General features: G+C 39.1%; 5 protein-coding genes across 11 annotated transcripts; all 5 read left to right on the forward strand.

Moving 5' to 3' along the window:
- Positions 1-18809: 18809 nt before the first annotated feature.
- Positions 18810-118021, forward strand: PIP5K1B (phosphatidylinositol-4-phosphate 5-kinase type 1 beta). Of its 2 annotated transcripts, XM_005522650.3 has the most exons (15): positions 18810-18982; positions 54626-54707; positions 55419-55487; positions 66845-66975; positions 79822-79939; positions 83497-83649; positions 85365-85664; positions 93987-94198; positions 95933-96016; positions 96129-96177; positions 96711-96795; positions 100412-100567; positions 101262-101406; positions 107813-107930; positions 117342-118020. In XM_005522650.3, exons 3-15 carry the CDS (start codon positions 55419-55421, stop codon positions 117342-117344), a joined length of 1623 nt encoding a protein of 540 aa, XP_005522707.1. In that variant the 5' UTR covers positions 18810-18982; positions 54626-54707; the 3' UTR covers positions 117345-118020. The 2 variants fall into 2 exon arrangements, with proteins under 2 accessions (XP_005522707.1, XP_087910281.1); XM_088054155.1 differs by lacking the exons at positions 18810-18982; positions 54626-54707; positions 55419-55487; positions 66845-66975; positions 79822-79939 and adding an exon at positions 81705-81912 and having other exon boundaries at positions 117342-118021.
- A 4426-nt stretch (positions 118022-122447) lies between these two features.
- Positions 122448-132164, forward strand: FXN (frataxin). The gene is made up of 5 exons (XM_088054557.1): positions 122448-122579; positions 124058-124140; positions 125472-125592; positions 128973-129070; positions 131859-132164. The coding sequence occupies exons 1-5, from the start codon at positions 122448-122450 to the stop codon at positions 132010-132012; spliced, it is 588 nt and encodes a 195-aa protein (XP_087910683.1). The 3' UTR covers positions 132013-132164.
- A 5166-nt stretch (positions 132165-137330) lies between these two features.
- TJP2 (tight junction protein 2) lies at positions 137331-200336 on the forward strand. Of its 5 annotated transcripts, XM_088054148.1 has the most exons (24): positions 137331-137845; positions 149660-149776; positions 178395-178448; positions 180536-180660; positions 182808-182910; positions 183334-183913; positions 185478-185581; positions 185725-185878; positions 186871-186979; positions 187089-187225; positions 187736-187802; positions 188970-189120; positions 189829-189937; positions 190572-190782; positions 192117-192304; positions 193344-193439; positions 193538-193617; positions 194075-194285; positions 194707-194807; positions 195196-195408; positions 195767-195877; positions 196864-197202; positions 197640-197725; positions 199412-200336. In XM_088054148.1, exons 3-24 carry the CDS (start codon positions 178404-178406, stop codon positions 199575-199577), a joined length of 3486 nt encoding a protein of 1161 aa, XP_087910274.1. In that variant the 5' UTR covers positions 137331-137845; positions 149660-149776; positions 178395-178403; the 3' UTR covers positions 199578-200336. The 5 variants fall into 5 exon arrangements, with proteins under 5 accessions (XP_087910274.1, XP_087910275.1, XP_014107812.2 ...); XM_014252337.2 differs by lacking the exons at positions 137331-137845; positions 149660-149776 and adding an exon at positions 154210-154228; XM_014252339.2 differs by lacking the exons at positions 137331-137845; positions 149660-149776 and adding an exon at positions 157361-157432.
- Positions 200337-207100: 6764 nt separating this feature from the next.
- On the forward strand, positions 207101-207655 carry LOC102105799 (interferon kappa-like). Its single transcript, XM_005522748.1, has one exon. It carries the CDS (start codon positions 207101-207103, stop codon positions 207653-207655), a length of 555 nt encoding a protein of 184 aa, XP_005522805.1.
- A 10982-nt stretch (positions 207656-218637) lies between these two features.
- Positions 218638-234740, forward strand: HACD4 (3-hydroxyacyl-CoA dehydratase 4). 2 transcript variants are annotated; one of them, XM_005522654.3, is made up of 7 exons: positions 218638-218725; positions 222815-222918; positions 223792-223919; positions 229876-229988; positions 232366-232472; positions 233152-233283; positions 234000-234740. In XM_005522654.3, the coding sequence occupies exons 2-7, from the start codon at positions 222822-222824 to the stop codon at positions 234080-234082; spliced, it is 660 nt and encodes a 219-aa protein (XP_005522711.1). In that variant the 5' UTR covers positions 218638-218725; positions 222815-222821; the 3' UTR covers positions 234083-234740. The 2 variants fall into 2 exon arrangements, with proteins under 2 accessions (XP_005522711.1, XP_087910389.1); XM_088054263.1 differs by having other exon boundaries at positions 223822-223919.
- Positions 234741-240665: the final 5925 nt, after the last annotated feature.

The following is a 240665-nucleotide window of genomic DNA, read 5'->3' on the forward strand; positions in this document are numbered from 1 at the left end:
TTAGACAAAGCAGTGGTGTAACCACACTGCTTTGCTCAACACGTGAGGTGGCTTAGTGATAAAAAACAGGGAGAAAAGTCACAAGGGATTAAGTCCTGTGATTGCTGGAGTCAAAATAAAATACCCCTGTTGGTTTTAATGGAGAAGCGTAGAGCCTGTGGAATGTAAACCGCAGTTCTGAAACAAATTGATTAATACTAGACATTAGTATTTAGCCTTTTGTACTTTAGTATCATTATCAACAATGTAACAGGGGAAAATGTCAAGCCTTTCACTTTGATTGTAAAATCGGACTTTTTTTTTTTATATGATTAGGACTTCTTACCATGACCTGTATACGATATTCCAGTGGTTTGGTTATAGCTTTGGTCATCCATAATGTTTCTAATGAAACATTATGCCTCATTAGACTGTTTCCTGTGGCACACAGGAAAAGGAGCAGCAAACCTTAAGAGAGTCTTAACAGAAATATTATCCAACATTTACATTTAAAAAATAATGAAATACAACATGTTAAATAATGGAACCATTCTGTTTCAAAGTGTGAAGCAGAGTCCTATGGGACATACCCAAAGCATATATTCCATGTGGGTAAAGAACATAGCTATTTACAAAACATATCAAAATTATTACAGCAGTCATCTAATCAGATCTCCCAGTAGATAACAATTTTACTCTGATAACTACATTAAATCCTTAATTACAGAGTCACAGTAGACAATTCAATGTAATTGCAAAACACCTTGCAGCAGCAAGACACCTCTCCTCACGTCAACTAAGAAAGCTCTAATAGTCACTTACTGTTGTATAAATCTGGTAAGAGTAGTACTTGATGATTCCCATCAAGTTATTTAACCTTTGCCTGCCTCAGACAACAGGATGTATCTTCTGTAAGGGAAAATGATAGCTGTGCATCATGTTCTTGGAGTGGGTTATAAACTGAAAGGGCTTAAAATCTTTTACAGATGGGAGATCAACTGGATTATCTTTTCATAAATCTTGACATGTTCCATCTGTTTCCATCACGTCACTGAGGCTCTTGGTGACCACACAGTTGCTGATAGTACAGCAGTACTACTTGAGAAACACACTTAGCTACAGCTGTACACATCCCCTTCTGTTAATCAAGGCTTGTCTGCAGAAGATACAAGCTTATGTCCCTTGTGCTACTTGTAGACGTGAACTTTTTCTGTTTGTCTTTTTAGCCGTGATAGCCTCATGTCTTCAGAAGCAGTAACAGCTTGGACTCAATATTACTCTATCTCTTTTAAGCTTTTCCTGAGTGCTGACTGCTGGAGTTGGGGTTTGGGCTATTGAGGAGCCCCTCTCCTAACCTCTAGCCCAGGCTACTACCTGTGGTCCCCAGCAGGTAGATGCTGTTTAAGCAGTTCTGGGTACGTGTAGTCACAGGTTCACATGCTTCCCTTAAAGCCTTCTTGATCCGAGCAAGAGCAATCCTCTGAGCACACACAGGAGTGGCATCCTCATTTCTCCCTCACGTCATTTCTTCTGCTCATTTTCCCCTAATTCTTTGCGTAATGCCACATAAGATAGAAGTGTTGTGAGGATTTTGCATAGTCTATGCATCCCAGGGGAACATCTGCTGTTTTGCTTGTGGGTCACACCTGTGCACATGCAGAATTTACCATGCAGCTTATTCCCTACAATTATCTGAACAAATTTCATTCCTAAACACTGAGGAACCCATGGACAAAAAAAAAAAACACAAACTCCAAAACAAAAACCCAAACCCACAAAACAAACCACTGCCTTCACAAAACTCCCTGCCTCAAACCCCTAGTCATCTCAGGCACACAAACACTGCAAAATTAAATGTACCACTGCTTTGAAAATTTCTGCCCTTCTCTCTTGTGAACGTCTGGAACACCAACACGATTAAAAGATTGACTCCCCAAAACACAAAGCAGTTTCAGTGTGCTAAAGGGAGAGCTGCTCACAAGAGCAGTGCCATGGCAACTGGAAATCTGCCACCTCCTGTAAAGCCCGGAGGTGAGACAGGGAGGGAGGAGCGTTGACGGGACTCTGCAGAGAACCGGGAGAAGCAGCAACACCTGGAAACATCTGTGCAGGGCCATGACACTTGCAACCATGCATCTAATGGTCTCACTGTCTGTGGAACTCTACATTAGACAAAACTACAGGATCACTGCCTTCATATCCCAGCTGATGGGATTATTATGGGGACCATGGCAAAAACCTGTTTTGACTTTAAACGGGAATTTTTAGGAGCACATTTAAACAATCTGATATTCACACCTTACCACAGAGAATTTACCTTGATAGCCTCATAAGAAGTCCCTCTGTGTTCAGGTAGTCAGACTACATGAGTATTCTTTCAGAAATGTTGCCTCCAAACAGATGAGTACTTCAAAATAATTCAACACTATGTCACTGTACTACTCTGCCATCACAGCCTTTGCTGATTAGTTGTGCCTGATGACTGGGATAATAGTCTATTGCTTTTCCAGAAGACACAAGGTTATGCTTATATTGAGAGAAAAAGTGGATTTTTTTTCTCTACTCGTTTCCCTGATATGCTTACTTTCTGTGTTAGGAAAACAATGCTGCCAAAGCTCTGCCAAAGCTTTGCTCTCCTAGTAAAGCTGCCAGTCTCCCTTGTGATACTCAGTTCCCCACTTATGAATGTTTGAAAATTGTGGGATTTATTGGAAAATGAAAGTTACCCAGTTCCTATTTTACCTGAAAACAGATGTTTTAGGACCACTGTCTGCTCTATGCCAATTACACTTGCTGAACCTTTGGGAAATGTAACATGACATTGGGTACCTTGAGCTGAGAGTAGGCAGGAAAGAAATATAAACTTTGAGTATCTCAAGGCTGCCTTTGTTTTCATAAATATTTTCTGTTTTCCCAAAGCAGGTAGGTTTCTCTAAGTACTCCCATGCACTTATGCAAAGGAGGGCTTAAAGGACGCCTAAACAAAATCACAGAATCAAGGAATCAACTTGGTTAGAAAATACCTTGGAAATCATCAGGTCCAACCTATGAAATGTGTACTCTTTGTAGTCTTCTGCAGCTCAATGACACCACAAGAAGGAACAGAGAGGAAAAAAAACCCCAAGTTTTTTCCAATCTCAGAGTTATTACCTTGAATATCAAAATATTGTGTTTTATAAGATGTATCAATAAAATCATAATGGTTTTAGCGTCTTTTCATTCATTTTACATGCTTCTCTAAATTATGAGCCTGAGGTCATGTGTTTATCTCAATGCACAGCAGTGAAATTCCATTCTGATTAAAAACCCCTCAGTTTGAGATGAGTTAATTTTGTTTATTCTGGTAAGCAAAGGAAAAAGTAGTTTTTGATGTTCTGTCCTCTGATGTGAGATATAGCCTCCCTTTACTTTACTGGACGTGCCATGAGTTTATCAAACCGTGAAATCTGAGCTTTGCCTTTCTGAAGAATCAATCTCAAAATCCATTGTTTTGCCTTGTGTACATGTTCTCCCCTGGAGAGTCTGCATGATACTGTAATAGGACATTGTTTTATATATCTGAAAACAAGGCTTGGAGTCACACATGCCCGCCAATATGAACACCTGCCACTTAATAACAACCCATTGTTCATTTGGAAAAAAAAAAAGAAAATAAAAAGACATGAAAGGATGGAAAAATGTTTCCCACAACCTCCAAACAGTTTAGCAAAGAAATAGGTTTTTAGACTGGATTTGAACTTTGTCCAGGTTTTAAAAGGAAAGTAGCTCTTTGAGTGGGGAATTCTGGGGGATCTCTCTTGCTGTTAAAATGAATCTGGAAAGAAACTCTCCCTGTATGAGGGAGGATATAACATCAGTTCCATTGCAATTGTGGCTAATTGCATAATCATACAGCTCTTACATGCAGACAAGTCTTACACTGAGTCAAAGTACAAGTTTACATGTACAAGATGTGAAGGTTCAAGCCTTTAATCAGATTATCGGCAGCAATTATTCAAGCAAGCCTTTCTTGTTCCTTTTCAATTTTCTTAATTTATTTGCATCTCTAGCTACTGTGTTTGTCATATGTGAGGTCTAGGCATTCAGAAATAAAAGGGTTTTTTTCACTTGTCGTGTTAATTTGAGCTTAATAGTATCTGTCAAGTAGTAGAGATATGAAAAAGTGGTCTGAAATAGTCCCAGCTTCCCTGCAGTTGGGGAGTTATGAGATAGTTAATAACATTATGCTATTTATAGCAAGAACAACAATACACTGCTTCTACATTTCCTTTTTCCCTATCCTACCCTTCATTCTCTTTCCGTCTTCAAGTCTCTTCTTCTATTTCCATTTTCACTTTTCCTACTGCTATTTTTTCTCTTATTTACCTAATCTCCCTTGTTAAATTCCATTTTAGTAATATAGTTCTGTCTAATATTTATAGCCATAAATTTATTAGCTATAAAATGTGGGTTAATAATGTAATGGGATAAAACTGAAACAAGACAGATGGCTACTTTCACTCTATTTTAAATAACTACTTATGAAAAACTCTTCAACTTTCAAATTCTTTCTATAATATGAAGAAGAAATTTTTAAAAAAATGTCCTTACAGTTTAAAATAAGCCTAAGAGGGTTGCTTGTCAAAGGATTTGCCAGCTGTTGAGTGTACTTTAGAGGTGGTCTGGGGGACAAATTTCACTTATGACTAGTAGATCATATGGGAGCATATGACAAGGAACTGGGCTTCCTAAGGAATAAATGGGTGGGCCTGAGCTCACTTCTTTAGACCCTTTAAAGACATGAATGGCTGTCTAAAGTTAGATACTTAATAAAGAGAGGATGTAGTCCATTTTTCTTCACAAAAAGTCATTTAGACAATTTGTGCAGATGAGGACTTGGGCAACAGTAAACTTGTTAGGAAGGAGATTGATGAGGGGATTAGACAAAGAGCCTGTTTTAGTGGTTGTGACATTGCATGAGACTTCACTGCAAAACTGATTTGTTCTTAATAATTTTCTTTAAAAAGGGACTGTGCACTTAGCCTGAAGAGAAAGTGAAGTTCTGCCAGAACAGTTGCTACATCTGGTAAATTCTTAATGTGTTTCCTGTTTGCTGTGTGTGCTTTATCACTGCTGCACTGACAGAGCCCATGTGGGGATGATGCTGTTTCTCACTGTACTTACATGATTTTCCTACACTCTGAGTGCTCACATAAAGGCTGTTCCCTGAAAGTGACTACTGAAGTTGAATTATTTAGAAAGAACAATTGCAAGCATTATTCTGCTCCTTCAGTTGTGCAGCCTAAGCCTTATTAGCTGTTGTTCAATTAAAAATAATTTTTCACAGACTAAAGACCGTAGCACTGTTTGCAGACATTCTCAGGTTTTTCTCAGTGCTAAATCCATGTGTGCAAACTGCTTCATTTTTGTGTATATGGTCTTTCCTTAACCTGACTTTAAAAAGAGAGTCTCCCCAACATGCACACAACCCTTTTCATGTGGAATTTTCTTGACCTCTTCCCTCTTAACACCAGTGATCAGAAATCTTGGCAATGAGGTCATGGGTTTAGCAATGGGAATTAATTTCTTTCTGGCTCAGTAGCTCAAAAGCATCCCTAAATTAATAACAGCTTTAGATTGCTATGTGAATGGATGCTAGTTGTGCTTATTCTGATTCTCCCCATTATGATCCTGAGGGACAAACTCCAAATCTGTCATTCAGTTTAAATGATCAATTCACTACTCAGAAGAATGAAATCCTTCAGGGTGACACCTCTGTGGCAGGGGTATACAGGTACACAGTACTCTGACTACTTAACATGTCATTTTTAGCTAAATAAAGAAATAATTCTACCTCTGGCTGTGCAAAACCAGTCGGTACATTTAATTCTAGAAATCAAATAATGACAATTCAGATTCACTATTTTTTTCTGAGATAATATCAAATGGAAACTTGCTGAGGGATTAAACAGCAATCTTCTAAGTTTAGCTGTCAGACTTATTTAATGAGTAGTATCACTGACAAAAGAGAATTGAGGACGGAAGAAAATGAATGTACAGATTATAGTAATCAGTGCCCTTATTTCTGCATTCAAGACTTTCAGCTGTGACAAACTGTAATAAGGATATATGTTGGATTTTACATTTGAGTCTGTGGTTTGCCTTAAAGAGACAAAAAAAAAACCAAACCTTGAGCAAGATACTCAGCTACTATAAAAAAAAATAGATCAAAATTATTGCTATATTTATATTATGGGTTTGGTATTTTCACAAAACTTCATTTTCTTTTGGGTTGGATCCCACCAAAATAATTGAGGATTTTGCTATCAGTTTTAACAACAGAAAGACCAAATCCATAGTGGCCTGAAAAATCCATGAGGAGAAAAATAAGCTTTTCAGTTTCTCCAGTTCTTTATTTTTTTAAGTTATTTCTGTCTTGCAGTAAGTGCTGTTGCACTTACTTTTAAGATTGCTCCAGTCATAATCCCTTAGACATTTTCTGGAAAACTTGAAACATGCTGATTACTTAAGCCAGACACTCAATGAATTTGTCGGTATTCCAAATGGGAACTGTCATCAAAAGCATTCTACCCACCAAATTGCTGACTCAAATGTATCAGATTGCTTCATGGGTATGATAAAATAATGTTTTTATTTAACATGGTAATGCAATTTAAACACAGTTTGAAGAAGGGGGTTTTACAAATTATTATAGTAATTTTGCAGTCATTGTGAAAGTAAAATCACTGAATGGGTCAGGTTGGAAGGGACCTCAGGGAAACATCTGGTCCAACCTCCCTGCTCAGGCAGGGTCATCCCAGAGCACATGGCACAGGATTGTGTCCAAACAGTTCTTGAATATCCCCAGTGAGTGAGACTCCACACCCTCTCTGTTTGATCTGTTCCAGTGCTCAGTCACTGCACAGTAAGGGATCTCTTCCTCATTTTCAGGTGGAGCTTCCTGTGTGTCAGTTTGTGCCCATTGCTTTTTGTCACAACTTGTCATCACTTGGCACAACTGAGCAGAGCCTGGATCCATCCACTGACATCCTCCCTTCAGATACTCACAGCCATTGATGAGGTCTCCTCTCAGTCATCTCTGCTTGAGGCTGAGCAGGCCCAGCTGTCTGGCTTTCCTCTCAAGAGAGATGTTCCTTAGTCCTCTCATCATCCTTCTAGCCTTCTGCTGGACCAGCTCCAGCAGCTCTGTGCCTCTCTGGTCCTGAGAAGCCCAGAACTGGCCACAGCACTCCAGATGTGCCTCACCAGGGCTGAGTAGAGGGGCAGGATCACCTCCCCCAGCCTGCTGACAATGCTCTTCCCAATGCATCCCAGGACACCTTTGACCTTCTTGGCCACCAGGACACGCTGCTGGCTCATGGATAGCTTGCTGTCACCAATAACTAATAACTAATAAAGAGGTCAACAAAACAATCCAAAGCATTTGAGATGTTTCTTACTTCAGCAATTACTTTTGAAACACAATATGATCCTAAAGAAAAAATGTTATGCCAACATTCTGATCCTGTGTGTTTTTTAAGCTTCAGTTGAGTGTTTGCAGTACAACTTCATTGACTTCCTGTGCTAACAGACTATCATTTAATTTACTAACGCCGAGAAACAGCTAAACTTCATCCAATAAACTTCCTAAACATGTGGGGGTTTCTTTTGGGTTTGTGTTGTTGTTTTTTGTGGATTTTTTTGGTTTTGTTTGTTTGGTTTGGTTTGGGGTTTTTGGGGGGTGGGTGGGGAAGGGAATACTAATAAATTTAATATTTACTACCTAGGTTCAGAGTGGGAAAAATTACATAATAACAGATACAGTTTATACTGCATATTTTTGACCTTTTCATCTCATAGGAATGAATATTAGCTTATAGACCTCCAAACATGAAACCATCTTAGCAACATGGGCATTGTTACCTTAAGAAACATAGATTGAAATGAAAATTTGACATAATCTGAAAATATCTCCTAAGAAACTGATGGTCTGAAATTCACTGTAGCAAATTTATAGATGACAAATAGGAGTAGATTCCTGATGACTTTGGTACTACAGAACTGAGAGGAAAATGTGTCATTCATCTCTGAAAAAATCCAAACAAGCCAGACCTAGTGTTTAAATGGTTAGGAATTTCAGAGGAAGTAAATTTGGAGTTTCAGTTTATGAAAACACTGACCTGAAAGAAGTGAATTAACTTACAACTTCAGAACCACCCCCTTGCCCCTCAATTCCACATCCTGCTTTTCATTGCCTGGCAGGTATATTTCAGCTTACACACTGATAATCACTTACAAACTTAAAGATTGAATTTAAAGTAATTAGTCTTCCTATAGATTTCACCTGGGACAGTTGGATATGTAATTTATTAATTAGAACACCACAGTAGGAAAACATCTGTTGTTAGATATGTTAACTGCTACTGCTCTACCAAATGTTTTTCATTACTAGAAGGTTAAGGAGCTCGAAAAGTCTCTACAGATCTGGGGACATGAACAACAATGCTGAGGAATCTAGCCTGAGGTTAAGTACATCCAAAAAGTTCAAATGATTAGTTTGGATTCGTTGTCCTGTTTGCATGAGCAGCAAATCAGAGGAAGATGATGATCTATTACCCAAACAAAAAACCAATTGTGACATCTTCTTATATATATATACATACATACATACATACACACACACACACACACACACACACACATATATATATATATATATATATATATATATATATATATATATATATATATATATATATATATATAAATAAGATAAGATACTACCAATTCAGCAACCCTATGTGTGGAAAGCTGTGCAATGTTGAGCTTTAGGTTATGCTGTTTCACTGCAGGGTCTCCTTGTGTTTGGGAAAAACAGGCATGCTGCATCATTTCTGCTTGACTTCACAGCTGTTCAGGCAAGGAAGTTCTCTTTTTGCATGAATTCAGACTTTGCACAGTGCCAGGCAGTTAGCAGCAGAAATTTTAAGATAAATTTTGTAAGCCTTTTCTTAAGTGGAAGCTGACAAACCCTTTTCAATAGTGAAAGTAAGAAGCATTGGGGCTTCTGGTTATTTTTATCACTTTGAGAAAGTGAAATACTGACAGGAACTATTTCCAAGTACAAAATTTAAAGAAGGGAGTCGCCATGAAAAGGTCCTTGGATATTTCCCATGTAGTCCACCACTCCACCCACATAGCCAACACGGTTTGCGAAGTTTAAGTGAAATAAATAAACTTGCACACCCTTAACCTAGCAGAGAATTTAGTATTTCATAGAAGAAAAGTGGAGCACGTTGACCAGAGAGGTTGAGGAGTCTCCTGCACTGGAGGCATTCCAGAACTGCCTGTTCTGACACAATCCTGTGCCATGTGCTCTGGGATGCCCCTGCTTGAGCGGGGAGGTTGGACCAGATGTCTCCCTGTGGTCTCTTCCAATCTGACCCATTCTGTGACTCTGTGAAAAGGCAAAAGGTACATGAATCCGTAACACTTAGCTTTGAGAGACTATATTTCTACAGGTTGAAAGAACAGTGGTAAAACTGTTTATGGTTAAAAACAGCACCCAAGGGAAGAGTTTGGAAAATACAGTAATCAGCTGAAAAAATAATGAGCATTCAGGATAGAAAAAGAATAAAAACACAAATAATTGCAAACCCTGAAATACTGAGTATGAAAAAACCCCAGTGATACAAGTTTTTCAAAATTTTATGTAGCTCTTTTGATGTATTTCTACTGATAATTAATTCTTCTGTACTCTGTATGAGGGAGTGGTAGTGCAGTTTAGTTTTTAAAGACTTTTCTTCTGTTTGAAATAATTACAAAGATTAATCCATTTTTTATTTCATAAAAGCAGTTACAGCTTAAGAGAGAAAGTTCAAGAGTCTACAGCCACATATGATGAAAAGCCCAAGATTCAGACTCACTAAATACAGGTAATATATTCAAGATTTTGGTGATTTTTCCGAGCAGGTGATACAGCTATGAGACCTGTACTTACATATAATGTAGAATTCAAGTGTCCCCCTCCCCATGCTTGTGCATCATAGGAATCTGACTTCACCCCAACAAAAATGTATTTTTGGAACTAGTCATGTACAAAAACCCTTCTGTGAATTCAGGCTTTAGTGAAGTGGTAGCAGCTCAGGAGCCAAGTTTGGATTGATCTTGATTACGCAGATTATAGTTAATAATACTGGCTTTTTTTTATTGCAATGACAATCATATTCCTCCTAAATGATCACAAATATTGTGTGATGTGTTCCTGCTTGAGTTTAGTGCTTATTTCTGTGAGAAGGCCAGAGAAAGTTAGTGGGGCTGTATAAACAAATGGGAAATCAACCACCTAGATGACTGAAAGTCATCATATGTTAGCATGAAGCAAAAAACAGCTCTTTCCTTGCTAACAAACTCAGTTGTAGTCCCCTTATTAGAAAAGAGTTTCTGCAGTAAAAATAACCTTGCTCTGAGGTATGCATGGATATCTAAATTCTCATTTGGCTCTTCACATACTTAAAGGATAAACTGATTCAAAAGGTAAAAATTTGAGCAAAAAGACATTACCTACTACAACCAAGCCAGTAGCAAGTGAGAACACACTGTTATTTTAGTTCTGTCTAGCTGAAGAAAGTCTAACACCTTTAACATACCTATTGGTGAAAGAAACAGGGTTTTTGTTCCTTACAGATTTCTTAAAAATATTTTGTCTCTTACTGTCTTGATTGCTCTTTTCTCCTGATGGTGTAGTTCATACCAAATAAAGACAGGTTTTCTTTTAGTGTATGAAGAACTCAAATGAAGCTTGGAAAGCAAGAGCACTGACAAGAATGTGAGCCAAGCACTTTTAAATTTTTTTTCAATAAATTGATATCAATAATGGATTAATATAGGTTTCTTAGTGTTTCTTAGGTGATTTTAGGTAAAGGAAATCAAATTTTTAGACATGCAGACCTATTAATCATTTTTCCTGGTTGCTTCTTCAAATTCGTCTACAATTTTAGGCTACAGAGAGATGAATTGTAGTCATGGGTGTAAAAGAAACAAAATTTCAATATTTCTCTGTATTTCAATGTTTCTTTTCTCTTAAAGTCATCCATAAATAGCATTTAAATACCAAAAAGCAGTGATAACACAGAAAAGCTCTCAGTAATGTTCAGTCTAAAATGATACCACTCTCTACAACAAAACTAATGAGTTAAAGAGAAAAAAATTTCTTCTGACATAATCTAAATATAATCTAATATTCTAACAAAATCATCTACCAGTGTTTTCAGGAGATTCCCAAACAGAAGTATGGTAAAAGCTAGTAATTATGTGATTTGTGCAACTCAGGAACATATAGTCAAAATTTTATCCATAGTTGTTTGATGACTTTTCCATAGAGACATATTTTCAGCATCTTTGTCCCATTACCTTTGACAGACTTTTGTTCAGAATCCAAGTTCTGAATGCAGAGAGATCACCAAATAATAGGACAGTAGCAAAAATTCTTGAAGTGTCATGACAGTTGTCCCAGTTACAAAAGATTTTCCAGATGCACAGTTTCAATGGATGGAGTCAAAAGAAGATTCAAATACTCTGGAACAAATTCTCCTGAATATGCTGGATTTTAGTCAGAGAAGAAGAAGGAATTCTGAGTTCTTACAAACTTGTTTCATGTCCCTCTTGTTTTATCTGTTCTACTGTGCTTATTATTTTTTCCTTTCTTTTGCAACTGGAAACAGTTACTAACACCTTTTGTTTTAGCGTTTTCCACAGACTTAGGAGCAGTAGCTTGCTAACTACAGAACATTTGCTTGATTGCTCACAAAGCCTAATGCAGCATCTCATGCAGCGTTAGTGCGTACGGTATGCCTAATTATTATGATTTACAGGTAGTTCTGAAGGACATTGTATACCTGTGTAGGATCACCCTTTGCCTGGGCTGTTTAAGCTGCCTGTGCAACCCCATTGTATCTGGTACCAGAGCTCCCTTCAGCTTATTTGCTGGGCCACAGAGACAGAAGACAGCCTTAGCACAGGAATGGAGTGTACCAACATTTTCACTCCAATATGATGATGTGCTCTAGTAATAGAAAGAGAAATACACTGCAACCCTGTTTCTGTGCAGCTATATAGGGATGTGTCTGGAAGCCAAAATCCGTGTGGGCTTGGTCTCTACCTCTATCCAGCAGAGGATGTGTCTCATGATTTAGAGGTCTCTCCCTGCTTAGCTAGGGAATAAAGCAGTATTTTCTAGTCCTGGTACTAACTGACAAAGACACACACTTTAAACATATTTCTGAAATAAGTGCAATAGAATTTACATGTTACTGCAAATGCAATTTTGTGTTTTGATATAGTAAGATACCATACTGGGATCTGAGCAATCCACTTCTGAATACTCTTAGAATTTTCTTCCCCTTTGCCATATATGTGAGCACAGCTTTATGCACAGGTGCACCTCAAGAGCAGGATTTTATCAGTAAAATAGTGCCAACACCCACTGAAAGTGCACTGTGTCTCATGGTTAAGTTCTCTCTCCTGAGTACATTTTTCTCTAAAGATTAGATACTCTTTAAATAGAAAAACATAAAACAGCACTGAGAGGCTAAAAACAAATGATTCATTATCAAAGGGGGCAGAGTCCCAAGCGTGGGAGAAAGCATCTCTCTACATGGAAGATGTTGCAGTGGCATTAGATTTCCCTGAAAAACAGTCTTGTTCTGCCAGATAGTAAACTGGGAGTTTTAGACTTTGTTTTCAGAGAAACTTAAAACATGCATTCAGACCACTGTTCTCCAACTCAGTGTCTTTAAAATAAAACACAGCTTTGAGAAGGAGAAAGCCACAAAAACAAGACTAAGTCTACAGGGTGCATGCTACAGGCCAATACCTGCTTTTGGTTGCTTGGTTGTTTGGTTTGTGTCATAATACATTTTGTAGAATTTAAAGATGCAAGCATATATTCTAAATTTCATTTTCCAGGTTACTTCAGATATGAAGCAAAATTGTTGTACTCCAAATAATGCAACTTACTGTGAATTAATGACTGTATAATAAGTGAACATGTAAAATCTTTATAAATGCAATCTCACTTTAAGTCTGACTTTTTTAAAAAAGGTGAGTTCAAATCATCCTTCCATGAGAAACAATATTTCTCCAGCCATTACACTGTTACTTAAAAGAGCATAAAACTAGAAGACTAGTCAATAAAACATTCAGAAAACATTTATTCTAACATTTTACTTATTTCTTCCTCTTCTCTGAACCAGTTTGCAACCAAGCAATGAAAAGATCAGGAAATGAAAGACTGGTTTGGAATTTCTCCATTACTGTTATTCCAGGGGAATTTCTAGTGATTAGATCACTTCAGGTGCATGCCCTGAGCAGGGGCACAGAATTGATGTCATCTAGTTTTTGACAGCTAGGAGAACTCAACACTGCTCAGTTTTCAAGTGAACATGTGGCAAAACACATTAACTGCCAGAACTTTGTGTGCTCTCTGTTTGGCAGCGCTGGAATTTTACCTTATGCAGATGCTTCTCTATTTTTCACCTTCAGAAGGGTTTTACAACATTTTTTGTCTTACATACAATTTTCTTTGTGGACCTGTGTGGTTTTCTTCAGGAAAACAGAAGATAATGGCAACACTCAGACTGGAGGTCCTGTCTGCAAGTTGTAAGCATGCTCCACAGCCTCACAGTTACAAGAACAATGGAAAATATACAGCTTATTGCAGAGCTGTTCATTAAGTAGCACAAATGCAGGGATATGCAGGTGGCTAAAAGGATGGATTCATGGGTGGGGAATACAGACAAACTGAATCTATTTCCAATCTTAGTTGTACTGAAAGCTGAAGAAAATGATTCAGGGAGAAACTGCTTCCATTCTTTCAGAAAAGCACACCTATTCTGTTTAGAATAATAAGGCAAACAGTAGAAGGATGATAGTTTTGCTCAATGGAAGAGATCAGGATGATGTATTTGTCAACTTGTAGACAAAACTTGTCTAAATGACTGTGGATCATGTAGGTAGCTGTATGAAGAGGTCTCTGATTTCTACATCAAAACTGAGTGTCTAGTTCTGCTCAGTTATCTACATTGCTTGTGGAATAAAAAAAAAAAGTGAAAAAGAAAACTGGGGGAGGGTAGGATGACACAAGCAATCAGTTCTTAGATACCAAAGATTCATTATCACCTGAAAGCAGTCATCAGAACACAAGGCAATCCCTATCAAATAAGGTGTATTTTCTTAAAAGCATTCAGGTCCCTTTTGAAAGTCCTTATGTTCTGCTTTGTTTTCAGCAACCAAAAAAATTCAGGCTTAGTGTTGACATTCTGACATAGCTCACTTCTGTTTGATAGTATGTTAGAATGTAAATCTGTTTTCACTAGAGAGAAAGGAGAAAATGTCCTTAGGTATTCAGACAAATATAAGAAACTAATAAGTTTTAATCCCCTGTAAAATGTATTCTTAATTCTTCATAATGCATGCTCAGTATTATTGTAATATATACACTTATTATTATATATTATATATTATATATTATATATTATATATTATATATTATATATTATATATCATATATCATATATCATATATCATATATCATATATCATATATTATATACATTATTCATTATATAATATTATATATTATATATTACATATATTATATTTATAATATATTGTATATATAATATATAATTATAGTATAATATATAATATATCCACTTTTATTATATTCATAAGCTGGTCAAATCAGTAGAAGTGGAAAACTGTTTGGTTCTGTTTTTTTATGTAATCTTGCTTGCTTATGGTAAGAGAGGAACATAGTAAAGAAAATTGCTTATTTTAATTAAGAGAAGAAATTGAAGTCTTTGCAGTTCTATACATTTATAGGGAAAAAAAAATCTCACCAAATTAACGTATCACAGAACTGTCTGTCTTGAAACAGCATGCTGTATTACTTCCTGCATAAGTCATATTCTGAAAAGAGACTTTTAATGCAAAAGGTTTCATTACCTGCTGCTACTCAGAAGACTCTAAGCAGCAGCTCTTACTACATTTGCAGATTTCTAGAAACCCTTTCTGAATTCCCTTTTTTTTCAAGGCTAAAGGAAGTAGATCTTCCTATGTGTAACTTTACAACTTTCCTTAAAAAATGGGTCCATGCTTACTGGATATGTAAGACCAAAGGAAAGTGAAAATTAAATTACTGATGTGGGTCAGAAATGTTATCTGTGCATATGCTGGACTCTGTACTCTGAAATTCTGCAGTTAATAGCTCAGATCAACACCAGTTCATGGATCTCAAGACAAAAAAATTACTTGGATTATCTGATCTCATTCCTCTGGTAGAGACAACTAGAACCTCAGTGCAGTGACTGAGCACTCTGTACTGCCATCCTTATATAAAAGTTTTGACAAAGTGAAAATGCAAGAAAAATGTTAAATATTCTGCACTGGCAAAATGATCCAGCTGCAGCTAGTGATTGTTTCATCAAAATTCATCCCAGAGCTGTGCACTTCTGTAGTATAAACTTGTTCTGGTTTAGACTTGGCATGCAATTAGATTTCTCCCCACACCATCAAGAATGTAAGTTGTGCAGGTAAAAAAGGTAAAAAACTCATCAGCATAAAGCTAATTACTATAAATTGTCTAAAAGAGTCTCAACCAGAAAAACGTGTTTATACCAGATCATCACTCTGCCACAACATTTTTGATCTGGAACTATGAGTCTTAAAACTGACTTCAGTATATTGTTAATACATGTCTTCAGTCACACACATATAAAAATAAGTAATAATACTTTTCCCATCTCAGATATCTTTGGAATAAAAACATTCCTATGGGATGTTATAAATGTCCTCTACACAGACATCATCATCAATCCCATCAAACAGTGATTATACAAATAAAAAAATGTGTTGGCTGCCCCCAAAGCTCCAGATTTTCTGCAGTTACTCACTAGCTCGTATGTTATAAGCAGCATAACATGGAATTCAATATGGAATTTTGGCTGGGGAAGGGTTAATGTTCTTTACAGTAGTTAGATTTGTGCTGGAAACAGGTGTTGATAACTCAGGGATATTTTTGTTACTGATGAGCCATGTTTAGACAGCATCCAGGCCTTTATTTCTCCTCACAGTACCCCACCAACAAGGACAGAGTTGGGACCACTGACCCAAGGGATTCAATATACTGGGGTGTCATGCTTGGCATATAAACCTGGGGGGAGAAGGGGGAAGGACCTGGGATATAGAGTGTGATGGTGTTTGTCTTCCCAAGTCAGTGTTACACCTGATGGAGCCCTGTTCTCCTAGGATGGTTTAACACTTGCCTGCCCATGGGAAATCAGTTCATTTCTCCTCTTGCTTCGCTTGCATGTACAGCTTTTGCTTTACCTGTTAAACTGTCCTTATTTCAGCTCACGAGTTTTCTCACTTTTACTTTTCCAGTTCCTTCCCCCCTCCTACTCCAAGGGGCAGTGAGTGAGTGGCACTTGGTTGCCAGCTGGAGGTAAACCATTAAAATATAATGATTACTATGGAATGATAATTGCAGAAAATTAGGTTGTAGCAAGCAATCTACTACCACAACTCCTGTCCTGTCTGCCTAGTTTTTATACACCTGCACATAGCTGGCAGACCCCAGCATGTGAGGGGAAAAACATGGTCATTGAGATTCATAACTTGCCATTCACTGAGAGTTTACTTCTATCATATAGCACTGTTACAGAGTATGTGCAGGAGTGGAAAAAAATGTTGAGGAACCTATTTGGTTCAGCATAAAGAAGAGGAAAGTTTCTCTTACTTTAGGATGCTTTTTCAAAAGTAGAGTAGTCGGGGTTCTGTCTGCCCTGGGAACAGGCTCTGGGACTTGGTATTGCCTGTTCATCATAGCCAGTGTCACTGCCTTCTGCACTTCTTAAAACTTCCTATGCAAGAGTTCTCTAAGGCAGTTTAGTCTTGCCTGTTGAGGTAAAATATAACATGAAGCAGTTCACTTTAAAAATCTGAAAGTGAATTTTGAGAAGACCTGATAGTATTAGATTATTCTCATCTTCCATTTTTCTATCTTGAAAATACCCATCTCACCAGAAGGTAGTTAAAGCTTCAGATTCTGAATACATTAAAAAAATGCCATCCACTATAAAGATTCAGAGCTGAGCCAGATGGCACATCTGACTGCAGTGTATATGAGCCACTGTACTCCTACTGCTGTGAAAAGCAGAAACTGAAGCATCAGTGGATGAAGCTAGTTTACCAGGAATCTCTCTTGCGGCTCTGACCTAGAGCAGCCACTAAGTGGTGTGACTATTGCACATAGGTTTGAGTAAACATGTGATGGAGTTGTTTTATAAATACCATGGAAGATAAAAACCAGAGTGAAGTAAGGACCTTGAGCAAAACGGAAGAAAAATGGAAGCAGGACATTGAAATGCTATGTTATTTCTTCTCTTCAACATGCGCAGGCACACAATAGTTCCTTTTGCTCTTGGAATTCAATGTGCATGAGTCAGCCTGTCCAATATCAGCAATTACAGCTATAAATGCAGAGCTATTATGCACTCATGTTGTGTAGTTTGGGAGTAGTCTATTCCACCAGAAACAAAAAGGTCTTGAGCAGCTTAGGGTTCTTAACCATTCTCAAGCAGCCACCAGGCAGTCAACTGTGCAGCCTTGCTTCACACAGCAGGAATTCAGCCCCAGCACTCTGCTCCCTGAGAAGAGCCCTGGGCCCTGTAGGAGAGACATTCTCTTGCATGCAGCAGTGTTGCAGATGAAATCCCAGTAACCTCCCATTTTCATCAGCAGGAAATCTTTGCACGTTTTTTCTCACAGCTTCCTTTCCACAGTCATTCATTTACACTGATTTATAGCCTTCCTCACTGTCCTCCTCCTCAATTCTTCCCCCTCAATTTTTTCCTGAGACCTGAAAAACTTAAACATGGACAGTACATGCTGGGGGAATTAACAATCTGGATTTTTTGCTTTCTCAGCATGGATGGGAATGACCAGGCGGATGCTGCCAGTGGCTATTCTTTTGTGGTCCTGCTCAAGGTGCACGTCTGCTGGTGGTTGCCCCAAACGTAGTTTTATGTGAGAAACAGAATTCGGAGCTCATGTGTGATGAATGAGAAACAAAATGAGAGGCAAGGAAGGTGAGCCTCTGGTCCAAGCCGACAGGCTCAGTGCTGAAGAGGACTTGAGAACGGGGCTAAGACAGGCTGAGAAAGCTGGAGCTGTTCAGCCCGCAGGAGAGAAGGTTGCATGGAGATCTCATAGCAACTCTCCAGTATCTGAAGGGGTGCTACAGGGAAGCCAGAGATGAACTCTTTGTCAGGAAGAGAGGTAAGATGAAGGATAATGGGTACAAATGAAAGAGAGGAAATTTAGTTAGGAAGAAATTTCTTAGTGTGAACCAGAGCCTCCCTGTCGCAAACGGGCCAAGAGGTTTTTTTTTCACTCTCCGTGCACCAGCACGGCCTCGCACGGCCCCAGAGCGACACGGAGCCCGGCACATTCCCCGGCAGCCGCGTCTCCTGCGGAGCCGGGACCACGAGCCCAGCTTCTCCCCCGGCCCGTGCCGCAAACAAGCTCCCAGAGCGCCCTCGTCCGCAGGGCGAGGGGAAGCGGCCGGGGCGGCGGGGAGGGGCGGGGAAGGCTCTCCGGACGCCCAGCGGGTGGTCCCGACGCCGGGCCCCCGGGGCGGGCGGGGGGGAGGAGCCGCCGGGGGGAGGAGCCGTCCCTCGGCACCGCCTCCCGCCGTCATCTGCCGCGGGAGGCGAGCGAGCGAGGCAGTGCCGGCCGGGAGCGCCGGGGGCGGCAGCTCGCTCCCGTGTCCGGCCTCGGCGTGCTCGGCGGGGCGCCGGCGGCCAGGGGACGCCCCGCAGGAGCGGTGCCGGTCCCGGTGCCGGTCTCGGTCCGGCCGCGGGCAGCGCGGAGCTTGCCCTGCCCTGCCCTGCCCTGCCCTGCCCCGCCGTGTGTCCCCTGCTGCGGGCGCGGCGTGCGCGGGGACTGCGGCGCGGGCTCTCCGGGTTTGTCTGATCATGTTTTTACTGCTGCTCTATCCGGCCCCGGGGGGAGGGCTGGGGGGAAGGCGGGCGGCGCAGGGCGGAGGGCGTCGGGGCCCCCGAGCCGGGCTGGGGCGAGTGCTGAGCCGCGGCGGGAGCCGCGGGTCCCTGTCCCCGCTGGGAGCCCCGCGGCACCCAGGCCTGAAGAACCGGCTGAAAAAGTGTCTCGTTCCTGTTCTCTGTGTGTGTGTGTGTGTACGTGTCTGTGTGTCGGTCGGTCGGTCTGTCTGTCCGTCTGCCTTCCTTTTGGGAGGGGGGAGATTTTTCTGTGAACTTCCACGGACTTTTCAGTCTCTTGATTGTGGGATTGCATCAGTTCAAGGAAAAAGAGCACCCAACGGCATGTGGGGGTATGGTGGGAGGTAGATTGCTGCCTGCCTGAGGCGCTGGCCATTCCGGAATTGAGCTCTGCTGCAGCTGAAGGGGCTTTTCCAGGTGCGCGCAGCCCATCCCCATGGAGGTCCGGCTGGGCGCTGCGGGGAGAGCGGGGCTGGACTCAGACCTTTCTGCCCAAGAGGCTGATTTTCCTGAATAGAGTCTGTAGAGCTGTAAAGTCTTTAAATAATAGATTTACCTGTTAGTACCGTGAAGTGACTTCTGTAAAGTAGCAATCCCTCCAATACTTTGCTTAGGTGATCAAAGGTTTTTGAGTTCACCTCTGCCCCCCTCTTTTCTCTTCAATGGTGCCTTTTAAAAGCTGTGGTACATGCTGTTGCTTTAGGAAAACTTGGTGTTGTTATCACTCCCTAAGGAAATGTAAATATACTCGTTTCATGTTGCTTCTGAAAGGATATTGCTTCAGGTGAAGAAACAGAGGGTTTGTTCCTTCTGTTTTGTTAGAGTCACGTATTTATGTGGGTGATTCGGCACTAACATTTGGATACTGTAAGGTGAAGAGGGCCTAGATCAATGTTAAAACCACAGAAATTCTTCTTAAAATGAACCTACCATAAGGTGCACTGGCAGCTGTGAAATTTTTGAGTATGTGTTGTAGCGCCCACTGCACTTTTTTATGTAGCATTGTAAATGTATTGGATGTTTGTTTCATAGTTGATTATGGTGGAGATGCTTTATAATGAAGTTTATTAAATTGTGTCTCAAAATTCATCCATTTTCAAAGTGGACAATGCATGTTCTGGTGAATGCCTGATGTAGTTGTTACTCTGACTCTTCCAAAACATAAATAATACCTAATTTGTCACATCTTTCTCCACCCACATATTTTTTCCTATTCATAATCTATTGGTTTTTTTCCTTATAGGCATTTCAAAACTGATTCAGAAAAACCAAAATAAAAGACAATTATTCAAATGTCTTTTGCTCTTAAAGATCAGTGTCTAATAATTAATTTATTGTGAGAAAATTAAACAAGATTGTAAAAATGTTCCTCTTAATTATTTTTATTTTACTGTATAACATCTCTTTCCTTGATTTGTTCCTTCCTGCAATTAGAGAAAACAGGGAGTTGAAAATCATATTCTACATCTAGGAATTGATTGTTAAACCATTAAAAGCAGCAGGAGGTTTCTTTCTCCAAGTTCATTGGGTGGTAATTAAAGGCTGTCTTTAGTTATATATTTGGATATTCTTGATATTGGAAGAATTGAAACATGTGCCTAAGAGTAAGAATTTGCTCACATGCTTTACTGTAATAGGGTAAACCCCCACAGTGTGTTTGTGGAATGGTGTTGATTTCTCTTTTTCTTATCTATCCTCTAGGGAGCTAAAGGGTTTATTTTTTTACTTTTGACAGCAGTAGGATGGGCTAGAAACTATAAAAACTACTTTCTCTGTGGTCATGTAGTGTGCTGCATGTACTGTTGAAAATGTGCTTACCAATTCTTCCAGTCCTGGACGTACTGTACCTAATCAGTGTGTGTTTATATTATATTCTGTGTAACCAAGGCACATTAGGTGTGTTGGCATTCTTGGCTACTTTAGAGTAAATGCTGGCAACAACCTTTCCTTGGGCAGCTGTTTACAAGGCACAAGGTATCCCCCTTTCCCCCCAGCTCACGTTTTGGTTTTAAGGGCAGATGAGAGCTGGCACAGCTTCCATGCCCTTTTCAGCACCCTGTGCAGTACAGTGCTGTGCTAGCAATTGTGGAGAGCTTGCCTAAAGATTTGTCTTACACAGTGATTGAGGAATGTATACTTGGTGTTGCAGTGTGATTGCTTTGATTATGTGATCACCTCCTATGAGACGGTGACCTGCTTGGTGGTTGAGGGAAAGGCTGTGGATGAAGGCTACATGGACTGAAACCTTTGATACTGTCTCCCACAGCATTCTGCTGGAGAAGCTGGCAACCCAGGGCTTGTCCAGCTGCTCTCTTTGCTGGTTAAAACAACTGGCTTGATGGCCAGGCTCAGGGAGTGGTGGTAAATGGAGTTACATCCAGCTGGTGGCTGGTCACAAAGGATGTTTCCCAGGGCTCAGTGAATCTTTAAGATTTTTATTGATGGTCTGGATTAGGATCAAGTATACCCTCAGTAAGTTTGCAGGCAACACCAAGCTGGGTGGGAGTGTTGATCTGCTTGAGGGTAGACAGGCTCTGCAGAGGGATCTGGACAGGCTGGATTGATGGGCAAGGCTGGGGCTATGAGGTTCAACATGTCATACCAGGTCCTGCACGTGGGTCACAACAGCTCCATCAAGTGCTACAGGCTGATGCAGGGTGGCTCCAAAGGGGTCCAACAGAAAAGGACCTGGGGGTGCTTGTGACGGCAGCTGAACATGAACCAGCAGTGCCCAGGTGGCCAAGAAGGCTACTGGCATGCTGGCCTGTACCAGCAGTGGTGTGGCCAGCAGGGCCAGGGCAGGGATTGTCCCCCTGCACTCAGCACTGCTGAGGTTGTAACTCAAATCCTGTGCTCGGTTCGGGGCCCCTCACTGCAGGACAGACATTGAGGTGCTGGAGCATGTCCAGAGAAGGGCAACAGAGGTGGTGAAGGGTCTGGAGCACAAGCTTCTCACTTCTTCTGTGAGAAGGGTTGAGGGAGCTGGGATTGTTTGGCCTGGAGGAAAGGAGGCTCAGGGGAGTGCAAAGGAGGCTGAAAGGAGGGTGTAGCCAAGTGGGGGTCATTCTGTTCTCCCATGTAACAAGCAATTGGGCAAGAGGAAAAGGCCTTAAGCTGAGGAAGGTTTAGATAAGGTATTAAGGAAAATTTCTTGGCTGGAAGGGTGGTCAGACGTTGGAGAAGAGTGTCTAGGACAATAGTTGAGTCATTGTGCCTGGACACATTTAAAAAATGGGTAGATATGGATCAGTGGTGGACCGGGCACAGTCAGGTTAACAGCTGGACTCTGTGACCTTAAGTGTTTTTGCCAGCTTAAATGATTCTATGATTTTACTGCTTGTAGTTATGTGATGCCATATTTGAAATTTATATATTGTAGAAGCTAAAAAGCAAACTTCAGTGATCAAGCAAAATAAAATATGCATTTAGGAGTATATTGATAAGCAGTTGGGTACATGTTTTATTGATTAAAACCCCATATTGCTTCATAGCAAGCTCTACACAAGTTAACAGCAATTAAATGCTTTTTTAAGTTAAGCTTTTGCTGGCAGTAGCAAGCAGGAATTGGGAACATGGTCTTCATGTCTTCTCTGCTGGACACCCTGTCATTCAATGCTAGGTACAGTTTGGACCATTCCTTCTCTGAGTGTAATTTGTATTTGAATCAGTTTTGTACTCACTACTTGTTATGGGCTCACACCACTGATACTCTGAATTTTATTTTTTCTAGATAGATCAAGTGTCTGATTTGTCATTGCAGATTCCTGCTGTGGTTATGTGGTCACATGTGTTGTTTTATTCTTCACATTTGTCCAGTCCCGAAAGAGCCTTTTTCCTCGTATGTGAGCAAGAAACTTGAAGTCCTCCTTCATTGAGCTGGAAATTGCATTTTTTTTACATTCCCTTTTCATTTTCCTGTTGTGACTAGAAAACTGTATCAACCTGTTGCGAGGTACAATTTACCATTTTATTGTTATTTCTTCCTTGCAGTAAAGCTGGTCTGTTTTGCTTCTCATCAGTGAAGTAGGAGGAAGTTGCAGGTGTTGCAAGTGCCTTGTATATTGTCACTATTGTCTAGATGTGCTTGTGTTTTGTATTTTGAAATACGAAATTTTTAGAAACCAAAAGCAAGAGTAAGTTCACAGTAGTTTCTTCAGTGGGTCACAGCTATGATCTGCATCATAATCAAAAACTAAGTTAGTTGGAAAATTTTTTGTGGTGCTGTGCATTTGCATAGTCATAGGATGCTTCTGTTTAGTAAAGCCAGATCTGGATGATGGCCATTTTATTAAATATGCTCATTTTTTTGATAGCTCTTTTAGCTCAAGATTCATGCATTTTGTGATTGCATACCACCTGGCCAACCTCCTGTTTGGTACTCTTTGTTTTTTTATGTGATCCTTGTTACTGCAGTATTTTAAACACTAGAGATAGTGATGTACCTTTAAAAATGTCTCTTTAAGACCAGAGAACACACACATTAGACACCCTGGAGCTGAGGCACAGAAGCTGAAAAATTCATTCAGTGCTGTATAAGAAGTGTGTGACTGCAGATCAAAACCCAGTGTTGGTAAGATGATTTTTATCCTCTTCTAAAGGAGACCAGCTCACTGTGAATCATAAAACTAATCCTATGAAAAAAAGTATCAGGTTTCTGGAATCAGGTTCCACGTGGCTCCTTTTATCTTTATGCAAACTTAGGAGCTGGCAGCGTTTCAGCAAGGGAAAATACAAATTGACAAGTCTGTGTTGATGTCCTTTTGTGGAGCTTTTAGTTTATGATCACAAGTATATTATACATTATGAACACAAATATAGAGATCCTTTGATCACACAAATTCTTAAAATCAATACCCTTCAACAGCAGAAATCTTGGTGTAAAGCTGGCTGTTATTAAGCCTTGTTAACAGCTCCAGAACCTTAACTGTGCTGTTTGAGCTGAAGAGAACTGCTGCCATTTAACATTACAGCTTGGTGAGCAGCGCAGTGTAACGAGATGTTGCCCTCAGCACCAAACAAACCTGACTGAAAATGCTACAACTGTTGTGGCAGCTTGCCACTGTTTTGGCTGTGGTTGCACAACTGTTGGTAAGGCTTTGTGATAATATCGGATCACTGAATGGATATGAATTAAAAATAACTTCGCGAGAGCAAGAGAAACCAGTGTGAAGGGCAGCTGTCCTTCACCTGGCTCTTTAGCTGGGGCAATTTGCAGGTTCAACCTGCATTTGTGGGGTTGTGCTGTGGTGGGGTGTAAACAGCAGGGGACAGGTGTAAGAGGAAGGGAATTCATAGACTGAGACTTTATAATTTCTCTTGCTCTTGAGAAGATGATTGAGCATGTGAAATTGCTGTTGGTGTTCATTTAGTCTAGTCAAGAGAGAAACTGCTTGGTTTCACTAGCTTGGTACAGCCTCATCTGCAGCCTGAGATGCATCTCACATCTCACTTTCTGTGCCCATCAGGGCTTTTTTTTTCTCCTTTTTTCTTCCCCCCCCCCCCCCCCCATCTTGTTGCTGCTACTTTATAGCAAAATTATCTACTTTTACTACTCTGTAGCAAGCCCATGGTCAGTGCCTGCCAAGGGAGGGAATGGACTGGATTCTCCTCACATTGTATACAGAGATTCCCATCCTTCACTATCTGGGAAAGTAATTTGTTGTTTTGTTGTTTTTTTTCCTGGTGCATTTGTTTTCACAATCAGCTCTTGGCCTGAGCACCAGTGTGAATCAGCTAAATGCCAGAGGATACATCCATGCAGCTAGATGATAACTTAACTACAGGGGAGCTACAGGCCAGTCAGTCTCAACTCTGTGCCCAGCAAAATCAGGGCATAGATCCTCCTGGGAATGTGCTCAGGCACATGGAAAATAAGGATATGTTTTGTGCCAGCCAACATAGCTTCACTAAGGGCAAACTGTGCCTGGTAAATTTGATAGCCTTCTCTAAAGGGGTTATAGAATTGGTACTTAAGGGCAGCTGACACTACCTACCCAGACTTACACAAAACATTGCCACTATTCCTTGTCTCTGAAGAAACATGGATTTGGCAGGTGGACCACTTGCTGGCTAAGGAATTGGCTGGATGGTCACTCAGAGAGCTGTGGGCAATGGCTCAATGTCCAAGTGGAGAGCAGTGGCGAGTGATGTCCTCAGGGGCTGGTTTTGGGACCGGAGCTATTTAACAGCTTTGTTGGTGATGGGGACCATGGGATGGAAAGCACCCTCAGCAGCTACATGGCAGCACCAAGCTGTGTGGTGGTGTCAACATGCTGGAGAGCAGGGATGGTGTCCAGTGGGACTGTGACTGGCTTGAGAACCTCATGTGAACCTCATGTAGATCAACAAGTCCAAGTGCAGTGTCCTGCATGGGGATTGTGGCAATTCCAAGCACAAGTACAGGCTGGCAGGAGAATGGATCAAGAGCAGACCTGGAGAGAAGGGCTTGGGGCTGCTGGTTGATGAGAGGCTGGACATGACCCAGGAAAGTGTGCTTGCAGCCCAGAGACCTAACCACATCCTGGGCTGCATCCAGAGCAGCGTGGGCAGCAGGGCCAGGGAGGGGATTCTGCCCCTCTGCTCTGCTCTGCTGAGACCCTGCCTGCAGTGCTGCATCAGCTCTGGGGTCCCAGCACAAGGAGGACATGGAACTGTTGGAGAGTCAGAAGGAGGGCCATGAAGATGATGTGGGGGCTGGAACAACCCTCCTATGAAGACAAGCTGAACAAGCTAAGCTAGGGATGTTCAGCCTGAAAAAAAAAGAAGGTTCTTGGGAGACCTTAGAGAAGCCTTCCAGTACCTAAAGGGGGCCTGCAAGAGAGCTAGTGAGGAGGGACCCGTGACGAGGTAATTTAGGAGTACAACAGTGGGGAATGGCTTTAAACTGAAAGAGGGTAGGTTTAGTTTAGCTATTACAAATAAATTCTTTACTGTGAGGGTGATGAGGCACTGGAGGGGGTTGTTCAGACAAACAGTGGATGCTCTGTCCCTGAAAGTGTTCAAGGCCAGGTTGGATGGGGCATTGAGCAACCTGGTCTGGTGGAAGGTGTCCCTGCCTGTTGCTAGTGTGGTTGGAACTAGATAATGTTTAAGAATGGTTTGGATTGAAAACATTCTATGATTCTGTGATTAATTGTAGGAGGGGTGTGCCTGTCACTCTCCAGGTCTCAGGGTAGCTATTCCCAGCAGCAGCATCTGGGGGATCAGGGAGATACCAGCAGCAGCATGGCAGTACCAGGTCTGTACTGAGGCTGGCAGCCTGTGCTGGCCTCTGGTCTGTGTCTGCAGCTCTTGCTGACTGGCATGTGTAGAAAAGTTTCCCAGTGCTGGAATGGCATTGCTGTTTAGTTATGGAAAATCTTGAGAAGTCTCCTGCCATTAGCCACTGGACCACGAGAACCAATAAATGTTTGCTCTTGGATTCACTGCAAGCTGTTGTTTCTTCCCTAAAAAATCTAAGGCTGATTTACTTTCAGTTTGTGAAGAGGCCTAACTGAATGAGATAGCACATCTCAAACTGTGGTTTGACAGTAATAGGGTCATAGGCTATATGTCAAATGATCTTTTGTTGGTTTTCTGAAGATTTCTGCTGATTTCTTGGTGATTTGGAGGGAAGTTTGTAATTTGCTGGCTTACAGAATTTGGGAAATGTAGGTTTTTTGTTTGTCTTTTTTTTGCCCTAGTGAACTCAGTTGCTGGTAAAACATTTTTAACAGTCATGAGCCAGAAAATTTGGAAGAAGCCAGGTTTTTATTTGGATAGTGTAAAAATCCATTGCAGCTACCACTTCTGTCTATCTCCAATTAGGAGATTAAGGAAAATATTTATTTTGCGTCAGAAGAACAGTCTTCATGGCTATGTACCTCCTCTAACCCAAGCTGTAAAGATGCATAATTGAAAGGGTTCTGAGAAATTTGTGGGGCTCCTATTAGAGCTATATTGAAAATCTTCAAAGGATGATTGAGCTAAATGGTAAGATTATGGGATTTCCCAGTTACTGCTAAGCTAACTTCCTGGTGTCTGCAGATGCTCTTCCCTTTTATACCTAATTAAAGTCTTAATGTGTCATGAGTCAGAGCTTTTTACAAGAGTAATGCGGTGGCCATCAAAGCCAAGGCCCATCAAAGCCAAGGCCGTGGCCATGTTGAGTCTGGCAGGGAGCACTACACAGAAACGAAACTGTCTCAGAAAAGAACACTGAACTTCATTTTCAGTAGTGCTGTCTGAGTTAAGTTTTTTGGATCACTGTATTACTTAGTTACTTCAGTATCAAATTTGATATTGAGAACTCTGTCAAGGGATGAATCAGTGGTGTTGTGATCTATTAGCGTCTGTTTCTCTTCCTCTAGGGTTTTACAAATTTGAGAACTTGCTATTGTTTTGTCTGAATACACAAATATTTATGTATGCATAATTCTAACAAAACATTGCTGAGAAAATATATAGTCCAATCAGCCTTTTCTCTCCAGTATGTTTGCTGACTGTATTAGAAGAGATTTATCTGAGGATGGAGGGTGAAAATTGCCTTCTAGGCTGTTAGAGATGTTGCCATGAGAGCAGGCTTTTGGAGTATGAGTCAAGGTAAAGATCACTATACCTTTACTCTCTTCATTGTGCAATGTATAATCAGCAGGTCCACACCTGCAGGTGCTGATTGGGATCTCTGTATTTCTTTGTGTTATGTTTTATGTGAGATTCTTCACTGAGCAGTGGGGATGGTGTGGCGATTGTCTATTGCTCAGCTGACCCAGCTTCTGGTCACCCGGCCGCAGAGAGATTCTGTGCTTAAACAAGTAGCCTGCAGAGAAAAAGGCTCACGTGTCTCACTGTGCATGAAGGAGCACAGCTTTATGACAAAACTGAGTTCCTAGCTTCTGCCAAAACTCGTGTCTTTGCTTGATTTAGAGTGATGTGCTAGTCAGTATGGGTAACTGTATAAGGTATGTGACAGGGCATGAAGGCCAGCACACAGAGAAGCCCTTGAGGGACTGGTACTTTAGCTCTTTACCCCCCACACAGCTTTGAAGAAAAGAAACTTTCACATTTTGAATGGTAATGGGAGCTCCTGGGAGGGAAGAGATCTGTCCACCAAGTTTAGTCACTTTGGTCAACATGAAAACAAAGGAAGTATTGTGAAGAGCTTTTTGGCTAGAAAACAGTAAATCTTCTCATGGGAGTCTGCAATTTCTGGTTTTGTTTTTAGTACAAACATGATGACGTAATGAAGTCATCTTGTTAAATAATGATACTTGTATGTTTAATGTTATCAGTTTTTGTTTACACTATAAACTTTTCTGCCAGCTATTCATAGGTTGCTGTAGTAGGACTCTTAAGTACTGCAATGGAAAGAATATTATTATTTATTTCTCAGGAGCTATACAAATCTAAATTGGAAACTTACTTTGCTTAGAGGCTTTGCTGGTCTTTCCACTAGAAATAATTTTGAACTACTGGGAATGTGGATGAGTCAGGGTCGTAGTCTTTCTGATCACTTTTTCTGTGATTGTTAGACTTCTGCTGAGATTTGTGGTGCTGCTTGCATACAGAGATGTGGTGCTTCTGAGACTTAAATCTTCAGGCCTTGTCAGTGTGATGATTCTTAGTTTATGCAGAAAGTAGAGATGGCATTCTTAAAAATGTGTCTGTTTTCTAGGCAGAAGAGCAACACACAGAATGTTACTGCAGGGTTGCAAATAATGGAATCTTAGTAAAAGATATTAAAAGTCCCTAAAACTGAAGCACAAATACCTGTGTAATTTTAAGAGATCTTCTGTTATTCTGATATAACTGGACAAAACAATGCGAAGTTTTAGTGTTGATGTGAAGGAGGAGTCTGAGACCTCTTCAACAAAACAAGCCATCCAATCAGAAGAAGGTTTTAACTGACAATGTGAGCGGCAAATTGTTTTTGTATCATTTATATGGGAGTACCTGCTAAAATGTTCACTGTTGAACAAATTGGTTTTTAAAAAAATATAAGTGTATTTTCAGAGCCAGGTCTAAGGAATGGGCTGTTTATAACTATTAATATAAATTATATTACATATAATTATATTATATATAATTATATATTATATATATTATATAATATATAAATTTGTATTATACATAAATTACAAATATTTAGGTTAAGATGGTTCACATACTGCTTCTCATCTGAAATGTATTTCTTATTCTTATGAATAACATAAGAAATGTATGAATAACATAAGGAATGTGAAACAAGAGACTTTTAAGTCTTATGCTTAAGTTTTTGGGGAAAAACCCCCAAAACTCCAATAGTAGGAGGACCGTCCTACTTGTTAGCCTGCAAAGCTTTAATTAAGTCTTGGAGTATTGTAAGCTGTCATCTCTGCTCAGTCCCAAGCTCTCTGGCAGGAATTATGTAGAACACAGGCAACTAATTTTGACCTGTCTGTGGAGAAATATTTTAATTGTCTGCATATGAAAGAGTAGATTCAGTGTACTGTGGTGTTGTCATGCAAAATAGCCAAGAAAGAGTGTCTAGCAGGTCTGGGTGTTTTGTATGGCTGTCCCAGGCCTTTGTTTAGTGTTTACAAGATTGGTTCTCTTTCTCTAGGTTTCTATCCTCCTAGAGAACATAGCAGGTTTTGCTGTGTCTTGGTGTCTATCTAGGTGTGACTTTAGTTGTGGTTTTCATACAGTTGTGCTGGAGTATGAAGTGTTACTGCTAACAGACAGAAGATCTAGGACTGCCTGTGTTATTTGACTGCCTCTTTATAGCAGAGTAGCAAAACTGGAAGCTTTGAGCAGCAAATGAATACTTTGAGTCAGCTACAGCCCATACAGCCTGCAATGAGGGCAATGTTTCCTTCATTTTTTCCTTCTTACCTCAGCGGACCAGGTTGTTATTATTGTTATAATTATGTGAGCACAGGCCTTCTTGTTGTGCTGTTATTAACAAAAGTGAGCACACAGAGCTTCGGGACAAAAGAAGAAACATATTTGAAACTACACTTCAGAGTTACTGGTTCCCAGCTTCCGATCATTGCGTTCTGCTAGCAGCTGAACTGATCAATTCACTTCCCCTTTTCAGTAGCAACCCAGTAAGTCACTAAATTATTGCTTTGCTGATTAGTATTCTGACTTTTTATAGGCTTGTTTCTAAAGGGGTATCTGTGACATGCATTTGTCTCACCCCTAGTTTTAAAAGATACTCTGCTTGCTGTGGGAGGCTGATAGTGTTGTAAGACAAATGTACGGCGCAACACCAAGGAAGGAGATTGCTTAAACACAGAGATAGCAATGTACATTAGCAGTGTTTTCATACTATAGAAATAATTTTAAATGTAGTTTAAAATGGAAACAAGAGCCATCATATGCTTGGTCTCTGGGAGCTCCAGCACCTAGATTTAGCTGTATTTCTTTGGGGTCTGAAGTCTGTTGTACTAAAGCCCAAACAGAACATCTCTTGAATGTTACTGACTTCTGAGTTTATAAGTCTTTTCCTACTTTTGATAGGTATTTTAACCTACCCAGCTTCTGTTTCATGTGCTTTATGTCACAGAAGTGACAGGAGCTCTACATGGCGGAGGATTGACATGTCAAGCTGATCATCTGAGATCAGTACCCTCTTGGCCATAGTTTCTCCAGAGGAAACGTTGTGTAAGGATTCTTATAGTAATTTTCTTCTTTGAACTTGCTCAAGAAAGGTTGCTGTAGTTTAAGTGCATTTGTGATCAAACTGTGACTTTGGTGCCAAAGCAGTTGTGTATCATGGGAATATCCTACCTCATATTTTTTGGTACTTGAATTTATTTACCTGTGATGTAAGTGATAATTTTTTATCAGCTGTTTGAGCATATGTGGAAGTCAATTATTAACTAGTAAGCAGCCATGAACGTGTGCACAGTTACTAAGTGCAGTTACCTTCATCACTCATCTTGATTCCTTACACTTTGTGCATATACACTGCACAAACTATCTGTAATTCAAAATTGCCCTTTGCATCTTATCACTGATGCAAAAAAGATTTTTGCTTTTTACAAATTTTCTATATAATCATAGCTCTCTAGACTACTATTACATAGTTATATAGCTCCTTAACTAACTGTAGTACTGTCCTACCCCTTCACTTAGATTTTAGAGCAATAAGCTGACCTTCATGTAATCTTATTTAGTCTTGCCTCTATAGTGGGCCAAGGACATCTCATTTTCTCCAAGTATCACAGACATAATAAAATGTGTGATTAGGAGCTGGGGAGGTGGAGGGGGTTTAAATAGGGGCAGAACCAAAAGTGGAGGGATTACTTAATTAACTATTCCTCTAATTGGATGATTTCTCTTAAGTATGCTAATTTTTTTAAACTTACAAAATTGTCAGGGTCCTTTATTATGTGTGCATTTCACCATATTTGCATATGAGGGACCTTCATTAAAGGTAACCACTTTTTGTCATCTTAATATTGTTTGTCTTGTGACTTGGATCATGGTTCCAAGTTCCATGTTCCGATCTGCAGCAACAGTAATCTGAAACCTGTGGTGTACAGGTGAAACCTCGTACACAGATTGAAATGGTTCTTCTACCAGGTCATGGCTTTTCCGTACTTCCTGCATTTCTGTTATGTGGGCAAGGACCCCTCTGGCCCTTGCTAGCTGTTTTCCCAACGGCAGTCTTGCCCGTGCCCTAAATCAGCCTTGTGCACAGTGGTGTGGGCAGATGTGCCGCAGGGACAGCATCGGGCAACATTGCAGTGTCGATGCAGGTGACTGATGGCAAGGACCTTGGTGTCTGGGGGACGTGTAATGTGGTACCATAGAGAACTGATGCACATCCATAATGTGTGCCTGGTTTGGGTCTATGTTAAACTTAAAAAAGAGTAGTGAAAGTCGCCTGGGATTGAAGGGCTGTCTGATCTCTTTGGTTGGGATGTGACACCGTAAAAAGGAGTGTAGCTTTGTATGTTTCATTCTTCTCACATGAGGTTGTATTTGAGTAATTAGAACTTCTATTTTAGCAAAAAAGTTACTAGGAAGCAAATATCTCTTTTGTTAAATTAAGGGAGTGTGAATTGTAGGACAAAAAAACCCATCTGTACTAATTGGTATTGGTAGCTAATTTGTTACACTTATTTTTTTTTTAAATAATAGCATATATTGCCAAGTCATAATCCAATTTAGATTGTACATTTGCCTTTTAAAAGGAAGATGCTCACGTTTAGTTTAGTTTTGTGTTGGTTTTTTTTTCATCACCCTGAGACAGGCTACTAAAAACAATGGAGTGATTTATTTCAGAAACATAAGCCATAGTAATTAAGATAAGACACCTTTTAAACTTTTCCCATGCATGGCATTATTGCAGCTCTTACTGGAGCTGAATTTTACCTATTTATGACTGCATCCCTGTACTAGGCTGATTTTGTTGTCAGAAAGGTCTTGGAAGTCACGAGGACACAGCAGTGTCGAGCTGCTTATATGTTTTTCCAAAACTTAGGGGGACTTTCATGTAGTTGCTTGGGGTTCAAGGAAAAGCTTAAATCTAAAATAATCATATTCAGTTCATTTTCATCTGAAATTATCTGGTCTGTTCATATGCTGTTCGTACATGCATTGTAGAACTTTGTGTTGCATTTATGTAGTTAACAAATATTACCTGAAGTTCCCTCAGTGTTGATGCTATTTCTGTTATTAAAATATTTCTGACTTAATGTGGAGTTATCAGGACAGTACCACTGCCTATGGCAAGTATGGAAGCACACAAGTACATCGTCTGTTTAGTACAGTTAAACGGGAGGTTAAAATGCCAGTCATGATTTTAGATGAAGTTAGATGTATAATATCAGACTGCAGTAGGAAATAACTTATAAGTTTTTTGCTTGGCTTTGAGTTGTTGGTTTGTTGGGGGTTTTTGGTTTTGTTTTGGCTGTGGGGAGTTCTGTTTTATTTGGGGGATTTTTGTTTGTCTTTTAGTTTGTTTTGTTTGTTTGATTGGGGGCTTTTAGTAGGAATTGTTTTTTGTTTTTTGGGGGGTTTTTGTTTGGGTTTCTTTGAGGTTTTTTTGTCACAGCACTACATGAATAGAAGGATGTTGTTTACCTGCAAATAAATGGTGGTAAAGTCCATGACAAGAAGTGTGGTTCATAAATGTTGAGTTAAAAATAAAAGATGCTTTAGGATAATTTTGTTGGTTGCTATTGAGCAATTTCTTGATTTTTACACAGATCTTCAAAGCAGAAAAAGTTTAACTTCAAACTTGAGATGTAATTACAGGGATATAAATTACTTTCAGGGGTTGTTTGTTGAAATGCAAACATTTTTCTCAGTGTTTTCAACACTCTTACTATTGTGCCAAAGTATCACAAATGACATGAAATCTGCTAGAAATGTGTTTTTAGGAAGTACTTTGACAGAGTAAGTAACTAGGTTTAGTAAAAAAATGAGACTTAATTTTTGCATTTGCAATAATCTCTAAGGATCCTAGTGGCAAGTGACAGGCTGGAATTTAGTAAGTGCTCGGGTTTAAACTCTGTTTAAGTAGCAACCGCATGAAATACTTGGATGTTTGCTTGCAGTGCTCTTAGAGTTATTTATCTTTTTCTGCAGAGTGCATTTGACATAGTGGGGATTGTTGCATTTAAAAGCAGCAAAAGTTCTTTTTTCAGCAAAAAGGCTGAAAAGGTCAGAAGCAAACAGAGTTTGACTTAATTGTTTGGCCTAATTGAAATGAGCAGCAGTTGTTGATACAGGGAGTTGGATGTTCAGAGTCTTTCTGTGGGACCTCAGAAATACTCAGTATGAACATTGATTCTGTGAATTTGTTACTTCCACCTATCAGCTGTAAGTGATATTTAGAATGGGTTTTGCAAACTCTGAGAAATATGGTGTAGTATGAATCTACAAAGTGAGAATGATAGTATGTCTTTGATTGACTGAAGGCTGTGATTTGCAGGAGCATGCCCAAACTTGGAAGGATGAGGAATAAAATCTTCAGTGGTTTTCTTAAAGCTTTTATGAGGTTTGCTAGACACAGTGTCTTCAGCATTAAAATTAAATGTAAATTTTCAAATGCAAGTTTTACAGAGCACAAAATGCAACTTCCCATTTTGTTGAAGAATTGAAGATAGATGTTATTTGGAAATGAGTAGTTCAGCAATATACGTTTAGTTCTTGTAGTCTCAGTTCTGGTTGTGTAGATTTTTGCTTTTTACAAAGGTAACTGGAGGTAAAAACTTTTCATGAGATGCAACACATAAGGCCTGGGCTGGGTAAGTTTTTTATTTTTTATTAAAAGCTTGCACTTAGATTGTCAATCCTCTGCAACAAGCTGTCCCTTAAAACATTGACAAAATGTGAGGAGAAAATCAGTGCTAACCAACCCTGTAAGACCCACTGATTTGCTGCAGCTCCTTGTGGCAGAAGTGAGGATTCCAAAAGTCCAGCCTTTCATGTGAGAGACTCTTAAGGACTAAATAAGCAAGTTGTAGGAGCTGGAACTGGAACTGTAATGGCTAACAAGAATCGAAGCACAGTGTAGTGAGGACAGGGTTGGGTGAGACCCCATGACTGAGGCCCATTTCCACCTGTTTGTTTCCATCTGTGTTTTGTCACTGTGTTGCAGGAGAGTGGAGCCTGTTGCCTGTCTCTGTGGGATAAACAAATGCAGCCTGTGATCCTGCTTGTGCTGTAGGGTTTCTCAGAGATGCCAGCAACACACATACTCAGATTTCACTAGTAAAATGTCTGTGATGTCTACTGGGCCTTGACCATTTATTTCCTGACTTATATTCTGTTAGGTGACTTCTTATTTGTACCTATGAAATATTGGGATCTATTCTGTTCTGCCACACACATTCTCTTGACACACAACACTGTGTACACGTAAGTGAGAATCAGACCTGGTATTCAGGCAATAATTGGCAAAGCCAGCAGTGGTGTTGGGAGGTCTGTGATGCTTCCATCTGTTCGTTTACCTTAGCTTCAAGAGAAGATCTCTCTGCAGGGAAAGCAAATATTTTAGTGAACTTAATGCTGAGACAGCAAACCATCATTTCAGATGTGTGTAGAGAGTATTAAATGTAGAGTGAGAAGAAAAATACCATTTGTTCCAGTGTTGACTTTGTTGCCATGATAGCAGCTGGAAAAGGTGACTGACAACAGTAGCAAAAGCCAACTTACAAGGAATATTACTCTTAAGTATGCTGGGAATAGTATTTGGGAATTGTATGTATGAGATAAAGTAATCTCAATTGTATTGTGTTTTGCTGAATTTATATCAAAAATCAGCATGTGGTCATCTTTAAAAATCAGTGTACAATGACAAACTGTATCCCTACGTACCTGGTTTCACTGGGAAGAGAAATCCCAATTCCTGTTCAGCCAGAATTGGATTTATTTGGATGTGGCCCATGAGACACGGTTGGCACTGCAGTTCCTGTACCTCATATTGAAAAGATTATTTTTCTTTCTGTGTAGCAATACAGCTTAAGGATACCACTAATTGACAGCAATTTTGGTTAATCAAAGTCTTACAAAAATGCAATGAAAAATAGTTTGTCTGTTTAGTTGGTATAATAAAGAGAACCTGAAAGCCAACAGTTACTCAGATCTAGCACTATTGCAGTGCCACATGATAAATTTTTAGTTTATTTGAATGCCGTATAAGACTAAGTTACAGTCAATTTCTCTTAATGAAAATTCACAGGTTTCCAACATCAGCTATGCGTTGGAGAGGCTACTTGTTACTCCTGATTCATATTTCATATTATGCCATGAATTAAAAAAATACGGTATTAAATTTGCTTTGATATGGTTTGTATCTCAGATATTGCAAGAACTTCATTATGCCATTATTTTATAGTGTCCTATTGCTTTTGATGCTCCTGTTCAGTAAAAAGGTATCTTTTTTGTTGTAAGAGTTACATGGGAACAAATTACTTGTCCATTTCACAGTTCTGATATTATGTTCAGTTGAGGATGTTTTTCAGTTTACTGCTGCATGTTAGCAACAAATTGTATTTTATAAGCTTTATCTGTATGTGTGCCATCGATTTAGTGGAAGGTGTTCCTGACCTTGACAGGGAATTAGAAATAGCTGAACTTTAAGGTCCTTTCCAACCCAAACCATTCTGTGATCATCATAATATAGCTAGATAGTGTAGTATGTAACAGATAATGTAGACAGAACACGTAATATATATGTGTACACATTTTATATGCATGTATAAAGGCATTATTCAGCTTACTTATAAAGGGCTTTTCTGAACACAGGTAAGATTTACATTTTATGTATTTCTTTTCATCCCAATTTGCCTGCCTAATGGCTTAAAAATGTGCTTTTACAGAGATGAAAAGCATATGCTATTTTCAGAAGTCTGCTCTGAACAGTGGTATTTTTAAATTCCTGTTTGTTTCTAGTAAAATGCAGGTGATTGACCACAAGTTTGTGTGTACTTACATTATAGTTTTTTCTATCTTGAATTACGTTATGGAGGTGGAGGGATGGCTGTTGAGAAGGTAATTTCAAGCAACATTTTATTGGAAAATGTGTGAATTAGGGTGACTTTCCTCCCACCTCAGTTTTATTTTGATCCTGTAAGAACTTGAACACATCTTGCAGTTTTCTGTGGTATTGAATGTATAAACTTTACATGTTTCTTGGCCTGTAAGTGTGCTTCAACTACATGAATGATTCTGTCTCTTGCTACATGTCCCACTGCTACAAGGAAATCCAGACATTTTTGCTAAGGTGCATAGTGCCTCCTTGAAGTTGTAACTCAAGAAAGCTTCTTGTAAGCATGTTAGAATTCCTAATGTACTTTTTGTGCAACTCAGATACTGAAATTGAAAAATACTCTTTCCAGTTTCACTGTTGAAGCATGAATGGATTTTTGCTGTGCAGGCATGAAACCAGTAAGCACTCCCTTTTCAGATTTCCTTAGCTATCAAGAAAGGCGGGCAAAGCTGTACTCCAGATCTTTGCAAACTGATGGTTAAGCCTGACAACCAAAAGAAGGAAAAATAAAGATTCTTATCTGTCATGGTGCTTCAAGAGGCATGCTCTGGTTCAGAAGCAATTGTACTAAGTGCAGTTAATACACTGTTTTCATATGGGGTTGTAAGAAACTGAGCTGCTTTTGTGAGTTTTAAAAATATGTCTCCTCTGTGCTTATTGCTGGCCTCTCATAAAGTGTGGCACAGGTAGCCCTGTCTGGAGCTACAGCATATCGCAGATGCAGCCTCTGCGGCCTTCTCTTTTTTTCAAATCCATGATTTCTTAAATCCAGGACTTTGAGTCTATGCTAAATGCAGCTTCAAAACCTACTATTTAAAGACAAAATAGTTTTTTTTTAAAGTTTCATTTGAGATAGCTCTATATTTCTAACTTGAGGAATTTCCTTAAATATCATTCAGAGACAAAGTGCCTGTTGTAGAGTTGTGCACTAGTGGTAACTCATGCATGTCATTTGACAATAAAAAGTTTTAGCAGTGGAAAATCTTAGGAGGGAGAGTGAGTATCAGGTTGAGGATGGTGGATAAAAAGCCTTCCATTTTCTAGTCTGTTGCAGAACCACACATTGTTTTCCCCTGGCTTTTTTGCACAGCATACAGATGCATCAATAACTCACTTACCTGTACTTTATCTGGCAAGGTAATTTTCTGGAATGACGAACCTACCTCTTCTGCTTCTTGTGTTTATCTTTGTGTTTTCCTTATTCTCTTGAGACTTGGATAATACAATTGTTTGGGGTGACATTTACAGAGATCTATGTAGCCTGGCTCCTGTGTGAGATGTGAAATACTTCAGGCTTTCACTATTTATGCTCTGAAATGGTGATGAGAGACATCGTATATATGAGGATAAATACTGCTTTTATTTAAGTATGTGTTATATATACATTATATATGTTATTTATGTATAATAAAAGCAGCTTTCACTGTTTTGGTTTTTTTTTACCTATTACAATAGTCATGAGGGCTGAATTTTGTCTGACTAGAAGATACTGGATTTGTACCACTTTATTGTATTCTTAATAGGTAATGCAACAAAACTAAGATGTGCATTTACTAACAAAGTGGTATGCTATTGTTTCCTTAGGATTAGTTTTCCTATTCCAGGAGGTTATTTCTGAAGCTACTGCAGTACAAGTGGGGGGTTTGTCCAAGTTGTGACACAAGAACTTCCACCTTTTTTTTTTTATTTTTAAATTTAAAAACGCAATCAAAAAAAAGATCACATTCTGCAAGCAGGCAAGCATCAAAGCAATTTCACAAAGGCTGTAGTAATGCAGGAAGTAAGGGAAACACATTTCTTCAGAAACAACTTGCTTCTCTTATTTTTGAGACATTTCTTGTGACACTGAAAGTTGTTCCTAGATATTTTATAAATGTTGTCCAGAAACACACTCGGAGGAGTATATGTGGGCCTTAGTCAGTCTTGGCAGTACCATTGCATTTCTGAAAATATTACAGGCCAGTGGAAATAATGGTGCATGGTGCCAAGTGATAGCAGGAAGCTATATTGGGAGAAGAGTGCATGAGGGTAGTGGTGAAGCTTTCTCATATAGGAGCACACATACTGCAGCATACTGTCAAAATAGCATTGATTTAATGAGTTGCAAAGGCAGCCTCTTGGACTTTTATCTCAAATTTAACACTGATAAAACAGTGTGTTCTACAAAAAGCCTACATGGAATGTATTTATGGAATGTCTTCATGTTCAAAAATATTAATAAATTTCTTTTGACACTGGGTGTTGGCGTGGGGTGGGAAATCATGCTGCATTTTTTCCCTTATTATTAAATATGTATATTCCTGGTAAGAATTATATAACAACAAGCTGCAAAATGGGAAGAACAAATGTGTTTCAAGTTATCCTGAGAGAATTAGTATAGTTAATGGTGAAATTTGGAGATTAAGCTAGAAAATGTCTAGCAGGACTGTAGATAATTTGAAATCACAATGATAGTCCAGATGCTAAAAATTAGTTTTTTACCAATTACACTGAGTTCACAAAGGAACAAACCTGACAGATGACATATTTGTAGCTAGAAATTATCATGTCCAGGATGAAACAGTGTGAGAAAAATTCAGGCCTCTGTATGGTGTCTTCTCCTCTGTGGGATAAGAAACAGAGGCCTCAGGCACTGCATTTTGAGTGTGGTGCTTCATGTTTGCACCTTGCAACAGACAGAGTGAGGCTGAGGTCTGTGCAAAAAAGCAATAAGTGGAGTCCTCTGCTTCAGTGAAGCATACACAGACTAGTTCTGCTAGTGTAGGATGAATGTGAGAGTGCAAGGTTCTTTCAGTCATAGAAATTCTTTCATATGAAGTATCTTGTTTGTATACAAATAACAACTTCTGTCAGTGCAGAAGTAGGAGGACAACAGTTTCCCTCTCCAGACTGCTATGAACACATCCACTGCAAGGTATATAGAAAGATGATCAGAGGTCTGGAGCACCTCTCCTGTAAAGACAGGCTGAGAGAGTTGGGATTTTTCAGCCTGGAAAGGAGAAAGCTCCAGGGAGACTTTATTGCATCTTCCAGTACCTAAAGAGGGCCTATAAGAAAGCTGGCGAGCGACTTTTGACAAGGCCGTGTAGTGACAAGGGCAAAGGCTAATGGCTTTAAACTGGGAGAAGATAGATTAGATATTCAGAAGAAATTCTTTACTATGTGGGTGATGGGACACTGGAACTGGTTGCCCAGAGAATTTGTGAGTGTCACATCCCTGTCAAAGTCAGGCTGGATGGGGCTATAGCAGCCTGGCCTGCTGAAAGGTGCCAGTGGAGCTGGAACAATATGATCTTTCAGATCTCTTCCAATCCAAGCCAGTCTGTGATCCTATAAACTGCTATACTAAAATTCACACTGGAATGGTGTTTGCTGGAATTGTGGTCATGAGATGTAAATCACAGTAGTGATGGCCTGTGTTTATATCTCAGGGCCTATAGTTAAGCTTGTATGTGACTTAGAAGAAAAACCTATGCATAAAACATTTGCATTTTCTGTTTTTTTTTAATCTGTGATCTCTTTTGTGTGGTATAATTGACAGAGTAAAAGAAAGGTGCATGAGCAGTAGGTGTAAAGTCTCTCTGTTATAAAAATAAAAAGAGGTATTGCAGAGGTAACTTTACTCTCTCAAACCTTTTCTGCTTTATTGTGATTTGGCTTCTCATCCCATGAGTCTAATTTTGGACCCTGGTAATAGAAGTTGGAAACATATTGAAACTTACACCTTTGTCCAATTTGCAAGAACAGTGTAACATGACTTTTGCCAAGTGGAGGTTCACATCTTGCTCCTTTGACTGCTTCCCTTAGTTTAGAGGTTCCTTTTGTAACCATCAAATTATCTGAACAGAGACTATGCAAATGTAACCTTTTGCTATAGATCAGTGTGCACCTTGACTTCCATGTGTGTCTGTTTTGTTTGGAAAAACACTATTTGGAGGGTCATCACAAATGTGAACAGTAATTCTGTCTTAGTTGCCTGATCAGGTTTTAAAATATGCTTTACCAGCATTTCTACTAAAGATCAATATTTTTGAAGTAGCTGTTCAGGAGGACATTTCCCAATATTGACAGCATGTACTATAGTAGAAGCAGTGTTTAATATCTTGCTGAATTTTTCAGTGTGTTTTGTTGCTTTTGTTTTAGCCAAAGCTGTGCATAAAGTTAATAGCTCAGATTGATCCATGTGCAAATATTGCTGTACTTGATGTATTCCTCACAGAGATGCATTAAAATATGCCTGGGGTTTTTTGCTTTTTTTTTTCCCCTTAATTAAAGGAAGGAAAAAATATTGTTTCCTTTGCTTTCTTTCTCACAATATAACTAACAGCTTTTTATTGACTTTTTAAATATATTTTTCCCTTGCCCTCAGTATCCTTTTGACCATTCTAATTTAATGGCACCAAAGGCCTGTTTTTAGCAGACCAAAGGAGAAATCACTTCCTATGTATGATTCCTGTTAACATGTATTTTCCTTCTATGTTTCCCTTGCTCTTCATCCACTACTGGAAGGCTTCCCATTCCTTCTTTCTTCCCTTTTCAATTGCGCACAGTCTCTTCTTGAGTCTCTCCCTTCCCTTCTTTCCCTTTTTGCTCTTTATTTTTACTTTGTTTCCCATCCCAAATCACCCCCTGCGTTCCCTTGCACCCTTCCTCTCCATTTTATGCATAAAAGCCTTCAAAGTGAAAGAAAGAATGCTTTTTAGCTAGATTTAGTTTTCTTCTTGCTGTGAGGACATAAGCAGTGCAAAGGAAGCAAAGAAAGTAAGAGACAGACTTCCAGGAGCCCTGGCTGATTTGTGAGCACAGAAAGGTACACAGCTTCACAGAGATGCATGCCATGCAGGTATGAAATGCCCCTGGAGATTCCTCTTCTGTCCCCCCAGCCTGATACATGTCAGTTCTTGGGAGCTGTATTTCTTATGCAAAATACCTATGCTACCTGTAACTCAATGGCATGGAAGGAGATCCCTCCAAACCCAAGTTTGTCACCTGCTGGGCCCGTTGATGCAAGAGGTTTTTCAGAGACAGGTGTACAAAAATGGACACCTACTGTAAATTTCTACCAACTTTTTTTGGTAGAACAAGATATCAAAGATTAGCTATAAAATTAATTTTTCTAATTATTTAGATTAATTAGAAATTTTAATTACATTTAAATTAAATTATTTAGATTAATTAGAATTTTGCTATGATTTGGGGAAACTCCAGGAGAAGCATCTACCAAGAAAACATTGTTTGACTACTGCCTTACCCCTGTGAGGGAAGATGGATTTGCCATCCACTGCTGGGTTAAGTGTGTGTGTCTTTTATTCTGTTGTAGCCTCACTTCACCATCACCTAGCAACTCCTTCATTCTCTCGTAAAAACCTGCAAGCTCAGACCTGTATCTCCAAAGCAATATTTTTTACTAAAAAAGCTTTTAGTTTGAAGGGAGATATGGATAATGTCCAGTTTTTTTCAGCTTTTATGCCAGACCAGTGTTAGTCACTGCTTGTTAACAGTAGCTTTTTTTAATGTGATTACACTTTCAGACTGTGCTTGTGAGGCATCCTAGTGTCTAGCCTTCCTCTCTGTCACTTTTGCACGTGCATGCACTTGTCCAACTCGCACATGGACACAGAAACAGCCAGAGGTGGTAAACCTCAGTAAAGGCTTTTAGCTGATCTAAAACTAATGGTTTTCTTAAGCTAAAGGCTGTCTTTTACAAGCATTTGTTACACTGTGGTCTGCAAGAAAATTTTTCATGCCACCATCACCATTTTTGTGACGACCTGCTGCACCTGTTCCTGCAGTGAAGGGGCCATCTGTCTGTTCTTTGGCCATCCTTGCTGCTAGAATGATGATGAAGGGTAAGCAGGCAGGGTTGTCTGGCTGGCTCTTGTCTCACAGTATTCTTGCCCTTTATTTGGCAGTCCTTAGTTCCTAATGCTGGGCTATGGCTCAGTGCTCTTATAATGCTGCCATATTGCAAGCAAAATTGAAGACCAGTTTATTTCTATAAAGTAAAAGCATAACCAGCTAGAATGAAATTTTAAAGAATATTGCTTTCCTCTTACATAGCTAATCATTAGTTTCCCTATTCCCAGGAGCAAGATAGAAAACAGAGAGTTTGAGGGACTACACACTGTTAACAACAACTCTTGAAAGGCAATTTTCTGGAAATACGTTTAAAATATGTGCTGTTGAGCATACTGATCTTTGTCATCTCAGACTAAAAACCCCCAATCCAGTAGCTGGTTAAATCATAGACTGAAAAAGGTAGTTAATTTATTTAATCAGATGTTCCAGCAGATTAATGCCAGGTAAGGAATATAATTAAGTAGGCTACTGCATTGTACACCTTAAATTGCAAGAACAATCTGTTCCTGAGAGAACACGCAGACTAAATTGTTGGGGTTTTTCACTTCAGTCTATGGAATCTTTATTATATTCATAGCCATGTTTCATCTTGTCAGAATCTTGTTCTTTTTCTAGTTAACAATTCATAAAGCAGTATACATTGAGCAAAAACTGTGATTAGTGGTGTGGGTTTTTTCTTTCTAAATGCTGAAAGCTGTATTTTTACCTTTTGAAAACTACAGTGTGGGCTGTTAACTGACTTACAGACAATATTGGAAGCCTTTTCTAACCTACTTTATAAAGATGCTTCCAACCCAGTTATAATGATGCAGTGAGAGGTGGAGATACTGTTTCAAAGGGCTTTTTTGAGAAGGAAGGAGGTTCTCAAGAATTTCAGCCTCAAGAATTCAGACACCTTTTTGTGGGAAAATTTGTGGCAAAACTCACATTTATTTTCTTGGATTAGCTCACAGGTTCTCATGTCAGGAGGTTCTCGTGTTGTGTATGGGTCTTCTACAAACTTATTCACCCACTTCTTACTGTTGTTGCTGGTGGTAAACTGTCTTCTTTTTAAGTCCTGTTCATGTGTACATGGATACTTTTAAGGCTAATTTATGTGCAGATGTGTTCATACAGTGATAGCTTAAGATTTTAATTTTTCTATAATATTTCCAGCTAGGTTTTATTTAAAGAAATCCAGCTAGTCATTTGCAAAGAAGTCCCTGGGGAGAGAGACTGTGATGGTGCCTCTATAGTGTTTGTTAACTTGCAATTTCTAATACGAAAATGTTCAAAGTGGTGCAACTATATTGGAGTATAAACAACATCTGAAGAATAATAGAGTGTTTCAGAACTGGCAAAAACATCTAGTAATGACTTCATTTTACTTTCTTGCTGCCAAAACTGTTCAGGGACAGGTTTTTCAATATGCTTTGGTAAGTGAAAGACTGTTGGAAAACAATTTGTATATGTAATTTGGCTGGAAAGAACTACTTATAAAGATTTATTTGAAAACATTTGTATTGCCATTTAAAAATTCTGTGGCTAGGTGTCCATACCTTAAAACAATTGTACATATTTCTTGCCATGATACTCCTCATGTTGCTTGATGTCAGTAGGGTGGGGTATGTGTGTTGATGTGGTTTGGATTTGTATATTACAGTGCAGATATGCTCATAATTCAGCTGGGTGCCAAAGCATACTGTTGGGGAAAAAAAGTAGTCACTTGCCCATTCCGATCTGTTCATCTGAGACGTGGCTTGGAGAACAGTGATACCTTTTCCTGATCTTAAAAATTTGAGAGCCAGACATGGTTAAGGGATAAGGGGTTTTCACCTCAGTATTTTAATAAGGATCCTTGTTGGTGCACCACTTTGCCAAGGTGGAATGCACCACAATGCACACACATGACGGATCACCTATACACTTTATAGACCTTACAAATTAGCATATCTAACAAGGATGCCCCAATGGGAGGCCTGGATGAATGGCATGATGTTCCTCCATCCACAGAATTGCCCCTGGGATGGGCCAAGTCTCTGGAGTGCAGGCTATGTTCTAGAGAAGACCTTGGTTTCCCTAGAAATAGGATTTTCCAGCCTCCTACTAGAAGGCTCTTAGGATGTTTGGTCTCCTGGCCTAACAGAATAGTAGGACTATGCTAAGTTATCAGACTTAAGGAATTAAAGGTATGCATGCTAAGAATACTGAGGATACATAAAAGTTACATAAAAGGTATACAAAAGAAAAGGTAAAAAATCATCTTGGCATCAACAGAGATATATGGTTCCTTGTGAGGTAGTAGTAACCTTTACATTTAAGCATCCACATTCCAGTCAGTGATTGGAATGACTTTATAAAAATTCTGACAGTTCTTTTGGTTCCCATATCGCAGTTCTACTCTAGTGGCTGCAAAATACCTGTCCTGGCTTGATGACAAGGAGTTCTGACAATACCACTATTTCATTACATGCTGAGCAGTTCTTTACTGAATTGGTTTCAGAAATTCATGTTATCGTATTAATCACATTTTTTGAGTTTTTGTCCTATGCAGCTTCTGAAATAATTCTTTTCTCCCTTGAAGCTTTCTCTGTTTAAAAAGAAATATGTTAGAGAGCTCCTTTTAAACCAAGAAGACTGCAGCTTTTGTGCTTTATAGGGCATTTCATAGAATGGGATAATAGTTTCCTTTTTTATAGCTTTGTGAGTGATTTTGGAAATGTAACTGAGGAAGTTCTGCTCTATAGGAAACTGAGAGCTCTTAATTTAATCAAAGGTATTTTAGTGATACAGGAGTTGTTCTCTGCTGAGAATGGTACAAGACAGTTTTTTCAAATCCTTTTCAAGAGTAAAGTGAGCTTTCTATTAAATTATGTTGTAGGGGTCCAAAGAAAACTTCTATTAATTGCAGTTTTGGCTTTCCTGAAGGAAAATAGTGCATGGGGGGTTAATTGGTTGTAAAAGATTTTGCTACTCAGTACAGTAACTTACGGTATCTCTCATCTTGAATTCATACACAACTTTTTAATTTGGTGCTTGCATCATCCTTCTATACCCATTCTCGAGTGAACTTATTTTTAACACAAGCTAGGCACCTGAAAAATGAGTATGCTGTATACATTTGGGAACCTAACCTTAGTCATGCATTTCTATTTCCCTCAAGCTAATGTTGAACTCAGTTTGGGCCCTGTTGCCTGGCCCATCGGGCACTGCTGCTAACACTTCTTTCCATCTGCTTCAGTCCCGTTTCCTGCTTTTATCACTGGTGCACTGGTGGCTCTGAGGCTATGAAGAAGTATGTGAGTGATTGAAACAACTGAGGCAATTGGTCTCTCCTCCATCATGGATCAAGGGTCTAACAGTTTTCATTACTTTCCTCATTCCTTCCCAAGCTTCTTTTTGATCTTAGGGGTGACCAAAGCAAAGCTGTTGTAAGGAGTTCCATTATGGTTGATATTCTTTGGTAGGTTACTTTTTTTTGTAAGTTTAATTGTTTAGATGAGTTCTTTTGGGGCAGGAGTAGCACTGGTGCATAATAATGATGCTATTGAATGCATGCTTGGAAGGCAGGACCACAGTAGCACCAGCCTGGACCAGCTGAAACTGTTGGAGATACCCAGTCTGAGTGATACAGTGATTCAATGGAAACCAGGAGGAGTCATGGCAGAAACAAGATCTTTTCCTTCCTTCAAGACAGTATCAACTACTGTTTAAACAAAAGAATCTCAAATATTACCTGTCACATCCTCCAGGGTAATCTCTTCTACTCTTCCACTCTTCAACTGTCTGTTTGCAGCTGTATGGAATGGCCCTGAATTGGAGACAAAAATAGGGTTTTAAAATAATTGAATTTCTTAGATAATCTGAATGCTGAATAGCTTAATTTAGCTAGCATTCATTAAAAGCTATATGTACAAAACTTATACTCACAGGACTTGGGGAAGAAAGCATAGAGAACTTGAAGATCATAATAATTCACTCATGCATTGAGATCAGTGTTTCCATGATATATCCTTTTGAAAACTTTGTTGTCAATAATTACATGCTAATATGCAAATGGCCTAAATAATTCCCAATAGTGTATAATTTACAAGTTACCTGTGTAGAGCTGATGTGCAAATTATGCCACCTGTTTTAGTGCATGCAAATTATTTTAACCACAGCTTTTTTGTGTTGCTTTTTTGTGTTGTCCACCCAGAAGTCTCAATGTTCTTTGAAACAAAGAATTCCTATTACCAATTTTTATTCTTGCCTCTGTTGTAAAGTTATGTTTGCATAGCAGTTTTGAGTGTGATTGACCTCCTTTTGAAGTGGAAAAATGTGGATGAGTAAAAAGACTGAGGTTTCAAACTAGAGCAATACAGCTATTGTGAAGTTCTTGTTGTTACGAACATATTTCTTACCAAAGTAACTTGTCCTGTGCTTTTCTGCTTTTTTTCTTTCATGTTCAGTCTATTCTTTTTATACCTAATCTTCTGCAAGTCCATTTGACCTATTTTTCTTTTCTCAAATGACTATTTTTGGAATTTCAGATTACTAAAGCTTTTGGGTTGACCAAATTCCTCTTTTATATCTATTCCCCACCCACCAAGGTGGGATTGTTTGCATCTCTGTGCCATTCCTTTAGAAACTGACACATTCACTGATCTCCTTTTTGCTGTACATGAGATTTAATTCCCCATGGATCTTACCTGCCGCTTGTATGAGTGAAGCAGCTCGACATGCTTTCCTTTCAAAAATCATGACCACAGTGTTACGTGATCCCTGTCACTCTCTTTGGCATGTGCCATCAAAGACAAATGTAGAAGAATTTTCCTTCTCCTTGTGCTTTTTGCTTACCTTATCAACCATTTGTCTCAGTTTGCTGCAGTCATTTTATTGTACAACGTGCATTTTGTGCTGGTTTTATCTAGAAGTGCAGTGTATGGTATGTGGTAACAATAGTCCATTGCCATATCAAAGTCACCAAAGTAAAGGAGCAGAACTCTTGATTCTGGACTCTGCCCTTCACTGTGGTACTACCCTAACTTATACTGCATACTGTTGTATATAGCATGCAGATGTTTCCTTCTTTCAGTTGTTTCAAAGAAAACTGCATCTTGACAATTTGTATTAATTTGTAATTCCAGATGGCTTCATAGAAAGCCTGCTAGTCCTCTAAAAAGTACTGTTATTGGCACATGAAATCAGAATTGTGAAAACATAAGCAGCAATTGGGAAGTCTTCTTTGGCTATGTGCAAATATGCCTTTCTGCTTTGTATGCTTTCAGACTGCTACAAACGAATGAGAAGTTAATGGAGCAGTTTCACTTCGTAAAGGGAGGGCCTGCTAACAGTTTCTGCAGGATACACAGTATGACGTCAGTTATGTCATAGATCAAATGTTTGTTCTTTCTGATTGCTGATCTGAGCTCACTGATTTGGAAAAGTCCTTTAGTTATTAAGACAACACCGTCTAGTACACAGTAGAAAGTTTGCTCTGCTTTTGCAGATGGTGTTTGTCAAGACGTAAGAGATCCTTCGGTGCTTCTGGGGAGAGCAGAAGATGCAGTAGTTGACAGGAAATGTTAAGTAGGCTAATGGAGAGTAGAGAAGTGAGATAGATTTAAGGCTCTTGTTGTGAAGTCATGAATTTGGAAATTCATAGAGGGGGGAAAAAGCCCAAACTCTTCCTTCCACGTTATCTGTCACATGCAAAATTCACAAAATACAGAAGTTACAAATGAAAATCTATGTGCTGTGTTGAAGGAGCACAGTATGCTGTGTTTCCAAGGACTTCTACACTTTGGTTTCTTCAATGAATTTTCAGTTTTATTTGCATTGTTGTAAAAAAGTTTCCATCTGAAAGAATCATGTCAGATTGTTTTTGAAATGAGGGATATGATTCATAGCTATAGTTGGTGGTGGTGTTGTGGCTGTTCCTGTGATCCTGGATATTACAATGGTAGTGTGTTTCACCTTAAAGAACAGGTTAGTGCACAAGGACTACCACTTTAAATGGAAGAGGAAGGCACTCTTATAGGTTATCAGATCTTCTGGGTAATCAGATGTATTCTGAATATTTGTGGACTTTGATGGAGGTGGTATTTTCTGAAGTTATACAGTTTCATTTATTTTCACAATGAAAGCTAAAGGAGGACGATATGTGTTCTGACCTTTCTTGCAGTAAATCAAAGCAGTACAATATGAACATGTTTGTTATAGTTTGAATACTATGATAAGTTACTTTTCAAATCCAGCCAGCAAACTAAGAAAAAAGTACTACTCCTATTATGACATTTTTAAAAGACATCCAAGTACTGTGCCATATTCCTGAAACTGGGGAGAGGAAGGAAGGGAGGGCAACTGCAGAAATCAAACAGTATCAGAATCCTAGCATTGTGCTCAGATTAGTTGCTGAGAGACTAAAAGATCTGGCAGGGCACTGAAACTAATGTGTGTTATTAAAGCTAGGTAAATAAAGGTGGTGTGAACAGCTGAGATGACTTAGAGTAGATGAACAGTCTAAATGGCAGTTTTATGTTGGTTTTTGCTTGCTGCTTTCTCTGTAGCATTTTTACTGGCCTGATGACATTACAAAGACCAGGAGAAAGAAGAGATTTTTTTTTTTTTTTACTTTATTTGTGAATTTCATCACATAGTACACTACTCTTGATTTTCATCTTATTATTTTTGGAGCAAAATGATAAAGAAATCAGGTAGATTAATCAGGGCTTTTTTTTTTTTGTTGATTGGCTTTTCTTGTTAGGCATCACAGACTACACAATTTCTGATCTGCCTTTTTTAGCTGTTCAGTCTGAAATTGCTCATCCTAGCATTAATTAACATGAACAGCATTTTCCAGTTTTCACAAGTGCAACAATAGTAGTATCACAAATTTTACACAGATGATTTTACTTTCAGTCACCCTTAAAATCTCCATAATCAGTTGTGGTTTGGGACAAGGTTTCAGACCTAATTGCTTGTGGTTTTTCTTTATTTTTTCCCCTCATTCTTCTCCAAGTTCATGTGACACATTTTTTTTTTCTGCCAGATAGAAAAGATAGACTTTTTTAAATTAATGTTTTAGTGGCATAAATTAATGGTATTTAGGATGCAGTAAAAAGTTTGCTCTACTTTTGTAGTAATGTCTGGAAAGACATAAGAGATCTTTCAGTACTTCCGCGAAGAGTGGAAGTCACATCAGTTGACAGCAGAGATTTATTAGGCTGACAGGCATTACAGGTGGATCTCAGATTGAAAATCCAAATTTTTTCAATTTGAAGCTTTTCATGGCTTTTTAATAATTATTGAGTCTATTGCAACATGTAAACATTTACTGCATTCTCAGGATACATCAGTTTTACTCCTCAGATGTTTCAGATATGGAAGCATACAGATTTGATCTTAGATGTCTGTGTCCTTCTGGTACAGAGTGAATCTATTCCATAAACTAGTGTTTGGGGTATTATTAAAAAAACCCCTATAAAATACTAAAACAGAGAGCTGAATTGTATTTTCTTGTAACTCAGTGGCTACATAGATTACCTCAATTTTTATTTCAAGGCTGTGTAACTGCCCAAGCACTCTGACATTAAAATACATAAGATTTTTGGAGAGGGGGTTTTGATCACAAAGTTTTGTGATGACTGTTTGGAAAGCTATCAGATCTTTGATGTGTTGACCCTTTTACCACTTTGTGCATTAAATTGTTCTTCCTTTCACTTCTTTAGAACTGTGTATTGGCACTCTGCTAGCAATGCTTGCGGGTTCCTAAACACCGCTCCTCATTGTCTAGTAAACTCAGAAGGAAGGCACTTAAACCATGAAAATTATTGTCAGCATTGTTTTAAAGCATTGAGAAAAGCTCCTTTAAGAATCTAAAATGTAATAAAACCAATACAAGTCCCACTATTCACCTGAAGCTAAAAGGTCATTCGCCTCTTGACCCTTCTTAAAATAGTGCTGATAGTATGCTGATATCATTGATTGGATTTTGTGTGTCAACAAGATGTGTGTAGGCAATTTTTGTGTGTCAGAGGATGTTTTTGTGTCCCAAACCCCTTAATTTACAAATAATCTGATAAATAATCCTACTGTTCAAATTCTACTGGACAAGGTAGGGAAAACTGATTGGCCTAAGTTTGTCAACTAAATCTGACAGTGGTCCAGAGTACCAGGAAGTTTCATGGAATAATGAACAAGGTAAGATGAGATCTAATTTGGAAATCCAGTGCTGTGTGTGTATTTGTTGGCATAGAGTCCAGACAGGAGGGAGTCTTTATAAATGCATCATCTGCAAGAGAAGTTTGTTCAGTGCCTAAGAAGGTATGAAGTCAAGTCTTTAGAATTTCAGAGAAGTAGGGGAGTTAGCTTTAATAGTGTTTTGATCTTGGAGCTGCCTTCAGGTGAATCCAAGAATACCATGAATGGTTCTTGGATACTTGAGCTTGGGGTGGGGGAAGCACACGAGAACAAGTATGAAAAGAGTAGCTTTTAGTTAATGAATGTCTTCATGGATTTCTTCCACTGTAGAGCATTTTTGGCTTAGAAAATTTGCCCCTTCTGGCAAAATTTTGTGTAACAAAAATCTCCAGCTTCATACATGAGCTGAAATCTGGGAGTGTGTGACAGTCCCCAAGGTGGTTTGGTGGAAGAATGCTGCCTTATAGATCTGCAAGTCCTTTTAGTGAATTGAAGAACTTTCATAATGAAAATATGTCTGGACAAATCTCACCACTAAGAGTTTTGCAATAATGAAATGACTGTGAATTTCATAGTTGCATTAGAAGACGCTGCTTCAAAGTAGTAACAGAGGGGAGACAGGACCTTTGAAGGAATTTGACCTCATGACTCCTTTTAATGGAGTAAATGCTGTTTGTAGGACAAGAAATTCTTGTCAACGTCCTTACTTGTGCTTACAAAATGCTGTGATCAAGAAAGAATGCAGTTTTGGTATGTAAGCTCCCAGTTACTTAGGACAGTAAGTCTATTCTGATAATCTTTTTTTGTCTGGTTTTGATGTAGCTTTATTAGTATGACTTTAATATGATTCTTTGTGCTTTTCTGAGAAGGCACCTGCCATATTCTGAGGATTTTGTGTCCTCCTGGCAAAAGAGAACTGTTCAAGGATTAAGAAATAGCTAAATAGGTACTCTGAAATGCACTGAACTATGAGAATGAAACTTCTCCATTGAGTCCAAAATTGTGTATTCCATCCAGCAAAAAAAAAAAACCCCAAAGCTTTTCCTGAAAATGCATTTGTGTGTTTCAGACTGAAAAATCTGCACCATATCGTCTATTTTATTTGTGTATTATTAATCTTAAACATGCATAATTGTTTCTTGTATTTTTTAATCTCCAGTATTCTCTCTCTGCCCACTGGAAAATTTAAAGTTTCATTTAATCTTGTTTTGTCTTACTTTTTATTCCTCATATTTAAAATTAAAGATTACACCTGTAAGAAGTTATAAATATGTTTTCTGTTGCATGATATTTCTAACTCACTGCAGAAGCCTGACAACAGTACACTCAGAGATATGTCTGTTTTAAAAGCTAGGAAGAATATTTCAGTTTTAACTATCAATCAGAACAAGGGAGTACATGTAATGAAAAGCTACATGGCTTTTATTTGGAGTGTGATTCTTCAGCAGCATGTTTTATTAGTGCTCTTAGAAAAGGATTTTATTAAGAAAATTATCTAAATATGCTAAAAAATGCATTCTTCAAAAAAAATAAAAATTATTTTCATGGTAATGGGAAGAAGAATTGATTTTTGCTTGAATTAACTAATACATGGTCCTGTAGGAATCTAGCAATAGCATTTTTCATGAATGGCTGAAGTTGTTGGGTGTTCTAAAGTTAACTTGAAATTGAGCTGAGAGGCCATTCAGGTGTAAGTACCAATAGCTGTTTGTGTGAGTTGGGCCTCAGCAGCTGAGGTTGTGTAAAAACAGATAGTTATTTATAATCTGGAAAAATGAATACCTTACCTTAAAAGATCATTTTTGTCTATAAAAGGAACATGGATTTAAAAATTCAAGAACAAGAAATCAAAGCAGGGTAGGAAGCTCATATTTTCTGACTGTCATCTCAGTTCTCAAAATGCCAGCTATGTGGTGGGCAGATTGGTGTTGACATGGTGGGCTTCTGACTGATCAGAGAAATTAAAAAGGTGTCCCTGTAGCTCTAGGGGAAAATGCATATGACACTTTCCCCCCAGATTGATGGAAATTGCAGTTTGTGTTAGTTAAGAAGCATGTGGTTCTATGATTCTAGTGTGAGAAGCTAAATGGTGAATATTATTTATTTTTTTCCCTGAAGCATATATTGAATAGGTGTGATTTTTTTTAAAGTCTGCATTTAGGATTAGGAGGTATTCAGAGCAGAAGGATGGAAGTGAAGACTGTAAACTTGTGTTTCAAGAGCTGTGCTTGTCACAGTAGTTTTTGCTGCACGTAAGATTTGTGACCAAAATGTTGGTTGAGAGTATTTGAGAAAAATACCCTTTAAATTTCTACTGTACTTTAATATTTTCCTTTCTTTGTCATCAGGTAGGATAGCATCTAAGAAGCTAAAGAGGAGGTCTTTACAGCCATCTTTCACTCATGGTTTAAGCCCAGCCAGCCATTGGGCCCCACACACTGGCTTGCTCTCTGATGGGATGGGGGAGAGAATCAATAGGGTAAAAGTGAGAAAACTCAGGAGTAGAGATAAAGACTGTTTAACAGCTAAATCAAAAGCTGTGCATGCAAGCAAAGCAAAACAAGCAGTTCATTCACCATTTCCCACGGGCAGGAAAGGGTTCAGCCATTCCCAGGAAAGCAGGTTCCATCATACTTAATGGTGACTTGGGAAGGAAAACGTGTTTTTCACTTTGACCATCCTCCCTCCCTTCTTCCCCCCAGTTCTATATGCTGAGTGTAATGCCATACGGTCTGGGATATCCCTTTGGTCAGCTGGGATCAGCTGTCCCAGATCCTTGTGCATCCCCAGCCCATCGCTGGCAGGGCACTGCAAGGCCTTGATGCTGTGTAAGCACTACGCAAAAGTAGAAAACATTCCTGAATTATCAACACTGTTTCCAGCACAAATCTAAAATATAACCCCACACTAGCTACTGTGAAAATATTTAACTTTATCCCAGCCAAAGTCAGCACACTACAATATTTTTGCAGCTAAATGTTTTCTTCCTCTACCTGCCCCTACCCCATATCTTACTCTATTGTGAGCTTTTCCTTTGTCAGGTACATACTGAGATTCAGTGCTTTAGCTACAGTAGTTTCCTGCTATGGTAACAAAAAAAAAAAAAAAAAAAAAAAAAGTAGTTTCAGCTTAGTCTGGAAGTGAGTCCAAGGCTGTAAGTTGTGACCTGTCTTTGAACTGTTAAACCTCATCAGAACTGAGACAGTAGCTGTTGCTCTGCCTATTACAAAGCATGTGAGAAGGCACCATGTGCCTCTTCAGTAGCTCTAGGGCTGGAAGAAAATACACAAAGTAATACTTCCTTTGCAAAAAATTGTTAGCATGGAACAGGAGATGGTTGTCACAGCACAGATTTTGAAAGTTATTTAACACATGTAAGACAGAGCTGTGTGTTCTGTTTCTCAAAAGATTCTGCTTCTCTGAAGAAAAGAAAAATACTGTATTTTGCAGCGTTTTATTAAAAGGTTCCATGGTAGTGTTAAGTATACTCTTTGGATTAATGGAAAATTAAAATCAGTGAATGAGGCCTGAGAATACTTTTCTTAAACCAATTTTTAGATATGTACAAGGTGCTGTTTGTACTGCTTAAAGACAGAATGAGATTTTCTTCTCATTTGAGGTATCATGAGATTTTCTTTTTATATGTTATCTATGACTTTTCAATGTTGCTGTCTTCCAAATGGTCACAGCTATTTCTTATAAGTGATTGGAGATGATAAGACTATAAGATTAATAACACATTATGTAATTACACAACACTCCAGAACATGTATGTGTACTGCTCTACATACATGTTTTATTGTAGAGTTATTTGTGACACAGGGGTGAAATATCTATTGCAAAAAGGAGTTACTCTGCACTGATTTCCTCCTGTGTAATACTGCTAGTTTCTAAGTATATTAACCAAGTTATAGTATGTTTTAGATATAGTAAGTTCTAAGTATAGTAACTAAGTGATTTGACATGATTCTTGAAAAGCATCACTTGTAGCTGAATGCTTGCTTGGGCTGAAGAATAGTAGTAAAATGAAATCTACAGCTGTTCTGTGAGGTGGAAATTTGTTAAGACATAGTGATGACAGATTTTTCTAATAACAGGTTATGGAAAACATTAACAGCACCAATGAATGACTTGATCTTCACTCTCAGCTCCAGATGACCTGTCCTGTTGTTTGTAAGGGTAAGCTTAATTCTGTTGTGAAAGTATTGGTAAAATCTAGAATTATTTTAAACCATGTCATTGTGCCTTTAGCAGATGAACTCAGGGTGTCTGAGTCTCAAGGTGACCTCTGTCTTAGTGGTTTATTCTTGGTCTAGAATGGCTTTACATCTGTGGCAAGATGCAATGTCAAATAGTTAGAGCACAATGCTATAAATGCTAAGGCTGTGGCCTTCATCCCTGTATGGGCCATTCACTTAAGAATTGGACTCACAGATCTTTGTGGGTCCCTTCGACTCAGAGTTTTTTGCAATTCTGTGTGATTCCTTGCTACTTTAAGGAGATACAGCATATTGATGCAGCCAAGGACCTTAGACTACTGAGAAATGTCACTGAATATCTGGCTCACAGGCTTCATAGTCTTTCCCCCTCAAGAGCATCTCATGCAGTAGTCTGAGAATCAAGATTTCACTGCAAGACTTGTGTGGGGAGAAGAAGCAGAGTAATGTAGAATCAGTCATTTGTTGGACATATTCCTGGGCCAGTGCTGTCCTTTTAGTCAGTATGGAAAATACTTTCAGGAATGTCCTAGATATGTCACTGATCTTGGTTGTGTGCTGTCCCCTGAAAAGTTTGTATTTTGCAAAAATAGATAATAAATTATATGATTTTTCTGAACAATTATTTTTGTAATACAAATACCTTATTTATAACTTAAGCTTCTGTTGTTAGATGACGTCTGTTACTGAAAATGGAGATGTTACTGCTGGAAAGCCAAATGAAGAGAAAACATATAAAAAGGTAAAGCCTTCAAACTTTCTATTGTATGTTTTTCCCTTCATGTCAGTAATTCAGACCTGCAGTATGTGAATATATTTCAGAACTGACTAAAACCAACAACAAATAAAACATGTTCCATGGGATTTTTAAATTTATTTTATCCCATCTGTGAAATCATAAGGTATTTCTATCCACCCCAGAGCTGATTATTTAAAACTTGTTCAGTCCAGCTTTAATGTATACTACAATATACCATCTTGCTAGATTAATAGAAATTCTTTGCTCTTAGCAATAGATACATCTCTGGGCATAAACACTGTTGTAAGAAATCTACTAAGTTTCCAAATGCTTTGAATGTTTATAAGATGTGTCTAGACTACAAACCCGTAAAGCAAATCACCTTTCTAGAACTCTGACAAACAGATCACTGCTTGTTTGCTAGGTGTTCTTTTAAAAAGAGATGTTTAAGAGAGGACATATTTAATACAGGATCATTCATCAATGATCCATTCAGATATTGCTGATTGTGTTTTGGGGGTTGTTTTTCTGAAATTGATTGTCTGTGACCAGCATTATTTTGATCAACTAGCAGTTTTGATAACTAAGATGAGCTATAAATCCAAATTTTTCTTTACACAACCAAATTCTTAGCTACTAAATATGATCATTATTTTAACAGATCATCTCAAATAAATGGTGATTATGTTTTAAAATTAATTTCTGTAATCTAGAATAGAGGTCCACATGCTTCTGCAGTACATACAGTGATTAGGGTTTTTAATTTCTGGGTGTTGCTTACAGTACTGCTGGTAAAGGCAAGGGGATTAATAAGCTATTTCTTTTCCCACCCCTTTTCTGGCAGTTAAATTGCCAGTACCTCAGTGGCCTTAGCATTCCAGATCATTTTCTCAGAAGTGAAAGGAAATAATATTTATTTTAAATATAGGTTAGTTTAAATCTCCCAACTGATGACTTTAAAATATAGAAGTGAAAATTTGTCTTGACAATTAGTATGAGAAAGGAAGAAATGTTCAGCGCCTGAAGTGAATACTTCTGCAGGTTTATGTTTCTAGACTAGACTAGTAGAAGCTGTAGGTAGCCTTCCATTCCCCCTGGTCATCCCACATACTCTTTGTTCCTTTTCAACTATAAATTCACAGCCTTTCAGAGGAAGCTGTGTGAAGTCTTCTCACTATGGCACAAATTCTACTGTGTTTCTACTGGAAGTAACTCTGACAAGACCTGGGTTTCACAGCCACATGACACTGACAGATCACACAAGCTATTACCTCCAAGTTCTGTCCCTGAGCCACCAGTCGTATGTTATGCTAATATATTTCCTTTTCATATAATTACACCTTCAGCTATTCTATGTTCAAGATCCTGTGCTGCAAATGCCCCTAATAGTTTAGTATTATTACCAAATATTACCATCATACTCCTTTTTGTGATAATTTTAATTATCACAAATTAATTAATAAATTTTTACCTCAAAATTTATCCATGCAGAGCTAAATGGTAGCATATATTTGCCTTATGCCTCACTTTTAACAATATCTCTCTTTTCTTAAGCCAAATTCCTTAGAAACTTTGCACCTTCTCTTAAATCTTGAAAACTCTACTTGAGCAGGGAGGTTATTCTAGATGACCCCACTGATGGTCCCTTTCAACCTAAACCACTCTGTGATTCTGTGATCCTCACCTCCTTTAGGTATTCCATATACATAGTTTCTTTCTTTTTTGTGGATGTTCAGAGATATCAATATTATAGGTCTGGAAGTACAGGGTAAGCCTGGTAGGACTTATGTCCATCAGAGGCATTTAATATAATTTCTTGTTTAATTCCATGGTTCTAGGTAAGTTACACAGAGAGATCTTGCTCTGTAGTAGGCTTGTTTGCAGCCAGAAGTTGCCCGTCTTAAGTTGCCCACTGGTGTTGCATTTGCAGTTCTCCAGTCATGTATTGTTACACTTGTTTGATTGGCAAATACTTACAGTCCTTCCTGTGACTTCCTGTGCCACTTTCTCCAGAAGTCTGGGCTGGGGAAGAACTTTTTGCCTCAGCTGGGTCTTTTTCAGCTACTTGGGCAGTTTCTGCTCCAATCTACTGCTGCCCTTCACCACGGTGGAAACACTTGGGCAAGACACTAATTTAGTGCTGGAGTCAGACTGTGCTTGCTAACCTGTTCTCATTGTTTACAGACTTCACTTACACATTTTTTTTTGACATAATAAAGGTGTAAAAGCTTGTACCCCTCAGCTTAGAAAAGCAGAGATCAGTACCTTGGTTTGTGCTGTGGCCTGTAGTTCTTTGTAGCATATTTGGCCTTGGCAGAGCTCCCAAAGAGATTACTTCCCTCTTCATTGTGGGGGAAAAAAAGGAACTGTGTTTATAGTGGAAAAGTTTATTTCTGACCTTTAGAATTTTTGCCATATATTTCATATAATCCTGAATCTGTGACTGTTAGTTATAACTGCTATCCATGTTTTACAAACTTCTGTAATGACTGTTTTTCACTGCTTTGTGTTAACCTGAGTTAGGTGGAAACAAACTATCTCCAGGAGAGCACCTCTGACTTCATCCATGATAAAACTTCCCAGAATAATAAGTAGTCTGTAAGGCTATCAGGTTATTTTTCTGGAATTTTAGATAATTGCAGTGTTTTCTTTATTATTTTGTTCATCTCAGCCGAAATAGAGGTAGGTGGCATCTTTATCTGAATTAATTAGATCTTGAACTCTTCAATTTCCGACAGTAGTCAGCTGACTTGCCATCTGCATGGATGTAAACATCTTGAAGTTTCAAGAAATTTCTTATATTACTACAGCCTTGTGAAAAGGCTTGCTGTGAGCATTGCTACCTTTATCCTTTCAGACTCTGAAATGCATAACTGGACCAAGACAGAGCATAATTTCTATTATGAATCATGTGTCTGCTTTCCATTGTTTTGTTTTTAGCTTTCATTTTTTCTGCTGCTGCATTCTGAAATAAATGCTCTTCTGGAGATAGTTTGTTTCCATCTAACTCAGGTTAACATAAAGCAGTGAAAAACAGTCATTATTTCTGTTTATTAGTCTTTCTGTTTATTGGTTTTGGGGGTTTTAGGGTTTTTTGTTTGATTGATTGTTTTGGGGCTTTTTTGGGTTTTTCTCCTTTCTGAAAACCAGATATTTTTTTCTCTTTTAAATTGTGTTAATTAAGATGGGGCTGCTAAGGTCTGTAGCTGCATGCATTTGGTACAAACATTATAATCTGAAATGACTTATGGATTTTCTGTCTATTAATAAATTTTGAGAAGTTGTTAAATCTACAGTGTTAATATGAACAATGAAGAGTTTCAGTCACTCAGATCAAAGAACTTCACTAATGAAAGAGGCACTTCACAGATGTATGTTCCATGCAGCTTTTAAGGCTGCAAATTAAAATTACTTGGAGATCAAAGAAATTGTAAATTGTGCAGACTGGCCAGTTCTTTCAGGGTGGAAGTTTTTTTGTTGGTTAGCTTGGGTTAGTCTTGTATTTATTTTTGCTTTTGGTTTGGGTTTTTTGTTTGGTTGAGTTTGTGCGGTTCTTTGTTGTGAGTGTTTTTCTCAGAAAGAAACAGGGTAAGGGATACAAGAGAGACTAGTTTTTTGTTCCATTGCATGCTTGCAAAAATCAGGTCACCAGACTATAGTTTCTCTTGGATATTCATATCCAGTCACAGACATTGGAGTATGCAGTTAACACTTCTTTTTCCATTTCCTTCCTATTTTGCAGACTTTGTTTTGAGAAGTTGCTGACACACATGCAGTTTTTGCGTTGCAATGTCATCAGTCACAGCCCTGAGTCTGCTCCCTGTCAAATCAGATTTCAGTAGCCTCCTGATGCTTAATAATAGGACAGTGGCAAGAATGAGGCACAGACAGATCTGTCAAAGGATAGTAGAAGTGCAGAAGAAAATAACACCAGAAAATAAAACAGATGTAAATGTGCACTTGTGAAAATCTGCTACTGGATTGCCACAATCTCTACATTTAGCCTGAAGGCTGCCACACTAGTGTATAATTAGAGTTTGTTTCTTGTCATTACATATCTTGCAGCTCTTCTGTTTAGTGTATTACAAGTACTTTACGTAACCTGCTCAAAACTGCATATTGCGCATCACTTTGCCAGGAGCAAGGGAAATTTGCCTGGATAAAGGAAGCCAGCTACCTATTGTTAGAGCTTGCAAGCATTGCTCCATCACTTTTAGTATTGACTTATGCCCTGCATCTAATGCCTGTAGGTAGGGTACTTTTTCTTGTAGATGCTGCAATTTTACCACTGGAAGTTTTGCTGCACTGAGACCTCAATGGCAGATTTCTACATCTAGAAAGATACTAAAATGACTGTCATTAGTGACTTTGCCTGGAGCTATGGCTGCTTCCAGGTTCAGAGGTCTCAAATTATTTTTCTCAAAGATGGAACAACCAGAGTAACTGGGTTCATGGCTACTACTGAAGCTTAAGCATAATTTTTTTCAAATGGATGAAAAATTAATTAATTGTAAGCCATGGAGTCACCTGAATCTGATTTTGAAAAATTAAGGGAGATCAGATTCAGCTTGGATAAGAAAATCATTCTGATTGCAATTGAACTGTAACAATCACACAGACACACATATGATGGGCAGGAGTTCACCTTCATGACCTGTGACCTGCAGAAGGTGGGCAAATATTTGCTAGAGAGAAGTGTGAACTGAAGAAAGGTTGGAGGGGTACTGTGGCCATAGTGACCCATGATTACATGCTGTGGAAAACAGTAAGATTAGTTATTTTAGTGGGATTTTCTGGTAACTCTATGTCCCTATTAATTATGTGTCAGCTGCAGAAAGCTAGCTGAGATGGAATAGCCACCTCCATTGAGAAGTTTCAGTGGAAAGTGTCAAGAAGTGTTGTTTGAATGAGACTGTAAGCACAGCAGGCACTCAAAGACAAGACAGATCTAGTGCAGGAGCAATGGACTAGGCAGTAACCACACATATGTCTTGAATCTAATTGAAATTTTCTAATATTCGAAGCAAGCTCTTTTTAAATATTACTTGAAGATGATTACTTGAAGAGAAGGCATTCTCTTCAGATGGTTTGGCTTAAGAGTTTACACAATTTATGGAAGGTTATATCTTCTCAGAAGTCTGGAAAAGATAAACTGTGTTTGCATGGAAGTGGTAGTGCAGGTGAATTCCTGGTGCTTACAGTAACTAGTAAAACTGAAGAACAAATTGCCTACTTGTAGTAGAAAATTTAGATGTTGCATAAGCCATGTGGATTTATCAGTTTTGATCAACTGAGACCCATGTGTATTTTTCTTCCTTTTTAAAAATAATTTATTTATGTCCCTGAGAATTTTGACTGAAGGCAGGTAGCTGTTCTACCCCAGTCCAGTTCATTGTCCCACAGAGGAGAAAGGTGGGATAGTGAGGAAGATGTGAAAAATCTGCTTTCCATTCAGTAGCAAAGAGAAATGAATCAGCTACAACTACTTTGTTGAAAAGTGTTAACCAGTGAAGGCTTCTGTTCAGACATCTGTTATGAAGAGCTGTGGTATCTAGGTGTCTGTGCCATTTCATTTGGCAGATTTTTAAACCTGTTTGAATGACACCAGTAGAGAAGGTGAAAGAAAGCAATCAATTTGCCCTTTACAGTGGTAATGAGGTAGAATTTCCAACACAGAGTTAATTTCTCTTCATAGCTTTATGGCACCTGCAATAAACAAGCTGTCTTATGGAAAAATCACTATCTTTGCAATGGGAAGTTCATAGGTCAAACTTCAGCTGCAATAAAATGTCGTAAAAGGGGAGAATACAAAAACAAGGACAAAGTTCACATTCATGAAGTCTTAAAAGGTTTCCCTGGGATGACTACTTTTGAAGAAGGCTGGAATGTTAAAGTTACATTTCCTGAGCATGTTGTGGGAAACGCATATAGATTTAGCAAAGAGCAATTGAGAGTTGAAAGATGAACTGAAAAATAACTGTGAATAATAGTAGAGATGAGGAACTTCTATTAAATTAGATGAAGCCTGTGCCTTCCGCTCAGCTCCAATCTGCTCGTGATTTGTTAAATGATTGATAGTCCATAGCCATTAATAGTCCCATACAATTCCCAAGAAATTATAAGGACACTTATTTAAAAGTGTCCTTCATTCCTTGTTAATGTACTAAAAGTGTCATTCATTCCTTATTACTGGAATAAATCCATTTACTGTACCTAAAACCTTTGTGTACAATGTAGTCTATACATTTACTGACACATTCATGGTTTGTCAGGTTTGCCAGTAATTTACAACCTTCTGAAACAATATACTTTCTGAAACAACAGTTATCTGTATTTTTGCCATTCTTGATTTTTTTTCATTTACTTTAAAGAACAGATTTTTTCAGTCCTTTTAGTAGCCTTGCTCCTAATTTGCACAGCTGTCAGCTAGTTTCAGTTAGTTAGCCTTTATATGTGTTATGTCTGATTAACACCTTTAATTTATGAAAATAACAAATTTAATTTTTAGAAGGCTTCAATAAAGTGACTATTTGTGGGAAAAACAATATCTAAATCCTGCTTAGTATATTTGTGGGATCATGTGAAAACTTAAGACCTGATTTGAGAGGATTTAAATTCTCATTTATTTTGCTACTCTGAAATAGGATTTCAGCTTAGAGTAATGTAGAGCAAGTGGAAGACCAATCTGCAGAGAAAGTAATTTCAGAGAACAGTGCATTAAGTGCTGGAATGTTTATCAGTGATGCAAATATTCCATATACCTGTGTTCTAGATTATATACTGCTGTTATGCTTTATGAGTCTGCATATGATTTTTCATATCTACAAGTTCTTTTAGCAAAGCCATATGACAAAGACAGAAAAAAAATATATAGTTACTTTTGACAAAAAGAGGCAAAGATGTTTCATCATAATGAGGACAGTTTCAGATTTTTATGCAGGGATAAAAACATCAAAGCACCTGTGCAGGAGACAGTAATATGCTTTTCAGCAAAAAGAGGGTGGGAGAAGTTTTACTTTGTGCCCCTTTATGTAACAAAGACAGCTATCATAGTGTACACCATTTGCTACAAATTCCATCACTTTCATAACCTAAAATTCATCAACATGTTTATCCTGCTGGTTATTCGCATTCCTTAATATTTCTTGAGTTTCAGCAGGTTCGTAACAGGTTAAATGATCTGGAAGTTGCTGTACTGTCACTGTGCACTGTCAGCTTTATAGTTACAACTAATAAATGATCTCAGGGGCATTTTCTGAACCTCTAAATGAGGCTAATAGGAAGAAAAATTTATTTCAGTCTCTAAAAGACTGAAAAAACCCAGCAACAGAAGGTTGCTGATTTTTAATGTTTCCTTTGCAGCACGAGAGTACTCAAGACAAATTGAAATAAATAAGGGGCTTGGGTTTGAAACTAGATTTTGCTGCCTTCATGGGCATTGGAAGAGGTGTGCCCAAGTAGGGAAACATTCACAAGAGACTTCTGTTTTTCCAGTTGCATTTGCTGTTTCCAGTAAATATATTTTTGTAGTAACAAAATGGACGCTTCAAGAACATTTTCCCTAAAGCTTAAGAAGCAGCTTCTTTATCTTTTCCTTGCATTTAATGATGATAATAATATTATTAATAATAATAATAATATCAAAAAATTGACAAGTGATGTTTTAAAGACAAATTCCAAGGCTTGTTTTGTTTTTATGTAATGGATTGTGAAAACAAATGCTTGTCAGTTGCTAAGGGCATACTGGGTTTCCAGCCTTTGGTGTTAGTGGTGATTGACAAAGAGTGGACTTTGGACCAGCAGTTGCCTTCAGCATACTGTAGCGGCTCTCAATTTGTTTCAAAACAGTTGTTAAAGTATTATGAATGATTTCATAACATTACATTTCTGCTAAACCAACTTCTCTAGTTGCTGCAGAAGGGATGAGTGGTTACTAATGACACTCCTGAATATATAAGTAGAAATTAACAAGAAGGTAACCTTGTAGGAAAGGTCTGTGTCGTTGTGGTAGAAGGCTTACACACTGCCTCCTGGAGACTACAAGTCTGTATGTCTTTTGAATTTGAAAAATAATACTAGAGATATTTTTATGAGCTTGAAAGATGATCCAGAAGTTTCCTTTTGAAATCATGTTGCCAGGTTACTTGTCTTGGGTGTTTTAGAAGTTTGGTGGGTTTTTTCAGGGTTTATTTGGAATGGCATGTCTTCTGTTGTACTGTACTATCTGCTGTTCTTCCAGATATAGTTGCTTGCTGTGGCAGTGAACAAGACGGGCAACCAGCAATGAAGCAGAAACTATTTGTATGTGTATTGGTTTGATCAAAGTTACATAATTACAGCTTTTGTTGGGCATTAATCATTCATGAATAGAAGCCTTTCAAGGAAAGGAAAATGTGACTCTTCTTATGACACAAAGCCAAATCTTTTTACTAGTCAAAGTAGCACTTTCAGAATGGAGTGTTGTTTGTTCCCACCAAATCGCTGGTTCTAAACTGTTATGCAAGTAAAAGTTCTGCTTGGTGTGCAGTCTTAATTATGTAAGAGGTACACATCTCTGTCTTCTCTTTTCTAAAAAAAATCAGCCACTCTAGTCTATGCTGTTCCAAGAACTATAACAAGAGTAGCTTTGTGTACTTGAACCATTTATGTAATTTCCATTCCTCAAATGGTTCTGTTCATGTGCTGAAGAGGTTCTGATCATGAAACTTCTGATATTCTTTGTTTCCTCTGTTGCTTGTTTGGTAGGTAGGAGGTAAAACCTAAAAACAGGGACCAAACATGTTGTTTTCAAAGTGGTGATCATGCAAAGGAAGGTACTCCATCATAGCATTCTTTCCCTGCCCAATGGTTTTCCTTCCATGTTTTCTTAAAAATTCTGTTCTTTACTAGTTTCTGATTTTGACTCACTTCTGCTGCTTTTTTAAATTCCTGCAGCATGACTGTCTATTCATCATGGGAAAGTTTCAGACATGGTCTCAATTTGCACATATATGGTGTCACAATTTCATGCTATTGTTTTGAAGCCTTCTCTGACCTGCAAGCTCTGGCCATTGAATTTAGTCATTGTACTTTTATAAGGGTAGATTTTTGTGGAGAGGTTTTGCTTTCCCCATTTCATTTTTCTCTGGACTCCCCACAGTCAATGGACCTCTTGCACTGACTGTTAGGCAGAATGTAATAAATACATTTATTTGCATTTAAAATCAGCATTTAAGCCATAGGCTTGCATTGTGATGCCTTGGCATGTATGTACAATCACCTGGAATTTGTCATTGAATTATATTTTTCCAGAATATAATGCATACTTCGCAATCCTTCAGCAGTTTGAATGTCCTGTTAGATTGTAAATGTCTTAAAAGGATTACGAAGGATGGTTACCAGTTTTGTCAAGACAGGCAGGAAAGTAGAGGAGGAGCTGTGCTGTGGGTTAAAAGTGGATCATGAACATGTAGAAGTCAACTACAGTGACTGTGGAAGCCCTATCAAATGCCTCTGGTTCAAGATCAGAAGGGACACCCCCAAGGGGATCTCAGATTAGACATCTGCTACTGACCTCTAGAAGGGCAAAGAAGCACTTAAGCAGGGTTGCTTAACCAGCCTTTGGATAACATCGTGGGTGTTTTTGGTGACTTCAACTATCCAGGCATTCTTGGAGAGCAATACAGGCGATCACAACATCCATCAAGTTCCTGGAATGCATACAGGACTTCTTCCTCATACACTGTTATGTGTGTTAACGAGGAATGAGGCACAGCTGGACTTGCTGCTCACTAGCAAGGAAACCAACTTTGTAATATCTCGCTTAGGCTTTGGCTGCAGTGATCACAATATTGTGGAGTTTGGGGTCTGGCTGTGCACTCTGAAGGTTAATAGTAAGGCAAAGGAAGATGTTATGCAAAGAATTCTTCTAGGAGCCACAAGTCAGATGAAGCACATGATTAGGAAATGCCAGCACGAGTTCACCAAGGCCAAATTGTGCTTGACAAACCTGATTGCCTTCTACAGCAAGGTAGCCTGTTTGGTTGACGTGGGACAAGCCATGGACATTGTCTGCCTGTGTTTCTCCAAGGTTTCCTCTGTGATCTCCCACAGGCTCCTGGTGAAGCTGTTGTGTAACAGTCTGGACAAGCTGCCTGGGCAGTGGGTGGGGCACTGACCCACAGGCAGCACCCAGAGTGGGGGTAAATGTCTCCTTTTCCAGCTGGCAGCCTGGCACAAGTGGGGTCCCCCAGGGATTGGTGATAGTCCAATGATGTTTCATGTCTTCATAAGTGGTCATCCAGGGCGCTTAAAGTCACTCAGGGATCGAGTGAACACTTTGGAAAGGAGAGCCACCCTGTAGACTGGAAGAGTGGGAAAAGAGGAACCTTTTGAAGTCCTGCAAGGACAAGTGCAAGGTCTTACACCTGGGGAAACAAATCCAGGAGCGCTGCACACGTTGGGAGCACAAGGTTGGGAGGCAGCTCCATGGAAAGGGACAAGTGAGTGCCAGTGAGCAACAAGGTCAGTATGAGTGAGCAGTGTGCTGCTGCAGCAGAGGAGCCCAGTGAGATCTTGGTCTGCATCCACAGGGGCTTCAGCAGCAGAGATTATCCCATTCTTGTCAGTGTTTGTCAGGCCACACCTGGAATACTGTTGTCAGTTTTGGTCTCTGCAATACAAAAAAGATATGGAGAAGCTGGAGAGGGTAGAGAGAATGAGATGATCACAGAGATGATCAAAGGGCTAGGAAACCTGACATGTGAGGAAAGGATGAGAGAGTTTGGTTTGTTCAACCTTAAGAAATGAAGGCTGAGGCACTTGTCACTGTGTTACAGTATTTGAATGGAGATTACAAAGAAGATAGAGACTATTTTTACAAGGGGTGACTAGGAAAATATGAGGGATAATAGGTTTAAGTTATTCCTAGGGATATTCCGCTTGAACACAAGTGGAAATATTTCACAGTGAAAACAATCAGCCAGTGGAATAATCTCCCCAGAACTGGTGGATTCCCCAGTGTGGGGCATTTTTGAGATTTGGCTGGACTGGGTGCTTGATTGTCTTGTCCAGATCATGGTTTTGTCAAGAAAGGTTGAACCTCTTGAGGTCCCCTTCCAACCTGCTATTCTGTGATTCTATGCTGAGTTAGAGCTCCATGTCTAAATTATTTGGGCAGTTTGGAAAAGTTTCACTTTATATATTGTGATTCTTTGAAATAATTTTAATTAAGAATTATTTCACTGAGGTGTAGAATGTAAAGATGACAGGGTGCTGCTGTTATTTTGAAAATGATCAAAGTGTTTAGCTATAATGTTACTGAAAAAGGACAGAAATCTGCTTTTAGCAAACTCATGGTTGAATTCTTACTTTCTACACAGACTGCATCCTCGGCTATTAAAGGTGCTATCCAGTTGGGAATAGGATACACCGTAGGAAACCTTACATCAAAGCCAGACAGAGATGTTCTTATGCAAGATTTCTATGTAGTGGAAAGTGTCTTTCTACCAAGGTAAGAAGAAACATATTGGATTTTTCTTCAATAAAATTACATAATTTCAGCTCTTAACTAGGTGTTTTGAACCATGTTTGTTTTCTAGTTCTAACAAAACCATGTTAGAGTAAGTATAATGTATGAAACTTGAAAAGTAATTGGTCCTCATATTGTCATTTAAAATGAAGGTAGGGAGAGAATTTGAAAGGTCACACTTCTGAAGATTTGAGACTTACCATTTATAGACAGAGAAAGAAATTTTGACACTTTCAATTAATGGAGTTGTCAATTTGAATTTGAAGTGATTTGTGGATCTGACATTCACATTTGATTAGTTGTGTATTAGTTTCTGAAAATAATACTTGATATGTTGTTGATGAGTTTTAAAAAAAAAATTTGAAAATTCAAGTCCTGCTGTTTTAATTATAATGTAAAAATTTATACTACAACATTGCCTTATATTTACACTATAAAATTCTATTCAGGAATCTAGTCTAGTGACAACACTCATCTCCTTTAAGCTATGCTGATTACAGGTTGTGCACCTTGACTGCTTTACCACCTCAGCTTGTATCACTGCCAAGCTGATGGTATAGAAGTAGTAACAATATAGTTATCCTCATAAGGGAAATCAAGGTTATATTTTTGGTGTACAGAAGATGAAATACAGTGCCATATATCCTTTCCAAGTTCCATATGCTAGCAAGAGATGAGGGTTTAGGGGAAATGTATTTCAAAATCAGGATGACTTACTCTGTTGAGTGTTTTTTGGGTTTTCAGAAGCACTAAATACAGTCATTTCAGTAAGAACGTGCTATCTACATAATCTTTCCTGGATTTGGGATTGATTTTTACCACTTTTTCAAAGTTTTGTTCATGTACAGTTTGAATGCTACTGCATAAGCTGTTTTGAATAATTTATAATCCTTAGTATTTACTGGTGTCACTAAACCAAGTTAACTGAGCAATGTACAAAATGCAGACACTTTAAATTTTGGTATTTCCTCATGTAAATTTCCTTGATTTTCATTGAAGTGAGATATCCTTAAGGAAAAAAAAAAAGTGAAATGAAGCTTTCACATTAATACATAGTAGTTGAGGGTGTTCATATCCTTGTTTTGGTGTTAATGATAGGGTTTGCGCACATTAGTAGTCTTTCTCTTGTAGATTAGGGAGATACAGAGAAGTTAATTATATGCATGTGTTTTCCTACACTATAATTACAAAATGTTGTTTAAAAAATCCAACTTACAGGTGAGAAATTTATATATCATGTAACAAAGCTTTTATTGGTGAGAAAAATGTCTGCCTATGACAGTTATAAAGTCTTCCGTGCTGTGTTTGCTATATCAGCTTTGTTGATGGAAACTAAATAGAACCTACATGCTGAAACTGTAATTGTATAGCACGGTTTGAGAAAGAAAAATTATTCTCTTTTTAATCATAGTTTTAAAAGGACAAGTTAAATGAAATGTTTTATAGTCCACAGCATTGCATGTGCCTTCTTTCCTGTGTGACTCATATGCATGTATGCACAGAAATGAGATTTCCTTGTTTTGTATTGGTATTAAGGAAGAGCTAGGACACATCACTTTTGAAACAAAAACAAAAGGCAGAAGGAAGGGACTGATTCCACTAATGTAAAATTTAATAGAAAAGCTTTAGTAGTACCTTTACAGTTTCCTATAAAAAATAAATATTTTGAGGAAAATTAGATAAGGAAAGTAATGGCCAAAGCAGTGTAGATTTGGGTTTGGTTTTTTTTTACATAGCTAGGTAGTAAGCAGTATATAGCATAATGAGACACCTTGACTGTAATAAAGAGCCTCTCCATAAAGAGCACTTGTTGACAACATTGTCTATGGAAATAAAAGTTGGCTATCTGTAGCGATCTCTTCAAACATGACACTTGATTTCTTATGCAGATGCACAGAAATGTCAAATTTCAAGTCCTTGCTATGTCTCAGTGTAACATCCACTTTTATTTATCTAAAATATATTCAACCAGAAGTGCATTACTGTGCACAAATTGTAATACTTTTGGATTGCACAAAATTAATACAGAATTCTTCCCTGCTGGTTCAAAGTCTTGGGATGTTGTTTCAGGACAGCATTATGTGGTTTGGTCCTGAGCCATAGGACTTCAATAGGTAACTTCATTACCCATGTTTGAAGTAAAAAGCAAAGGCTTTACATTCTTTACAGCTGGGGCTGCACTCCCAAGGTGCACTTTTAGGCACTCTTCACTTTTTCCTAGGGGAGTACCTATATGTGATGGCAGCGTTGTTAAAAACAATTACTGTCATGAATTTTTTTTTTGTCCCCTTTGGATTTGTCTGGGTTGAAAGCAATTAGTGAAAATTAGTTACACCACCAGGTGAAGTGGGTTGACCTCTACCTGGAAGTACCCTGGAGCACGCTGAGGTTGAGTAAACTCTCTGCAGAAGTTTCTCAGCTGAAGGAGAACCTAACAGTGCAGCAAGAGCGGTGCTGAAATAGGTGCTTGCCCAGCAAGGTGCAGGTATTTTTCCACTTGCTTTGGGTACAAATAATTTATCTGAAACTTCAAACAGGCTGTCAGCTGAACTTCCCCTTCATTTTGGCAACTTCAGAGCAACCTGCCTCTTCACACAGTGTCTTGCTCCACCTTCCCCCCATGTTTTCCCTGCCTTTCCTGTGTCTGGCAGCGAGGTGAGAAGACTCTGTTTTTCAGTCATAGGCACCCCCTGCTTCTTTGACAGCAACAGGAGCACTGTTAAGATGGCAGTGGTAAGATAGACCTAAGCTAGTAGAAATGCAATGCAATGCAGCCTGTGCACCGCTGAGCAGAACAGTGTTATGTCTCCCCTTTTATAGCTAGGGGAAAATAGTTAACACTTGTTTATGAATTTTATTGGTTGAAGAGGATAAATAGTCTCTGCACACATCTCAGACCCTGAAATAACCCTTAGCCTGTATCTCTGCTTTAGTAGTCATACTGAAGCATTCAGGATTCATTAAGAAGGGAGAAAAAGGCAAGAGAAAAAAGTGTTTAGGTCAGATCTGAACATAACTGCTCTGCATATTTTGGGAGCTACTGATATAAATCAGAAGTAACTCCCTGGATTGCAGGTTATTCCTGGTCCAGAGTTACTCTGTAACTGTGTTGAATTGGTCAGAGTTTAGCCCAGTTTAATTTACATGTTTATTTCTGGAAGTGACTTTGAGTGAAGTACAGGTGTCTCTGTAGAGTGGGCGGATTTGAATTGCAAAGGTGCTTGCCTTCATTTGCACAAGGTAGTGGTGGAGGGCCTTTCATCCCTTTCTCTTCAAGGTCCCTAGGACTTTGTATAACATGTTGTTTTTGGAAAATGAGGAATTACTGGAAGCTGCTATAATGTTGCTTATTGAGAACCACCACCCAAAGAGTTAAAATGGTACTGTGCAAATTTGCTACTAGGATGGAGAAACAATAAAGCACCCTGCACTGACCTACTTGATTCTGAAGACAATGTCTGCAGTCTACACTCTATGCACTGGATACAGTGAAACCACTCCAAGTAACCTCTTTTCTGGCTTTTCAACTCTGCTTTGGAAATCCAGCAACAGAGATGCTTACCTGGCGTTGTAACTGCTGCAACAATGGCTGGAGGGTTTGGTGGGAATGTTATTCATCCTGCTTGTGGTCTCTATGCTCTGTCCTGTGACAAGCTGTGAGGGGCATATTTGTGCCCATCTTCCTTGGCTGGAAGCAGTTCCCGGTGGCACAGTTTGTTTCCAGTTAGTCATTTGTATGTGGCTTCAGCAGTATTTAGTCAGCCCTTTGACTTGGCTGTGGTGCTGGCTCCCAGTGAGACGGCCTTGGTTAGAACGGCTCGTCGCTCATTTGTAAGGCTAGCTCTGGCAGGCAGTGGTGGCTGAAATTAGTCACTGGACCATGGGGCTGTGCAGCTGCTTGTAAGTTGGCAGTGTAGGCAGCTTATTAAGGTCTTCCAGCAGACACAGAAGGAGGTGAATTTTCTGTGGTCGTTGAGAAGCCAAACAGAAGCTGCTCCATTGTATCAGCTAATTTTGGCTATGAAGCTTCAGAAATGCAGACCGTTTCAAGCAAGACGGTATGTTTCAGTCTGCGGGGTTTTTTTCTTAGATGGTGGCTGCTTCTAACTGTTGAGTTTGACCTTTTTTGCAGCAAGTTGTTAGTCAATCTTCTGCACTTCCCTTGTTAATACACTTTGATTCCAGGGTCTAGATCCTGCATATTGAGAACAGTTGCTATGGTTTCTAATGGAGTTGGGAAGTGTTAGATGCTGATGACCTGTAGCACTCTGCAGCTACAGTCTGTATACTAAACTTGTTCATTTACAAATTGCTTTCTTGTGATGCTAATGAAAGATTATTCAGTAGTTTCTCCTCTTTAATGCCAGAAGCTTACCGTTGTATTGTGATAGCATTTGAACGATAGCCCAAATAAGTACTCAAAAGTACTAAGAAAGTAAAAACTTTGCCAGTCTGGGTTCTCCCCTACATCTAAAACTGAAGTGTAGTGCTTTCTCTAATGTTTTTGACAACTGATTGAGAAAATTGATACCCTTTGAAATACCTGTACTAAACCCGTATCATAGGTTAGCTGATGGACTAAGTGTTTTTGTAGTATAGAATGCTCTAGACGTTCAGTGTGACTTGTATTTAAATGTTCACACTAACAATGAGCTGTTGTTTAACTTACACCGTGACATGGGTTTCTATTGGGCAGTTTCACGAGGAAGATAAAGTGACTTGAATATTCTGGTAAAGTGCTGCTGCTCTTCCTTGGTGCTTTGGTTGCAGAGATGCACAGAATGACTCGAATTCTGACAAGGATTTTATGGTTTGTGAGTTGAGTGATAGCACAGTGGAGGATGCAAAACATATTAGAAATGGGGATACTTTGGTGACAGAAGCAAAATCTGGTGTGAGTTACTGGACTCAGCTACTTCTGTAACCAATAAATTATTGGTAAACCTCTGATAACCCGGATAGTTGTATGGTTATGTAGACTGCTTAAAATACTTCTCAAGTACCCCGAGGTCCTGTATTTTAATAGCATTTCCAGTGATTATGAAATAATCGTATCTTCATCGTTGTAAGTAAATGCTTCTGTATTCAGCTGTTATGTAGATGTGATTGATTTGACTTGTTTTTAAGTTATTTACTATTCCTAGTTGTATTTCAAAGCTGTCTTGCAGGGAACCACTTAGGAGAGCATTTGGTAATTGAAAGTTTAGGAAAATGTAAGTGAGAAAAAGGGATATTACCACTGGACTTTAACCCACAGTATGAAGGAAACACAGACACACCTATTTATACAGATATCCTACTTCCATCATGTGGCAAGTGATGCTTTCCTGAAATTACATACAGGAAAGGAACATGCCCGCAGGATGTGCTTGTTTGATACAGTTTTTAGAGCTGAAACACATTTTGATGAATTTTTAAAAAACAGCTGCATTCAAGTGCAATTAAATTGAAATTAGATAATCTTAGTTTTTAATGTTGGGAGCAATTGCGTTTAGACATTTTATTTTGATTTTACAATCTAAAAAAGGATTGCTTTCACTGATAGAACCGAAGTGTTCCTCCTCTTCAATTTTTTACAATACACACAAAAAAGTTATACACGGGGTCACAACTACAGACTAATTCTTTCGTTAACAGCTCCATCAGAGCCTTTTAACAATCCTCAGCAATGAACGCTTACTACCAAGATATGCAGCTGGCTTTCTCTGCCTGTTCAGATAGGTGTCGTATCTCCTGAGTACATCCTACCAGGGTGAGACCATAGCAAAGAAAAACTGCCAAGAAATGTATCTGGGTGTTAAACAAATTTTTACAGCCATTGGGTTAGTCATTAAAATGTAATTAGTTTTACTTCACTTTTAGTTTGATATTGCACCACCTATGCTTTAAATTTACTCTGTTTTTACAAAGAGACAGGCTAAGATGTGCATACTATCATTTCTAGGAGTGCTTGATTAAAAAAAAATAATTATAATTTACATATTAAACCAAACTTGCATTTTAAATTTAGTCTCTCTTCTTCAGTCTGCCTATAAATCTTTTGTGTGGTGTAACAGTTCAGGTTATTAAAATACCTCATAAGTTACAATTGCTTCTTAATCTTTCAAAAGCCTGTGTTTTGTTGTCATAGCTCATAGAGGAAGACTTGAATTCCTCAAGACTGCCAGAATCAGAGCTAATTTTAAAAGTCTTTATCTTTGTTTCTCTGGTAGACCTGTGCTTAAACTAGCTGAGGGGGAAATTGTATGGTTACCCCTCTTTTTTATTATGTCCAAAGCACCATTTAGCAGATTTAACTTTTTGTCAGTGGATCACTGGCATTTTTCTTGTTCAATTTCAAAGACATAATCATCCCCTTGAAACTCCCTAGACTGATTAAAAACTGTAATATGTAGGGGTTTGCATACACACTCTTATCCCACAAGAGTGAAACTTTAAAATGCATCAACAAAATGTGGAGAGAAACCACAGATACATTATTTCAATAGCTAATTGAGTGGAATGTGAATAATTCTAAATAGGGTAGGGATGTACTTGCATCAAGCATTCTTTACAGTGGAGTTTGTCCTTTTCCAGCAAGAGCAAGGCCATTTTCAAATCATACACGTCGTATGAGCTTCAAACTGATAAGAAATTTGAAAGGTTTCCATTACTGTAAGACAGTACTGGAAGTGAGGCTCCTTTTTCTGTTTAAAGTACAATCAAGAAAACCTTAAAAACTATTTTCCAGAGTACTAAAAAGAAATCTTAAATCTGTGTCAGGCTTGCTTCATGAATTACAGAAGAGCTTACTGTTGGGATCAGTAAACTATTCTGTTGGGCAGTGAAGCTGAAACTAATTAATATGATTAACAGAAATAGTAGGGTATAGCAAAATACTCTGTAGACCTTAAACATAAGGTGTTTTTAAAAGATGATTTCATAAAAAATAAGGAAAGTTGTCTGCATAGGGAAATTGATTGTTATGTCTGTAATAAAGTATCTGATGTGCTCTAAATACATGGAAATGCCCTCTGTGTAGAAGCTATTCCAATATAATTGCTCTGTTTTGCAATAAATCTCCACTTACTATGCATTACTGTGCATCTGCTGACCCAGTGTTGGTCATTTTACTCCAAACACACTTACGAAATGGCTCAGAACTGTCCTATTGTCATGGCAAACCTCCTACCTTCATCTCACCTTAGTGACATTCACCTGAGATAACCATACATATTCTGGTAAGGTAAGGACATTGTCGTGGTTTTAAACCAGTAACTAAAAAAAGGATTACTTATTTCTTGCTGTGAGATATGGATTAGAACGAGAGCAAAACAGGCATAGAACTTAAAAGGAATAAAGAAAGTTTATTAACAAACTACAATAATAAGAACACCAGAATAAACTTCTAGAAAACCCCTTTTTATCCTCTACTACTCACTATTCCTTTGTTTACATGACAACAGAGACAAAAACTTTGGAACTTTGATGGTTAAAACAGTCCCAATTCCTGCTACAGTCTTTTCACTAGTCTTTGTAGAGAAACAGAAGTCTCTTTCTGTTAATTTATGGAGTTTCTCACAAGAAAACTAATTTTTTTATAGTTTTCTATTGCCCTGATGTCAGCTGCCCAGAACTGCTGTTATCAGAGCTCACTCCTCCCATTTCACCTCACTCTGAGGTGTGTTATTGGCCATGAGTCTAGGGATGGCATTTTAAGGATGAGTTATTTAAAGGCAAAAGTCCTCTTCATCTGTCTCTGTGAGCTTCACTAGAAAACAGTTTTTCTCACTGCCCCCAAGGCTTCAAATTTTCGCTTCACTGTTTCTAGCACTTCACTGTATCACAATCACTCTACTTTTTACTCAAAATTTACACTTTGAACACTCCATTCCTCCCTATATACTGTCATGAATTAAAGGAGTTTTTTCAAGACTTTATTGTCCATTTCCATAGCCTCAACAGAAAGGTATTTCAGCTCATAAACGCATCTTATTCTCTACTTTTTCTGAAACTTAATTCTTTTCTTTACTGTCTCTGATAGTTTTGTAAAGTCTCTTTACATGTTGATCACTCTCTTTTTCTCTCTCTGGATAAAAGGATTAATCTGCAAGAAATGAAAAGTTTAAAATCTTGCCCAGGCTTTGTAGATGGTTCTGTGACCTCTGCCGGTGTAGGAGCTGGAGCTGTCTGCGATAGAAAATTCCTCATGGCTGCTCTGGAAAGTGTAGTCGCTGTCTCAGCCTACCGCAGGTCCAGAGCTTTTTCTCCTTTACTCGGCAGTCTCCGGTGAACTCCGTCACTGCAGCCTAGCCAGGGACCGACCTGGCCCGGCCAGAGCCCAGGGCAAGCCCCGCAGGCCCCATCTCCCGGCTGGGAGACGCGGCAGGCTCAGCCCAGCCCCCGCCCGGCCGCATGGGCTGGGCAGGGGACGGGAAGCCAGCCGGAGGTCTGTTACCTTTCACAGCCAGGAAACAAAGAGCACAGAAGTGCCTTGACTTTACATTTTAAGGTAGGGTTCATAAGTTGATCCCACTTTTCAATGGTCAAAACTGCTGTCAATTCCCAGTAATGACCAATAATTGGTCAGGAGAAGAGACTCCTTTCAGTCCCCAGCAACTTCAACTTCCTTAGCTCTCACAACCACCTTAAAGGTAAAGTCACCCCATGACAGACATGTAATCTATTTGCTGACATGCTTTCACAAGAGAAGCTTTTTAGTTTCAAGTTAGCTGGAGGAAGCAGATTTATAAAAGTATTTTGTACCAAAATGTAGAACTTTATAAAAAAAATTAGATGCCTCATATTCCCCGACAATTGTGATACTTCAGTAGAGAAGTTCTGTTCTGTTCTTTTCTGCATCTTTTGACAATTAAATGGATTTGCCCCAGGTTTCCACTGTAGCTATATTACTGCTGGGACATCCTCATATTGTGCAATAATTTAGTGAATCACAACCATCTATATAAAACTTAGTGTCTGACTAATCTGGCAGTGTTCTGAACATTAGTCTATCTTAACTGTAAAGAAACACTACCATCTTTAGCTTATATCCTACTGATTTCGATTTTTAGCTCTGTAATGGAACAATAAAGCATACGTGGATTTGATTTTGGTATCTTGGAGTCGTACTGCAGTAAATATAAAGTGATCGAAGGAGTTCATTAGGACTAGGCAGCCTTCACTATTACCTCTAGGGTTTAGCACTCCAAGAAGCAGCAGTATTCTATTGTCTTTGTATTTGTGGTCATCCACGAACATCTTTTATGTGTGAATTCTAGACAGAAATCTGCTTGGTTTTTTTCCTTCTCACATCTCTTGTTCAAGAGTCTGAAGTGTTATACATTTCTGGAGCCTGGGAAGGCTTGTTCACCTGCTGTCACTGAAAAAGTTCAGTTGTGTGGAGTTTGGCAGCGTGCATACAGGGGAAGCTAGGCTTCTGTCATCAAGCTACTGTTAATGAAAGGTGGCAAGTTCATATGACAAGTATTAATTGTACAGGATGAAAGCTATAAAATTCTTTAATTATATTTAATTTTTATTCATTATCTTTTTCAGGAATGTTGCTTAACTTTTATTGCTTTTCATACCTGTGTGAATTTGTAGTAGCCTTTTATTCTTTTTTAGAGTCCATTGGATATTCTTTTTGCCAAGAATAATGGTACAGTCTACATTATTGAATAATTTAGTTATGGTAAATGAATAAAGAGGAGCTGGAAAAGCTGATTTCAGTAACTATATCAAGTCTTGGATTTTGTATTTCTCTATTGTCGTGGTTTTAAACCAATAACTAAGAAAATTACTTATTTCTTGCTGTGAGATATGGATTAGAACAAGAGCAAAACAGGCATAAAACTTAAAAGGGAAAAAAAGAAAGTTTATTGACAAACTACAATAAGAACACCAGAATAAACTTCCAGAAAAACCTTTTCATCCCCTGTCTACCCACTATTCCCTTGTTCACATGACAAAAGAGACAAAACCTTTGGAACTTTGATGGTTAAAACAGTCCCAATTCTTGCTACAGTCTTTTCACCAGTCTTTATAGAGAAACAGAAGTTTCTTCCTGTTAATTTATGGAGTTTCTCACAAGAAAAACTATTTTTTGTTATAGTTTTCCATTGCTCTAATGTTAGCTGCCCAGAGCTGCTGTTATTAGAGCCCACTCCTCCCATTTTTCACATCACTCTTAAGTGTATATGGGCCATGAGTCTAGGGATGGGATTTTTAAGGATAAGTTATTCAAAGGCAAAAAGTCTTCTTCATCTGTTTCCGTGAGCTTCACCAGAAAACAGTTTTCTCATTGCCTCTCAAGGCTTCAAATCTTCCAGCACTTCACTGTACCATAATTACTCTATTTTTTACTCAAAATTTACACTTTGAACACTCTATTCCTCCCTATATACTGTCATGAATTAAAGGAGTGTTTTCAAGACCTTATTGTCCATTTCCATAGTTTTAACAGAAAGATATTTCAGCTTAATTAAAGCATCTTCTTAATTCTCTACCTTTTCTGAAGCTTCTTTTCTTTCCTGTCACTAGTAGTTTATAAAGTCTCTTTTCATGTTGATCACTCTCTTTTCTCTGTCTGGATAAAAAGATTAATCCGCAAGTCTCATCTGGGAAATGAAAGAGTTAAAATCTTGCCCAAGCTGTTGTAGGTAGTTCTGTGGCCTCAGCCGGTGCAGGAGCTGGAGCCGTCTGCGATGGAAAGTTCCTCATGGCTGCTCTGGAGAGTGCAGTCGCCGCGCCCAGCCCGCTGCAGGCCCAGAGCCCTCTCTCTTTCTTCACTCAGCAGTCTCCAGTGAATCCAGCCACAGCAAAAGACCTGCAGCCGAGCCAGAGATCGGCTCGGCCCGGCCCGGCCGGAGCCCGGAGAAAACCCCCTCCACAGGGCCCGCATCCCCCGGCCGGGAGACGCTGGGCCCAGCCCAGTCCCCGCCCGGCCGCATGGCCTGGACAGGGAGCGGGAGGCCTGAAGCTCTGCCACCCTTCCCAGCCAGGAAACAAAGAGAACCAAGAGAGCTCTGGTTTTACACTTTAAGGTAGGGTTCACAAGTTGATCCCACTTTTCAATGGCCTAAACTGCTGTCAATTCTCAGCAATGACCGATAATTGGTCAGGAGAAAAGACGCCAGGCAGATCCCAGCAACTTAAACTTTCTTAAAGGTAAAGTAACTCCATGACATCTATTTATCAGACCATTCAGACCCTGGCCAAAGTGATAAGAATAGTAAAACAGAACAGCATTCTACTCTTATCAAGGACAATAGAACACAACAGCACAACCTTGGAGAAATAAATAAAGGATGTAACTTAGGCAAACAGAAGTCATGCCAAATGCAAGCAGGATGCCAGCTCAGCTCTGCAAGGCTGGCAAAGTAGAAGTTGTGTAGAAGGATGATACTGCACTTACTCAGAAGCAGAGGTCAAGGAAGAGCCACATAGAAAGGACACTGGACATTGAAGACAGACCCCAAGAATCAGATAATGACTTCTGATAAGGGGTGTGATTATGTCAAATAAAGTCAAGTAAGTGGGGATAGCTAATGAATAATAATCACAGTGTATGGTAAAAACTTTGTTCACATTACTTTCAGAGCACTTGATAATTGATCAAGTGAGATCCCCAGAATGACCAGCATGCTCTAATAAATGCCTTCTTTCTAATACCCAAAAATGTTTTAGGAAGTTTCTGTCTATCTGATTTTGTCTTAAGAGTGCTCTTGCTTGTTTTGAACACAGTGTAGAACTTCATTCTTCTGCTTAAAAGACATCTCCCAGTTTGTATCATAAATGAATCCATGGGCATAGAAAAACCATAGGGGTTACTAGAAGCATTTTGCTGCTGACCTTTTCCTTTACCTTATATCTAGAATTCATCTCAAGTCTTTTGTAACTCAGGTTAAAAATACAGTGAGATGATAGATATGAAATGAGGAAAAGAGCTAAGAAGTACAGGTAACAGAAGGAACTGGAAGCCACAGAGTAGCAGGAAAGCCATGACATAGTCACCACCGCAGGAACATGGTGACATGGCTGGAGTGCTGCATTGGATGGCTACAAGCCCTTCAGAAGGGACAGGCAAGGAACGAGAGGTAGTGGGGTGGCTCTGTACACTAGGAAGTGTTTTGACTTTACAAAGCTCCAGGACAGTGATGAGAAGGTTGAGTATCTATGGGTGACAATCAGGGGGAAGGCCTAAAAGGCAGATATCCTGGTGGGAATCTGTTACAGACCACCCATAGAGGATGAGGAAGTGGATGAACTATTCTAAGATAAGCTGACCGACGTTTCATGATTGTCATGAAATCATGTGAAATTTTAACCTGCCAGATGTCTTCTGGAAATTTAACACAGCAAAGAGAAGGCAGGTTAGGAGATTACTGGAGTGTGTGAAGATAACTTCCCAACACAGCTGGGAAGTAAGCCTTCCGGAGGAGCTGCTCTGCTGGATCTGCTGCTTACAAACAGAGAAGGGCTGGGGGAGATGCTGTGGTTGGAGCCATCTTGAGCAGCCGTGACACAAGAGTTTTCAATATTCAGTGGAGTCAGCCTCTACCCTGGACTTTTGGAATGCCGACTTTGTTCTGTTCATGTTTACAGATGATCTTTATGCAAATGCATACATGTGGTGAAAATAATAATTTCCTTTAAGGTGAGAAAAAGGAATTTGCTGGCAGTGTCTTTCACAGGCATTTCTGTTACTGTGGTTAATGGTGATAGAGAGATTTATCTGCATTTATGTTCTTTTCCTCAGCAGACAAACAGTCAAGTTAGGCAGCTTTATGGTGAAACTAGCTGCTAATAATTGCTCAGTAATTTGGTTTGGTTTGTTTTTGTTTTCAGTGAAGGGAGCAATCTTACCCCTGCTCATCATTACCCTGACTTCAGATTTAAGACATATGCACCTCTTGCCTTCCGCTATTTCAGAGAACTTTTTGGTATCAAGCCTGATGACTATTTGGTAAGAGCCTGCAGTTTTCCTTTGAGTTACAAATTATTATAAAGCATGCTAGTTTCATTGTGGCAGAAAAAGATTCTTAAAGGGTGCCCAAGTCAATATGAAATTTTGTGTGTGGAGGGGTATATAACTAGTTAATGTTTTTAATGTTTACAAAAAATTAATTCTTCATCTTTGAGACTATACATATTAAAAATCTGCTTTGTTAATTGACTAGAGCAACATCCATGTCATTCAGATAATTTTTCTGCAGAAATTATGATCAGTACTTGTGTGACTTTCATCAATTCAGTTCTAATTAAGTACTTTTGTGTGGTTTGTTTATACACTTCATTACAAAGTGAGGTCTGCAAATGTTTTTGTCTAGCTTTGAGGAACATGGATGGCAGACTAAAAATGAAGCATTTTAGAATGACTCCTTTGTCCTCTCTATTGCATAAATTGAAGACTTACTCTTTCACAGAGTTCAGTTTACACGAGAAAAAAAGTTGCAAGTTTGCTGGTGTTGTAAAATCAGGCTTCACTTGGTGGATCCACTTTCTACACTGCTAGGACAAGTATACACTATTTTATTTCTCCTGTAGTTCTGCTTTTGGAAGGGTAGGATGAATGCTGAGCTGGATTGTCTTCTAGATGTTTTCCCATCTTCTGGATGTTTGCCCAGTGTTTGTTTGTTTCATGGTGTTTCACCCAAGAAATCAGTGTCCTGGTTCACACGAGCAACTTTAAATGCCAGAGTTTTATTGTGCACTTTTTTGAATGAGTTTTAAAATCCCTTTTTTACTCCAATGTTGAAAATGGCTTTTTTTAAAACTAAAATAATTTGAAAGGCCTTGGGTGAATAAAAAAGAAAAAATTATTAAATGGTTCTGAGATATTAATATACTACTAACTAAATTGTTTCTGATGTGTTCAACTGTGCTATAATGGAGTTTCCTTTCTTTATGGACAATAAGCCTGAAAGTAACACTTAGCTGGTTTTGCTTTTATTTAGATTGAATGTGGGTGTCTTAATGTGGGTGTCTTTTTTCAATTCTTTAGTGCTATGTATGGATTCTGTGTTACTAGTCCTCATGACTATATAACATATATATATAACAGTTATATATAAAATAAGATAATTAATTTGAATTATAAATGCTAGTAGCAAGGAAATAAAGTTGTTTGGGAATTTTATAAATCATGGAGTCATAGAATGGTTTAGATTGGAATGGACTTAAAGATGATTTAGTTCCAGCTTCACTGCCAAGGGCAGGGACACTTTCCCTAGACCAGGTTGCTCAAAGCCCCATCCAGCCTGGTGTTGAACACTTCTAGAGACGGGACATCCACAACTTCTCTAGACCACACATTCCAGCACCTCACCATCCTTAGAGAGAAGAATTTCTTTTTCCATTGACCACAACTGTTAGAGTGTGACCAATTCATTACACACTGAGTGATCCATCCATCAAATCTATGCCTCTCCAACTTAGAGATAAGGACATCATGGGTGACAGTAGTGTCATTATATAATGTGTTATTTATCTTAGCTCTTTTTATGGACTTGATGAAAGCTGAAGTATGTGGGCTGTGTTGCCAGCTGCTCAAAAAACACTGCTTCCTAAAGTTGCTATCACCTGCAACAACTTTTCCATCTAAGGAAGCCTTTGCAGTAGCAGAAATTAAAGTTTATACAAAGACTGCATGCTGTGAATAAGATTTGTGACAGTCAGTTTAAGTACAAAAAAAACATTCCCTGAGGGAAGTTCCCCAGTCAAGACAACTTGTTGCAGATTCTTTTTTCTCTTGGCACAGGAAAACACACAAGTAGTATGTGGTAAGTAGTAAATGATTGTCCAGCTGTGGCTGAAGGGCATGTGAAGTAAAAGAAGAGTAGAAATTACAGCAAGAATATGTGAGTTTACTCTATTAATTTGAAGTCACAAAGCTCAAGACTGAAAGCCTTACCTTTCCCAAGGAGGATGAGCAGTAAGGTACTGTATGAATCTGATAGGATAACAAGCGTAAATACATTTGAACAGCTGGTAGAATTAAATTGTCACTGGAAACCTCATGGAGTACTGTCATTTTGCAGGGAAATTTCTTGAACATAAATACTCAGCTGACAGGCTCTGGGGGATTTTCTGACCTTTTGGTTTTGATTTGCCTTTTAGAGGTGTCCAGTCAAAACTAGCTGGGCACTTCATATTAGCAGCATTTAGTGGGCTGACTTTTTTACAGAACTGCATACCACTGGAAAAGAACCAACACAGAGTGTAGGTCAATGTCTTGTGCTTATGTTATACTGTTCTATCCAGCTTTAACATTTAGGATAATTGCATTCACATGTTTATCACAGTGATAGTTACTCATGAAGATTTAAATATTTTGGCAAGAAAAATGTAATTGCTGCAGTACTACTGCTGATTTGGTCTAAAGGTTTGTAGTGTTACAGATGGGTATGGCCATTCTGTCTTTAGAAAATTGCAACTACAGGATTAACAAGAAAGGTATTTTGTATTAATTGGAATTGAGTGGAAACAGGGAGAAGAAATATTTATATATCATGCATAATTCTCTTAAAAATTGTAAGCCTTAGCTGGAGCTAGGATAAGAAGATGCATTAAGGTAATGGCATGAGTCCAGAGGAAACATGCTTCTTTTGTTCAAGTACTCACAAAAGAACGTATTTATTAGATTTTCTGTTATCACTGTTTTCAAATTTAATATAAACAGATTTTCTATGGTTTTAAGCTTAATGTCTACTCTCCATTTAATTTGAATGCAGTTTGGAATAGTGGACATTTGATAAATATACATTAGTCTCCATATGAGATATGGTTCTGTTAGTAAGGGGTAGTCTTTGGTGTCTTTTTCCTCCTTAATGTGGTTGTTTCCTTCTTAATGTGTCCTGTGGAAGAGGAATCCTATAATGGCAATGCCTAAATATGCAATATAATGGTCCTTTAAATTCCAGTTTTTCTTGCTTACTGGTATTGAGTTTTTTTTCTGTTTCAAGTGGTTTTCAATTATAAAACAAAAAAAGTAAAGGATTAAAAAAATTAGTAACTATACTAAAATAAGTAGCTATCGCTATACCAAGTTTATCAGTCCCAGTTTAGTTTCAATCCCAGTTGCACAAAATAGGATTTGACTATTTGCCTATAATGAGAAACCTCTAGTCCCAGACTATTTTTCTACCATCTTGTACCTGTTTCTTTCAAAAGTGTGTGTGAAAAGCAACCAGTTCCAGTGAAAATGTCTTCTCAAAGTTTTTGACTCAGAATTTGCTATGCTGACATGGAGACTGACTACTTCCACCTCAACCACTGGCTTCACTCCAAAGAAACATCCACCTGTTGCTTTGGGACACGAAGAGGGATTGTATGCGCAGTGGCCAGATGCTTTTCCATGGTTATGCAGCATGACCTGGGCAGAGTGGCCTGCCAAATCTCAGCCAGAAGCAGTAGTGTTGCTACATGATTCTCTTGTGCCTACTTGAACCTGCAGTTCTTCATATTGAACTTGTTTGGGTAATGTACGCATTGGCAGTGAAAAGCAATTTTTGTCTCTTCCAGTACTCAATCTGCAGTGAACCTTTAATTGAATTATCCAACCCAGGCGCCAGTGGGTCCTTATTTTTTGTAACTAGCGGTGACGAATTCATCATCAAAACAGTTCAACACAAAGAGGCTGAGTTTCTTCAGAAGCTCTTGCCAGGTTATTATATGGTAAGTAATTGAAGACTGTATTTTACCTCTATTTCTCCTGTTTCGTGTCGCACTTCTGAAGATTCAGTTTCATTTGTCTTGAAATATTTCACTGGGTTTATCTGTAGTTTTTGTAGTATTTTTTACATTTTTACCTGTCTTTCTACTTCATGCCCTACACACCCAACCAAAAGAATATATACAAATCAAAAATGCATTTAAGAAAAGAATTTGTGGTCTTTTAGCATTCAAGATGAAGCTGAATGTCATAATCTAATTTGATACCAAACTTTGCTTCTAATAAGTTAGTAACAAAATAAGGTTTCTAAATTTCTAATTCAGTTTTTTTTCTCCATTTTGTGTTTGTCTACCCTCTGCATTTCACTCAGAGTGGACAAAGAAACTAGACCGGTCAGTTTCCCTTTTGTTTCCAACTACTTCTGATTTCCATTTCTCATGTATTAAAGCAATGATGTAAAAGATATTTTTATCTATGTGAATTGTTCAAAACTTAATTTTTAAATGGAGCTTTTTGAGGGCTAACTCTAAGTCCATTGTATTGGGTTTTGTCTGTCAGCTGAAGGGAAAACCATTGATTAAAAAGTAAGTAGAATTATTTTTTTTTAAAAAACAAAAGCCACTCATACATACAGACACTCTTCTGGGTGGTATGTGGGACTTTGTATTATTAGGTCTGTGACTGACTTTCTTTTCTTGCTTTGTTTTCTGAAGTAAATACTTGAAAAATTATGCTCTTATATTAAAAATGAGGAATGTTGTTATTATTGCACTAAAGCAACATGGATTCACTGTGTGTGTAAAAAAAAAAAAAAAAAAGGTGTGTACTGACACATCAAAAAGGACAATGGTGGCAGATACTTTTTTGTTGTTCCTAATCATCATAATCCACTCAGCATAAATTTGAGTTGTTACAGTTACATATAAGGGCAGTTTGTATTGTTTCTGGGAACTTGATTCTCACTGCTATGCAATGGCTTCCAATGTATAAAACTTCAATCACTGTGATTTTTTCTGTGAAAACACTTTCTTCTGATAGTTGTATATTGTGACTTAGTAGTCATGTAAGACCTGATGTAGTTTTCCCCCTTCTTTGTTTTTCATGCTGAAAACTGAGAATAGTTGCAGTCAGAAGGAGGATTTTCTCTCTTGCTTCTGTTATCCTCTCCTACCTAATTGATTTTGCCTGTTGTGGAATTTGGATTATTTCACACTTTTCTGTTCTGATGGTCAGTTGTGGTTCTGTTATGACCTCACACTCCTTTGGAAATAACGTAGTTACTTGACAACCCTGAGTGTGAAAAGCCTCATGGAGAGAGGAGATCTGTTTTTCAGAATCCAAGTCAAGATAATGAGAACTAAATTTGAACTCCTTCCAGCAGGTAAAATGCATAGGTTGTTCAGAAAAGTTAAATTGAGTCTTTGGGATGCTTTTAGGTTTAGCCTAGTCTGTTGTTTTCTGTGAGAAAGAGAAACCTGGTATAAATGTGATTCCTGCTCTCTTGGGCTTTGTAAGTTCCTGGCAAAAAGGCAATGCCTCTGCTAGCTTTCTGGAATAGAAACCCACAAAGACAATGAACTAGTTGAAGAAACAATGCTGAATAAGAAAATATACACAACTTTCAGGCTAATGTCTTTTGCAGTTTAAAAAAAACCCTTTCTTAAGCATGGAAGTTCATTGAAAATAGTCATATGTAAAAATATCTGTTTTCTTTTAGAATCTGAACCAGAACCCAAGGACTCTTCTTCCCAAATTTTATGGGCTGTACTGCGTTCAGTCAGGAGGCATTAATATTAGAATTGTTGTCATGAACAATGTTTTGCCACGAGCCTTGAAAATGCATTTCACATACGACTTGAAAGGTTCCACATACAAACGGAGAGCATCAAGAAAAGAGAGGGAGAAGTCCAACCCTACATTCAAAGACCTGGATTTCCTGCAAGATATGCATGAAGGGTTGTATTTTGACTCTGAGACACACAGTGCACTAATGAAAACACTACAGCGGGATTGTCGAGTGAGTATATATTTAAACTTCTGTCTTCACCTCTACTCTAAATTTACTCAGTACAGGTTACTTAACCTCCATTTGTTTCCCATACTATTTAAGGAGGGATAAATATGGATGTCAGAGTACTGATGAAGCCTGTATTTTAGTTAAGGTATTGTGATCTGAGATCATAGTCACAGAATAGAATGTCCATAAACTTTTTGAACACCAGCAGACTGGCAACCATGAGCACTTCCTTCACTGTGGAACTGGTCCCAGTGCTTGACCACCATCTCACTGAAGAACTTTTCCTTCTATCCACTCTGGACTTCCCTAATGGAGCTTTAAGCTGTTCCCTTGCATCCTATCACCAGGCACCAAAGATCAGCACCACTCTTTCTGCCACCCTCAAGCCTAATATTTTCCTCTGCTCCTCACAAATCATGCCCTGTAGTCCTTTCACCATCTTTGTTGCCTTCCTTTGGACACATTCTAGTATTTTATATCCTCCTTACACTGTGGAGCCCAAAACTGCACACAGTTGTTGAGGTGAAGCTGCACCAATGTTGAGTGTAGTGGGACAATCACCTCTTTCAAACCCAGGTGGCTATACTGTGATCGTAGCCCAGGATACAGCTGAACATTCTGGCCACCAGAGCACATTGCTGACTCATTATCATCCAGCACAACCCTAAGTTCCAGGGCTATCCCTCTATTTCTCAGTACATCCAGGATTACACTGATCCATCTGTGGCAATACCGGTAAATACAGGAATGAAGTCCAGTAGATTTGATGATGATTTCCATTAATTTGGAGATTTTAATTACTTTTTTCCAAGGAATAATTAGCCCTGTGGAACCTTTATTATGTATGATAAACTGTATGTAGAGCTGCTGTGAATATGTCTCCTGGTTAGCTAGGAATGGGAAGGCAGGCCTAATGGCAGCAGTCTTATTTCTAGAGCAAGGTAATTTCTTCCTCTGCTGCGAAGTCCACATAAAAGTTGTCAATATAATATTTTCAAGGCAGAATAGGGATACCAATCATTGTTCTTTGAGAGGACCTTGGTGAAAGGAATCACTTCCTTTTGTACACAGAGAGAAGTGATTTAAAATAATTATTTTTTTTTCTGTAGAACGGGTAGGAAAATATAAAGTAGGAAAAGGGAGACTCCAGATCTCTCACAGCTTCCCAGGATTCATGGGGTTTTGGAGAGAAAAAAATTGCTCTGTCTGAGGGAAATCTTAAGAATTTCATAATATAAAAGCAAAATGAATAGTCTGAACTCACCACACAGAAGAGACACCCTGAATATCAGATTGTGTTGTTCTCTGCCACCTGTGGTACAAGATGGAAACCATTGTTTTTGCACATGAATAGAATTTTTTGTTTAACTATCACAGAAGTCCTCCAATGCCTTGTGATTGGTTTGTAAAGCTGTGTGACCTAATGTTCAGCTGCATATTCAGCATGAGACATTTATCTAACACGACACATTGTTCTCTCTGTAGCCTCTTGCAGTGAGTATTTCCTGAGCTCCTACCATGTGTGATGACACCAAATGCATCACTATGTCACATCTGGGGATCTAGGTGTCTTTCTGTGCATCCCCCACTTGTCCAAGGTTACTTACCCAGTCAAAGCCTGGGGGAATCTATTGTATTGGAAATAAGAGGGAATCTGAAAGATGAGACTGGACTGAAAAGTAAAAACAAGAATCAATCATTTAATTGTTACATATAAAGGAACTCTGATTCTTTGAAAGTCTGGGAAAATTCCTGCTACATGTTATTTGAGTGCTAATATAATCCTTTTCAGTGCATATCTTAAATTAACAACTCTAAAGTTAATCTAAAGTTCTTAAAGGCCCAGCTAAATTTTAAAAGTATTAAAAGTAAAGAAGAAAATTATCCTATAGTAATCAGTGTATTTACGTAAACACACATATACACAATGAAGTATATGTGTGTATCTGTAGATATATGTATATAAACACCATGAAAGTTAGATGTATATAAAAAAAATTAACTGTCATTTTTTTTCTATTCAAGCAAGTCTTACTCTGTGTTATAAAACAGAGGGAGCAGACGCAGCTAATAAAGTTAGATCTGACTACCTGCCTTTTACCTTCTGCCTTTAAAAGACTAGAAACATTCCATCCATTTTGTGAAAAGCACATCAGTGTGTGCCCCTGCTTTTTTCTGTCCATGAGGTACTTAGGTGTGTTGTGTGAGTGATAACTGACCAGCCTTTTAGGACTTGAAAACTTGTTATCTCTTTTTACTGCTACTCCAAGGTGAGAAAGCTAGTGTAGGCACTTCAAATTAAGAATTCATTAAAGAAAGGTAATTTTTGATCTTTCCAGTATTTCAGGACTGAAAAATTCTCTTCTGTGTTGCTTAAATTTGGATTATGTTTCCATTGCTCATATATGCAATCAGAATCAGGAAGCAATGGACTTTTTTCCTACTTCTTAAATACAAACATCCTTGGTTGCTAGTCCCTCTCCTCCTTAAGATCTGTTGCTAAGTTCAGAGGCCCTGCAGAATTTCCTGATAATGAAAGATTGTGGTGGTGGGGACCTGCCATGGTGTGTGACTGCTGCCACTCTCCTGCCCTGTTCAGCACTGGACATGTGTTTTCCGTAGTCGTCTTTCCTCTGTGTCTTGATATTCCTTGCCAGTCTCAACTCTGTCTGGCCTTTGGTTTCCTTGACCACAGCTGCCATCCCTAGATGCCCAGACAATGTTTCTCTATTCCTTCTTTCTAGCCTGTCTGTCCCCATCTGTCCTGTATGCTGACTTTTCATATTCAAGCTGTGCTGTGGCTTCCTTGCTTAGCTGAATTGGCCTCCTGATACATCTGTTCAGCCAATACAGACCATCTTGACAACTGACACACAGGTAATGCAGTGCTGCAGGGGTGGACCAGCATACCAGCTGGAGTATCAGTTCTGGCCTGTCACACCTCCTGGCAGTGCTGGTGAGGAGATGCATGACCTGCCCAGTTAGAGAATGGAACTGAGTTTCTTGTGGCGACCCCTCATGGGCTGGTGCCTCCAGATTATCTGTGCTGAGACAAGTACAGATTGATAGCATTGTTCAGCTCCTGCATCCCTTGCTTATTTCATTCACACTTGAGGTGACAGGGTCTGAAAACTTTGCTCACAATTAATTTTGCAGTATTTGGACCTTAACTGAACCAAGGAGTGTAATATTAGAATGCTCCTAAAGATGGAACATTCATGAGTTTATCATATGTACAATGTACACAATTGTACAGAATTGAACTAGCTTTCAAATTCCAGACTATTGCTGAGACTTACCGTAGCTATCCTATCCTTGCCTTGTAGGAGAAGCAGTAACAATTAATCAAATTGTGATCATGTTGTTTTTAAGAGAAAAAAATAATTTGAAGATGTTTCTACTATTGAGAAATGAATGGCTTTTGAGAGTCTGCATTTCACCTTTACAGCAAAGAAAACGACTTTTCTGAGGAAATTATATTTTAAGTGACTAATGAAGCAATTTGTAAAGACAAGGAAATTTAAAGATAAAGAGGGTCCTATCTCCTAAGTTTGAGATTTGGGTATTATTTCCATCACTGCTATTTTAGCCAGTTGCTACAAAGGTTTTATGGTGTGAATGCACATCTGTTTTGTGCTGTTAGCAACAGTGATAGAGACCTTGTGTAGCCAAAGTTATCCACAGAATTTTTCAAGTCCCTTAGTAGCGTGTGCAGTGTGTGTTGCAGTTTTTTGCCTTTTCTGCCTCAAAGCATTTACACAGATAATTCTTTAAGTGAAATAACTTCAGTGACCCATTCTACAGCATATCCTTTCAAATAGTAATGTTGGCATAACTTAATGAAAAATAAAACTGCAGCATAGGACAGAAATAAAAGATGGCATGATACGGCATGGAGATGGAGAGCATACTAATCTTAGATGAAGGACCTCTGTCAGAAGTGGTAGTTTCAGGGAAATTACCATAGCACGATGCTGTAGATCTCTTATATCTTTATATATTATCACTCCAGTAGTATCAATTGACATAAGGAATTTCTTATTACTTTTACTTTTAAAATTAGAATCCATATTGTTAGTTTTGGAGTGTTAGTTAACAATGTATTTTGAGAATTCTGTTGAAATGGGAAGTGATTCCACATATACTTTGCTGGGAATATGGTGATTAATTTTCTTGGGATAGATTTTTTTCAAAACCAGACCCATTTTTAGACACTGACACTTGTAAACTTCTTCCCAAGAAATGCTTATTTTGTGAGACAGTCCTTTAATTTGTATTTATTTCATATAACTCATTATGTTAAAGATTAATTCTTGATTTGTTGTAAAATCAGTCTTCTTTCTACTGTGTTAATTCCTAAGTCGCTTTTCCAAAATGCTCGAAGGAGAGGAAATAACTTCCTTGCATGGTTATCTGTTTAGTACTTGCATTAAATAAGCTTGTAATTTTTTTCTTTTGAGTTGGATTTTTCTTGACCCTTTTATGAAAATGATCTGATGACTTTTTTTTGCCTGCTGTTTTGCATGGATAGCAAATGAAAATGCAGATTTCTCTGTCAGATAGTGCGTAGTTTGGGCTGGCTGCATATAAAATAAAAATGACATTTTATGGCAGAAATACTTGTTTTGCTCTGTTAGTCACTGGGTGAGATAGTGGAGCGTAACCATGCCTGAGATGATTCACAGAATACTTTAACAACTGATTAGCTCTAAGAAAAGAAAATCTGATTCAGAGAGTTAATTTTTCATGTTCTGAAACAACATATTTTGTGGTGCCATTTTACTGTGTGTTTTCATGTGGTATGAAACAAAATAGTGCTTAAGGCTATAAGGGGTGAGTGTCACTTGCCATCTGGAAGTTTTCAGAGCAGCTGAAGTCAGCCTTGACAGCCGTACTTGGTGGCCAAGTGACAACACTGTGTTGACAGAATCTGTGTAGCTAGTGAATTATCACCTATATAAATACTACCAAGATGAACAATTTAATGCTAAGTTAGTGAACTGAAGGTTTACTTGTCATTATCAAATACACCACTTGTTAGTACATACCATGATTAAGACCATTCTTGCTGAAGCCCCACAGTGCCATTTTGTTAGCAAGGTGTGTATCAGAACGGTTACATGAGCAAAGATTGTGTTTTTACCCCCCTTTAGCTATTTAAGTAGTGTTTTTCTAGGAGTTTATGTAAATTTCTAGCGATCTCACATGGATAGAATCAGGTGTTTTTCAGGGCTTTCTCCTTTAGCTATGAATATAGTCATGTAATACTGTAATTTTTTGAGTGGGGTTTTTTTCATTAGATTAGGTTATCTTTTTGGTGCCTTTGTAGCAAAAACTTGCTGCTGCATCTCAAAAACAGTCTTAAAATCATCAAAAGTATCTGCAAACAAACCTCAGCACGGGAAAAGACTTGTGTCTTTTTATGTTCTCATAGAATGCTGCATGTCCAGAAAAGTCATTATGTTCTGTGTTTTGTAACTTGTCATTGTAGAAACAGACTACTTTGTACAGCCGTATGTGCAAAATGTTACTTACACATTTTAAATTTGTCACAATTTGGTATCTTAAATATTAATGAAGATGCATATGTAAGAACCCCTCAGATACATTCAACTGTAAATCCAACTGATATACTTTTATCAAGAAGTATGTATATAACAGCTGTCTTAATACAGACTGAGGAGTTTGACACAAAGTTTTGTTGAATGCTTATTATATGAATATGAGATTCTTCCTTGTTATTCTGGTTAATTATTTCTTACCAGAAGTTTCATTAGAAACAAATGGGGAGTGAAACGTGCTTAGATATGGTCACAAAGGTTCATTTGCGTAAGGAGTGGTTGGTTTGGTTATCACATTTCTAAGGGGAAGTAATTAGAACTGTACCTCAAAGCTGTAGGCAGACAGAGCCAGATCATGTCATGATACCCTGAAGACACTTTGGACAGTACAATGCCACCTCTGAGTATTGCCATGAACAGAGTGTCAGGGGGACAAAGGTTCTTATGCTGTGTGCAGTTTATAAGAATTTTTACTGCAGTTAATCAATTGGATGTGAAGGTGTTTCAGTCTGACAATGAACTCTAATAACAAAATAGCTAGTTGCTTTTATGATGTTTTTTGGTAATCCTACAGCAAAATCATAAATTGTCAAGGCATAGTCTTTTGCACTGTGCAAGTAGTATAGGTTTAAGTGGCAATGATGAATTGATGTAGTCAGAAGGATTAATTTTATCACATAAGAGGTCCCTGTGGAAGAAGGAGCAGCACATTATGGCACAGCATCCCACAAGACTACATCCAATCCTAGATGTAGATTATGTAATTACTGCAGTAAAATCATGTTTCTAATGTGACCTAATTCAAAATACAGTAAAGTGTATGTTGAAGGCAGAGCTGTCAGCAGCAATTTATAACTGTAAAATAAATGTGGTAATGCTTTTCACCAGACTGACTAGCTGCTGTTCTGGTTTTGCATGAACAGTGTTGCTTACTGTACTGCTAAGGTGTTGTTTTTCAGCCTACCCAGAATTTACTTTCAGCATTTGATGGCAAACATCCATTGATTACGTATTTTTAATGAATACATGATATTGTAATTTCTTTTTGAGAAAGTCTAAGTAAAGGGTAGTGATAAGTAAGCAGTAAAGACAATTTTAGAAGTTTTTGGCACCAAGTGCCTTTGTACCTGTTAGCCATGCTATTTTTGCAATTTATTATTCTTAATAATAATAATATTTCCACATACGGCACAGTAAAATTTCAGAATCTTGTGGTTAGAATACATTTTTTATTGTACATGAAATCATTTGTGAGTTCTGTCATCAGAAGATGCTGTTGACTAACTATTAAGGCCATACACTAGCAGCCTTTTTCTTAATCCATTTGAACTAAGGCATCCCTATGTAGGATCCCTCTGCACAAGAGAAAACCCATGGTGTCTTAAACTTCTTGTTTGAGCCTGAAAATCAGGTCTGATTTTGTGCCTTTCTACATTTAGATTATAGTGTGTTATGCTTTGTTTTATCACTGCTCTGGTTATCTGAGCAATGAGTATTTTTCCAATAATTAGGGTAAGTGGTATAAAAACCCTATGATTAGACATGCAGATCCATACTAAGTTACTGATTTATGGCCATATAGTTTTTAAACCCACACGAGTGCTGAAATTGCATTTTTTTTCTTTTCATTAAGAGAAGGGATGTTTCTGTTTAACCAAAAATACTTATGCTTGAATAAGCTTCATCATAATTACATACCTGGAATCTGCTCTCATCTCTGTAACATCACTTTTTCTTCTTTTTCATGTAAAAAGACGTACTGTTGCCTCTTGATTCTGTGACAAAAATTGCACCCTTATCTTCGGCCACTATGTGCCAAAACGTGTCATGAATCACTGCTGAGCTGCATGAGGTAAAGGAGAGGCGAGTGGCACAGCATATCCCTCTTGGCTGTTTCTGGTGTTTCTCCCTCCACTTAGTAATGCGCCATTCTGTAAGAAAATAAACACAGTTGCTGTCTGTGAACAGTTTGGTTATATTACTAGATGTGATTGCAGCTTGCTTTTAGTTCATGTGTGGGTATTGACTTGAGCTGTATTGCCTTTCAATGACAGCATGCCAGACTTCATAATGGTGTAGCTGACTGAAAACAAATGAAAGTACTTGTGTGTGAGAGAAGACATGCTGCCAGAGACAGAAATGGTTGGTAGAGCTGGAAGAGAAGGCTGGGTGATTAAGTGAAGCTTCAGAAGTAGAATTTGTCTTTTGAGCTTAGGTAGGCCTATTTAGCTTAGTAGAAAGGTGAGTGATTTTTGTACTCCATTCCCATCAACTGCTAATAAGGGGGTGGTAATAAATACATTTGTTGACATTTGAAAGTTCTCCAACAGTATGGCCTCTGTTATAAATAGGAGGTGGAGGGGAGATAAGGGAGGAGTACAGGCCAAAACGCTCAGGGAGGTCTGGAAAGTAGATTAGAGATAATTTTAAAAATGTGTTGTTCATAAGTGATGATGGAACCATTAATTGATTATTTTCTATAAAGAAAAAGGTGCTGCCTGGAATTATCTTCCTTGACTACAAAATAACATCATTTTACATTTCAGCTGTGCATCTTTCTTTCCCACTTGTTGCGAGAGCATTCAGCTAATTAGATAACTAGCACTTTGACTTGTGTGGGATAATAAAAGGCTTTTGTTTAATTTCACACACTTCCTAGTAAGAGAAGCTGGTGCCTTGAGAGCCTGTTTTCACTCAGTTTTGCAAAATGCTTCTATGTAATTCTTTCGTGGTTTCAGTGTAGTGATTTCTTCCTTGGTAGGTTCTAGAAAGTTTTAAGATCATGGATTACAGTCTTCTTCTGGGAATCCACATATTGAACAGTAACATGAAGGAAAAAGAAGGAGAGTGTTCCCAGAGTGCATCAGATGCAAAACGCCATGGAGGGCAGAAAGTTCTCTATTCCACAGCGATGGAATCTATACAGGGCCCTGGGAAGTCTGGAGACTCCGTCACCAGAGAGACAACAAACACGTAAGTGCTGTAACTGCCTCTTAAGATTGATATTAAAACTGTTAATGAGCAAAACATCCATGAGAACACTGCATTCCAGGAATTTAAAGATTGAGCCTGTTTTTTTGGTTTGTGTTTTTTGGTTTTTTTTTTTCCCAAAAGCTGCATCATCAAGATTTGAAGCAGAGCATGGAATTAGAATGTTGGTCAGTAGATTGATTGCCTTTAAATACATGATAGTTCAGAGTGACTTACGTATGCACACGTGTGTTCTTTTATAAAAGAAATGTTATTAGACAGCTATTACAAATGTCCCAGCTATAATTAACTGGAAGTCCCAGCTAATTTTAACTGGCAGCCTGGTGACCAAAGACCAAAGCAAAAACTATAAATTAATATTGAAATGGATATTCCTACAGGGGTTGTTTTCACCTTGAAGTAGTATACACATAGAATGATATCATTGAACACTGAAGTGCAGTCATATATTAGATATCCTGAGATTAAGAACTGATGTTTTTCTCTTATTTTGCTGTCTAGCAAAAAATTTAGTAGAAATTTGAATATATAACAATCATTATTCTGTTGTTTCCTTAATAATATATATATGAATTTCCTTAATAATATATTAAGTGCTATGAGGGCATTATCACCACCATTCAGCATTGCATATAATCAGTCCTTCATTATAACAAGGATTTATGTAAGTCCTTCATTATAACGAGGAGTAAAATAAATTTTTGAAATTAAAGATTTATTTTACTCCTGGTTCTCAAGGGACCTGTGTAGGTAAATACAACTAATGACATAAAAATCTGTGCTTAAACCTACAGCAAACAAGTGAGAGAATTATGATATTTAGCATTTGCAGAGAGTTTCCAAACACTGAGAACTCTAGACAATACTTAGACAGAGCTTTATTTCATTTGTTTTTTACATCTCACTCACATTCACACAGAAGATGGCCAGTGCTGTTGTGTGATGGCAGAGGTGTTGCACTAGCTGCCACTCTGGGCTCCCACAGCACTTGAGCTAATACAGTGCTGTGCAGATCCTGACAAGTGGAGTCCTTCCTTGGCTCTTTGCACTATCTCTCTCATATTGACACTTTGCTAGTGGAGTGAAAAACAATGCTGAGCTTCTAAAATGGACCATTTTTCTAGGTGTTGGAGTAGGAAGAGAGGGTCTTAGAATGAAGGTTCATGGCTGAGTGCAGACCCTGGACCAACTGGAAGCCCATGCACTGAGGATTCTCAGCTTGATACTGTTGCTTTATCTGTCACTTATATGTCTGTAAAGAAATTTTGTAAAAGCACAGTAATACATAATTTTTAGTGAAAAATATACAAAACAAGTTTTCAGACCTTAATTAATGTGCAGACTCTGTGATTTGTTACCTGTGATCAACAAAATGAGAAAATTATCCCTCATCTAAAGTTACTTATGTTCCTTAGCAATAAACTGATGTATGCTTTCTTCCAATTTTCAAATCATCTGAATATTTCCTATTCTAAAATGTATTTTTAAATATTCCTCCTTTTTAAATGATGGATATTTTCCACTGAATCACAGATATCCAAGTTTTCTTTTTAAAATCTGTTGCATACTAGGTGACTCACATTTGACCAACTTTGCATTGTGGCATCTGGCTTGAATATTGTCTATTCCTTTGTGTTTACAAGTGGGTACAGTTCAGCTAATAACTGGTGATCAGAGATGTCTTAAAAGATATTCTAACTATTTTGTTTCTCTTAGGATGGGAGGTATTCCAGCAAAAAGCCATAAAGGTGAAAAGCTGCTTTTATTTATGGGGATTATAGATATTCTCCAGTCTTACAGGTAAGTTGAACTTCAATTTTCAATGAATTTTCACTAAGCAAAAGATTCTAAAACTACATATGGAAATGGAAGTTTTATAAAGAAGTTCTTATTTAGTTTTTTACATACCTAGGTTAATGAAGAAACTGGAACATTCTTGGAAAGCTCTTGTTTATGATGGGGTAAGTAGATGTTATTATTTTTTTTAAACTGCTCATATTTTAGCTGATGGACCTTTGACTCATGCTGACCAGGAAAAAACTAGTTTTGGTATATTTGTAGTCTAACCTCACCATGTGGTTTGAACTGCTGCTGAAATCTTCCCAATACATGCTCTGATTTTATTTGTTGAGCTTTCAAATAACAACTAATAATATTAGTTTGTCCTTAGAATTTACACAAGTCTAGCCACCTACCAGAACACTAATGAATCTACAACAGAAAAATATACGTGACTTGAAAAGATTAATTTCAAATGTTTGAAATATTTTGCAGAATACAGCTGTATAATTCATAACTCATAATTTCATAAATTAAATACCTAAAGAAGTTATTGAAGAATCAACCTTTAAAAGGGGAAAAAAAATGGTAATGATTCACTAGCTTTGACTATGTCTGAAATGCATAATATAGTTTGCCTGAGGTCCAGATTCTTAACACCTTACTTGTGGTTTCCTTCTGGAAAATATGATTGAGCTCTTTTTCAATCTTGTAGGATACTGTTTCCGTTCACCGACCAAGTTTTTATGCAGACAGATTTTTAAAGTTTATGAATACGAGAGTCTTCAAAAAAGTTCAAGGTAAGAAAGTAGTGACATCTACTCTTTTAGATATTTTTATAATCATAACTTTGTAATGCTTCAGTCTTGGCAATAAAACAAGCCTTTCTCCAACATCATGTAGTACTTTCGTAGCTCCAATCAAGAAACAAAATTTCTGGCAATTGGGATTTTACTCTATTAGCAAAATTACAGAGAATTACGTACTACATATTTTTGTCACATCAGGGTTGCCTGAAACTGGCTTCAGACCAAGGTGAGCACTCTCAGGATGGGGAAAGTTACAACAAAAGGCAGGTGCGTTCAAATAAGAACAGGGAGAGATCACTCACCAATTATTATCCCAGGTAAAACTGACTCAACTCAGGGAAATTAATTTAGTGTCTTACTAACTTAAAAAAAAAAAGTTTAGAGACACATTCATACAGGCTTTTTCCATCAAAAGTTCAGATCAATTTTTATTTTCACTACCTTTTCTACCACTGGAAGTCATATTGGCCTATGCTGCTCTGCATGGTGTCTAAAGAAACACAGAGTAAACTCTGAGCCGGCCCATGAAAACCAGTGTTAAAGGCCTGGCAGATCAGAACAACAAACATGATTATGTGTAAAGGCATATGAAGGAGGAGGGAAAATTGATAATGCAATAAGAAGGCATAAGTGTAGGTGTCAAGTATTTTTTTCAACTCAAAATAAGAAAAATAATAGGATACACAGATGAAAGGAAAAGGCCGAGAGTAACTGTACTAAAACTATTAAGATATTTTAGGTAGAATGAAGAAATCTTTAAAAGGAAAAGAAAAAATTTGAATTAACCTCTAGTAGTGATTCCATGGATGCATGATCTGTTATGACAGCTTTTCAGGAAAATCAGATATTTTTTGAGTCTTATAAATATTGATGAATGGATAATTTCTATATAAACTGACCGTGCTACTGAAAGGAAATTCAATATGAAGTGTTGCAAGTGCAGAGAAGGATGGTGATGTGGGACAAAAGAGACCTAGACAAGCTCGCAAAGTGGACCCATGGGAACCTGACCAGGTTCAACAAAGCCAAGAGCAGAGTGATATATCTGGGTTGGGGCAACCCCAGATGCCAAGACAGGCTGGGGGATTAACAGAACAGGGGAACCCTGGGGAGAAGGACTTGGGGGTGCTGGTGGATGGGAGGCTGGACATGACCCAGCCATGAGCACTCACAGCCCAGAAAGCCAAATGTGTCCTGGGCTGCATCCAGAGCAGCGTGGGCAGCAGGGCCAGGGAGGGGATTCTGACCCTCTGCTCTGCCCTGGTGAGATTCCACCTGTAGTGCTGCATCAGCTCTGGGGTCTCAGCACAGGAAAGACATGGAACTGCTGGAGAGAGTCCAGAGTAGGGCCACCAACATAATTAGAGGGATGGATCCCCTCTCCTATGAAGTCAAACTAGACAAGTGAGGATTTTCAACCCAGAGAAGAGAAGTTTCTGGGGAAATCTTGTAGCAGCCTTCCAGTACCTGAAGGGGACTTACAATAAGGCTGAAGATGGACTTTTTAAAAGGGCATATAGTGATAGGACAAGAGAGAATGGCTTTAAACTTAAGAAGGGTAGATTTAGGTTAGATATTAGGAAGAAGCTCTTTACAAGTGAGGGTGATTAGGCACTGGAACACGTTGCCCAGAGGAATTGTAGATGCCCAATCCTGGGAGTGTCAAAGGCCAATTTGGTGGGGATCTGAGCAAGCTGCTCTAGTGGTAAGGGTTACTACCGACCACTAACTCAGCAGGGTTTGCTTCAGAGTTTGAGTGTCAAAATGTGGAATGGACACTCGGCTCATATACTACAGAAGGAGTGTTAAGCATATTGCATTGTCTGAAACTGGTAAAAGGTATTTTGCAAATGCTTTGACCAGTGTTAAAAGGTCTTTTAACATTTTCATTTGCTATCTGGAGTGAGAAATAAGTCTGTCATCTGCTATCTGGAGAGAGAAGAAAATACAAACAAACTCTAGAGCTAAATAAGATTTAAGCAAGTAAGATTAACCAAGAATGACTACAAATACTAGAATAAATTAATGATATAAAGTGTTGAAAGTTAAATCCTTTGGAAAAGATTGATTAATAAGAAAATAGAAGAATCCGATGTAGTGTGACAAAATGTGAAGCAAAATTCAGCTTAAAGGAGAAAGGAGCCTCCTGAGACCCAGTTCTCTTTAAATCTTAGAATAATTTTGCTGAAGAACTGGTGGGAGTTCTGCTGTCTGAGACAGCAGTCAAAGGAACTCCTCTGAGCTGATAAAGAATAAAGAGTGTCTGCTCCCCTACTACTTGATACTCCTGTTTGACGAAATAAATGCCATATATGTTACCTCAACATCTGAGTCTTTTTTTCCACAATTCTTTCTAATTCTGACTGCTGAATTTGTTCTAGGACAAGACACAATCTGTTCTGTATTTGAAGCCTATAATGTACAATTAAAGGATATCATGCCAAATTTTCTCTCTGATCTTGATTCATCTGTCTCATTTTTCCAGGCTATTAACCTGTCTAAGTATCCTACTCTTATTGATTTCCTCTGTACACAGGGCTGTTAATGCACTTTTATACAGATTAGTGGTTCACATGCATTATCTTTCTTTCATAAAAAATTGGGAGTGTTCCTGCCTTCAGGAACACTATTTCTAAGCTTTGAGTCAGACATTTCTGTTTAAACACTTAAGCCCTGTTCTGAATCTGTTTTTTCTCCCCTAGAGCACAGAACAACCATGCATAATTAACAACAAAAACTTAATAAGTGGATTTAGCCTTGGGCAGAGGCCAGCTCGGCAACTATCTACTATATTACTTTTTAAAACTACCCTGGAGCTATGTATCTGATTCTTTTCTTCAGTCTTTAGCCAAGTGACTTGAAGTGTTTTATCTGAACTTTGTAGTAAAGCAATGAAAGAAGTGTCACAGTGCATCTGAAGTAACTTTGCAGCCAATGCATGGAGATCAGCAGCCAGCAGCTGAAAAACAATAAATGAAATAGCTGGCATCCTTCTGGAGAACTATGGATGGGGATCATGGTTCAGTAGTGGTGGCAATGATCAGTTCTAGAGTGCTTTTTAAATAGGCAGGCCCTAGCTAAGAATTATAAAAGAGGTGCTGATACCTGGCATGTGTAGGCCATTAAAATTTTGGAAGAGTTTATTGTACCCAAAAGAAATGTTTGATACATGAAGTGGAAATTCTGCAGTATCATTACATAGAAGTGGTTATCAGCTCAAAAAAAAAGATCGTAACCTCTCAGAATACTCCAAATATCTTTTTCATTTTCCTATTTTCTGGGGTTTGTTTCTGTATCATTCTGTCTCTGATTATATGGGTTGGTCCTCTATAGGAGCTTTTAAACTTAGTGGTGCCAGTGACTTGACTTACTGTTCTGTAATAAGCAGTAAGAAACTGAAAAAAGACCAACGTACTTCTCTTGCAGATGAAATAATACCTTTCACTCTAGTTTTAATGTAATGTTTGTTAAGTAAGTTTCTGGACATGTTCTTCGTCTGTATTCAAAACCTAGATTTTCTATATGACTTACTTTTTCATATACTGTTAAAGATGTGCAGGGAGATAAGATGACATCATTCAACACCTGTGTTCATTTGGTATTGCAGCTTTAAGGCCTTCACCTTCAAAGAAACGGTGCAATTCCATCACAGCCCTAAAGGCAACGTCACAAGAAATAGTGTGTGCAGTTAGCCAGGATTGGAAGGATGAAAAGCATGGCATTCTTGCTGAAGGACAAAGTTATGCCAGCCTTGATGAAGAAGGTACTGTGTTTCAGATCAACAACATTAATGATGTTTTTAAGAATTTTTTATAAACTCTAGAAGTCCTATAACTAGAACAGCACCACTATGGCTGATGTCTCAAAATCAGAGTGAGGTTTATTCTTATGGAGAGAGTTTTCAGTAATATTTGGCAAAATGGACCTTCAGGAGCAAGACAAAGTCAGAATCAACGTTTGTAGTATGATGCTAAACTTTCAGATTTCAGAACTTTTCACTGACCTCTAAACAAGTACATCACACGGAGTGTTTTGAAGCTCAGTTCATTGTTCCCAGAGTCTTTTTGGAGAGATTCAACTTTGCCCCTATCAGAACTTGCCTGCAGACATGAAGAAAGCAGAACCGGTTGCCTAATCAAATCAGATAAATGAGGTCTGGTAGCATGAGAATAGTCCCAGGATTGAGAAGAATCCTTAACTCATACCTCTGCTTAATATTTGACCTTGGAGTTACTCTGTATTCTGCTGAATGTACTTGTTAGCAGCTGAAATTCACTCTGTAATACAAAAGAGTGTGGGTGTGGGCATATGAAAACTACCATCTCATCACTTCAAATATTAGGAAATGTCAAGAAGCTGATGAGGGCACTGTGGGACTCAATATAGTTACATGAAAATTCTTGGGCTCAATTTAAAATGAAATTTGTTAACATTGTTCCTTATTTCTGCATATGCAGTACTAGGTTCACATCACCGGCCGGATCTAGTGCCAAGCACTCCGTCTCTGTTTGAAGCAGCTTCCTTGGCAACCACACTTTCTTCTTCTTCCTTGAATGTAGATGAGCACTGTCAACGTGATCAACCTACGCTCTATTCTAGCAGGTAAAGGCTGTATATGCTAGAGGATTCCTCACTGCTCTGCTAGAAGTTTAATGTTGTGCTCAACAGGAGGCTCACAAAATAAGCAGGGGGGGAAACGGTCTCTGTAACTCAGTCTTTAACCTTTCCAGTGAAGGAGGGGTGCCAAAAGCCTGTAGGATTTATCACATATCTGTTCATAATTTTACGTGTTGTAACTGGGGATCATGAAATAGAAAGCATAAACAGAGTGAAAAATGTTATATGAATTTTTGTTCATGTTCCAAAACTAAATTTGATACCTAAACTTTGCTTGGGTCTTAGTCTGTACCATAAACCAAACTACATTAAGGTCACATCTGTAGCCTAAAACTGCTGCCAAAAAATGGTGATGTCCTAGGAAAAGGAATAATTGTTCTTTATTCTGAATGTACAGAGCTGAATGCTTTCCTTTAAATACTTCCATAACAACCATTTTCTGAAGTAAATTTCTGTGAAACTTCATTCATGGGTGTGATTAGAGCCTGTCTGCTTTTAATCCAGAAAGTATAAAAAGAGGAATGTCTTAAGAAAAGTAATGCAGATGCTAATGAGCTAGGTTGAATGTGATTTGAGTTGTGTTTGAGTATATTTCATCAGTGTCTGTCCAATACCATTCTTAAGCCAGTAAGTCTTGCTGGGAGATCATCTCTGTATGTGCCTATATGCTCAGTTGTGCACCTGAAGTGTCTTGTGTTTGTCACTTTGCGTGCTTGCAGATCTCTTAACTGTGTATTGAGCCATTTCTTTGCTGTTTTCATCAAGAAGGATAGCCATTCAAGCATCCTGAATATTGTTTGGAATAATTTGAAGTCCTGAATAATGTATAAATTTGACAAATGCACTAATGTGCCAAGATGTAGTTCTTCCCTGTAAACTGCATGCTGCCCAAAAACTCAAGTTATTTTAAAAGCACTTTTGAGGCAGTAGGATTTTACCTCCAGTTAAATATTTGACAACTGCATTTACATAAAAAGTAAAATGACTTGCAGCTTTACTTGATGAAAGTGATATTTACAGCTTCCACTTGCATTAAGTTGAGATAAATCTCACCGATGTGGCGTCTTCCATATGTCTGATGGTTTGCTATAAAAACTTGAATGTTTTGTGGTGAAATGAAATGAAGTTTTAATTGCAGAACAAAAATGTTTCTACACAAGGAAATACTTCAGGAAACAAAACTACTGATGAATAAGCATTAGTGGAAATAGAGCTCATTCACTTCAACTTGTGTCAAGTTATTTGTAGGACTTCAATATTCATGATCTTTCACAAAGTTTTTTCTTTGATGGAAATAAAGTTACAGAGTACTGGAGGGTTTTGTTTGCTTTAAACATCAAATTAAAACTACAGAACTGCTTTGTATCAGCATCAGTCAGGAAAAGAGAATGGTGGAGTTGTCTGAATAAAGAGCTCAGATTTAAAGCATTTCAAATATTCTTTATTCTCTAAAAAATTAACTGTAAGGAAAACCTATGAGCAATTCCATTATGTTGTACTGTAAAGATGCTCCAAAATAATTCTAAAATAAAGTTTTTAGCAGGTCTACACTTTGATTGTACATCTAGACTCATTTACTTTCCAGTCGTGATTCAGTCAATTAAATAACCTCTAATGCAGGACACGTGCAAACTATGTGATTAACATGCTTTTCTTACAAAATGAGATTGTTAGTGGCTGCAGTCCAGGTATGGACTTCATCATTACAAGAGGGCACGTCCTCTAACACACCAGACCTGGTGCCAGCATTCACACGTGTGATTCTTCGGACATCTTCTGCCAAAATATTTACACTGTTGCCAAGAGATCTGTCATAGGGGCTTACCAATTAGGATCTTTGCTGGTCTAGGTGTGCCCTCTTCAGCTAGGGCCTGGTGGCAGCTTTTAATTCTCATTAAGTAGTGGTGTGTGTCACGGTCTCAGTATGTAAAATTCTTGAGGATTAGCTTCCCTGGCATAGCTAACAGCTTTCTCTTAGGAGTTAAGAAAGCTGCTCAATATTGAACTAATTTCCATAAGATTCTGGGCACCTGGTGTTTTGTATCCACTTCTTCTGGCATCAGTTCAGGGAGGTCATTCCTTCTTCTTGGCACTAAATACATCTAAAGTTTTACTTATTTTTTTTATGGATCTCTGAAGGAACTTCAGTCCTCTTATTAAAAATGATAGCAGGGAAATAAACCCACAAAAAAAGCCTCATCCTACAATGATGCACTGAACTGTAGATTTGATTTCGATCTGAGTTTTTTCTTGCCAGAGTTCTTCTTCTGAATATTAGAAAATTATGTGATGTAGGACTCATCATTTTGCTATTTGTCTCCGGTAAACAGAAACTTGGAGCAGTCTTTGAAACAAAGCCTGAATTAAAGACTTGTTTACAAATGTGAGCCTGCTTTTAATCTTTAAATCTGTAATTGACTATATTCTGCTTTATTATTTAATAGAATTACCATTTGACATCTTCTTCAGTAGGCTTTTTTCTTTTTCTTCAAAGTAACACAGCACAAAGTAGACAGTACATGAATTTGCTTGTAACCTGTCACAAATTTCTGGTTTAAGGTAATAAAGGAGGAGAGTCCTGTGTGTGTAGTAATAATGTGATATTTGTACAGCTCCTTGACTCCTACTAACGAGCAGTACATGCCCATACCACTTAGAAAACAGATGGTATTATTTTCCTCGTTAAAAAGAGACCAGTAATACTTCTGGATACCTTGAAGCACACATCATATTTTCTATTTGGGTTGTTTTTTATCTTCAGAATTAATTGGTTTCTAGTATCCATTGTAATACTTCCCCAAGGAGAGGCAAATGGCTAATAGCATAAGAAAGGTGATCAGCACCATCTTTCCTTGAGAGTGCTCAGCATTTGTGGGAGATAGGGAGAAATTGCTGGTGCTAAGATTAAGCAGAGGCGACTTGCTGAGGTGGAGCCAGCTCCTGAGGCTGTGTCTTGTGAGGAGGGCTTTTGTAAAGGTGGCTTGGTACAGATTAGAACTAGCATAACTAATTGATAGATAATGCAGAGAAGTGTATGGGGACTTGTGATCAAAGTGAAAAAGAGAGACTGAGCAGCAGTCATAAATATACAGCTTAATAGGAGTGTTTTTCCAGGCTGCAAGCTGATTATTTTCACCAAGTTATTCCTCAGTTGTTGAAAAAGTAGAGGAAACCTGAGGTGTTGTCCAGACAGTGTTAAGAGGAATTAGTACAAATGAAAGAGTAGTGGAGAAGGGTAAATTGCTGTATTTTTCAGCACAAGGACTGGACCTAAAAAACAGAAGGAAAAAGAAAAGAAAGACAATCATGACATACGCTATTCAGTAAATGTAGGCTTTCTTGTTTGTCAGAAGACAGCTGGTTTCTTTTCCGTGAAGCTGTTTCTCAGTCAAGTGATTTTGTCATAAGCAATGTCAAGTATTCCTTCAGTAAAAGAACAGAATTGAGAATTTATTGCTTCTATAAAAATTTTCAAGTATTTTCCATTCCTCAAGTAGGTTTATATTTGGTGCAGAGATATTTTAGTACCTAAATGGTCTGTTTTCCACTAGTAAATGTAATTATTAGTCCAAAACCACTTCTTTGAAAGGGTTTGTTTTATCTTAGTAAATATAATACTTACATATTACATTGGGGATTATTTTTATAGCAGAAGCAATAATAGATTTCTTCTCCTTCCAGGAAAAGTTTTCTTATTAAGTACTGATGAATTAAATATGACAAATCTGAATGCCCTAAGCACTTTAACTCGTCTAACTTGACATTGTTTTTAGAATTGTAAGGAGCTGAAGGAGGTCAATGGTGCTTCTGGAAATGTTTGAAACTTGCTTTAAAATATTTTAAAATGTTTCAAACTGTAGATGTTTTACAATTTATATTTTAAATATTTCAAGAATACAGAAAGTCTTTTTTCAATGTATTTTTCAGGAGGCCTCGTGGGACTCTCTAGTCCTAAACCCAAGCAAAATCCCGTGATGCATAAAGGGGTCCTTCATCTCCCTTTTTAGAGTAATGCCAAGATACTGTGGGCTGTATAAGGAGGACTGCTGAATTCTTATACATTCTGATACACCTGAGCCTACGGGAAAAAGTCTATCTGAAATCTAATTCTTCTTTCTCTTTATGCATTCTATGCCTGATTTCTGTAAGATGTATATGTAGTCTGGACTTCTGCCTTCTCTTTCTTCTTCCTTCTTATTTGTATATTTTTCAAGTTTTTGTTTGTCTTACCTTTGTGTTGCTGTTTCTTGGTGGAGACCGCTTGAAATTTTGGAAGGCATTGAGGGATTGTGGGTTTTTTCTCTCACACCGTCAAGCTTCCTGAAGCATCCAGACTTTGAACTGTTGTTCTGCTGTTTTTTCCAGTGACAGGGATTTTTAGGTATTGGTTTTTCTGTTGTAAGGAATATTAAGCACCCCTTTTGCCAGTTGGTGTTCTACATAAACAAAATTTTGTATGTTAAGTTTCAACATTCTGTCTGTCCATTACTATAATTACACATTACTCTTAGCTTCTGAAGCTTAGACAACTTTGTCTGAATCAATTCAAAGTGGATTCAATTCACACATGCTTCATGATAATAAGCAGTTGGGTGGAAAGAAAAAGACTTGAATGCTTAAATGGTATGAACAGATGCACTGAGACACTAGGGGGTTCCCCCATGGGAAAGAAAATTTGACTATGATTGAAGCAACATGTAATTGTGGCTTAAAGTAAAACAAAGCTTTCCCAGTTCTCTAATGATGGAATTATTTTTGCTTCTTTTTTTCTTAATTAAGAACCAAGATCAAATAGAATGTTTTAGCCAGAGGAGGGCAACATCATAGTTGAGCATGTTCCTTGTGGCTGGTCATTACTTTATGAGAAAGAAAGTACCTATAAAAGTGCTGGCTTTTTTTTTTTTTTGCTTGGCTTTTCTTTTTCAACCTAAAAATTAAGGATGAGAACTCAGTGCACTGTAGAAACTGTATTAAAACTCTCTTCCTCCAAACTGTTCTTTCTGAAACACTATGTGTGTGGGGATTTCACTTGTTCTTTTCTGTGCCGCCAGTAATATGTCTTTGCCTTATCAGTGTCATTACAATCAGTCTGCATTGAAACTGGCAATAAATGCATCTATGATGATGCTATTGAAGAAATTTGAACTTCAGTTACCAACTGCTGATGGCATGTGTATTACTGTTAAGAGATTAATTACAAAATTTTTGTTTTTACTCTTATACACTGGTCAATAGAATTCAAGTTACACATATGAGAATAGTGCTAAGTCAGTAGCACCTGGGTCATTCTAGTGCAAGAGAAATAGTCTAGCTTTTGAAAAATGTCCAGTGCATTATATGATAAAAGGAACACTGTAATGTGGTGAATGTAAAGCTCTGTTCCAGTACAACATTGATTCATTATTTTATTGAATCAAAACAACATTTTCTGCATGCTAGTTTTGCCCTTTCTGAAGTTCTATCCCATCTGAAGTATACTTAAAGTAGTGCAGAAGGGAGGGGGAAATGAGTCATATCAAGACTGATGGCTGTAACCATGTTTCCATACCAAGTTATAATTCATGATTTTTGCTTTTCACCTTGTCTGTAAATAGTTAAGAATTTCTAAAATATGTCTCTGCACAACTGACAGTTGAGTTTTCAAGACAGCCTGGAGCCTAATTTCTGGCAGCTAGTCAAGATATGCAATAAGGGACACCTGACTCCATTAAAACACCTTTGAGAGTTTCAGCTTTGTTGACCAAGTGTGTTAGAAAATGAGATTTATGTGGAGGTTCATTTACAGTTTCACATTATTTCTGTGCATCAGAGAAAAAAAAAAAGCAATCAATGAATAAAGTAATAGCACCTGCTCTGTAAACATCACTTCCTTGCATAGGTGTACTAGTCACAATATTCTTCTTCTGCCACTTTTCCTTCTAAACTTATGGCTGTTAGTGATCTGTGCCTGCATGGAAAAGTCCAGTGTTAGTAGTGTTACAATGTGCCTAATTTCTTACTCTTTTGTCCCTGTTTTGAATCACGAAATGCTGCCAAAATTTACACCATGTGAAATGTGGAAGTAATGTATTTTGAAATTAATGAAACTTTGTGACAGTTACTGTGACATAGTTTCATTAATTAAATAATATTGACATTCAGGAATAGCATTACTTTATGTTAAAATTTTAGTAAATGCAAAACTAAAATCTGAGGTTTCGGAACAGGTAGTCAAATGTGAGCTTCCAGTTATCCAGCCATTGCCAAAATATCTATATTTGTTTATTTATGTTCCTATTTTCCAAGTATTTGAGGATTTTTATGTTTAACAGAGAAATTTGTAAACTTTCAGTTATGACTGAGCTTTGTAACTTGGACTTTCGGTTGATTGTACTCTCCCTTCTCTTTGCAGTAAAGGGTTACCTTCGAGTTCAACATTCACTTTGGGAGACAGTGCCATCTATTTGACTTCAGAACAGAGCACATTGGAAATGGAAAATGATAATGCTTCAGTTTTGGATGTTTACTTGGTAAGTTGTCAAACAGTTTGTGATGGGCTTTTTCATCTGTAATTGCTTTGACTCAGGCTTAGTAAGTGACTAAAATACCTGCTTAACTTTCCAGAGGTTTATTGAGGTATTTTTTGTATGAAACATACATAAGTTTGCATACATATGATTTGCCAAAGCAAATCCCTGAAGAATTTATATGCCTATAGCTATTGGATTAATAATGAAGTATGCCAAAACACCTTTCAGTTTTTCTCTAATGGTAGGAAATCTTTTCTGTTGTTTTCCATTGGAGGGAAAAAGAACAAACCCCAAAACAACAACAACAAAATCTTTCCTCTTCATGTAGTGTACTTCACAATATAGAAATTAAATTTTCTCAGAGTGGAAAGTTCTGTGTTCATGTCACCGATTTTGAAGCCAGCAGAGCTTCAATAGAGCTCTGCTTCAATAGAAGTATATTAATGGCTCCCTTTTCTGCTTTGAAGGGTTGTCTAATTGTGATGGCTGATTAAAAATGTATCTTTGCTGTTTCAGTTCCTAGTGTGCAATTTATCTGACTGCTGAAAGATAAGGTCAAAGTCTATCTTTTGTCTTCATATCACCTGTGTTTCAAATGTTCTCTTGGTACCCACAGCTCACATTCTGCAGACATAAAGGCAGTAGGCACCCAGTTCAAGTTCTAGTTGAGTGAAATTTTGTGCATCTAATTTTTTTAGGCTGTTCTGAAATTGTATATTAAGTTTGGCATTTTTTTCCAAAGGCTTCTTTTCATAAATCCTAAACAGTTCTGACATTATTCTAGTAATACTTCCCCTTGACTCTCATGGCAAGAATTATACCAGAGATGAAGAATCAAAAGAGGGAAGTTTGTTCATGTTTCTAATAAATGTTTCACGAAGACATGGTTGTTTCCTTTCTAGATAAAATTTATTGCATTCTTTATTTTTCTTATCCCTAGTTACGTGATTTTTGTCTTAAGAAATCCATGGTCTCTTAGAATCATAAAAAATCTCAGGATGATGAGGCCTCAAGAGATCATCCAGTCCAACTTTTTGCAGAAAAGGGAGCCTAGATAAGATTATCCAACACCCTTTTCCACTGCAGCTTAAAAACCTCTTGCAATGGGAACTCTGCCACATCCTGCAGAAGTTGAGAAGTTGTTCGAGTGATTGATTATCTGTCCAGAAAAAAATGTTCTCGTGTTCAGATGAAACATGTTTGTGTCTGATCTTACATCAAGATGAAATGTTTGTCACATTCTCTTTCCCTGTAGGCTGTGCCACTCATGTTCTTTTCCTTCTTATTTGCCAGCAACACTTGATTGTGTATAGTACTCAGTTAATAGCTACTAATTTAATAGTCCCACACACTTAGGGGAGTTGTCTGTCCTGCCTCCACTGACACAAAACAGTAGAAAGTACCAGTGGCCAATTAGATGTAGAACTGACTTAGTTAACTGTGACCTCAAGTAGCCCATTAAATCAATCTGCTCCTGTAGGACTTGTGTTGATTTGGCTCATTACTAATACAATGCTGACCTGAACCATCTGTTCAAAAAAAAGGGACTCAGAAATCTTGAGTGAGAAGTGGCTGATATTGTTGCAGGGCCACAGTCTTATTATTTTGAAAATTCATGGAGATCAGGGGACATCCCTGATGACTGGAAGAGGGCAGACCTCATACCTGTTTATAAGAATGGCCCGAAAGAGGACCCACTATCCTTATTGGAGTCTCTGGGAAAGCGGCAGAACAAGCCTCCTAGGAACTATTACCAACTAAATGAAGCAAGTGACTGGGAAAATCCAGCACAGATTTATCAAAGGCAAATCATGCCAGGCTAACCTGATCACCTTTCTAAAACAAATTACAATCTTCAGTCAGTATGAGAAAGCAGTGGATGTTGCTTGCCTGCACTTCAGTAAAGCATTTGACATGTCGTGTCTCCCACGGTTTTCTCCTAGATGAATGTCAAATACAGAGTGGATGGGGATGGTCTGTGAGATGGGCAGGAATCATCTCAGGTGATCAGTGTGTTTTACTGAGGCTGGCAGGCTGTCACAAGCAGGGCCCCCTGGTACTGGGCTCCACATTGTAACATCTCCATGAATGATCTGGGCAATGGGACCAAAAACACCCTCACCACGTTTGCTGTGTCACTAAACTGGGTGTTGAGGGGCACACACTGGCAGGGAGAGCCACCTTTCAGAGATATGAGCAGGCTGGAAGACTGGGCCACAGCAACTGTGTAAAGTCCAACCAAGAGAAGTGCAGAGTCCTGAACCTGGGAAAGCAGGAAAGACCGAAAGAGCCAAGAAAACAAAACCGAAGAGCCCAGCCAGGCTAGGACCCATGAGCTGTGGAACAGCCTTGCCAAGAGGAGCCCGGGGCTCCCAGCAGACAACACACAGACACCAGGTCAGCAGTGCACTGCTGCAGCCACTGAGACAAAGTGGACCTTCAGCTGCATCCCTGGGGGCACTGCTAACAGAGAGATGTGATCATCCCACTTCACCAGCACTTGTCAGACTGCACATGGCATCGTGTGTCCAGTTCTAGCCCCCACAGTTCCAAAACAGATGTGGACAGACTGAAGAGGGGTCAAAGGAGTGCCATAAAGATGGCCAAGGATGGGGAGAACCTGACATTTGAGGGAAGACTGTAAAAGTTAGATCTTTCCAGTCCATAGAATTTTCAGGAGGGACCTCAACACACTTTTCCAAAGCATGACTACAGATAGTATTGAGACCCTCCTTTTCTCTAGGGGCAGTGGATACAAGTTGTAGTGAGGGAGATTTCCTCTGTGTAAGAAAAAACTGTTTTTACAATGAGAATGATTCAAGGAGAATGATATACAATAAGCATGATTTTATAATGATGAATAATTTACTTGACTGACCTCCCCAGGAGTAAAGTCCCCATCACAGGAGGTTTTCAAGATGCAGCTGGACAGTAATGCTTGATAATCTCATCCAGGCTCTCTTTCCTAAAAAAGGTTGAATTAAGAGGGCCTCTCGTGGTTCCTTCAGCCTGGGCTGATCTGTGGTTCTTTTGGTCCCATTTAAACAGTGAAACCATTTTTTCTTGATAGCTTTTGAATTTAATTTATAAAGCAACAGTCTTATTTTACAATAATACTGTTTATCATTGTGAAGTACTTCATTCTAGGTTTGAAGTATGTAGGATGGTTGGTGAAGTACTCTGAAAATCCAGTGACAGGCACAGGTGACACCTTTTCTAAAGCTGTCCGTACAAGTTTCAGGTGTAGTCATCTGTCTAGTTAGTTTTCAGCTTGTAGAACATTAATTTCTATTATGTCTTGGAGACTGCAATAAGTATGTGTGTATTCTACTGATGAATATCAACAGAAAAATAATTAAAACCCAATTTTGGATATCATACAAATAACCAGTGTTTATTCCCTTAGCAAAGGTCTGGATAAATAAATAGGTCTTAAGTGGAGACAATCATACATGCTTTTTGGAACTAGCAGCACCCTTTCTCTGCACCCTGAAAAAAAACAAATTCAAAATTCAATAATCAAGGTAATGGAACACACCTGAACAGTCTAGGTATGCAACAGCTGACAGCTTTGAGGAAAGTGGATACTATAGCTAAGCACATTCTTAAGCAAACTCATCTTGAGAAGTTACTTATCCCTGTCTTCTTTCTCACGTCCCACATCCTGTATTGATGCCTACTTAACTGTTTTGAGATTGTTGTGGAAGCGAGCTGTAACTTGTAATCACATGTACCCTGTATGTATCCTCAAGTGTCTGTGGAAGAAACAGGAATAGGATGCTGTTCATCTACCAATCTGTTACTTCCTGATATCCTGCAATATCCTTCAGTGGACCCAGAAACATTTAGCCTATAGTTGGGAATACCTGAGGATACTAAAGTAAAAGTGCCAGCCAGAAGGCAATTTTGCTTTTATAGGAGGATGATTAGATGCATGTTAGAAGGAAAAGATGCATGTTTTTGAGAACACTAGGAACAGGCTAGTAATTTCTAGGGTGTATCTCAAAAAGAAAGCAAATCAATGACGTCTGCATTAGCTGATCTGAATCTCAGTTGGAAAGACTACAAGATGTACTTTTAAAAGGGCAAAATGCAAGGAGAAAAATGTAGTTTTAAATGGCATTCTCAGATTTTCCTTTCACCCTGTGATTAATAATCTTTGTGTTTCTACCACAAGGCAAGCTGCTGTAGTCTTACCCACTATATATTTTAATGAAAAATACCTTAACTTGATTAATTTCAGACACCTTTAATCCTTTGATGTCTTTGCAGTCTTCTTTGGAATGCTAAACCTTTTGGACAAATTTTAGTCCACTAGTAAATTAAGAGCTATGAATTTTTGGTCCCATGTATAGAAAAAAAGTTGTCATAAAATGACATTGTACTAATTTACTATAAAGAGCAGCTTAAAAATGGCATTTTCTGAACAGTTTTGTGTGAAAATTATGATAGTCAAGTAAGGTGAGGTAGAACAGAGGTTATAAAAAAAAATTCCTCTTATAGGTACGAGGATTTCCCTTACATTAAGGGAACTCCATGCAAACTCACACTGTGTTGCTGATGTCAAAACTGAGAATGCACCTGGTAACAGCAAGAATTTTTGTTCCGGGACACAAGTAGAGATACATCTTGGGTTCAAAACTGAATGCTGGCCTGAGCCCATAATTCCTTAATTTTGAAAAAAGACCTAGTTCAAACTAGCATTTTGTTCACCTGCTGCTCTAAGAAGCACTGTTAGGTTCATTCTCAAATCAAGTTTACTTTTAAGTTATATTGGTTTATTTTCTCATAAACCTTTTAACCCAGATAACAGCTTAAGAAATTTAGCTTTTATGACTTAGAATATAACTAAACATCATCTGCAATGAGCAGTAGGTATAAGACAATAGAAACTATTTCCAATTATTCTAATAACATAGTTACAAAACTGATTAATTCATACAATATTAATTATCAATTAAACAGAAGGAAGAAATAAATAATAAATAATAGATAGGAGATGTAGAAAAAACTTGTAAATTTGAAATGTTTCTCTGTATAAATTTAAACATTAAAGGCTTCTTGCTTTTATGAATATGTAATACAATGATAGATCAGCCAGTTTGAAACAAACTATTCTGTATGAGATAAACAGGTTTTTTGTATATAAGCCAGAAACAGAGAAGGTAACACATTTCCATTTAGCACTTTGATGTAGAAATCCACAAAACAGGCTTTTCTCCTTCCTCTGTAAATAAAGGATCTCTTTTTAAATTCCCTTGAAGCCCTATTTATTGGTGTCAGTTCAAACATTGTCAGCAAATGCTGTTGAACACAACAGAGTCTCAGTGTTCTATGGAACCTGGTTAGTAAAAGATATGTCAAAACTTGCAGAAGTTCCTTAAGAGTGATCTATGATCAACAAGTGCAACCAATCCTGAAGACCTTAGTCCAACATCACTATGGAGTGCCTTAAAATTGATATTTTCACTTAAAAAGTAAGGAATAACTTAAAAGTCACCTTATTCCTTCTCTTCTGCAGTGAAGTCTCAAATTGTTTGATTGAGCTTTCTCTAGCTAAAAAAGCAACATGTGCAATTATAAACTATCCTACTGCATTTTCTTAGCCTTCCCATGAAATTATTTATAAAAATAGTTGATATACTCTACTACAATCTCAATAAAATCAGAGTAGTAAGGCTTAGGTATTTAATTGATTTACTTAAAGTAGGCTTGACTTTCCTTACACTTCCAACAGAAAAAGGACATGCATGTAAATAGCAGTGAAAAACTTTTACATTTGTTCTGCTGTGATGCTGCATATGTTACCTGGTGTAGATATAGGACTTAAATAAATAAATATATGTCCTGTCTATAGGATCTTTAATATATGTCCTGCCTATAGGATGCCTATATAATTTCAATAATTAATTCTTTTTGTTTACAGAGTACTTCTGTATATTTAATTATAATGCAAAATTCTTGGGTGGTACAGAAGTCTTCACATGGAAATACAGCATTGCTTCTTATTGCTAAAGGAAAGGTTCATAAATTTATATATAATTTAAAAGTCACTGCTAATGAAGATATGGTTTGCTAAGGGCTTCAGTAAAATAAAATAATATTTTATTATTTATTTTATTTACAGGAATAACTGTAGTGATGAGCAAGCCTAGTGTATTTAGAGGCTGGTTAGTGTAGATATGATCTGTGTCAGATGAATTGCATAGATAATACTATTACATTTAAAATTACTTATGGTGTGGTTTATTTCCAAATGCCAATTTTATTATGGGATTTTGAAGTCTTAAAATAATATTGAAGATTAATTTTGTATTTCAAAGCTGCTGTAGATGCATAGGTAAGCAGATTTACAAATATTGGTCTATAAAATACCTGTTTAGAAAATGTCAAAGCTTTCTGACTCTTCTTACTCATTAGTTCTCCTTTTCTTCTGTACTCTCTCACATAATTTCAATTAAATTCTAATCATGGTTTAGCTTTCTTCAGAGTACTGTTGTGGGATAATAACAAGTGCAGCTGAAATGAAAGCAATTCCCAGGCAGAATACATGTAAAACAAGCTAGAAGTTGTGCAGCACTGCACAGCATACCTTGAATTTTGGTATGTTGCTCTTTTTATGGAAGTTTCAGTTTCTCTGCCTCACCATTTCCTCTAAATATACTGGTGGAAAAACACAGTAGACTGAACCTGAATTGAGACAGTAATTAAGACCTCACTGACAGGCATCCTTTCTTTCCGCTAAGAGCATTATAACCCTTAAAATGTTATGTGCACATGGTAGAACCGATCAAGCACTCTCCTCAAAATAGAAATTGTTTCAGGTTGAAAGGGGCAAATCAACTCATTTTATGCAGTACAGTTAACTGGTCCTTTCTTCTGTTGCTATCTGTGTTTTCCCTGTATCCATCCATGCATGATCACAAAAAGGAGAGATAAAAAAGGCCTGTGTCTCCCACAAAACTAAAACCTGGGGTGAAAAACAAACGAGCACTTGAACGTTACTTGGCAGAGGTGTTCTTGCAGAAGAAACATTATGTAAGAAGGAACCTTTTAGTTGCTATTGCATGAAAATCAGACACAGGAATTAGGTGCTTGATTAGATTAAAAAGGCAGCAATTCAGATCAGAAGCAGTATGTTGCCTGAGGAAGCCAAGTGCTAAAATGCCAGCATGTATTATCACAGAACTACATTTTCTCATGCCTGGGGCTTTTCAAACACCAAAAGAGGAAATCAATCAGCTCAAAAACATATCCATGGAAAGAGGACTGGAGCACAAAAATGCTCCAAGACAAAAAGCCTCAAGTAGATTCAAACATTGTAAATCCATTATATACACAGTGTGAGACATCTTAGGCAGGAATTACAGGAATGATTCCTGTAATGTCATTTGTGCATTATTTATCATTTTGGACCAAATTGCTACAGCCAAACTCAGTTTTTAATTAAAAAAAAAAAAAGTTTCCTTTATCTGTAATCAGTGTAACCCCAATGTTGTGCAGCAGATACAATGTTGCCTACAGGATCATGTCCTGTACCTTGAAATAGATGGATTTCTTTCCAGAATAATACAGTACTGGACTGTAGCTGACATAAATATGAACATCTGAAAATCTCATCTTCTTAAAATGGCATTAGTATCATCAACAGTACCTCTGTGATTGACTCATACAGTTAGCAGTTGCTACAAGTTATTGTCAGGTTTCTTTTCTCCAATTCTGTTATGCAAATTTTATTGGAATTTTTTACTGAAGTGCTTTGGAAGGGTCAGAGGAAAGGGAATAAGAATAAGCTAGACATGGTTGCATTGCATAATTAGTGGAATACCATAAAATCAGCATCATAAATACCAGTAACCACCTTAGCGAAAAGCAGTAATAAGTCCAGAAAGACAGAAGCTGAGTGCTGAGTGATGAACATATTTGTCGGAAATGGATCTGCAGCCATTCATATCTGAACTTTCAGACAGAAACAAGGTGATGCTAATGAAAACTTTGATTAATTTGTCTTGCTTCATATAACATTATTATGTTTATTGGTACTAGCATTTTTCAACTTTTCTGCCAAACAGATTATTAAAAAAAATAAATTAAAAGTCCTTGTTAGCTTTACATCACACTGATTTTAGAATAGCACTTTCTTTAATTTTACTCACTTGTCTAACAATTTCACTTCATATATGAAATGGTTCTGTATTTTCTAAGTACTGCCTTAGCAGATTCAGGTGCTAATACGACAGTCAGCATTACTTGCCAGACCACAGTTCCTGAGAAAGAGAGAGCGAACAGCACCTGAGAAATTGGCACTGTTGTGCTCAGTGGCATCAGTGATTATGAGCACCCTAACACTGGTGCACAATACAGTAGGAAGTTTAAAGGTTGTCAGAGAACAATATTGAAATATCGCTTCTCAAGGTTCAAGGGCTAGTGCTAGAAGTCATAACAAAAATATTGATTTAAATGTTCTGGTTACCTTTCTCTGAGATAAGCTTAAGAAATGCCAACAGAAATTTTTTGTTCATAATCAAGATTAGACTGTTGTCAAACTATTTAACGGTCATTTAAGCGTATCAAAAAGCACAGTGTAAAGGTGACCTTAAAAATCTGTTTCATAAATAGTTTTTGTAATGTTTTTTAATAAGGTTTTGGAGTAAGATCATTACAGATTCCTTTGTTTTGATTTAGTATCTTGCTCCATTTTGGATATATCAGCTGACATACATTTGATTTACTGAAATATATACTTCAGATGTCCATTTATCCTTAGTTTGAGTTGTTCAGCAAAGAACAGTTTCTTTTCAGTTTTTCATTTCATCTCTAACTCTACAGGGATGCCAAGAAGTGATCAACTATTTCTATGACATAGAAAACTATTCCATCAACATTATTAGCTAATTTTACGTAGATTCCTTTATTTTTTTGGTGAAATAGGATGATTGCTACAACACTGACTAGAATATTTTTTGTGCCTGAAAGTTTTTTGATAGGTTTGATTTTTCATCTGGGGAAAGAGTGTCATGCAGAAGCTGACAGCACTTTTATTCATGATGTATTAAGATTGCCACTTTAAAGTAGTAAATACCAGAGTTCTGCAAGATAAAAATAAGCTGTTGTGAATTGCTGAGTGCTGTCAGATTGTTCTGTCTTCTCTGACATCCGGAGTGTTCAGCATTTTGCAGCAGCAAGTAGTTCTAGTTCACGTAATACAAGTGTACTGCAATGCCTGTAAAACACATAGGGGTTAGCTGCTGTACAAGAGACCCAATGCTTCTGACTATGGGTCAGGGTCATGAGAGAATCGCTGCCAAGTTGTACTGCAGCCCATTTAGGGGAGGAAAGATGTTACCTGTTTATAATTCTGTAAGAAAACAAGTAAACACAATTCTTAACTTGTCATTTCTGTATTTCCAGTAACAAAGAATACATGAAGAGTAAAACTAAGAGAAGTGACCATGGTTAATGAAGAGCACTTTCTGCAGTCCTCATTTAAGAAGGAGGAATTTGCTGAGCCTAATAGACAGAGTAATAATCAATGGAACTTATTCTAAGAAATGCCAGGATCTTTGAACCATAGAAAAGATTGATGGACTTGACAAAAATGACATGAAACATTCCACACTGCTGTCATCTGCTGTTGCTTGCTCAACTGTGAAGACCTGTGTATTCAGGCTGCTTTCTACAAAATTGCCAATCACCTTTTTTTGGATTTTGAAGTGATATTTTCTTATCAGCTCTCTAGTGGTTTCATTTGCATGCATTCTGTAACTAGGCACAAGCAAAATTGATTACCTACTTTACCTATTTTAAAATAAACACAGTGGTGAATAAAATCAATTTAATTTTTTTGATTCTCTCAGTTCTAATTGCTTAGGTCCACATCAGTGGAAATTGGTACTGATGTTGTATGAGGGTTAGGGCAAATATCTGCACATACCATATGAAAATGAACCTCTAAAGATACTTTCACTGTTGGTAAAAAGGAGATAAAAATGTTATTTATAATAAGGCCTTATGTTGTGTACATATATTGTCCTTGAAATATTTTTGATTTTGTTTATTTCTTGTAAAAGAGAAATTCTATAATTTATTTAGAAAATACTACTGTAAACTATAGTTTTATTGATGAATAAAAGATTTTATTCTAAAGACTATCACAGCTGTCATCCTGCTATTTACCTATACTGGACTTAATTGTTCTTGCATTTCCCTACTTTCATGAGACAGTCTTAAGAGGCCTCTTGAGATGTGACAAACATAGCGTCTGTCTTTACCAGCTCTATAATAAAAAGGAGAACCTTGAAATTAGAGCAGGAAAGCCAAAGGAACATACTCAACAGGGATTGCTTTATAAAACCATTTCAGATTTTTCAGTATGGGCAATCATTTCAGGATCAAAAAAACATCAAAGGATCAAAAACAGAAACTGTTTTGGTTCCCAGATTCCCCAAGTAACAAGGAGATAGTACCAAATGCCAGTGATCATCAGTCCAAGATTTTATGCTTCAATGAAGAGGTGTATTTAAAAATTTGCACTGGTGTCAATTAGAAAGCTACCAAAGTTATTTGTAATAATATGTCTTCTAGGAATAAGCATTGTAAACCTGCTAAATTGACAAAACCAGAGCCTGGCATTTTAAATCCTAGAATTATACTTTGTATCTGTACAGAATTTTTCTTTCAAGGATTTGGTGTGGTGGATTTTTTTTTTTTGTTTTAGCTTGGTTGGAGGTAGTGGTGGTGGGTTTTTTTTGTTTTACTTTGATATAATCCTATAATGCTGATGAGTAAGAAGAATAATTCCTAAATTATGCACAGTATAGAGAAATTTAAAGGGGTTTGGAGTTTTTTGCTTTCTAAGGATGCAGAGTCTAAGGCTTTGCTCACAGCCTGTATCTCGTGATTAACACTTTTCTAGGCTTTAAAATTAGACTGCTTAATCTCAGCAAGGTAATTTTTCTGCAGCATTCCTCTGAGAAAAGTAAAACACATCTTTGTGTCCTATGAGTAAAAACATTTTGTACATCTGCAAAGTGTCTGCTCCTTCATGTGCAGTATACAGGATATTTAGAATGTGTCTCTGTGCAAAGCAGATATTTGTCATTAATCTTATTTGGGGAAAAACATTTAAGCACCCAATTAACCTTCATAAAGAACACGCATGACAATTTTTCCCTAATTACCTAGTAACTATAACATCTGAATCATTTGCTCTTAGGAAGAACCCAAAGGACTCACAGCCTAACTGCAACAATTCTGTCCAAAACAAGAACATCTATGCCAAATGATTCAGAGACTCAGACATCTTTTGTGTACAATCCCTTGAACTCAGTAATTTATAAATCAAAACAGTCATTGAACACTTGATAAAGGAAATCCTATATGACTATGGAGCCTGCTGGGGAAACCTCCTCCAAATCATGTGCACTTAAAAGGTGTGTGTGTGTGGTTAATGATCAACAACTTGGAATCCATTTTACTCTAGTGCATAAAATGATATCAATTTTCAAATATCAAAGAGTTAGGAGTTTGTAGGGATGTGCAAGTTTCATGTTTAAGTATTTTGGTTCTCTTCATCTTGCATAGGTGTTTCATGTTGGTGTTTCACTTGATGAAAATTTAAAGACTACCTTTAGAGCTGATGAGGGAGATCATGTCAAGTAAAAATAATATACAGAAGGCACAATCAGATGGGAGTATTTAAAGTAATGTATTGGTCTATTTCTCCAGATGGAATTTGCCACAGGGAGCGAAGAAGAATTAGGTCACAAACGTGGGCTATCTGTGGGCAATTGTATCTGAATACTCTGGCCCTGCAAGCTGCTCAGAATGAAAAAGCACAGGTTGATGCCAGCTTTGAGAAAGGTATGGAATAATTCCAAATTTTTGTTATCTGAGCTTGTGACTTAATCATACAGCATTCAGAGGTGAAGTTTTGCCTTTGGTGGTAGCACCACCAAATAGCCGCCCTCACTTAATAAAGAATAAATCAAAAGCCCCAAACAAACAAAAACCCCAGCCAAACAAACAAATAAAAACACCCACTCTCTGTCCTTGTGCTATAATTCAGTGGTTTTAAAGCACACATATCCCAGCATCTGTTTTCTTGTTGAAAACACTTTCTCTGCTTATACTTCAGGCAATTTAATTTCATATAACTCAATGGTATTTTCCCCAAACCAGTGATAAAGGAGTAATCAGTAGCATGCACCTCCTGTTCTCTGTAGGAGCCATTGTGGACTTATACATGTGTGGGGCCTGACCTTGCAGTGCTTCTGCATCTCAAACTCCTTCACAGGTATTTAACACTCAGCGTTAAAAGGTACTGATATGTGATATTGTGATATGAACAACATTAACCTAAGGGACAAGAATCAAGATGAGAAACATTAAGAAATCATTGTTAAAATTGCTAATCCCTAACTTGGGCCTTTAGAACTTGTGTGACTGATCCTTGCTTGGTAGTAAGGATATTGTAAAATTCACTAACTTGAACTTTACATTTGAATCAATTGTTTTCTTTTTAAAATATTTGGTATGTGAAATTGCTAGTACTATAGAAAATATTTAATCCACACTAATTCATTGATTTGTCATGAACTTAGAAACACAAGATGAACATTTCCTATTGAGACCTGTGTATGACTTGGATGACTAGAGAAAAATCACTGTGGAACTAGTTGGATAATACCGGAAAACACCTGAGGTTCTTTTAATAGGAAAGGCAAGCTATATTAATAATCAGCATCTTTAAATAGATTAAATACTACATAAACGAACAGGTATTCCTCCTTTCTTCTAGCTGTTTTTCCCCTTCCATACCAAGGTGCAAAAACCCAGTAGTTTGCTTTACCAATGTATTCTGTGGTCTGACACAAGTAATTTGTTTGTACACGCTTTATCTCAGTCTGTAAACCATTACTCCTGTAGAAACATAAGTAGCTTCTCCCAGCAGGGCTAAGAATGGGTTCTTCTTCAAGGAACTAAAGAGTATCTTAAATCTGCTTGATGTATGAAAACCTCCCCTACAAAATACAACAAGAACACAAATTGGGAAGACACTGGTAACAAAGACACAGGAGTCTGTTGAAAAGACACAAGAAGCTGGCTAAGTTAGATAACAGTTTGATACAAACAGCTTTTAGCTAAAACAGACTTTATCATTTCAGTTGAAATTTATGCAAGTGGCTTGAATTGTTTGAGCTTTTTCCCCTTGTGTAGAGTAAAATAATTTTGGCTTATAGAAAAATATAATAGAATTACAAATCTTGGTGAGAAGCTTGGTAACTTAATCCCAAATGCAGTGGAAGATCATAGAAGCAATAGAATATTGGAAGGGATTGGAAGGGACCTTTCAAGGTCACCTAGTCTAACCCCTCTGCCATGAGCAAGGACATCTTCAACTAGATTAGGTGACTCAGTGCACCCAGTTGCTTACTTTAATTAAGAGTTTTTGAAATATAAAAATGCATCACACACTAACCAGCAGTAACCTTCTGAACGCTAGTAGGCTTTTCATATTTATGGTTTTACTTGCAACGGCTGCATCTTTTGGTCCTGTCCTGTGGAAAGCTCTGAAATGAAAGTTGTCTGTGCTCCCATAGAAACTGTGTGGGTTTTTAAAGAAACCTTTTTATAGGAATTATTTCTTTCCTCTCATCTACTTGGCAAACCTAGTTTATTTCTTTTAGTTTAAGAATATGACGTGTCTGGCTGAGACTACATCTTCACATACTGCTGACAGTATGGCATCACCAGCATTTATGTAACTTAGTGGAAAATGTCAGGTGTGATAAATTATGTGCTTTATTTTTCCTTTACTGGCTCAGTGAAACATTTTACCTGCAGGACGTAGATCAGAATTCTTCCTGTCACAGAAAATAGTCCTCGAACGAGCCCCTGAGTCAATGCCTGGTGCATAGTGTGGCCTCTAATTGCTGTTCTTCCCAGGCTCCAGCTCCCTGTAAATCAGCGCCCGAGCAGATGCCTGCAGAGACCCGCCCACGAGCGATTTTTGCCTGCTCTGAGAACAGCGGCGCGGTGGAGCGCTCAGCGGCAGCAGCCGCAGCTCCCCAACTCTACGACACGTCGGGATAGAGATCTCCCCGAGGGGAGCCTGAGCAGCACACTGGGCCCTGCACCCGTTTCCTAGGGACAGCCGTGCCAGGCCGTGCTACTGCCGGGAAAAGGACACCGGGCTAAGGCTGGCGGGGAAGCGGCGGGGAAGCCGCCGCAGCCTCGAAAGCCAGGCCGGGCGGACAGAGCGTGCTCGGCTCTGATATGCCTGTGATGCCTCAGCAGCAGCACTTGGATTTAATTTATGCTGGCGCTGCTGAGGCTGGAGCCAGCAGGGGCTGGGAGGAAGAGAAACCCGCACATTCCGCCCCTCTCCCCGGCCCTCCCGCTGCCGAATGAGCCCAGCTAGGCCCGGCCCCGCCGCTCTCCTCACGCCGCCGCGGGGGGGCGGTGGCGCGCGCCGGCCCAGCCCCGCCCCGCCGCTTCCGCAGCGGCCCGGGCGCCATGTGGCGGGGGGGGGCGGGGGGCGCCGTGCGCGCCGCGGGACGGGCGGGGGCGGGGGGGGCGCGGCGAGGGTGCGGCGGTACCGGGAGCGCCCCGAGGGCGGGCACAGGCGCCGCCAGCAGAGGCCGCACGGTGAGCGAGGGGCGGGCGGACGGCGGGGGCGAGGCGCGGCCTGCGCGGCGGCGGGCGGGGATTCCCGAGTCGGCCGCCGGCTCTCAGCAGGTCGATGTCAACCCGCGGCCGCCGGGCCTTGTCGCAGGCCGGCCGGCAGCGGGGCGCGTCCTCACTCCTTCCCTCTCTTCCGTCTGCCTTGTGCTTTCTCCTTCCCCCCGTGCCTCGGGAGGTGCCGCACACGGGAGCTGGTGCACTCGTCCGCTGCCCCTGTGCAGGCGCAGAGGGCCGTGCTGGCTGCCCGCAGCCGGGCGTGGTACGCGGAGGCAGATGCCGGCTGCGTGCTGGGACCGCTGTTGGCTGCCCGCAGTCACAAACCGAGTGTGGGGACAAGCTGATGGAATTAGAGCCTCTCAGCCTGGACAGAGCCTGAACGTGCTCGTAGTCTTGTAGCTTTTGATTCTAAGCGTGTATAACATGCTGTAGGGAAAAGGGTGCACTCAAACATGCAGGCACCGTGGTGTAGTTTGTCGGCCTGTACGGTTGTGTCTGCGTTCTCTCCTTTATGCCTGTGCTGTATTTTTGGACTAACAGGCAGCTCATTGGTAATACCTGCAGATAGATGTCACATCACATGGAGAGACATCGGCCCGTGTTTTGCTCTTGCGCGATTGAAGAAAGGCTGACATAGCTCCTTTGCAAATGTCATTTGCTTTTCAACTCAGTCTGAAGTTTGCAGAACCTGGCACGAGTACACAGAAAGTAATTATGGATTCTGTTTTAACATTAAACTGAATCGTCAGTGCCAGTTAAGAAAAAATGGAAATCATGCCGTATTCCTTTCTTGGTGGATAGCATAAGTGCATGATAACTTCTGGTACTATGTCTGATGTGAGGATTAGCTTTATTTTCATGCTTTTATAGGTTTCCCTCAGCGGGTTTACCCATTTGGTTCCCTTGTCTGATACTGCTGTTACGGCAATACAGCTTTTCCGTAATTTAGAAGTCTGGAATCTGACAAATCAAGTGGTTTGGCTCTTTTGTACATGAGGAGGATTCAGGGTTTGTGTTTATTTCAGCTTAGTATGTTCCTGACTTCCAGCAGAGAGACACATGTTGGTAGTGCAGCATGTGAGTTGTGGATATTTAGGAAAATCTGAACCTAGGCCATTTGATTGTCTGCAGTTGCTCAGTAAATCTGTGGCAGAGCAATAGAAAAGTTAGAATAGTTCTCTTTCCTAGTTCATTTGTGTATGAATCAGAGGGTTGTGGGTGTTTCCATTAGTCTGTGTGATGAAAACAAGGATATTCTAGGTTGCTTCAATCATTCAAAGACTAAAGCTGCGTAATTCCTTCCATATTAGCCCTGTGATATAGAATATGAACATTTTACTTGAGGATGGAAAGGACTTCAAGGAGCTGTTTAATTTATATGATAAGTATATAGTTTATGATTCTTTATGTTTTAATTCCATTTTGCTTCTACTTACTTTAAACAGCAATTACAGTATTCTTCAGATGTGAAGAGCAGGACTGTTTGGTTCATGAATTTGAGAAATACAGGAACTCTGAGTGACACAAGGTAAAAATGAGAGATTCATATGAAAATATTGGTTATATATTTTAGAATAACTTACATATGTACTGAGACTACCAGATGAATGCAATGTTGATGTGATGTAAAGGACAACTATAGTTTCAGCTAAAAGCATTTTCTGTGAATTTGGGAAGTTGCTTAGCAAATAATTAATGTACCTAAATGCAACTGTCTAGCACCATTTCACATATACCAGAGGATGTGAAATTTCTGCTTGTTCTGAGAGGAGGTGACACAGCATCTATTGGAGACTTCTCCCCTCCTGATGCAGCAGTTCAAGACACAGTGAAAGATTGTGCAGGTGTCTGAAATAGCTCTTGCTTTCAAGTGCCTGAAGTGGACCTTTAACCAGTACATGAATCCTTCCTGATCCAAAGGTTTTCTGTTCTCCATGCCCCAAAGGCATTTTGTGGTATCCCTCACATAAGTGACATAGAGCTTATTTCAGTAACTGGATAAGAAACTTCTTAAAAATGCATGCTTTCTATTACCAACTGATATATATTCGGCCCATAGTAACTGTTTAATTGCCATAAGCATTAGCAAAAATTGAGATTATTTCACTGAAGTGTTTGTTGGTGGGGAGACCCCTTTACACACTCAGTTAAAAGCTGACGCTGATGGAGATGGAACAACTTACATTATTTTGTTTAATTACATTTGGTTAATTAAACTGTTCTTTGTTCCACTAAAGAGGAAAAGAGAAGCAGTCTCACAGGTGCTTTAAGCCTTACGTAATGGCCACAAGGGTGCTTTGAGACTCTCTGGAGAAGACTGTAATTCATAAGTGTTAGATCATAAGCACAGTTTAAATAACATCTAATTACCAGGCTGCATGGGTAATTCCAGTTGAGAAGGCAAATGCTATACATAAACATATGATACTGACATTTCTAAACTGTGTGTGGCTACAGCAGTTTTTGTAGAGTCAAATGACATATATTTCTAAATGGGAGATGCTTTTGTCTCTATTTGTAGAATTCAAACCTGAGCAATTCTTACACAAAGTCCTGTTATGAAAGTTCCTTACTTTCAAATCTAATGCTGTATACTAAGTGGGGGCTAGTATATCTAAGGACATAAGTGCCTTTTCCTCAGTTCAGGGATCTCTAATAGCAATTAATTTCAAAATTTATCCTCCATTTCTAAGGTGGATTGTCACCTACATCACCTTAAGAAAAATGACTACTTGTTTATACGATCATTTAATGGATATTGTTTCATCCAAAGTCATGGTCTTGGTATGTTTTTATTATAGGGGAAATGCTCTCTTCCATGCTTTTCCTCCTAATTATGGACTTCTATGTCATTTGTAGCTCTTTAGATGAGACCACCTATGAGAAACTGGCTGAAGAAACACTGGACTCCTTAGCAGATTTTTTTGAGGACCTGACAGATAAACCTTTTACCCCAGAAGATTATGATGTCTCTTTAGGGGTATGTTTTAAACATTATATTACCACTGTAATTAATGTAGCAGATTTTTTTCTGTTATTTGAAGAAGAATTTTAAATTAGTCACCTTAGTGCTGACACTGAAAATACAATTGGTTTTTACGCCTTAATTGTGTACTGACTGGGACAACAATTCTAGTGAAAAGTAGCACATACTGTTGTGTGTTTTAGGGATTTAAAATGTTTCATGTTTAGAGAAAGATGTAATATAGAATAATAAATGAGCACAAGAGGAGATGGAAACTTTTTTCCAATGTCACATTGGCCTATAAATTTTCCTAAACAGGCATAGATATCTGGCATTGCAGTCGGTTCCCTTCTGGTGAATACTAGAACAGTAGTCTACATGGCACAGTACATCACATGTAGCTGTTAGAGCAGTATCTTTGATTGTCCTGAATACGGAGAAGCAGCATTTGTCTTGACCAGGTAGTGTATGCTTGTCCTGGCTTTACTGATGACAGCCTGTGGTGGGGAGGAACAACAGGAGGGTGCAGTGCTTGCATAGGTTGTTGCAGAAGTGAAACCAGAGCGTACATGGGGAGGAGGCTACTGTCACAGGAGATGTTGCATGGGTGGAGCCTTCAGTAGTCAGTCACTCAAATTCTTTTACAGGTGTGACAGACTCAGATTAAAAATGTCTGTTTTATTTGTATAGGGAATTTATTAGTTTTTATATAAATTCAGTTCCTGAAGTTATCTATGTGTTATGGCCCTCAACATAACTTGAAGAAGAGTGCTATTTTTCCCATACTGTCTGTTACACATATCTTTCAATACTGCAGTTTTTTGAGGTCACACAGCTATTGCTCCCTCTTTGTAACTTACCACAACAAGATTGCTTTCTATTGGCACTGACAGTAAGGGTTTTGTGCCTCCAGATGCTGAATCGGATGGTTTGGGTTTCACTGCGCAAAATACAAAACAAAAACAAAACTCTGTCGTTTTGGACATCTTTATGTGTAGCTTTGTCATCATAATTTCATTCTGCATTTTTGGAAGCTAGGATATAAAATAATATATTGCCAGTAACTTTCTGTTAAGCAAATACTACTTGCTGCTTTAATTAAGTATGTAGATAATGTTACAGCTAATTGCTTTTCTGGTAAAAAGCATTGTTTAACCATTACTCTTTAGTATGTTTTAGGATTTCAGTACCTACTAGCCTGATGTAACTCTCCTAGGACAAAAATTAGCAAAGGTTGAGATTCACCTCTTTACAATTCTTAGACACTTCATTATGTTAAGCTGATGAGTCTTGTCATAATTTTTTTCTCCATCTGCTGTATGGTGGATTATGTTTGACATTGACTTGTGAAGCTCAAGAGGTAATACTTTTACATCTTAATTTTTACCCGTGGTCCTTTACTATATAGACTGCATGATGACAATTAATAATATGCTGTCATTTCTGTTGAAAGCAGAAGGTTAAATAGCCCAAGTTTTAATTCTAAACAGGGTCAGTGCTGCAGGAAGCCACAAGGTGGCAAATGTGATAAAGATCTGCTGTGCCTGTTGTAAACGTGATTGCTTTGAGCAATTTATACTTAGTGTTCAGGAAAAAAAATACCACTTTAGAAGAATATTTTTGTTACCAGGAACTGGGAAACATTCATCTGGTAGTACAAAACACATGCAGCAGTATTTCCTAAAATATGGTAAAAGTATCTCTCAATTTAAATTTTTAAAAAAATTAAAGTTGTATTTTCTAGTATTTCAGAAGTACTGGAAAATGTATGAGGAGGTGTTTCCAAAACAGGAGTAAAGGTTAAACTCTATTTACTTTGCAAGGATCGAGCAACAGTACTCTCTAACAGCTGACACATGATATAAATAATAGTATAAATTCTTGTTAACTCTTTGAAAACCTATTTACTTACAGTGTTTTTTTAGAAACATGTATCATAATATCGTGCTGAACACTTAATATGGCATTACAAACCGCATAGAGGAATGCTGAAACCTCTATACCATTATGCAGGCCTAATCCTCCATCCTGTTCTTATTCTGCTGTATCTCTACAATTCTAAGACTACTGAGATACGGAAAACTTGAAATTCTGACAACCAAAGAAGTAGCTTGTTCCTGTCTTTCTGCACACTATACTAATGTCCAATAGAAATAACTGGCAGGATAAACCTCTTGGGACTTTTAACCAGGAGACCCTTTTATTTTTATTGTTTTGATTAGAGATATAAATGCCTTAACAAGCACAGAAACAGCATGGAAACTAAGGTAAAAAATCAGATTCTGAGAGTATTATATTATGTCTGGTGATAATTGATATGTGTCAGAAATGAGTAACACTGAGTTACTTTGTAGTGAAAGGAAGCTTTGAGTTGCTGCTTGTGCTACACAGTATATTGGCAGGCAGTAGATACTCATACCTGAAAGTATTTTTCCCCATAGTGAGTGTTTATACATAGCAAATAGCCTGAGCAATGATAGGTAGCTCTAGTAGTATCTTCTGACTAAAGCATGCTAGGTATGATACACTTAAAAAAAACTTTATTGTGCTATAGGGCTTGAAGTATTTGAAATGCTGTGAACTAAATAAATTATTTCAGAACTATCACATTGCATTCTGTAGAAATTCCCTTTTAAATTAGTATCATTCACATCACCTTTAGCTCAACTCCAGTGCAAACATTGTTGTTTTTTCACTCTTAAAGTCAGAACAGAAAATATTTTTATAATTTACAAGAAACATGACTCATGTTGTCAGTAAGAAACATGAGCAAGAAAGAGAAAATAAATGTTCACTAGGATAATGGTGTAAAGGTGGCATAACCAAAGCAAAACCAGACTCATGGAAAAACAGAATCTTGAGATTTAGAACCGGAACATTTTTCCAGGTATGAATCAGAATTATCAAGGAAAAAATGTTTCTATTCCCTGTTAAACTGTTACTGAAGAAAAGTAAGGTAAAAATGCATGGCTCAGAGATTTAGCAATGACACATAAAGCTTCTTGACTTTGAACCACACCAGTTCTATATTGTTCATTAATATAAAAAAGTTGTTACTGGATGATGTTTTAATCATTGCAAAATTAATTGCAATGGTCTAGTCCTTTCAAGATGCCAGGTCCAAGCTCAGGAGTATTATTTAAGTAGTACCATTGTGAATGGTACAAACACATTAAAGTCAAACTCCAACCAGAAGGTTCAAAGTCTAGATCAGACTCAAAGATATGCTAGGTATTAATTTACATTTTTAGTATGTAATGATCATTCTCCCTTGCTGTTATTGTTTGGGAGATGGTTGAGGATCTGATACGGTTTTCTGTCACCGCAGATGAAGTAATTGTTGTCAAAGTAACAGGATGCAAATTTTTTATTTCTCACTTTCTTTGTCTTTTAAGAGTGGAGTACTAACAATTAAATTGGGTGGAGACATGGGAACATACGTTATCAATAAGCAAACACCAAACCGGCAGATTTGGCTGTCCTCACCCACTAGGTAAGTTATGTGTAAGTTAGTTACATAATATCTGCAGACTGGGTGGAAGTGTACTTCCCTTTATTTATAGCATGGCATGATCATGTAATATCCTTTTCATAAGTAACTCTTCTACTCTGTGTATTCTCAAAGCATGGTATAATCTAAATGTTTAATAATAGTTTGGTGTAGGGGTTTGGGGCACACTGCAGTATTACTGGCATACCTAAATTAATACAGGAAATGTGTAACAAAGACTTTTCATATACTGTTTCAGTCCAAAACCACTGTCTACAGGAATATAGCCTACTCATAGGAAATACAACCAGCAGTGATTACAAAGAAACAAACAAAGCTTCTGTTGAAAAAAGAGTGATGATGATGTCATCATCTAAACCTCTCTTTGTGTTTTAAACAGGGTGGCTCCTTCCCTTTTAAGCTTGTGGGATTTCCTGCTTTATATGTTTATGTATGCCCACACTGGTTGTTTTTGTCAAGCATCTGTACTTAACAGGAGCCTTAGCTAGCTTCTTCCTCTGCCTTTTCTAATGCTCTGTTTTGATCCATTCCAGGTTTTCTGGTTGGTTTCAGCAGGGAAACTGGAGGGCAGACAGATAAGTGGGAAAATGCTGTAGCTGTGTTGTCCCCCCCCCCTCCCCCCCTCCCAAAATCTGTATTCTTTGTCACTATCCCTGGAAAAGAACCCAGGGAGCTTGTAGGTGTTACTGGTGAAGGAACCAGCTTTTAAGATTTTTTGCATCACTGACACACAGGCTTAATCTCTTTATGAAAACAAAACTTCAGATAATTCCTGTCTGTTTAGCTCTAGTTGAGCTAAGACATATGGTGTTCTGGAATGTGGAGTTTGAGAAAAAAAGTTAATTTTTTCATTTTTATACTCCTTTAACTGGTATTTTGATAAAAACTGTTATTTCCTGGAACATGATGCTGTGTGTTCACTTATTTCCTAACTTCTAAAAGGCAACTCCAGCAATGAATATGCTGTATGATCTGAACTGTCATCTTCTTAACTACAATATGCTGGGAAGTGAAAGAAGCAAATGTTGCTGCCAGTAATCACTTGCATTGAATGTTTTGGGGCATTTTTACCGTAAATGTTGACCTTTAGTCGTTAAGAATATATCCCAAGGGAGACAAATTTGTCAATATGTGAGACATTTTTCTTGGAGTTGTATTTGGCCATCTGTTTGCTACTGAGTATCTGTATACCTAAGTGAGAGCTTTACTTAGTTGACAGTTAAAAATAAGGGCATGAGGGGATGTGCAACCTCTGCAACCTGCCGGCAGTGTGATTGTAGTAATTGAACCTCCTGAGTGAAAAGACTTTTCAACCTTACAGAATATTAGCAATACCTTAATGTGATATTTCAATCCTTTTCTCTTATGGTTGAAACATATATGCAGATTTTCCATGAGAAATACATTTAATCTGTATTTAACTTTGTAGGCATTTTATGGAATTCACTGGATTTTTGCTTAAACTATTAATTTAAAAGTCACATTTGTACACTGTTTTGGAGATTCATAGAACTATGAAGGTGCTTCATATGCTAATCTTATCACTGATATTTACTGCATGACATTTAAAACCACTTCAGATAGCATACATATTTCTTTGTCATTGATTAAGTGGTCTGTCTTAGCCTGATTCTCATGAATGATAGGATCCCATTCTATCTTCTCCAGGTGTAGGAGAGTATAAACATATGCTTGTGCTGCAAAGGTGAAGTGAGAAATATTTAGTAAAATAACTGGTGCATGTAACCTTGATTCAAACAGTTACCACTTCTGATACAGACAGTGAGATTTCAGTGAAAGTGACTTGGATTTATGCTTGCCTTTGTAACTTCTTATACACTGATTAGTGGCTGGAAAGTTCTTCATTTGACTACTGCAAGTAACTCAGGATAGTAAAGGTTCAGGTCAGTGTTTATGCTTGTAGAGAGAGAACCTGCAGATTGTTCTTATGAAAGTTTAGGATAGTCTGTTTTCTAGAAGTTTTTTGTACATTGACTGAGTTCCAAGCCATATGTCCTACAAGATCAAGGGTTTTATCTGTTTATCCCAGATGACTGTTTTGTTCCTTTCTATTTTCTTTGCTTAGCTGATGTTAACAGCAGTGACTACCCTTCAATCATTCTCCCATTTGACATGTGGAAAACTGAGTGGATAGCAAGGTCTGGAGTAGAACCCAGGTGTTCAAGTTTCTTTCTTGATACTTATCGTAGACATGGAAAAAACAAGCCAGTAACAATATAATAGCACAGAGAAAAATAGCATTTTAGTTATAAATCTCCCACATGCCAATATATTTGCTTTCAGGGGCTAAGTTATTTTGTTGCATCTAAAATGAAATTATTTGTGCTTTGCTGTGCATAGAATTTCTGCAAGAACTAATCAGTGGCATTAATTCAGCATTATAAGAATATCTGTTGTGATATTTGTGTGCAAGAAAATTATATCTGTGAGGGAAGAATGGCCTAAAGGAAGAAATTGTGGGGAAATCAGTGCTAAAAGCAGGAAGGGAAAAAGTGCTTGTCTCTTCTAGGAGTGACTGATGTATCTTGTCACCTTTCAGATATATCTGTTTGATGGCTCAGTAGTTCCTGACGTTATCAGGGCTTTTCTGCTCCACTTCCTCAGACTGCCCACCAGCCGTTCCCCATGCTATCTGTTCCTTTTCCTGGGCACTCTGTGGCATACATTATGCATACAGGCTTCCAGCAGGTCTCCTGAAAGAATCTGTACTTACACAGTGTATGATGTTTTGTTGTGTTTTTTTTTCTAGTGGGCCCAAGCGCTATGACTGGACTGGACGGAATTGGGTGTATTCTCATGACAGAGTATCTCTTCATGAACTACTATCAAAAGAGCTTTCAACAGCTTTAAAAACTAAATTGGATTTGTCCTCCTTAATATATTCTGGGGAAGAAGATACTTGATTGTATTCTACCTCATGGAAGTTTTAAAGACTTCAACCTCAAGCCAAGCTCTTTCTTGGGCTGAAGTACCTGAGCTTAATTCTGCTGTTTCTCTTGGTATCAATATGTTGTGCAACAAAGATGAAAATAATATATTTTTTCTTTAGCGCTCAGTCTTTGGATTTCTGTGTGCTGTTTGAATCTGTGCCCATGTAGTACATGTGGCTGAGGTCACCCATCCTGTCTCTTCATTTCTTGCTTTCTTTCTGCAGAAGTCATGAATTTTTAGTTTCTGTAGACTTGTTTGCATGTAAGGAGTGACTACCTGGTGACTTCTGAACAACACACAATCACTGAACTTTTCTTGGTGAAACATTCACCCAAAATGAGAAATACCTGTAAGGTACATAAACATAAATTGTGGTATTGTGAATGTATTGCCTCAAAATTTGTGGCTATTGGAACACATCATAGTCACATTTAACATGTCATAATGTGTGTAATGACAGTTTTTTTCTTAGTATTGCTGACCTTGCTATTCTCCAAATTCTAAATTGTGGTTTGTTTCACCTCAGGATTTTTTTTTTTTTGAGATAAACTTTAAATTACTTAGACATTTTTGTGGCTCTGAGTATGACATGGAACTGGAAGGGCTAGTATGTGAAGTTTAAGCTGTACAGCAATATCTCTGCAAACATTTCATTCTGTTACTGTGCATTTCTCTTTCTCTACCCTTTTGTTCTTCAAAGAGACAAAATACTTTTATTTTTTTTGAGCTGAGCAAAATTAATTCATGGTAGTGAAAATCTGCACTGATTTTATTCTACTGCATTTCTTCAGTGGTTTTAAGTGGTGATCTTGTTATCACCATGATGTAGCAAGGCTCCCCGTGGCACTGTGCTGACGCAGAAATTTTTTAGAATCAAATATGGTTCTTAGGCTGATGAAGCTGTCTTTGTCATTTCCTATTGAAGGAAATTAACTATATACTCCAAACCTGAAAACAAAGTCATTTAAAGAAATCATGAATGGTAACACTTCAGCAGTTTTACTATTGTAATACTTGCAGGTTTTAACTGCCTATAAAATGGGAAGGACCAAGTTGTTGATTTCAATGCATGGGGGAAAAATTTTACCATACTCTTGCAGATTGTATGAAAAGATGTTCCATGCACATTATTTTTCTTCTTGGTTTCTCTGATGCTATGGTTAGTTTGGCATGATTCTCTAGCTAGCTTTGACAGGTAAGGATGGATTTTGTCATTGAAAAACAATAACTGTAAAGTGTTCTTGCCCAGTATTTGCATTTAGAGTATAAGGATTGTTACCTGCTATTTTCCACTACTAAAGAGAGAAACATTTCAATGGAAGTAGCTCTTGGTTAATGGTGCATGCTCTTTGCATGTTTTACAATCAATATAAATTTTCTCTCTACTGAATGAGGTAAATACAATGACTCCCAGATCTCATGAACATAAGAATAAAGCATGTTTCTTTAAAAAAGTACAGGGAAGTAAAAATAGAATATGTTTTTGCTGTTCTGAATTTAGAACACTGAAAATAACTTAGAGCATATGGAAATACGTATTTTTATGTGGTTACTTTTATAATACTTAGTTCAATGTCCTACAATTTCAGATAGTCATTTAAGCACATTTGTGTAGAAGTTAATGACTTTATATTTAAATTGAGGATACCTAGTTATTCTGACCACATGTGATTATTTTTTTCCAATTGACTTTTTCAAAAATTATTTTCTTAAATATTTGCATGCAATATGACCACTAACATGCATCTGATTGGTATTTGGAAGCTTATTCTCCATTCCCTTAAGTCTGGTAGAAATGTTTATACCAAAATAAAATTGCATGTAGAATTCTTAATTCATTATGTAAAGATGTGATTCGACGGTTTGATGGAAAGGGTGAAGGCCACAGCCATGTTCCTACTTTTGAATTCTTTCTGTTTCTTAAAACACATAGTAGAAAGATTGTCTAAGTGTGGCCAGTCAAGGTGGATTTTGTAAGAGCAGTTCAGCTTTCACAGTTTACATGCCATGCCCTTCATCTGTAATGCTACTGCTATTTATGCAAACAATTTCTGGGTTTAAGTATCTGAGTAACAAATGGATTTAGTCTTAACTGATGAAGATAAATAGTGTCAGCAAGTTAGAATGAGTTTTATCTCAATGTACAAAATGAATCACAGGACATGACTCATTTTTTGCTTTAATACTTGAACCAAATTGTAAAGTAGGGGCACGGACTCTAATGAGCCGTCACACTTGTACAATGGAGGCACAGAATGAGCACTGATCATAATGTCAGACTGCTTATTGCCCCAAGACAAGTAACATTTCTGTACTGTTTTTTACTTCCGTAACTTATGGAGTAAAAAGATTGTTATATAGCTCCCCACCTGACATCATGTCAATAGTTTCTTGCTTCACCTCTCCCAAAAGAAATAGCTGAAGGACAATCATAAAATATAGACTGTGCACAGCCAGTGTCAATAAGAAACACTGTGTTATGGGCATCACATTTTACAAAAATGCCTTTTATCCCCCAATGCAGTTGCTCCATTGTCAGTGAAGGGGAGCATGCAGAATATTTTGGAAGGATGAATGTTGCCATTCATTGCTTTACTGTCTGTCCAAGCTCAGCACATAAACTGGAGTGTGTTGGGCTTTTTTTTTTAGGTATACCAGAATTTTTACCAATTGCTAATCTGACTCTTGTTTTTTTTATGGCTTTGGCTTACACTCTGAACGACTTAGTATGTCCAGCCTTGCTAAAATTCATTGTTTCCTATGTGCCCAGGAGTTCCTTGGAAGTCTCATTTCATTCACGTAGTCAAGACTACTGCAATTGCACACAGTCTGCATTCATCGCAGAGTACCACCTTTGTTTGTTAGGAGTTATGTAAATTCTTGTCTGGTGTTTGTTCGTTTTCTTTTCCATTTGTGAGTAATTTGTACGAAAACATTACATCTTGTTTGCAAGATTGTTCCATTTGACAAAATCATTACATCTTATTTCCTTAAAATTCCCAGTGTTTCTTGGTAGCTTCAATAAATAAAGGCCTGTCCTGAAAAGGAGGTAGCAGAATAAGAGAAGGGGGTTTACAGGAAGGTTTGTGTTTGATTATTTTTAGCTTCATGGTTGAACTCCATGATTGTGCTAACCAGCTCTTTAATATGTGGGAGTCCTAGGAAGGAAGGCAGAGGCTTGCCAGAAAACCTGGAAGAACATTCAAAACAGTAAAGGAAGCATGGGAGGGGCAGAAGCAAAGGCTATCAAGAAGAAATTAGCTTTGCCCAACAGCTGATGTCATTGGCAGGGCAAGGAGAGACATGGGGCAAACTGCTTTGTGTTGTGGCCCTTTAGGAAATGGTGTTTTAAGTGTATTCCACACCACTATTTATAGTTGTTACAAATCAAACATGTACCAGTCTGTTTTGCTATTGAGATTTTTTTTTTTTAATTCCTGTATAAAGATAAGAAAAAAATTGTGTGGAGTTATATCCATCTCTCTCCCAAATTGTCTTTATGTAAATTGTACTGCTGGAAGTTGTAGAACAAAGACAATATTCATGCCTTTTACGGAGGGAGGTGGCTAGTGGAGAGTGCTTTGCTGGGGATAGTATAAACAGAGCCATGAACAATGAAAGTATTCTAAACAGTTCCTAATTACAAACTTTTTTTTTTTTAATTCAGGTTAAGGAATTAAAAAAATACCACGTTTAGATAAGAAAACAATAGATGTTTAAAATAAGGCGTATAATGTTGCTACCCTCCCCAGTTTGCTGAATCCGTTTAAAAATTGTTTTTATCGTGGTAATTAGGTGATCAGTAACACAATGAATATTTTTGCAAACATTGTTACTTTCCAGATGTAGGCTCTTCTAGCCATCAATATTCTCTACTGTTGTATTAAAAAAAAATCAGTTATATATTTAGTGTGCCCATACTCCTCGTAACAGCATTTTAGAACCATTAACCAAGCATCCTAAGGCCACTGTTACAAAAGATTTGGAGAACTAACAGATGAAGTTTTAAAACATTCATTAAGGAAACAGGCATCCACCATGGTGTAAACTAAGCGATCTGACACATACCTGGAAGTAAAACTAAATTTCCATTTCTTGTGCCTTGATTCTGCCTGAAAGCAATATTGTATTACACGCTGATCATTGAATTAGTCTGTAGCTGACTGAAAACATCAAGTTTATGAATTTGACTTTAGAATTAGTCTTCTTTGCCCCCTCCCCCACTTCTGATTTTTGCTTTTGGGGCTTTTAGACTGAAGTGTATGCACATGCACGTTAATAATTAACAACAGCTACAAGCAGGCCTTTTCCATACAATATCTGAATGCAGTTTCGTATTTGCTGTAATAAAATAGGTTCTTTCAGGCCCTCCTTCCAAAGTCCAGCCCCTTCATGAAGAATACTGTTTGCTTTCTTTATCTTACTTTCTGTATGAGATGTAGTGCATGAACTGTACCTATTGAGGAAGAAATTTATCTGAATTAGAAATGCTGTTAGAATCTAGTATTTCTCACCTGCAAATAACAACAAACCAGAAAATTTTAAGTAGATTTTGTTCTGCAGGCCTGGTATGGGTGGGAGCGTGCTGTTTAATTTTAGAGGGGCTAGCAAGAGGTTTAACTGTCCACCAGATAAGACGGCAGATAAGGAATTCCTGGTGACATTTAGTGCTTTACAATGCAAAAGAAATATGACTCCTAAGAATCCTGCTAGGGCTGTTTGGCCTTGCCTTTCTCATGTTGGCTGCAGGACAGCAGTGATGCGGAAAGCTGATACCTGTGGAATGCCATCCTGGAGTGTATTTCTCTCATGGTATGTTACAGTTTCGGGAACAGTATTGGTGGACTTGCAGAGTGACGCGGGGTGTTCCGGCCTGGAAATGGAGCTACTCTGCCTTCTACTAATCTTATGTATTTCAGCTGAGAGTGATGGTGTGAACAGAGCCCTCCCGAGCTGTCAGTAAAGCGGCCGCAGCTATTCTGTGATAAAGGGCAGGGAGAAACAGTTTGAGAGGCGTACGTGGAACACTGCGCTGTCTCAGAGGTCTTCCCGTTAGAAAGGTTCAGAAGGGCAACGATCCCAAGTTCCAAACAAAACATTGATGTAAACGGAAAACACACCCAAGCGCTGGGTGACGGTGCGCCGTGCCAGCGGCGACAGGGCTCCGCTCTGCTGCCCGGGCCCGGCGCGGGCTGCCTCGGGCAGAGCCGGGGGCCAGACGCAGGGCCAGAGCCGGGGTCCCCTGCCGGGAGACGGGACGGGCAGAGAAAAGCTGGGGGGCGGGGCGGCCTCGCCGCGGTGACTCAGCGGAGTGGAGCACCGGGCTGCGACCGGTATTTCCTGTCCCCCTGCCGCCGCCGCGGGTGTTGGTGTGTGCGGGCGTGGCCCGGGGGAGCGGGCGAAGGCACCCCTGCACTAGAGGGGCAGCAGCCGCAGGTGGGGGCACGCCTCCCGCCTCGTCCGGTCGCCGCCAGGGCCCCACCCCCGTCGTTCCCTGCCCTCCCCATCCTTCCCCTCTCCTCCCCACCTGGGGGCGAGGCCGGCACCTGCGGCGGGAGCCCGCCCCGGCGTGGCCGCACCGCCCCCGCCCGCGCCCCGCAGGAAATCGCCCGACTCGGCGGGAGCGGCCACAGCGGACCCGGACCCAGCCCCAGCGTCGGCCCCAGACCCAGACCCAGCGCTCGGACTCGACGCCCCCGTCACTGCCCGCTCCGGGGCGGCGGGGCAGGGCAAGGCGCAGTCCCAGCGCCGGGGCGCCTCTGGGACCTCTGCTCCCGCTGCCGGACTCCCTTCGCGAGCAGGCGAGTATCCCCGCAAGATATCCCCGCCCCGAAACCGGGCCCCCCGCCGCCTCCCTCCCCCCGGGCAGGTGCGGTGCCCCTCGGCAGCCCCTGTCCCCCGCGGCCGGTGCCTCCTCTCCCCTCCCCGGGGGCCGCGCTGCGGCCACGAGCTGCCCGGCTTCTCCTCGTTCCTTTGTGTGCTTCGCGTTTTATCGCTCTCTCGCCTGCGCTCCCCGGGCGCGCTTTGCCGCCTTTGTCCGCGGGAGCCGGACCCGCCGCGCCCCCGCGGGGCCCCCCCAGGCCGGTCCCGCGCCCGCCGCGCACCTGGGCGGCGCGAACAGCCGGGCTCGGCTGGGGATCGGCTTTTCTCTAACGGGATTAAGCGGCTCTCGGTGACTTTTTCCGTGATAAGTACTTTCCGGGAGAGTGCGATACTACGTGGAAAGTGGGAGAGATGCCACCGGCGAGTCGGGGTGTTTGTTTACCCGGGTTATTCCCGGGGGGGGCGGCGGGTCCCTGGGCCAGCGCACGCCCCCGCCGTCGGGGGCTTGGGATGCCTTTGTTGCACAGAGGATTCCTGAAATCTTTGTGTTGGCACATCCCGAGTGGATTCCAGCCATGCCTTGGGCTTTGGCTAACTGGGTCAGGGGAAGTTTCAAGTTAACAGGGAACTGTAAAACAAAGAACAGGCAGTTCCAGAAGACAAATGTTTTAATTGCCCTGTTGAAGTGCCTTGGCATCGGCCGTGTTTGCGGTGCTGGAGCCCAGTAGTGTACCTGGAGCCCAGGTGCATTAGATTTTCAGACTGGAGTGCCAGGGTTGATCTACCAGTGGCATGCACTTGCTTTAGTAGACAACTCTGCCCTTACTTACCCCGTACTTGAACCTGTTTGCTCATTTTTTTCCAGCGTGAGAAAGTACATGCTGTTTGAACATACTTGTGTAAGAGTCATATAACAAATCAGAAAACTTTCATGCTTCCAGTGTTGCTTTCTAGTAGTTATTCACTTGAAACAGAGGGAATCTCTGAATGATCTGCTCCTTAGCTTCAGCTTATAAAATTGTGTCGGTTCCCACAGCTAAGATGATGTTCAAGCCATTCTTGGCCCCACAGCTGTGCTCCAGCAGAGGCTGCAAAGGTCTGTTTTATTTTAACCGTTGGATGTGATTATTAAGGTCACATAATTTCCAACAAAATAGCTTACCTTTTCTTTTGTTCTGCAAAGTTTTATTTTAAAGGTTGAGAACTGTGATTCACCTGTAGTTCGGGAAAATAAAAGAGAAATTAGTATGTGCGAAACTGCTTCCTTCATTTGTAAAGCATTTGTTGTCTAAGGCTTTAATTGTTGTCAGCTCTTTCAAACAGTGATATTTGTCAGGATGCATGAAGTCCTGACATGGCAAGAATCAAGCACTGGAAGGCATAGGAGGTTTGCTTGTGTGAATTAACACTAATTGAGAGATCATCAGGCTGCTTTAAGAGACTTTGAAATGTTTTGCATTTACTAAGCATGTGTGTGCCACTTAGACGCGGTCAGTAAGATTTATACTTAGTATAACATTATTACAAGGATTATGAGGGCTGTCATCAGGCTTCTGAGGAAGTTTTCTGTATGTATTTGACTTTAGGTGAATTTAGTGTTAAAATTGCTTCTGGACTGTTACATGCAAACATCTTAGGCCCTAAACATTGGTTTTAAGTAGTGGCAGTGACTTCTTTTCCCTTTATAAATGATGTCACTGTGGACTGCAGAACCTGTATCTAATTATGTTTTGCTATTGCCCTGTATCACTATCGGTAACTGCTGCGGTGCTTAGTGCCACTGCACTGGATTTTTGCGAGGCTAAAGGCAAGCGTTGGGAGTTATGCAGCAGAGTTGGGGTGACCCCAGCACTTTGCAGGAACTATAATCTAAATAGAGGTCTTTAGAATGAAGCATCAAAGTAATTAAGTGTGTGATAGTTTTTTGGATTGCTTAATCCCCCCTTTTCCTGGTTCTGTGTCCTCTAAGGATAGCCAGGAAATCTTTCTTAGTGATTTAAACAATGCTTAGGTAGTGGCGTGGTTCACAAAATGGGATGTGCCATACCTTTATAAAACCTATATGCTTAAAAGCATTAGAAGTCTCCTGGACCACAGCACTCCTCAGCTGGGGAATGGCCTAATATTCCAGGACTACTTCAAAGCTGCATTTAACTTAGAGCAAATCTGAATGATAGCATTTGTGTGAGCGTTTTAATAGTTACCAATCTTGTCTTTCTCCAGCATGTTCTTGTAGGGTAAAGGAAATCTCGTGTTACAAGACTGTTCACTTTTAATTGCTGAAATAACAGTATTTATGTACTCAGGGATGGTGTAACTTTTGTCATACCATGACTCCATCAGTTTCATCCTATTGCAGTAGTCTTGGAATCACAATCATTCTAATGACAGGAGGAACAGAGCACTTATATGTTAGAACAGCTACATGTCTGTGACGTTAGAGATTTTCAAGTCTGGTTTATTTTCAAATAGGTGTGAAAGTTCTAATTGCTGGGGAAAAATTAATTTATTTAATTTGGCAATTGATCTTTGGCATCAGCTGTAGAAAGGCTGTGGATCTAAATCCCAAAATTCAGTAGGTTTCTGTGACCTTTGAAGATTTCTCAGAAATAGGATAATCTATTCGTAAAACAAATATTTATGGCAGTAAGTATATAGGGCATATTTTTTTCTTTTAATATATGAGCCTTGCCATAGTGGAGAATGTTTGCAAATGGTGTGTTACCTACAGAGATTGGAGCAGTGACATGGGGATGACTGGTTTTGCATGACCATGCTGGCACACATGCACTAGTGCTCGTCATCTTTCAGAGTCAAAGGTTCAGTCTCAGTCCCATGACCATGCTTTAATGCATTGAGAACTTACATCGTCAAAACAGAACTGTTCAACCATGGGACACTTCTCGATTATCTAAACCTATCCTCTTCCTCAGAAAGAACAGAACAATGCTGGATACCTACGTCTGCTCCCTTGAAATCTTTGCTTCCTGCTTGTTCCCAGAGTCTTTGAAGCCTTTTGTCGCTCTTTAATTGTCTTTTGCCAATTCTTGGGTTGTATTGGTCCCACTTCAAAAAGTAATTTTTTTCTTTCTGAGTGGGTAAATTATGATTTAGAACCTGGTGCAATTATGTGGGTATTTTTGTTTGGGGTTTGGGAATGTTTTTTGTTTGTTTATTATTTGTGGGTTTTTTGTTTAGTTTGGTTTGTTTGAGGTTTCTTTTGTTGTTATTTTTTGGTGGTTGGTGTCTTTTTTGTTGTTTTGCTTTGTTTTGTGTGGTTTTTGGGTTTGGTTGGGGGGGGTGGTTCTGTAGTGTTACTTTTTTTGGGTTTTTTTTGTTTTGTTTTGTTTTTGCAGACAAAGCCAGCATTCAACTCTAGAGAGCTGAGGTTTATTTTTTACTTAAATGTTAGACAATTTAAACAGGTACTAACTGCGGCATTGTAATTAAACAGCTTGGTGCAGCAGTAAAGTATACTCAGGTAATTTAATACCTTAAACTATTAATGTTTGGGTTGGGTTTTAGTTGGCTTATTATTGAGATTTTTTGTTTTGTTTTGGTTTTCTTTTTAAGCTGATTGTTTTTTGAAAGTGCATGTCGTTAGGGAGTATCGTAGTTTTCTGTTTCAAATCAGAATGCAGACTGTGTCAACTCCTTTCTGTTCAGTGTTAAGATGGCCCTTGCATTTGTGAATGTATTTAGGGTGTTTATGATCCAAGTTCAGTAATAACAGAGCGAGCTGTGGGAGCTCTGGTTTGATATCTGGTACAGCATCTGCCCTGGTGTGTATTCATCAGCTGCAGGCTTTGTTTTTAGGAAACATGAGCTACCCAAGTCTTCCTGAATTTAGGTCAGCATTGTCATTGTGCATCTGAGTCCCAGAACCTCAAATAACCATGGTTGCTAATCTAGGGAGAAAATGAAACTCATTAGTGCTCCCTTTTCACATGAATAACGTGAAAACGACAGACAAAAATACTGCCTGATACAATAGCAGGGTCAATAAGAAGTGTGGTAGGCAAAATATAAAGCCCTATTGTTCTGTTTTTTTTCCAATGTCTGCTCCCTTTTCATGCTTTTGTCTCTGCTTTTGTTTTTTACAAGCAATTCAGAACTGCTTTTGAGAAATTCCTTTTTACTTCTTAAAGGTGTGCAATTATCTGGGGTGTGGTTTATATATATATGAAGTGTCAGGTTTAGGATGTCTCCTTAGATTTGGGTATGTTTTCATTGAGCTAGGCATGAGTTCAGATATATTGGGCCACTGTGGCTTTTTTCTAAGACTGGCTCAATGATACCTCTCCCAAAAGCATTGTGTTGTTTTAACTCTATTGTACCAAACTAATTTTTTGACATCAGTATTGTATTGATACACTGAGTGTGAGCTTAACAATGCAGCCTCATCATAACCAAGATTTCACATGTTGGTTCAAGCTATGTGTTACTTGCCTTGCCTCATTAATTTTTGATTGGGTTTTTTTAAGGCCTTAGAGAAAGCCCATAAATCTCTCCTGGATGTCACTCTTAGCAGAAAGGCTGTCTGTAGTCCAGCTTACACTCTCTATTCTAACATCTGCTTCATCATCTAGCTCTGCTTAATAGCCAGCAGATTTGACTACTGGTGTCTCTAGCCTCCTTAGCACAACTTTGTATAATCTGATTCTGAGAATCTCCAGGAACATATGGACTGTTCAGGGAAGGGACGATCTCTAAGGAGGGGCCAAAAGCAACTGCAATCTGGGAGAGAGAAGTTTCCAGGTCCTCCTCCTCTCTTTTCATTCCCACCTCCCACGCTCCCAGTCTGATCCTTGATGCTCCTATACCTTAAGATTTTTTTTACAGATCAAGCTTTATATATGTGCTGGTTGTGGCGCAAACGAAACAAACGTGTATTTTGGAAGTTAACAATCGACTGCCACAGTTATTCTTACCAGTTGAGTAAAAGCATGTAGGAAGAGATACTTGTTTCTTTGCTCTCTTAATAGGAGAATTCTTTGATCTGTAGCTGTTACACAGATTTTGTTGAAAGATGAGAAAGAATAGGATTTTGGTTTTTTCACAAGATGGAAAGTAATTTGTGGCTGCATTGGGCAATGACTGTCTCTTTTTTAGTTAGGTCTGAAGTGACTGAAGATGTGATTCTGCCTCTGCCACCAGTTTACAAGAAGTATGCTCTACATCTAGTTAAGAGTGTATGAATGTTTACATCTGTTGAGGATTAGAGCGAAAGAAAGCTTTTTGCTTTGATCTTGTAAATGTTTCTTTAACGGAGAAGAAAGCTCTGTCATTCTTTCTCCTTTCTCAGAAATACATTGTATTTTCCAAGGCATCACTTGTGTGTTCTCAGTTAGGAAAATTGTTCTGTTTCCTTGCCAATAAAACTTGGTTTCTGTTCTTCCTGAAAAAAAACCGAAGACATAAAAAGTGGAGTGGATGATAATTCTCTGGCAGGAAACAATGGAGGAAGGTATGTTTTAGACTTTTTGTTTGCTCTACAAAAGTCATCCTTCACTAACAATGCATGTACTAGCAGCTTTGAATTTCTGTTTCTAAATAAAGTTGAAAGAAGTTGATAAACTGTGAGTCAGTCTTTCTCCCTTTAGATATCTGGAGGTTTCATGCACAGTTTAACCGAAAGCAGTACTTGGGAGTAACTTGTGCTTATCGTGTGGGTTTGGCTTCCCTGTGTACAACACTAGTCATGGGGCTCCTTTTTCTGGACAGAATTAGTATGCTTTCCTCAAAGAGAAAAAGGATGGACCAGAGCTGCACTTAATGCTCTTTACACTTTGCATAGGACTGGCTTTGAAAAATACTGTGGGAAAGTTTTTTTAAGAAAAATTCCTTAGATCTAAAAAGGGAAAGGTTAGAGTTAAAGAAGTGTTAAGGGAGAAGGTAGACAGAAAGAAATACCAGAATTTCATAGGAGAAAGTATGGTAATACTGAAGTTGTAAATGAAACCAGCTTTGAGGGAAGACTGGATTTTATAGAAATATTTCTGCTTTTTAGTAAAATAGAACTGTCATGGACTTCTACAGTCAGAAGATCCTTAAGTACTGGAATTGTAAAAAACTGCTCACTTCTCTTGTCTTTTCTTTCTCATTACAGCCTTTGCGATAGAGCTACCAAAGCTATCAGAAGTCAGGATGCATGCAGGCTTAATGACGTTAGCTCTGCTTGCATGCTTCTAGTACTATGCTTTCCTAAGCTTCTTAATGCTTTGTATACAGATGTTTAAAGTTGTTGTTAAGTGATGTTTTTTTGTTGTTTTTGGACACAGAGAAGTAATTTTTTGCTTGATTTAATTCCTGTGGGTTAAATATATTAATTATTTTTCTTAACACATCTCTGTATTTCAAACTACGTACTCCTTATCAACATGCAACTATGTAGGGGATTTTTTTTTTCCTCAAGCATCTAAAAGACCCTTGCTTTTATTTTGCTCTTCTAAGATCAGTCACATAGATTGCTATTTCGTAATTAGTTGAGATAGTTCAGTGTGTGCACGTGCTAACATAATGTACAAATGTGACTGAATATTAAACATTCATATACTAAAATAAATATTCATATTCATTCAAACATTCATATACTAAAATAAAGAAATATTTTACAGAACAAGAAATCATCTTGGTTTCTAAATAAAGAACATGCAATATCATACCACCCTAACAGAAATACACACATGCCTAATAATATTAGGGAATAAGTAATTTGCACAGTTTTCAGAGGGAGTTGTGGTTCCAGGCTTCAGTCTTCCTGTCACATCTGTTCTTTCTATATTTTTATCTCTATTACTGCATAAGTACACAATATTTAAATATGTAACTATGTCTGTCTATCTATCTATCTATTTATCTATCTATCTATCCATTCATTTCTTACTATCTAAGAAGAATTACATCAACATTTCCTTGATTTGTTTTGCAATCAACAACATCTCTTTGAATATAGCAATTTGATGGTACTGCAGTGTTTCCAAAATGTCACTGTTACTTCTTTCAACGTGTGCATCTGTCTCCGCCTTTGTAGTTCATACCTGAGGTCTTTGGCACTCACAGTTAACTTACCTCATGGCTAAAACAATTCTGACGTGGGATGTGGCTTCTGGCATCATGTGAGGAACATTTGAATGACTAGTAGGTATCATAATGGGAGTCTCTAGCTTTCTTAATTCTGTACAAGCCACGTAAGGAAGTATTTCTCCATGCCTTTTCTGAGTAGATCAGCCAAATCCCTCGTGACACTTCTAACATAGAGAGCTTTCTGGTGCCTTCTGGTGAGAAAAGTTAAGGCAAAAGCTAATTTTGTCTGTCACTGTCTAAAATGCTCTCAAGTTTTCTGTGCAGGTCTCTTTTGTTCCCTGGATGGATTTGACAGAGAAGTCACCTAGTGCTCCATTAGCAGTTGAAAGATTATAGACAGCAGAGATTTAGCAAAGGATTAGTCAATTGGAGAGTGTGCATTATCCGACCAGGCTTAGAACCGTGATTGTCTCTTCAATCATTTTCATTAGTGTCTTATTCAAAGATCGAATTACGTAACAATGACGTTTCTGGGGAATCTGGTAGGAGTTTTTCTTTGGTTTCTCTCTCTCTTCTACTAACTACCCTTGCCTGGGAGAGAAGAAAAAAAGCATTATTTTTATGCTTCGAACTTTCAGTATGTTTTAAAAAGCAGCTTTTCAAGTCAGTGAAGAGGCATGACTTCAGTTACAGCATCTGCATTTGGATGATAACTTAGCGTGGTGGAACTCTTAAGAAAGGCAGGATGCGGTACAAGAAATACATAACTATTTTAGAAGCAGCGATAGGTATTACTCCCCTTAACAAGAGGGAACTGCTTCCTGAGGGTAGACATGCAAATCTGTGGCAACATCCAGGGTAAGTGTTAAAAAGCAATCAGTGAGTAACTGTGGGAAAAATTGTGCTCACCTTGAATCATGCATTTTTAAAACATGTTATCAGGAAGAGGAGAGTTATTAATAAAGCAGGTAATCTTTCTTTGTACCTTCCAAGATCTGTACCTTCAGTAGTTGTGGTTGAACTTAGTGGTTTCATTAGAGATTTCTGTGTACTACCTGTCCTTGGCTAGAGGAATAACTAGGAGAAGGTGTTATTTCTAAATGAGGAGTTTGCTGTGGAACAGAAAATAATCAGGTGTATACTCATCAGAACAGAAATGAAATGGCTATTTTGTATTTTTTGCTTGCTGCTAACCTGATGCATGTGTGTGTTTCCCCTCTCCTCATTTAAAAATATGCATATATTCATTTTTATCTGTCAGAGAAGCAGTTTCTAAAATGAGAAAAAAATCACTTTTGTCTGTGCAGGCAACTTTACTTCTCTGCTTAGAAGCAGGAGTTCATACTTAGGAATACCATTTCCTCACAAGAAGGTTTTCCTGATTTTTGTTAGAAACAATCCAGACTGCTGTCTTGCACCACACAACTTGAGTATCAGGCTTCAGAAAAATCCTTCTGTATGTAACTGTTTCCACCAAAAACGTATGTTGTGTGGAAAACATTGCTGTCTCCCATCTGCCTCTGTATGAGAAGCATGGATGGATGGGTGTCTTCACAGTCCTTCTGGTCTCCCATATTTTGTAATAGAAGAGAATGTAGTCACCTTGTTTCAGACATTGCAGAGGAGTGCAAAATATGAGAGGCTTTTGTCCAGGACCAATTAGTATGTTTCTATTGGTTTGGAATCGCTCTGTGTAAGAAAAACTTAAAAGAAAAGCTTGGGTTATAATTGTGGCTGTTTGTGACTGAATTCAGATTTATCCTGTATTTTTTCTACAAATGCACTTTCTTTAATGGTGGTAACAACAATAGAAGCAAATAAATCACTAAGGACCATATGATTTATTTTTTTTCCAGATCTATCACCAGAACCACAAAAACTAGTCTAGAAAATACACTGATGGAAATGGTTTTTGCACCTTTTTATTAACGCAAGTGTTCTTCAAGTTGGTCCTAAATTTCCAGTGCCGTGTTAATGAGCACTTGTAGGGCTTTTTGTTAAAAACCTGCCCATTAAAAGGGATTCTCAGTGCAGTCTGTTTGGACTCAGGACAGCAGGAGTGTGCTGGACTGTGACTTCCTTTGATTGTTCCATATGAATTATGTACATGCAAATATTTTTTATTTTTTTCAGCAGCTCTTTATATATTGAAAAAATGGTACCTGATTTTTCCTGCTGTTTTGAGAAGTTATGTTGGAAAGTATTGATATATTCTTGTAGAATTCTTCTTTGTTTTCAAGTAGATTAGTCTGGCCAGAGTTATAGCTTGAATCAAGCCCTCTAAAAATGAAACTTATTAACTGTAACATTGATGTCTTTTGTAACTATGACTGTTTGTCTTTCATCTATTACTGAGTATTAGTCACATTACAGTATCAAGGTACAAAATACACTGTTAAAATTTGTTTTTATTTCCAGCATTCTTATTCGGACATCTCCTTGCTTTCAGGGAGAGGTTTAGTTAATGTGATTGTTGTACACACTTGGAATTTCAAACTGGTTAAGATGTACTTGGATTATGTTTGGATTTGCCATTCCAACAGTTTTGGAAAAGCAGAAAAGCTGTTGTCATTGGACTGTAACAGTGATCCCTTTTATTTTTTTATTAAAACTTTCAGGGAACGAAAGGTTGGTAACCACCAATTATGTCCAAGTAAACCGAGTTGACAATAAAAGTATTGTTCTTTTTGTAGCTGCATACTGCTTATTCTATATGACTGGAATAAACACATAAATAATGCACTTTGCTAAGATCAGCTTATCACTCAACTTCTAGAGGTAACCAGAGGTACATTCTAGAGGTACATTCTTTGTAAAAATAAAATGTTATAAAAGGGTGAGTGTGTGTGTGTGTGTGTATAGGAAAAATGTGTAACATAATGAGACACTATCTAAAACCTAATACTGAATAAAGGGTGTAGAGATCCTCATTTGTCAACTCCTCTAATGCACAAATTCAGGTGCATAATTAAGCACTTTCTTTTTCTTAAGCATCTCTTAAAATACAAAATAGCACTTGAGTGTGATGCTTTTTTATGTTTTATATATATCCAGAGCAATTGCTTGAAAGCTGTAAGAATTCTGCTTAAAAACGCAGACTACTGTGCAAAAGAAAGCAGGAAGGGCAGATTCATTATTTTGCTACGGTATTAATTTGTATTTTCGTATCAAAGACATTACAAAATAAAGTTTTTCTACTTCCATCTTTGCTTGGAATAGTGATGTGATTTCTGTGACAGATAGATTGATTTTTATAAAGTTTGACAAAGGAAAAATGATGGCAGCAGTGGTAGTTAGGTTTAGCTTGCTTGTGTGACCTTTCTGCAGCCTCCAGCATAGTATTTTGTGCACAGCCTAGAACAATAAGACTGAAGTTTGTTTTGAATGCAAAGTATAGCTTGTGCTGCTCTTTGGTGGTCATATAAACTCATATTAAGCATCTTTTTGTTCTGCAAATTCTGAAATCATGCCTTGATTTAAAAGCGTAGTCTACTTTTAGAAAGATGCTTTCATGCTGGAAGATCACGGAGAGAAAGGAGAAAATAACCTAGTTTCAAGGTGTGATGTATCGCAGGTGCTTGCATTGTTGCATGTTTTTAAAAGTTAATCTGAAACAAAATGTATTTTTTACATATTTTAGAAATTTTAATTTTGCTTTTTAAAACCTATGACCTCATTATAGTTGTGCTCAGGAAAAAGTGGGTGTCACACACAAGACACATCAAAACTTGGGCCAGAATTGCAGACAGTTGGGGAAGTTCTGCAGAATTCTTTCAGTGTCTTTTTCTTATATCTCGCAAGCCATCTAAAAATGGTTAATGTAATATTAACCATAATGAAAAAACATCTCTCCATTGGTTGGGGGGGGAGAGGGTGGAGCAGAAACAGGCAAACAAACTCAAACCTGCTAAAAGAATAGCTAATTTACTTTTCTAGGTAAGTCTGGCTATATCCTTCTTTGAAGATGGAACACTTTGGAAAGATGTTTTTGAGAGAAGAATTAAAATTACTCAGTTGCATGTTGGTTTTCTTTCAAAAACAAAATAAAAGCCACCACCAAACCCTAACCACTAGCTTGTGTTTCTATTTCTGTCAAAAGTTCCTTCTTTATCTTAGTGAAACTGTTCGATTTCTCCCTACCAGGGGTAATCAAGTACTAGAGAAGGGGTCAAGGAGAGGGGGAGCCTGGTGAGAGGGACACTGAAGCTAAACATGCTACTTGTGCCCAAGAGGGGTAGCTAAGGCCTGTTGAGCAGGGAAAGGAGGATAGAAGAATACACTGGGAATTGTTTTCTTTCTATTATTTGACAACTGTAGTTCTTAAGTTACCATCTAATGTCATTGCCTGTATCCCATTGTTCTCCTGAGGTTATGCTCAAGATACAATGCTGCTACCAGCTTTCCTGTGTACAGTCTTGTGCAAGCCCAACAATCAGACCAAAACTAAATTGAAACAAAAAAATAGATGGGTTTGTGGAGAGGAGCAGTGCAACAAAGTAACTATAAATATGCTTCCTGTCAATACCCTATTTCATTGGCAAAAATGCATTGATTGCTTTGCATGTGGGCTTGTATGTAAATGTTGTTGAATATCTCTCTCCTTTTTTCAAGCACTATTTCGACTTGATTACCAGGGAAGTTAAGCATGTCAAACTAAGCAGGGAAATATATTTTATATCATCTTCATCTCTAGGACTTCAGTGTTCCAGGCTTCACAAGCACTCTTTTGTGGTTGTACATGACTTAAATGAAACTTTGTTTTTCAGGGAGCAAAGTACGGCACTGCCATCTCCTTGTGAGTGGGACTGGGCGCACAGCTGTACATCAAGCCCAAAGCATCGCACAGCAAGTAGACAACGGCACTCAAAAATCATCATTCCTCCCAAGGTACTGGTCAAGTTGCATCAGTTAGACCTAGCCATTAGTTTAAAGTGATGTAATGTTGTCATGTGCTAGCTAAGATGTATATTCTTTTAGCAATGTTTTCATAAGGTTTCAAGAAATTGTACTTGGTAGAGTAATATGAAATTAAAAATAGTTCTTCTGCATTCTCAAATAAACTTATAATGATTACATGCACATTTGCTGAGAACTTGATGATGTACAACAGGCCTCCAGAAGAGGAGAGGTTTCTGCAGTGAAGTCAATATTCTGCTAAAGTTATGCAAATAATAATGCACAGGTCTGTACTAGTTCATCTGTTAGCTAAACTTTGGTAAAGAATGGATGTAATCTATGATGATGTCTTCAGCAAATATAAATATTTAGCATGGACTTGGGGATAAATAAATTACTTTAAGCACAAAGGGTAATAGTCATGGGAGTTGCTTAGTGACTCAGTCAGTCCTGGGAAGCAGAATAGCCACACACAGGGAGAGTTGTTTTTCTGCATATTTTCTTACAGTATATCATTAAGGTAAATATAATCCTTTTGGCATATTAACCTTGCTTTTGGAACCTTTTCTCAAGTGCTTCCAGAAGGACTATAAAATGCATCCTTAGCTTTGTGTCAATCGAACATGCTTGGCTTGTTTTTGTAAATCATTAACAGATGGTGATTTTTAAGAGAGGAAAAGGTTTTTATGCTGACGTTTTGCAAAACTATAACTGACTTTCATTTTTGAGATGCATAGCTATTGCTGCTTTAGTCATTTACTTAAAAATGTGCTTATCTGCTGTCCTGACTTTCTAATTTGTGAGTTACTTAACTAAAGCTACTTCTCTGTTGAATTTTCTGGGAGCAAGGGAAAATTTGATATGAGAATATCAGTGAAATGTAGCTAGGCAGGAATGCCTCAGCGGAGGTCTTGAGCAGCCTCTGACATTTTCCTCAAAACAAAAGCTTTCTATGGTAGGGTATGCAAACTTTACACCAGGGAATGTGGATACTTGCAAGCTCAATGCTTAGCAAAAGAAACTCCAGAACCATTTACCAGCAAGGTCAAGATGTCTCAGAAGGTGCACCCAGCCGCTTCGTCTGTGGGCTTCTAGGAGTTGTGGAACTGTGCAAGCGAATGATTGCTATGGCTGTGTCCATGTGCTTTCTCCCTGATTCTTCTTGCCGTTCTCTTTTGGACCCTTGCCAGTTTACTTCAGTCATTTGCAAAAAACAGCACCCAAAAGAGGGCATTAGTACCCCAACTGGGACCTTGCTGTTTCTGAATAGGGCTGCAGAACTGCTTTGTTTCTTAATAAGCTTGTCAGCAGGAGGTTTGCCAGTATAAATAGGATGGGGAGAGGCAGAGCTTTGAAGCATAGTTTTCGTGCTCTAAAGAACTAACTTGGCTGAAGAACTGCTATCTGGAGCTTTGTTTTTTAAATTAACCCCTATATTAGGAAAAAAGTAACATATCTATGTGAATGTTATGTCTTGTATAATCTGCATATTCTTTTGCTTGTTTTTAATAAGCATAATGATCTCCATGAGAATGGGATCTTTGTTTTCTTTATTGTGTTGTCTTAATTAATTTGAGCCATAACAGCTGATTACCAGAGTAAAGCTTTGATGTTGTAGGGCTTGACTTCTAGTGGGGAAAGGCAGATAAATAGCTAAAGGAGTAGTCAAGAAACAGAGAATAGAGGAAGGAAATGAGATGCAAGCAAAATGAGTGTTCAAACAGAATGTGCCTGCTGTTTAAAATGAAAAAGTTGGGGTTGGGGAAAAGATTTGCTTTCAAGTGTTGACACACACTTTTGTATGGTGTCTGGGGAGAAAAACAGTACACACTTGTGTGGTTTGGATTTGTTTAAACTACATTGTTATTTCATTCTTTAGAACAACTGTACTAGTTTTTGTATCTTCTTGAAGTCATAGAGGTTGAAGTGCTTGTGCCAAGGAAAGTTGCTTCAATTTTCATAACCTGTAGAGGAGGTGATGGGGTGGGGAATGTGTGTTCCAGCAGAGTCACTATTATGATCCTGTTTCACTTTAGCAGTAGGTCAAACTATTTCATTTGCTTGCCTTACTAGTGTAATTTTCAAGGAACTGCAGTGTAATTTAAAACATTGCTCAGATGAAAATGTGTTTAGAACAAATAGACTGTATTTATTTTTTCTCACAACTATAATTTTATTAACTATTACCAAACACCTCTGCATATTCTCATGCTGTTTTATTTATCCTATGAATATGCTATATGTCTATGTTTTCTAATTGCCATATTCTTCGCAAAAAGAAAGTAGCAGCAAACAAAACAGTCTTCCAGTTTGAAGCAGAACAAACTTGTAATGTGTGAGATCTAGTAGAACTGATGACTGTGCAAAACTGAGGAAAATATACATTATAAAAATATAGATATTACTGTATTTCATACTGTATAACATACTGTTAATGTCCAATGCTGTTCCTAGTTGTTCAGCTTGTAACAGTGTGTGTGTTTAAAACTTTTTTGTGAACTTGAAATTGAATTTATCATTGGCTTAGAACAATGCTGCCTCTTGCTCTAAATAATTACCTACATTTTAAAATTTTTATCCGTTTGAGGTGTCTCAGTAAATCTCTGTGTCTAGATTTAATAAAATTTAAAATATTTTGCTCTTGAAAACATCAAAATAGGTGGCCTCGTCAGTGACAGAGGATTTGACACTGTTGATTACCCCATTAAAAATATGTGTGAAGTGTGGGATGCTGTGTATGTTGGGCTCTGTGTTTGTTCCTGGGACATCTATGCTTCCTAAAATAACAGCCTTAGTATTGCTGCTTTGAGACTTGGAAAGTGTGTATAGCTGTTCGTCCTTACACTAGATCAGAGACAGCCAACAGACCAGGCCCAGCAGCTGCATGCCAAAATCTTTATGTTGCATAATCACAAGCTGTACTTTGGAAGTGGAGACAAGGGGCAGGATAATAATTGCATCATTCTGCTTTAAGCTGGCACTTGAGTGATGCAGTAACACCAGAATGATAGGATAATTCAGGTGGAAAGGGACCCCAGGAGGTTTCTTGTGCAACCTCGTGCCCAAGTCACCTGTGATATCAGAACAAGTTGCTCGGGGCAACCAAGCCCAGTTACCCGGTTGGGTTTGAAAACCTCCCAGGACAGAGACTGCACAACTTGTCTGCAGGGGGTCCAGTTTGTCTGTCCTCATGGGAAAATTTTTTCCCCTTTATGTGCATCTGAACCTGTCTTGTTTGAATCTTGACCCATTGTCTCTTATCCACCTTGCACTACTGCTAAGAACCTGGCCTAATCTCTTCCTGTCAGCACCAGTGGGCTGCTGCTGAGTGTCCTGAAGCCATCCTTCCTCCAAGCTAAACAACCCTAGCTTCCACAGCCTCCTCTTGCAGGGCCAGTGCTTCAGCCCCCACCATCTTGGTGGCCCTCTGCTGGACTCATTTCTACCCACGTGTGTTGAAAGTGCTGAGACAGTATGCAAGGTGTCTCTTCTTCAGTCCCCCCAAAACCTAGATTAGGATTACTGTGCCATATGTGTGACAACCCCCGTGTACAGCAGCATGTTTGAACCATATGTATGAAGCTCCTGAGCAGTTCCTGAGAGTCAGAGGTCAGCTACCTACACACCCTCTAATCCTGAAGGTTGAATCTTTAGGGCCTAGCTTACTATATAAAGAAGTGGACGTAATTGGATTTATGAATCATTTAAGTAGGACTGGGCTGACTGATTTGTGTGATTTTGCAGGCTGATGACAAATGGCAGTCTAAAGAGATTGCCTGGAAGGGAAGGGGGAAAGGCTGTTTGACAACACGGTATTTTTAGAAACTTGTACAGTGTCTCTCATGACAAGATCATGAGCACTTACTTAAAAACAAGAGCAAAACTGACATCTCTGTTCAGATAGTTCCTCAACTGGACTAGCAGCCTACATTCCCAGCATCTCTTTCTGAAATCAGTTCCCATCTCTTTAAGGAGATTGTCTTTTTGCCATGCTGTCTAGCAGCACTGCCAAGTGTTGAACTTTATCATTTAAAGAAACAGAAAAATAATTGATTGTCATAGGGACAGGTTAAAAGGCTTTGATGGTAGAGAGGAGGTGGAGAGAACCTGAATCACAGCATGGTTGCTGCAGGTAAGTTGCAGAATAGCCTTACTTGGTTGGCTGGACTAACTGTGAGAGCAGCTGCTTGTTTTAAATTTGCATCTTCTAGTGTAGCGTTAAATGGGTGTTCCCTCTGTGGATGCTGGAAGTGGCACAACTGCTTCATTCACAGTAGCATTAGATAATTTATGGAATTCATCCTAGGTTTTGCATGACTCTGGCTACAGCAAGTGATCTCTGGAAATCAGTGCTACACAGACCATGGATTCAATCTGATTGTAGGCAAACAGCATCTCCCTTGGTTACTTAAACTGAAAATCTCAATGGGAAATGTGGTCACTGTAAGTTATTTGCATGTTTTTCATAAAGTTAGTTCCAATAATCTTTCCATTGAAGTAAATTTTAAAATTCCTGCACACCTACATAACATTCCATGAAATCCCGCTGCAGATGATGCTGCTTTGTAGAGTTATTGCACGTGCAGAATAGCTGGTCCTAAATACTGCAGAGAACAGAGCTGCAAATGTGTAGCCCAGTTCATATAATTTTGACATGGTGCTGATACCCATCCTTTACTCTTCATGGTGCAGTATCCCTTGCAGGACTAACTTCAACTGGACCTGCACCTCCCATTTCAAAGGGAGACCAATGATTGAAATGTGCATGCAGCCATGCCTCCAAACACTCAGGGTGCTCAGGGACCTGCACAGACACATCAGACCATTTGGCTGGGGCTTCTGCCCCTCTTCTGCTTGCATTGCTGCCCCAAGTGAGTTTTGGCTAGTTTATAGGTATTCTGTATCCACACCGGGGTGTCTGGTGTTTCAGAGAAGATGAGACAGGAGAGGTTATACCTAACAGAAAACAACATGCTTGAGCTGCAGGTTATGGGTTTGGTTTGGCTTACAAGGGAAGAGAATGGGGATGCTGTACTCCCATGGAATAGCTGTTGGGTGAATTGAATGCTTTGAGAACCTGTTCCCCCTTTTCCTACCGCAGGAGGCAGAAACTTGAGGTGCTGGAGGAGTTTGCACAGCTCTCATGACAGTTTACACTTGTATCCTTCCATTTGTTGCTTAGCTGCAAACCTCTTCCTCTCATAAGGCCTTCCTGCATATCCATCCTGGGAGGATGTCTTAGTCAAAGAGCAGGCCTGAAAGTTTGTTCTTGGTGGTTGAATTGCAGGATAAGAAACCTGGAAATTTTTACTACACTGTTTCTTACATCAGTCCATGCCATCACTATGAGTATCTGGGCATTTGGCCAAGCTCTAGAGTGAGCATGAGTGCTAGAGACCACTTAGTGCTCACATTTGCAGGCTGGTATGGGATGATTTATATTCCCATTGTGGCAGAGTAGTTGTTTAGCTTGAGGAAAAAAAAAAAAAAAAGAAAGCAGGAAAGGATATGTGTACTTAGCTCTTAAAAGTGAGAAATTTTATAGACAAACATGGGAAATATTTTGATAAACCCACATGGATTATTTTCCATCTGTTATTGCAGGAAACTAAATAGAGACAAACTGATAGGCCCTTCCCAGACAGTATTTTGTGGTGAGGGATTGAAAACCAGCCTATCTGGCTTGTGTAACTGTGGTCAGTTCCTGCATCTGTGGTACACTTACCTCAGGCTAGCTTAGTGTGTTAACCCTGCTTGCTGCCCTACAGATCAGGGAAGTATAGCCTCTGTTAGTGATAACACCTTGTGGCTTGGATGAACATACCAAAAGCAGGCCTTAGGTCAAGCCACAGCTTTTGTCTGGAACCACAAATAATCATTCTTGGCCTTGGACAGGATAGGCAGACCCTTAGATTGCTCTGTCTGGCACTGCCTGCTCTCCCCAAGAAGCTGTGTCTGGTGGGAAAATCAAGTGGTATCTCTTCATCTTTTACCAGAACCTGTGTGGAAGCAAGCAGCTTCAGGAGGCTGGTGCTCTGCTTTATGTTGCCATGAACTTTGTATATGTGTTAAGAGATGGCAGTCAAGAGCTCTGGTGGCTTCTCCTTTTCCTGTCCCACCTCATGTCTGACAGACACTTCTTTTCAAAAAGTATATTGCCATCCTGCTTAAAACAAATGTTGTTCTTGCATCTAAAATTATGTAGTTGTCTGCAGCCAAATCATGTTGTTTTCACTGTGTCATGAAGTTTCAACAAGTACTGGACAGTGGATTTCTCTGCTAATGCTGTGATATAACATTCTATGCTGATGTTGCCAAACAGTACTCTTTGGAAAGCTGCCTCCAGCTTGCAGAGGTGTGCACCACTTTGGAGAGTGACAGCTGTTTTGCCTTGCCATACTGTATCTCATGGACAAATACTTGGTACCAGAAGCTATCACAGGACTCTGGGGGGGCGGGCGCTGTGCTTCATTATTCTAAGTGGTCCTGACTTCAGGTCATGTACTGGACTGCTGGTGTTGCAAAAAAGTTGTATGGTATCACTCACTTGTAAAACTGAGAGAAGGAACAACAAGAAAGAAGAGCAGAGTTCATGCTTTGGCATTTTATGGTTTATTGTCTTCAAATTTGAGTGTAAGCTATGCAAAATAAAGTGCTGCTTTCTTTCTTTCTTTTTTTTTTTTTTTTAAACACTGGCTTAAGAAATTTTTTCCCTCACAGTTGGTTCTCATTCTTAGTTTCTTCCTTCCAAGATTGATTCAAGTATTGCCTCATCCACCCAAAATAGCATAAAGCCAGGAAGACAGCAGTACTTAGGAAAGAAATCTTTATTTCTGAATATGATGTGGTTGAATTTCTGGCCATCTTCCTTAGTGCTTTTACTGACCACTCATTTCTGCAAGCTCTTGGGAATAGTTAACTCAGTAACGTGGGTGTTTCTTCTTAAATATGTAATTACAGCCTCCAAAGCAAGCAATTTGGCCTCTAAATTAATAGCAGCACTGTGGACTTTCAAGACTGATGTGGAAGGAAATCTGACCAAGGCTGTGGATGTGAGGAGTCCGTCGGCGTTTTGGAGGCTTTCACATCCACATCCTCCTAAAAAACACACTGACAGAAAAGATGGACACGACTGGTGCACGTCTGTCTGACAGAGGAGGGCTGTGGATACTGTCTGAAGGCCTCACGTCAGGAATGCTGCCCGGGCTTGGGCCAGCGGCCCCACCGCTCCCGTTTATCCTGTGACAGGCGTCAGCTGCTGGCCGCTGCCAAGGGCAGGAACACAAGAAATATTTTTGTAAATGGAGAATAACAATTCTTTTCTTCCCTGGGAGAATGGAAGTGTTTCTTCGCCTCCCCGGGGCGTTTACAGGCATGATTGGCTGGCGGCAGGGGCGGCCGGGCCCCAGCAGGACAAAGTCTCTCTGTGGAGGGCTGCTTAGAGCCGGCTTTGTCCTGCCGGGCTCCGCCGCAGCCGCTCGCCAGCGGCCCGGCCGGTTCGGTGGCGGGGCGGAGGCGGGAGAAGCATTCCGAGGCTGCCGGCACTGCCCGCCAGCCGCGGGCGGCGGGCCCGGCCATGTCACTATGGGAGCGACGCAGGGCTCCGCCGGGAGCGGCCCGCGGGAGCCCGCGGCGGGGGCGGAGCAGGTCGGTAGCACCTCCGTGAGCCGGCCCCTGCCCCTGCCCTGAGTCCCGGGGGCACCGCAGAGGCGGCGGGGGCGAGCGTGTGGGGCGGAGTGCGGGTCACACCGGCGCACAGGTGTGTCTGCGGGCCGCGGGCCTCACCCGAGCAGCGCCGGGACCGCCCGCCCTGCCTTCGCGGGGCAGGACCCGCTCGGTGCGGGCTGCGGCGGGCTCAGCGCTTCCCACCTGCGAGGGCTGGCGGACACAATGCTGGAACCGAGGGCGGTAGGAATGCCGCGTTCTTTCCCGTTAAATGGGAGCGGGGAGGCAGCCTGTCCTCCGAAGCGCTGACCGGTTCCTGCGGCGCCCGAAGGCGACACGTAGTTTTGTATTTTAAATACTGGCTGGGCTCAGGTTGCAGGTCAGTGTTTTAGCCGAAAATAACCGCACTTTCTGTGGAGGAACAAACTCAGATTTTTGATGAAGAAAAGCCGCTTTCCCCTCTCACTGGTCCCGGCTTGTTTTTTGGTTTGGTTTTGTTTTATTTTTTTGAGATTGTCAGCTGCTGAACAGCACTTGTCAACGTGGCTAGGGAATAGTAGGCAGCATCTGTCAGGAGTGGAGGGGTGGTGTGGTGTGGCAGAAAACTGAACTTGTCTGCAATCACTTCCCCTACCTCCACTAAAATGTGGATGGAAGCCATAAACACTTACTTACGCCTCGTACTTTGTTTTGTGGCTTGTAGAATAATCAGTACTCCTAAGTATCCTCGAAGAGTTGATTATTTTATGTGATTATTTCCATACTCTGTGTGTTTGGGTTGTTTTTTGGTTGGATGGCTTGGTTTTTCTGTTGTTGTTGGTTTTGTTTGGTTAGGGTTTTGTTTTTTTTGCCTAAGAGGTTGTGCAGTTGATCTGGGTAATTTACTTAACTCTTGTTTTGTTATCTTCATCCTCACCTGTATTTAAGTGTTTGATCTCTTCTTAATTCTTCTTGTAAGCCCTTTGACACAGATCCCAGCGTATTGAACACTGTTGCTCCAGTACCTTTGGTAAGCAGGTGTAATCATTTGCTGATGGCTCTGGTGAGAGAAAATAGAAACAGCCATAATAATGTGCTGGTAACTTGCCTTGCAGGGGTCTGTTGGGGATGAGGTTTATATGTGTTGTCCTGAGATGGATGGAAAGTCTGATTCATGCACGTTTGAGCTACAGGAGTTACAAAGCCTGTATTTACAGATATACACTTCATATGGCTCTAGCTTAAATATTTCACTTAAACAAAGTTACAGTCATTATGGAATGACTCCTGAAGATACTTCACAGTGTATTCAAAGAAATGTACTGCCAGACTGTGTTGTCTGTCTCTTTCCATTAATCTCAAATAGCAACATTTTTTCGGCCTGCTTTTATCAATATTGGTGGAATCCCTTTAAAATTAATGGCAATGCTTCTGTTGGCTTGATAAAATGTATGGGTTGTCACGTGTCAACTGAGTGTACAGCATTCCTTCAAACCATTTTAGGGCCTGCCTTTCATGTAAAGAAGAAAGAATTAATCAATTTGGCTAAAGCTTCTTTTTGGTTCACAGCTGTGAGTCCATGCAGTATGGAAGTTGGTTATCTTGGTTATGAATTCAGTGCCAGCTTCTCTGTCAGCAAAATGGGAGCTTTGGCTGATCATTCCCTCTGCCTATTGTGTGAGACTGCGAGAAAGCTCATGTTTCTTATGTGGTCTGAACTTAACTGGGGAGATAATGGTCAGTGTAGCTACTTCCTTATGTCCCTTACAAGTTTTTTATATATATATATATAATATATATAATAACTTATATATAAGTTGCTAATAAGGCCGCAATTCCATTTCTTTTATAAAGACACCAGTTTGCTCATTATTTTGTAAAGAAAGAGAGAAGAACCTGGAGAGATACTATAGCTAGGAGTTTTAGCTTCCTCTTTATTTTTCCTAATGAAGCTGTGCAAACAATGTAAAATTTATAACTGTACTAGGAATTCTGACTGTAATTCATGGCTGTTAAAATTGCAAATGAACTTAAAATCACTTCATTTTTTAGAACCATATTTGGAATGTATTTCTTGCCATGAAAATTAAGAACTCCAAGAATTTTGTGTGATCTGTGCTGATAGGAGAGACATAGACTGCAAGTACCAGCCTTCAGGCAGATTTATTCAACAGAATGCATCCTAACTGGAGTGTGCAGTGGAAAACAATATGTAAGTGTGATTATTCTCAATGCTTTGTGAGAATAAAGCATTGTTTAACTTACTAAATAGAAGGAGAGGTGCCTTCATGAACTCTTCAGGCATCTCTATCCCAGATCTTCAAAATAAAGAAGAAAATGCTCCTTCAAGGCCTGCAGTTCTAGCAGTTAACTAAACAGTTAGCAGCAGCCTTGCAGGTGTTTGTATCTTGTGTTGTGCCCTATAAAGTAACCAGAGAGCAAAATTTTTTTGTGTATTCTGCTGCTAGTCTCTAGATCTGAGAAGCAGTACTGCACAAATGTTTCATAACTGAGTTTTGGATGGTTCTTGTTAAAGAAACACAATATTAAAAAAACAAACTTGGAAAGAAACCAGCTCTGATCTACAGCATCTGAATACAGCTACAAGAAATAATGCACCTATTCATTATTCATTTATTTATTACTTAATAATAGGTGTATACTTAGCCTGCCCTACCTTTTGCTTGCACATGCGTGCCTATTCTGTGATGAGAGAGCATTATGAATGTGCATCCCTTATGACTTTTAGTCAGTATGAACTTTTCAGAGATAATGCAGGATGTCTAACTAGACTTTCGTTCTAGGCTCCATAAACAAAGCTCTGAGAAGCAAATTGTTGGCTTTTGACTGAACTGAGCGGCTTGCTGCCCGGGTCAGCGCTTGGCACTGATTGCTCTTCTTTCTATGTTCCAGCACTTGCAAAAATCTAGTGGATAATGAATGTGGGTTTCTTTTAATGGCCATGGCTGAGGATTCTTCTGCCCAGCCAGTATTTAAGAAGCTGTTTGAAGAGCTTCAGAACAGGATGAAATATAACTTGCATTTTTTATTTCTTTGTTTTCCTTAGTAATTCTTATTCCAGAAATAATAAGTGGTCAGTGGTTTTGGTTATTCTGTTTGTAGAGCTGATACATTATTAAAGCAATTGAAGTGACAGTAGCATAGCTAATTGGTAGCATGTGTGTGCATGCTCTTTAGATGATGCATAAGAACTCCTTTTTTTCTGTGTGGAACTGTACTTGCATTGTTTTGTCTGTGGGCTAAGTAATGATTATAGTTCGGCTGTAAATTTTTATTTTCTAACACTTGGGTTTCCTGAAAGTCTTTCAGTGGGAATGTTGTTTCTGACTTGGTACTTTGGCAGGAACTCCCTTTTAGTTGCTGGCAGTTGACAATCACTTGTCTGTGCTTTACCTCAGTATGATGTGTCACGTTAGGGCAAAAAAATCCCACTGGCAGACTTCTGAAGACAGAGCGTTGATTGCAGACAGATGCCTACGGACATTTCCAATAGCTGCTGTGCACTCAGCTCCCCTTTGGCAATAATTCTTTCCTGGCTGTTTGTGTGCGGTGCCCAGTGCACCTGAAAGATTTAAGGATAGTTTAAGATCCTTGTAATAGGTTAAGTCTTGTACCTCAGAGACACTTGTCATGCTTTTGGTAGGATGGGAGACCCCCTGTACCAGAGTACTGTTGATATATCCCTCTTTTTGTTGATATATCCCTTTAGTGTATTTGAAATACTTACAATCTAGTTCTAGTATATGTGGTTGTCTTAAGTATGTTTTGTCATTTTCTGAATGGCTTTTTGTTTGACAGGTTATTATGATGACTATTTAATGTTGCTATGATGGTGAACTGTAGAACTTGATTAGTTAAATTTTATTAATTAACTTCTCGTCCCTGTTTTTATAATTTGAACTAATTTTGAGCTCCTTTTCCAAGCTTTCTTTTCCTGCTTTATCTTGTAGAAGCCAGTAGGTCAGTTCCTAATGTCTTCTGCAGCAGTAAGAATGGACTGAAACTCTTGGATCACAGTAATTTGAAAAAAGGATTAAACTGGTCTTAGGTTTTTTTAAAGCTTGTTCATCTATAGGCAGGTACATAACTTCAGTTTCTTTCAGATGGGATTAAAGCAGAACACTTTATTATGGTTTGCTTCTGCTTTGTGTGTCAGAAGGTTCTTGAAGTGTACAGTGCTCTTTCATGTGGCTCAGACCACAAGAAGAAAATTTTCTGTTCCAAATCTCATTTGAGAATGAACTTGTAGTTGCTACCAAAATGAATTTTGCTCTGGGTGGTAATTTAATGGAAGCATTTCTAAACCTTAATGATTCAGAGTTGTTTAGTTTCCTTTCAGCCACATATGCAAAAGGACTCTCTTGTTTTTCTTCCTTAGTTCTTTACAAAGCCTCATGTAGTTTATGGAAGTTGCAAAAGGAGCAATAACTTTTTTTTCTGTCACTTGCTGAGCTTGTTCTGGTTAGTTTATTCTTTGTGTACTCAGGTTACTGTTCAGCGGAAGTGGCCCTATTTCATAGGGATGTGTCAGTTTGGTTTCATTTAATGGTTGGAATGATGCCAAGTTACTTACATTGATATTATATACATGTGAAGTGTTGGTTCAGTAGAAATATTGCATCAAGGGCTCTAGTTTTAAATTGTTCTGCTGGCTTCCTTTCAAGTGAAGAAAGAATGGCTTGAGATAAACTCAGATTAGTGCCATAGGAATGAACCAGGCATGTGAAAGTTACTATCTTGATACGAAAGAAAAGGGGCAGCTGACTTCAGCCCTCTGCCCCTTGTGTTGATTTACTGCTTGTTTGTTGACTGCTGTCTTTAACACTATTGGTTGGAATAATTTCTACATACGCTGCAGGCGTATGTGGTAAATTCTTCATAACAATTTTAGCAGAGTCATACATAACTACATGGTATACTTAGAGTTTACATCCAGTCTTGCAAAAGGATTGAGGGAAACAAATGGAAAATACTTGAATTTTACCACTCTCATCTGTCCTTCTGTTGTTTTATCAGTGTTATCAGGTACAGATGAATTTTAGTGTAATACTCTTTTATGTTGGATGATAGGTTGCTGGTGACACTGTCACAGAAAATTTCAGAGCAGTGGCTATATGATTAATTTTGCTGTTTGAAAAAATAATTTTAATCCTTCAGAGGCTCTGAGGAAGAAACTTTGCTGTGAATAAAGGGATTATGAATGTGTTTTACTGAAGCAGGTGCAGCTGGCTTAATCCATTGTCTCATGGTATATAAGGTCTTGGGAGAGGCTGGGTGATTACTTGTTTCCTCTTTTTCCAAATACGCTGTGAAGAGTATCAATATAAGTCTTGCAGACCTAAACCCTTCAAATGCAGTTCTCAGATCTGCATTTGCATCTGTGCATCCCACTGTCTGAATGACAGAAAAATTGCTAAACTCCCTTTTGCAACAGATTTTGTTTTCATTTTACTTACATGCAAGACATGTTAAAGATTAGGAGTGAACTTCAGCAATGCTCTCTGGCATGACTGAGTAAACTGTTGAGACATCTTGAGAGGGAGAGGTGAGTTGCTTAAGACCTTGAAGGCAGAAGTGTGGTGGTAGAAAGAAAGGAATTGCGGAGAGGTATGACTGATATGACTGGAAACCAGTGTAAAGTTGGCTAATAAATTGTTTATTGTGGAATGTATATGAATGATGCTGAATGTATGACTTCAGTCTCTAAACAGATTGATTTTGTACAGTTTTGGTATATTTTGGTCAATGTGACCTTCAGTTTGATGTTTGTGTTCTTTGAGGTTTGTGATACAGCATTGGTAGTTGTATGAAATGCATTGTATAGTGTGAGTTTTATGGGGTTTTAGGCTTAGATATGATCAAATGTACCATTAAATTTTATGCATTACACAGAGCTATATTCATGTTTATTTCCTTCAGACAGGAACATAAAACTAACATAAAGTGTATAACATGAAGTACATGAAGTGACAATATGTAGTAAGATTACATACTTAGACACATACACACAGGAATGCTTGACTAAAAGTAAAATGCTTCCAAGAATATGGCATATCGTTGTTCTATTAATAGAGTGAGAACCAAGGCTGCTAGAAACCTTAACAGTGACAGAAAATCTGGTTTAGTATGAAGCTCGGAAACTAACAATTGTTCCATTGTTTGAATTGACTTGCATTATGACTGGATGATTAAATATAAATGCTGGACTGATTGGATTGTATCCCAGTAATGAATAGGCCTTTTAAAAACCAGTTGCAGGAAGCTGTAGACAGGTACCCAGCTTGTTTTTCTCAGATTCCAGAGTTGCAGGTGTTGAATGAATCTTTTGATGCTAGAGTTGGTCACTTCTACTGCTTGGTTTGCTATTTGAATATGGATGCAGGAAGATGAAACATTCAAAAACAGTAGCAGTACAAAGTGTACTGCTGAAGTTGAAAAAAATTATAATTAGAACTTTGGACCATGTAAAACATACGGCTTTTTTCCTATTTCCTTTTTTCTTTTTCTTCATTTTAAGATGCCACAAGAGTAAAAGCTATGTTTTAGCTGCAGATAATAAATAATTCATGAAAAGAGGCACTTCAGGAATGGTGGCTGCACTTATTTTATTTCACAGTTAACTTAATTTTTTTCTTAATGAAATTGATTATGTACACCTACTGAGTCTGATTTACCTTACCATCAAATCCTGATACTGCAAGCACATCAGAACCAAACTTCTGAATTTTTATTTACTACTATTTAATTTACTACTCCAAGACAAGTTCAAGTCCCCTTGAACTCAGCTGATGCACTATTTGCTGTAGCACTTCAATTCTCAGACTTAATTTGTGTGGGTATCCCAAAGAGCAGAAGGGCCAGAAACTGTAAAGAAATGTGTTAGATTTGCAGTTAAAGTGATTGGGGCTGACTAAGTCAGAGGTAGCTTTTAAAGCCAGTGTTGATCAGGTGAACTGAAAGTTCAGTGTCCCTTCAGTAGTTACCTTCCTAAAGTGTATACAAAAAACCCTTCCTAGCACCATAATCTGTGTGACAGGGTGAAAGGCTAGGAAAAACATTCAGAAAATGAAATGGCAGATAAAATCTCCACTTTGCAGTGTTTATGCACATATGCAACACTGACGTATAATTGGTCTGTCAGCCTTTTACCTAAATTAACTTTGCTCTTCAGATGAAATCACTTGGCTTCCAGGTTTTTATCTTCTCAAGCCTTGCTGAGTTTTTAAAAAAACAGGTGGTGGATAAATCTTTACTGCATAACTGGGCACGTGCTATGCCTCAGGAGGTGAGGTTTGTTTTATTCAGAGCTCCTTCAACACCTGTGGGAGACTGAATTGTCATTTCCAAGGTTCCTCCACTGGACTGGTGCTGTAGGTCCCAGAACACTTGAGAAAACCGGCTTTCTGGCTATCCTCTGTGAAGCAATACGTGAAAAGGATTTTAAAATTTGAAATTCATTTTTGATGAAAAAAATGTTAGTTGCTAGAGTGTTATTTCTCAAGAGGCAGAAACTGTTTTCTAAAACTTAAAATTAACTGTTTTCTAAAAATTAAAATAATTTAATTGGGGTGGGGGAGATGGGAGGATGATGACAGGGATATAGGATCTGTTTTGTTTCTTCCCCAAAGGGCAGTTTTCTATTTCAGTTGAAGCTGTTCCCTCTTTTTTGAAGAATCATTTTGAAGAACTGATTGCTTCCTGTTGGGGGAGCAGTGGAACAATTCTACCGAGGAAATGAGAGAACTGCTCTTGGGCAACAGATAGATGTACCCCAGGAGCAAGTTCTCTAAGCTGAATTTTTGAGATTTAGGTAATCAATAGGTAAGACCTGAGTATCTTGCAGCTGTGTTTTGAATATAATCAGTTTCCTTTTTTCTTTTTTTTTCCCCTTTTCATCTTGAACAATCTTTTGTTTTGTTTGTAATGGGATATTGTAGGGGCTTTGATGATGCATATGTATGCATCTAAGTCCAGTAGAATTCAGCTGTAGTAAGTGCAAACTACTCCACTAGTGCCTACCACTCATCCCAGAAAAGTTTTGCATGTGTACTTTCAATTGGCAATAATATTTGGGGGTTGTAAATTGATGCTGAGTTTTAATGTTTGGATCTTGTTACACTCTGCTGCATTAAGTACTTACTGCTTTTTGCCCCCACCCCTGCCTCTGATCATGGTAAATGATGACCTGCTGTGGGTAGCACCAAACCAGTTCAGGTGACTGCTTTTGTAGTAACCCCTTTCCACAATAATTAGAGAGGGAATGAGAATGTGAATCTCTTGCTAAAAAGATTAGTTTGTTCAATAAGCCTCACTGTTTTAAAAAAACACACCACACAATACCTAGTAATTTCTGCATACTCAATCGAAATGATTAACTGTTGCTCTTACTGTCAGAGATCACAAGTACTGTGAAATGCAAATTCTAGAAAATCCCTCTGTGTGTGTGTTGTTTACTTTTCTGGTGTAATGTACTTCTCTGTCTCTTTTATGTCAGCAAAATCAGGACCTTAAAGGACCTTGCAGTATTTTCTGAAAGTGTAAACTGTTTAAGTTCAGGTAAAAAGCAGTTTGGAAGAAAAAGCTTCACTCTGAAAATGTAACTATATCTCTGCTTTTTATTGTTAAGTGCTAAAATCTGGGATTGCTAATTTTCAGGTACCTATTTTCTTGGTGTCTTGGCGTCTCTGTCCGCATTAGTGAGTGGTTTATCTTTGGAGTACCAGATGTTTTTTTCCAGAAGACGAGACTTCACGGAGAATATGTTTATTTTTTATAAACAGTACAATTAATTCCTGAAATAAATGCGGTAAGAAAAGGCACATAATAAAACCGGAATTAATAAAAAACCAAACAAACAACCCCAAACCCAGTCTGTTTGACGATTCAGTATGAGCTTGGGATGAAAGAAAACAGAAAGCACCTAACAAGTTTGTTTTAACATCACGTTTTCTGTCATATTTACTATGAAAGGAAGGTTTTGAAATAGCATATTGGCCTAATGAGAATTCTCGGAATGTGTTTTTTCGCTTCTCCGAATCACGGTGATGGGAAGCGCTCAGCCCGCCAGCAGGCAGGGGCTGAGCGCGTCGTGCCGCGGCTCCCGGCGCCGGGCAGCGCAGCCCCCTCCCGGGACAGCGTTCCTGCGGGAATTCGGGTCACGTCTGTCTGTCTGTCTGCCTGCCTGCCTGCCGGTTTTGGTGCTGCCTGCGCTAGACTTTAAAGTGCCCTGCAAATTCAGCAGAAGCGGCGACGCTGCTCATGGTGCTTGTGAGCCTTTGTGACGTGCAGCGTGAGCCGCGGAGGGGCGGGAGGAAGCAGGCTTGCTTCCTGCTCGTCTGTGCCACGGGGCATGTATTTACTGTGCATATATGTATAAATAAAAGAAGGATCACACCATGTGCCTGAGAGTATTTTCCAAACACTCCTTCAGCTGTCAGGTTGGTGCTGTGACCACTGCCCTGGGGAGCTGTTCCCGTGTCCGGTCACCCTGTGGGCAAAGAACCTTTCTCTAATATTCAACCTAAACCTTCCCTGTCACAGCTTCAGTCCATTCCCTAAGGTTCTGTCACTGGGCTGCACAGAGAAGAGATCAGTGCCTCCCCCTCCTCCTCACAAGGAAGTTGTAACTTGAGTTAGGTCTGTCCTGTCTCCTCCCGGCTGAACAGACCGGGTGACCTCAGCCACTCATACAGCTTCCCCTCCAGACCTTTCATCATCTTGGGTGCTTGTTCTCTAATAGCTTTATATCTTTTGAGATATTGTGGTGCCCAAAACTGCACACAGGACTTGAGGTAGGGCCACACCAGCATAGAACAGAGTGGGACAATCAATAAATGTATAAAATATTTTCTCATGCACTTAAGTAGTCTTAAAGCCACTTGGGATGTTCTGTATTCCTGTCTTTTCCATAGAAGTATTTTTCTCTGTTTCATTTTTACATGCTTCTGTATAGATGGCCAGTTCCAAATAGTGGTGGTGAATGGGGTTAAGTCCAGCTGATTGCCAGTAACAAGTGGAGTTCGTAGGGCTCAGTAGTGTCTGGTCCTGTTTAATAAGTTAATTGATGATCTGGACAGATAAACACTAAGTTGGGCAAGAGTGTTCATCTGCTAGACGATAAGAAGGCTTTGTGGAGGGATCTGGACAGGCTTGATCCATGATCCAAGACCAACAGCATGAGGTTCAACAAGACCAAAGGATGGGTCCTACACTTTCATCATAACCCCAAGCAGTATTACAGGCTGTGGACAGAGTGACTGGAAACCTGCCCAGCAGAAAAGGACCCTGCAGTGCTGGCTGACAGTAGCTGAACATGAGCCACCTGCGCCCAGGTGGCCAAAATGGCCACAGCCATGCTGGCCTGTGTCAGCAATAGTGTGGCTAGCAGGATGAGGGAGGTGATTGTCCCTGTGTGCTCAGCACTCATGAGGCCACACCTAAATCCTGTGCTCAGTTCTAGACTGCTCACTCCAAGAAAGACAGGTGCTGGAGAGTGTCTGGAGAAGGGGAACAGAACTGGTGAAGGGTCTGGAGCATAAGTGCTGTGAGGAGCAGCTGAGAGAGCTGGGGTATTTAGCCTGGAGAAAAGGAGACTCAGGGATGACCTCATTGCTCTGTACAACTACCCGAAAGGTGGGTGTAGCCAGGTGGGAGTGGATCTGTTCTCCCAGACAGCTAGTGACAAAGTGAGAGGACATAGGCTTAAGTGTGCCAGAATGATTTTCAATTGAATATTAGGCAAAGTTTCTTCATAGAAAGGGTTATCAAATGTTGGAACAAGTTGCCAAGGGCTGTGGTTGAGTCACCATCCATGGAGGTAGTTAAAAGCCATGCAGGTATTCTCTTAGGGATATGATTTAGTGGTAATCCTGGCAGTGTTACATTTACAGCTGGACCAAATGATCTTTGAGGCCATTTCCAGCCTAAATGATTCTATGATTTAATATATCCCTTTTATAAAATCTCATTTTCCTGGTACCTCCTTCAGCCAACAGATGGAGCCTCATCTGTTGTCCACGTTGAATTTAGCTGCAGAGTTCTAATATTTTTTCCTGCCATCTCCCTTGGCCTGCCAGTTCAGCTGACAGAAATGGCAAGAAAGTAATTCAGTGAGGAAAAAATGAGCATGTTTTTGTGGCTTCAGAAAGCTGTCTTGGCTTCCTTTTAAGAACTAACCAGTAGAATTCACAGAGTCAAGGGGACTGCATGAAATTGAGTAGGAGGAGTGTGGAAATCGTTATGGTCAGAAAGAATTTGTTTAGTTCATACCATGAAAAGCTGTACCCAGCCTGTGAGGTTGTGTGTTTGGGAAGGAAAAACTGGATAGCCAAAGATGAAAAGGGGTGTTGATCTTCTGAGAACCTTCCAAAGGTGCTCATTTTTAGAGGCAAGGAAACTTTGTCAGGTCTAAGAAGAAAGGACCTAGAAAGCAAACAAATGAACAAATTAAAAACACAACCCATCTTAGATTTTCATAAGTTATTTCTAAGGTGAATTGTGACTCAACCTCAAAATATTTTAAGAAAATCCTGATTTTCCCTTTTCTTCTTTTAAAAATGCTTGTCCCCCCCTTCTGAAAATTTTCAGTGTAATTGGTAAATGTTTGGTAAAACTATGTAGGAAATACAGTTTTCCTAATGAGTATCTTACTGTTTTGAATAAAAAAGATTCCCTGAAAACAAGTTGCTTTCTTTTCCTTTCCCCAAAGAGTCTAGTATGTGCATTACTCAGATATTTATATGTGCAGCCTCCCCATTTTTATTTAGGTGTTTCTTTAATACAGATGTGAAACAAAACAAAACCACACAAAGATTTTGTCCCCTATACTATAATCCAGCAAAAGGATGCCCAATGCCACATTCTTTACTGTCTTCTTTTCAGTGTCTGGGTTAGTCCATTTCTATTTTGGAATTGCAGAAAAATTAAATATTTACAGAATTCAAATCCCATTCCTCTGTTTTAATTTACTTTTTTTTCCCTGTGCTTGGGCAAATTCCTGCAAAAATTCTCTTGATTAGGGATGCCGTTTCATCACTGTGAGCCATTTGAAGAAGCAGGGGCTGCTGCCCTGGGCAGATTGTGTGATATCTGTCCTTCATTACATTTAAGCATTGTTTGTCATTTAAATGGTGTGAGTTGGATGAAGTGATATAGTTTGCATTAAAAAGAACACAAATTGTCAAAGATCCAGATAAGCATAGATCTTATCTGTGTGTGAAACCTTTTTCCATCCCCTTGGGCTTATTCATTAAACAATTTTTTGTGCACTGGGAGATCTGGGGCATTATGTTGTGAATGTTAATATCAAGGCTATAATGCTACAATGCAAATGAGACCTAGATGCATTTGTCAATTAATATTCTCAACAGTCTGACGAACAATGCTGTTGCCCTTCATCTCCCCAGTTCTGGATAGGAGTGGATTCTGGTTCAGTTTGCAGTGTGGAATGCATTTGTTGTGTTATGATGTAACAAGAGGTAGAAATGAGTACAGGTTCTGCCCCCCTGGAATTCTTCCTCACCTTTTAGCTGTCTTGAACTCCCACAATGGGAGAAGGTTGGTCCCTGTTTTCTGACTACAGGGGCTGTTTACCTGCAAGACTTGTATTTGACAGAAATGGAGGAAATCTGTGTGTTGGCTTCCTTGCACAACACTTAGGCTACTGGACTTGAAGTCAAGAAACCTGAATTGTGCTCTTGGCTTTGCAGCTGAGAGCCTTGGTACTGGGCGATTTGTAGGAAGTAGTAGTTTTGCTAACTGAAAGCAAAATTTGTAGGCAAATAGTGCTCAGCACAGTGTCAAGTAATGACTGTGGGCATTGTTGTCATGACACTATTCCTAAAATAAGTGAAACAAAAGAGTGTTTCATTATTGTTTAGTTAACTGTTCTCCTTTGATAATTTAAAGAGTTTTCATGAAACTTAAGAACTAAAGATTGGTTTGTGAATGTCCAGAATAGGTTTGTTGTACTTCATGCAGTATTTGCCAGTACTGTTTTAGATCACATTTAGCAACTGAATGGTATAACTTCCGGGTGAAATACGATTAAAAAAAGCTTTAAACAATCTTGTCTTTTACATGAAAAATGGTTTGTGTTTCTGTATAGTGACATTCCTACCATGATTTTAACTTTTCTGTGAAAAACAAATTTTTGGAAACACTATGCTCAATTTATGTTTTCTTTAGGTCTTTTTAGGTAGCCCTTCAGATTGCTGTTTCTACATGCATTGTGTGAAAAAAAAGTTTCTGACACAAAGTCTGATAACACACAGAACAGAGTGATTTGGGTTGGAAGTGACTTAAAAATTAATCTAATTCCAACCCCTTTGCCATGAGCAGGGACAATTTCCACTTGACCAGGTTGCTGATGAATGTATTTGTTACCTTGCCAATTGTGCAAAAGTATTTTGGTAATATTTGTTCCTGTTGAGTAATTTGAGTGAAAGCAAACCTTATATAATGTAACTGATAATTCTCCATTAGAGGGAAGAGGAATAAAGGTTTGCCTGCACAGCTCATTTCTGTGTGAATTTTTTTCTTCTTCAAAAATTTCCATTCCATTGCGGAAGTATACTAATGTGCACAGTTTGTGACTTTTTTCCCCCCAACTTCCTGCATCCTGTTAATATAACCCACTGTGATGTTAAAAACCATTTTGATTTTACTGGAATGTGAAAGTAGAGCTGATGATCTTTTAACATGGAACTGTACCTTAAATGTCTTCTCTGTGCCCCTAGGAGGAAAGAGGAGTTTCTGCCACTGTTGAAGAACAGTTATCTTTTACTTCTAATGGACAAATTTTGCAAACCATTTTTTATCACTTTTTTCTTTAATTTGAGCCATTCATCATTCTAGAAACCTGTTCTTGAGGAGGATCTGTTGCTCTTCTGGGAGTTGCTGTATTGGTACAGTAACCTACCTGAAAAATAGGATAAGCTTCTTTGAATCAGAGCATTTATTGGTAGAAAGTAAGGTACCTCCTTTTGTGCAAGATGTTGGCTGTATTGTGAAAGATACATGGGTAAAGTAGGATGGGATCCTAATCAAAGGTGTGCTGTATCATACACAGACAATTCATGGGAACACATCAGGTCAAGCTTTCTTCCAAGTGGCTTTCTCACTGCAGAGACAGGCCTGGTAAAGGTCCTGTTCCTCTTCAGTCACTTTTCTCTATATTGAGAATACTTGGCAAGATTTGGCTATGCAACTTGTGTTACATGATCATCATTTTGTAGATGTCTTTAATAACCTAGGCTATGGCATTCAGCTGAAAAAGGAGATGGGGTGCTTCACACAGCACACTGATGTATAGATTTCTTCTCATTTCACTGAGCCTCTACTCTCTACAGAGGGCATTATTTTAATGTCCAGAAATTGAAGTGGATCAGGATCTTTGAAAGCCTGTAAATCTAAGGCCATGTTTTTTTGTCTATCATAATTGTCTTTATGAGGGCAGATTAGGAGTAAGGGCAGCTTCTGATTCCTCTGATAGTGTACCTAGTCTTTGAGACCAGGAATACTTGCGTCTTCATGCAACTTTGGACTCCCTCCCCTGGCTGTTCCTATCAGTGGATAGAAGAGTCCTTGCCCCTCTGTCTTTTACAAGTGGGTAGCTTTCAGTTAAGCTTTAAGTTCTTGATCATCTTTGTTGTGTGCGTCTGTCTTTAGGGAAGACCTAGACTCAGCTTTCAAGGTTTCTATGCTTATATCCTTAGTAACATATGAAGGGGGACATGAAAAATTGGAGGGCGCAAGGACCTCTTTTCTTGTGTTACTTCCATAATGGAGCCAGCAAGACTATTTCAGGTATCCTTTCTGCTTGCTTGGAGAGATTATGTCTTGCTTATATAGACTATATGTGAAGAAACACCCTTTTTCTTCCTTGTCTGTAGAGGAAGAGATCAAAACATAGTGCTGGGTGTAAAGTTTTCACCAGGGTGAGTGGAGAGATGCAGCCTGCTGCTGTAGGATTTTGTTGTGACGTTCTGAGGTTGCTCTGTTAAGTTTTTTGAGAGCTCTCTTTTTCTTTTCACCTTCCCCAGTTTATAAACCAGATCATCATGCTTAGTTTTCTTTCCCCACAGGATTCACAAACATTTCTTGTCAGGATAGACTCCCAGAAAGAACCAGGGTGTTCTGGTATCTGTCATTGGAATTGAACTTGTTTTTAAAAAAAGTTTTTGTTTTAAATGTCTGTGGATAATAGATGTGATATGTAAATACGTTGTAACTGCCTTTGTAATCTTGTGCTAGGAGTGAAATTAGGTTATCATTTCCCTTTATAGTTAGTTTTTGTGAAGAGGCATACAGGTAAAGTAAAAGGAAACAGTGTCTGGGACAATGCTTGTTTGAAATTTTTTTCTATCTCACTTTAAAATAATTGAATTGAGGTATTCCTATTCTGGAGATATTGTTTTCCTTCAAAATGAAACATCCAAATGCAAACATTTGCATCTTTCTGTTAACTCTCTGGTCTTTTCACTTGCAGCAACATTCCTAAATTTTTTTTTTAATTTCCTAAATTATTTTTTAAAATTTCAGAAAAATTCTGTTTTAAATTTTGGTGGAGGCAATCCATTCATTTTTCTTATTGTATTCCTGTAGAGAAAAAGGATAGTCCAAAACCAAGAAAGAAGAGTCCTTGCTGTTATAACTGCTACAGCCCATGGATAAGAATTCACCATTTTTATTCTCTTATGTCATGATGGTCTTTTCTTCTCTATTAGGAGTGCTTCTGAAGCTTTTTCAGGGCTAGGGGGAGGAAAACAAAAAAGCTAAGAAAACAGGGCTAGAGAAGTCTCAAAGACGTACTTACATTTGTTTCTTTTTCCTGCCCCTATTTTGTAAAAATAAATAAATAAATACCAGTTTTGGAAGCTGTGAATGTGAGTCTGTTGAGAGGAATGTGCTCTTTAGAAATGTTGATGGAGATTCTAAACTATTTTGACCAAACTCTAATAAAAGTCTTACTTGCGTCCAAGTGGGTAGCCTGAGTTGGGGTCTGGTGTCAGTGTGCTGCTTCTGGATCCCCTTGGTGTTCACTCTTGGCAGCTCAGTGATGAAGGTGCAAGCCTCTGTTCATCCTAGTTCACCTAGTGCAGAGGTGGAGTTGTAGTTAAAATGCAGAATGCTGAATTCAGTCTTTGCTTTGAATGGAAAATCTTGAACACATGCATTGTCCCTCTGCATCCCTCCTACCCCCATTCTCCCCTACCCCACTCCCCAAAAAAACTAAACCCCAACAAAAAATGAACAACACAACCCTTCACATTTTCCACTGCTGTCTGAATTAATACTCTTTAGCAGTTAAAATTGGTTGACTAGTGAAAAATGAAATCTGTGTATGGAAGTTTTGGTTAGCATTGTGTACAAAACTTGGCATATCTTCCTATCTGTTCACTGCCTGTGAAACTTACATAAAGTCTAGGGGAAAAGTTCACTTACGGCTTAAATTTCACAGTATTCATGCAGCATAAATGGGAGTGATAGCTTGACCTATTTTCCAATAAAGTAACCTATCTGTTTGGCTGTACAATTAGCTTATCATTCTTAAAAATGATACCTTACTAAATGTTTGATGGCAAATACTGTTATTTTCAGTGAGTATTATTCTGTATTTATTTCTCCTTTTCCTTGCTGGAGCCAAGCCCACACAGTTCTGCAAAAACTGTAAAATATTATAGTCAATATATGAATTTTCAAATCATCCATACTGTGCTTCTTAAGCCTTTTTCTTCTACGTTTAATTAGGTTCCCAGTGGGGTGAACCCATATGTGCTTGGAAGAAGAATAAGGTGCTGCATAGTTTTCAGCATTTCATTTAAAAACAAACATAAGATTACAGCACTGCATTTTCCTGGGATCTTTCAAACTGGGAGTTAGTTAAACTCACAGTGCATTTCCTTGCTGCGGTTTTGATGTGTTTCTGTGTGAAACTGACAGCAGGATTTGTTCTAGTATGTAGGCCACTATTGTATTAGAATTACATAACCATGTTGAGTGGTGGAAACAGATGAAAAGACGGGATGTACGGCGTTCCCTCACAGATTATATCCTGCAACAATGAAGACAGCTCAAGCTCTGCAGAGAATGTGGTCACATGCAGTCAAAAAGTTGGGGATTTTGAAAGGGCACGTGAGTTGCTTTTTGTTGCATCTTGCTCCACATCTTTTCTTCCCCTCCTCCCCTCACATATCCCTCCCCTCTCCAACTCACTTTTATAGCCAGATGATTGTTGTGGCAGGTCTTCTGGTTTTGTTGTTCTTTCGGCGTGAATGAAGTTGTCCTCTGTGATCTCTCAGTAGCAAGTAATTGCATAAATCTCTTGGTGATTGTCACTTAAAGCAGCAACAGCTGCCTGTTTGTTGCACACTAGCGATTTTAGCACTTTGACTAGTTTCCTGCCAAAGATTCTGCTAAACAGTCTATTTTGGGTATTTTGGAAAGCATCTGTCATTTTAGTGTATGAGCATTAGACAGATTTAAGCAAATCCTGACTACAGTGTTCTAATTAGAAATGGACTGACTATAGTCCCTAATGAATTTAGACTAGCTAGTTACAATAATTTGCATTTACTGCAGGTAGCCTGTTGTCTATGTGAAACCTGGGTGGACTTGTAAAACAGTTAGCGTTAGTAGCTGGAGGTGGGGTTCTTAACCATTTTGCCTGCCTTTCTCTCTCCAGTGTTTTGGTGTGCAATCTTGCAGTGAAACTGCGATCCTGTAAGGGATGCACAAGCTGCTCAGGATCCCTTTGTGTTTCCTTACAGATGAAGTATGAAGAAATTGGCAAGGTGATGAAGGCTTTTCATAACTCATCACTTGATGCATTCAGAGGAGAGTCACATCACTAAATGTGGAGTACAGGAATTTCGCAATCCGGGTGGAGACTTAGATATTAGTTTTGATCAAGTCCCTGACTGATTTGTAACATTTGTAGTCTCTCCCTCCCTCTCAATCTTCTCCATTACTCTGACCGTATGGGTTAGCATCGTGACAATGGCAAGCAGCAGTAGTATGTTTTATAATATTAAAGAGATTATTGTTTAGAGATTGTTTTTGCCTTATGGGCTTCCGAGGTGACCATTCAGTTCTTTGAACTGTGTTGCAGAGCCTGCATTGCTTTATCAGTACAGCAGAACTAATCGTGTTGTCTTGGTAAATACATTGTACAAAATCAGCCGTGCAAGTACATAGTGTGCTTTCCTTCCCTGATGCAGAGGACAGCAAATGGGAGACAGTTTCCCAAGGAGCAGTTTAAAAAAATGGATTACTTCAACAAATTTAAAAGCAAATTGCTTAATTATCTTTTGAATTTTCAGTAACAGTGTCAAGGTAAAAACAAACCCCCAGATTTACACAGAATGTACCTGAAACAGTCACTGACGATCTTTTTTCTAGGCACAAATGAGATGATGCTATAGTCTTGGCATCTTGCAAGACCTTAATTTTAGCGTCTGTAGGCAGTAGTTTCTCTTTCATTCTTACTACTTTTTTTTTCTTTCTGACCAGAACCGTAAGAGTTATTTGTCAGAGTAAAGTAACATAACTCTGTAGGGTTATGATGCTTTGGTTTACTACCCAGTACATCTCTCTCCACTTGTGCACAAGGTTATACTTACGCCACTGCTCACGGAAGGCCTAGTTTTCTGGGAAGAAATTCCTGTAAGTTTCCTGTTTCATATCCTTACATCCATTCCTGGTATCTTTACAGTGCTTTCCTCAGTCCTTTTCCTGCAGTATTGTACTGAATAAACAGTCATTTCTCAGGCCTGTCTTTCATCCCCATGGGTAGTAAGCTCCCCGTGACTGCATTCTACCTGCCTTACTCGTGCACCTGTTGAGAGCTGGCCTCAGTATTCTTGGCTGGGAGGTGGTGCTTGTAGGAGCTGCATACAGTGCAAACTGAATTCAAGTGATGTTTGTGCTACATGCGTAAGTTGTTGAGGCTTTTTTACCAGGAGGAGGATGGAGAACATTTCCCATCTTCTGTGCTTCTACAAAATTTGAACCTACCTGCTGGTCCTTCAAATCTTACCCATCATTTGGTACTGACTTTCATTTCTAAAACTTTATTCAGTGAAGTCAGATGGAATTTAAATGACACTGAGGCCTTTTTTCAGCACAGACTCATTTTTTGCAGGGCTTAAAAATACATAGGAAAGCAGCACTCTAGGAGGGGTTAGTGGTAGGTAAACTGTTTGATACATGCCAGGTAAGCAAGCCTAGTTGCTTCCATATACAGCAGCATCACAGCAGTTCAAAAGAAGATCTTAGTTAAGGAGGAATTTTTCACTTGTGGCAGAGATTCTCTTTGTAAGGGAATATATTGAGTGAGTTCAGTTTCAGATAGCTGAAAGCTTAGACATGTTAACTGGTTAAATGGTATTACCAGATGAAGCAATTTTATTATGTGATTCAGCACATTCAACACTGACCACAGACACATGTTTTGAATATTAATAATCATGAACACATTCTTGTCCGATCTAGACAAGTCAAAATTTAGAAACAATTACTTACATGTATTACTTTTAGTATAAGCCATCATCTCCTACATCTATTTTTAATTTTCTTTTTAATTAGACGCCAGAAGTACTGGAAACTGGAAAGCGTTGTTCATTTTCTGGCAGAACAGTGGAAATTTTACACTGTTCAGTGTTGTAAAATTCCTGGTAAGAATGCTGAATGTTTTGCATATTCCTTCAGGATCTCTGAGTAGGACTTACTTTTTTTTTTCAATACAGTGAATGTGCGAGTGAAAATGTAAGTCTAGTTTCTCTTTGTGGTGCATAGAATCAACTGAAACTATGCAACAAGGTTTTTTTTGCATATGAGAAATAATGTCCACAGCTTGCTGAACAGTTGTGCACTGCCAGAAGTCTTACTCTGAAAATGCAAGGGATGCCTTAAAGTACAGGCATACCTTTCTTGTGTCACTTCTCTGTCTATTGTTTCTGAGTTTAGTTGTCAGTACTCCCTATGATGCCTTTAAAAAGACCATTAAGTCTGAACTGAGCTTCTGTCTGTAATTCAGTTTTCTGAGATAAAGGAAGACCATTTTCAACAAATAAAACCTATGGCTTAAGTATATGAATGCACATACTTATGCAGAGCCTGGATTTTTCTTCTGCAGTGGATACTTTCCATTTTGAAATGCTTGCAGTGTCATTTTTCTGCAGTGCAGTGGCTCATTTTTCTCCTAGTTTTACAGGGCAGACACTGAAGGGGCTGGCTGTGTATTATATGATGCATCACAGCTGGGTGATTATTCTGTATTATATTTTAAGCTGCGATGTTGGAAAGATTTCAGGTTATATCATGTAAGATAAAGTGATCAGTTTTAACTGGAAATGTGGAAAAAAAAGTCTCTGAGAAGTGTCACAGAAATGGCTACATCTGTACTATATAGTGATATATTGTGTTTTCCTGTAAAATTTAATTTCTTGATGGGAACCTAAATATTTAGTTATGTAATTCATAGCGGACAAAACATTTTGTTAAATCCACATGAACAAGACACAAGAGATTTGAAGTCTAGTTCATTTTGAAAACCTCAGTTTCAACTGCTAATCTTACTGCATACTGGGACAGAAAGGTCTTCCATAAGTATTTTCTGTGTGTTTGAATCTATAGACCTAGGGCTATAGAATGCTAGTTGATCTGAGTTAAATGCTTTTGCTGAATAGGATTTTCCAGAAAATCAGAATGAGCTGTTAAATCAGTGAAACGTGAAGGGATTCCACCACTCTGGACCTATTAATAATTTTTTCCTTTTTTTAAAGAAAAATTGTCATTAATTGAAATATATGAATTTCAAACTAATTCTCCCCAAATATTAGAATATGCATATATTTTTAAACCTGTGTTTTAGTGGGATATTTCACGTTTTAATTTAAATAGTTATATGCTGTGTGTTTTACTAATTGGTTTCTGTGTGCAACAGGCCTCAGGCATGGAAGAGCTGATATGGGAACAGTACACAGTGACCTTACAAAAGGTGAGTGAGTGCCCATTATATTTTTAGTTTTCAAATATTCAAGCACTGGTTGAATATTTGAAAACTAAACATATTTACTCTGAATATGTTACTCTGTTACTCTGAATACTCAGAGTAAACATATTTACTCTGAATATGTTTTGCAGCAGATTTTATTAGCATGTCTGAGTCTAGAATAGGATTCATTCGTTGTCCAAATCAGGTATGGTTTTTATTTTAAAGCTTAGTTGCTACTCCTACCATAGCACATCTCTTTAATGTTAGGAGTAAATTCAATTAACAATTTAATATTTGCTACTGTTTGGTCTTTCAAATACCCCATGTCAGCCACATAGCTAAATTTATCATTGAAGAGCCTTAAAAGTAAAGCAGATGGTTTTCTATCAAACAGGTTGTGGTTAATGTCCAAGCTTTGTAATAATCACTGAACAGGATTCCACCGATTTTATTTTTGTAATATACTTTAATATATACTAGTGTAGAATCCAGTGGAAAAACAGTGTCATTAAAACTTATAAAACAGGTGTACTGTAGGTGTCACTATAAAAGGTTTTTTCAAGAAAAGAGGAAGTATCTCATCAAGTGGAGTTCCTTTTGAATTAAAGAAAACAGAGCACTTACGCCTGTGTTCTCTAATAGCTAGGCTGCCACACCACAGTACAAGGTGTGCAGTTTGGGCTGCAGTGGTGATGGCACTCTTCCCAGCTGTTCTGATGATCTGGGTTCAGTGAGCAGCCTGCACTGAGTTGTTCAAGTTTTTTCACATCTTCTGGAGTGAACTGAACTTGATGAACCAAGGTGAAATATTATTCTTTTCTATATAGCTTGTTTCATGTGAGAAAGTATGGTTGAGAAGAGGTTAGTTTTGAGGTTACAGAGGAAGACAGGAAAAAATTGCAGAAGATCTTAGTTCCTGTAATTTCCAGCATTTCAGATCTCTGATACTGTGTAAATCAGCATTACTTCTTTACCACATAGATAGGCTTAGGCTGCTGAGATGGCAAAGGGCTGCTGAACTTGCTGTATCGGCCACTGTCATTGAATTTTACCATTATTTTGAATCTCTTGTTTTCGTGTAAAACATCAAACTGCTTCCTGTAAAACTGAGCTGTAGCAAGTGAAGTGCTGTTTTGAAAGAAAACCACACTGCTTTTTTCCTCCTCAAAGAAATAATCGCTTACTATCAGCATTAGTGGAACACGAGGTGACATACAATGGACTACACATGCTGAGTGGGTGTTGGGGGAAAAACATTACTTCCGTTTGATGTGTTACTTTGCCACTATGTTAAAACATTTTGCTCAAATGTAGCATAATTTGTAATTTTTAGTGATGATGTGTATGTTAAATATTAGATGAAATTAAACTTCTGTGGTTTTTTTTTTAAACTTGTGCTCACCTTGCTGTCAGCAGTTCAGTTATGCTAAAAGTTACCAGGTTTAGTGCTGTTCCTTGGCATTCTGTGAAGCATTTCTTTGGTTTTATGAATGCTGTCTTAGGACTTCTATGGATGTGTTATTTCTGTGATGACAGGTTTGACATACTTTACATATTTAAAATAGTTGATTGTGACAGAGGATGAATATTATATAGACAATGTATAAGTTCCCTAATTGCTCTTTGTAATCAACCATGATCTTTTTATTTTGATTGAGGAGTAAGTAGTTGTCACAAACTACTTAGCAATCATAATGAAGATGAGATCCTGGGAAAGCTATTCCACTTTCCCAAGCATCACTAACAAAATTGATTTACCTAACAATAAATTTGCTATAAATAACCCATGGGATGGTGAAGCAAAATGCAGGCAAATTTAGTAAGTTTTTCACTTAACTACCAACAATCAGAAGGCTGTAGAGGTTTTGGAAGACAGAAACTTATCATTTTGATACATGGATGTGTAAACCTAATCTTTCTCAAATCTAGAGGTACTGTGTGTGTCTGCAGCACTCTGCCTGCAGCTATCATATTTTATATAATATCTACTTGGAGTACCATCATGAGAACATTCTTGTTCCTCTTCTTTCTCCCTGTCAAAATTCCTGTCAATGTATTGAAGTTTTGTTGTATTTGGTTTTGTTGTAAAGGATTCAAAACGAGGATTTGGGATTGCAGTTTCTGGCGGCAGAGATAACCCTCATTTTGAAAATGGTGAAACATCAATTGTAATTTCGGATGTTCTCCCAGGTGGTCCAGCAGATGGATTACTTCAGTAAGCACTTTTTCCGTTGTCTGGCATTTTGAGTGGCATGGCTGTAGAATATATAAATCCTTTACATAGATGTGGTTGAAATCCTGATGATTTAATCACCTCAAGATTTGGTGCTCTCTTGAATATCTAGATGTCTCTTTGAAAAAAAAACAAAAATCAACCCAAAACAACAAAACAAGTAAACCCTACATAGAGGTGTTAGTTGCTGTTTAGCAAGACATTACATTTCTGTGGTGGTGTTGAAAAGTCTTTAACAGTTAAGTATGTTTCTTTCAAGATTGCATTTCATTTAAAAAAATAGTAGAAATACTTAGTATCTTAAAATCATCCTCCTTAACATCCTCCTTGTTCCTCCTCTAGTAAACATGTTTAGTGATTAATCATTAGTTTCCAAGTATGGCTTAAGACAGCCCAAGGAAGGTTTGATTTTATATCTGAAAGAAAAAATTATGGAAATAGTTTCTGTTGTCTTTCTGGTAACTTCATCCTTGGTGAGGCAGCATCTATCATGTACAAACAATTAGTCTGTAGGCTTAAAGTTTCTGTCCTACATCATATTTTCATTCTTTGATCTGAAATACCTGATGAGGACTAGACAGTTTGGAAAAATGTCAAATAATTGTGCAGGAATAATAAATCATGAGAGTAGATTCTGTCCCTATTGCCATGCATTTATTTTTGGTCAGAAAATGAAATGGCTGGCATAGGAGTTGTTGAGTAACTAAATAAAAGGGTAATTGTAAAGCACATAATAAATAATTTTTAACACAAGTGTATAAATCCTACATTTTATAACCGTGAGCTCTGCACACCATAATCACCTGTGATTTGGGAATGAAATGATGTCCATAAATTATGAAAGATCATAGGTAAATTGATGATGGCAAGGGAATACCAAGATATTTGGGCACTTTCAGACAAAACACATTCTGAAGAAAATTGAAGACAAAGCTGTTCCTCCAACAAATCAAGGAATATAGGTCTAACCTTCAGAGCGTATGGGTAAAATCATCCTGTCATCTTTTGTAGGGTAAAATGTTTAGATGGACCTCTTGACATAATAGTGCAATGTTAAGTTCAATACTAGCTTTGGATGTATGGACTGTCCAGAGATCTACTTTAATTCTTGCGTAAACCTGGATGAAAGTGCTACTGAAATATAGCATGCTTTTCTGGCCTACTCATCCACTAAAAGGAATTGGAAGGATATGAAAAGAGGCACAAAAATCATTTAGGAGTTAGAGTGCCTTACAAATTGAGGCTTAGAGTATATAATCTTCTTAATTAAAAAAAAGATTGCAATGTGATTTGATTATAATGAAGATAAAATAGTGGGTACCAAAGATTTCTTTTATCTAGCAGAAAATGGCAAAGTAACTAGTAATTTTTTGAGCTCATGCTCTGACTGTAACTGGGTAGTCACCAGAATAAACTAATATGAGGAGTATGAGGAGTGGTAATTTGGGTTTTTTTTTTTAATCTTCACTTTTGCATTGAAATGCCTTTATGAAGTTTATGGGGTTAAATTAATCAGTGTTGTGGGGCTATTTCATATGGGGTTATGTCGGTGAGGTGTTAGTGGTCTCTTTGATATACAGGAGGTCTAACAGAAAAGTTACTAATCTTAGTTGGTCTGTATTTTAGGGCAAGGGAGACTTTTGTGTATTACTGTTTTATTGGGATTTTTTTTCTCTCAATCACCTTTCTACAGAGTAGATGTGACCAGATGTGAACACCAGACTTTAGGAAAAATGTACTGCAGTTATACTTGTGAATATTTGCCTAATGGCTTCAGCAGTTTGAAGCTTTCATTAAATTCTTATTTAAAACTAGGAGTCCTGTTTCAATGTGCATCACAAATGTTCTTTAATAAATATTATGACAAGATGCTTAAGCTGAACACACTATATGCACAAAGATAGTGCTGCTCAATGTCTAATTTTTAGATGTACCAAAAGCTGTTTCTAGTATTCACATATTGTGGAATTGATATAGCAAACAGAGTTTAAAAGCAAAGCTCCTTGATAAACTGAACTAAATCCATAAGTTTCCTCTGTTAAAAGAAGAAAAAAAAAAATTTCTGCTATTTTTATGAAGACTTCTCTTAAATCCTCTCTTTCTTTTTTTATCTCCCTCCCCATTTCCAGAGAAAATGACCGAGTGGTCATAGTTAATGGGACCCCGATGGAAAATGTTCTACACTCTTTTGCAGTACAGCAACTTAGGAAAAGTGGGAAAGTGGCCACCATTGTAAGTAAATTCCAAATGTAATCAGTGTAGCGCCAGTGTTATGTACCTGTGTAACCAGTCAGGATTTTGGTTTTCTTCTATAAAGTGTACAAAACAAAGCAGTCCTTTGCCAAGTGCAAAGTACAAAATAAATAAAACAAAGACATAGTTTCTGCAGGTGAAACAAATGAAAATTAATCAACAGTATCACAAAGTTATCTTACTGAAAAACTGAGAATAAAATGTTTATTTTATAATGTTTATTTTACTGAATAACAAGAAAATAGAAGTTACGTGAGGCAAATGATGTTCTGCATACACAGATTTTGCCCAATAATAAATAGAATATATATTTGACACATGAAGAATATTTATCTGTTCAATTTCACATTCTGATCTTTGATAGAATTTGTTTGTTTCTTTGTTTTCTCTTGCACTGAACAGGTAGTGAAAAGACCAAGGAAAGTGCAGGCAGCTGTGCTGCAGAGAAGCCCCTCCCTTGACTATGAGGACAGAGCTTTAGATGTAATGGATGACCATGCAGAATTTGATGGCAAAAGTGCTCGAAGTGGCTACAGTGAGAGAAGCTGGCACAGTGGAAATGGAGGGCGCAGCCAAAGCTGGGGAAACAACCTGGATCAGAGCTATAGAGACGAGCACGACCGAGGGCGTAACCGAAGCAGAGACCGTGACAGGGAATTCAGCTACAGCCGCGATCGAAGTCGTGGTAGGAGCGTGGACAGGAGCTTGGATCGAGACTGTAGAAGGGATCGGAGCAGGGGAAGGAGCATCGACAGGGATGCTGCCTATGAACGGGACTACAGAGGAGACTACAGCCCACCCAGTTACAGTCATGGATCTTTATCTGATCCTAGATATGGGAGGGAAATGAGGAGTCGTAGTCGGGACAGGCTTCGTTCCCGCAGTCCTTCACCTGAAATACACCGCCAACATGAATACCTAGGACCGCAGGATCAGGGTGCACCAATCAGTGTTCTCTTAACAAAAGGCAGACATAATGAAGGTAGGTACAATAGGGGAGGACAGGAGTCAACTTCCAGTACAGCATGGGTTTTGGTGGGGAAAAGAGAAGAGCTGAATTACTTTCTACTTTTGTAGGTTAAGTGTTGACTTTTGTAACTGATGGTTTAAGTCGTTCTCTCATTCTTTCTGGCTGATTTGGGATGCTTTTTTCCCCCAGAACCTTGAACTTTACCTTTGAACAAAGATTTATTCACCCACATCATTTCAGTCTTTTCAAGACAGTGCGTCCTTGGTTTTCCATTTTCTCTGCCCTTTTCTTCTGGTTCTGATGGAAAACATGGATCTGATAATGATTCAGATTACATTTGGCACATCCACAAAAGGGTTAGCTAGAAAGGGTAAAGAGTAGACTCTGCCTTTAAAAATACAGTTTGTTTAGTTCTGGTCATTAAAGAATACTGAAATAGCAGCAGGTGAAGCACTGAAATAGCAGTTATTTCAGCCTTTCTTTGCTGAGTATTGAAGAGTGTAAATGAAAGCCTGAAGGCTTCATGCTTTCATGCTCCCCTTGTAAGTCTGACCCTTTTTTCACTGTGAAATAAAGATTTGTGCTGGAAAGCATATCAGAGATTAGATTGTACATAATTGTCTATTTGGGGTTTTTTGCAGGGGGGGAGGGGGTTTATTTCTGGAGGGGCTGGGTTTTTTCCTAATCTGCCATGTTGTAATTTTAACAATTTTTTGCTAATTAAACTTTGTATGCAGGAGCTAATATCTTTTCTTTGTTGACTCTGGCAACAATCCTTTTTCTTCCTTCCTCTGTTTCCTCTGCATGTAGTGTTTCCACTTGTAAAGATAATGCAGATATATATACAAATAAGGAGAAATTTAAGGTGCATTTGTTGACTTTTATGTTTAGCTATACTGCAGTAATCTCTGTTGTTCATATGGACACTTTGCAGATTTGCTGAAATGTGGTGATCTTTTAAAGCAGAACAACATTCTGTTGTTCTAGGATGCATGTTTTTTAAGGATGTTGCCTTTCTTTTTAAGTAGCAAATATACTGACCCAAGTAACTTAGATCACAGGGCAAAAAAGGGGCAGGGAAATAAAAAGAAATACCTTTGCCTGAAACAACCACAACATTTCCTGGAGTACAGATAGGGCAGGGTCAACATGCAGCAACTGATGAAATTAAATACTTCTGTTAGTGCTTTCTGACCTTTTTCCCCTTCTATGCTGTGCAAAATGAGAATCAGAGAGAAGCTAGTCCAGTACATTAATAAGCAGCTCCAGAACAAAGGTGGTGTTTTGCTGCTGAAGGTGCAGACCAATCGTCCAGCTGTAATTGGATTTGGGTAGTTGCTTGTTCATATTGTAATGGCAGCACAGGTATCAGAAACTTGGCTTAGGGTGAAGTGGGGTTTACTAGGCCTACATTTTTATCTTTTTCTTGTTTTTTTGGGGTGATTTTTTTTGTTTATTTTTGGGTTTTTTTCTCTCATGGTATCATGGTGTTTGATGCATGTACACTTTGTAGTTTTCAAAACAATGCATCTTTGGTCATATTCTAAGCTTCAGTGGATTATCTTCTTGGTTCCAGAATATGGACTCCGTCTTGGAAGTCAGATCTTCATAAAAGAAATGACCCATACTGGCCTAGCAACCAAAGATGGCAACCTTCATGAAGGAGATATCATTCTCAAGGTCTGTTCTGGTTTTACTGCTAGCAGTTTGGCAGGCACTGGTTAAAATGGTTATTCTGAACTAAGTCATATTATAGTCAAGTTTGCTATTAAACTTGAGCACCATGTGGACTTTGTTTGTTATTGTTGCCTTTTTGTGTCCAGATCAATGGTACAGTGACAGAGAACATGTCTTTAGCTGATGCCCGAAAATTGATTGAGAAATCACGTGGGAAACTCCAGCTGGTTGTTCTCAGGGACCGAAAGCAGACACTGCTCAACATTCCTTCATTGAACGACAGTGACTCAGAAATGGATGGTGAGGTTTAATGTGGATCCAAAGTTCTGGACTCTGTACAAGGACAAAATGGAGCTTATGTTGTTTTGCTGTGGTAGAGTGGCATTAAGTTCTTTAAGAAAAACAATGAAACACAGACAAACCTAAATAAGTCAATTAAGCAACAAGTCCCCTTTCTTTAGGTGAAAACAATTTTGTAGTAACCATAGAATTACATTTTAGGAGGGGGCAGAGATAGAGGGACCAATGTTGGTCTGGCAAAATCAGTCTTACTTCTTGGAACAAGCAAATCAGTTGTTCTAATAAAAATTTTTAAAACAAGTGCATTGGACTGGTCTCTCCTTCTTAGGGCATTAACATTCATGGCAGGATTCAAATGGAGGGAAGACATGTCAGGACAAGAGGAAATTAAGTGTCCCTAGAAAACTGGTTTCTATTCCCAGCACCTGTTCTATACAAGTGTGTGAGCTGTACCTCTCAGCCTGATCTTGCTTTGGGAAGGACTCAGAATATTTGGGAGAGCAGGATGTTATATTATTTGGAACAAGATACTTGCTTTTCTGGTGTCAAAATATGGGGTGGAACTTTCTGTAGGTTTTACTGAGGTGCACTTCAAATCCAAGGGCCACTCTTGTTTCCTTTGCTGCTGAAGGGCAATGATGTGAGGACTGTTGATGTGAGGGTGGTCTTTGGTTTGGAAACCTCCACGACACCTCAAATCAAAGCCTGCTTGCACTAGCTGATGCATCTGTGGTTGTGCTCAAAGTGGTTGTGTGACATGAGTGTGCTTCTTAAAAGTTCTGTGAAACTTTTGTGAAATATTTTGGGAGGGTGGAAGGGTGGGAGCACTAAAAGGCACTTTCTGAATCTTTGTCAAATTCAGCTTAAGATGAGAGAGTGCTGAAATGTTCATGGTATCCTATATGTGAAAACTTTGTAAATTTACATGCTGATCAGGTGAGCAGTTAACTTAAACAAATCCTGCATATCTTGATTTGTCACTCTCTTTACAGATATTTCTGAAATAGAATCAAACAGATCATTTTCCCCTCAAGATGACAGATTACATCATTCTGACATAGATTCCCATTCATCCAATGAAAAACTGAAAGAGAAACCAAAGTAAGAAATGGTCTTCTCTAGTTCATTTTTCTCATGCATATCAAGGAAGTTATTAAAATACATGCATTCTTTATCTGATTTCATGACACTTTTTTTTCTTTTTTTTTAGTGCAAAAGAGGATCCCTCCAGTAGGATGTCCAGAATGGGAGCAATGCCCACTCCATTCAAATCAACGGGTGACATTGCTACTGCTGTTACTTCTGTAGACTCAAACAAAGCCCTGAAGTACCAAGATGACACAGCAGGTCAGAGCCTGAAAGTTTTGGACCCTTTTTTTTTTCCCTGGCCACAGAATGTACATTCCCTCAATCACGTTGATAAAGCTGGTATGCTCTTCATGTCAGTCCCACCCTGACACACAGAGGAAAGGTTTGTCTTTGCTTTGTGCTGCAGGGAAGAAACACATGATATTTTTTGGCTGCAGTTGCTTATTAGAATTACCAGGTGAAAAAAGCAAAAGCTGTTCTAGAACATCTGCTGTTAGACTGTTGCCCTAAGCAGACGAATGAAGTCTTATTTAGCTTGCCTGAAAGCTTGCCTTGTGTGTCCCTTCCTTGAACTTTTTTTTTGTTTGTTTTTCAAGAATTAAAAAAAAGAAATAAATTAATTTTAGTCAGACATGCTTGATTTTTAGCTCTGTATTAATCTTTGGTGTGGAGGGTTTGATTGCTATATAATAGCTAAAAATTCCTGCTATTTATAACTTTTTCAATATCTCAGTAACTTCTTTTGTCTTTTTTTTTTTCTTCATTTAGTGCCTCAGCCAAAAGCAGCTACACGAACAATGCTTAAACCCAGCCCAGAAGATGAAGCAATATATGGGTAAGGTGATACTTGTGGAGTTCTTTTGCACTCAGTATTATTCCAGTGACCAGTATGTGATTCTTGGCTGCATGGGTTTGTGTTCTTTCTTCCATTTGGAGTGATACTCCCTTTATAGCTTAATGCCAAGGAGAGGTGACATGGCTTCTAACTGATGATATTTGAGATCAACTTAGATTTCAAAGTATCTGCATGTGAACACTGTGTTTGTAGGCTTGCATGGGAACATATACAAGAGTTTTAGTTTATTTTTATAGAAAATTGATTTTATAGGAAATAAATTTACATGTTTTCTTCTAAGAGTTTCCAAATAAAGAAATTGAAGGAATAGAAATGTTGGAATTGTAAGAAGAAGCCTAAAGTTTTGAAAACATCATATAGTTTGGGGTATTTTCCTAAATGGATTTTCTTCTCAGACCTTTTCTGGGTTGGACCCTGTGTATGTTGTCACTGATGTGCAAATTAATCAAGTGGTTACTGTGGCGAAGGGGAATTTATAATACAGGCTTAGGGTATTACTGAGAGTGGCTGACAGATAAGTAGTGTCCTCTGAGTTGGAAGGTCACTCCGGCATACAGCTTTTCTGACAGCAAAAACGCTGAGCCTAGTCCAGTAGTCTCTCCTACTGCAATGTGAAAGGACTGATTGTTAACATATCACTAGATTATACTTGAAAATATTTCTCAGTACAAGAAAATTCAAAGACTTCTAACGAACATGTTAAGCAGTAAAGAAAATAGGTATCAGCTTAATTGATATGACAGTTCCTTAGATTATAGAAGAAAAACAATGAGTATGATTACTCATAACTCGGTCTGTTTGCACAAAAACCACAGGTGTTCTTATGACAGAGGATGCAGTAGGTAGGGAGCTACTTTGGAGTTTCAAAAACAAGGACCTGTTTCCCTGCTCAGTCACATCTGTGCATGCCACTTAGTCACTATTTCTAGTTCATTTTCCACTCTGAAAAATGGAAAGACTCTGCTTCCTGCCTTCACTGAAGAGTTACCTCAGTAAATACAGCCTATATAGTGAAAAAAATGAGATCAGAATATTATTAATATGATACTGTTGAGGGTTTGTAATTTTTTTTTCTTTTGGCATTCTGCAATTGCTATATGCTTAATATCTGGCCTTACTTCCTTCTTCTGTTTGTAAATCCTGTAGTCCTAATACAAAAATGGTGAGATTCAAGAAGGGGGACAGTGTGGGTCTACGACTGGCTGGTGGAAATGATGTAGGGATCTTTATTGCTGGAATTCAAGAAGGTACCTCAGCTGATCAGGAGGGACTGCAGGAAGGAGATCAGATTCTTAAGGTATGACTATATGTCCCTGAAACGCAAATTTGCTTGTTTGCTTCTTAGTGGAAATATAGGAAAAATTATGATTTTAGGAATGAAATTATTGCTTTGGAAGGGTGTATATGTGGTGGAGGTATCTTACAGAAATGAGTTTTTGAAGGAGAATTGTATTCCAAGCTTTAGTTTGTTTATAATGTTGTGGAAGGAGTAGTTAAATATTAATTGAGAAAAATGCTGCAAGATGGGACAGTACATTTTTTGTACAATGTTTCTTCTTGGAGGGTGAAAAATTTGGGCCATCATAATTTTTTCTTTCATCTTTCTCCAGTTTATTGGGTTATTGTAATTTATTTTTCAAGTTCCTGTTTTATATAATCTGTGCCACTTAATCACTTCATTCTGCTTTTTTACTGAAAATTCACATGGAAGGTTAATGTAATTTTCCCTCTTCCCCTTCTTTCTTGCCCCTTCTAGAGACTGTTAAAGTGGAAGAAAAAATCTATCAGTGTAGAAACAGAACATTTTATTTCAGTAAGATAACTGTTAATAGCTGAAATTAAATATTAACAAGAGACAATCATTGACTTTTATATAAATATAGATAGATATAAAAATAAGTGAGGGAAGAGAATACTTAAGTTTTTTCAGGTGAAAGAAAAATCTGTGGTTATTCCTTTTATTGTTGATTTATCAGTTGTTGCAGGGTTTTTTTTTTGTATGTAGGTAAACACTCAAGACTTCAGAGGCATTGTTCGGGAAGAAGCTGTTTTGTATCTCTTAGAAATTCCCAAAGGTGAAACTGTGACAATTTTGGCTCAAAGCAAATATGAAGGTAGGTGCTTTGAAAAAACTGTATGGGTATCTATGAATCTTTTAAGCTGTGTTTTGTCAGTGAAACCACAAATAATCTCTCATGCTTATTTTTAATAGCATTTAAGTTTATCTCCTTTTCACTAGTTGAGAAGATAGCTGTATTCCATACATACAAGGCTGTATGCGCGATGTATTTTTCAGAGTACTTCTCCATGTCTTTTCTTACTAGCAAATAGCAGCTCTTAATCCTGCAAAGTGGCAAGGTACTGCTTTTTCTTCTGCTTTTCTGTCTGTAGCAGCTGGGAGAAGATCTGCTGTGCCTTGGCAGTCAGAAGGGATTTGGTCAGCAGAAAATGGACAGCTTTATTCATGAGCATTTAAGGAGCAAGAAAGCTTCTTACTTCCCTTTTGGGAGACACAGCCTGCTGCAAGACTGTAGTACCATAGCTGCCTTTTGCCCTGGAGCTGTTAAGGGCTGTGCACATACAAGTATGGAATACTACTGATAAGTGTGTCTAGGGAAATGTAGATCTGATTTTTTACATCTTTCTGTGCAGACAGTTAAAATTTCAAAGCTGTATTTGCTAGCATCACAGCTTAATCTTTCTTTCACATGTAAAAAGGTATAAACTAAAATGGAGGTCTTGTTTTAGTCTACAGAGACATCATGGCCTGTGGCAGAGGAGATTCATTCTTCATCAGGAGTCATTTTGAGTGTGAAAAGGAGTCACCACAGAGCTTAGCATTCACCAGAGGGGAGATCTTTAGAGTAGTTGATACACTGTATGATGGCAAACTGGGAAACTGGCTGGCTGTGAGAATTGGAAATGAACTGGAAAAGGGCCTGATTCCAAATAAGAGCAGGTAAGATGTCACCATGTCTTCCTACCCATTGTTGGAAGGAAGATTTTTTCCCTCCATCGAGTCATTTTTGTTTCCTATGCCATACCTTTTTTCCTTTTTATTCCCCTGTACAAGAATGCATAAATTGTTTTGTTTTCACTTTTACAAGAATTGTGCCTATAAAAACTGCATATTTTAGAACCGTGGAATTAGGCAAGGAGACAGTGAAGAGAGGGTGGTATTGTCTACATACCAGGTCATTATTTGCAGCACAGACCTAGAGTTTCTGTCTCAGCAAGCTTTGAGCAGTAGCTGCTCCAGTTCCTCTTCCAGAAAATGGGTGGTGGGTCCTATTTTTGTTTGGTTTTTGGTTTTTTTTACCCACCTTCTTCTTTGTCTGCCCACCCTTACCAACTCAAATCAAAACAAACAAAAGACCCCCAACCAAACAAAAAAACTAAACAAACAAAAAAATCCTTCACCTTAGGAAGCTCATAACTCTGTGCAAGAATACTCTGATGAGTAGTCTTTTAGAAGAATTCAGTGCTTGAATTTCTTATGTGTATCCTTGTGGACAGTGTTTTAAGTATTTATTCTGAGGCTTTTTCTTTTTTTGGTAGCTGTAGTCTGTACTTTTGTGTGAAATATTGAGTGAACCACAGCAACCTTTTTGCTTAAATATGCTTTCCTAATCAAAATTCATGGGAGGTAATAATAAGTGTTCAAACATGCACAATGTGCAAAAGTATTAAAATTAATCAGGGGAATATAAAACCAAACCCTAAAAACACAACCAGACCTAGCTGAATTTTTACACTGTAGCTTTTAATTTCTGGAGTGTGGTTGTGATTTTATGATGGAAGGAAAAGCTCACAATTACATGATACACGCAAGTTACAAAATACTCTTCTTGTGTGACTCCCCTGTCCGTTTCCCTGGTAAGTGCATTTTCTCCTCTCTGTTAATTGATCTGACCAAACTATGCTGTAGTGACTTAACTTTTGAGGCCTAATGGAGAAGACAGTAGTGACAGTAATTTCTTACGTCTTCAGTTCTGAATTGCCCTCTCTCACCATCTCTTTGCATGTGCATTCTTTTATTTATGCTTGTGTAAGTGACTGGTTTAAGACCTCAGGACTCATTCCTGCCCACCAGCTTGCAGTGTGGCAAGTGGGAGCGTTGTTCTGGCAATGTGTTTGCTTCAAGGCAAAGGCACCTGAACTTGTTGTCTTTCACCTCCTCTCCTTCCTATCTATCTGGCAAATTATCTGTTGCAAACTCAAAATCCATTGTTCATCAGTGAAAGCACACCTGTCTTCTTCAATTAGTTCTGAACTCCCTGCTTTCTCTGTCAGAGCTGAACAGATGGCCAGTGTTCAAAATGCCCAAAGAGATGGCTCAAGTGATAGGGCAGATTTCTGGAGAACACGTGGCCAGCGATCTGGAGCAAAGAAGAATCTGAGGAAGAGTCGTGAAGATCTGACAGCTATTGTATCTGTGAGCACAAAATTCCCAGCTTATGAACGCGTTCAGTTGCGTGAAGGTAGGTGAGACTGCTTTGAGCTGGCTGCCCATTTATTGCTGGCTGCTTTAGCATCCAAATGTTTGGTCAGCTAAGAAAGTGATTTCTAGCAACTTCTAATGATGTTAAAGTAGAACAACAGGAAGGGATGACATTTTTCTCAGAATGGAGATCTCTGGATGCTACTAATTACAAGAGAGCTTTTTTACCATTTTAAACTGCTGTTGTTCTCTCTTGCATTCAAATTACACCTGCAAGTTTTAAGGTTTAAAATGAAAAAGGGATGAAACAGCAGGACTTTGTTTCCTCAGATTCTTCTTGGCTAGCTCTGAAAGTACAATCCATACGCCTGAGATCAACCTCAGTCTTCATAAATAGCACTTCAGCAGTAACTTCAGAGCAAGTAGAACCCAGCAGTCCATACATATATGATCATGGCTCATGTGGTCTTATCTCCACGACTGTAAACTAGCTATATTACTAGTGATGAGCAGATCAAGCTGATTTTCTGGGTAGTAGCACATGACAGTATTCTGGAACAAAATAAACGGTAGAGAGTAATTTAAAGGAGATCCCAGATGCCAGAATGAAGACTTGGGGTAATGGCATTCCCCCATTAACTCTGAAGACTGTGTTTTCACTTGGTTTAACATGAGCAGTAACATAGTTTTACATTTCTTTGCTTCTTCAAGCTGCATTGCAGTAGGCTTATAATTTATGTCTTTATTCACACAAAACCCAGCGTGTCAAGGTTCATGGGGCTTTGATGGATGGAAAGATAAATGAAGATCTGTACATTTTCAAATGTAGAATATTCTAAATACAATTCCACTAGAAGGAATAAGAAAGCTGTTAAATCAAAACAGTCTATTACTTTCTCTAGTAAAAGTAGTTTCCTCCATTATTAGTTGCACAAACCTCTGAGAAATTGTTTTTTAAAAATATATTTTTAATAACTTCAGCTTAATTCTTAACTTTGCATAGTAACTGAGGGTCTTGTCTTTTATATATAAAACCAGTCTTACCAGATTTCTCTTTTCTCCAAATATTTTTCTTTCAGCTGGTTTTAAGAGACCTGTGGTGATATTTGGCCCTATTGCAGATGTTGCTATGGAGAAGTTGTCAAATGATTTGCCTCACCTATACCAGACAGCAAGTAAGTTGTTCTCTTTTCATCCTTAACTGAGAGAATGGATAACTTAATAATCACAGCTGCCTGGCCACTCTAGATAAGCTAAAATGTTGTCTTTGCAGAGACAGAACCCAGAGACGCAGGTTCAGAGAAGTCAACTGGGGTAGTGCGCTTGAACACTGTGAGGCAAATCATTGAGCAGGTAGGGCATTCCTCTGAAAACTGCTTATGCTCAAAGGTGTGGTGTTTCATTTGCTTGCTTCTAGAACTTTGAGAGTACTCAAATTTTCACTACATCTATTTCTGTAATAAGCTTCATGATAAAGCTGTTTCAAAGTTGTTCAACAGCAATTTTGGTAATTTTTATAGCTTTGAACCTGGTATTAGAAATTTTCTGTCTCATTTTCCTTCTCAAGTCCATTCTAAATTTGGACAGAGGAGAATTTTACTATATGCTTTGTGAATTTGCCAGAGGCTTTATGGTCGTGTAGTGCTGTACTTGCTCTTAACATTCTACATATGGTATAACTGGGGGAAAACATTCCACAAGTTGTGCTCTTATTTGGACACAAATACCCTGGTTTTCCTAGGATCCCATGTTCCAGTCACCTCCACTTGTTCCCACATGCACCACATTGACTGGCTTTTCTTGTTAACAGGATAAACATGCACTGTTGGATGTCACTCCTAAAGCAGTTGACCTGCTAAATTACACCCAGTGGTTTCCAATTGTGGTCTTCTTTAACCCAGACAGTAGGCAGGGTGTGAAGACCATGAGACAAAGGTTATGTTCTACATCAAACAAGAGCTCAAGAAAACTTTATGAGCAAGCAAACAAACTGAAGAAAACTTGTTCCCACCTCTTTACAGGTAAGGAAGAATGTTTGTTTAACCTGCTTACTAAGAGAATAGTGTATAAGACTGTGTAAGTCTCAAGACATATGTTTATTACTCCGCATATTAACTCATGCAGGCTGGAATTAAAAGAGTGTGAAGGTATGATCATGAGTAATGCCTTCCTTGACTTCTTTCAAAGTTTCTTGTTCTGCCAGATTCTAACAGAGAATAAAGTGTGAGCTGGTGTACTGTCATTAGAAGATAAGTAATTTAATAAGCTTGGAAATGGACCAGCAGTAAAACAAAAATACCATGCTTGTCAATGATTTAAATGAAGTGGCTGTTTAACATTCCCACATACCTAAGCCAAAAGTGTTAAACAGCAAAGAATGGATAAAGGATTGGATTGCATTTACCATGTATATATACACACCTTTTCCTTCCATTTTTACAGCAACCATTAATTTGAATTCAGCCAATGATAGCTGGTATGGTAGCCTGAAAGATACAATTCAGCAACAGCAAGGAGAAGCAGTATGGGTATCAGAAGGAAAGGTAAGCAGTCAATTCATACTCTCTCAATCTATAGAGACGTTTCCAAGATGTTGGTTGAAACAACAGATGTTTTACTTGCCAATAAAAATTTTCCAGATTTCCATTTGCCAGTAGGCTAGACAAATAGTCAGTTTATTTATGTCTGTAACAACAAAAAAAACCCTGCTCTTTCTGTAACACTTTGGAGCTTTCATCACTAATACTGGGCTAGGAGAGAATGATGATGAGGGATAAACTTTTTACAGGACTTTTTATTGCGATTCTGCATTAGTTTCATTCAGTTCCATGAAGTCATTCCTAAGGGCTTGTTTGGCCTGAGGTTGAGTCAGAAGTGGACTTCAATTCTATTATATTTAATCTTTGTTTCTTCTTACTGACTTTTCTCTAGATGGATGGCATGGAAGATGATGCAGATGATCGTATGTCTTACCTTACTGCCATGGGTGCTGACTATTTGAGCTGTGACAGTCGGCTGATCAGTGACCTAGAGGATACAGATGGAGAAGGTGGTGCATACACTGACAATGAACTTGATGAGGCTTTGGAGGAACCAAGGATTTCATCTGTTAGCCGATCCTCTGAACCTGTCCATCATGAGGAGGTGAGATGATTGGATTTTTCAATAAGACTGAGCTTTTTTCTGTAAACCCTTCATGTATGGCTTAAAAATCAGAGGGTTTTTTTTTTTAAAACAGCATCTATACCTTGCTTCTGATAGTGTTTTAGAGCTACACTGTGAAGAGGAAAGTAATAATGGCTCTGCTTTTCTGCCTAAATTTGTAGGTTTCCTGGTGATGTCTCATGACCTTGAACTTTTGAGTTACATTTGCAATGATTGTAGTCAGGTTGCTGTCAGTGGTTTGACTCCTGCTTACTGTTCCCAAAATTGTTAACTTGAGAGAGAGGAAAAATGATTTAAATACTGGCTATTGCAGTGATTTTATCTCTTTCTTTCACAGAGTTTAAAAAAGCCTACTCCAGAACCAAGGGCTCAGTTGAGGAAAGCTGGTAGCAGGGAGATCCTTAGAGAACCGAGTCCGCCTCCAGCATTCAAGCCTGAACCACCTAAGGTAAATTTGTAGAAGTAAATCTGAATACAAACATCCTCTTTCTGGAGAATTCCCCAGGGTGGCAGATCAGAAAGAGCAACAGATATGGTTAGAGACTAAAAAACAGTTTAACTGTGGACAGAAGAAATGACTCAAAGTGTTGCAGGATCAAGCAGAAAGAAGACTTACAGGATAACAGTTCTTCTTAAGTACATGTGATCACTAATATATCATTTCCATATGGAATAAGATGCTTTAGTCAGAGCAAAACAAGAGGCGCTTTTTTAGCTCAGCAAGATCAAAAGTAGGCTTTTCACCAGGGAAAACATACCTGATGGCTATTACTGTGAAACACAAAATCAGAATCTACCACCTGACCATCACTATAAATTTATGTTAACTGTTCAGACATTGCTCAGGAATGATGCAGGGGGGGAAAAATTACAGTGTTTGGACAGTAAGTTCTATTTTAGAAATTTTTGAATTCACCTGACCCTGAAGTCCTTTCTTTGTGAGGATTGGTACCTTCATAGACTCTAAATATTCAAAATATAGCCACGTATACCTTGACAATGAAGACAGGGCAGAGGAGGACATGCACAGGAAAAACAAAAGGTAAATATAAAAGAGAATTCTGTGAGGGTTCTGTGCACTTCTAAATTTCAGGTCATGATACTCCACATTAAGCAGTAGTGAAAAATTATTTGGGACATCAGTTTTCTCTCTGCTGTGCTCTAACACAAGTAGCTCTGGTAATCCTCAGCAAATAGGACAGACAAATGTCTAAAAAGTCCAAATGTCCTGGTCTTCTATATGATGATGTGTAGTCTCTGAGCTTTTGCCCAAAGTGTTGCAGCAGTTCAAATATCTTTGAAGTGTCTTTGATACATATGAAGATTGATCCGTGTAAATACACAGACAAAGTGATCACTTTCAGGTTAAAGCCTTCATTTGAAACTAAAATTATACAGTTGCTGATGTAAATTTTGTGGTTTTTATACTTGCAGGGGAAGTTACAAAACAAAGAGGATCCATATGACCTCCCCAAGAGCTATGATGCCAAATCGAGTAATGTTGCTGTCAGCAGTGAGACTTCAACTGTTCCAGCTAAAGCAGCGCCACCACCTGTTTCTGTGAAACCTGCCTTTGGGCGTCCCATTCTGAGGAACTCTCAGCCAGCAGTCCTGCCTGCGGAGGAGGAGGATGAGGGAAAGCTGGAAGAGGAAGGAAGTGAACAAGAAAATACTCCAAAATCAGTACTGAGGAAAGTAAAAATATTTGAGGAGATGGATCACAAGGCAAGGATGCAAAGAATGCAAGAGCTGCAAGAGGCCCAAAACGCCAGGGTATGAAGAGATGATTTTCCCCTCCTGTGCTTTGTGACCTATAGAACAGCCAGAGTCCTGAAAACTAAAATAATGCCCTTTGCATTGTGTTGCTTTTGGAGGGAGAAGGTTGGGAAACCACACACAGAGACATACTCTTACTCATTGTGTGTATTTGTGTATAAAAAGAGGTAGTATTTTAAGGTTTCCTATTGTAACTATAAAAACCTGACTTCTAATAATCCTATTGCTGTTGGCAATCCATTGTTCTCAAGTGTGCTTTGAATTACTACTCTAGCAAAAGATTATGTAATTGTAGGATTATCAGTAGGATATTACCAATTTGTGCTTTAATTGTTTCAGATGTAGCTGTGACCTGTTAGATCCTAGATCCTAATATAGGATCCCTCATGGAAGAGTTTAAAAGAACAATGATTTTCTTCTACTTTCTTTTAAAGCTTGAAATAGCCCAGAAGCATCCAGATATTTATGCTGTCCCTGTCAAAACACAGAAGTCAGAACAGAACTGGCCTCAGCCAATGAGGTAAGGTGTATCCAATTCCAAGATCATTCTGTCTTGATTCTTGACTTTGATGGCAGGAGGAAAACTGATCTTGCCAGTTTTTGTTCATACAAACCATCCTGCCTTGGTACATCATTTTGTTTTTGGTGCCTCAGATTATTGTAAAGGTAGGGCAGAATTTTAGCAAACTCTTCAGTGAATTCATTTCAGGATTTTTTTTTTGTTCTTTTAGTACATTTATGGTAAGTTCATTTATAGTATTTGAGTCATCTTGGAAGAAACACTATATTCTGTCACTGAAATATTTGCAGAGCAGTTTTTTGCCCCAATCAGTATTACAGAAGCTGGACTACATTCATGTCCTCTGGTGTGCATCCTACCTGTGCTAGATACTTGATAGACTGAGTGATACTGATAGTCTATCCTAACAAATATTCGCTGTTCTAATAATGCTTAGTTACCTAAATACTTATCCTTTACAGTATGTAGTGTGGCTAGGTAAATCAAGGATGAAAGCTGATACAGGTGACCCATTAAATCTCATGAAAGTAATAGTCTTTTGTTAAAATTCAGTAAGTTCTGGATGGCTTGACCACTGCATCATCTTACCCTACACACTGCACATTTCTAGGACTTGACACCTATGCAAGGGCAAACACACTGCATGATGGATTGTGTTTTCTGTTCTTCAGGAGTCTTAATTTTTTCTTGCATCTTAGCAATAGCCAGTAGAAATTTAACTTTTTTTCCTACTAAGTCAAATGCTTTGATATAACAGTAAATAATCTAAAATGCAAAGATGGAAAAGTGATATTTTCTGGATTTCTTGACAGGTTCAGAGAAACATTCTTTTTTATATAGCATTGGAAGCTTTATAAAAGTAAAGAAAATTAGTCTTCCACCACATTTGCAGAGTGTTTGCTTACATGTAGAAATCAGTGTTGTTTGCTTTCTACAGGAGTGTTAGTGATTGGCCTTAGAAGGGGGTATATAAGCCCTGGGAGAAAGATGTGAGAATACCATCTTGTTTTTCCAGAGCATGGGTTGCAAAAATCGTGGAGTTTGAAACCGAGGAAATACCCTGTCTTGATAGATTCTATTTTTCTATGTCTGCTTAATGTCACATCAAAGGTGTATCACCACAGTGTATAAAAAGAGAAAGTGTGGGTTATTTCTGCCCACTTTAAAGGCCAAGAGCCTTAGGGAGCCTTGAGTGAAAAGGCTGCCAATTTAAGAAGTGTCACTTAAGAAGTCTTTGGACTTTGAGACAGAAGACTGAGCATGCAAAAGAAGAAGGAGGCATAGAAAAAATTCTTTGCAAAGCTAAATAAGGGAGATGTCAGTTGGGGTAGTAGCAAGGCTGAAAACCTCTCTGCTCAGGGAATAGAATACTGTAAAAAGCTATTGATGTCTCTGTGTGCGCAGGGATGTTTAAATTTTAAATGGTAAAATTTTAAATTTGGCATTTTTCCAGGTAGGTCAAGTACATCAAATCTGCGCAACATCTTCCAGCTTGATGGAAATAAGATGCCTCTCCAGACAGGTTTACCATAGTTGTGCAGTTTTTTATTGGCTAGAAGGGGTTTCACTTGCTCCATCTGCCTTTCTTAAGCTGTCATGAAGCAAATATTAAGCACAACTGTTTTTCACTTGTTCATAATGGGAGTAGACATGATCTCTTTCTCTTTCCTTGTTCCACTGTGTTAGCTCCAGGCCTCCAGAACCCCAGAAGCCTCCTGTTAGACCTTACCTGGAGAACCGTGCCAGTTATGGCAGCGATGAGGAGGAGGAGGAGTACCGCCGGCAGCTGGCAGACCACTCTAAGAAGGGCTATTATGGACAGCCATCCAGATACAGAGACACAGAGTTGTAGGCTTGCTATCTTGTCCGTGTCTAACACTCTTCTGAGGTTTCTTCTTTCGCAGCCAAAGTGGAACAGTAGTTCTTGGAAGTAGTCTTGGAAAGCTGTATATTTACTGGGGGTGGTGTTAGAGGGTACGCTACTCAACTCAGACATATCTGTACACTGGAACTGGAAGAGTTCATTTTTTGGGGATATTATTTTGTCAGTGTCTATGAAAAGAAATCACTATTGCCTGAATGCTGTTGCCTGTTTTATAAGGACCAAATCCTTAAAGTTTGTTTTAATTCTTGGCATTTCCATATTTTAATATAAGCCCCCCCTTTATCCTTTTTATTAATGCTGCCTTTTCAGACTGTTCTGCTGTGTTAAGAAAGTATGATCCCAGAGATACACTTCCTAATGCAATAGAACTAAATGTGAAAGTGTATTTGAAGAACAGTAAGTGCCTTTAACAAGAAGCATCTGAAGCTGTTTTGACATCTGATACTTGGTGCAAAGCCATAACACACTAAAAAGGGGATTGACTGTTTTACCTATCTTTATTTTTTATCAGTTTCATGGTAACAATTTTCCTTGCATGTTATTTTTCTAAGTTCATAGATGCATATGCAATATTCATAAATACTGACTGTACATATTAAAGGTGCAATTGACTGGGTGGTTAGAAAAGACCAGAATGTGCTTAAACAGAGAAAATGGTGTAGAAAATTCAGTCACATATTAAAATTTACACAGACTACAAATAATAAAGTATATATTCTAGACAAACCTTATGTATCTGATTTTTCTTTTCAACAGTATTAGTCCAGAATTGCTGGCTTCCATGAGTACACTGTTTCAGTTCAGGGTCTCCTCTCCTTCTGTTTAAGTAACTAGAAAACATTACTACTGATTTGCTTCACACTGTTCTGAACATTATTTTAAAATCTGCTGTGATTTAAAGCTGGTGCGAAACTATGGAATTCCTGCAAGGGACTTACCTTTTAGAATATTAAGTTTTGTCTCACCATTTCTGCTCTTTAACCTTATACAATAACATTCTTGAAAGTGTCATAGAGAAAAAAATTGTTTGATCATACAATATGAAAGGTAGTTTTCTAATGCTCTTCTAAAATCAAGTGCCTTCCAACGCTAACTGTTATATTCTAAATTAGGAGAATGTTCTTCACTGAGCGGGTTGTTCAGCACTGACTTTAACAGGCTCCCCAGGGAAACACTGACATTGGACAATGTTCTCAGGCACATGGTATGACTCTTTGGGATGGTCCTGTGCAGGTCCAGGAGCTGGACTCACTGTGGTTCCCTTACAAATCAAAAAGTCCATGAATCTGTAACACTATTAAAAAAGGTTGAATTTTCTTCCAGAGGCAATAGGATGACAAAATTTGTGCTGCTCAAGTTAGAATAACTTAGGTTGGAAAAGACTTCCAAGATCATCAAGACCAGCCACAAACTGAACAGTGCTAAATCTGCCAATCAACCATGTCCCTACCCCATCTGCACATCTTTTAAATTCCTACAAAGATGATGACTCAACCGCTTCCCTTGGGCAGTTCTAAGGCCTGACTATGTCATTTATCCCTTTCTATGAATGGATTTTTCCTAATACCCAGTCTAAACCGCCCCTGGTGCAACTTGAGCCCATTTCCTCGTCTTACCACTTGTTACCTGGGAGAAGAGACTGTCCTCCCTCACTACCACCCTCCTTGTAGAGAGCCCCCGAGCCTCCTTTTCTCCAGAATAAACACCCCCAGCTGCTTCTCACAGGACTTGTGCTCCAGACCCCTCACCAGTGACGTTGCCCTTCTCTGGACGCTTTACCCCCTCAATGTCTGTCCTGCACTGGGGGGGCCAGAACAGCACAGCACTCGAGGTATGGTGTCACCAGTGCCAAGCACAGAGGGACAATCACAGCCCAGGTCCTGCTGGCCATGCTTGCTGCTACAGGACAGCACGTCCTTGGCTAACTGGGCACAGCTGGACCATGTTCAGCTGTTGTTGACCAACACACCCAGGTCCTTTTCTGATGGACAGCTTTCCAGCCACTCTGGCCTCAGCCTGTGGCACTGCTTGGCCTTCTTGTGACCCAGCATGAGGGGCATTCTCAAGGCCAGGCCCTGGTACCTGGTCATGTTAAACCTCTTAGTACTGGCCCATTGACCCGGCCTGTCCAGAGCCCTCTGGAGAGCCTTTCTACCCTCGACATCAACACTCCCGCTCAGCTTGGTGTCACCCACAAACTAACTGAGGAGGGACTTGATCCCTTTCCTGATCACTCATAAAGAAATACCAATATAATACAAATACTCGATATAAATACACAGACCAGATGAAACATACCGATTTAAATGTGGTGTAACGGAGCTGAGGGGTGGCTCTCATAGAGAAGCTGTTGGAACTCGGTCCGTACGGCGGGGCACGGGGCTGCTCCAGGGCGGGGAGGCCCGTCCGGCGCCGGCCGCGGTCGGCGGGAGGCGCTGGCGGCAGCCGCGGCCTGCACCGGGGCCTCCCGGCTTCCAGCCCGAGTGCCGCGGGCACCGGGACGGGCAGACGGGACATGGCGCGGCAGGGTGGCAGCTCCCCCGCTTCCCGGCCCCCGCTCACTCAGGGGTCATCCACCTCAACCAGGATGAAGAGGCGGAACTTTGTTGGATTCATGGGGAAACACTGTGACAAGTGATGAGGAAAAAAGGCTGAGCTACTGAATGCCTTTCTTGTCTCAGGCTTGAACAGTAAGAGCAGTTGCCCTCTGGGTATTCGGCCCCCTGAGCTGGAAGACAGGATCTTTATAAATGACATAGTGAGGATCAAGGGCTGCTCAGCAGGTTTGCAGATGACATGAAAATGAGTGCTGCATGTGATACAAAAGGATAGGGTGCCACCCAGAGGAACCTGGACAAACCTGAGAAGTGGGCCTGCAAGAGCCCCACGTAGTTCAACAAGTCCAAAGTGCTGCACATGGACCAGGGCAATCCCAGACATGAGTACAGAGTGGGAAGTGAGCTCATTGAGAGTATCCCAGCAGAGGAGGACTTGGGCTCATGGCTGAATACTTGAACATGAGGTAACTCTGTTCTTGCAGACCAGACAGCCAGATGTGTCCTGGGCTGCATCCAGAGCAGCGTGGGCAGCAGGGCCAGGGAGGGGATTCTGCCCCTCTGCTCTGCTCTGCTGAGACCCCAACTGGAACCCTGCATCCAACTCTGGGGTCCCAGCACAGGAAGGACATGGACCTGTTGGAGAGATTCCAGAGGAGGGCCACAAAAATGATTAGAGGGATGGAGCAACTTTCCTATGAAGAAAGGCTGAAGCAGCTGTGCTTGGTCAGCCTGAAGAAGACTTTGGAGTGACCTTACAGCACTCTCCTGTACCTAAAGGGAGTCTATGGAGAAGCTGGAGAGGGACTTTTGACAAGGATATGTAGTGGTTGGACAAGAGGTAATAGCTTTAGGTTGAAGGAGGGTAATTTTAGATTAGGTATTAGGAAGAAATTCTTTAATGTGAGGCTGTGAGGCACTGGAACAGGCTGCTCAGAGAACCTGTGGATGGCACATCCCTGGCAGTGTTCATGGTAGGGTGGTGCATGGACCTCTGAGCAACCTGGTTAAGTGAAAGGTCTTCCTGCCCTTGGCAAGCGGGCTTGGAACTAGATAATCACAGGATCACAAAATCAGTTACATTGGAAAAGACCTCCGAGATCAAGTCCAACTTTTAACCAAACACCACCTTGTCAACTAGACCATGGCACCAAGGTTGCCATCCAATTATATCTTGAACATCTCCCAGGATGGTGATTTTACCACCTCCCTGAGCAGTCCATTCCAAAGCTTAGCAACACTTTCCATGAAGAAATTCTTCCTGAACCTGAGGCTGTGTCCTGTTGTCCTGACCCTAGAAGAAGCTGACCCCCACCTGCTACAACCTCCTTTCAGACACTGGCAGAGAACAATAAGGTCACTCCTGATCCTCCTCTTCTCCAGGCTAAACAACCTCAGCTCCCTCAGGTCCTCCCCACTGGACTTACAAGGTCACAAGCCATTCTACCACCTGTAAGACAGGTGGCACACACAGGTGTGTGGAAAGCATAATGGAGAAAAATATTTCTGTTTAACAGGGGCAGTGTCAAGCTAGATGGGGAGGAAGCTGTCTTGTGCCAAGCCAATCCTACCTGAACTCTTTTGTTGTACACTGACTTTTTAAAAATCAGTGTGTTTTGACTGAATGTAGAAAACAAACTGGTATCTAAAGTAGATTAAATGGTTTAACACAGGGTAGTTATAAAAGGTCAAAAGATGACCATTTTGTAGGAATGCTCTGTCTCAATGCTCCATTTACCATCCTATACACAGGTTGAATTTAGACTTTCCATTTGCGTTGGTGCCTGAGATGAAAGAACCTATGGATAGCAAATATTCATTTAATTCCTCTATGGTGTTATAAAATATTATGAAAAGTTTCCATTAGAGAAGTATTTTACAGCATTTTAAAGATGTTAGACAAAATTGTGCACATGTTTAGCTTTAGTTTTCCTGTTACGAATACATATATAGCTAGATGATCTTTTAGGAACAAATTTTTTTTTGTGAATTGAAGACTAGATAACCTTTCCAAAATAATGAACTGTTAGGTCTACTTGGAAACACAGCTGTGTTTTGTCGACTCTTTTCCTCATTTCATTCTAGCTTAGAATGGTTGCACTGTGCCTCACCCACAGCCAGAGAAATAAACATAAATCTGTGCTGCAGCTTCGTATCACTCAGTTACTCCTTCCAGTCATTACTTTTAATGAGTTGTTTGTTCCTGAATGAAGCAGTGAAGGTAGATGATTAGAGTAGATTGTGTCCTGAATCGTGCAATGTCACTACTATGCTTTGCTTAGTGCAATAATCAAGAAAGTGGCTGACTGTGGAGGAGTAGTTTATTGTTATTAGACAAACACACGAACAAAACCAAACAGAAACCAAATCCTGGTGGAACAAGTCACGTGCAACTTTCTGTGAGAAAGTGTAGACAACATGTTAAGACAGACAAGAGAATAAGACACCTGGACCTACCCAATATTCTTAAGAAACAGGGAAAAGACCATCTTTCTATTTTTTCCACTGTGACACTCAGTATGTGTGTCCTCAGATATTCACTAAGAAGGAAACCTGGACAAAACTATTTTGCAAGAGGAAAGAAAGAACATGTTTTTATTATATCTGGAAGATATAGTGAATATGACAACATTTATCTGTTTAGATCACTAGAAGGATTAAACTCATATAATGATTAGAGCTTGGGAAAAAAATACTTGTGTATAATTTATGGAAATTGTTGTACCATTAGGGAATAATTTTCTTGAAGTACACGCGTTTTTTACTGATTTCTGATGCACTTCAAGTCAGTTTTCCAAAGTAATAAATATTCCCAGTAAGTGAAAAGATTTCATCTCATGTTGAGCTTCTTGTATCCCACTCTGATTGTTGTTACTCTTTGTTGTCGTAGGTGATAGGGGATACATTTTTTCCTTACACTGGCAGTACATCCAGTCCAAGTTTGCTTAAGCAACTTTTTAAAGCCTCCCAAATACCTACAAGCTGAACATAAAGGAAGCTCTAAACCATTATCATCAATCTGCTTGGAGTGACTACCAGACTGGGAATGAAGCCAGCCACCTAGCAGTGGGTGTAACAACAGAACAAAAATACTGTAGGAATGAGGCCTAGAGCCATGATATGTCATCAAGGGATGACTGTGGGCAGGATGGCTTGCTGATGGGGTGACAGGTCATCAGGAGGATTGTAGCTGACTCTTACTGCTGCAACTGGCCAGGTGAAAGAGTGAGTGACACCAAGGCGTCCCTAATGTTTTGTGTTCCACCCTTGCACAAGATCCACAGGTTTCTCTCTCTGTATCTTTCATTAGCATACAAACTGGCTGCCCCCTCTCCACGTTCATGCAGTTCAGGCAGTAATGGTGTTCGGCTGCAGTCTCACGTTCACTTCTCCCAGATGTATGAACTGCTATTTGAAATCCTTCATGGCAGAGGATGAGAACATGAGCACCTCGCAGGCAAGTCAATGGGCTTGCTCCTCTCTCCTCCCTAAAGCAGGGACACCTCTTTGGCAGGATTTGACCCCCAGCTGTGTTGGCGTGCATCCGGGGACACTTGCACATAGCACTGTACACTTTTTTCATGTCTAGTGAATCTGTCTCCTGAAATCTAACGAGAAGCTGTAACTTGATGTCCCAACAAACTGAACTACTGGTGAACCTGAATGTGAATCATTGAATGTGAGTGGACTTAAGAGTGGCAAGTTGCTTCTAATCAGAAATTAAGCACAGCTACATCTATCCCCTCTGTTCTCTGGGGATCAGCTGGGAACCAAAACAATTTATTTTCTGCCAGTCTTCTCTACTTTTTATACAAAAAATACACAGCCAGGTCTCAGACTAAAAACCCAGTTTATCTGACCTCTTCATCCAGACAGTATGACTTACAGACTATTGCCTTTCTAATCACATATTATATTCACAGGAGACAGGGGGACAACAAAATGGCATTTAAGACTAGCTTTCACCAAAATACAATCAAAAACAGGGGCCAGATATCCCAAAGTACTGTGATAGTCATAACTGCCTCTATTATATGGCATGGGAAAGCAAATGGCTGAATTGTACTTTTTGTCATCCCTATTCATTCTCTTCCCATTTATTGTCAGAATACAGACCTGTACTCATTTGGCATTGATATCAATTATTGCTCAGTTACTCATATGAGGGAAGAAGAGTATTTCATCCAAGTACCTAACTTTTTCCCATGTCAGTGTGTTTGTATTTGCAAAGCATTTAAGGTGTCTAAGTAACATCAAGTCCTCATGTAATTAATTGTTTACGTATCTAAACATATTAATACACATTTTTATACAAACACACACACACACACACACACACACATTCCAATGATATGTATCCACAAGAAATAAGAAGTAAAAGCCAGGAGAAATAAAACATTTTTCCTGAAAGAACATAGGTAGAAAAAGATTAATGGAAGCTTGGAAGTATGAATCATGATATGGAATACAAGATGGCAGTAGTATTTAGCAGGTCCCTGACCCATAATTGAAAAGATTACTTTATTTCAGCATGTTCTTCCACTGCTAGAATATTAAGAAAACAAGTGTTTCTGTAACTCTTTATTTTGAATTCTCATTATGCATCCTATAGAATTTTAGTAGTAGAGACAACATATAATCTAACATAAATAGATATTATATTCTAGTACACAGCTGAAATGAAAATTAAGTAGCAAAACAAAACAAAACAAAAAGACTATGAAGTCATAAAGCAGAAAATGAAAGTGTTGTCAAAAGCATACACAGGGGGGGAAACCCTAAAAACCAACAAATGAAGAAAGAAAACTTCTCCTACAGAATAATTAAATGTCAAGATTTTGAAGAAATGGGAGTCTATAAATAACTTCAAAGCACCCAGCATAGCACTCAGAATTTATACACAGGAAAGAAGGAACATTAGAGCTTGTCCTTATCATGAGTGCTTTTGGCTTGATACAAATTGGCCTCATACTGTCAAGCACCACCATCATCTCCAGTCTTCAGTGCAACCACCTCCCTTTGCAGCAAAGAAAAGTGATCAAGAACAGCCTGCGACTCTTGGATAAAATGGGAAAAAAGTTTCCTGAACAATGTCTAAGAGAGAAAATGTCCTTCAGATTTCCTACACAGGTTCTACAGCCCAGGCAGAAAGAGACTGTTGGAGTTGCCATTGAAGAGATATTCCAACATATCTTCTATATCTTTAGCAAAAATCTGACTCTAGCTGCTTGGGATGGAACAGCTTTGGATCAGTTCCAAAATGGGCTTTATCTGCAGATTGAGCAATTGGAGGCATGTGTATTTAAAAAGCACACTCAACACCACCGGAGTAAAGAAGCCAGCAGGCTGAAACTGAAAAAGTACTTCCAAAAAATAGACTGTTTTCTTAAAGACAAACAACATGACCTGTGCTCTTGGGAGATCAGCCGTGCAGAAATGAGGAGATGTCTCCAATTGATTGATAAGGTGACAAGGAAGCTTAAAAACTAAGGTACAAAGATTTTAACCTCACATAATTTATAATATTTATAAACAAATAATATAAATAACATTTATTATTTGTTCTATGATATATCTTGTGGCAGTGCTCTAGTTAATTTTTATTGTATTTAAATAATTTTGCTTCTGAAATTTAATTTTGCAAATGTAATGCATTATTCAATGTAATGTAATTTGTTTCCTTGGTAAGCAAGCTGTCTACTCTAGCTATAAATTAATCCATAAGAATTTTTACTGAGGGCTACTCCCTAGGAAGATATTGCAGCCTTTGACTGACAGTGACATCTTACGGTGTTTTCTGCTGAGAAAACACACAGCTACTTTCCATCTCTATTTTACCTACATGTAGAGAATCACATATTTGTGAACGAACTTCACATCCCACGCCACACAGGAATTGCTAGATTTGTACTGATCCAGACTGCATCAAATAGAAAGTAGTACACTGCATATTTAAGTGGTCCTGACTTAGGCTGAGAATATGCATTTTTCTTTGAAAGTTTGTATCCTTTTTTCCAAGCAAGTAATTTTTTTTTTTTACATTTGAGTAATTCTGACATTTGCTTTGTTCAAAGATGTAAAGTAATTCTAGAAAGATTCGTCTATGTACTACATTTTTCACAGTAGTTATGGCTTCTGAAGTAACTTCCCAATTGGACAGTGTTACTTTTAATTGAAATATATTGCCTTTAACTGTTTGGGAGCAAGGGTTTTATTCCTTCCTGCAGTGTTTCCAATTCACTTCAACTTTTTTTTGTAGGATTATTTGAAGTAACTTTTCTGTGTAAAAGCCATATCTGCCTGTGGCACATTCTGCTTGCTCATGGGTATATTCATGGGCATATTCATCCTGGCTACTGCAACCTCAAACATCATCACCCAGTGCTGTGCTTTATTGCTGCACGAAATATGCTTCTTTCCCTTTGCTCACAAATTGAACTACATAGATGTATAGCCTTCCAATCAATTTCTCCTCCAAACCACACAGCCTTCAGTAACAATTACAATATAATCAAATTCCTTAAAACAGCTTGCAATAAAACTGAGCCTGGACTTTACCCTTGGGAAACTGTCCCTGGGTAACTCCATTTCAAACAGTGTGTTTTCCCTAATGACTTGCTATGAGGAGAACACAGCTATATCAAGTCTCTTTTACCCAAAGGATAGCATTAAAATTTGGTAATACCCCAACAACCTTAAAAAAACACCAAAACCAAAACATATATCTGTGACCACCCTGATGTATATTTGGCACTTCAGGCTTTTGGGTCTGGTGTAAAGAAGCAGAGGAGGGAGCATATCTGTTAGTTATGCTCTCAAAAGAGTTAGTGTTAGTCCTGGAGGGCTGAAATTGCCAGAGATTGGTTTAAGCCTCAGGAAAAGAACAACTTTAAAGCTTTTTCTCATCTCCAGCCATTCCGAAGAGCACCACTGAAAGTGGAGATAATAAAAAGTGTATCTAAGTGGAAAATGGACTGGTATGAACAGCAGTGATGATGCACAGGGTCTCAGGTGTCATAGATAATGACACAGGTCTCTTTTGCAGGGTGTCCATACTCTACCACTCATGGATGCAAGATACAGAAGAGATGGCAGATGTGGATCTCACGGACGAAGCTGAAATACCAGAAACAAAACCAGCTAGAAACTTCACCATGATCCAGAACAACAAAAAGGACCAAAAAACCAGAGTAAATTATTAGAGTAATTTTTCCATCTGCTGACACCCTGCTAGAAATGTTACAACAAAATATGTATTCTTTGCTTTATAACTAACAGCCCTGGAAATGGACCCACCCTGGGACTGTTTCAAATCTCATTTCTGTTGCTTGTTTTTTTAATATTTCTTCAAACCTATACAATAAAATTACATTCAGCCTTCTTGCCCTTCTGGTTCTGGTATCCTTGGGTGGCTTTTGCAATGCAGAAAACTGTTATTGAAATGGTCTTGCTTTCACTGAAATTTGGAAATAGCATGAAATATTTTTCAGCTGCTCTCTTGTGAGGGATTCCAGTTTTTATTGCCTAACTTGTCTGCAATGGGAATATGTTAATTTATGGCCCACTAATTGTTCAGAAACTTTTGTATCATTAAGTTTTCTTTTTAATTCACAGTTGTCCTTATAAATCTCCTCATCAAATAAAAATCTGTTTTGATGTATTTCAGTCAACATGTTACTTTGCAGTGCGGGAGAAAACCAGAATGGGCACTAGAGGGCAAAGTGAAATTAGAGACAAATGTAAGAATTTTAGGTGAATGTTCATGTGTTTTGGCAAGACAGTGTTTCAATCCCCTATAAGCATGCTTACCAATAAGGTGCTAAGGAATTAAAAGAAAAACTAACTATTCTTGAGAAAAAACAAGAAGATCTCAGAGATGATGGAAAGGAGCCCATAAAGCAACATTTGATTTCAATTACTTTTTGTACAGCTGTGAGGCAACAGAAATTATTTGTATTGAGACAATATCTAGAAGGCATTTAAATATGGAGACCCTGGAACAGTCATAGTCATAGGACAAATAAAAAGGAAAAACAAAATTACAAGCCAATATGCCTTTATTTTATTCTTACTTTAAAGAAGGGTAAGGACTCTTAAGCGTAAGGTAAGAAAGATGGAGATTCAGAAGATCATTTCTCTTCATCTTGCCCTCGTAACATTTTGGAGTAATATGGATTTCAATGCCATTGTGTTACCAGGGGAGCTGTATATTATGCCTCTGGCTAGCTGAAACCCTCTGGTATTTTCTCCAGTTAGTATTTTTCTATAAGTTAAACAGATGAGGCAAATACATACATAATTTCCATTATTTTCAAGTGGAAATTAATACAACAGTAAATGTGAAGTCTCAAATCCCCATGGAAAGTTTAGCATAGATGAAACAAAATCCTTCCAAGAAGGGACTGATTTTAAGCCAAGAAGCTTCATAAATTTTTCCGTAAGACTTACACACCAGTGCTGTGCAGCACAGGTTCTGGTCACAGCTGTGGCTGTTCTCCTGGCTAGTCTCACAGCACCTTGTTTATCTGTGTTGTGCTGGACTTAGCTGTGCTGCACTTTTGGGCACACTAAAAACGGCAAGTTTTCATCTATGCAGAGTTAGTTTTCTGGCATAGATTTATGGGACTGGGGTCAAAAGCCTTGTCTTCCACATGAAATTCAAGAATAGCTGCAGCAGAACTAAAGAATGCTTATTCCAGACATTATTTTGGAAAAAATTATTCACAAAGATCAGTCAACTATCAACTACAGCTGTTCAATGCACTTGGTCCATTGGTTTGGCATGCTCCATCAGCTCTGGCTTAATTTTTAAATTGGGGAAATAAAAAAAAAAAGCAAACTCAAACCAGAAGAAAATCCCCAAGCAAAACAGGACAAAAGCCTGTGGAAATAAGTCTCCAAACAATCACCCAGGATTAGCCCTTGTTGCTTGTCCTTCAGAGCAGCCCTGGGGAAGTTGCAAGGGTGGCCATGGTGGAGAAGGGAGACCGACACCAAGGCTGGGACTGTGGGTGGGAAAAGAGATCAGGAATTGCTTATGGGAAGACAGTGCCCACAGACTGCTAGATCCTGCTTGTCCTCACCCCTTCCAATCCAGTCTGCCCCTGATTAGAGCTAGCCCTAGCCTGTTTTTCCCCCTCCCAGTTGAGAAGGAACACTGGGTTCTTCCACAGAGCAATCAGAGAGAAGACAAAGAAATGAGGGTGACAAAGATACAGAGTAAATCCTGAAATGAAGTGTCAGTTCTCAGTTTTAACTGATAGAATGAATTTACTTTGCTTCAGAAATTTAATGCAAAGCAAAACAATATGAACAAAGCAAGATTGCAATTGATACTTTCCAGCAAGGTGATTACTTTTTAATATCCAAAAATCTTCTAATCCTCATATTGGCAGGTATGAGTTGTTTGTACCATCATTTCCCACATTTCTCCTGACATCACTCAGGAAGCTGCAAGGGCTTCTTCAGTGTTGAGAGCTCCCAGAGAAGCAATCATCTGACACAGAATGTGAAGACAATCTTTCTTCTCAACCTTCACCCATCTCAGTGCAAACAACCTAGCCTGCAAACTAGAGGGAAGCTGCAGTGCTGCTGTGGGGCCACCCCTCTGCAGCCACACACTGCCAACCCCACCATGCTTCCAAACACCATTCAGGCTCTTCATCAGTTGTGTCCTGAATTAATTTTTTTTCTCTCTGTATGACTTCAAAATTGAAAATCCCATCTCATGTGAACTGGTAGCTCTCTGGTTTCATTTCAGTGGAGCTGAGGAAGAAGCAGTGGTAAGTGGTGAGCAGATGAGCACAGGGAAATTCATGTCCTGCCTCAGTTCTCTACACAAGAAGCTGCAAGGTTAGTAATTTTCTAAGACTAACCTTGTTGAGCCCAAATGCTCACAGTTAGAATCTTAAAACCACATTACCTTCATCAGTGAGGAATTCACTGTTCTAAGCAAATAATATAATCTGCTATATATAATATATAATAAAAGTAAACACAATTAACACTCCCTTCTAAAAAACAATTGTTAAAGCATGGATGTGCATTTGCCAAGTCAAAATCCACACTCGGGAGATTGGCTACTGAGATTTCAAATAGTGTTATCTCGCCCCTGCACACCAGCTACCAACACGTCTACTCACTGTAACTCTTACTGTCTATACCATTCCTTAAGTGTATAATCCCTATTTCTTATCTTGGTAGACCAGAACCTGCACAACTTCCTCTGGATTTAACTGGAGTATTGTGTGTTACAGTTCCCAGAAAGGAAATATTTTGACAGACATATTTATATAAAACAGAAAGTTTTTCTTTGACAAAGTAGTAAAGCCTATTTGACTTCCACTGTTTTTCAAAATGTTGCTCTCTCTTTAAGCTATTAATATACTTTCTTTCCAAGTCTCTTTGGATTGAGTCTACTCTGTTGTGGTCTCCACTTTTTGCGAAAATCTTGCATTGGCCATAACAGACTTTTTCTTGTGATTATTATGGATGCTAAATCTGAACCACAGTGCCTGTACAAATTACAGGCCGCATAGCTTTCTCAAGTCCAGCCTGGGAAGTTTTAAGGAGGAATCAAAACAATCCTCAGGGACACAAAACAGCCTTGCAGGTATTGTTTTCTATTCCTTGTTTTCCTTGCAGGAGAAAGTCAGGGGGTGGTGAACCCCACTGACCAATGATGGTGATGTAGTGATTTACTAACCAATAAGAGTTTCCTTTCTGTACTTTCCACGAACTAATCTATATAACAAACCTAAAGCAATAAACTAGAAGATTTCTCCTGTTCTGACTCCCTTGAGAGTCCGTGTCATTCTTTCCCGCCGTTCCCAATTAGAACGACAGATTATAATTTTAATTTAATAATTAAAAATAAGTTCCTGCCACCTGCCGTAGAACTCAGTGTTGTCCTTGTGACAAGTGTTAAATCCTGTCAGAGCTACTCACTTGTATTTTAGAAGGATTTATGCTGGACATGATTACTGATCATTAGAAGTAGTTCAAGATATTAAACACTTGGATGTTTTCTATTTTTTTCTTCTTGGTTTGCTTTTATTTTTGTTTGTTTGTTTTTTAAATAAAAAAAGGGCACATCTCTCCTTCCCAGCTCCCCACAGTTCAGTATTTCTGCAAACCATTAAATTCCTAGAAAATGTCAGAAGCTGTCATCACAACTTCCGTTATGAGAGACTTGGTGAGGACTAACACTTAAATAAAGTGAAATCTCCCAGCCCATATGGCAGTAATTCCTCTTTATTACTGTAGTAAAATATTTTATGGGTTTGTGGGTCTCATCCAGAAATGAAGCTGAGGGCAGTGACTTAGGAGACACAGATACTGTAGAAACATGACTCATTTCAAAACTGGGTGTATCTTTGATATTTAGATAATCTTTTCATTGCCTCTGAGGCAAAACCTGTGAATTTCCCATGCTGCTGGGAAGAGGCTGGTTGGGAATGAGAAGGAAGGACCTGATAAAGGATAAACGCTAAGTTTTTTTAACTGAACATGAAAGATGCTATTTACACTGCTCCCTGGAAGAAAAATAAATTGTAAAAAATTGTTACCCTAAGAAGCCAGATTGTATTGTCCCTAAATATGCAGATTACTAAATTATAATAGCCTAAAAAGTCTTCCTTTGCATCATAAAAATAATTTGCTTCCGTGTGGAAAGGTTTTAATGAAAAACAGGGTTAAGGTGTGATACAGAAATACAATGGTTTGCATTTTTATCCTATGCAGAGAAGATAGTAGCTTTCTGTTGTTTACCTCAGCCTGGGGATTAGGTAGTATTGTAGCCTCAATGTTTGAAATCAGTGCCTGAAAAGAATGAATCCCTTAAATCAGCATATTCCTACAGAGTTGTGGGGCTGGTTACAAGTACACAGGTCAACCTAGAGGCCATATGACCTGTTTCCTCAGAGACTCACAGGAACTGACAAGTAAGGAGGGTAAGGCTGTCATATTTTCATCAAGTGACATCTTGGGAGGTCTGGACAGGAAAGGTAGCAAAATGCGAAAGGATGCACAGAACAGGCTGGCTGGGATCATCTTTTTTCTCCAAAAGCATTTCTAAATGTCATTTTTCACCTGATGGAATTGTAAAGCTAACTCCCCTGTCAGCTGTGCATCTACTTGGTGGACCCTTGTGGCACAATGCTTGCTCCCCTGTACAGCTCTCATCCTAAAGCAGCCAGGAGCTTCGGTGTGACTTGCCCTGTTAGATGATGCCAGCAAGTCAGCTCTGGTGAGGCAGGACCTGTTTGCAAGCCAAGGTCTCTGCTGAATTTATAAAATCTCCTGGGTGTGAGAGGTGTGAAGATGGCACAGCTGTTTCCCCATTACTTGCTTGCAGTGAAGATGACTTCTTCCCCTGTTGCCTCCACACAGCCTTCCTTTCCTCCCTAGCAGTCATGGTCACACAACACAAACATCATCCAATAGTACTCCCTGTTTAGTGCAAATAACTCCATCTGCTAGAGAGAATGGTGGCCAGTGCAGCACCACATCAGACCCATGGCCCCCAGGCACCCCAGGATTTACTCTTTAACTGAGGTGAATAGCACAACTGTGTGTGCTTACAGCTAAGCATACATTTCAGAGATGTGATTTACCAGTGCTTAAAATACCATAATCCACTAGCCAACACAGGCTTGAATTCACATAGCCAAAAACGCTAATAATGGAGGAAGTGAGACATAAAGTTAACAGGAACATTGAAAAATAATTTTTAGACACCTGGTTTCTTTTCTTAAAAACACATCTGCATATTGGTTTTACAGCAAGGATTTGGAAACAAAAGCTGTGCATAAAAGGATGTTTTAGCCTGGTGATGCTTCCTGTTTGAAGAGAATGAAATTCTTTCCACATCACATGAAGCCTTTCAGAATTGCCATTAACTTTCTACATAAAGCACCCCCTTAAAAAGATTCCTGACTCAAGCACCAAGCCCAGATAGAATGTGTTTTCCCTACCTCATGATGCAGGGAAACCAAATGCTGCTAAAATCCATTTATGTTTTGAAAAACTGGGGAGTCTTGGTCTTAACATCATAAGCAGAAGAGTCATAAAGCTTGTTTTAAGAGACGGCAGCAGCAATACACAAATAGTTTTTTGATGCTGGGTAAGTAGTTTCTATACAGAAGTCAGTCTGCAAGAGAGTAGCTGGAGTGAAGAAGAAAGTTCATTTTCTACAAGTAAAAAGGTAGATTTTTTTCCCCCATGACCTACACTCTTGTTCCTGTGTCCATTTAACATGTGTTTCAACAGTGTCATTTGGTATTTCCTTTCCTCTTAATATCTTTGCAGCATACCAAAGTGTTAAATGTTTTAATCATGAAAGCTTTTCTCAAACCCTACGTGCCTAGAAGTGTCCCTCATCCTGTCTAGTCTAATAAAAGCTGTTACCTGTTACTCTCTAATATTCACCACATTACAAAAACACCACCACAAATCACACAGCTAAAGAGACCTCCCATGTGTTTTGAAATGAAAGTTGTATGCAGAAAAAACTCTTGAATTTAGAGAAGGATATTTTGTACTAAGGCCTAGCGTTAGGTCTGGTTGGCCAGCCAGAGAAGCTATAAGCCACTGTCTGAATTGTATTCTACATCTCCCAAAGGAGAAGTTTAATATCCATGTAATAATTGATTTATAAGCCCTGTACCTTGGCTCCATCCCTGCAGTGCATTGCCACACCAATGTGTGGATTAATAAGCATTACAGTTCAGGTCAGAAGTATACCTTTGCAGTGGATTTTCTGTTCATTGCCCCTTGCCATGCCTCATCGCTCATCATGGAGTAGGCACCAACATCATTCCTTTTGGAGGACAACATCACTCCTTTCATATGCCATCATTCCAGGAGATTTTTTTTCAGCAGCGAATGAGCATCAACCCTATAGAGCCACTCTGCTGCAAAAAGAAAGCCCTCAAAATGCTTCAGTGGTGGACAGCACCTCCCCAGCACCAGTCAGATGCAGCTGCCCTGGCTGCCCCTGCCTCCTACTAGGCTGTACCAGGGGTGGCCACCACCGTGGACCCAAGGTGGAATCCAGCTTGCAAGCCCTTGCTGGCGCCCTTGTGTATTGGGTTTGCATGGCCTGGGGCTTTGGTAGCAGAAGGGGTGGGCTCTGTGAGAAGCTGCCTGAAGCTTTCCCCATGTCCAGCAGAGCCAGTCTCTGGTGGCTCCAAAGATGGATGCGCCACTGACTGGCTGGGCTAATTAGAGCTGGTGATAATGCCTCTGTGATAATAGATTTAAGAAGAAATCAAAACAAAAAATTGTGTAGTTGTAACTGTGGCCAGTGAAGCGTGGAGTGAAAACATGTGAGAAGAACAATTCTGCAGACACCAAGGTCAGTGAAAAGGAGGGACAGGAGGTGCTCCAGGCACCAGAGCTGAGATTCCCCTGCAGCCCGTGGTGCAGCCCACGCTGAAGCAGCTGTGCTCCTGCAGCCCATAGGGATCTACAATCTGCAAGGATGCAGAGATCCACTCACAGCCCATAAAGGAGGCCTGCACTGGAGCAGGCAGATACCTTGAAGGAGGCTGTGACCCTGTGGGAGGCCAGTGGAGAGAGGGCCTCTGCTGCCAGGCTGGAGGATCCTGTCCTTGCAAGGACTGCACCCCATGGAAGAGTGACCCAGGCTGAAGCAGTTTTGGGAGGACTGCTGCCTGTGGGATGGACTCGCATTGCAGCAGTTTGCAGGGAGCTGCTGCTCATCAGATAGAGCCACGTTGGAGAAGTCCATGGAGAACTGTCTCCTGTGGGAGGGACCCCACGGTGCAGCAGGGGAGCGACTTCTCTCCCCGAGCAGTGGGAGAAGCCTCGGGTGATGAACTGACCACAATCCCCATTCCCTGTCTCCTTGTGCCACTGGGGTAGGAGGTAGAGCAGGCAAGGAGGGAGGGGTGGTGGGAAGCTGTTTTTTCAAGGGTTTGTTTTACTTCTCTTTATCCTGCTCTGATTTGTTAGTAGTAAGTTCACTTCATATCTCTAAGTTGTGCCTGTTTTGCCCATGATGGCATTTGCTGAGGGATCTCTCCCAATCCTTATCTCAACCCTTGAAACCTTTGCTAAATTTTCTTTTCTCTCTCCAGCTGCAGAGGGGAATGTGTAAGCAGCTCATGGGTAGGTGCCTGGCATGGGGCCAGCGTCAGCCCACCCCCAACCCCCCCCAATTGTCACTTCAATAAGTCAACAAGTATTTTGCACATCACAAAAGTATGTGAGCTTTTGTTGCTTTTAAGTATTCGAAAAGAGCTGCTCTGTCAGCTCCTGGATCTTACAGTGGTTACAGCGAAGAGCTCCACTCCTGGCAGCATTGGTCACTCCAGCTGTCCTACCAGAGGCAGGCAGTATGGAGGCTGTTTACAAGCTTTCAGCAGTGGTATGTTTAATTGCTTAACCCTCTATTATTTCCTCCTGAGAAGGAAAAGAGTTCTTTAGCCTAGAAAATTATGATTCTGGAGCAGTGGAAATAAGCTGCAGGAAATATGGCAGGAAAGACAGTTTTAACTGTGTGACCCTTGTGCTCAGGTCTCAGGTGGGACACATAACCATGGAAAAAACAATGTCCCACTGTGCCTGCCTGATTAGGAAATCATCCACTAGCCAGGGAGGCATTTTGCACCTTTCTAGGACACCACAGGCATGGTTCTGACAGGAGCTCAGTGCCACTTGCAATAGGGATGAGATCCAGTAAGGGACATTTTAAAATCATCCTCAGTGTGCTCTTCACTTACAGTGTCAAATTTCAAATCTCACTGCAGGAGGGGGTGTGATTTCAACACAAATGCCTGTGGCAAAACTTATTTATTGGCAGAAGAGAGTTTATAAACAACTTAGGGTATTCTTCATCTGATTTATGCTGAGAAATCCCAGACACCTTGAGCAGAAGTAAACTAGGATGAACACATATTTTCACTCTGAAAGTAGTGTCTATATTTCACAGGGGCATGAAAACCCACACATTTCTATATAGTAACTAGAAAATTCTTTCCTCTATCTGAAATAATTTAAAGTTCTCCTTTTTTACTGTGCTCTCATCCATTCTTATCATTTGATGGAGTTGATAGCATTGCTGTAGTGCTGATGATTTAAGCATAAAAGAAGCATTATAATCTTGCATTTCTTCCCTCCAGTAAGCTTTCAAAACATTGCTCTGGGTTGAGGAATAAATTATAGAGATTTACAGACTGTCTTATTTGTACAAGTACAATAAAACAATTTAGGTTAGGTTAGGTTAGGTTAGGTTAGGTTAGGTTAGGTTAGGTTAGGTTAGGTTAGGTTAGGTTAGGTTAGGTTAGGTTAGGTTAGGTTGGGTTGTGCTAGGCTGGGCTGACTGAGGGTCAGGGCAAATGCAGTGGAGATATTTGCGTGTAAAAACTTCTTTCTCGGGAAGTGCAGTGCTGTTCCTGCTTAGCGCTACATAGGGTGACGTGGTGGGGTGGGGTAAGAGGAAAGAGGAGGGGTGTTCTAACAAACAGCTGTTACAGCTGCAGAGAGGAAAAAGGAGAAAGCTCAGGAGCAGCAGCAGCAATCCGACCCTTGCAACAGGTAATACTTCTTGAGTGCAGGTGACACAGACTGCTCAAATGCAAAAACGAAAGGGGATAAAGAGTGGGTGGGATGTGACTGTGGGAGAAAAGTACAGCAGCTGTACTCAGAAGCTCTTTTCTTCCTGAACTACAGGGATTGCAGCTTGTCACAGGTGGGAGGGGGAAGATGAAGTTCAGAACAACATGACTTAATGTGACTTAGAAGGAAACTATGTATGCAGAGGGAATTTTCTAGTAGATCTTGCTTTCTGAGGAAAAAAAAAAAAAAAAGGAACATTGCTCTCTAGTTTCAGCACGAGGGCTGGTTCCTCTTGCGTGGTCAGCCAGCACGGGCACACGGGAAGAGAGCCGAGCACAGGAGTCCTGAGGGGCAGGGAAGTGCTCTGTGCATGCAGGCCTGGGCGGGACCCTCCTTGTGAAACAACTCCGAGAGCAACAGAGGGGTAGCCTTCCTCCTGGGACCCTGCAAGGGACACACAGATGGGGCAAGGGCTGACCTGATCTAGGTGCCTCTGCTGTGCTGTCACCTTAGCTCATGGGGGAACAGGGTCCTGACCACCCTTCAGACCATACTTGCCTTGTATGATAGTTACCACAGAGACACACTGAAGACCTTTGTGATAAAAATAATAAAATGCAACAGCTACACTTTGTGAAACTTCTGCCCAAGGAAATACAACAGGCTTTGCAACTAAAATGATAAAATCTTTACTGTGTGTGCTGACATTTCTTACATTTCATCTAGTTTTCTGGGTTTTGAGCCCACAGAGAAAGCAGGTAAGTTTTCTGCTAAGCAAGGCTGATATTACATATGATAAGTGCATCCCTAGCATTTCAAAGCATTTGGCATAAAATCAGCCACAGTAAGTAAGGTGAAACCGACAATTAAAACAGCAGACAGCAAGTGCAGCCTTCTGGGTCTATCTCCTGCAAGATCTGTGTTTGTTTCTTTCTCCTGTCATCAATGTAGAGTGCTATGACCACCCTCTCCCCACAATGCCTTCAAATGAAAGAAACCTGAATGTCTCAAAGCAAATCACAATACAAGGGAGAGATGTGGCAGCAGGTCAGGCACCAGGGTAGCAAAGTGAGGTTTAGAAGACAAGCCAGCAAGTCTGAGGCAGGCTCAGGGCCTGAACCACTACCTGATGGATGGTCTGTGTTTTGTCTGCAGCAATGCTGCAGAAGCAGGTTCTGGGAGTGAAATGTGGAATCATCCCTGCTGTGAACCGATGAGAGCAAGGGATCTAAATAAAGACCATCTCTTCTGCCCTTCACATTTCACATAGAAGCCAATGCCTGAATTTTGTGTTGTGACACAGAGCTGTTGGGACAGGGAAATAGGTTATCTTCAGCCCGCTTCTGTTTCTATAGGTTAATAGGTCAGCCTTTGGCTGAGAAGGTCCTTGGTGAAAAGTTGCATTTCAGCTTCCTTTTATCACACTGAAATCACCTTTCAGTCTCTTCAGATTTCTTCACTTCTGCGGAAAGCTTTTGTTTTGTCTTAAGTACTTTTTGTGTGGGGTTTAACAAAGTAGGCTGAAAAACTGTGACGCATTCTCAGATCAGGGCTGTTTCCTCACAGTGCAGAATTTCAGCAAGGGAGGGAACTGTGCTGCTCACAGCTCTGGGGCCAGGATCTGTCCGCCACATAACACCAGCACACTGCCCAGCACCACATCTCTACACCCCTTGGGGAATATGGGGCCCTCCATTAATGTCAACAGTCTGTACACATTTCAGCAGTCACTGGTATATTTTAAAGATGATGTGTTCTAATGTGCAACAGCTGCCACACTGCCAAAACACTAATGTGAGGCTGAGTTTACAAATAGTACTCCCTGTTTAGTCAAGATTAAGTACCTTAAGAACTGCAAAAACAACAGTTTTCTAGCCAGCCAATGCAGGAAGACTTTGGAAAATACAACCAAATTACTGAAAGACAGGCTCTGAGGATGACAGAATGATGTAGCAAACTAAACTTCAGAAGAGAGAAACCATATGCTCAGCTTGCATCCAGTGCGAAGCCCACACAGCTGTATCAGACCAAAGAGAGTGGTGGAGCTGCTGACAGGAAAGCCTCAAGATTTTCATATCTGCTCCTCTAACTTCCGTACAGTAATTCCTATCCATCCAGTAATAAGGCTGTTTCTTAACACAGAACATAGCTCTTAATTTTTTTTCTTTTTATAATATATAGTTTCCCACCTTTTTCTTACCACAAGATGGAACAAAGTGTCATTCAGTAACAAAATTTGTGTTAAACTGTAATTGATCTCACCGGACTTTACTTCAATTCAGTTGTATCTTACTTTTCCCAAAAGGAAGGTATATATGGAACAGATTCCTTTGTTTGGGTCCTTATATGGCTTATTTTCACAGTATCAAAGGACAATGATGTCTTTTGGGAAATATTTTTTTCACACAATTTTTTTGTGCTTGTAGAAGAGATGATGTGAATAGCTGTCATCCTACATAATTGAAGGTGAGGAAGACAAGCACTTTTTATGACTTCCATGGGATTTACTTACAATAAAAATTTAGGAGATGAGTTTAACTAGATCAATTTAAATAACTCTGTATTGTTACTTCTGATCCAATGCTAGGAATGAAGCATAGGCATTTATCAAATTTATATAGTTTTGAACAGAGAAATTTATTCCATTTGTTAATGTACAGATACAGATGATGAAGTTTTTTGGCAGAGACATGCCACAAGAACACACAGGATCAAGGCACAACTTGAAGCGAATACTGCTTATTAGGGCAGGAAATTAATAGGTCCAACACAGGAGATAAATTCTAGTACAAAATTAACAAGTTCATTTCCTAAAAAGTAATCTTACAGCTGGAGGACAGGTAAGTCTCTCTTTTAAGAATAGACCAGAAGAAAATACATTTATGGGAAATTAGGTGTATCCAGAGTTCATGAAGTTTTGCAAAAAGTCAGATTGTCCATGAAAACTAGGTTAGAATAGCTACAAAAGTTAGAAGATTTTGTTTATTAAATGCAACTTGAATCCAGAAGTTAATGGAGTGCCTTTGTTTAGATACTTCTTCCTCTAGAGGCACAAATTTCACTTTATGGCCACCAGACCACCCTAATGATTGGTGGGAACTCTGAAAATTTTTCCGGGCATATCCTAAGTATAGCAACAAAGGGAGCCTTTCATCCATTAGACACAGTTCTGTTCTGGGACCTCTGAGAGACACACAGAGTTTTCACTGATCTGTTTACATTTCACAGACTCAAACAATGCTTTGGGTTGGAAGGGACATTAAGAATTGTTACGTTCCACTCAGCTTCATCTAGTTCCAACACCCATCTCATGGGCAGGGACACCTTCCACTAGGCCAGGTTGCTCAGAATGCCATCCTTCTTGCAGCCTTGAACACTGCCAGGAATGGGGCATCCACAGCTTCTCTGGGGAACCTGTGCCAGTGCTCCACCACCTTCACAGTAAAGACTCTTTCCTTAATATCTAATCTTGCCTGCTGTCTTTCAGTCTGACACCATTCTCCCTTGTCCTGTCACTACATGCTCTTGTAAAAAGTTCTTTTTAAAGTTTGCTCCAGGTGCTGGAAGACTACAATTAGATCATCCTGAAACCTCTTCTTCAGCCTGAACAATCCCAATTGTTTCAGCCTTTCCTCACTGGAGAAGTGCTCCATCCCTCTGATCATCTTGTTGACCCTCCTCTGGACTCACACCAAGAGACTGATGTCCTTCCTGTGCTGGGACCCCAGAGCTGATGCAGTATTGCAGGAGGGGTCTCAGCAGAGCAGAGCAGAGCAGAGGGGCAGAATCCCCTCCCTGGCCCTGCTGCCCACGCTGCTCCGGATGCAGCCCAGGACATGTTTGGCTCTCTGGGCTGGGAGTGCCCATGGCTGGGTCATGTCCAGCCTCCCATCCACCAGCACCCCCAAGCCTTTCATGGTAGGGCTGCTCTCAATTTCAGCTCTTTTCCTTTGATTTATTAACATGTCCAAAGAGGGTGCAATTTCTTCCAGTGTTTCTTACAATGTTTCTTACAATGTAAGTCATATATTTTATTACTTTATTATTTATTATTTTCACTTTCCGCAGCATTTCCATGAACATGTACCTGTTTGTATACGACTTAATGCAATTCTGTGGACATTCCTGGATATTTACAAATATGATCATCAGGTTCATGACATTTGGAAAAGGTAAGGCTCCTTCTCTATTTTCCTTGAACATTTTAAGTGGCAGTGACAGACACAAAGAAATATCAAATTAGAGATAAGATTCTGAACATGTGTATGTCCAGTACCAGGGACTATAATTCAATCAGAAAGACACTCTATTAAAAAGGCGGAACAAATTACTTGTGCTTGTCTTCTACCCGTGCCACACTGAGAATGAAGCTCTTGTTTTGTTAATGAACTTTCATATTCAGTAGCATGCTAGTAGCATTTGAATTAGACATAAACCTAAATGTGACTAGGTCCAGTCATTATGGCAAATATTAATCTTACTGAAGCCACTAGGGGAGAATATCTTTGTGGTTATTGTACATGACTATCTCCAAAACATTACAATATATTTATCTCTCTGTTGCCTGGGGTTAAGACACAGAACCAGGAAACCAGTGACTGGAAATTTAAAGTGTCTTATAATGGTGGTCAGTTGTAGGCATATAAAATGCCTACTTCCTGGACTACTTGTTTTCAGCAGTGCAGATACAGGCAGGAACTCAACATCTCCTAGTGTTTAGAAATTCCTCATGCATTTCCTCAACATTTTCTCCTATTTAGAAATACCCTAAAGCAGTTATCTCTAAACCAACACATCCTGCACAGTATTTTCCCATGCATTAAGTATAGGGATTTTAATTATTTTCTCAGCTTTGTGCCTCTGTATCAGAGCCACACACACAGAGCAGATTGCCTCCTCCACCCTCTGAAGCTTTTCTTCTGCTACCCAGAAGTTTGGTACTGCATAAACTTTATTTCTTGTCATCTCCAGTGATGACAGGGTAAAAGCAAACCCAGTAGTTGCCCCAGTATAACCATCCTCTCATCTTTTAATTTTGTCTGTAGATTCACTGGCTGACACGTTTCACTCCATAGGACTTGTAATGCGCCTTTGCCAGTTGTTATCTGTATTGGAGATCCTACACATCCTCATCGGCATTGACAAAAGCCGTCTCCTCCCCAGGTTTTTGCAGGTAAGTTCGTTCTCAAGACTCTCCTCTCATGACCAACACACATCAACCATGGCTGCCCCTGGGCACAAGCCCAGGCTGAACTACCCTGAATACTGTACCTGCACCCTTCCTCAGGCAGCCTGGTTTGCTGATAGTTTGCTAATTGCAAATCGCTTCCTCAGAACTGGGCTGGTTGAGAAAGAACTGTCCTGTCAACTTACTTCTTTTTGAATGAAACTGAATCATGAGTACCCCATGCTTGGTCCCCAGTGCAGATCCAGAAAATTTCCAGATGAGTGGCAACCAGCAGAAGTGGGTCAGTGGCCAATGGCAGTGATCAAATTAAACTCCAGGGGGGCTTGGCCCTTCTAAGTTTCTCCCTACATAACCTCCCAGCATCCCTGTAGTCCCCCCGAAATTATCTTCCCCTCTTTCCAGAGGTGATGCACTCTCTTCTTTTACCCTGACATCCACTAAGTTCTCTGTTTAACCAGGCTGGTCTTTTTCAAAACTAGTAGTTTGTTTTATGTTCAGCTGCAGGCAGAAAACCAGCCAAAGCATCACACGCTATAGCAGAAAGTAAGGTGACACTCTGACATTTTCCTTGCCGCACTATTCTTTTTTTCCTTTTGGGTGCTAATCTCAGGTTTTGTTATTTTTTCTTAATGCATTAGAAAAAAGCAAAATGATGACTTGGATTTACCTTCAAACCTTTTCAATCCTGTATCTGCATAATGGTGAAACTCATATTTCTCTCAGCAGTCAGAAGGTAGAAGACCAAGAGTAGTTAGTTATGTTTTTAGTTTTCTGGATAGCCCATTTTTGTCAAATGATGTATTCATGGATCAAGATGTTCCTCTTTTCAAATCTCTATTAACTGTCTAAATAACTAATTAACTAATTGACTAATACAGATCTCTGTTCTTTACACTGCTCCCTAAGTATGGTAGCAAATTCATCAAAATGGAAATAGCTGCTTTTCCCTGCCTAAATCCTTTGATTTACATACTTTGATGCTAATCTAGGGGAGAATGAAGACTCCTGTCTAGTATGACCTGTAACAAACCTCACATGTCATGGAAAGAAGAGCAGCCTGCTCTTAGTCATTAAAACAAGCCTTGTCCTGGCAGAGTTTACACATTCCCCAGCCTTGACATAATCTGTTTCTTCCCTAGACAGACTTGCACAAGGCAGAGATCAGGGAAGCTTGCACAAACACTGTTCTCTGTTGCCACAAATGACATTAGTATGAAATGTATATTCTGAGCAAGAAAACTGTGACCTTTCTTGGGCAGTGCAGTTTGTGCACTGCTCTTCTGGGCAGCATGGAGAGGCGGCTCAGGGAACCATGTGGCACTGTAACTCTCAGTGTTCACCTCACACCAAATATAGTTTTGGATCTTTGGTTCTTTCCCCAGCTGCACTCTCACCACAAACAACTCTCTTCCCTTGATGTTAACAGCAGTCTCATGCTGTCCAAACAAGATGTATAAGCTCTTTAGTGGAGACTCTGCTGTCCTGTGGGTCACCCACTTTTGCTGAGTGTAGGTTAAGCAGCTGTGTGCCGACACTAATCCCACATGCCTCATCACACTTTCTTCACTGCCTCTTAGGAAGAAAAAAAAGGTATGTTTTCCACAATGAACTAGGGCAGGACAGTTAGTTAAGAGATGTTTACCTTGCTGCAGCCTACTAGACTGCTGCACAATCGGGGCATTGATAAAGGTGCAAGAATTTGATAGTGGCTGCCTGGTTCTGTGCTCCCAATCACCTGTTCCAACCCTGAGCTTAACATATACCTTGTAACAGGTATATTCATGCACATCCACAGTGAAGTTCACCTTGGGTGATCACTAGGATTAGAGAAAAGCTGGCTCAGGCAATGTCAGGGAAGCACATGGATGAACAATGAATATATATAAAAGTATAAATGAACATTGAATAAAAAAAGCTGTGAAAGGGCCCCGTGGTGGCAGGTTGTTCTGTAGCAAATACATATATTTTACATATATATTACAGGAAATACAAGAGGTAAATGAATCCTTGAGTGAAAGATTTCTGCCTAGTATTGCATTTGTTGTGGTTTAGTAGCATTTCAGAAAAACACTTTGAGATACATGATACAGATAGTGGAAAAACAAACTCAGAGGAGTCTTCTGGAAAAACTCATTGAGGGACAAAGTCTCAGGCCACCAGGCACCTGAGAAGAGCAAGGCAGGTCAAGGCCAAGTCACACCATGAAAGAAAGATGAGTCCTGTGTGACGGATGTGCTGGGGTAAGGTGAGGCAGGGGATGGTCACAAAGCTGGTTCAAAGAGATGGCTCTCAGGCCATTTACACCTCAAAAAATTGGAGGAGGGCAGGAGAACATGTCACATGTCATTGTTGTCACCAAAACAGAAGGCAATGAAATGTGTTAGTCTGGCTAGGGAATAAAGGCTGACAGGACTGGCACCATAGCAAGGAGAGAGGAAAGGTCTAAGAAAAGACTAGCGTTTTTGTGAAACAAAGAGCAGTTCTTCATCCTGTGCAAACAGATTTGATTTACTAAACCAAAAGCAATGTACCATGGTTTTGTGATAAAACCATTATTTTTTCACATTAAATATAGTGACACTTTTCTCGCTTTCTTTTGGTTTTTTTTGGGCTTGTTTTTGTTTTGCTTTTTTGTTCTTTTTTAATATACACTAAATTGAAGAACTATGTAAGCATTTCAGGTACCAAGTACAAAATTGCACAGTCATAGTTATTAAAAAATGTAAGTGAATGGGCTATTTTCTCTAGCCAAATTTGCTCTGTTTTGCTGACTTGATTAAAAAACTCAGTCTGCCTTGCAGAAATTTATACCACTCTACAGAACTTGCTGCATCTTATGAGAGATCAGTGTCAGAAAAGGAAGGTAATTCCAATTTGATTTTAAAGAAGGAATGAAAATTGAAAACATTATGTTTATGCTTTATGATATGTTAGCACATCCTTCCTTTTTATGAATGTGAAAACACAGGACTTGTAGTTCTGTGCTTTATTTTTTATATATTTTAAAGCAAGAGAGTAGCTACAGAGAGTATCACATCTTCATTCATGCAAGGATGGATGATCCATACAGGAAACAATCCTTAGCTGAGCAGCAATACATGCATTTTATCTGTGTGTGTATATGTCTGCGTATTTATAAATGTACATGACTCCATGTGTATATGCATACATGTGTAAATATATCAACACAGTATTAACATACACTACTCTTCTTCAAGAAGTACCCTGTCTCCTCATTGCAGAAAATGTCCCCAGGCTTTTTGCTAAACACCTGCATCTACCTTTGATTTGTGTGGGTTACCTAAAGCTTGGAGTGCTATAAAAGGAAAGAGAATAAAGGCAAGCAGGCAAGCAACCTCCTGATTTATGCAGAAAAAGAGGTAGGATGCCACTGTCTGTTCTCATGGGGACATCACAATTGTCCTGAGCAGCCAGCTCTGTGTCCTTCCCCACAGATGTGCTCCAGACCAAGGCCAGGTCCTTCCAGTTTCAGTGTCTGGTGGCTGCAGCCCATTGCTTGCCAGATGAGACTGCAGTCTGACAGGAACAAAATACTTTAAGGTGACCAGTTTGTGCCATGTGGAATTTCCTGCTCTTGCAAGTGCTTAAGATTACAGTGTGATTACTGAGTTCCATCATGTGTAATTAGTAAAGCTGCATGACTCTCACCTTCCCCAGTATGAATCTCTGATGGAGGAAATCTGCTGAGCCCCAGGGAGGTGGTTCTCACTGCCTCATGTTTCTGCTTGTATCCTGGGAAGAGAAGACAATCCACAGCTGCTTCTGCTTCCATGTTATAAGGCTGAAATGTGGTCATTCTGTCCAACTGGCCAGCACATATCCATTTGAAACTGGAGTTTCAAACTGGAGTTTGAAATGGTAACTACCTTCCTACTGCTTGTCCTTTCTCTCACTGAAATGGGATCAGATCCCGATCATTTATCTCATGCTGTTTTTTAGCACATTTCCACCCAGCCACTTTTTGAAAAGTGAGTGACCATTCGTAAAATCTTCCAGCTCTGACATCCAAGAACATGTCCATCTTTTCACTATCATGATAAAGTCCTTGGTCTCTAGGACAACTACCTGTGGCAAATCCCTGAAATACATCTTGCATTAACAGTTTTCCAGAACTTTCTCTCCACATCTCAAGTCTGATTTTAGGGTCAGTAACAAAACGGCCACACCATCAATGCGCCATTCTTTACCACTCTTCATCTAACAATTTTAACTCAGATTTTATCTGTTCTCTCCAGCACACAATCTCACCCAGTGCTCACATGGCTTTTACCTTTGTTTTGATTTCCTACTTGGGACGGTTGCCCTGCTGTGTTTCTTGTACCTCTGTTCTATCTGGTTTCAGATCTGCATCAATACTTCCAGTTCCCCCATGTTTTTGCCATGTTCCTCAGCATCAGTGTATAAGCAGAGGACATATATGAGCTCTCACTTTCTGTTTCCTGACCCATCTATACAAAAGTCTACCAACATCTGACCTTTTTAAAAATCAGTTCCTCAGTTACAGACCTATGGGATCAGCAGCACAAGATGACGGTCATAGGAGGGTGAGAAACAGGAAAATGTTTTTAGCTGTTGTGGCCCCCCCGTGCTTTCCAAGATGAGGAACCAGATCCCTGGGGGATAGGCATGCTCTCTTTCTGTATGAAAAACTGCTCTGACGTAATTTTGCTGAATAGTGAAGGCTGCTTTATCTGACAGATGTGGTTTATGAAAAAAAAAGAGTTGGTGACCAGAATGGTCCATGCAGGAACCTGTAAATATTATGTAGCAAAACTACTGCACAAACTTGCTGAGAGGCAAAATTCTTACTTTGTTTAAGGCAGGAGTCCAGGGAAACCAATGAAGAATAACAGCTCTTATAAAAACAACCTTGGTTAATCCACTTTCATTTTGTAACTTTTAACTGACTTAACATCTGAACTTGTGAAATCATTACAACTAACATACCTTATGGAAGACATGGCATTGGGTAAAAAAACTCAACCCAATGAAGCTGTATCAATTCATACCAACAGCTTAGGTGTATGTTTTCTACTTCAACACTTTCAAATAGAGTATAAATCAGAATGAATTGTTACTGTTCTGGGACAGTTTGACAATTCTTGGCAGTACTGATACATTTACTTTACAGGACAGGGCATAGATACTGTTAGAAGAGTTGTCAGGAAAGCTGCAAAAAGACACACTTGTTTTTAATTTCTTGAATTTTAGTATTACCAAAGTATTTATTTTAAACTGGAGACACTGCCTGTTTAATCTACTTTATCTTTTCATTTGTGGGTTGGATAAAGTTCAACCACTAGAAAAATTTTAGGACTTAAATACTATTGCAATCATTCATGTAAGTGACAAGCTTAAACCCACTTCCCATAACCAAGAATAAGATAGAAAGAAGATAAGAAATTCTACTTTTCCTCCTTCTTTCTGCAAATCTTACATGAAAGAGATTCCAGATTTCCAAGATATGAAAAACAGATCTGGGAGTGCAAGATTAGTACCTTCTGGCATATGATCCCCCCAAGAAGGGCCTTCTGTACCCTACTGCCTCCCACAAAGCCTACAAACAAGGAAGCTTATCCCTGCCAGCCCTCTGTGGAGTCAGGTGCAGCAGGAGTAGTCTTTGCTTCCATGACCTCTCTGGGCTAATTGACAGGTTTTCTTGGCTACAAACCCAAGCCTTCCCAGTTGGAAAGCCAACTTCCACAAGTACCACAACAGGTCTTTCATGCTACAGCCAGCAGTGGCCACTGCTCTTTGCTGCAGGACCTTGAACAAAAGCAGGCCATGAAACAAAATATTCACTGCTGATTTTGTGTAAAGAAAACTGGATCCACTTGTGGCCCCCTATTTTGCCAAAATGCCACAGAAATAACAGTTACAGAAGGCACTACCTGAATTCAAAGTTTTCTTTTCTTTTCAGATCATGGAGAGAATAATTGTTTTATTTGTCGTGATCAACAGTCAGGAAGAAGTTCAAGGGAAATATGTCGTGTGTGTTTTATTTTTCCTTTGGAATTTATTAGATGTGGTCAGGTAAGGAGTCAACATCAAAACCATGAGGAGAAAATGGGTTATTACTGCCAGCAGAACTCCACCCCCATTGTGCAGCAGGCTCATTTAACTGTTTCAAAATTGGCAAAGCGTATTATCCCTTTTTAAATAAAACCTTGAACTTTTAAAGTTACGTAGTGATTTTTTTAAAGAATCCACATGGTTAAGAGGCAGAGTAATTTACAGATGTAAGATGGAGTAATACATTAGCAGACTGCATTAACATTTGTAGTTCAAAGGCTTTGATGTTTTTAACAACAATTTAAGAAGGCAATCACAACTACTTTCTGGAGAACAGCAATTCCTGAAACCATCCTGGTTGCCATTACCACCCTGTTGCTTTATTATTTTACTTTTTTATTCAGTTTGAGCCAAGATTTACAGCACAGTAAGGCAGCACCAGCAGAACTTCTTGCAAAGGCAGAAAGACTATTGTGGATTAACTGGACTGTGGTTTCCAAAAAGCCAAGAGCTGCTGCAGGAGACTAACAGTTTTGGTATAGCAGGGCACATATCACACCACAAGAACAACAGATATTTCCCATATGTAATGTAAGCCTCTGTGCACCTCAGTTTGTAGACTTAGAACAGGTACATACAGAATTAAGAAGCATTTTAAGAAGATACAGCAGCAACTAATGTATAGCAGCAAAACTTTTTTTTCTGCTAAAATGGCTTTCTGCTAATTTAAATATATTGCTTAGGGGGCTGACTGAAGAACATGGTTTTAGGTAGCATAGGAAACTTATGTTATAAAAGAGAATTGAAACAGGAAAGTGTCAGAGAGAATTGATAAAGATTTTAAGTCAGCTTCAGAGTATTTTGCAATATATTTTAATAGGCTGCTACTTGTATTAATTGATTATAGTTTCATCCCATTTCTTTTTGAAGTTTGTAAAACTAAAACAGTAGAATCTAATCTGAATGAAAGGGTTCAGTGCAGCTGGAGAAACGCCAGAAGTATAATAAAATATTGGCTGTGAAGTCCTGTCAGTGCATAATAGTACCAGTGATGCAGCATTATTTTCTACCCTTGCTAAAGAACAGTTAAGCAGCACAGCAGTAACAGCAGGAAAGCTACTGTGGTCTGTAGCAGCAAATGACCAATTCAAATAAAGCATAGTACAACTCATAAAAATTTAGAATTCTTACCTGATTTATTTTACAGCATCTGTGCCATATCCTAGTATCTCAAAGAAGTATTCATATCTAGAAGTGCACAGGCATCTCTCCCATCCTTTAGCCAATTACTCTTAAGTATTACAAGTTTTTCCACATAAACTTCTCGGGACCTAAATTTCTCTGAAGGGCTATTTATTACGCATCATGGCTAGTGATATATGGAGACTAAGTTTGCATCCTTCCTGCTTATACAGTAACAGCCCATGGAATTGTGTAGAGAGGGAGTAACTGTTTCCTTTTTGTATTTGGTTGGGATTCAGCCTTAAAAGCAACAATAATTAAAAATTATTTTAATTATCCTGAGGTTGCGGAGGGCAACTTTGAGAGACAATGGTCCATTTTCAGCCTACCACACTCTTCTACAGTCCAGATACAATGCAAAATTAATCAAATTAATCAGTAAGAAGGGAATACAGGAAGTGTGTTTAACACTAGTTTCATCTATCAGAAAGTCTTGGGTAACAGATTTACACATCTCTAGCAAGCCCACAGTGCAAAAAGTCTTTCAGGTGACCAAAAATGCAATCAGACCTGTTTCTCCAGTGTTTGGAGAGCTGCTGTACCACTTTAAAATCAAAACAAGATTAGCTCACTTTGGAGTCTGACAAGATTAGTCACCTTTGGAGACTGAAGTACTAAGCATTCTGGTCTCCCAGTGAGGAACAGTAAGAGCCACAGTAAAAAGAATATGCTGCAATACACTGGTGAGCAACTAAGGTCCAGGAGAAGGGCAGATGTAATACAGGTTACGTACCTGCAATTGCCTTCCTGTTTAACCTTCTCCTAGCCTAGCACTGATTCAGCTAGGTCAGTAGCCAAATCAGGACTGTCTCGGTCACAAGTGACAGTGATATTCTGCCTGCCCCTCTCAGTTGCAACACCCCCATCTAAAATCCATTTTCTGATGGACCTGTATGAAATAATGCTGGTTTCTGATGGAGCTTTCTATCTGGAAGGCTTTATACCTGCTCTAATGTAGCGCCATAGATAACTCTTCTGAAAAAATGGACCATCTACTTTCAGGGATTGGAGTCTGAACAAAAACTGTTGCTGGCTCTGAAATTTACTCAGACAGCTCCAAGCTCTTCTGAAATTCCTTTGAATTTTCCAACAGTATTTCTTTATTCCAAAGACATCATAATTTCCTCTGAGCTCATCTGCTTTCCTCTTATTGCAGGTACATTTACAACATGCTGGCAAGGATGGGCCTACACTACCTACCACTAACATGGCTCAACTTCTCACTGTGCATCCCCTTTTATCCCCTTTCAGTTCTGGCTGAAGGTAAGGAAGTGGGAAGGGTACCAACTATTTGCCTCCTTAATATTCTTCAGTAAAATGTCACTTGCTGTTTTGTTTAAAATAGTTCCTCATGTGTTGCCAAAGCTGTCATAAATGTTCATGTACCTTCATATTAATGTATGTCACTTCTGTCTCACTTTTCTGTTATTTTTTCTTTAATGGGAACTATCTGGGATTTGGGGCTTGTGTGTCTGGTAGGTTTTGGGGTTTTTTGTTTTCTTGATTTTGTTTTTTTTTTAAAATATGGGAAAGTGTTCTTTTTTGTAAAGCAGAAAGCAATCCTCATAAAAGACATATGGATTCCTCCCTTCCACACTGAGTACACTAGACAGCAAGTTCCAAAGCCTTTCCCCCGCTGAGGCTGACCTTACTGGCTCAGGCCATACTTAGCAAGGTATCTTACCTACATCAAGAACTCTGCCCACTGAAAGCATTTGTTTCTGACAGAACTTCTTAGCGAACAGAATATACTTACTAATTCTAGTATTTAGAGCAATTAGCACCCCAAACCTATAAAACTGAACTCAAGGAGAAAACATGCATATTTATATGAATGCATATGTATGTATAGGTATATAAAATATTAATGGTAATGAAGTTGTTCATTACGCTTTTTGATGATCTACTTCCTTTAGACTAAGGATTTACCATGTTTTTACAGGATTTGCAATTTGTGTATCACTGCCTTATTTTGAATCCTTTGGCACATACTCAATCAAGCTACCATTTCCATTCACCTTCTCAATCTACTTCCCCTATGTTCTGAAAATGTACCTGCTAGTGCTCTTTGCAGGTAAGTATCTCGTCTTCCAGAAAGCTGGGTCTCAACACAACTGGGATGCCTATGGCAACAAAAAATTAAATCCATGCTGAGCCTTTCACAAACTCTAACTCTCTCTGCTACATCTCCTGCAGACCACTGCAGGAAAGTGCATCACTGTCTGTTTCGATTTCCAGTATCTTTCAAATACAAATAGTTAAATTTTCAAAGTACACCATACATATGATGCATAAAACCACAAACCTATAGAAGTTGTTTCAGTGATGCTAGACTTGCAGCTGTTTAATGAAACTTCCTTTTCTGTTTGCTTTTTTTAAAAAAAAAACAATTCCTATCTGATCATACTCTGGTTCTGTGCAACTCTTCCTCACTCGTAACTCCTAGCTGGGATGAGAAGTTATATCTAAATGAAGACTTTTACAGCATGATTATTTAATGGCATGATAAAACAAGGCCACTCCAAAACCTGCGTGTAAACAGATCCCTTCTCTTTCTCATCAAAATACTTTGGAAAAATTTCAACTGATTTTAGCTGCATCATACAGAAGTCTTTGTTCTGTCATGGGGTTTTAATGTGAATTCGAAGGATCTCATGATGTAGTGTTCTGTTCCTAAGCACATGGAAGGAACTGTGCAAGGTTGAAGGCTCTTACAGTTCCTTCTAAAGAAATTGAAGTCAGTTTGAATTCTACTCCTTTGTTCTTACACTGTTTTGTGTTTTGATTCAGGTATGTGCTTTATCATCCAGAACCTCTTCTCTGAGAGAATGGCACACCTAGGGACAGGAAACATCAAAAATAAAAGAAGCTAAGTTGATATTTTGTTTGGAAAGACAAAATATATTCCATGGGGATTTCTGCACATCATAGTTAAAACCAAACTGGACAAAGATTTCTCAATGCAAAACTCCTCTTTGCATGAACATTATCTGGCTGTATAGAATTTTCAGAAAAGGCAGATCTCTTGAATGCACCTCAAAAATAGAGCAGCTTTTGAAAACTTTTGGATGTTTTGAGATCAAGTGGCCAGTTTTTAAAATTAATGTTTTTTTCTAGTACATGTTATGGAATTCTGAAAAAACTGGAGAGTGCCACAACTCACAGCTACACCCTTATTTCAGTGTTAATTCTTATTTCATTAGCTACAGATATTCTGTAATGACAGTATAATTTCATCTCTAAGGTTACTTTATACTAGGCCAACGTGTATGTACTTCACATATAAATGCTAAATTGGCTAGAACTAGAATCTCTCAAAGAGCAGAAATCAGAACCTTTGCAGCCTAGAGACAAACATGCTGATTAACGCAGGCATTCACTAAGGATCCTTCACATTCTGGCCTCATACTTCAGTTATCAGAAAAAGGTTCCAGCAAATGCAGCTAAATCAGAAAGGCAAGTGTTACCATACTCATCTACTATATATTCAGGGGGATGTTTAAGGGTCAGAAATAAACACTTATAATCATGTGTTTGGCATGTCAGTCTCTTCCCTCACAATGATTTTCTTCTGCTGAACAGCAGACAGATGCATGCAAATTAAATGTGATGTAGTCAGGTCAAAATATATGTTGTTCCTAAAAGGGATCTGAATGACTATCAAAAGCCATGTGCAAAATTCTAGGCATTTTACTCAACTGTATTGCTCCTCATACTCCTCTAGAATAATGTAAGAATGCAAATAGAACGCAGCTTTTTCAAAGGTTGGGAAAGAGGAATATATGCAGCAACCCAGTGGAACAGGCAAAAACAGCCACATAATTCCTTAGAGGCTGGCTGGAGCTTTTCTGACGTTTCATCTGTATTGATTATGACCTACATTTCAATTCAAGCATGTGGGGGAGAAAAGTGAGGCTATCTTTTTTTTTTGCTGACTGAAAACTGTGGGAAGGGAGCCTAGATAATGGGAGTAGGAGAGAAGGTAATATTTAAAGGGGGACCAAACACTGTTACAATATGAAGAGGCTTTCGCCTGTATGACTTTTCAAACCATGCAGCCTAAGAGGTTATATAAGGAAACAGTGAAGCTAAATTGATTGGTTATGAAAGGTCACCTACTATAATTTTTATTTATTTAATAATTGTGGCAGACAATGCCTGCAGACTATTTTGACCATCGAGTATTTGCGGACCATAAGCAACAAGATCATGCATACAATAGTATAGTGTCAACCCTGGATTAGTTTTTTGCAGACCACTCCAAACAGAAATTTGGAACTTAGTAGAGAAACAGGAGTGCTTTCACTTTGGGCTTCTGTCTGACCCAAACGGATTCAAGTGTGAGCAGTGTGAAGAAACATACAGAACAGCTGAATAAGGTAAGAGTTTTGAAGACAGCCAGATAAAGTCCACATTAAACCACATATAACTTGCTAAAGTTGAAGCATAAACATTTTTTCCTTGGAAATTCAATCCAACATGCCAGAAACAGCTGGTTCCACCGAGTTCTAAGACTAAGCCTCTGCAGGATGCTGCTGAGCCAAACAACAAAGATCATGGCATGGCATCTCTCTGAAAACTTAAGAAAAGGTAAGAAATGTTACACAGCAGCTGCGAGAAAGAAGAGCAAGAAAAATGTAAGAGAAACAGCTCAGTAGACACCAAGGTCAATGGAGAAGGTCATGAAGAGCTACTTTAGGCACTGCAGCAGATTACCCTGTGAGTCATGGTGTACCAGGTTGCCCCCTTGCAAGCCACGGAGAAACACACCAGACAAGATATCCACATGGCAGCCTTTGGAGGATGCCAGGCTGGAGCAGGTGGCTGTGCCCTGAGGAAAGCTGCAGCCCAAGAGCCCACACAAGCACAACAAGAACTGTGGCCCATTAGGGACCCACACTGAGGCAGTTTTTTCCCAATGGACTGTACCCCATGGAAAGAACCTATGCTAGAGCAGTGCTTGAAGAGCTGCAGCTTGTGAGAAGAAACTGTGAAGGACTGTATCCCATGGGAGGGACCCCATGCTGGAGCAGAGCAACAGTGTGAAGACAAACAAGCAGCTGAGATTAAGGTTTATTACCCAAGTGCAACCCCCACACCCACCTTGTACTGCTTGGGGAGGTAGGAGGTACAAAATGCAGGAATGAAGGAGTAAAGGGAGCATAGAAAGAAGGGAGGCATAGGGGAAAGGTAATTATAGTTTTGCCTTTTTTCTTCCCATCCTACTCTATTTTTAATTAGCAATAAATTTTTCTTCCACAAGTTGAATCTGTTTTTGTGACAGTGAGTAGCAAATGATCACTCTGTCTTTATCTCGACCCATGAACTTTCTCATCCTATTTTCTCCTGTCCTGTTGAGGAGGAGGAGGGAGAATGAATGTCCTGTTGAGGAGATGGGGTTGAACGGACATCTGGAAGCCAGCTGAGGTCAAACCTATCACAGATTAAGCCACGTTTATTGTTTTATGTTAAAAAAAATGTTATGTCTTGAATCTTACTGCTGGGTAAAAGGATGGAATAGGAAAAGGATTCTTTAAAATTCACTATGGAGAGGACCCCAAAACGTAAACTGCATGAAAAAGGCATGAAGCTCATGACAGAAGACTTCCCGACCTCCTTCTAGTACAGAGGCAACTTGGGGCAGTCAGCCTTCCTACAAAAGGCCACTGTAACTTCAGCTCCAATGCTTCACCTAAGTTTCTGGAAAAGCTCAGGAATGGGCAGGCAAAAAGATGTTTAAGACAATGGCTTTTATGACAATGAATTGTACTTCAGTGATTGTAGTCTGTTAGGAAGGGACTCAAAAAAGAGCAAAAGAAGCTCTGGCAACAGATTGGCCAATTTGGTGAGAGGGCTTTAAACAGAATGACTTGGCTGGGGTCCAGAGTGGCAATGCTCATGCCACTGCTTTCTCCTGGGGAATGGCCATGCCAACCAGGCAAGTTTGGCTGCCTCAAGACGAGAGTCCTAGGGCTAACCACACCAAGGGTGTGTATGGCTATGGGGAATCCTCTTACACCCCTCCTAGGGAACCTGGATGCTCGACTACCTCCCTGAAGTGTGTGTACACATATGCACAAATCAGGGGGAATAAACAAGATCTGGAAATCTATGTCACAGAGCCATGATCTCACTGCAATTTCAGAGGCATGGTGGGATAGCTCACCACTGGAATGTTGTCATGGATTCTTGTGTACTTTTTAGAAAGGACAGGTCAGTGAGGCGAGGCGGTGGAATTGGTCTTTATGTGAAAGAACATCAAGCTTTGCCCAGGGAAGACAAGGAATTGAGAGCTTATGGGTAAAAATTCAGGGACAGGCTAAAATGGGTGACTCAGATAAGGAAGCTGATGAGGCTTCTACGGGCAGCTAGAAGTAGCCTTGAGATCATGGGCCTTGGTCCTCCTCTGAGAATTCAACAACCCTGATATTTTGAGGCACAATGTGGCTTGGAACACAGTCCAACAAGTTCCTGCAGATACTGGAAGATAACTTGTTAATCCAAGTGGTGGAGAAGCCAATGAGGAGAGTGCCCTACAGAGGTCCCTTCCCACTCCAATAATTCTGTGATTCTGTGAACTTAAATGGTTGTATATTGAGACACCAGCATCTCCAGATCTTTTTATGCAGGGCTGCTCTCCAGCCACTCCTCTACCCATTTAGACTTGTATCAGGCACTACTCTGTACCAGATGCAGAATGCACCACTTTAACTTGTTACATTTCATGCCATTAATCAAAGCCAAATGCTCATGTATCTACATCTTTCTGCAAGGTCTCTTGTCCTCAAGAGTCAACAGCAACTTTCAAGCTCAGTATTGTCAACAAACATACTAATGGTGCATTCAACTCCTGCCTCCTGATCATGGATAAATACATTGAACTGAACTGGTGCTAGATTTGAATTTTGAATTTGAATGAGGAACACTGGGTATGACTTTGTCAACCCCATGCACTACAACTCTTTGAGCTCTGCCATTCTGCCAGTTCTTTGACCAGTGCACCACGAACCCTCTCATCTCACTGTTGAACAGCTTGTTCAGACAGATGTCATAAGGGACAGTATCAAAAACCCCACTAGGTGGGTGGCTGTGTCATAGAAGGGTATCAGATGAGTTACTCAGGGCTTTCCCTTTGTGAACTCATGTTGACTGTGCTTGAGGGTTGTATTGTTCTTAAAATGCGTTTCAATAGTACCCAGTATGATCTCTGCAAATTTTCCCTGGTAATGAGATTAGACTAACAGGTCTGTAGCTGTCTGTGTCTTGCCTCATGCCCTTCTGGTAAACTGGATTAATGTTGGCCAGTTTCTGGTCAGCAGGGATCTCCCCAGACTCCCAAGAGATAGCTCTTCTAGTGCTCTGGGACAAATCCCATCAGGCCCCATAGGCTTACAAAGATTAAACTGATATACTTACTCCTTTAGAGTTTCAGTGTCCAGAAATGGAAAGTCACTGCTACTGTATGTCCTCTAACCGAGAAGACTGGCCAGACTAATGTATATTGATGTTATTAATGACTGATGCAAAAGCATTGTAATGCTTCTGCCTTCTCTTCATCCTTTTTTCAGAATTGGTTGAATATTTTCCTTAAATCTCCTCTTGCTCTAAACATACTCAGACTTTCTTTATCTGACCCAACACTGGCCAGTTTCAACTCTGAGCTTTGGACTTTTGTGTTTTCTCCCTAGACATGGGAACCACAGCTTTGTAACCATACTGTGAGGCACAACCTGTCTTACACAGATCATACCATTTATTTTCTTCCCAAGTTCCAAGAGGAGCTTCCTGTTCAGTCAAGCTGCTCTTCTGCTTTTCTTGCTTGACCTTTGGAATAGTGTAATTTGCTTGCTCCTGTGCTTCTAAAAGGTTTTTCTTAAAGATGGACCAGCACTTGTGGATCTCTAAGTCCTGAAAATCAGATTCCCAGAGGACACTGCTAACTAGCTCCCTGAGCAGTTTAAGATTTGTTATCCTGAAATCTAGGATAGCAGCTGTGCTGACTTGTTTCGCAGTTACACCAAAAAATTTAAATTCATAATTTAAACTCATGATTACTGTGCCCAAAACAGCCACCTAAAAATCCCATCTTCTCCCTCTCTATTCATGAACAGCAAGTTGGGGATGGGGGGAGGGGTAGAGGAAGGGACATCTTTCCTGGTTGTCTCGATGAATACTTGGGACAAGAAATTATCTTCAACACACTTCTGGAATTTCTCAGACTTCCTTGCCACACTTGTCTGGCATTTCCAATAGACGTCCAGAAGCTGAAATTTTCTGTAAGAACAAGACTAATGGACCAGAGATTTCTCCTTGTTGCCCATAGATTATTTAATCAGTGCTAGCACTGTGGCTGAGTGAACAGCAGTAGACACTTAGAATGATATCTGCTTTGTTTTCCATCTCCCTAATTCTTACTCAGAGGCTTTCAACCACATTATCCCTAATTGCAAGGAATGTACAGCAAAAATTGTGCCTCCAATGCAACTCCTTTGCCTTGCCTGCCTTGACTATCCCTCCTGAACAGCCTCTAGTCCTGCATGCCAGCACTCCCATCACTGGACTCATTCTACAAAGTCTCACTAATCCCAGTGACAGCATAGCTTTGGGAGGTGACAAATGCTTCCAGTTAATCCTGTTTATTTCTTGTATCATAGGTGTTGATGTTCAGCATTTCAGATACTCTCCTAAACTCTCAGTGCTATTTGCAACTCTGTTAGCATTGCGACCCTCAGGCCATGCTATGCTGACCCTTGGCTTACATTTTCTACTACACATCAGTAGGAATTCAGTTAATGAATGGAAATTGAAACACACCAAGCTGGCATCACACAGTGATTCCCTTTAAAAAAGACAAAATTTCATCTGAATTAAAACGCTAATAAACATACAAACTGAGATGATTAAATGGGTGAGTTAGTTTGAAACTGTACATTAGAGATGGAACCATTAAAATGTGACATATTTGGCTTTGTTAGAAATTACTCAGAGATACACACAAATGGAAATGTCATGAACTGAGAGGCAGACTCACTGACAAGGACATTCACCTTTAGACAGTTTTGTCAGTATAGAGTTGCATATGCAGCAGAAAACTACCACTACCACTAAACTATCCACTATTTTGGAAAGTGTAACAAGTACAACAAGTGAAACAAGTACTGCATTAATCCTCCAAACACCCAATCAAAGATGAAATGCTCAGCCTTCACACAGTATCCTAGAAAGAGTCATGGAATCATAGATTATTCTGAGTTGGAAGGGGGCCACTAGGATCATCAAAGTCTAGCTGCTGGACCTGCACAGGACAACCCCAGGAATCACACCTTGTGCCTGGGGGCATTGTCCAAATGCTTCTCGAACTCTGCCAGGCTGGTGCTGTGCCTATTCTGGAAAGCTGTTCCAGTGCCCAACCACCCACTGGGAGAAGAGCCTCCTTCTAACAGCCAACATAAACCT

The sequence above is a fragment of the Pseudopodoces humilis genome, chromosome 4, assembly GCF_049639895.1.
Source record: "Pseudopodoces humilis isolate 2021_Gansu_Grassland_sample_001 chromosome 4, ASM4963989v1, whole genome shotgun sequence".
Taxonomy (NCBI): Eukaryota; Metazoa; Chordata; class Aves; order Passeriformes; family Paridae; genus Pseudopodoces; species Pseudopodoces humilis.

Excerpts from the sequence above, each read along its gene's own strand:
- TJP2 (XM_014252339.2), top strand. The coding sequence starts at position 157,370 with ATGGGAGCGACGCAGGGCTCCGCCGGGAGCGGCCCGCGGGAGCCCGCG. Across the intron at positions 189,938-190,571 it reads GGCTCAAAGCAAATATGAAG|TCTACAGAGACATCATGGCC; the intron begins GTAGGTGCTTTG and ends GTCTTGTTTTAG. Across the intron at positions 194,286-194,706 it reads TTGTTCCCACCTCTTTACAG|CAACCATTAATTTGAATTCA; the intron begins GTAAGGAAGAAT and ends CCATTTTTACAG.
- LOC102105799 (XM_005522748.1), top strand. The coding sequence starts at position 207,101 with ATGAGTGCTTTTGGCTTGATACAAATTGGCCTCATACTGTCAAGCACC.
- FXN (XM_088054557.1), top strand. The coding sequence starts at position 122,448 with ATGTGGCGGGGGGGGGCGGGGGGCGCCGTGCGCGCCGCGGGACGGGCG. Across the intron at positions 125,593-128,972 it reads ATTATGATGTCTCTTTAGGG|AGTGGAGTACTAACAATTAA; the intron begins GTATGTTTTAAA and ends TTGTCTTTTAAG. Across the intron at positions 129,071-131,858 it reads TGGCTGTCCTCACCCACTAG|TGGGCCCAAGCGCTATGACT; the intron begins GTAAGTTATGTG and ends TTTTTTTTCTAG.
- PIP5K1B (XM_005522650.3), top strand. The coding sequence starts at position 55,419 with ATGACGTCTGTTACTGAAAATGGAGATGTTACTGCTGGAAAGCCAAAT. Across the intron at positions 83,650-85,364 it reads TCTTGCCAGGTTATTATATG|AATCTGAACCAGAACCCAAG; the intron begins GTAAGTAATTGA and ends GTTTTCTTTTAG. Across the intron at positions 96,178-96,710 it reads AAGCTCTTGTTTATGATGGG|GATACTGTTTCCGTTCACCG; the intron begins GTAAGTAGATGT and ends TCAATCTTGTAG.
- HACD4 (XM_005522654.3), top strand. The coding sequence starts at position 222,822 with ATGAACATGTACCTGTTTGTATACGACTTAATGCAATTCTGTGGACAT. Across the intron at positions 232,473-233,151 it reads CCTTTCAGTTCTGGCTGAAG|GATTTGCAATTTGTGTATCA; the intron begins GTAAGGAAGTGG and ends ATGTTTTTACAG. Across the intron at positions 233,284-233,999 it reads CCTGCTAGTGCTCTTTGCAG|GTATGTGCTTTATCATCCAG; the intron begins GTAAGTATCTCG and ends GTTTTGATTCAG.